General features: G+C 36.9%; 1 protein-coding gene and 1 long non-coding RNA gene across 14 annotated transcripts; one reads left to right on the forward strand and one right to left on the reverse strand.

Annotated features, from left to right (window-relative positions):
* Positions 1-54281: 54281 nt before the first annotated feature.
* LOC103102054 (uncharacterized) lies at positions 54282-58581 on the forward strand. Its single transcript, XR_457737.2, has 2 exons — positions 54282-54510; positions 58366-58581. It is a non-coding gene; the product is annotated as an uncharacterized LOC103102054 (long non-coding RNA).
* Positions 58582-59909: 1328 nt separating this feature from the next.
* NR3C1 (nuclear receptor subfamily 3 group C member 1) lies at positions 59910-213630 on the reverse strand. 13 transcript variants are annotated; one of them, XM_007473817.3, is made up of 9 exons: positions 213430-213630; positions 207686-208885; positions 111972-112138; positions 97384-97500; positions 85141-85419; positions 83278-83422; positions 68916-69046; positions 65553-65710; positions 59910-64475 (listed from the first exon to the last, which is right to left on the reverse strand). In XM_007473817.3, the coding sequence occupies exons 2-9, from the start codon at positions 208870-208872 to the stop codon at positions 64323-64325; spliced, it is 2337 nt and encodes a 778-aa protein (XP_007473879.1). In that variant the 5' UTR covers positions 208873-208885; positions 213430-213630; the 3' UTR covers positions 59910-64322. The 13 variants fall into 13 exon arrangements, with proteins under 13 accessions (XP_007473879.1, XP_056667412.1, XP_056667413.1 ...); XM_056811434.1 differs by lacking the exon at positions 213430-213630 and adding an exon at positions 212312-213129 and having other exon boundaries at positions 111975-112138; XM_056811435.1 differs by lacking the exon at positions 213430-213630 and adding an exon at positions 213012-213115 and having other exon boundaries at positions 111975-112138.
* Between the last annotated feature and the right edge of the window lie 74728 nt (positions 213631-288358).

The following is a 288358-nucleotide window of genomic DNA, read 5'->3' on the forward strand; positions in this document are numbered from 1 at the left end:
AGAGGAGTAGCAAGGGCTAGGCAAATAGAATTAAGTGGTTTGCCCAGGGTCACACAGCAAGGAAGTGTCAGGTAGATTTGAACCTAGGTCCTGGTGCTCTATCCACTCTGCTACCTGGCAGCTCCTATTATAAATTTCTAGCAAATATAAAGTTGGGGTCCCTTAAATATTCATCCTCTACTGGCCTCTCGGGGACTTGCCAAAGCATGAGTTTGTGGCTAGAGTCCAAATGAAGGAAAAGGAGATCACAAAAGGCTATCATTTTCATTACACAAAATTTCAGGCCTCCGACACAAAACCACTGCATCTAGGATAAGAAAGAAAACTCAATTGGAAAAAAAAAATCTTTACATCATACATAATTAACACAAATGTGTAAGACCAAGAATTATTCTCCAAGTAGATATATGGCCAAAAGATATGAACACACTTCCCAAAAGAGTAATTATAAATTATTAACCGTATGAAAGATTAGGAAAAATCACTAAAAAGACAAATGCAAATCAAAATTGAGTTTTTCCCTAACACTTAGAACATTGGTTGAAATACAAAAGATAGAAATGGTCACTTTTGAAAAAGATGTAAAAGGCAGACACACTAGTTCACTTTGGGGAGAACTATTAATGATCAACTAGGTTGAACAGTGAGTAGATAATGTTGGACCTAGAATCAGGAAAACTACTCTTCCTGAGTCAAGAAGACCTGAGTTCAAATCCAGCCTTAGACATTAGCTGTGTGACCTTGGGCATGTCATTTAGCCCTGTCTCCCTCAGTCTCCTCATCTGCAAAATGAGCTAGAAAAGGAAATTGCAACCCACTCCAGTATCTCTGCCAAGAAATTCCCAATGGGGTCACAGAGTCATACATGGTTGAAATAGTTGAACAAGAAGATATATTAATCCAACTATTCCATAAAGCAATTTACAATTATCCTAAGCAAGTGGCTCAAATATCCATGCCCACTGACTTAGGGATCCCACACTTCTATATATGTATCCAAATAGTTCAAAAGCAGATGATTGCATATACAATAAAATGGTCATGGCACACTTCACTTTTAATGGAACCAATGAGCTAGAAATAGTAGGTGGCCATCATTTGAAGAATGGCTAAAGGAAATGTGGCACATGTTATAGATTTACTGTGCACAAATGAGAAGACATGAAGTTAATCTCTTTTTTTTTAATGGCTATAACTTCCATGATCATAGAGGAACTTTCTATAGTACTTCACAATTCAAAAATGCTTTGCAAACTAGTTAGGACATAATATAGCTGAACCATGTGCATCTATTGGACTTACTCATCCTTTATAACTTTGTTTCTGGGAAGATATATTTCTGGAATTCCAATAAGTAGGACAAAAGTGGGCAGACTTGTGAGGTAACGAGCTCCCCCACCTCCATAGGTATCCAAGCAGAGTCCAATTGGCTGCTTGTTGAAGACATTGTAGAGGAGATTCTACTATCAAATAGAAGCATGGACTAAGTAACTTTTAAGGGTCAAAACACCAATTTTGAAGAAAATACCCCCAAAATGGGCTCCTTGCATACCAAAATTATTTCCAGAAGTCTTAGGTCCATAGGAAATGTAAAGCTTTGTTAATGCCAAGCCTGGGAACAGATCAGGATATAGCATGATTAGAAAACTACCCCTTGGGTAAAAGCCCTTTACTCATCTATTTGAAATTATTGATGCCTCATCCCACAATCCATTCTTAGATGCCCACTCAGCTCCCAAGACAGTCCCAGGGATTCTAGTGACAACCCGGTGCTGTGGCAATGGGCCCCAAGAGGCCAATGGAGGATGAACATTTAGGGGACCCTAATATATCAGGCTTGCTAGAAATTTATAATGGATACATTTCAGAGTCTGAAAGAGGAATCCTTTTCCCACCCTCATTTAGCTGCTGGTCACTGTTTGACCTTCACTGTCTACATGATTGCCAGGGAAATCCCCAGAACATGTCTCTTTGTGGGAGACTCATCATTTCCTACTCATGTTCTCAAAAGTATACAGTTTGGGGGCACTTGAATCTACTAGAGTTTGAGAAGATTCTGAATGAAGAATGATTATTTCGACTAGCTTTTTGGTTGATTCTCTAGGACTCTTTAAGTAGACCATCATATCATCTGCAAAGAGTGATAGCTTGGTCTCCTCATTGCCTATTTTAATCCTTTGAATTTATTTTTCTCCTCTAATTGATGAGTGAAGAATGAGAAGGAAAACATACATCAATCCTTTGAACAAAAGACAAATACCAATGGAGAAAGAAGACATTCTATGAGAATCTCCATATAACTGAAGAGAAATCATAGAATTTTTAGAGTTGGATGGTACCTTGAAAGTGATCTGATATGACCCATTTGTCTTACAGATGGGGAAACCACAGAACTGAAATAATTCACCAAGGTCATATAGCTAGCAAGTAGCAAAGTAGGAATTTGAACTCAAGTCCTGGAGCTTCAAATCTAGTGTTCTTAAATTCTTACTAAAATCCAGGGCTTTGCATCTCATTGCCTCTATACCACCCAGTCTCAAATGGGAACCAAAGGTGGTTTTAGGCCCACAAATGATCTTCAGCATAGCAAAAAATACCCCTAGAGCCTTTTTAGTCATTTCGGGTGATGGGGAAGAGTCATGGCTTGGCATGTGGAAGTTTCAGTCGCATAAGAGTAAGATTCTCCCAAGCTCCAGCCCCAGTGTCTTAGGATAGAACCTTGTCTTCTTTCCCTTAGTTTGCTTAATGATGTCATCACAGGGAGGGCTTCCTAACAGGAAATCACAAAAATGACTCGTCTCCAATGAATTTCCAGCTTCACTTTATTTGTTGCTTAATCAGTATTTTCAGCATTTACTTAGGTCTCCCCCACAAGAAAGCACTTTTGTCTATTTCTTCCATTTGTAATGTTTGTGCTCTTCCTATCAGAATCATATTGAAGACCGAGTATGGAAGAATAATAGTTACAATGTGATAGAAACATACTGCCCCTATCCAAATGTGTAATTGGCAATCTTGTGTCTTTGAACTACATTTCCCAGGAGCCCACTGACTTCCTATCATTACATGCTGACATAGACAGGAGATAAATAGAGTGGTCTTCTGTGGCTAGCTCTCTTTGCTTCCTGAGTCAGGACATTGGTGGAGCGGGCTATTTGAATAGGTAGATTAGCCATGGGCACGTGGTTTTATTTTGTTACTTCTAGTGATCATTAATAAATCTTATAAAATATAATATTTGAAATTATTATATATTAAATTTTATTTTTATACAAGCAAGCGGTGGAATGAGAACATGAAAAATCAGGCAGGAAAATCACCTGAGGAGTTTGGGGTCAGGGATACCTTTCCTCCATTGATCCCAGAGCATCCACCAAGTTATTACTTTCACACAAGAAAAAGACAAAACCTTAAAGGACAGAAAGGAGTTCATAGGCCTGGACCCTAAACCAATAACCGTGTAGATAGCATCTGGGAGCTGTCCACGTAAAGGCTCTTGCCAATTTACTTTTTTCAAAATGGCACACTAATGCTTTAGAATTCTGACAGAGCCCCTGGTGGTAAGTTGCAATAAACAGAGACAGTCAATCATGCCTAATTGCAATGTTAAAAGGTCCCCCCAGCCCCCCCACCCCCTCCACTCCCCTGTAGCAGGGGTGCACACACATAAAAGGCTTCTCAGAGCACAGAGATATTTGCACACCCAGGGGCCGCGCCCAGACCTGCTAGGCTGTCCCAGAATGTGAGACAGATAAACTCAAGTGCCAAGGAGTTCAGACTTCAGTCCTTGTGTCGGGTGGGGCAACATAGTTGGAGGCCTGGACAAGGGATTAGAAATATCTAATCAGAGGCACCCCAGCAGTTCTTTTCTCCTGATGGACTATTAACTTTTCTCCTATCTTCTGTTTTGTCAGAAAAGGGCCCCCAGATTTTATAGCCAGTCACTTTTCATCTCAATGAATATTATTACCCCTATGCAAAGTCCATGCTGCTGCTTTCTCTAATAGTGTAATGCTCCATATTTGTTTGGCACTAGTATTTGTGCTTCCATACATGTGTCAAAACAACTCTGAGAGCTCAGTAGGTGAACTTCTTCCCATCCAACAGGATTGGGGGTTCAGAGCACGGAAGTCATTTAGCTATTGTTGAGTTGTTTTTCAGCTGTGTCCAATTTATTCACTCCATTTGGGGTTTTCTTCCCAAGACAAAGAGAGGAGAGTGGTTTGTCATTTCTTTCTTTGGCACATTTTTACAGAACGAGGAAACTGGGGAAGTGACTTGCCCAGGGTCACACAGCTAGTAAGTGTCTGAGACCAGATCTGAACTCAGGGAGATGAGTCTTCTCAACTCCAGGCCCAGCAATGAACCATGTTAAAGGACATTTCACACCATTAGACTTACAGTTGGAAGGGAATTTAGAGGTTATTTAGTCCAACCTTCTCCCCTCTTCCTAATTTTATGGATGAGGAAATTAGGTTTAAGAGGGCAAAGACTTGCCTAAGGTCACACACGTAGTAAGTGGAAGAGTTGGGATTTGAATCCAGGGCCTCTGACTTTTAATGCCAGTAGTTTTTCTTAAAAGATCTGGCTAATGAAAAATTGGAAAAAAGGAACAAGATGTTCCCACCCTTACTTTTTAGCCCTCCGATCATTTCAAATCACAAAACACTGAACATGCCATTTTAAGAATCAGGGAAAAAGCAATAAATAGTCCAGGACAGAGTCCTTGCTATTGGTGAAAGCTGCCAGAGAAGTAACCTGATAGAATAAATAACAATAGAGCAACTTAGTGGCTTAGTGGATAGAGCACTGGAGTTTAAATATGGCCTCAGACACTTACTAGCTGTGTGACCTTGGATAAGTCACTTAACCCTGTTGGCTTCAGTTTTCTCTTCTGTAAAATGAACCTGAGAAGGAAATGGCAAATCACTCCAGTATCTCTTTGGAAAAAAAAAAAGACCAAAATAAAGTCACAAATAGTCAAACCCTGACAACTGAACAACAACAATGAATTATAATAACTTAACTATTACATAGCACTTTGAAGTTTGCAAGCACTTTATTGGTGATCTTATTTGATCTTTACAATGCTCTATGCAATAGATTTAATGATTATTCCCATTTTGTAGATGAGGAAACCTAGGCAAAGAAAAGTTAAGATTTACTTTCCCAGGCTCACACTCTTCACCTCTGAGATAAGATTCAAATTCCAGTATTTCTCAGTTCAAGTCCAGCCCTGTCCATTTGGCCCCCGCATGCCCTAGAATCCAGGAAAGACCTGAGCTTGAACTGAATGACAGGTCATTTCCCTCAAACAGTCTCCTTTTTTATTTTTATTTATTTGTTTGTTTGTTTTTTATTTAAAACCCATTCCTTCCCTCTTAGAATCAATACTGTTTATTGGTTCTAAGGCAGAAGAGTGGTAAGGGCTAGGTAATGGGGATTAAGTGACTTGCCCAGGGTCACACAGCTGGGAAGTATCTGAGGTCATATTTGAACCCAGGACTTCCCATCTCTGAGCCTGGCTATCAATCCACTGAGCCACCTAGATGCCCCCTCTCCTTTTTTACATAGAGATCACAGACCTGAAAGGGAACATAAAGGCCAGCTAGTCCAATCCCTTCAATTTACAGATGACAAAACTGAGTGCTCAAAATGCCACAGGTTGGAAGTGGTACAAAGTTTGGGACCCAGGTCTGCTGCCTACAAATCCAGTGAGATACCACCTGCCTTATCCACTCTACAAGGTCGTGGTGGGGAATCAAAGACAATCATAGACCCCAGATCTTCAATCAATCAATCAACATTTATTAATTGCCTACCATGTGCTGGACATGATGCTGAGCTTTGTAGTTAGAAGGTATTTTTGAAGGCAAGTCCAGAGTCTTCCATTTTCTGCATGAAGAAACTAAAGCACCAGAGGTTAAGAGATTAGCCCAAGATTACAGTTAGGTATAAGAGGCAGCGATCAGGGTTTGGTTAAGAAGTCTACAAATCTGGCAAATTTTCCCCTTGTCCTGTCCTATGCTGCCTTCATGAATGTGAAATTATTTCTGTGTTATAATGAAACAGTGAACACAATAAAAAATCATGGGAAGACTTAAATGAACAGATGCAAAGCGAAATAAAATGAAAGAGGGGAAGAATACTCACTAAGACTACCCAAAAGAAATGGAAAGAACAGCAAATAGAAAATTGCAACAGAATATTGTGAAATGATAATGACCAAATTTGGCTCCAAAAAAGAGCTACAAGAAGGCGCCTCCCTCTCTCTTTGCAGAGTTGGGAGAGGGGTGGAAACTATGAATGTGGAACACGGATACAATGTCAGACTTTCTGATATGTTGGTTACTTTGTTTTTCATGTTTTCCTCCCTCTTCCATTTTAAAAGATAACTCTCTGGGAGAGAAATTGAGAAATACAGGTGATATAAAAACAAAACCTATCAATATATTCTTTTTTCCCCTCTAAAATGATGGATGTAGCAATATTTTGAAAACCACAAAGCTCTCTAAGAAGGCTGCAGGATTATTAAGAGTATTGCTGCCAAGAGTAGAGTATCAACATCTGTCCAGTATCCCTGTTAGGCTTTCTCTTTACTTGTGGAGACAGTTTGCATTGATGTATCTTTGTGCTCATATTCACTCACTCTTAAACACATTATGACCAAAATCAAGGGGACAATTCTTGGAAACTGTGTAAATATGGATGGCTAACTATGTTCTAAACTGCTCTGCAAAAGAAGAAAGGGGGGGGGAGAGAGAGAGAGAGAGAGAGAGAGAGAGAGAGAGAGAGAGAGAGAGAGAGAGAGAGAGAGAGAGAGAGAGAGAGAGAGAGAGAGAGAGAGAGAGAGAAGGCAGGAAGGAAGGCAGGAAGGAAGGAAGGCAGGAAGGCAGGAAGGCAGGAAGGCAGGAAGGAAGGAAGGAAGGAAGGAAGGAAGGAAGGAAGGAAGGAAGGAAGGAAGGAAGGAAGGAAGGAAGGAAGGAAGGGATGGACCCAGTGGATGGTGTAGGCAGAACAACAAAGAAACCCTACAGCCCAGCTGATGATCTTCCAAATGATAGTGGCCCAAATGGGTTTAAATTCCTACAATAATGAGTGCCTCCCCCCCCAAATAAATTCCTTTCAAAAGCCTGAGAAAGACTGTTTGCAATTGGGGGAAGGGGTGTGGAAGGGTGCCAAAAAAATTAAGGAATTTCCTCCTGCAAACAAACGCCATGATGAACAATCCGCCAATCCGACCGAGTGTGTATCAGCCCTCGGACAACTGGCTTATGGAGCAGTCCAGAGTGCCACCTGGGAACAATACCTGCCAGATTCAGCCTTGCAACGGCCGGGCCTGTCCCAGCTGTGATCCCCCCGCTCCTCCCCACCACCTCTCCTCGCCAGCCATCTGTGTGGCTGGAGCTGCACTGAAAATCCCAATTCATGAAATATTTGGGGGTTAATTTGCTGTTGACACAGCGCCCTTGGCCGCAGTTGGAGGGCCTCGAGGTTTCGTTCCAAGGTGGGAGGAAGACTGCAACAGAATCCCCATTTAGAGTTGTTTCTGTCAGGAGCTCCATGGAGATATTGGCACTCTGGTATAAAATAAGTCTTCCCAAACCCAGGCAGTTCTTGGGGTTGTGAATCGACAGCTGGCTTTTGTTTGTTTGCTCGCTCTGGTTTTAACTAGAGTAGAGATGAGGGGTTTGGGGCCCCTCCCCCTTCAAAGAGACTTCTCAGGACTGCCAAGAACTATGTACATACACTGTCTATAGGAATACTTTGTTGGTGATTCATTCCTTCTGCCCGTCATGTTCAGCTACAAAACGGAGAAAGGGCGTATCCTGTGAGATACTGAATCAGCCACAGGGAGAGCTGTAGGCCAATTCCCCAAAGGATAAGTGGGAACTAAAATTAACCATTCCCAAGTCTGGCTGCCTCCCCTAGCCCAACCATATAATTACTGTTTGGTTTATGATAACTTCAGCTAAAGGCCAAATGATGCTGTTTGTGTAACCCCCTCAGTCATTTAGCAAAAGACTGGAAAGGGAATCACATCGGCAAAGCTCCTGACACCGATCTGTCGCCAAAGTTGAGATCAGTGGCTTCCTTAACACTTTCCCATTTCAACTAGATAGTTGCTTTTCAGGGTAGAATTTTTCTGGATGATCTATTTCTGCAGTTATAAGATGGGAAATGAATGGCCCCTTTCCTTAGCCCTCAGACATATATCGGAGTGACAAAGCTAACATCAGCCAAACTGAAGTGGAAAACTTCAAATTGACTTGAGACAAAGTTTGGAGGTGATACCTCACTTGAAAAAATAGCATTCTCTTTGAGCTCCCCCATTCATTTCACATGATTTGACTTGCAAATATAATCAACATAAAATTTCCCCAAAATTCCTATCGCAAAGTTTGATGTGGAATTGTCCCAATGACCAAGAGAGAGGCTGGCTGTTAGAACAGATTTTGTAGGACTTTCTTGGGGTCATTGCAGTTCCAGGTCCCCATTTCAGGAACTGGACTTCATCAGTTCATGTAGATATTCTAGAGTTCAACACACACTGAACTTCTAACTTTTGAGTTTCCTTTTCTTTTTTCCCCCCAGACTCTCTGCTGACCACCAACCTTTTGCTTATTTGGGTCACTAATAACCAACAGTTTCTAAAATTAGTTTTTCTTACATTTGTCACATTTGGATTGGTAAGATTTGGGAGATAATGCTAGCCTCGCAATGAAGGGTTTGGGGAGATTCTAGGATTTAGAGCTGGAAGTGACCTCAAAGATCATCTATTCCCATAACTGTGGCCCAGAAGTGATTTACCTAAGGGAACCTGGGGAGTAACTGAACCAGTATTAAAAACCAGACTCTCTAGTTCAAATCCTTTCTGCCTCACCACATTGCCTTAGTTGTATCACCATCACATTTAGAAACTCTCCTTGGATGAACATTATGTCTAAGTGACTAATCACATCCTTCTTACAGTTATCCTTACTTGCTTTAATTTTCAGGGTAGAGATGTGTTGAAGGAAGCTCAGTGGAATGGAGAGAGAATATTTGTTTTCTGATTACCCACAGATTGTATTAGAGTGGTCTAACAGTCAACTGAGAGCCTTTTTTCTATAAGGTACATATAGGAGATAGAAACCGAATCTCTGATTTCATTTGTGTAGGGAACTCCCTTGATTCATTAGCTAATGAAAATCAATACCTTTTCTACTATTTATAGAAAATTGCCTCAAAGAATGGAGGGGTCAAATGACTTGTCTAGGATCAAACAGTTGGTATGTGTTAAAAGCAGGATTTTAATCTGGATCTTCTCTGCTCCAAAACCAGCTCTCTATCCAATACAATATTATAAGAAAATCATGTAGCTGCTTATCTATTAAAAACAGATCTAGAAAAAAACCATAACAAAGTTCATTTGGAAGAACAAAATATCAAGGCTATCTAGAGAAATAATGAAAAAAATACAAAGGAAGATGGCCTTGCATTACCAGATCTCAAACTATATTATAAAGCAGTGGTCATCAAAACAATTTGGCAATGGCTAAGAGACAGAAAGGAGGATCAGTGGAATAGACTTGGGGTAAGTGACCTCAGCAAGACAGTCTATGGTAAGCGCAAAGATCCCAGTCTGTGGGACCAAAACCCACTATTTGATAAAAACTGCTGGGAAAATTGGAAGACAGTATGGGAGAGATTAGGTTTGGATCAACATTTCACACCCTACACCAAGATAAACTCAGAATGGGTGAATGACTTGAATATAAAGAAGGAAAATATAAGTAAATTAGGTGAACACAGAATAGTATACATGTCAGATCTTTGGGAAAGGAAAGACTTTAAGACCAAGCAAGAGTTAGAGAAAAAATCACAAAATGTAAAATAAATAATTTTGATTACATCAAATTAAAAAAGTTTTTGTACAAACAAAACTAATGAATCCAAAATTAGAAGGGAAGCAACAAATTGGGAAAAAAATCTTCATAACAAAAACTTCAGACAAAGATCTAATTACTCAGATTTATAAAGAGCTACATCAATTGTACAAACAATCAAGCCATTCTCCAATTGATAAATGGGCAAGGGACATGAATAGGCAATTTTCAGATGAAGAAATCAAAACTATTGATAATCACATAAAAATGTTCTAAATATCTTATAATCAGAGAAATGCAAATCAAAACAACTCTGAGGTATCACCTCACACCTAGCAGATTGGCTAACATGTGCAATGGAAAGTAATGAATGCTGGAGGGGATGTGGCAAAGTCAGGACATGAATTCATTGCTGGTGGAGTTGTGAATTGATCCAACCATTCTGGAGGGCAATTTGGAACTATGTCCAAAGGGCACTAAAAGACTGTTTGCCCTTTGATCCAGTCATAGCACTGCTGGGTTTGTACCCCAAAGAGATAATAAGGAAAAATATATGTACAAGAATATTCATAGCTGTGCTCTTTGTGGTGGCAAAAAATTGGAAATTAGGGGATGCCCTACAATTGAGGAATGGCTGAACAAATTGTGGTATATTTTGGTGATGGAATACTATTGTGCTCAAAGGAATAATAAAGTGGAGGAATTCCATAGGGACTGGAACAACCTCCAGGAAGTGATGCAGAGTAAGAGGAGCAGAACCAGGAAAACATTGTACACAGAGACTGATACACTGTGGCACAATCAAATGTAATGGACTTCTCCATTAGTGCCAATGCAGTGATTCTGAACAACCTGAAGGGATCTACGAGAAAGAACACTATCCACATTCAGAGGAAAAGCTGTGGGAGTAGAAACACTGAAGAAAAACAACTGCTTGATTACATGGATCGAGGGGATATGGTTGGGGATGTCGACTCTAAATCAGCGGTTCTCAACCTCTCAATTTGTAGCAACGAGAATATATAATGCATATCAGGTATTTACATTCTGAATCATAACTGTAGAAAAATTACAGTTTTGAAGGAGCCACCAAAATAATTTTTTGGTTTGGGGTTACTGCAACATGAGGAACTGTATTGTGGGGTCATGGCATTAGAAAGGTTGAGAACCACTGCTCTAAATAAACATTCTAGTGCAAACATCAACAACAATGGAAATAGGTTTTGGTCAAGGACACATGTAAAACCCAGTGGAATTGTGAGTTGGCTACAGGAAGGGGTTGTGGGGAGGGGAGGGAGGGAAAAAATATGATTCTTGTAACCAAGGAATAATGTTCTAAATTGACTAAAATAAAACTTTCAAAAAAAAAAAAAGAATCAGGTCCTAAACCTTAATTAAGCCCCTATTATATGCCAGGCATTGTGCTTAGCATGGGGATCTTTTTTTTTTTTTAAAGGCGAAAGCCAGTCCCTCCCCTGAAGGAGCTCACAATCTAATGAAAATATGTAAACAACTATGTACAAACAAGTTATAGGGAGGATAAATTGGGAGAAAGGAAAAAGGCACTAGAATTAAGAGAGACTGGGAAAGGTGGAATTTTAACTGGAACGTGAAGATTAAATTCAGGAGGCCAAGCTAAAGAGGGAGAGTGTTTTAGGCATGAAGGACATCCAGTGAAAATGTTCAGAGCCAGGAGGTAAAGTAAGAAACCAGTGTCAGTGGATTGGGCAGTACATGGGAGAATGTAAGGTATCAGAAAACTGGCAAGGTGTAGGGGGTAGGGAGGAAAGAGCTGGGTTATGAAGGACTTTGAATATCATACATAGGATTTTATATTTTATTCTGGAAGTAATAGAGGGCCTCTAAAGATTATTGACTAGGAGACGTGACATGGTCAGACCTGTACTTTGGCAAAATCACTTTGGTAGCTGGAGTATGGACAAGAGTGGGGAGAGTCTTGTGACAGGCAGACCAACCAGCAGGCTACTACAATAGTCTAGGCATGAGGACAAAAAGGTCTGTACCAAAATGGTAGTAGTATCATAGGAGAGAAGGGACTATATTCGAGAGATGTTGCAAAGGTGAAATCTTCAGGCTGTGGCAACAGATTGGATATGGAGAGTGAGTTCAAAGATCCCACAAAAGTTGCCAGCCTGGACAGTTGGGAGGATGGTGATGCCTTTGACAATAATAAAGAAGTTTGAAATGGGGGAGAGTTCAGGGAGGTGGGAGATAATTAATTCACTTTTGGGCACATTAAGTGTAAGAAATCCATTGGACATCTATTTCAAGATGTCTAATGGGCAATTGGTGATACAAGTCTGAAGTCAGGAGACAGGTTGAACTCCTTGATGAAGAGGTTGAATACAGATGAATAAGTAGATTTGAAAATCATCAGAATAGAGATAATAAAATCAATGGGAATTGATGATAAGATTGTCAAGCGAAATAGTATAAAAGGAAAAGAAGAGGGCCCAGGACAGAGCTTGTGGAATACACATGGTTAGTGGGTATGAGCTGAGTGCTGATCCAACAAAGGAGGTTGAGAAGCAGTTAGATAGAAGAACAAGGAGAAGACAGATATGGCTAATCTATAGGCCATTGAAAGTTAGACCTCTGATAGTCAAATGATACAAATGGGCAGTTTTCAGAGAAAGAATTTCAAGCTACTAATAGTCATATTAAAAATGCTCTAAATCATTAATAGAGAAATGCATATGAAAACAACTGTGAGGTACTACCTCACACCTATAAGAATGATAAAGTTGACCCCCACAAAAAAGAAAATTACAAAGGCTGGAGGTACTATGGAAAATAGGTATGTTAATACATTGTTGGTAGAGCTGTGAGCTGATCCAGCTATTCTGGAAAATAATTAGGATTTAAGCTTTTTTAAAAAAAAGCTATTAAACTATTCATACTCATTGACCCAGGGATACTGCTACTAGGTCTATGCTCCCAAAAAGATCAACGAAAGAGAAAAAGGACCTATAAGTACAACAATATTTATAATAACTCTTCTCAAGGTGGTAAAGAATTAGAGACTAAGAGGGTACCTATCAATTGGGGAGCAACTAAACAAGTCATAGTATATGAATGTGATGGAATTCTATTGCAATATTAGAAAAGATGAAGAGGATGGTTTCAGTGAAATTTAGGAAGACTTACATGAACTGATACAAAGTGATGTGATCAGAACCAGGAGAAGACATTTCTACAATAACAGTAATACTATAAAGACAAACAACTTTGAAAGATTTGGGAATTGATCAAGACAAGGACCAATCACCATTCCAGAAAACTCATGATAAAACATACTACCTAACCACTTCTAGAGAGAGAGAGATGATCGACTCAGAGTACAGATTGTGACTTCTTTTTTTGTACATTACCAATACAGAAATTTGTTTTCCTTATCTGCATAGGTATGTAATAGATTTTATTTTTCTTGCTTTTTAAATAAAAATCAGAAGCTTAAAACAAAGTAAAATTTAATTTAAAAAATGGATTCCTGGTGCAGCCTGTTTTAGATTCTCCCTTTGAGTCAAACTAAATCACTCTACAAACCACCTCTACCTTGATAATAGTGACTCTTTTCTAAGGGATGTACCCTGATCTGCTTGGGTCTCTGCTACTCCTTAAACTGTAGTCTTTCTTCCTAGAAGAATACCAAGGGTCTTTACACAATGCTTCAACCTTGAGAATGGCTAAGCAGCCCCAAAGAAACTGATGGAACATTTTAGTCTTTTCACTCCAGCAGAAGACCAGGAACAAAGTAGTAAAAGCCAAGCTTTTGAGAATTTCCCCACAGACCTTTTGTGACAGATTCCTAAGGTAGGTACTGGTTGCTGCTCATCTTCAGATGATTAACCCACTAGAGACAAAGAAGCCGGCAGAACAACATTCTGCTCTAATGCTCCTCCAGTCGGCATTTGGCGTTACCTTTCTTGAGGTAGGTAGGTTCTGCCTTGGGCTTCTAACTATAAGTATTCTTCATACTGCACAAATTCCCAAGATATCAGGCCATGGGGCAGATTTTCTGGAAATAGTGAAAAAAATGTAACTTGTCTCTCTCCTACTCAGTCTTCTCTAACCAATTCTATCCTTTGTTGATCTTTGCTTTTTGTGGTAACTTGGGGTTTCCTTCACTTCATTTTTGCCCACTTTTTAAAAATAGATCCATGATTCCATGGGTTTGAGAACTCCCTCAGGTTAGTACCTGCTCTGCAACCTAGAGTTGGTGAGTTTCCTGAGCCTCCAGAGGACACATGATGGAATATGCACAGACAGTTGGAAGAAAGACAGGATTAACTCAGGTCTCCCTGCTTTTAAGGCTAGCACTCTCTCCACTAGACTGTGCAGCCTCTCATCATATTGTATTTTGTATTTTTGCCTCCTATCTTTCCATAAGCTTCACCTAGATTACTTCAAGTAGATAACTTCTGAAAGGATAAAAGGAAAAGCATTTCACATTTACCAAAGAAGCAAAAGGGAGCTACACTAATGGTTTTGGAAGTAAAAAAAAATCCCATAACACACAATACTTGGTTATTTAAGTTGTGATATATGATTGTAATGGAATACAAAATGATGAGAAGGATGATTCCAGAAAAACCTGGAAACACCTACCTGAACTGATACAGAATGAAGTGAGCAGAACCAGGAGAACATTGTATATAGTAACAGCAATATTTTATGACAAACAATTATGAATGACTTTGCTATTCTTAGCAATACGGTGATCTAAGACAATCCCCAAGGGCACATGATAAAAAAAAAGCCAGAGAAAGAACTGAGGGAGTCCGAACACAGACTGAGACATACTTTATTTCATTTTTGGTTCAATTTCCACAAAATGACTAATATGGAAAACCATTTTACATTATTACACTTGTAAAATCTATATCAGATCATTTGCCATTGCAGGGAGGAGGAAAAAATAGAAGGGAAGTAAGAGGGGGAGAATTTGGCTGTGAGTGTTTTTAAAAAAAGGTTAAAATTGTTGTTTTTTTCATGTGATTAAGGAAAAAATAAAATATTTTAAAAAGAGCCTCCACCCAAAAAACAACAACAAAATAACAAAAATACCTTGTCATTAAAAACAAACAAAAAGGAATTGGGTTGCAGAACTTTGATTTGACCCAGAAACTTTGGAATTATTTAAGCAAAGTCATTAAATTGCTCATTTCCTCTGACTCAATAATCCCACTGTTAAGTATATATCCCAAAGACAGACACGATATTTATACCAAAACATTGAATACTCTTGTTCATAGTTCATGTGTTGATTGAGGAGTAGCATAACAAAGCATATGAAGGCAATGAATGTATTGTTATTTTTTCCACAAAAATCTATGGAAAGAACTTCAGAGCAACATGGGAATACATATGAACTAATTAGCATAGAGTGAAGAAAGCAGAGCCAGGACAACAGCATACACCATGACTAAAATAATGTAAATTAAAAGCTCCAAAGAAGTTGAACTCTTGAGTGATAATACAGACGAACCTTTTCCAGGAGAACAGATGATGGAACCAATCTTTCTCTTCTTGGAGCGACCTGAGGAACTATGGATGTGGAATACGCTGCCAGATTCAATGACTGGGCAAATTGGTTGCACTTAATTGTTTTTCTTTGTTATAAGAAATGGTTCAGTGTAGAGCAGTGCATCTAACCTGACCACCATATAAAAACAAAAGAAATAAAAAACAAAACTTAATTGAAGACAATACAGGATGTGTAAAGTATGGCCCTCACCCTTGAGGAGCTTACTATCTATTTGGAGAAAGGTAAAGCATGCACATAATACAGTGTCATGTAAGATAAATGCCACCTGGCACGGTTTCTTCTAAGACCCATGATGTCCTCAATGTAGGGAACCCCCAGTGAGGAAACTCCCTCTACCACATTAGATCAGCAGCTGTTCTGAAACTGATAGTCATAAAATTGCCAACAAAACTGGGAAACTGGCACATATCTTTACACATACTAAGTGTTAATTAAATATTGAATGAGTGGCACAGAAAATAAAATACTGAGTTGAAAGGAGAACAGAATCACTTGTAGGTTTAGCAATCAAAATAGGGGCAATTTAATCCAGGCCTGAAGGATTGATGAAGTCCAGAGGCTGGAAAGGCATTTGAATTGAGGAGAGTGAAAAAAAACTGGAAGAAAAAAAAGGCATGGAGACAGGAAAATTTAAGGTGGATTCCAGAGGTAGTAAAACAAAACAAAACAAAAAAATCCTGGGCTGGCCAGAGCAGTGTTTGTGTAGGGGAGCTGAGGGAGAGAAACTGGAAAAGGTAGTTAGGGTCCAGGTCACAGAGGTCCTTGAGTGCCTAAATTTGGTGGTTGAGCAACAGGGAGCCATTACTGGTCTGGAAAGCAAGACATTCCCATGCAACTTGAGAAGCATTTTAAGAATATAAATCCAGCATATGAGTGGGATGACTCAGAGAAAGGAAGAGATTAGAAACAAGGAAGCTAGTTAGAGCCCAGATGTAGACCAGTGGCTGTAAAAATGAACAAGAAGGAATGGATGGGAAAGACAGTGTCTTCCTTAACATGCTAGTTAAGCACGCCTATTGGCAGACCTCTCTTCTATTCTGTCTTTGACATTGACAGAGATCAGTTAGCCACCAATGTCCAGAGGTAGTGGTTGTTTTTCAGTCATTTCATTCATGTCCAACTCTTCATGACCCCCTTTGGGGTTTTCTTGACAAAGATATTGGAGTAGTTTGCCATTTCCTTCTCCAGGTCATTCTACAAATGAGGAAACTGAAGCAAACAGGGTTAAATGACTTGCCCAGGGTCACAGACGAAGTAAATGTCTGAGACCAGACTAGGGAAGATGAATCTTTGTGACTTTAGGCCTGATCCTCTATCTACTGTGTCACCTAGCTTTCTGCTGTCCAGGGGACTTCCAGTAAACTAAGAAAAACTGCTCTCTGGAGAAATAACCTCCTAATAAAAATGCTTTCTTTATGAAAGTCAAGCAAAAGAGATTTGAATTATATTGAGTGAGTTCTATTTATGTAAGCCAATTTCTGTTTTTCTAAAAATTATTTTCCTTCATTGACCCTAACTGAAACTTACATAATCTTAGAATTGGAAGAGATATCCAAGGACATCTAGTCCAATCTACACTTGACTAGGAATAACCTCTATAGTATATCTGACAAGCATTCATCAGTTTAAAGATAATAAAGAGAATTCTAGGACCTCCCATAGCAATCTACTTTGGGATAATTCTTATTGTCAAGTTTTTCCCAACATCAAACTGAAATCTGCCTCTCCAGAATTTCCATCAACTGTTCCTAGCTCTGTCTCCCAGGGCTAAGCAGAACAAGTTTATTTTCTTTTCCACCTGAAATCTCTTGAAATACTTTGAGACACATATCATGTCCCTCCTAAGTCTTCTCGAAGGTAGTTGTGCCAAGGTCATTCAATAATAGATGACATTTACATAGCACTTTATAATTTGCACAGTTTTACATATCTAACATATAAATTTCATTTCATATCATATTATATATACATTGTTTGTATATTATTGTATTGTGTATACAAATATGCTTCTTTTTATTTGAATAGTCTCATGAGGTAACTGCTATAAGTATACAATGGGGAGAAATCAGGGTACGAGTGAGACTTCCGCAAAAACCAAAGGTCTATAGAGGCTAAAAGACAAGGACATCAAAATGCCAAGGGCACCACTACTAGGTCTATATGTCCAATGACAGCAAAGGAGGAGGAAGAGGATGGTTCCTTCATGGTCCCCAAAAGCTAGAAACTAAAGGGGAATGGAATATAGATATAATGGAAGGTTATCATGCCTTAAGAAATTACAAAATGGATTGTCTCTGTGAAGAAGAGTCAGAAGAATAATTCTTACAATAATAACCGTATTATGAAGGAAAACAACTTCCAAAGACGAGCACTCTATGTATCTTTGTTATGAATTTTATATTTTATTTTTGTTCTTTTCTGGGGTGGAGGGAGTTTGGAGGGATAGAAAAGAAATACTTATTAATTGAGAAACAATTATGCTTTTAAAAAATATAAAAGGGAAAGCTTTCAGATAGATGCAAAATAGACATTTTGCTAGAAAGAGCAGAAGGCATAAATAGCTCAGTGGCATGTGAATTGGGCAGCTAGACCAGTGTGGTCAAACTCAAATAAAAATAATTCCCTGCAGGAGTATATTGTTTTAGAAAACCATAAATTATCATCATCTATGCTTGTATTGTATTATTTTTTAAAAAAACATCTCCTAATGACATTTTAATCTTGTTCAGTCTGCACCTGGTAGGGGCAGCTTGCAAGGAACAGGGAAGGGGTTAGAGCTAGTCTGAAACCTTTGAACTCGCCTCCAGAACACAGACTGAAGACATATCTTTGTCTCTTGCCAAGTCTATCTAATATTTCCAAAGGAATTTGAGATGAACGGGCTGAATTGACACTGATCACCCTAAGGCATGATTGAGTGTTTTACTGAGTGGAGGGGCTTTGGAGCCAGGATGTTGACTAGAAGTGATAAATAACCAAAGGAACTCTGAGTCCAAGGGGGAAATGCTTCTGTCAAACCTGAGCTAAGGGTCCTTGCCTTCCCCAAAATAGCACTTTTCAGCTAAATGTTATTGAACTTCAGCTGAAGAGAATACAGTACTACCCTGCCCAGGCTAAGACTAGGGGCAGCTAGGAAGCTCAATGGATACAGAGCCAGAACTGGAGATGGGAGATCCTGGGTTCAAATCTGAACTCAGACACTTCCTATTTGTATGACCTTGGGCAAATCACTTTATCACAACTGTCCATCCCTTGCCACTCTTCTGCTTTGGAACCAATACTTAGAATAAATTCTACAGAAGATGAGGGTTTAAAAAAAAAAAAGACTGAATCAGTCCATAGAAGAGCGAACCCAAGAAGTCTAACAGATCAACCCATCCCCAAAGATATCACTCTATGAGAAGAGGCCAAACAACCTAGCCAACCCTGTTTGGCAGCAGTGGCTTAGTACCAGAATGGTCTGCCTGGAACTGATTGGCAGCAACACAGCAGCCAAGCCTGGTGACAAGTTAGATCCAGTTCAAATGGATTGGCCTATCCAGCTAAGACACAATGCCCTATAAGGAGCAAGTTTCATAGAGCAGCAGAGCAACTTGCCCATCACTATCACCATACTCCACGTCTATAATTGCAAAGTTGTGAGTTGCCTTGGCTACATGTCCTCCTTAAACATGAATTAATATAAATTGTTCTTTAAGTTCCATCCTTTTCCCTCCACAAATTCAACATACATTTGTGGAAGAGTGTACCCTTGGTGTTGGGGAAAATGCTTTACATCTACTATTCTTGCTATATAATTTAAATAAATGCCCTTTAAAGAACTATTAAAGAACTGAGTTTGCTGATTATTCACTAAGAGGATGAATACCAGTTGGGGCTCCTGAGCTAGTGTTAGGAGAATAACCAGTGACAGGGTTACCTCTGAAAGGAGTTGCAGCCGCTCCTCTGGGGATACCATTGAGTGAGAGTGAATCCTGAAACTGCTGTTAAAGTATTATTTATCTCCATTTTACAGATGGGAAAACCAATCTTAGAGATGCTAAATAACTTGCTCATGGTTTCATAAGCTAATAAGGTTCAGAAGTTGGACTTGAATTCAGGTCTTCTTGACATCAAGTCTAACACTTTATTCCAAAGCCTTTATATGGAAGGATCTTGAGTTTCATCAACCTCTGGTGTTTAGGCTTCAGATCAGCAAAATCTTTCCCAAAATGTGATACCAAAAGCTGAATACAATATTCCCAGTATGGTCTTCAGCAGAATAGATGTGGGTTTGAGTTCTGGATTTATTACATATTATGTGTCCTTAGAAGGTTGATTAATGTCTATGACCCACTGATAAAAATAGAAATTATTTTCCTTCACCCTAATTCCTATAAGAATTAAGGTTTTATTTTTCCTGAAAGTACTAACCTCTCCTGATCTCCCCATCATTTGTCCTAACCCTGCTTTAATTTGTGGTTCTCATTTTCCAGATTTGTTCTAGGTGGGCCCTGTTCCAGCTTGATTCTGAGAGGAATTCTAGCAGATTTCAAGAAAGCTCCCCTGGGGAATCTGTTTTGAATCCCCTCTCCAGCACTCAATAGATTTACAGTCAGGTTTACTTTCTGATTTGTTTCTTTAGTCTGCAAGAAGGTCAGTAGGAGGGAGGGATAGAGCCAAGATCATGAAGTACAGGCCAGGACCCCAGCCAAACTCTCCTAGCATCCCCTTCCAAACAACTTTAAAATACTGCCTCAAGTCGAATTTTGGTACAACAGAGTCTAGAAAAGATCAGAAGACATTTTTTCAGCCTAAGATAGTTTAGGAGGTCTTCAGGACAAATCTTTAACACTGGGGTGGGCACAGGCTTGGAGTGCAGTAGGAGTTCCAGCAGTGAGCCTTGGAGGCAACTCTAACAGCAGCAACAGCAGTAGCAAAATCCCAGACAGTAAGGGAGTTGGACAGCTGCTGAAGAAGATTACAGGGGACCCTTTGCTTACACTGTATGTAGCTGGCACTGATTGGCTTTAAGCAGTTCTAGGTTGTAGTTCCAGGATGGCAAGGAGTGCTTGTAATTGATCACAAGGGAGCAGTAGCCTTGGTTACAGTTCTAGGGTCAAGAGAAAGCACTAGAATTTGCTGCTGCAGGAGAGCAGGACACTTGGTACAGTAACAGGACCAAAAGGAGTACCAATACTTTTGACTGCAAGGGATCAGGGGCCCCTCCTGAGTAAAGATGGGAGCATAGACAAGGAAAAGTAGTCACCACACCTCTTTCAGAATAAAACCACCTTGGAAGCACTGAAAATTTTCAGATCCCTAGAACTAGCTCCGAAAAGAGCAGCATTAAAAAAGACTAAAACTGGCACAATTCTGACCCACCCATGGGTAAGGAGAACCCAGTTTGAACATAGAGTTCAAAATGAAGAAATATGCTATGAAAATATGCAAAAAACAAAATAAAGAACTTGACCATAAAAATATACTTCAGTGGCAAGAAAATCAAGACAAAAACTTAGAAGACAACATGTAAAAATAGTTAAAAGCATGGACTCAAAGAAAAATGCCAATTGATCCAAGGCTAGCAAGAATTCCTGAAGGAGAGTTTTTATTTTTAAAGGGATATATGCATATAAAGAAAAACTGGGAAAAGAAATGAGAATGATACAAGAACATTAGCCAAGTAAGCCAAACTCCAGAACTCCTGGTTACAGTGAAAATATTGCAAGTAGCCAGAAAAAAAAAATCAATTCAAACATTTTGGAGCAACAATCAGGAACACACAAGAGGTAGAAGTTTCTACATTCAAAGGACAAGAAGAGCTTAGAATATTATATTCTATAGGGCAAAGGATCTATGATTACAAACAAGAATAACCTACATGGGGAAATGGAGCATAATCTTTCAGGGAAAAAAGGAAATATATAATGAAATAGAAGATTTCTAAGCATTCCTGATGAAAAAACCAGAGCCAAATAGAAAATTGGCCATTCAAACAGAAGACACAAGAGAAGCATAAAAAGTATACACAAAAGGGTAATCATAAGAGATACAAAGGAGTTAAACTGTTCATATTTCCACATGGACAGATGACACATGTGACTCATAAAGTCTTTATCATTATCAGTGAAGTAAGGAGTATGCATTGATAGTAGGTATAAGTGTCATTTGATTATGTTGGGGTGATCTCTAAAAAAAGAGTGTAGGGGAGAGAAAGAGGGAGAAGAGAGAAAGGAGAAGTAGAATGGGACAAACTCTCTTATATAAAGGAGGCATACAAGGAAGAGATTTTATAATGGAAAAGGAAATGGCGGGGGTGGCAGATAATACTTGAACCTTACTTTCATAGGAATTGGTTCATTGGTTCAAAGAGGGAAGGATATAGTATAAAAATCTAACTTACAATAGGGAAATAGGAGGATAAGAGGATAAGAGGTATGAAGGGATGGAATGATTAGGAGGAGGGAACATTGGAGAAGGCATTGGTCACAAGTAAGACAGACTTTTGAGGAGGGACAAGATAAAAAGAGAGATAGAAGGATAAACAAAAGAAAATGGGATAGAAGAAAATGCACAATTAGTGATCATAACTGTGATTGTGAATGGGATGGGCTAGTCCATAGAATGGAAGCAGATAACAGGATAGACTGGAAAGAAGAATCCAACAATACATTGTGTAGAAGAGCCAGAATTGGGACAGAAAGACACACTCAGAGTAGAAATTAATGACTGGAACAGAGTCTATTGTGCTTTGACTGATATGAAGAGAGAAGAGGTGGCAATCATGATTTCAGACAAAATAAAAGCTCCAAAAGATCTAAATGAAAGAGGTGATCTGGGAAACTACATTTTGCTAAGGTATCATAGATGATGAAGTAAAATGTAGTTTCCCAGATCACCTCTTTCATTTAGATCATTTTTATAAGAAGTTTTCTGACAAAGCTCTCATTTCTCATGTATAAGAGAACTGTGTCAAATTTGCAACAATAAGAGCTATTCCCCTCACAGTGATAAATGATAAATGAATATGATACAAAGAGGCATTCTCCAGAAGAGAAATCTAAGCTACCTATAGTCATATGAAAAAATGCTCTAAGTCACCATTGATTAAAGAAAATTAAAACAATTCTGAGGTACCACTTTTTTTTTAGTCTGTCATCACATTTATTAGGAGGTTGGATTTGGGTGTGTGATCTAAAATACGTTATGGCATAAATACCTGTTTTTTTAGAATAGGAAGTCCACATTTTATATAAAGTAGTCATTACAGGAAGTTGCAGCATTACAATCTGGGGGAAGGAGTGAGAGCAGGACATCCTTGCCTCTACTGCAATCCCTAAGATCTCAATGAGGTGGGTCTCATTATTATTTGTATTTATCATCATTGTCAGAGTCCAAGCCTGTTGTCCTCTCCCCCGTGGCCAGGGCATGGAGGTCTCCTGTTATTTCATTATTTCCACAGATCCTGCTCTGTGCACAGAAGATACCAAAAGCGATGTGAGAAGTGGCCTTTGAACTCAGGGAGAGGAAGGGGGGGGTATGAGAACATTCTTGGCTTAAATTTTTTTAATAAAAAACACAAGGAAATGACAGATGTGGGAGGGGATGAGGAAAAATAAATACATTAACTCACTGTTGGTAAAGTTGTGAACTGGTCTAACCATTCTGGGGAACAATCTGGAACTATGCCCAAAGGGCTATAAAATTGGTCATACCATTTGACCCAGCAATACCACTTCTAGGTCTATCCCAATGAGAGCAAAGAAAAAAGAAAAAGAACATATATGTACAAAACTATTTAAAGCACCTCTTTTTTGTGGTGGCAAAGAACTGGAAATTGAAGGGATGTTCATCAGTTGGGGATTAGTTGAATAAGTTATGGCATGTGATTGTGATGGAGTACTATTGTGCTATGAGAAATGATGAGGGGGATGGTTTCAGAAAAAAAAGGGAAGATCTGATGCAAAGTGAAGTGAGAACTGAGAGATCATTGTGCATAGGAATAGCAATGTTGTAATGATAATCAACCGTGAAAGACTTGGCTACTCTGATCAATAAAGTGATCAAAATCAATTCCAAAGAATGCATGAGGAAAAAATGCTATTCACCTCCAGAGAGAGAATAATGAACTCTGAGTGCAAATTCAACTGTAATTTTCTCATCTTTTTTCCTGCTTTTTATTTTGTGATGTGGCTAATATGGAAAGATATTTTACATGATTTCACATGCATAATTGATATCATATTGTTTGCCTTCTTGGAGAGTGGAGGAGTGGGAGGGAGGAAGAGAATCTGGAACTCAAAATTTAAAAGGAAAAGAATGTTAAATTTTAAAAATTAATGTTAGACTGCATGGAGAATCCTCAGTCTCCCAAGAAAAGATCATGGAAGAAAGTGATTTTATACAGTCTGATGTTAGTGCAAAAATTCTCTAGCAGCAAATAGCCATTCCTTAGAAATGGTGGATTTCACCTTGAATGTTCTTAAAGAAAAATATTCTATGAAGTATGTGTATGGATATATGTCCTTCATTACCAGAGGATCATAAGATATAGGGTTGCGAAAAACTGTAAGAGAACACAGGAGTCGGTGTTACAATGTAAGTGTATTGGGTCTAGAGTCAGAGGACCTCAGTTCAAATCCCATATCTGATGCTTACTTACTGTATTACTTTGATTGGGCAAATCACTTCTCTTACCTGGGCCTCAGTTTCCTTATAAACAAAAATGAAGGGGTCAGATTAGATAGCCTTTGAGTTTCCTTGCATCTCTAAATCCACACTGCCCTAGTCCAATACTCCCACATTACATAGGAGGAAATTTCATTTTAAGAACATGACTTATCTAAGGTCATATTATACAAGGGTTAAAAGGAAAGGTTAAACAAGCTATTTATGTAAAATAAAAGTTTATTTAAATAAAAGGAGGAGGGAAGGGAATCAGGGACTACCTTACTTCTAACCCCACCACAGATATTAAAACCCTAAACTTTTTAAAATTATCTTAACCTAACTAATTAAAGGAATAATTAAAGTTAGTGAGGGATTTGTAGGGGCAAAAACAACAGGGGCCCAAAGAAATCTCACAATCAAGAGTCCTTCTTTGATCCAGACAGCAGTCTCAAGATGAAGAGTCCTCACAGGATTCAGGAGGGGATGAGGATTAACACACACCCACACACACCCACACACACTGTCCACCAGTATGGGGTAATCCCCATACCACTCCTTCAAGATGGTCCAATTTCCTGGCAGCTCCAAAGTCTTTTCCCTTCAGAGAGAGACACCTCTACTCCCTCTCTGTCTTCTTCCAGGAAGGCAACTGTCAGTTCCCAATTGTCAGTCCCCAACTCCCTCTCAGCTTCTCAGTGCTTTAGAATTTTGATCCAGTCCTTGCTCTGTGGAATCTTTGTTTGCGATATCCATTACTGTCAGCCTGCCTTGTTATGTCCTGCTAGAAATCCCTTACTACAGTCACAAACATAATAAAATAATAGAGTTTGCAATTTGAACCCAGGGCCTCTAACTCTAAACACTATGTTCTTTCTATATAAATTATGCAGATATATTGGGAGAAATTTTCAGAATTTGGGTGGTTCCCAGAAGTTAAATACTGAATGTTGATTCTATTAAAAGATATTTAAAAACTAGAAAACAGTATGGCAGAAACTAGGCACAACCATCATCTTACTCAGTCTACCAGGATAAAATCAATCGATACTTGTCTAAAAATAAAGGATGACACAAATTAGGGGAACATGGAAAAGTTTACCTGTCAGACTTATGGATAAGGGAAAAATTTGTAACCAAACAAGACACAGAGAATGTTATGAAAAGTAAAATATATAATTTTGATTACATTAAATTTAAAAGGTTTTACACAAATAAAACCAACGTAACCAAAATGAGAAGGGAAACAACAAATTTTTGGGGAAAATTTATTGCAAGTGTCTCTGATAAAGGCCTCATTTCTTAAATATATAGAAAATGAGTCAATTTATAAGAATACAAAGCATTCATCAATTGAAAAATGGTGAAGGATATGAAGAGATAGTTCTTAGAGGAAGAAATTAAACTATCTATAGTCAAATAAAAAGTGTTCCAAGTCTCTATTGATTGGAAAAATACAAATTAAAGCAGCTCTGAGATACCACCTCATACTTATCAGATTGACTAATATGACCAAAAAGGAAAACAATAAATGTTGTAGGAGATGTGAGAAAATTGGGACACTAATAAACTATCAGTGGAATTGTGAATTGATACAACCATTCTTAGAGAGCAATATAGAACCATGCTCAAAGGACCATAAGATTATGCATATCTTTTAACCTAGCAATACTACTACTGGATCTATATCCCAAAAGATCAGAGATATGGGAAAATGACCTACCTGTTCCAAAACATTATTAATAGCTCTTTTTGTAGTAGCAAAGAATTGGAAAATGAGAGGTTGTTCATCACTTGGGGGAATGATGAACAAGATGTGGTTTATGGTTGAAATGGAATATTATTGGGCCATAAGAAATGATGAAAAGGGTAAGTTCTGGAAAGACTTTTATGAACTGATACAAAGTGAAGTGAGCAGAAGAGAATCAATGTATACAGTAACAGAAATATTATACAATGATCAACTGTGAAGGACTAAACCATTGCCAGCAAATCAAGTTCCCAAGATATCCACAAGGGACACATGACGAAGATGCTATCCATAGCCAAAGGAGGAACTGGAGTCTGATTGCAGATTTAGAGGATGCCATTTTCCCCTTTATTTCCTTCATGAGTCTCTTCTATCACAGCATGAGCAATTTGGAAATATGTATTGCACAAAGGGACTGGTATACCTATATTAGACTACCATCTCAGGGAGGAAGGGGAAGAGAGGGAGAGAGAAAATCTGAATTCTAAAGTTTCAGAAAGCAATTGTGAAAAACCATTCGTACATGTAACTGAAAAAAAATCATTGAAAATATTTAAGGATCACTGAGGGGCAACAGGGAATATGAGTTTCAGGGTTTCAAATCCATACTAGTAGATATGCTCAAAGATAAGTTGGTTTTTCTATTTGATGCTCCCTGCCTGCTGTCTGAGTCCTCAGTCACCAGCTAGCCCCTAATAAGATTCACCCAATAGGAAGGTTTGCTTTCCTGCAGGCTTGGAAACCTAGGTTCATCCAAGATGTTTCCTCTGTTGGTATTGATATTCAAGAGCACCAGGGCAGCATGCGTCAGTCTGGAGTATGTGGGCCAAGAGCAAAATGACTGTAAATGAAATAAAAAACAGGCATCTTAGGTGTTGATTTTTCCCACATTTGGTCATGTTTTTGTCTGCTATTTCCATTCTGGGTTAGACTGACCCCGCCACTCACTAGCAGTTCTCATTCTAATTTCTTCTACATAGAGATTCTGTCCAAGTTTTAGAGAATTTCACTTTTGGAAGAGATCCAAGGTCCCAGAGCTGGTCTAGCAAAGCCAAGTCACACTGGCTTCTGATGTGTAAACTCCAGACAGGGCTTTGCGATTTATCACAACATTTGGAATGAGTTCGTTCTGGCCAGGTACAGTCATGGGCAGGAGGTTGGAGTCACAGAGGTCTTCCTCAATAAATCATAAATACCTTCTCCCTTTCATGTTTCTCCATCTTCATCCTTTTAGAATTCAATCCTGTGCTTCAGGCAACGTTGTTGCTATACCCAGTCAGCTACTCAAAGGGAAGAGTACTACTTGGAATACCTACCACTGGCTGAAGATCACAATCTTGTCAACATGTTCCAGAACCACCTACCTGCTCCTTGAAATATGGTATCACTTCTTCATAACCTAGTGTCCTGTCAATAACTTCACTGGGGGTACACCATGGGCCAAGCCATTCTTTTTTTTTTTTTTAAGCTAAAACCCCTTACCTTCTGTCTTAGAGTCAAGACTAAGTATTAGTTCCAAGGCAAAAGACCAGTAAGGACTTGGTAATTGGGGTTAAGCGATTTTCCCAGGGTTATATAGCCAGAAAGTGTCTGAGGGCAGAATTTAACCCAGAACCTCCCATCTGGCTCTATCCACTTATCCATCTACCTGTTTCCTAAGTCATTCCTTTAATATAATAATAAATATTTTATAAACTTTATCTCATTTGATTTTCATAATTTTTTCAATTACCTACAGAAATAAATTTTACAATCTAGATTCCTCCCCAGGTAGTGAGATAAATGCTATTATAATCCCCACTTTACAGATGAGGAAACTGAGGCTCAAAGGCATAAGTGATTTGCCCACAGTCACTCAGATAATAAGTGCAAGAGACAGGGATTCAAATACAGATCCTTCTAGTACCAATTCTAGTATTCTTTCTACTATAGCACAACTTCTGATATAATCATTCTATGCATTAAAATACCATCTGAAAACACTCATTTAGAATAGACATTTGTCCTTTCTCCAGATATCAGAAGAGTCCCCATGTTTGACATCAATTTAGTAATCCAGTTTATGAATGGTCAACTTCAAACTTTAATGGGTTAACTCCTCCTTGCCCCCAGTAAAATAAGTGGATCGCTTTTGAGCTTATTTATGTCTGGCTTTTCATTTTCCCACAACCTAGAAGGAGTAGAAACGAACATCCATCTGATACCAGCTTGATGAATTTGCTGCATTGTTGTTTAGGGTGGGGGAAGGGAAGGAGCAGAACACAGTGGCCAGGATGCTGGACTTGGAGGCATCATAGACCTAGGGCTAAATCCCTTTCCCAACTTTACAAACTGAGTGACCTTGGAATTAATCTCATTAAGCCTCCATTTCTTCATCTGGAAAATGAAGGTAAGAATAACTATAATACTTATAACCATGGAGATATTTAAAGGATACATCGAGTACATTAAACATTAAAGGGCCATATGAAAGTTGTTATAGTTGCCTCCAGAAGGTTACTTGGAAATATACTCCTTTCCCAAGTGCTAAGATCTTTGAGATCTGAAGGTCCTATTGGTTATCTCAGTCTTTCCACAGCAAATACTACACTCAGCTGCTATGGTGACAGTGTGTTGTGGGACTCCCCAGTGACCACCAAAGAGCTAAGTCCTGTGAACAGAGCCAATGGCAAAATAACTCCAGGTCAAAGACTAAAGAATGCACAGGATGTTACTGTGAAGCTCCTCATGTGGTTAGTGTGGATGTTGCCACTGTTTCCTTCAACTAGTCCTGCTCCTTACTCCCTGATACTTGTCCCTTTTATGGTCCAAGAGAAATTTAGCTTCAGTCTGTTGTCAGCTTTGGGGAGCTAAGCTCATTCTTTTTTTTTTAATTGAATTTTATTTTTTCAATTACATGTAGAAATAATTTTTAAAAAAATTCAGATTCTCTCCCTTCTCAAGGAAGTAAATAATCAGATATAGGTTACACCAGTGCTTTCATGTAATACATATTCACCATGTCATGCCTGATATATATCACATATACAATAAAAAAAACTCACAAAGGAAATAAAGTGAAGGAAGGTATACTTTGATCTGTAAACTGATTTCAACAGTTCCTTCTTGGCCGGGATATTTTATCTTGGTCTCTTTGGGTTATTTTTGAACCTTGTTTTGCCGATAATAGTTTAGTCATTCACAGTTGACCATTGTACAATATTTCTGTTACTACATACCCATGTTGGCAAACCTATAGCACGCATGCCAGAACAATATGCTACTCCTTTCCTCCTCTGCATGGGCGCCTAAGGACACTTCTCACTTGATCCACCCCTCTGCCCAGCAGCCCAGTGGGAGCACTTCCTCCCTCCCCTGTCTGGGTAAGGGCTCACATGAGGCATGAGGGTTGTAGTTTGGGTATTCATTCTCTAAAAATGTTCACCATCACTGCTGTATATAATATAGTGTATATAGTACATATACTTGTTCTAGTTCTGCTCACTTTGCATCAGTTCATATAAATCTGTTCAGGTCTTTCTGAGCTCATCCTGTTCATCATTTCTTATGGCACAATAGTTTTCCATTGTAATCATATACTACAGTTTGTTCAGCCATTCCTTAATTCATGGAAACTTCCTCAGTTTCTAGTTCTTTGCCACTACAGAAAGCTCCTTCCTAAGAGATATATGATGCCAGCTCAGAGAATGTTGAGGACACTTTTCTAAAGATAGTCAAGCAGGATATGCTCAGAGGATTTTTTAAGGTAGTTCCCATTCAATAATTTGGTAACCCTACTTCATTCACAACTTTTGTTTCAGGTTTAGGTCATGTAGAAATTTGTTCTTAAAAAGTTTTATTCATGCTTTTTGTTTTTTTATCAGATTTATTTCCAGATATTCTCTCTCCATTCCCTTATCCCTCCTCCATTAACTAATGAGTCTTTCTTTGTATCAAAGTTTGTTTTTTTTTTTTTGCTGAGTCAACTGACACAGTGACCTTGTTTGCACATATAACACCTTACCCCCTCAAGAAAAACAAGAACATAAGGAAATGTATCTTCCCCAAATCTCTCAGGTCATCTTCACTTAGCTCAAGCTCTGTCCCAAAATCTAGGGCAATATTTCTCCATAGCAAAGCCTAGAAAGCAGCAACCAACTCCCCAGGTGATCCACTGCCATTTTTAGAAATAAACCTTTTTAAACAAAGTGTTGCTGTCCTTGTCCTGCAAGAATTCTATTCTCTAATAACAGTCCTCTTGCATTCTTTCTAAGACCTACACTATCTCATCTGCCCTGACCTTTCTGGTGACTGCTTCTGATTTTCTTTAGTTAATATGTGCAGAGCAACTAAAATTACAGAAAATGAAATAATTAATTCAATTTAATTCCCAGTAAGCAATTATTATAGAAGAAGGGTTTTTACCCTGGGATCCTTGAACTTTTATTTTTAATATTTTAACAAAAAACATCATTCTGAGGTCAATAGGCTTCACCATACTATCAAAGGGGTCCATGACAAAAGCAAACCTGTTCCAAAAGTATAAATTGAAAAAGGGCTTTCAATGCCAAACATTGGAGCTTGTTTTTATCCTAAAGGCAATAGAAAGCTGGATATGCTTGAACCAGGGAAGTAACATGGTCAGGTTGTACTTTAGGAATATCAATTTAGGGGAGATCTAGGTGGCAAATGAATAGAGTACCAGGCCAGGAGTTGGGCAGACCTTCTTGGGTTCAAATCTGGCCTCTGACATTTCCTAGCTGTGTGACCCTGGGCAAGTCACATAACCCTATTTGCCTAGCTCTTGTCCTTTTGCCTTAGAGTTGTTACAAAGATAGCAAATAAGGCTTAAAATATAAATCAATTTGGCAGCTATGAAGTCTCAATTGGAAAGAAGAGATACTGGAGGCAGAAAGACCAATGAGAGGTTTATAACCTAGATGAGAAGGAATGAGGGTCTGAACTAGGGTAGTGGTTGTGTAGGGGATGAATGTGAGGGAAGTTGTGGAAGTACAATTAACAAAATTTAGCGAATGACTGTATTTGGGAGAATGAAGGGTTGGGACAGGGAGGAAATGAAGAGTTGAGGAAGATTGCAAACCTAGGAGACTAGAAGGATATCATTACACTTGGTATATCGGAGGGGTTTGGAAGAAGATTAGGTTTAGGGACTAAGCTAATGAGTTGTTTTAGACCATGTTGAACAAGCTCTGTTATTAGTCATTCCAAGAGGTAAGGTCAAAAAGTATTACTCTTGGAAAGTAACTCTCAATTCCTGCCTTAAACTGTTATTTCTTTGGCTAGAAGGAAAGCATTATTTCCATGATTGTATTGAAATTAAAATTCTCTGCCCATGTCTCATATAAGCCTAAGAATTCATTTTTTTAAAAATCCTTACCTTTTGTCTTAAAATCAATACTATCAGTTCAAAGGCAGAAGAGCAGTAAGGGACAGACAATTGGGATTAAGTGACTTGTCCAGGGTCTTATAGCTAGGAAGTATCTGGGGCTAGATTTAAGCCCAGGTCCTTTTAACTCCAGGCCTGATACTCTATCCACTGTGCCACCTTGCTGCTCCAGAGTCCAAGAATTATTACAATCCAAAAGGGAAGGAAATGAGGGATGAGTCCTTCCTACAAAGGACTATATGCTAGCTCTACAAGAGTTACAAGATCATTTAAGCTGGTCTTCATTCTCATAAGTCATCAAGCTGCTTCATACAAATATATTTGTAGTCTCTTGGTAACCGAGGATGACGATTGTCTTTGTGCACTTTCATCTGTGATGTAGATGAGTGTGCACAAAGACACTTGTGCGTGAAGGAGATTCAAGTGGAAAAGTCGATGCACAGAGACAGTCCCACTCTCTCGGCGTTGGAAGCCTGGGTCCAGTGGCATGAAAAGTCGTTGCACCTGGAGACTTCCTCAGCTGCATTGGATGGCCATGTTGTCTTTTGTGCTTCAACACGCCCTAAGCACTCCACAGTGCTTTGCTGCGTCGCCCTCTCGGCCGTTGAACCTTCTTGTTGGTTTCTTCCGCCTGTTCGGCCGAAGCAGTCTTCACATGCTGGGTGAGCAAGGCCTGGTTCACCAGGGGCCTATGACCCGATGGCTACCCTCACAAGGTTTGGCCAGTCTGTCGAAGCCATTGCCCGGGGTGTGGCCGCTGCCACATGCTAGCAGCTACTGGGAGCCACAAGTGAGAGCTGGGTGTCAGGTGGGAGTCAGAGGCTGGAGAGCTGCCCTAAGAGGGCATGACAAGCCCTCCATACCAGAGATATTACTCCTCCCTGAGCATCCCATACACCCCTTCGTACAAATAAAGCACATAGAAACAAACCTGTCAACAGGTATCATCAACTTCAGACTCTTGAAACATCAGCTCTGGAAGAGAACTCATATTATTTCACATTTTGGCTCCAGGATGCCCTGGAAGGCTTATTGCACAGTAGAGCTCACATGGTCTCTGTTCCAGCTCAAAAGGCTGCTTTCTGTTCTTTGTACATGAAATTCCATCTTTCCTCTCTGTGCTTTCCTCCCCTCCCCCCCCATCCCCTTCATATCTGGAATTCAATCCTTCTTCCCCTTTACCACTTAAAATCCCTGCCTTCCTTCAAAGATTGGCTCAAGGAGCCACCTCCTATAGGAAGCATTTTCTGATTTCTGCTATTATTGTTCCCCTTCTCCACAACTTGTGATATGACTTTATATTTATCTGTGTATGTGTTGTCATTTCACCCCTTCCCCACATACATAGAAGACTGCAGATTCCTTGAGGACAGAGACTGTCTTTGTTTTTGTCTTTATAATCCCAGCATCTAACATGCAGCCTGGTACAGAGTGAATATTTTATAAATACTTGTTAATTGATTGTATATCTGATGCAGTCACTTAATAGTCAATAATCACTTATGAAGCACCTACTATATACCAGGCAGTGTGCTAAAAGCACTGGAATACAAAAAGAGGCAAAAGAAAGTGGTTGCCCTCAAGGAGTTTACAATCTAATGGGGGAGACAACAAGCAAGCAAATAGGGACAAACAAGTTATATCCAGGAAAAATAGGAAACTAACAAAGTGAAGGCACCAGAATTAAGAAGGGTTAGGAAGGGCTTCTAATAGGAGATGAGATTTTAGTTGGAAAAGGAAACTAGGAGGAGATGATTGAGAGAACAAACTCTCTAGGCATGGGGGAAATAGCTAGAGAAAATGTCTGAGGACAACAGAGTATCTTGCTAGAGGAATACTACGGAGTCCAATGTCACTGGATCAAAGTGTATGTAACAGGCAGAAGATATAAAAGAAGACTAGAAAGGGAGGGGAGCAAGTCATAATTTATGAAGGTCTTTGAATAGGAATTTTTTTGCAGAGTTGGAAGACCAGTAGAGATCACAGTGGGATGCAGGAACAGACATAGTAATCAGAATGAAAAAAAAACCAAACAAAACAGAATATACTTGCTTTTGCTATCAACTTTCTTACCCATTTGATGGATCATTGGACCCCAGATGCCAGTGTCCTTTCCCTCAAAAATTTATCTTGTATTCATTTTGTATATATGATGGGAGTGGTGGAGAAAGAGCATGCATTTATTAAGTGCCTACTATATACTGGCACTGAACTAAGCTCTTTATAATTAGGAATTCATTTGATCCTCACAACAATCCTGAGAGGCAGGTGCTATTATTATCCCTATTTTACAGTTAAAGAAACTAAGATAGAGGTTGTGATTTTTTTTCCACACTCTTTAAGTGTCTAAGATCAAATTTGAACTTGGGTCTTCCTGATTCCATCTATGTATACATTCTATACTCATTCTATAGTCATGCCTGTGCATTCAGCCAGTGACATTGATCTCTTTATTGTCCCTTCCACCTGACACTCTATCACCAAGGCTTCTGTGCACCTGCACTGGCTACCCTCATGCCAGGAATGCTCTCCCTCCTTGTCTCTGCCTCCTGAATTTCCAACTTCCTTCAAGTTTCAGCTAAAATCTCATCTTCTGCAAGAAGCCTTTCTTGGTCCTACTTCATGCTAGTGACTTCCCTCTGAGATCCTCTCTAATTTATCCTGGGTATATCTTTTGCTTGTATATGGCTGTTTGCGCATCATCATCCCCATTAGACTGTAAGCTCCTTGAGACCAGGGACTGCTTTTTTTTTCTTTTCTTTGTATTCCAGTGCTTAGCCCGTTACACAGCAGCTACTTAATAAATTCTTGTTACTTTGATTTGACAATATGACCCTGGGCAAGTCACTTCTCAGTGTTCTTAGCAACCCTCTAAGACTGTTTCAGAGAAGGTGCTGACCTGAATTGGTAGAAGGTGCTTCCTCATCTATGGTAGTTCTCTATGTTGTTGTTTAGTCATTTCCAGTTGTGTCTGACTTTTTTGTGATTCCACTTTGAGTTTTTTTGGCAGAGATACTGCAGTGCTTTGCTAAGTCCTATTCCAGCTCGTTTTATAGATGAGGGAACTGAGACAAACAGGATTCAGTGACTTGTCCAGGGTCACACAACTATTGTCTGAGACTGGATTTGAAATCAGGTCTTCCTGACTCCAGGCCTAACTGGTACTCTATATTCTGTGCCACCTAGTTCTCTCTCTACACGAAGAAAAATCTGTGTAGGCCTTATCCATATAATCAGTATCACCTCCAATAGTGCAATATTGTCTTTGGCTGAAGGAGAAAAAAATGGCAGTTGTCCCATGACATTTGGAACACTTAGGTTATAATGTGCATGACATGGGTATGGAATTACTATCACACTAAAGGACTTGCTTCCAACCATTGCTATCTTCCAGGGGAACTGACAGACACAGGGCAAACGGAGGATTCCTTCTAATCATGCATGACTCGTGGTCCTGGGGAGCCACTGGAAAAAAGCCACCCTCTGAATCTGATAAGATTGTTCTGCTTTGTCTCACTCAGCCTGCCCCCCTCCCACCCCAATGATTCCAAGAGCAGAGCACGTGGAGGCTCCAAGTTTCACCAATCCAACCCATAGAAGCCATCTCTGCTAATCAAAGGTGACATTCGTTGTGCTAGCTGGAGTAGGGAAGGGGCCAGTCTAGAGAAGAGGAAGGGATAGGATGATGATCATTGTTTAAAGTGGACTTGGGATGGAGGTGGCTATGTTAAAGCCACACAGAAGGATAATGTGTATGTAGGCTCCTTCTTAATACTTGGGCCACTGTTCTCCCTCCCTGGTGTCTGAGAAAAAGTTGGGGACCTTGTTTGTTTCTTGGAGGGGCAAAGTGGTCTCTGGGAGTGGGGGTAAAGAGGTATTATGATATTTTCCCCTTTCCTGATACAACTACTGCTTTTTCAAATTTGCCATTTGCCTTGAGGGGGATCAATTTGGTCCTTCTCCCTATCTCCTTTCTTCCAGACTTTGTTGTTTCTTTCTTTTTTAAAAGTTAAAAAAACTCACCTTCCATCTTAGAATAAATACTGTGTATTGATAACAAGGCAAAAGAGCAATTCAATGGGGGTTAAGTGACTTGCCCAGGGTCACACAGCTAGAAAGTGTCTAAATCCAGAATTGAACTTGGGATCTCCCATCTCTAGACCTGGTTCTCAATCCATTGAGTCACCCAGCTGACCCCTTCATTCTTTCTTAATTATGGAATCCAATCTACTTCAACCTATGACTGATGGGAAGGAGAGAAAAGCAACATGGATTTTCCTGGCAGAATTGGCAAGCTAAAGTGGGCATAGTTTGGAGAAACAGAGAAATGTGATCATTACCAGGTTTGAAATGATTCCAACTCAGGAAGACACTTTCTTGACAGCACATCTTACCCAAGAGTTAGGGTCGAGGAGGAACAAACCTTCTGTTGCAAAGAATCTAAGGCAGCCGACAACAAACAAATAAAACATACTCTGAGAACCAGACGGGCCTTGTCCTTCAGAGTCCAATGAGGATGTACCTCTTTCCAGGCAGGCTTGCTTACTACCTGGTTTCTCTGGCCCTCTAGGGGAACATACAGGAGGAGAGATGAAGGACAAAGCATGCTGAAGACTGTGCACTGCTCCTTATTGGTTGGGGGAAAGGGCTCTGCTTCTCCACCGGGCTGGATCCCTTCTGATTCTTCTCTTTCCCAACTTGGTGATGATGGTGCCTCAGAGTAGGACAATGGACCTCAGCTTGACTGTCCTTTTTAATCATGCCTTTCACTTGTCAGTGGTCAATTTAGTCATGACCAGTTATTCTTGGAGGGAGGGACACTCACTCGTCTGCATCTGTCTTTCATGTAACTTGGGTTAATGTCTGACTCCATGTGTTCTCCTTCCCCACCAGCTGTTTGCCATAATCCTTTGGGGGGGGGCATTAACAGCGTGTCTCTGCTAAGTTTCCTAATTGGAAAGGGCTGGGGGGCAAAGATCTTTGGAGGCTTCGGTGAGGGAAAGGTTAAAACTCTGAGTTTGAGTATATCAATATTGATTACCGAATCTCAGAGTTAAAAATAAAATCAGTTGTTTGGATTTGGATGCAATTGGGTGGCAGGAAGGAGGAGGAGAAGGAGTTCAAAGTTTAATTGGGATGTTTATTATTGGAGTTCACTCAGCTATTCTCACAGGACAGTGTAGGATCTGTGCCTTCCAGAGCAGGTAGAACTCAAGGGCCTCTTTTCATTTTAGTTTTTCTGTTTTTTGTTTGTTTGTTTGTTTGGTAATGCCGTGTTTGTACAATTCCCAACTGCCTGGGTTTAGTTAACAAGAATGTTGAAAACATAGAAGTAGGACTGAGGAAGGGTTAATGTCTACTGTGTGATCATAGGCAAGTCCCTGAGCCTCTGTTAGTATCAGTTTCATCTTGTAGAAAAAAGGAACTCTTATTTCCAAGTTTGTAATGGGTTGGGCACTAGGGACTCAGCTCCATGCGGGATAGGTGGGAACTCTTCTAGACCTAGTGATCTGGGTTCAAATCCCACTTCCATATGACATTATGAGGTGGGTAAAAGCAAGAAAGAAGCAAAGTACCTTATGGTGGTTTTAAGTAGACATGGAATTTTAAAAAGAATCGGAATGTAAAGCTCAGAAGGGGCTCTCCAGGTCAGAACACCCAGTCCCTTTATTCTATATAGGAAGAAACAGGGGCCAATGTCTTTCAAGTGACAGATTCTGACAGGGTCTCCTGATTCTTCCAAAGCACCCATTGCTTATCACACTGGTGAGGCAAAAGAGGAAAAATGTGGGAAAAGACACCTAAGGGGGAAAAGCACTTATTTGAATGAGGCTTGGGTATTTGGGAAAGCTAGAAGGGAAATATCAGGTTTGGTTACTTTGAAGCAGCTGGGGCTTTATCTTCTATATCCAAGTAGTGAAGCAAAATGCAGGTCAAGGGTTTTAGTCCTTCAGGAATATACTGGTGTTGCCCAGGCAAGTAAAAAGAATGGGCTCCCTTTCCCCACAACATCATCCCTGGGCCCCTCTCCCCTCCAGGCGATTGGCCATTCACAAGTTCTCATGGAGTAGACTTGAACTGAATTGCTGCCAAACTAGCTCAGGGAGAGGAGAGGAGAAGGTATAATTTGGGGCAGTGACAGAGGCAGGGGTTGTAGGTCTATGTTTCAGTCTGTGGCTGATTTGGGCAAGTCACTTAATCTCTTTGAGCCTCAGTTTCCTCTTTTGTAAAATAAGACTTTCACTTAGATGCTCTTGAAAGTCCCTTCCAGACCAAGATGCTATGATCCTATGTATGTTCTTCTGTTGGAGAGAGAGCTATTTGTTTTGCAACTAATAGAGGATAACCAAGAACTTGAGATATATATGGCGTACAGTGTGAATTCAACATCTTCTGAAACATCTAATTGTTGGGAAAGAAGGTTAGGGTTGTAACCGTGGCTGGTGGAAATCTAGGACTGAAACTTTGATACACTTCCCCCAGACCCTTAAATAGTCCCAAAGCCTGAAGTAATATTCATAATGCTAGTTAACCTGCTCTTCCTCTAAGTTCCAGGTTCAGTTTGCAACGCCATTCAGTAAGTATTATTTTAAACCCTCACCTTTTGTCTTAGAATCAATGCTAATCAGGTTCCCAGGTGAAAGAATAGTTAAGGACTAGGCAATTGGGGTTAAGTGACTTATCTAGGGTCACACAGCTAGGTCTGATTTGAATCCAGGACCTGTCATTTCCAGGTCTGGAACTCTAACCACTAAGCCAACTAGCTGACCCTCAATAAGTATTTATTAAACACCTACTCTGTGCTAGGCACTGTACTTATGAGTATTGGGGATCCAAAGAAAGGTAAAAGACAATCACTGCACTCAAGCACCTCAGTCTATTGGGGGAGACAATATGCCTAGACCTATGTACAAACAAGTTATGTATAGGATAATCATCAGAGGGAAGGTGCTAGAATTAAGGGGGACCAGGAAAGGCATTTCAAAGAAGATGGGATTTTGGCTAGGGCTTAAAGGAAGCTGGGAAAAGCGGGACATGAAGAGGAGGAGGAGTTCACAATCTAAGGCAGGAGACAACATGTAACTGTGCAACAAGCTCTATACAGGCTAAGTAGGGGGTGATCTCAGAGGGAAAGGATTTGAGTGAAGAAGGAAGAGAAGAGAAAGACTTCCTTTAAAAGCTGAAATACATACCTGGCACAGCGACTTGCTAGCAGTGTGGCCCTAGTCAAACCACTTCCTTTCTCTGGGTTTGTTTCCTTTTTTTTTAAATGAGGGAGGTGGACAAGATGGTATCAGTTCTTTGCATGTGACAATGCTTTAGATTTAATACAAGATGCAACTGCATTAGCCTGCTGTGTGCCAAGCATTGAGCTAAGTGCTAGGGATACAAGGCAACAATGATATGGACCCTACCCCCAAGAAGCTTACATTCTCTCAAGAGAGATGACATGGGCATATATGAGCATATGCAGAATATATTCAAAATAAGTAAGTGCCAGGTCATTTTGAGGAACATGGCATTTTTAGCTTGAGAAAGGGGAATCATGAAGTGCTTTGTATAGATCAACTGGTGCTTCAACTGAATTTTTTAAATCTTTCTTTTTTTTAATCCCTTACCTTTTGTTTTAGGATTGATCCTTAGTATTGGTTCTAAGGCAGAAAAATGGTAAGGGTTGTAAGAGATTAATGCTACAGAAAACCTGGAAAAGCAGATGCAATGAATGGAAGCTTGAAGATCTCTCCATCAAGGAAAATCCCAGAGAAGAATGTGGTCTAGAGAAGGTAGTTGAACAAGGAGACACAAACTGTTTCTTACTCACTCCTTTTCCTGGACCTTTGGGAGACAGAGCTAAAGGAGATTTCTCTGCCTTTCTGGTTATGGTTTCTCTCTGACAGATTTGGAGCTTGGCTCTGAAGACCTTTGAAAGCTGTTAATGATATCCCTCTTAAAGACTATAGAACTTTTCTTATTCATCTTGAGATTTATAATAGACTAAGGAAATCCTAAACTCCCTCTCTCCTATCCAAATTCCCTTTACCCCTCTTTCCTTTAAAATAAATCCCTGTTTCTGGTATTTTAGAGAGTGAGTTATCTGTTACAATTTCAGTCAACTTACCCATTCTGAATCCCAGCTTGAGTCCAACTGAAAAAGAGCAGAATTTGGTGGGGTGGAGGAGGGAAAGAATTCTGTCTTCCCATTACTTTATTTCTCATTGTGTTTGCCCAACACCTCCAATTACCATAAACAACCCAGTAAAGAAACCACCCAATACAATTTGGCACCCCAGAAAAGATCTTACCCTCTCCCTAAACAGTGAAGGCTAAATAGAAAAAAAAAGATGTTTTTACAAGTAGTCTGTGGAATGGTGGTACTTTCAGTCATTGCCTGCTACTGGATTTACAATATTATGTACAGTGCAGTGACTAACATCGTGATGGATACTATAGGCCTTATATCCAATTCTATCTACTTCATTTATAGTGAACATGCCTTTCACTACTGACACTGTGATATGGCAAATCCTTACCCAGATGTATGTTTTCGCCGTGGCTGCCATACAGACCTTCACTTATCTAAGGAATATCTTCAAGTTCATAACACCAAAGAAGGCAGCGCAGATCATGGTTATTGATACAAACCTGGAACAACGAGTGAAGAATATGTGTGAGGAGTTTCTGAAAAAACAGGGATTTGATCTGGCTAAGGTTGGAAGTGGGAAGGAAGATACTGGGCTTAAGGACAAAGATGACAAAGGAAAAGATAACAAGAAAGCTAAGGGAAAAAATAAGACAAGGAGCTCAAGAAAATGGCAAAGAAAAGGGCAAGGACATCAATAATGAGGCTGAAAAATTTTTTCCACTCAAGGACATTGCAAAGATATCAGACAATGTGGGAGTGCTTCATTCCAAAGTGCATGAACAGTTTTCTACCCAAGAACTCAAGTCTATACACTATAGATTTCCAAAATTTGTCAGCGAGCCAATAAATAAACAAAGGCAATTGGAATTAAGTGACTTGCTCAGAGTCATACAGCAAGGAAGTATTTGAGGGTAGATTTGAACCCAGGTCCTCCTGACTCCAGGCCTGGTTCTCTACCCATTTTGCCACCTAGTTGCCCCTCAAATGATTCTCAAAGGAAGTGTAGCAAATGTGTTTGACTTATTGTCTCAGAGCCAGGCCAGTTATATCAGCCTTCATCAGGGTTCCAGGGATAACTGGAGAGATTTTTTCTCACTTGCCATCTGCTCAAGTCTCTATCACTTGTGTTTCCCCCATTGTTTGGTCATGGACACTCCAATTCCATTTCTAAAATCTAAGATGGTGATTGTTTAGCATTCACCATCAATTAGTTATTTTAAAAATATTTTTATTTATTAAATATTATGATTAAACATCAAATAATTTTTAAAATAGAATACTTCAAAGATATAGCAAGGATAACTTTGGGGGCGCTTTTTAAAAATCTTATTTCAGTCTTCTGAGAGACCAAGTTCACTTTTAGCTCATGCCTTATATAGCCTTGGTCCCACCACATTTATATCCAGCCATATATGTCACTACTGTTGGATGAGTCTTTAAGCTATCACAGGGTGGGGGGGTCTGAAGGTCACTCCTAAATATCATTCTTTGCTCCTTGAGGCATTGATGCTGAGCTGGTTCTAAATGCTAGAATGTCACTCTTTCTTCACCTAAAATGAAAGAACAAATAATGAAGCAGACAAAGAACCCAGTTTTGTATTCACAGCATCATATGGTCACCTCAGAGGGGAGATTTGAGGGCACAGAGATGGGGCGAGAGGAAATATCTCTCCCCTTACAGCATTTTCTCTCACCAGACACCATAGGAAAAGGGATCCAAGAATTCCACTAAGAACACAGTCAAAGAAAAATGGCCAAAGCTGCCTTTTGGAAAATGCCTCTAATTTTTTGCTATGCAGTCAACTGAAAAAAGATTTCTCCTAACCATGCAGCTAGCAGTCCAGAAACAGATATAGGTTATCTATGCATGACCAAATCTCTCCAAGAAAAGGCACTTCCATTACTATTACTAGTATGACTGTGACTACAACTACTACTGGCTAACAATTATAGGTTGCCTACTATGTGTCAAGCATCATGTTAAGCACTTTACAAAAATATTATCTCATTTGATGCTCACAATTATCTTGGGAGATAGGTGCTATTGTTATTTCTGTTTTATAGAGAAGAAAAAAAGAGGTTGAGATTTGCCCAAATTTGATCTCAGATCTTCCTGGCTCTAGACCAAGCTTTATCCCCTGGGCTATGTATCTGCCCATAGCCACAATTCTCCCAGAAGTAGACTCCTCTGTCTCTCAGTGTGGGGAATTTGATCTCTATTGCATCAGCTAAGCACTCTGTACATGTGCCAACCCTTATTTCAGAAGTAAGGGATTCCTCAAAGCAGAAGTGAAATGGCAGTGGATTCTGGGTACAAAGGGACCATCAGTGCAGAGGCCCAGAGAAGGAAGATAGGATGTTATGTAAGAAAATCTGAAAGAAGGTCAGTTTGGTTGGAATGTAGAACACAGGATGAGGAGTAATAAGATTGGCAAAATGAGAATTGTGATAAGATAAGAATTGTGATAAGAGTCTGAAAGTAGATTAAAATAAGAATTGCGATTACCAGATTTAGTAATTAAGAGAACACTTTGGAGAGAGGTTTCAGTTGAAGGATGAAGTCAGAAGCAAAGGGTCACAAGAACAATGGCACAAAACAAGAAGCAAGTCTTAAGGATCTTGAGATGGCCCATAGACAGGTTTTTGGATGAAGAAATCAAAACTATTTATCACTATCTGAAAAATAATCTTTATTGACTAGAGAAATGCCAAGTAAACAATTCTGAGGTATCATCTCACATCTATCAGATTGGCTAAAATGATAAAAAGGCAAAATGGCAAATATTGGAGGGGATGTAGAAAAATAGGGACACTAATACATTGGTAGAACTTGAAATGATCCAACCATTTTGGAGAGCAATTTGGAATTATAATCAAGAAGTTCTAAAACTGTGTATACCTTTTGACTTGGCAATACCAATATTAGTTTTATTTCCTAAGGAGATCAAGAAAAAAGGTCAAGAAATGACAAATTCTAAAATATGTATAGCAGCTTTTTTTTTTTGTGGTGGCAAAGAACTGGAAACAAAGGATGTCCATCAATTGAGGAATGGCTGAACAAGTTATGGTATATGATTGTAATGGAGTACTAGTGTGCCATAAGAAACGCCATACAAGATATATGAAGTGATGCAAAGTGAAGTGAACAGAACCAGGAAAAGGTTGTTCATGGTCACAACAATAATGTATAATAATCAACTGTGAATGACTTAACCATTTGCAATGAGGCAAGAATCTAGGACAACTACAAGGAACTGATGACAATAAAGGATATCCACTGTTGGAGAAAGAACAGACCGAGTCTGAAAGGAGATGAAAACATATCATTCTTCACTTTATTTCCTCCATCTACTTTTCTCTAGTGTAAGTAATATGTGTCTTGTTTCACAACATAATGAACAGGGAAATGTGTATTGTATTATAATATATGTTCAACTGTTATCATATTACCTGTTTTCTTGGGAAGGGGAGGGAAAGAGGAGAAAAACAGGAATGAGATAGATTTTTTAACATAGGTAATATGAGAATTTGTTTCTCTTGGATAAGTCCATTTATCATAATTTATTGAATATTTATAATAAATCATATGTATTATATTATTGTTATATTACATATTCTATTATGTTATATATATCAATAAAAATCCATGCTTTAAAAACTACATATTCTAAAATATTTATAGCAACTCTCTTTGTTGAGTCAAAGCACAAGAAATTGAGAGGATGACCATCAATTGGGGAATGGCTAAACAAGTTGTGGCATATGATTGGGATGGAATACTTACTACTGTGCTGTAAGAAATGACAAGCAGGTTAATTTAAAAAAGCATGGAAAGATCTACATGAAATCATGAAGAGAGAAATGAGCAGAACCAAGAGAATAGTATGTACAGCCACAGAAATATTGTTTGAAGATTGACTTGTATATGTCCACCTCCAGAGAAAGAACTGATAAATAGAAACAACATTTTATACATACACATATCTTTTTGTCCAAATGATGCTTTCTATAGTTTGGGGAGGGAAGGGGAAAATTTTTTAATGTAACAAACAAACAAATAAAATGAAAAGAAACAGTTCATAGAACTACCCAAGTCCCCTTTTTTATGCTTATTTGATCCACAGGCAAAGTCCTGCTGTTTAATTAATTGGAAACCCCAGTTAACTTGACGCAATCTGTACAGCAGTTGCTTAGAGTGGTGGAATTCTGATGCATTTTTACCATGGGCCTCTATGAAATTGTTCAACCCTTTCTCCTTAAGGCCACATAACCCCAGGTCCTTCTTCTCCACACTTCCTTCCCCACCAATCATCTCTGCCCTAAGCTTTGCTTAAGTTGGGTGAGGGGGTTAAGGAGAAGTTCCTAGGTTTTAAGGATGGAGCTATTTTCCATTTCTTCCAACATAAGCATTAGTTGTATCTGAGATATGGACAGAATCCAAGTGTGAACAAGTCTTTCTGGAAATGGCTGGGATGGAAGTCAAAATCCTTACGCATATTTTTCTCAATATGAGGGCATGCATCCCTTTATTACCCCATTCCTGATCCAGAAGACAGGACAGACTCATAGAATCTAAGAGTTGCTTAATGGCAAAAGTGTTTCTACACCTACTAAACTATAGGTATCAAAGTTTCTGTGATTGATGTGCCTGATATAGATTTTATGGATTACCCAGTCCCCCCGATTTTTTTGTCTTCCTGGGAAAGATCCCCAGGATTCATTTTAGATAAATACTTTGAGGTCCTCCAAAAATGGTAACTAAGCAATTTTCCCATCTGGTTTAATCATGCCTAGAGCAAATGACATAAAAGCTATGCTAATCTCAACTTTTAAAGCTCAGACACCAATCTTCAAGCCTTTGACATTGCTATCAAATGCTGGTGGTGGGAGGAAGGACATTATTGGGGTAGGTCAGTCATCCAGAGAGAAGCTTACCTGGTATTCCGCTGTGAAAAAGTAGAGAGTTAACAAGCCATCTGGTTGCTTCCTATTTTAACTTTCCCCCCTTAGCTAAGTAGGTGCTAAGCTCTGTTACCTGATGCAGAATTGAAAGTCCTTTTAGTACTTTTTAAATAAAATACCCTGGGACAAAATCCTAATCGCCCAGCCCTAGTTATGGCTCTAGTGTTCCCCTAGGTGAAACAAAAGCCTGGAGGAAATGACTTGAAATCCTTTCCATGTCTAATATCCTAGTATTACTCACCTCATCCTAAAGACTCATATATACTACGTACCCATCTCTGAACAGTCAGTGAGTAGACTATATGAATATCCAAATTTCAGTTGGATTTGGTTTATGAGAGATACTAGATTGCAATCACTTGGCGTCAGTTTCTAAAACAGTATAGGTGCATAAATATTTGTTTTAAAGATTGAAATACTGCCAGGAGTGTCATAAACATGTCTCCCGCGCAGGGTGTTTCTGTTGATTTTGACTGGGATGTTCTAGCCGAGACTAAAATACATAATAAAATCTCCTCATGGGAGACTCTCATTACGCCACAGGTTAACTGTGGATTGAGCCACTGTTTTATGAACAGAACAGAGCATTTTTATTTAATCTAAGTAGCAAATACCTACTAAATACCTACTCTGTACGAGGCATTGTGCTATACACTAGGAGGGCTATGGGTGTCCAAGGGAAAAGCAATTCAGGCCATCAAGGAAGTGGCATTCTCCTGGGGGACTAAACCGAGAAGGATATATACTTTTTTTTTTAAATAATATTTTATTTGATCATTTCCAAGCATTATTCATTAAAGACAAAGATCATTTTCTTTTCCTCCCCCCAGCCCCCGTAGCCGACGCGTGATTCCACTGGGTAACACATGTGTTCTTGATTCGAACCCATTGCTTTGTTGATAGTATTTGCATTAGAGTGTTCATTTAGAGTCTCTCCTCTGTCATGTCCCCTCAACCTCTGTAGTCAGGCAGTTGCTTTTCCTCGGTGTTTCCACTCCCACAGTTTGTCCTCTGCTTATGAATAGTGTTTTTTCTCCTAGATACCTGCAGATTGTTCAGGGACATTACACCGCCCCTAATGGAGAAGTCCATTACATTCGATTTTACCATAGTGTATCAGTCTCTGTGTACAATGTTCTCCTGGTTCTGCTCCTCTCGATCTGCATCACTTCCTGGAGGTCGTTCCAGTCTCCATGGAATTCCTCCACTTTATTATTCCTTTTTGCACAATAGTATTCCATCACCAACATATACCACAATTTGTTCAGCCATTCCCCAATTGAAGGGCATCCCCTAATTTTCCAATTTTTGGCCACCACAAAGTGCACAGCTATGAATATTCTTGTACAAGTCTTTTTGTCCATTATCTCTTTGGGGTACAGACCCAGCAGTGCTATGGCTGGATCAAAGGGTAGATATTCTTTTGTCGCCCTTTGGACATAGTTCCAAATTGCCCTCCAGAATGGTTGGATCAGTTCATAACTCTACCAGCAATGAATTAATGTCCCTACTTTGCCACATCCCCTCCAGCATTCATTACTTTCCTTTGCTATCATGTTAGCCAATCTGCTAGGTGTGAGGTGATACCTCAGAGTTGTTTTGATTTGCATCTCTCTGATTATAAGAGATGTAGAACACTTTTTCATGTGCTTATTAATAGTTTTGATTTCTTTATCTGAAAACTGCCTATCCATGTCCCTTGCCCATTTATCAATTGGGGAATGGCTTGGTTTTTTGTACAATTGATTTAGCTCTTTATAAATTTGAGTAATTAAACCTTTGTCAGAGGTTTTTATGAAGATTTTTTCTCAATTTGTTGTTTTCCTTCTGATTTTAGTTACATTGGTTTTGTTCGTACAAAAGCTTCTTAATTTGATGTAGTCAAAATTATTTATTTTACATTTTGTGATTCTTTCTATGTCTTGCTTGGTTTTAAAGTCTTTCCCCTCCCAAAGGTCTGACATGTATACTATTCTGTGTTTACCCAATTTACTTATGGTTTCCTTCTTTTATGTTTAAGTCATTCACCCATTTTGAATTTATCTTGGTGTAGGGTGTGAGGTGTTGATCCAAACCTAATCTCTCCCACACTGTCTTCCAATTTTCCCAGCAGTTTTTATCGAATAGTGGATTTTTGTCCCCAAAGCTGGGATCTTTGGGTTTATCATATACTGTCTTGCTGAGGTCGCTTGCCCCCAGTCTATTCCACTGATCTTCCTTTCTGTTTCTTAGCCAGTACCAAATTGTTTTGATGACTGCTGCTTTGTAATATAGTTTGAGGTCTGGGACTGCAAGGCCCCCCTCATTTGTGTTTTTTTTTCATTATTTCCCTGGATATCCTTGATCTTTTGTTATTCCAAATGAACTTTGTTATGGTTTTTTCTAAATCAGTAAAGAAAATTTTTGGGAGTTCCATGGGTATGACACTAAATAGATAAATAAGTTTGGGTAGGATGTTCATTTTTATTATATTGGCTCGTCCTATCCATGAGCAGTTAATGTTTTTCCAATTGCTCAAGTCTAGTTTTAGTTGTGTGGAGACTGTTTTGTAGTTGTGTTCACATGTGTTCCTGTGTTTGTCTCGTGAGATAGATTCCTAGGTATTTTATTTTGTCTAAGATGATTTTGAATGGGATTTCTCTTTCTAGTTTTTGCTGCTGAGCTGTGTTGGAGATATATATATAAATGCTGATGACTTATGTGGGTTTATTTTGTATCCTGTAACTTTGCTAAAGTTGTTGATTATTTCAATTAGCTTTTTGGTTGAATCTCTAGGATTCTTTAAGTAGACCATCATGTCATCCGCAAAGAGTGATAACTTGGTCTCCTCATTGCCTATTTTGATGTCTTCAATTTCTTTTTCTTCTCTAATTGCTACTGCTAGTGTTTCTAGTACAATGTCAAATAGTAGAGGTGATAATGGGCATCCTTGTTTCACTCCTGATCTTAATGGGAATGGATTTAGTTTATCCTCATTGCAGATGATATTAGTTGATGGTTTTAGATATATACTGTTTATTATTTTTAGGAATGACCCTTCTATTCCTATGCTTTCTAGTGTTTTTAGTAGGAATGGGTGTTGTATTTTATCAAAGGCTTTTTCTGCATCTATTGAGATAATCATGTGGTTCTTGTTGGTTTGCTTGTTGATGTGGTCAATTATGTGGATGGTTTTCCTAATATTGAGCCAGCCCTGCATCCCTGGTATAAATCCTACTTGATCATGGTGGATGACCCTTCTAATCACTTGCTGGAGTCTTTTTGTTAGTATCCTATGTAAGATTTTTGCATCTATATTCTAGGGAGATTGGTCTATAGTTTTCTTTGTTTTTGACCTGCCTGGTTTTGGAATCAGTACCATGTTTGTGCCATAAAAGGAGTTTGGTAGAATTCCCTCTTTGCTTATTATGTCAAATAGTTTGTATAGTATTGGAGTTAGCTGTTCTCTGAATGTTTGATAGAATTCATTGTTGAATCCATCAGGCCCTGGGGATTTTTTCTTAGGAAGTTCTTTGATGGCCTGTTGGATTTCATTTTCTGGTATGGGATTATTTAAGAATTCTATTTCTTCTTCTGTTAGTCTAGGCAGTTTGTATTTTTGTATATATTCATCCATATCACCTAAATTGGTGTATTTATTGCCATATAATTGGGCAAAGTAATTTTTAATGATTGCCTTAATTTCCTCTTCATCAGAGGTGCTGTCCCCCTTTTCATCTTTGATGCTGTTAATTTGCTTTTCTTCCTTCCTTTTTTTAATTAGATTGACCAGTACTTTGTCTATTTTGTTTGTTTTTTCAAAGTACCAGCTTCTTGTCTTATTTATTAGCTCAATAGTTCTATCACTTTCGATTTTATTAATTTCTCCCTTAATTTTTAGGATGTCTAGTTTGGTTTTCTGCTGGGGGGAGGATATATACTTCTACATTGTCATTGGTGGATGGTGTAAGTGTTGATTAAATTACTATCTAAGAGGACTGAGAAAGGCTTTCCTCATGAGATGTACCTTGCATAGTGCTTGGCACATAGGAGACACTTAATAAATATTTGTCTGAATTCAATGAATAATGAGCCAGCACAAGAGCTGAGCGAAGAGGAAACCTGAGATTTTAAGAGATGGGGTGAATACATTCCAGATATGAGATTTGGTAACTGGTAGAATACAAAATGTACAAAAAGGAATGATGTTCAAAAGCCTGGAAAGGTCATCTGAAGCTAGAGTGTGAAGGGCTTCAAACATCAAGCTGAAAAGTTTGCATTTTATCCTTTTTTAAAAACCCTTACCTTCTCTCTGAGCATGGATACAAGTATCAGTTCCGAGGCAGAAGAACAGAAAGAGCTAGGCAATTAGAGTGAACTGACTTGCCCAGGGTCACACAGCTAGGAAATATCTGAGGCCAGATTTGAATCCAGGATCTCTTGTCTTCAGGTCTGGTACTCCATGCACTGAGCCCCCCAGGTACTCCCATAATTTATCTTAAAGGCAATAAGAAGCAATTGAAGTTTCTTGGGCTGGGGAGTGATATGGACTGATGTGCTTTGGGAAGATTATATTGATAGCTGTATTGAGGGTGGATTGGAGTGTGGAGAGAATGGAAGCAGGAAAACCAATGAGGAGGCTATTAAACTAGTCTAGAGAGGTGGTAGCCCAGTGTACTAAAGAAAGAATATGACAAATTATTCCTTCCTTCAGAAGAAGATTTATAAGATTCTATTGCATTGGACAAGCATGGATGGGGCAGAGAAGTGTTTCTGTGCATTTCTTTGTTTCCCTAGTACAAGCACAGTATATGGTATGCCATAAGTGCTTTAAAAATGCTTGCTAACTGCCTGATTATTAGAGCACTGATAGCTTTTTGTGGTTTGCAAAAGGTAAAGGGAACGTAAGAATTCAGCCCCTGTTGTCCCATAGAGCCTGATGTGGAAGAGACATCTGGGTGCAACTCATCCAAACCCCATGTTTTCTGTGTAAGATAAGAGCCTTAGTTCAGTCCTTTCAGTCATGTCCCATTTTTTTGTAACCCCATTTGCAATTTTCTTGGCAAAGATATTTTCTTCTCTAGCTCATTTTATAGATGAGGAACTGAGACAAACAGAGTTAATTCTGGGGTCACTTAGCAAGTGTCTGAGGCCAGAATGGAACTTGGGGAGATAAATCTTTTTGACTCCAGATTTTCAGCAATAGGGAATTCATTACCTTGTAAATTTGGCTGTTTCGCTTTGGTATAGCTAATTATAAGGAAAAGAACTTTTTCACACTGAGCTGCAAGTTACCAATCCCAACTTCCCCACCTAGTCTCTAGTTCTGTCCTTTGGGGCCAAGCAGAAACCATCTGTTTTCTCTTCTAGGTGACAACTCTTCAAATGTCTGGAATGTGTTATTGTAGTCATGAAGGGTAAATCATAAATTCATTTCTTTTTTGTTGGTCTCCTAACCATGAGTATATATATGGATATTCTTCATCTAACTCCTTTGTGGTTGGCTTTCTCATCTTTCTTGTATAAATGGACTCTGTCAGTTAAGCCTGGAAGATTTCAGGGGCTGAGCTAATCAGGCCGAGAGTCAGCGAGCCCAGTTTCAGAGGGACAGTCCAAACTTGGCCTCAGAGACCTTGACTCTGATACTATATGTCTGACCTTGGACATCTAAGCCTCATTTTCTTCATTTGTAAAATGCAGATAATAGTACTTACAACACTCACTTCATGGAGGTATTGGGAGGAAAACATTTTGTAAACTTGAAAGTACACTAGAGATGTGCTATTATCTTAAACACCCAAGACTCAGTTGTACCCCCTCCAAGATCAACAGAGGTAGGAAAATCAGCTGACTTCTACTGTATGCATTTGCTGGCTCAAAAAGTAAATTTGCCTTAGGCTAGCAGTTATGGGTGCTGTAAGGTGGCACAATGGATAGGATTCAGGGCCAGGAGTCAGGAAGATGAGTCTTCCTGAATTCAAATCTGTGATCCTGGGCAAGTCACTTAACTCTTTGCCTCAGTTTCCTCATATGTAAAATGAGCTGGAGAAGGAAATGGCAATTTGAGTAATACCATCATATTTCTTGTTTTAGAGTGGCCTGACCATGAACAATGAATTATATAGATTTTCTTTTATTTTAGTACAATTGTATTTTGAGAAGGTCTATTTATATTTATATAATATATATATATATATATATGTAGGTAGGTAAATTCCCAGATATTTAATTCATTTCATTATTTAAAATGAAAATGTCTTTCCTATTCCTATATCCATCAGCTTTCCTGTATTTTGTTAGTAAAATATAGGAAGGCTGATAATTCTTGTAGATTCATTTTATATTCTACTATGTTTATAACATTGACTTGATCATTTTTTTTTCATTTTCTTTCTCTAGGGCTCTCTAGGTTTCTTTTTCTTTAGACACTCATATAGTCTTCAAATAGAGATAATGTTTTTCCTTTTTCACACTATGACACATCAATTTTTTTTCTTATCTTTGTTCTAGTAATGTTAGCCAGAGCAGTAAGTTATAAAGAGTCACTGAGAATCCTTGCTTTATCCCTAATAATATTTGGAAAGCTTCTCGAGTCCTTCCATTACAAACACGCTGTATCCCTTACTGGGAGTCCCACTGGGGGAGGGTTGTGTGTGACACCAAATCTTTATCCCTCTAGTGGTTTCTATTGAAGTACCCCTGGTGGGTACTGAAGCCAGTTCTAATAGTCATTGTTAAATTTTTCTGTATAAGAGGTTATACTTTGGAAATTGGCAAATGCTATAAATCAGGGGCTAATTTATTGTTTGGCCTCAACACAGATTAAATTCAAGGATTGTCATGCATGCATTTGTCCCCCCTTCCAAAGAGATAACTGTTAGGCATTTACCAGCATACCTCAGGACTGCCCTCTTTTCTCAGGGGCTGGGCAAGGACTCCATCTTACCTCCACCTAGGTCTTGGCTGGTGATTCAAGAACATCAAGTGGAGAGTAGCAGAGCAGGTAAAGTCTCCATATTGATTCTGGCACTGGAACAAACTTCATGAAAGATGGTAATGGCATTCCTATTCAACTAGAGATGACTCTGATCTGAAATGATGATCAATGTGCCAAAGTGTCTTCTACACTCTAGTTCAGATCACTTTGGGCACGCCTCATCATTATTTTATATTAGAAAACTCACCCCAAGCTTTAAATATTTGGCTTGTCCAACACATAGAAAGGATAATTCAGGTTGGGGACTGAGTCCTTCTGATGAAGTCTGAAATTTCTCATCTGTAGGCTCCACACTTGGTCATTATTTTTTAAAGGGCCTTTACTTTTCCTAGATGCCTTGGTAAGAACTGTCTAGTAATGACTATAAAGATACTTAAGTGATAAAAGTCTTCTACGAAGTCTTTCCACCACGGTGTGGGATTTAAGACGAGTAACAGCTATCAGGCAAGGCTACTGTATTCTGCTGTTTCCATCTCTACTCATGGGTGAAATCCCTTTCAGAACATAAGCATTATATCATCAAGCTATTCCAAATGGTTTGCCTAAATTTATTTTTGCTTACTGTATTTACATTTTAAGACTCTACTGTGTTTTTAACAAAAGGAATATTTGGTAGCCATTATTTTTTTTTACAAGCCCATTTTCCCCTTTGAGTGTTATGCAGGAATATCCTACCTTTGGGCATGTCATTTTTTAGTACAAACCATTTTCTCTTGCTTTTTTGTATATCCCATCATTCCTTTTATATCACATTTCTTCGTGATTCTGATTGTAGGTTTCTTGATATGTATTCTTGATATCCATCATAATAATCCATTATCTGGATTAGATGACTGGCTAGATGAAATAACTGCTAAGGTCTCTTTTAGCTCTGAATCTATTCTCCCTTAATATGGTCTCTTAGTCTCTTCTAGAGCTATCACTCTGAATCTGTGAAATTAACTTTTTATGCTATACAGCTGATTAGGCATTGAAAACATTTCAAAATGTTGTTTTGTATAAAGTAGGAAAACTGTCTGAAAGAAAACTGGATGGAAACCATAGATTCATAAGGCCATGGTCAATGGAATAGGTTAAAGGTTTTTTTGGTTTCTGTTTCTGACATTTGACTTACAAACATCCTGACAGAATTACATTTAGCCCTCACTTAGAACTACAGCACTGGGTCTATGCAGATATGGTTCAATCATGGGAACTTCACTCTAAAAATTATCCCTTTGATTCATGCCTCCAACCAGGATCTTCTCTGGAAACTTTAGCATTTGGATCATTTTGCCTTTACCTAGCATTTCCTTTGAATGCTTCCATTTAGAATAGGTCTCGCATTTGGGTCTTCACAAAAAACAAAAGGAACCTTAGCTTTCATGTAGACATTGAGTCTGAGGTGATTCAATACAGAACAAGACTAGCTTAATGCTATAAAAATGCTGGAGGACTTGCACCTGAGCCCACAGAGTCAAAACAATATTCCTTTACTCTATGATGAGTCTTTCTTTGCAATGTATAGTTCTCCAGACTGATTCCTTTGAGGTCGAGGTATCCCTGCTTAGGGGAAAACACTCAGGGTCACTAGAGTCAATCCAAATCCCCAGACTTGCTCAGCTCACATAATTTACAATACCTTCGAAGAGAAGGGTTTGGGTTTTTAGACTCACTTGTTGTTCCTTGGTTCTCCTTCTGGTTTGTTTCGGAAACCACTGCTCCCCACTGATATCATTTTGTATTCCTGCAGTTCCCATTTAAAAAAAAAATTAAACTCCTACCTTCCATCTTGAAATCAATACTGTGTATTGGTTCCAAGGAGAAGATCAGTAAGGGCTAGGCAATGGGGGTTAAGTGACTTGTCCAGGGTCACACAGCTGGGAAGAGTCTGAGACCAGATTTGAACCCAGGACCTCTTGTCTCTAGGCCTGGCTCTCAATCCACTGAGCCACCCAGCTTCCCCCTGCAGTTCCCATTTTTGTCTGGAAAGTTACTCCCTGTTCTCTTAAGACACACACTTTCCCTAAAGGGCCTCACAGATATATAGGCTTCCCCCTCTGGGAATGTAAATATGAGTATCTATCTGTTTGTAGTCCTTCTTTGCTATCCATGTACTTGTCTCCATCTTTCTAACGCTTTCTGATGGCTCATCTCTGCTCTTCCTTAGGTCAAGTCTACGGGGGCAGCCTGGATATGGGAACTGGCTGTCAATAAATAATTCATCATCAATATAGTTTTGAAAGAGCAAGGGGAACCGGAAGCAGATGAATTCATATCTTATCATAGACCTAAGTAACCTCATTAAGGATTAGTATCTCCTCAAGGAGACACAAACACATTCAGGAGGAGCCTCCAGGTCTTTTTTGGTCATATACATGTTTGATCCAGTTAAAAATTATGGATATTGTACAAGGATGCCATTTTCATAGTCCAAAGTCATTCTCAAAGTTAGTATAACTCTGTAGGAGTCAAGAGTTTTCCATAACTGGGTGGCCCTGATGTATACGTATGGAATGAAATACTAAGTAATTTTAGTCAGCTTGATGGTACAGTGGATAGAGCACTAGGCTTATAGTCAGGAAAAAGTGAATTCAAATCTGATCTCAAACATTTATGGAAGTGTGGCCTTTGGCAAGTCACTGAGTCTCAGCCTCAGTTTTCTCAAATTAAAATGAGGATAGTAACAATAGCTTCTGTCTCCAAGGACTGTTGTGAGAATCAAATGAGATAATATTCATAATGTACTTATCACAGTGCCTGGTACACCTTAGACGAGGAAAGTGAGGCTGAGAGAGACGAATTGGCTTGCCTGATTCTGTCACAGCAACTGCCTTTGTTTAGCTTTAGAATGATCGTATTTTCATTTGTTGGGCAACTATTTATGATAACTGCTATGATGATAACAATAATCCACATTTATGTAAGTGTTTTAAGATTTGAAGGTATTTTTAACTATAATAACCCTGTGAAATAGATATTATCTTTCTCCCTTTTTTACAGATAGGGAAATTGGGGTTCAGAATGTTTATTCACCTTCTCCATGACTACATAACTGGCAAGAAGTCAAAACAGAATTTGAACTGAGGTCTCTTGACGTCAAATCTAGCTATCCAAGCCCCCAGACAAGATTTCTTTGGCACAGTCACCAGAATTTTTATCAAATGAGAACCACAGCACAACAGATACATTTGCAACTCTGTCCTTTGAAAGAATGATGTCTCTTGGTAGGCACAAAATATATTGTACCCATAGCTGAGCATTTGGGCAATGTTAATGTTCTTAATGGAATCTGAACTCTTTTAAAGCATTATTTGCCCCAGGGGGAAGATTGGAGGGGTTAGTCCAATGATATGATGCACAAATGATGGGATTCCAAACCAGATTTATGGGAGATTTCAATTATGAGCTACTTGCCTTGTGACCATTCCGTAGGATGGACAGAAAACCAAATACTATGTGACCATCTTAGGTGAATGCTTATTTGCTAATTCACATGCCAGCATGTTAATATCATACCCTGTCTAGGGGGAATCTGTTTGGTATCTCTTGCCAGAAGCCAGAGGCGGTGGTGTTTACTGGATCTGGCCCTGTGTGTATACGTTCACACATGTATCTCTACATTGGGGGAATGGATTTCAGGCAGCTGTCCTTTGTTCCATATTTAATAATAAATTTGCACACGTGTCCAGCCCCCAGCCCTGAGTGTGCCTGTATGAAGTGTCAGATTTTATTATGAATAACTTATATGGCATTCAAATATTCATTGTAGAAGAATAAAGCAGTCCTAAATGTATCTGTTAGTACCAAAGGGGTGCTGAGGAGAACAAAGGTTTCTTTGGAACTCCTTCCAACCCTACCAACACTTGATACAAAATTGATTACAAATATACTGTTCAGTGAACATTGTTTTTCTGTGTCTGACTATTAGTAACCAAACCAAACAATCGAGGAACCAATGCAATGTTTACTTTCTGACTAGATCCAGAACTCACAAATGCATGGCAATGCATACATTCTGGTGTTGCTTGGAGCTCTAGAAAACGCAGTTTTAGCTCTATTGTCTTCATTGTGAGTCATCTTCTGTCCATCCCTATTTCCAGAGTGTGAATTGTAATGATAGCGATAGCTAACATAGCACTTATCATGTGTGCCCGGCACTGGGCTGAGAGAGCTACAGTTATTATCTCATTTGATCCTCACAACACCCCTGGAAAGGAGGTGCTGTTGTCATCCCCATTTTGCAGATGAGAAAATTGTGGCAAACAAAAGTTATATGGCTTGCCCAGTGTCATACACCTTAGGTCCTATTTGAATCGAAGGGATTTCTTACTCCTGGTCACCCACCTGCCCTAAAGTGTAAACCTTGGTGATTCTCCCCCTTCATTTTTATTTCTGGGCCTGGCAAATTTCAAGCTTTCTATGGACCTGGGGACTAGTTTGTGAATCAGGGGGTCTTTGGGTTGTTCTTGTTTAACCGTTTTTCAGCTATATCTAAGTCTTTGTGATCCCCTTTTGGGTTTTTTTTTTTTTTTTGGAAGATACTAGAGCAGTTGCTATTTCCTTCTATAGCTCACTTTACAGAAAAGAACTGAGGAAAACAGGGTTAAGTGACTTGCCCAGAGTCACAAAGTTAGTAAGAGTCTGAGGCTAGATTTGAATTCAGATCTTCCTGACTCTAGGCTCTGTCTTCTATCTGCTGGGTCACCTAGCTGCCCTTTTGAGCAGTTTGCTTTAAGGTAAAGTCAGTTCCCACCCGAGTAGAGTTTGTTTCTCATCATAGCTATAGTCCCAGTCAAGAATTCTAGTCATTTGGGATGACCCTAAGGAAGTTTTATTTGAACAGGGCTGATAAAATATATAATAAAGACTTCCCTTTCATTGTCTCTCCCCTCTTGCCCTCTTCTAGATGGAAGGAATGGCAGAGTTTCCCCCAAGGGCTGAGCACATCTAGTTACTCATTTTGCCCTAAACTATTTGCACCTGTCTCTGTCTTTAAGAACATTTGTGGGAGAGCTTTGTGGTCAACCTTGGGGTATACTTGGGAATACACACACTGAGAAGCAACCCTGTAGACTTGGATTAGGGTGTCTACAACCTGAACTCCAGATCTCTGCAGGCAGATGGCCTGGAATAACTGAGGAAGTTAGGATCATTTCAATAGACATCAGCGGGTACAAGACATAGGTAAGGAAAATGTTTCCTTAAAGAAAATAAAATGTAGAAGAGTTTTCATTCAGGATAGGTGCTAAGAAGGTGCCAGAAACGATGTCATCTGCAGGAGTTTGGGCTCACCAAAAATGGGTTGAAGGCATAGTCCTAAGGAAGATGCTCAGTGATGCTCCTCAGACTCTTAAGGGTAAACTTTAATTCTTAGTCAATCTGATAAGTGTAAAGCTAATGGAAGAAGTGAAAAATGATGCTTAGGCATAAGTAACCCATTTGAAGAACAACCTAGGAACAAAAGGAATAGTGACTTCATTGGTTTGAATTGTGGGACTTCCTGGTCATAGGAATCAAGAGCCCCATCTATAATCAAGCGTAAAGGAGGTAAAAGGGAAGACTCGGTTTAAATGAGCCACATAAGCATCAAACAGTGGTTGACTAGCATTAGTAAAGTCTTACAGGCATCCTTGCTTAACAAATTACTGGTTCTCTTCACTTGCGGATCACTTGCTTGATGCCTGTGTGGATAGAATTTGCTCCCCAGGAATCTCTTACCAAGCATTCCATTTGTGTGCTCACACTGAGTGTTAACACTGCATGCTTATGTACATAGGATAAAGTTTTGGTGTGACCCCGCCTCTCTCTCTTTTTGTCCCCTGAACACGGCTGCTGAAGCTGGCTTCAAGCCAGGCAGGAGAATTTACACACGTGGTCTTACTTTAGTTATACAATTAGGTTTTGTATTTCCATTTTTTTACTCCTTCTACTTCGAGTAATTATTAATAAACTTTCTAAACATAAAACTTGGAGTTATTGATATTAATTTATATCTCACATGCCACACAATCAGTCTCTCCTACAAATCGCTTTCTCTCAGAAATCACTTAGAACATGGCTCAGTGAATAGTGTGTCAAGTCTGGAAGACCTGAGTTCAAATTCAGTTTCAGATACTAGCTTTGTGATCCTGGACAAGTCACTTAACCCTCATTGCCTCAGTTTTCTTCTTTGTAAAATGAACTGGAGAGGGAAATGGCACACCACTCCAGTATCTTTGCCAAGAAAATTCCAAATGGGGTCACAAAGTATCAGATGTGACTGAACACTATACAATACTGAACACTGAACACTGAACTGAGAACACTGAACCACAGCAACAAAATAAACAGGACTTGGATGGCAGTGCCTAAGTTTCTAGACAGGTCTTGAATGTTCTTTAAAGGAAGTTATATGGACATCTTTTAGGAAGATATGGGGCATAATGGATAAGGCATTGAATTTGTAGTCAGAAAGACCTGAAAGACGATTGTTAATTTACCAACATGAGGATTTACATCTTGGAAATCATCAAACACTAGATATCAAGCCTGGATTATTTTGTGGACTGTCTAAACTTAAGAAAGCGCTGAAGAAAATGTTAATAGTGCAGATTAAACTGAAAAGTCTGTTGTGGGGGCAACTTGGTGATTTAGTGGATGGGGAGTCAAGTGTGAAGATGGGGGTTCTAGGTTTAAATCTAGCCTCAAATACTCCCAAGCTCTGTGACTGGGCGTGCCAGTTAACACCAGTTGTCTAGCCCTTACTACTCTTCTGCCCTGGAACTGATACTTAGTATTCATTCTAAAGCAGAAGGTAAGCTTCTTTTTAAAAAAGGTATTATCAATGGGTGTATACACATATAAAAATATGTTGATCTATGTACACATACATATATATCATTTCTCTATTTGTACACACATAAAATCATACATACATTCACATTTTTTTCTGGAAAGCTGGCTGTCAAACATTTGTCAGCACACTGCTGGTTAAAGCACTTTGTAAACCTTTAAGTACTATATAAATGTTGGCCGTTATTGTTTTATTATTATTAGTAGTAAAGTTATACTTGAACTCTTTATGTGTTCTTTGCTCTCAGTCTAGGTGGTCACCAAGATGATCTGCCTACGTCGATGAAGGTCTGACTTCTGTGGAGTCCCGATAAGAAATGTGAAAGAGCTGAACAGAGGACAGTGCCGCGGTCTAATACACGCCAAGATCTGACTTGATTTATTAAATAGACTATTTCTTGGCTCACTACCACTACTAAACCTGGGGCAATAAGCATGGCTCATAAAATACATACTAATATGAAGGCAGTTAAACATCCACTTCTTGATAAGCTGTGTATGAATGTTGGGGGTAGAAGAAATAGCAGAATTGTGCTTCTTATCAAAACCGATGGGGATAGGAGCTTTTTAAATGTAAAATTGGAATTTAAAAAATAATAACTACTGAATGCAGGTAACACCTAAAACAAGGGCATCCCTATAACTCGGTGTGGGTTACTTCAAGGTGTCTCAGGTCACGCTTTTGTGAGTGGTAGCTTTCCAAAGTTACTCAGAGAAGGAAGCTTCAAGTCAAACTTGACTCGGGCTCAGGGGTTTGACCACTGAAAAAATGTGAAGGAAATTAATGTTTAAAGTGCAGACTTTTAGATCAACCAACTTATTGGTTTTGGTTTTTAACTTAAATAACATGAAACAAAACCCCAACATTATCTAAAATATTCTGTCCTCTGTGGAAAGGAGCAAAACAGATGTGATATGATTTGCAAAGACATGGGATAAATGGGTGTTGAGGCTTTGAGTCTCTATTATCATTTGTTGATGTGGGATTGGTTGAGACGCTGCTGGGTAGTTAAGAATATATCCCGGGGGGTCTTCTGGCTAAACTAAGTTTCATTCTCACTAAACTAATAGCCCTGGCTGTTGGATAGAATGCCTTCCAAGTCTGGGGTCAGAGAGATCTGAGTTCAAATCCAGCCCCTTGCATTTACTAGCTGTGAGACCCTGAGCAAGTTACTTAACCCTGTGTTGCCTCTTTCTCCTCATCTGTAAAATGAGTAGGAGAAGGAAATGGCAAACCGCTCTGGTATCTTTGACAAGAAAATCCCAAATAGGGTCACGAAGAGTCAGACATGACTTAAGTGACTGAACAACAGCAACAACTTTCCAGTCCTAGAGCTCAGTAGTTGGTATGCTTTTGAACATTTATTTATTTATTTACTTGGTTATTTATTTTTTAATTATCATGGCAGATTTTAATGTTCCCCTATTAGAAATAAATATAACAAAAAAAAAGAAAAATTAAGGAGGTGACTAGAATCTCAGATAAGTCAAATATAATAAACAACTGGAGAGCCCCCACACACCTGCATGGGGTTAGCAGTAAATCTAAGCCTAAGCATACCCATAATCATATGAACATATGAACATTTTTTTAAAGCATCTGCTTTTCCCCTTTGATTTTAAATTCTAGGGTTACCACCTCCCAGATAGACAATGTAGGGGAGGTGGTTGTGAAAGGGAAGGCAGGAAAAGGGAACCTCATGGACGATTTCCTCCGATATTGGGAAATGGGAAACCAGATGTGTGTACAGGTGTCTAGTTGAAGCACTACCAGAAAACACTGTGGAGTCACTTGATGGAAAAAGCAGGTTTTTATTATGATTTCTGGCCATGATTTGACATAGCTGTAAATGACTACCATTTACTGCCAATTCTGTACAAACGTGTGGGGTGATATTATTGGGACGGCGAATTAAAACGAAAAGTAGAAGTTAAACATTTCCACACTAGATTTTACAGTCCACTGTTGCACTGAGTGGGTGAAAAAGACACGTTTTTACTACAGAATTATTCTTCCTTTACTACAGAATTATTCAGCATGGATAAAAAACTACAACTTTTATATATTTTTTTAAACAGGAGTCACTGGTTTTAATTATTTTTACACTTTTTAAAATTACTGTGATAAAAAATAATGAAAAAGCTTTTTAATAATGCCATACACAGTATAATATAGATCTGTCCCCATTACATAAGTTTTGTTTAATATACAAAATAGAATATCGACACACTTGAATCTATATGTAGTTAAGCAAGGTAAAATACCTAAGGGGGCTATTTTCATACACACAGCCTTTCATCAGAAAGCAAAATCCTTCTTTGAAAGAGACTCGATTCCTTTCCTAAAAATGAGGCTCTCGTCTCAGCACATCGACAGACAGTGATGTACCGAGACCTGGAATACATGACTGGTTTTGGATGACAGTTGTGCCATTTAAAATACTGTTTAAATGCATTCTCCTTGTATTTCTCTCCTTCCCCTCCCCTGTCCCTATGCTGGAAACAGGCTAATGAAATACATATGATGATTAATACCTACGACCTTTCTGTGTGACTCAGCGAGATCCCATCCCTTTCTCAAAGCAAAGGGACCCATGGACGCTAGTGTCTTATGTTCTTTGGAGCATCGAGACAAGTCTTTCAGAAGGCAATCTGAAACCTGTGGATTAGGGACAGTTGAGTACTGCCTCACTGCAGGTGAGAGGGCTCTTTTTTGTTCTACTTTAAAGCAAGGTTAGAAGCCATTCTGGGAATCTCTTTCTATGCCATTTCCATTGTCATAAACCAAATGCCGGCTCATCTTCCCTTTGGGTTCAGGGGTTCCTTTGGGGCTTGGCTTCAAAGGGAGGTGAACGATGTTACAAGGAAGAGAAGGTGGATACCATAGATTCCCTCTCCTACTTCTGCATGGGGGGAGACTGGTTGAGAGCTGGTTCCCTTTCATCTCCCCTGCTAAGATGGAAGAGAATAGCAGATACCAGGAGGGCGTAAGATTTTGTTTCCTAATCACCTCAGTCTATCCCTGTGGTACCCCCATATCACATCATAAATTCACCAAAGAAGGGTCTCATTTTTGAACTTTAACCGGAAGCATTTTTAATGGTGTAGCTTCCTGTATGAACACACATGCCTTATAACTCACAGTAAAGGGAATATCAACAGAAATCCGTGTGAATAATGAAATATTAATGGGAGGATGAAGGCTGCCTGCAAGTAGCATCTGGTCTAACTTTTGTCCAAAATCCACAGTTGCAGCCCATGCACATTGACCTAGTTAAAATTGCATTCCATTTGCATTTATGTTCATCACCAAAGGATGGGTGCCATTCTTTCCCCAGTGAATGGCTTCATGGTAATCTCACAACTGCCAAGAGGATCTTCCCCCAGCAGACCATCAGGACACGCTATTTCTCAAACTTGGGAGAAAACTGGTATTGACCACATTCTTTGAGTAGAACTTTCTTTTCTTGGAACACGTTTTGAAACCTAAACTTATTGTGATCTTAAAACAATATTTGAGGCACTGCAAAATTTCCCCTCCAGCTAGATGAAAAATATTTTACAGTAACACTTGGATCCTGGCCACCAGGAAAAAAAATATTCCCTTTTATTGTGCATTTGAAAAAAAAAAGCAAGCAATTATTCCATTAAAAAAAAAAGCAAAAAGCATATCAAATACTGAAGCTTGTAGCATTTGAAAAGCAATCCAAGAAAAGTCTCACTACCTCACTTGAATGGGAAGTGAAACCTTGCCATAGGACAGAAAGGAATTAGTGTATTGTGAGTGAAAACTGTGATGTTCTGCAGTATATATATACATATTGCTGGTACCTGTGTGCATTATTATTGCCAAGCTCCTGAAGCCACTGTTTTTGCTAAGCTGTATGAGAGGCTGTATGTGAAAGTAACCCTGCTATTGGCCAGCGCCCACATGTTATTCCCCCTGGTTTGTGTCTGTCTTTCTTCCTTCTCTTTTTCTTTCTTTCTTCCTTCGTTCCCATTCTTTTTCCCCGAGCAGTTCAAACCAGCCTGTAGGGAAAACAGACTCACTGTCTGGACAAGAAAGATGGTTGGAATTCCAGATGTTGGGATGATTCTGTTCACAAGTTGATAGGACATGACCTGCAAAATGGCCACATGTAGGATTGCCTCCTCAGTCCCTCTCTTCTCATCTATGGACAACTTCCTGGGGACCTGTGCCAACTAAATGAACACTCACACACAAACTATAAATCGTTTAGATTACCTTTCTGCATTTCTCTGAACCCTATGAAAAATATAGAACATGTCATGATAAAACAATCTGTCATCTAAAAATTCATTCTTATTATACACTATACAAGCTATTTTACAATCACTTGAATAAATTGCATGTAAAGCTGCAGTAGCCCTTCCCTTCCTGGATTAGTGAATACCAATATGATATATATATATTTATATATATACGTATATCTGAAAGTAGAACTAAATATAAAAATATATTAGAAGTTTCATATTTTTAATATTAGATTTTTTTTAGTTTCTATTACACAAATAATTTGGCCACTGAATAAAAATCAATTCCTGTCGCGGCTCAGCAAATAGGTTAAGTTTTGAGCTTACAGAAAGTCGGTAAGGTGCACACAGAAAGGGCTACTACAGCTTCTAAATCTTCTAAAATGATCACCCATAGTGAGGAGGAGAGATTCACAAGACCCCTGTCAAGTTTATGGCACACAAGAAAGTGGAGAGGAAGAGATGTGTAAGCCTCACAAACACAAAAGTCTGACAACACGATTGGAAATCACAAAAATTCATAGCTAAAGGTCTCCTGTACCCCAGGAGACAGGAACCAATTGATGCGAGATGGGAATGTGAAAATGGGTGTCCAGCCACATTTTTTGTTTATTTGTTTTGATTTTGTGGTTCAATGAACAGAGCCTTTTAAAAACAGGATAAAGTTGGCTTTCTTGTTTTGGTAAAATTCAGGGTGGGCCAGTACTGATTTTTAAGAACAGACAGAGAATGACCAGGTAGGACTAAAAAGTTCCCTGGGTTATTTTAAAACTGTGAAGGTCTCTCTCTCTCTCTCTCTCTCTCTGTCTCTCTCTCTCTTTTTAATAATAGGGTCCCCCCAAATGAGATTCCGTACATTTTTTCCTTGCCATCTTTCTGTGGACTCTTATTCTATAAAGCCCTGATGAGAAGAGAGGACTGGAGAATGTCACAGCTGGCAGGAATTAGAATTCACATTCAGAATTTTGCTCCTGTGTTTTTTACTATACCATAACAGTGTGATTAGGCCATTTCTAGAAATTATTCTCTAGTTAACATAGCTTATCAATAGCTTATTGAGCAGGCCACCAGACTGGGTGACATGTACCAGTTACCAAGTGGGACTGTGTCTATTTGCTATGCAGATGTGTAGATATATCTTATAAAGCAGTAGGGTAATAATTGGTAAAGATCCTTGAGGTTGAGAAAATTTTGTTTGTGGTCTCCTGAGAGCCAAAAGCTCTCGGGGTAGAAGCACCAACCCATTTTCACACAGAAGAAGAATAATGGTTAGCGTTTATTTAGGAAAGCTGTGAACCGGGCGCCCACCTGAAACAGACAGCTGTACAACAGGCAACTCGAATACAAAAATGATGTAAGAAAAATGGGCAGGCCTAGTTCACTGGATATAAAGGTAAAGGAAATTGCTAAAACCAGACAGTAATAGCTATATAAAAGGCACAACTTCCCTTTTCTGGCATACATTTGTAAACTTTTTTTCGGGTTACCATGCATAAATCAAAAGCGATCTTAACTATACAGGGGGAGAAGGGAAGAAAAAAAAAAAGAAAAGAAAAACACGACCAAAAAGTCCTAGAAAACATTTATCCAACCAGTTGTGGAAAATCACTTGTAGAATGTTCATGATGCAGATTCCTGGCAGCAGGAGTTGGGGTGCCATCCTCTATCTACTGGGAAGCTCTTTCCCCAGGATGACATGTCTGATTTCCAGGATGTACAAAACAACGTATTTCACTTCCTTTCTCCCTACTGCACCTGTTGCTTCAAAGCAACTGTGTTCATGTCCAAGTCTTGGCCCTCTAGAAACCACATGTAGTGCATAATTGCAGAAGGAACGCCGCCACGAGGACAGAAATGAACCAGTCTGAGAGTCTATGACGAAAGCTATAAATCTGACTTTTCTTTAAGGCAACCTTTTGTATTAAGGCAGTCACTTCTGATGAAAGAGCAATTTTTTGATATTTCCATTTGAGTATTTTGGTATCTGATTGCTGATGATTTCAGCTAACATCTCTGGGAATTCAATGCTCATGGTCTTGTCCAAAAATGTTTGGAAGCAATAGTTCAGAAGGCTTTCAACTATCTAAAAAGAGAAGAAAAACGAGTCAGGTGAAAAAATGTCTAAAGGATTTGGCTTGTGTTTGCAGAACTGTAATGCAGTTGCAAGTAACCGTCCTTCTTCCTGTTTCTTATGCCCTTGCCCCACCTTCCAATAGGGGAAAGGTGGAAGAACTGAGCAAATAATTACAAATGGCATATTCCAAGTTGTCTTAGAGCATTTAGCTGGATGGATTGCCAGCAGAAAGGACAATCTACAGAATACAAGAATGGCAAACCTAGTGCCAGTGGTTTCCATTTTGCAGGAATAATTGTTGATTCATTTCCGAGGATTCCCCATCATGAACCATTAGCTTCCAGCCAGATGAGACTACTAGTGGTTTCTTGAACCTATTAGTACTCTACTTCCCACCTGTGTGAATCTGCATAAGTTAGCTCCCACAGAATGCACTCTTCCTCCTCTCACTAGTCTTCTTTTAAGCCTCAAATCAATGTCACCTGTTTCTAGAAGCCTGCCCTGATCTCTCTCATTGTTAGCACTCCCTCCCAATTCAAATCTTGCATTTTATTTTTTGTTGCTATCTAGTCAATTAGTCACATCTGACTCTTTGTGACCCTATTTGGCATTTTCTTGGCAAAGATACTAGAGCAGTTTGTCATTTCCTTCTCCAGCTCATTTTACAAATGAGGAAATGGAGGCTGAAAGGATTAAGTGACTTGCCCAGGACCACATAGCTAGTAAGTATTTTGAGGCTGGATTTGAATTTAGGTCCCCTTACCCCAGGCCACCTAAGTGCCCAGTATTTTACTCAGCAATCCCTAAAACAAACAAATTATTTGCGTACACATTGTATCCCTTCCAGAAGAATAGAAATTCTTGAGGGTAAGGATGATTTACGCCTGCCATTTTGTTACTGGTGACATACATGTAATATGTGTTGAAATGAACCAAACAGACTGCGTTGGGAGGTTCATCTCTTGCCTCTGCTTCACACTATTCTACACCTTCCATTCTAACTAGGTGGATTTCATGAAACAATATATAATAACCCCTAAACAATGGGATGGACGGTTGAGGCTGAAGAGAAAACCTGAAACTCACCTCATGCATAGAGTCCAGAAGTTTAGTCAGCTGATAGAATCGCTGCCAGTTTTGACTTGAGTTTCCTTCTCTCTTGACTATGGCTTTCCCCAGCTCCTTGATGTAAGTCATTCTGATCTCATCAAAGAGGGACTGGCTTTTCAAGCCTTCCTTGGGAACTGAAAAAAGCAAAAAATGAAGTGCCTCTGGATGATAAGAATTAGCATTTTTACCAAAGGGGGTGACCTGAGAGCTGGAGAGAGAAATACTCTAGAACCACATTTCTACCCCAAACACAAGAATGTTTTGAGCAAGTGGAGATTGTTCTATACAGAACTAGCATGTGCTCTTTGTGAAGGCAGAGCCATTTGGGAAGGTCTATGACATCCTATGGAAAGCTCATTGATGCCTGACAGAAGTGAGAAGCACTCTGAAAATATCTGCAATGAGGAGAGAAAATGAAGTAAAAAACACTGTCTTGAAGCCTATCGGGGTTGGCTTGCTGAGGGTGCCACAAGAGTAATAAAATGGTGGAAGTCGATGATTTGACTCAGTAAAGTCAACATAGCTCAAGATAGATGATAGGACACGTAGGAGGATGGGCTCCTGAGGTTTCTATCTTCTGTGAGAAAATAAATAGGCAAGTTGGTGGATCAGTAGATTGAGAGTCAGCTCTGAAAAGGGGAGGTCCAGGTTCACTTAACCCCAATTGCCCAGCCCTTATTACACATCTCTCTTGGAACAGATACTCTGTATTGATTCTAAGATGGAACGTCAGGGTTTTAAAAAAAAAAAGGAAAGAAAAGAAAAGGAATAGGCTACCAGTCTATGTTATGAGGTCAGTATAAATAAGTCCTGACACTACATGGCTAGGAATTCTATGTACACATCAAACACATGCTTTTTGTGGGTTGGTATAATCACTGTCATGACATTGCCTGAAAGTGGCTGGGATGGTGGAATAGAAGCTGCCTTTGGCTGGGAGGCAGGAGAGCCCCGGTAAGTAACTGTCTGCCAGCCAGCACTGGCGCTAGGTGGTACACAGAAGATGGTCTGTGTGGCCTTTTCTGGAAATTAGAATCACGAGGCTGCCATATCTATAGTTAATGCCTGTAGTGCTTCCGTACACTTTTGTGTCTCCTCCCCCTTTGGCCAAATACACTTGGTTGGACCTGGCGCCTATAGAGACGTCAGAGGATGCCAATGAGAGGACAGAGCCTGAAGTAGAGTCAAACTGATGGCGTGTCTTTGAGGATAAGGAACGCCGAGAGCTCACCTTATTCTTAGCCTGTCTCATCTCAGTGTGGCAGACCTTCGCTAAAAATAGCTCACATTTTATAGAGGGCTGCCCTGCAAGACTTATCAAATGCGTCGGATACTAATTCTGATTGGGATCTTCTTAACAGCAATATAAATGCTCCTCTTGATTTCCAGATAACTGGCTACCTGGAAATCATAGAGCTAGAAAATGGTAGAATTGGGACTTGAAGTTCAAATTCAAATTTCATTCCTTGCAATAGATGGCATTCTTCTTTATGTCTTCTCCCTAAAAAGACTTGCTATATGAGGAGGACAAGAAATATCTTGCCTAAATTTTTGTGTTTTTTAAATCCTAGGCAGTGTCCTGTTGAATAGAATTGTTATTTTCCCTGAAATGCTTATTTTTAATTTCTTTTTTTAACGTGTACTTTCTTAGTATCAATTCTAAGACAGAAAAGAGGCAGTCAGGGTTTAGTGACTTGCCCAGGGTCATATAGCTAGGAAGTGTCTTAAGGCCACAGTGGAATCTAGGTCCTTTTGACTACTGGTCTGGTGCTCTATCCATTGTGCTACCTAGTTGCCCCCAAAATACTAATTTAAATGTGATTTTTTAATATAGATTGGAGTTTGCATAAAAGGGGAAGGTATTAAAAGACTATCAACTCTCGGTACACTGTCTTGTCTGAGATGTACTCCTTGAAAGTAGCTGAAAATAAAAATCTTTCTCTAGCAGTTTGTGCTTAGCACATGGCAAAATAAAAGATTCTCAACAGGGTGGCCAATTTATATTTTCATGGCTTTAAAATTAGAGTTTCATCTTTTTCTTGAGTATAGGTGATGAAGGTCTCTGCTAATGTAATGCTACACATTATTAAATGGGCTTTCTAGAAAAGCCTTGGATTTAAATTAGACCCAAAGAGGATGTGAGGATTGCTTGCTGTGTGCCAGCAAATATTCCCATTGAGCCATGCAGATCACTTAGGGGAGCCCTCATTTTTCTGGGTTAGATAGCATTCTTGGGGAGTGATATCCCCAGAGCTTCTCTACTGTAGTGCTCATGGGAAATGGAGGACTAGATGACTGTCAGAATGGGGAGCCCTTCTTGGGCGTCCCGGGTTATACAGTCTATAACTTATTGTATACTGATAGCAAGAGGTAGGAAAACCAGTGCTTTATTGAGTCATGTATTCCCTGAAGAGTATCTACACAGGAGCTTCTTGCCATCAAAGAAGGTTTGGTGTTCTGAGAAGAAAATGGTGACTTTTATTTGTTTTGACTGCTTCAGAGGTTCGTTGTTTCACAGTATCTAGCTCAGGGTTACCATGAAGAGCTTTATACCAATTCTGGGAATTCGGCTCATCTGCATTAACCTGCGTAGAATGCATGCGTGTGTGCATGTGTCTGTGAGTGTATGAATATGGGGTGGGAGGAGTCTTCCCTCTCTGGTCTCTGTGTTGCCCTTTGTACTTGATCTTACGTAACAGATGCAACAACAAGTTGACTTTAGAACTATGATGTTTTTCTATCTTGGTGATATGGTGCAGCTTCAGGGTTCTTTTTCCCTTGCAGAAGGGAGCCTCAAAAGTTCAGAAATCCAGAAAATAAGAGGAATCACACAGATGTATTAGGTGTGTATGTCATTTTGTTCAATATTTTTCTGGGTGACTAAAGGTTCAAGGAAATTAATTTTTGCTGAGGCTACATATCACTCTGCAAATTGTCTTGTCAGGTATTATCCACAATATACTGGTGAAGGATTACAAATAAGGTAGTCTCTTTATGTGCAGTTTCACAAATAGTGATACTCGATGTAACAATGATGATGATGATACCTAGCTGCAGTATTTACAAGGCACTTTACAAATATTATCTCATTTGAGTCTCAAAACAATATTGGGACTTTTCCAGATGAGGAAACAGAAGAATACAGAAGTTAGGTAACTTGCTCAGGATCACACAGCTAGTATCTGAGGCAACATCTGAACTCGGGACTTCCTGATTACAAGTCCAGTGTTCTGTCCTCTGTACCACTTGACTCCCTGTGATGTGTCTGAATGGAATTTGGTTATATGGTACAAAAACGTAGTACTTTATGACTTGGTGCCATACAAATGCTTGGCCTACCTGAAGAGAGAAGTAATAAGGTTTTCATGCAGAGATATTCTTCATAAGAAACCTGAAGTCGTTGTAATTCACTGGACACAAGTAGCATATGTTTACATTGGTCATACATGCATGGTAAATTCATCCTCTGCCTATGAAAGAAAAGACAAACACGGAAAATTGCCATGAGGAACAGATAATCAGATAAACAAATACATCCATCTCACTTGATCTATTTCAAAAAAATCTGGAGAAATAATTAGATTTTTCACCTGGAGAAAGCTATGGCTGGTGTTTCTATAGTTGAAGGCAGAATTTCCCTTCTCACAAGATTTTTGTAATTGCTTATTTGCCACCTTTATAAAAAGACTTGTGTCATCTCTAATCTATAGCTATAAGGTATAAGGTAAGATGGCTGCCATCTGTTTACTTGTTTACTTTTTTTCTCCTATCCTACATCAAAATGAACCTCATTCAGTACCCAGTTCTCATTTGCTACCTTTTAATTCATCTTGTGATATTCCTACTCTGGATCAAAGTTTCTTAACCTGGGTATCTGTGAACTTGTTTCCTAAACATTCTGACAACTGTAATTCAAAGATTGGTTTCCTTTCTAATCTTATGTACTTTATGCATTAAAAAAATATTGTTCTGAGAAGTCTATAGTCTTCACAAAACTGCCATGGGCATCCCCAACAGACAAAAATGTAAGAAGCCCTGCTGCAGAAAATGTTTCCATTCACATCCACACTTATACACACATTCTTCTTTTTAACTATTTCGACCTTCTACAATTACTATTAGAACTGGTCTTTTACTATTCATTCAATTAGCAGCAACTCATGGCAAATAAATGATGAGAAGATCAAGGGAAAGACTTCACTAACTGCTTTGAGTTTTACTGCAGAATCCTTGAAGGGTTTATACTTGAGATGTCGGCTCAATTTGCAGGTTTACTTTTGGTTTCTGTACAAAGTACTATTCTTCCTACTCTTTTAATGTGATCAATCTGCACACACAGATTGAACAGGGGTGACAGTCAAACAGAAGCCTCCTACTCTTAGGGTTCTCTTAATAAATACAAGTTTGGTCCTTCTGGTGAAAGTTGAGGACTTTTAAACATCTCTACTTATTGCATTTACTTAGAAAACACTGACAATTAATAGACACACATTTTGCTGTTAAACCTAATACTCTTATCTTTTAAATAGAATTCCCAGCACCAGAAATGCTTTGTTAAAATATTCAACTATTCACTTATTTTTCTTAGCATATAACTCTAGCTTGGTTATGCCTTAGCAGGCTAGAATGGAGCCAGGAATTCTTATCCCCTTCATATAGTAGACATTATCACTGATGAAACTAGCTACCTCCCACATGACCAGCTATGTTTCAAGATCATGACACTGCATCTTATAGACCTTTTTAGATGTATAGGCATGTTCTGCAGAGCTGCATATCCAAAGAAACGCAGATAAATAGACATTGATGGTATATCTTATTCCTTGGTTCCATTTAAAGTACTAAAAGTCCCTGGACAAGTAAACCAACCTGCTCATGTAAATAGATGTGCTCTTTTTCCTACTCTCTTCTATTTCTATTGTTACTACCACCTTTGGTATAAATATATAGTCCTGATTTAAAATCTGACTTTCCCCTTTCTCTCACCCCTCTTTCCCCTCACTGTTCACAACTGCTAAATATGATCAGTGCTATTTCCACAATAACCCTTATGCTATTCCCCCTAATTCAGGTTCTCCTCACCTTAACTATTGTAAAAGTCTTTCATTTCAACCCACTGCCAAAGTAACCAATGGAGGCAGTGTGCTATGGTGAAAAGAATACCAGGCACAGAATCAGAAGAGATATTAGATCTATAGGTTTGAGTCCCAACTGCCATCTTCTACGTGTAACCTTTGGCAAGCCCCTCAATTCTTTGGGTCTTGGTTTACTCATCTAGAGGATGAAATGGTTGGATTACAGGATCTCTGAGTCCTGAGTATTAAGATTCTGGGAATAAATCAAATAAAACAAAGCCAGGGGTTACAAGACCAAAGATTGATAGTTGAAAGGACCAAAGAGTTCTTTCGGTGTTTGGTCCAAAGCTACCTCTTTTCTATACACTTTCCTGCTGACCTTATCAACTTTAATGGATTTAAATAATTATAATTTAAGCAGATGATTTACAGATATGTACACATAGACATGACCATATACATATAACACAACACACACAAATATATTTTCAGCAGCCCTAGTTTCTCTCCAGTTCTGTATCATCAAGTGCCTATTAAATAGTTCAACCTGCATACCCTATAAAAAAGCTCAAAATCAGTATAGCCCAAACAGTATCCTTTTTATCAAACTTCCCTACTATTGTTCCAGTTTCTCAGCAGTATCTTTGACTCAATATTTTCCTTCACCAAACATTCAATTAGTTGCAAATTTTGTTTTTTCTTTCTACTTTTACAATGACTCTTATATGTTACCCCTTCTATTTGCAATGTGTTTAGTTTTTTTTAAAAGTCTTTCATAACTTTTTTAATGGCTCAGCTAGAGTATTAAAAAATGAATAGCTCATCACCCCTGCCCCTGAGACCACCCTCCGCCCCCAATTTTACCCTGGTCACTTTTATAGGAAACCTACTCTAAAATAATAGTAGTTTTTCCTAAGGCTATTATGGTGATCACCTGCAACAGGTAGGCTGCTAACCCTGAAATAACTGCCACCTTTCCAAGTTACTTAATGTGTAGTCCTTTGACTAATTCTGAGAAAGTGACAAATGTAGGCCCTGGCATTAAGATTAAATTAAGATAAAATCACATATGTTTAAGACAGCTGATAGGGTTGAATGCATGCATGATCAAGTTGCCCAAAAGACCAGTAATGGGTACAAAATATTGTACCCAATTTTTAAAGGAACATATAAAATTGCCCATTCTTACTGTCTACAAAAAACCATTGGATTTTGTATAGCAAAACATGTTAAGGTTTTCTCCAAAAAATTATCTTTTTTATAGGTCAAAATTATACAAAATTCTTTTAAAAAGAGATAATCTGGTTCAATTACCATGATTATCAATATCTTTGTTACATTTGAAATAATTTTTAAAGTCTTGCTGTTTTTTTTTTTTACATTACAAGCTTTTACAGAATACTCCCAGTCTGAGAGCTCTCTTGTAAGAAAATAATTTAGCAAAACTGATAACATCATGACCTTATCTGAAAGTATATGCAATGTTTCACACTTGCAGCATAACCATCTATTAAAAAGTTGTTTTTTTAAATGAACAGAATTTGATTTTATTTTCCTATTTCCTCAACCTCATTGAAAAAGAGAAAAAACCAAATTCCTTGGAAACAATATCCAGAGTTAAGAAAAATAAACTCCCCCACTGCTCACTGTCTATATGCAGTGTGTGTATGTGTCTTATTCTGTATTTGAAATCTACTATATTTCTTTCATGAACTGGACAGTATATTTCATCTTAGATCTGTTATCAGGGATAGTCACTGTATTGAACATAAATGAAAGCTCTTGGAGCTTTCAAAATTATTTGTCCTTCTATTGTTGTCACTGTATAAATCATTCTCCTGGTTCTATCATTATGTTCTTCATTAGTTTTTCTTCAAAACTGGTTTTCTAGTATTTAAACTGCATTCCCCTTTCATGGATCTATTTTCTATCTCTCATGTTTTGCTAATAAAAAAGTTTAGAAACAAATATTTACCCCAAAGACTGCTCTGCCTCTATCTGAAAAATTCTTGTATGTTTTCTCATTGATGTCATTGTTTTTAATGAAATTATCTACAATTTCTATGATTTGTGTTTGACTCAGAAATTCTTTTGGATTAAGTTAGTTAATCTGAAATTGTTTTTCACACTTTTCTAGCAATTATTTATTTAATGTAATTTTTACTGCTTTTTGGTCCACCAGGGAAATTTATTTGTGAAGTTTTTAGGTCCTAAACTATGAATAATTTTTGCAAAAGTTCACCTTAGAATAGGCACTCTCTTTTCTATATCCATTAAAAAATATTCGGAGTTCTACTATATCCATTTTTTCTAAAATCTTATTCAGGTTATTGTGGCCTTTATATATTTTTTTGATTTTTTAAAATATATATGACTAATATGGATAAATGAAGTTTTGTCTTGCTATTGTGGTTTTGTTATATATTTCTTCAAATAATTCATTTAGTTATTCCCTTAAGAATTTAGAAGCATATGAACACAACTACAAAACACTCTCCACTCTCCACACAACTAAAACTAGACTTGAGCAATTGGAAAAACATTAACTGCTCATGGGTAGGACGAGCCAATATAATAAAAATGAACATCCTAGCCAAACTTATTTATCTATTTAGTGCCATACCATTAAACTTCCAAAAAATTTCTTTACTGACTTAGAAAAAAACATAACAAAGTTCATTTGGAAGAACAAAGGATCAAGGATATCCAGGGAAATAATGAAAAAAAAATACAAAGGAAGGGGGCCTTGTAGTCCCAGATTTCAAACTATATTACAAAGCAGCAGTCATCAAAACAATTTGGTACTGGTGAAGAGACAGAAAGGAGGATCAGTGGAATAGACTGGGGGCAAGTGACCTCAGCAAGACAGTATATGATAAACCCAAAGATCCCAGCTTTGGGGACAAAAATCCACTATTCGATAAAAACTGCTGGGAAAATTGGAAGACAGTGTGGGAGAGATTAGGTTTGGATCAACACCTCACACCCTACACCAAGATAAATTCAAAATGGGTGAATGACTTGAACATAAAGAAGGAAACTATAAGTATATTAGGCAAACACAAAATAGTATACATGTCAGACCTTTGGGAAGGGAAAGACTTTAAAACCAAGCAAGACATAGAAAGAGTCACAAAATGTAAAATAAATAATTTTGACTACATCAAATTAAAAAGCTTTTGTACAAACAAAACCAATGTAACTAAAATCAGAAGGGAAGCAACAAGTTGGGAAAAAAACTTCAAAAAACCTCTGACAAAGGTTTAATTACTCAAATTTACAAAGAGCTAAATCAATTGTACAAAAAATCAAGCCATTCCCCAACTGAGAAATGGGCAAGGGACATGAATAGGCAGTTTTCAGATAAAGAAATCAAAACTATTAATAAGCACATGAAAAAGTGTTCTAAATCTCTTATAATCAGAGAGATGCAAATCAAAACAACTCTGAGGTATCACCTCACACCTAGCAGATTGGCTAACATGACAGCAAAGGAAAGTAATGAATGTTGGAGGGGATGTGGCAAAGTGGGGACACTAATTCATTGTTGGTGGGGTTGTGAATTGATCCAACCATTCTGGAGGGTAATTTGGAACTATGCCCAAAGGGTGATAAAAGACTGTCTGCCCTTTGATCCAGCCATAGTACTGCTGGGTTTGTACCCCAAAGAGATAATAAGGAAAAAGACCTGTACAAGAATATTCATAGCTGCGGTCTTTGCGGTGGCCAAAAATTGGAAAATGAGGGGATGCCCATCAATTGGGGAATGGCTGAACAATTGTGGTATATGTTGGTGATGAAATACTATTGTGCTCAAAGGAATAATAAAGTGGAGGAATTCCATGGAGACTGGAACAACCTCCAGTAAGTGATGCAGAGCAAGAGAAGCAGAACCAGGAAAACATTGTACACAGAGACTGATACACTGTGGTACAATCGAATGTAATGGACTTCTCCATTAGTGTCAATGCAATGTCCCTGAACAATCTGCAGGGATCTAGGAGAAAAACACTATCTACAAGCAGAGGACAAACTGTGGGAGTAAAAACACCGAGGAAAAGCAACTGCTTGATTACAGGGGTTGAGGGGACATGTCTGAGGAGAATCTCTAAATGAACACTCTAATGCAAATACCAACAACATGGAAATGGATTTGAATCAAGAACACATGTGATACCCAGTATAATCACGCGTCAGCTATGGGAGAGGTGGGGGGGGGGGAGGAAAAGAAAATGATCTTTGTCTCCAATGAATAATGTTTGGAAATGATCAAATTAAAAAAAAAGAAAAAAAAGAATTTAGAAGCTACGCCATTCAGTATATGTATATTGAATTTTGAGAAAATTTAATTTTCTATGTTGGTTTTTAGCAAATTGTAGCTTCCCTCTTTATCTCTTTGCTACTGACTTGTATAAAATCATAATCACTACATTTGATTTAAAAATAAATTTGGCTGATTCATTTTGCTCCAATCCCCTATTTTAACTGTGTGAATGTTCATGTTTCAAATGTGTTTCCTGTAAATAACAAACTGCTGGCTTTTTTTTCTAATTCAGGCTACTAATCTCTTCCATTTTATGGGTGAGTTCATCCCATTCATATTCAGTTTTATAGTTAATTATTTCCTTCTATTTTGTTCTTTTAATACTTTTTCTTCTTTCTATTCCTAGTTCTCTATTTATTTCAAATTGCTTCCTTCCTTCCTTCTTTCTTTTCCCCATATCATCTCCTCTTTAAATTTACAGCTTGTTTTGCTTATGGCTATTTCCCTTCTGAATCTATTATCTTTATTATACTTCCATTTCCCCTCTTACTTTTCTTATTTGTGTCCATTTTGATTTGAATATATTTCTATACCAAATTCTGTAGATGTTCTGTTCATTTTTGACTAGTTTAAATGAAAGTGAACTTCAAATATCACTTGCTCCTAATTTCCCTCAAAATATTTTTTGCTCCTTCTTTTTCCTTATAACATTTCCAAAACATAATAAAATCATAGGATTCTGCCTTAAGTGACTACCTCTCTGACCCTGTGCTGATATTAGGATTCTGAAAGAACACTTTCATTGCCTCTCTCCATCTCTATTAGAATGGAAATAGTTCATCCTGATCATTCTCTTGCAGTTACTTTTTAATTTATTCTCTTAATGTTTGCATTTTAGAGTTCCATTTCAGCTCTAGTTTTTTTTTCCTTTTCTTTACAATCAGGGATTTTTGAATGTACTTTTTCACTAAAGATTGGTAAATTATTTTTGGATGAAGACTTTTATCTTTTGCTTTTTGGAATATCTCATACCATGTTTTCTGTTACTTTATGGTGATGGCTACTAAATTTTGCATGATCCTGATTGTGATTTTTCCATATTTTGTATTCTATCTGGATGCTTGCAATATTTTTTTCATTTGTTTGAAATTTCTCAATTTTGGCGATGTCATTCTTGGGAGTTTTCATTTTGATTTCTTTCAGGAGGCAAATGCTCAATTTTTTTCTATTTTCACATTACTCTTTTGTTCTAAGGTGTCTTGGAAATTTTATTTAATGATTCTCAAAATATAAGATCCTAAGATTTTTCTTTTTAATTACAATCTCATGTCATCCTATGATTTTTAAGTTATCAATGTCCTTTCATTTGTTTTCAATTTCAGTTGTTTTTTATTTGTAATAGCATATATTTACCTCTATTTTCTCAATAAATTATTTTGGGGAATGTTATTGTTAAACTAAAGCTTGTATTAATAAGCTAAAGCTCTTTTAACTATAAATGATCTAATGTTGGTACTGAGTATTGCTAGATGGTTGATAATGCCAAGGTGTTAGGGTAAACTAAATTTGTAGGTGCTGGATGGAAGTTGGATACAACCCTTATATATTTTCTGTTATGGGAAGAGTTAAGGAGAGGAAATAGAAGTATAGAAACCAGGAATTAGGAATAGGATAGGAAATCTCTTAACCTTACACTAAAATCTCTAAATCCCCCCCCCCCAAAACCCCCAATTGCTTTCTTTGCAGTTTCTTCTTGTCTGCCAAGGCAGACCTATACTTATCTACTCTCACTGACTAAAGATAATAATTTCTATCTAACTAAGCTATGCTAAATGGTGAATTTAAATTTATAATGAATTCCTTAAAAGTAATATATAAAAAACTAAAAACTGCCTGAAGCCAAATGTCAAATATAACTGTTGGAATCTCTTGGCAGATAGCCTCAGACACAGTCCCTGCTTCCAAGTCAGAGAGAGTGGACAGAGCCCCCTCTGGCAGCTGCTTCTCCCTTCAGGAGAAAAGCTCTCAGTAAAACACTCTTCTTCAGCTTCAGATATGTATCTCAACTCTGAAAGTAACTGTCTCAAATAACCAACAGATCTCCCTTGTCTGAGAGAAATGATCCAGCAACCTGCTCCCAAGCATGTCAGAAAGATTGGACCCCAGAACTCACAGAATTCTCTCTTTTGATAGACCTCTTAAAGAGCCAGAATCAAGATCTGTCTGCTCTATCTCTCAAAGGAGACAGCGTGATATTAATAAAACTTCTGTTTTTAATGAGTCAGAATGAACTTAATGAAACTCCTTATAAAAATATTCCCCCCTGAGATCCTTTTGGGAGAAATATTCTCCCCAAATAGATCTTTCAAACTAGAATTATTCTATATTCTATTCTAGGGACAGGGAAAAGTAAAAAGAAAGAAGAAAGCAAGCAAAAAAATCTTGCAAAATGCAAGTTACACATTACACAAAATTCCAAATATTTACAGTTACAGATATAACACAATTCTACCTATATACTATAGAAATTACCTAAAGCTAATAATTCAAATTTAGCTTATAGTTTATAATTAACATTATATACAAGAATATACATTATTTACAGGAAGAGTTTTAATTGTTCCTGTGAGCAAGATACTTTTTTTCCCCTTTGAGGTTTTTATTATAGGTATTTTTTAATTATTCTCCTCTTCTGAATTTGTGTGTTGGTAACCTCTTATTTCATTAAAGTCATTCATTCTTTTGCTACCTATTTAATTGTTAACTTATTTTCATTGTTGAAGTCTCAGGAGTTGAGTTCTATATCTCCCATACTCTGGGTATCCAATCAAGTTATTGTTATTGAAATGATGTTATTATTTAGAGATTTAAAAGGATATTTCAAAGGCTACACAACACCTCCATCATAGTGGAAAGAGGGCTCGGAGTCAGAAATTGGTTCAAAGCTTACCTCTCAGATAAATTAACTACTTGAAAATGAACTAGTTAAAAATATAGGAAGACCTATATGAACTGATGCAGAGTGAAATGAGTAGAACCAGATCACTATATATAGTAACAAAAATATTGTAATTATGACCAATTTTGGAAGATTTAGCTACTCTGATCAATACAAGAATCCAAGACTATTCCAAAGGATTCATGATGAAAAATTTTAACTGCCTTTAGAGACAAAAATGATTTCACATGTATAATTTTACATGCACAATGAATATCATATGGAGGAGGAGCTAAAGGGAGGGAGAGAATTTGGGATTCAAAAATTTTCTTAAAAATAAGGAGGTATATAATATTTTAAAAAGAAAAAAGAAAATGACTAAGTTATTTAACTTCTCAGGACTCTGAGAAATCTCTGAGTCTATAAGATAGAGAAAAATTGCTACCCTGTGTTGGTGGAGGAAATTTTCACACCAGGACTTCTCTACATGAACATAATCATATATAATCTGGTCATAAGGAATTTCAGAGTTGTTTTAATTCACAATTGATTCTCATGATATTTTGATTAATTTTCTAAGTAGCTATGGATAACTTATTTCTTATGAGTTGCTTGTTCATATTCTTTCACCATTTAATGACTAGAGAATGATGCCTACCTTTGTGTTAGTGCCTTATAAAATATGGATGATGAAAATATTTTCCCCCCATTTAAAATGTCCTTTTTAGTTTAGATTAATTGCTTTGTGCTATGCAAATATTTTTATTTTTATGTAACCAAACACCTATTGTATCTCTTATTCTTTCCTCTAAGTTGAGGCTTGTTAAAATTCTTTTCTCTTAAATGGTGTGAAAGCTGTAATAGTCTCTTAGTCCTCTAGTTTTTGTTATATTAAAATATTTAAATTGCTGGTTTATTTGAAATTTATTGTGGTATGAGGTATTTATGCATCATTTTATATTTTGCCAAACTGCAATATAATATTTCTAATAATTTTATTAAATGATTAATTTCATGATCCTAGGTTTACTGAACACTAAATTCCTATCTAAATCTGATTCTAGTTCACTGTTGCCTAACCTATTTCACTGATCTATTTGAAGCAGAATGTTCATTGGAAAGAGCATTTGATTTGGACTCAGAGGACCTGGGTTCAAGACTTGGCTCTACTATTTACATCCTGGGTGACCTTTAACAATTCTCTTAAAGTCTTATGAACTGTGATCATTGTAATAACCAACCATAATTGCAGATGCTGAAATATGCTACCTGATAGAGAGCTTGAAAGACAGAGCATAGAAATGAGACATGTAGAAACTAAGAAATGTTTATATTTTTTCTTTTAAATTTGGTCCAATATATACACATATTCATGTAAAGATAGATAGATAGAGATATATCTATATACAATGAAGAAAAAGATGAGGGGAAAATTTTATCTTATCTATAAGAAAACTAAGAGGCCATATAGTCCAATCCCTTCCCTAATTTTATAGATGGGGAAACTGAGACCCAGAAAGATTTAAGAGAATTGTTAAGGATCACCTAGGATATTGTTGTCATTGTATAAACAGTTCTGTCTGTTGACTTCAGCCAATATAATTGATAGATGTATGTCTAGGAGTCTCTGAAACCATCTCCATCATCATTCTTGGTTGTAAGCTCATATCCTTTGCCTTCCTGAATATTATGTTCCAAGTTTTGAATATGGCTCTGCGGTACTTGAATTGTTGCTTTTTGTCTGCTTGTAGGTTTGTTTGATTTTTTTTTTTTTTTAGTGTGACCTGAAAGCTCTGGATTTTGTTTATAATATTCTTGGGAATTTTCATTTAGAGGTTTCTTTCTAGAAGTGACTGGTGGATTCTTTCTATGTCTACCTTTGTTTTAAGACATCTGGGATGATCTTTTTGGTTGAGATCTGTTGAAATAAGATGTTAATAATTTGACAAAATAAGATGGTAGGGTAGGTCATGACTTTCATAGGTCAATGATTCTTAAATCTTATTAATATGCTTTCTAGTTCAGTTGTTTTTGCTTTGAGATATCTTATGTTTTCATCTTTAGTCTTTTGACTTTGTTTCCAATATTTCTTGATGTTTCATGGAGTTAATAGCTTCTATTTGATCCATTTTAATTTTCAGAGAGTTTTTGCTTACGTAAGGTTTTGTACTTTTTGAATTAAGCTTTTATTTCACTTTTCAATTCTCTTTTCTCATTTGTTTTCCATTTTCCCCTCAAGCATTCTACTCATTAATAAAAATGTTTAAAGTCTTAAAAAATCCTGCCAACAATTCTTAATTCATATCTTCCTAGAATTCTACTTGAATTTGTGCCTCAGCTGCATTTTTTTTTAAGGCTTTGCTTATACTTGTTTTAGGGTCATCTTCTTTTGTTTTTGTCTGGTCATCATAATAGCTTTTTATGGTGGGATTCTTTTGTCTGTTTGTTCATTCTTCCAGACTATTTCCTGACTTCAGATTTGATGTTAGGAATAAGCCCTGTGTACTTTCTGGAGGGGGAGGTCTGTGGCTGGTTCTGTTGCTGCTTTCTTGGGATATTTAATATTATTTATTTATTTATTTTTTAGTATCCCAGGGATAAGCTAGAGGTCTTCAAGTTTCTGGTGATTCCCAAAGTGGTCTAATTCACGGTAATGTCTGATTCTCACCCTTTTGACTTGATGTCTGTAAGTTCCTGACTTATGGATCTGAGGAAGAGTGGACTTCTGTTGGACTTAAGCCAATATCAGTCACATGAGATTTGAGTTCAGCTGGTTTAGAGTGAAAGAACTATAGGATTCCCTTTGGTCTGGGATTCTTGCCTTGGTTATTTCTCTGCAGGATTCAGATGAGGCTAGAAGCTGGAACTGAGACCCTGCACTGCTCCTAGGGATTAGAGATGGAAAGCCACTACTTGCTCCTGAACTTATTCTTGTTATTACACAGTCTATGATGGCCTCCTGTGATAGCTCCTTACCCCAAATGCCACCCCTTTGTGTGGGTCTTCCTCTTTGGATCCAGACCTAGATAACGGGTAACAAAAATTCCAGTTGGTACTTGTTCCTGCAGACTAAAGAAAGTGCTAGAACATGAGGTCTGGGACCTCATCTAGTCCTAGTGCCCAGCCTCTCCCTTCATGGATGTGCTCCAGGCTGTGCACTCTTGGCCAAACCCTGTCCCCAACTAACTCTTCAGTCTGAATCTGTTATCTCCAATCTCTCTTCTTTCTTCTAAAACAAGGGGTTCTTAACCTGCAGTCCATGAATTTGCTTTTAAAATAGTTTGATAATTGTATTTTTATATACTTGGTTTCTCTTCTAATCTTATGTAATTTATTTTATAAGGATAAAAGTATTCTAAAGAGGGGTTCATAGGCTTAGTCCCGTGACACAAAAATGGTTAAGAAATCTTGAAACTGAGGGCAGCTGGGTAGCTCAGTGGATTGAGAGCCAGGCCTAGAGACTGGAGGTCCTAGGTTCAAATATAACCTCAGCCACTTCTTAGCTGTGTGACCCTGGACAAGTCACTTAACCCCCATTGCCTAGCCCTTACCACTCTTCTGCCTTGGAGCCAATACACAGTATTTACTCCAAGATGGAAGGTAAGGGTTAAAAAAAAAAAAGAAATCCTGAAGCTTCTACCACTAATCATTTTCTCTTATCCTTAACCTCCATTTGCCTTAGTTTCCTCAACTGTAAAATAAAGATAAAACACCACCACCTCACAAGATTTTTGTGAGGATCAAATGAGATTATATTTGTAAAGTTCTTGGCACACATCCTAGAAGGTAGTAGATGCTATATAATGCTTATTCCTTTCCCCTTTGTGCCAATTCTACCATTACAACATATGACGGCTTATATTACACAGAGTATCTAAGAACCTTTTGCTTTTTGCTACTTATAAAGATAAAGGTCAGATAGTTTAAAAAAGAGAGAGAGATGTCAAAAGACACAATTGAAAGAGAGGCAACTACTAGACCTCTCACAAATTATTTTATACTCCAAACTTCATTACCATTGCATTTTCAGAGGCAGAAGGAAGTATACATTTCCATGTGATACAAAAGTGAAGAGGGAAAAAGGGGAAAAGGGAGTATGCATTAATATGGTACATAGTGTGCACCAGGCATTGTACTGAGCTGTTTATGAATATTATCTCATTTGGTCCTTATAACAATCCTGGGAAGCAGGTGCTACTAGTACCCCCATTTTACATTTGAGGAAATGGAGGAAAACAGGGCTAAGTGACTCATCCAGAGCTATTAAGTGCCTGATTCTGGATTTGAATTTGTGTCTTCCTGATTCTGTATAAACAGATGGCTAGACAAAAATCTTTGTATACCATCTATGACTTCAGTCATCCAATATCTACTCAGACTCCTCCATTGACCAGATAACATTAACTTAAATAAATGTGTCCAGTTTAAAAATAGTACCTAATTATCAGAAAAATTTTCCTGCTATTTTGGGCTTAAATCTGTATCTCTGTGCCTCCGTCCTCAGTAGCTCTAGTGGCTATTGATTTTTAGCACCCAGAACTGAGCTGGAGACCAAAGCTCTGCTCCGGTGGGCTGAGTATACCTTGAGGGGATGTGATATTTAGGAGCACTGCCTAAAACTATGTGCGCTTCAATGGTCACCATGGTCAAGGGTTAGTTCTTATCAATTTTCTTCATGTTTAAAACCCCCGGAATTTCTGTTACATTAACTATCATTCAGTGACATCTTCCCAAGCTAAGTGGCATGATGGACAGAGTACTGGTCCTGGAGGCAGAAAGACTTGAGTTCAAATTGTGCCGAAGACATTTGGCTGTGGGGGCCTGGGCAAGTCATAGAACCTATCTCGGTTTCCACAACTGTAAAATGGGGGTCAAGTAAGTGCAAAACTCTTCTCTACTCTTTAGTTGTACAAGCCTTTTTCATTTCTATGAAACCCCATTAGATTCCGACATCTAACATATTATATTACCTGTCCCTTCCAGTGTTATCTGTTACTTTCTTAGCATATAAGATTGTGAATAACAATGTAGGATGGAATATGGCCCTTTAAGATTTTGCTATATTCTGACCTCATTAAGCACATTTTCTCAATTCTATATGAACAAAGAAGCCAAATACTTTGCTTTGACACTAAAGATATCCTTCCATTATCCCCACTAGACTCACAATGACTCAGTGAAGGAGGCTCTATGAACCAAAGATCACTTCTGGAATATACCCAGCTAGAAAAGAGTAAATGCCACACTTCCACTTCTCTCCAGGTGTCCTCTGACCAGCCACAGCTAATCTATCATTCCTAACTGCTGGTGTTTTGCATATTTCTCCTTCACTCAATCACATACCCCATCACAATATGACCTTAGTTAGGGAAAACAAGCTTGTTCAAAATGGCAGCAGATCAATATTCCTCATATACTACTCACTCATTCATGACCAGGTCAGGAGCAAAACACAGCAGGTTTCCACTTGATTGCTTGTATGATCTCCATCCTAGTGCAAATGACATCAGGAACATCCAGGAGTATTGCAGCAGGGTCATTTGGTCATCCAGGTGCAAATTTCTAAAACCTAAATTAGAACCAAATAAAAGTAATCAAAAGGATTGGTAAGGGAATTAGCTTTAGTGTCCACAAAAAAAGCTTTCATAATGCCTGCCTAAGATTATCATTTAATTCCAACCAACAGCAGTCAGGGGATAAGGATTTCATTGGTAGGGGAAATTCCTACATAAGGAAATTCCCTTTACCAATGGAGATTGGCACCTTCTCTGAACTTCACAAGAATTGCATAGAGCAGAGAAAGATTAAGGGACTTTATGAGGATTGAATCATGGTAGAAATAGAAAAAAATTAAGCATTAACTACAGAAACTTTGAATTACAGATCTGCTGGGGACAGCGAGATAGAACAGTGGATAGAGAGCCAGGAGGATCTAAATTCAAATCTAGTCTCAGATCCTTTCCAGCTGTGTGACCCTGGGCAAGTCACTTAACCTTCATTGCCTAGCTCTTGCTGCTTTTCTGCCTTAGAACTGATACTAAGACAGGAGGTAAGCATTTAAAAAACAAAATAAAATTTAAACATTTTAAAAAAGGATTGCTGATCTGTCATGTTCAGGTCTAACTCTTGCTCTTATCCCTCTAAACCTGTCCTCCTCACCCCCAGGCTTATGCTTTTAGTAAAAGATGCATTTAAGTCTCTAAACTTTGATCCCAACCACATTTGGGGTTTGTTCCCCATCACCTTTCATCCAAATAACTTCAGGATTATCTTTTAGATTTCTTCTTGCAGTAGAGGAGCACACAAGGCACAGCTTTTCTAGACCTGTAATTTCACAAGTATGGAGAACTCCTAGAATGGAAACTCCTTCCACAAATGTAGATCATCAACCTGTTTATAGCTTACAGTGTTGCCACGGTCCACTAAGCAATTAAATGACTTGCCCAAGGTCACACAGCTACTATGTGTCAGAGACAAGACTTGTACTTGGGTTTTTTTTTATGACATATTACTTCTCTAAGGCCAAAACTAAAGACATAAATTTTAACTGACTGTCACTCAGTATTCTCTCATGGAATGAAAATAAATCCTCTGCCTAGAATAACTTTCTTTTCCCTTCTTGTACTCATTTGATTCTTCACTATGTCTTGATGAAGTCTAGATTCATTTCCTACAATTGAAAAGACAAAAGGAAAACTCAAAAGAAGGAACTTCTAATCTCAAATTATTTATACAGAGATTTAAAGCTAGCAAAGTACTTTGCATATTTTTAACTCATTGTATCTCCTCACAACACAACAGCCTTGTGAAGCTTTATTATCAGTTCCATGCTATACATGGAAAAACTGAGGCCAGGAGAAGCCAAATTGTTGCTCTAGGTCACACACCAGAGGCAGGATTTGAATTCAAGTCTATTTGACTCTGTGTCAAGAACTCTATCTACTGAGAAATGGGTTAAAATGTGATTCTTCTGCAAGGCCTTCAAATCTATTGAGGCAACTATTTTCTTTCCAAAAAGCAAAGGCTACAAAGAGTCAGGCAGACCTGAGTTCAAAACTGACCTTGGACACTTAAATAGCTGTGTGACCTCGGGTAAGCCACTTAACCTTTTTATGTCTCAGTTTCCTCCTCTGTAAAATGAGTAGGAGAAGAAAATGGCACACCACTCTGGTACCTTTGCCAAGAAAACTCCAAAAGGGGCCATGCAGAGTTGGGAGAGGACTGAAATGAATGAACAACAACAAATGTCTCTAGAGCTCTCTAAGATCAAGCCATCTGTCTGTTTACCTGGAATTGCCTTTGCCCATTTCACAGCTGCAATCACTTGCCGCCCTCCTAACATGTTAAGCGTTGACATGATCCTCCAAGTGGTATCAGGCATTGTACTGTCGTATCCTGAATATAACACCTCTGGCTCAATGACCTCCAGGAGTGACACCAGAGTTGGGGTAAGCTGTGGCAGTGATGCAGGAACCATAGTTTTGTTGACAGGACTTTCAGAAGTCTCTCTTGTTGCTGCTGGATTGGTTTGCTGAATTCCTTTAATTTTCTTCTTTGTCTTTCGAGCTGTGGGTTAAGAAAAAAAAGATTTAAAATAAGTTTTAGGAAATAATAACAATAGCAACAGTTACCACCATAACCAATAGTAGTAATAATAAGAGTAATAATAATAATGGTTTCCTTTTCTGTAGTTCTTTACACTTACACAACTATTTTCTCGACATGAAAACACAAATACGATTTCTCATTTCACAGATGAAGCTCAGAGAGATTGAATAACTTCATTGGAATGATTCTCCTTTCTACCATTCGTGTTGCTTCCCCTCCCCCCTGTCCGTGTACTTTTCATTTGAGGGATGACCTTGCTCCAAGAGGAAGAGATACTTGCGGCAGTAACTTATATTCTCTGACAGAAGAATCAGAAGCAACAAAAAAATGCTCTCCATCTTCTTTCCTATCCCAGCAAGCAGCCAGTGCAGTCAGCCATATGTAACAGATGCCTTCTTGAAAAAGTGTATACATAAATCCAATGTTATTAGAACTTAATCATTTCAGTGATTTATATGGTAAAGTGCATTTTACTTCTCTGCCTTTTAAATCCAATTATTTTACATCTGGCTCATCACTGTAAACTCTACCTGTATGAAAAACCATCCCTAATGCTTTTCAGGAAAATCCTGTAGCCTTTGCCTTTTTTTTTGTATTTAAATACCACTTTCCCCATCAAGAGGTTCTGAAAACAGAACCACAGTAGCATATTTAGTAAGGAAAAGCATCTTATTCAATTACCCAAATCCTCCTTCCCATGAGGATGGAGGCATATTTGCCATTTAAAGTATTATGCTTATATATTAAAACACAGCTTTCCAGCACAATAGTTCTATGTGTGTTCTTAATAAAATGCTCTTGATTATAGACTCAGAGATTTGGTAGACATTAGAGGCCCTCTGAGCCAAGCTATGCCTAAGCAGGCATCTCTCCTATAATGTCCACCACAGGAATTATCTACTCTGTGCTTTAAAGACTTCCAGTGACAAGGAACCCACCACCTCTGGAGGAAGTTTATTCCTCCTTTGTATTGCTCTAATTGTGAAGAAAAATTTCCTGATATTAAAACCAAATTTGACTCATTGCGGCTTCCATGCATTGCTCTTGGTCCAGCCTTTTGGGGCCGAGCAGAGCAAGTCTTATCCTCTCCTTCTTCCATATGATAATTTTTCAACTCTCCAAAGACATCTCTCATATTCTCCAAGTCATCTTTCTCCAGGATAAATTTCTTATTTTTGGTACTGTTAGATCTGTAATCTCATAAAATCACAGATCTAGAGATAGAAAAGACCTCAAAAGATCATCTAGCCCAATCCCTGCATTTTTCAGATTAGGAAACCTTGGCCTACAGAAGTTAAGTGACTTGTCCAAGGTTGCTAAGTTAATAAATATAAGAGGTTGGATTTGAACTCAGGTTTTCTTTTTTCATGTCCAGTATTCTCTTCTTTATATTAAAAAAAAAAAACCTAAGAAAAAAAATAACCCTTACTTTCTATCTTGCAGCCAATACTAAATATTGGTTCTAAGAAGGAAGAATAGTAAGGGCTAGGCACGTGGGGTTAAGTGACTTGTCCAGGGCTAGAAAGTGTTTGAGGCCAAATTTGAACCCAAGACCTACTGTCTCTAGGCCTGGCTCTCCATCTACTGAGCTACCTCACTGCCCTAGAACCAGTATTCTTTTAACTATCTCAACTGTGTAGGTACTTTTTCTGCCAATTGGAACAAAACTTCCACATATCTTATTCTAGGCAGTTCTTGTACATACCTTTGTGCAAATCCTTTGTCAGAGACCAATCCAATGTGCCAGAGGTCTTATTTTGTGTTATTACTATTATCCAGGATTTGCCACAAAGAATGTAAGCAGCTATTATGAGGGGATTTGTGGCAGTCCCACCTTCCCTGTTGCTAAGGAAAGGGAGAATAAAACAGCTCAGAAAATATTTTAAACGGGAGACTAATTAGAGAGAGGTAGAAGCTAAGTTTTAAAAATTGAATTTTCTAAATAACCTCTATTTGACATACTGCAGAGTTTTAAAATAAGTGTCTGTGATGACTTAGAGACCAACATTTCACAAAAACTAGGATCTTTAAAATGGCAATGACTCAAAATAATATGGAATCTTATTTCTTTCTTTCATCTTTTTCTAGGGGAAAGCCACTCAAGGTAGTCTTCTGTGTTTGTATGCATACACAAAATAAGATTTCTGTACACACACATACACACAAAAACGCACACACTTTGTAGAGCAGAGTTAATTTTGTTGTCTTGCAGAAAGTAGGCGCAGTGAACACTTTTGAGAGAATTCATCCTGCCATTAGGTTACTCTTAGTTCAATGCCACAAAACCATGCTATTCAAAGAAAAAAAAAATCTGATGACCTAGGAAAGGTTACCAAGAATTAGGAAATGGCAAAAAGTATGAAATATGGCTCACTGGCATCCTTCTTAAACATAATGGTCTGCCAAAAGTATTTGGCACCAAAAAAATACTTAACACGTGCCAGATAATGGATTCAAATAGATTAATTGGAAGGAAACAAACATTTATTTATTAAGCACCAACTATGTGCCAGGCACTTAATATAATTTTTTTTGAGCCTCATAACAATTCTGTTAAATAGGTAGGTGCTATTATCCCTATTTTCCAGTTGAGGAAATGAGGCAGAAAGAGATTCAATGATTTGCTCAGTCACCCAGTTAATAAATGTCTGAGATTGGATTTGAACTCAGGTCTTCCTGATTCCAGGCCTGGTGCTCTCTCCATTGAGGCACCTAGCTGCCTAATATGCTTTTGAAAACAAAGCTATAAAATCACCATTCATTTTCAAGGAATAAACTTTGTCATTCTTTCTTCTTTTTTAGACTGGATGTAGAATTTTATTTGAAACACCTCAAAGGCATGTGCTAGGTTCCAAGAAGGAGGAACGTGTGCTACTTTGGAATGATATTATTGGCTACAGTGGAAAGCTTGCTATGACAAACTTTGCAGCTCACATCTTAGCTCATTTTGGTAGACCTCAAGATCTGTTCAACACAGCACTATGAATTTCTTAGAGGGCCTCATTTTGCTACTTTAAGAAACCTGTGATGTTGTTCTAAGATACATTCTGTGAAAGGCTTTGACCTTATTTATACACATACACATATAGGTATGTTTATACCGAAATACTAAAAAACCCCATCAAATTGCCTTTCCCCCTTAATATTCTGAAATGCAAAATTCATGTTATTTTCTTTTACCATTACACACAAAACATATACACAGCTGTGTATACACACATGTATTTCCATGTACATGAATATAACCTCAGTTTTCTTTTATATTTTATTTTTCCAATTACATGCAAAACAATTTTAAATTCATTTTTAAAGATTTTGAGTTCCAAATTTTCTCCTTCCAGCCTTTCCCCCATTACTGAGAATGCAAGCAATTTGATATAGGTTATATGTGTGCAGCTGTGCAAAACATATTTCTATATTAGTCAGGTTGTGAAAGAAAACAGCACTGAAAAAAACTCTTTAAAAATTAAGTAAAAAGTAGTAAATGCTTCTATCTACATTCAGACCTCATCAGCTCTTTTTCTCTGGAGATGGATAGCATATTTCATTATGAATCCTTTGGAACTGTCTTGAATTATTGTACTGGTAAGAAGAGCTAATTCATTTACATTTGATCATCATACAACATTGCTGTTACTGTATACAATGTTTTGGTTCTGTTCACTCTGTTTCGATTTGTGTAAGTCTTTCCAGGTTTTTCTGAAAGCATCCTACTCATCATTTCTTTGATTATGCTATAACACAATAATATTCTATCACAATCATATACCACAACTTGTTTACCCCAACCACAGCTTTCAAGACAAAAAATACATCCCCATTCACAAACATAAATAAATCTTAACAGTTGGTTAGCATGAGGACCACCTATCCCAGTACAGCAACCTGCTGCTTTCTTGTATACCATGAGTTTGTTATACTTTGACAGTATGGAAACCTTAGCTTTAGAGGAACCTCACCAGTACTAAGACCCTTTCAGAAATATTCAGTGTTGACTTATTACTGTTCATTTCCATAGGGTAGTAGCAGTAAGAAATACAGCAAACTCCCAACCACAGAGACCTAGAAAATGTACCAGACCTAATCCTGAAGGGGAAATTCTGAAAAAAAGGCAAAGTGAGCCCTTTGTCGAGCTAGAGACACAGAAAGACAGACAGGTCTGTTGACATAAGAGATACGATCAGGACAGGAACAGTCCAGTCAGGAAAGCACTTGAGTGCCAAGGAAGAGACTGTATACCTGGGGAAAAGGAGGTCTGAGACTGATACCAGTGTCCTGAGATATGGACAAGTGCCAAATGGTTGCTTTGTTGCTTCCTACCTAGTTCTAGGTCACAAATCTAGACTATGGACTAAGAAGGGGACCTGCACATGATGATCCTGGGTTGTAAGCCCCAGCAGTGGAGTGGTTTAGATCCTAGGAGCAGAGCAGGATCTCAGTTCTAGCATGTAGCCCAGTCTAAAGAGAAATAAACAGGATAAAGATCCCAAACCAAAGGAGATGCTATAGTCCTATCACTACAAACTAGCAAAACTTCTTAGCTGGCTGATGGGGGCTGAATTTAGCAGTATTTTGTTGTTGTTGTTGCTCTGACTGAAATCCAGGTCAGAAGCTTGGGGAGTTCAGATTGGGGGAAGGAGGTAATGGAGTGGCAAAGGGGCAAGAAAAAGATGCTGACCTGTAGCAGATGATTTTGGGGGCACTTGAAACTTGCAGTCCCATAGATAGTCCCTGAGATCCTAGAAAAACATAACACTCAATACCCTAAGAAAGCAGCATCAGGATCAACTCAGATCTTCCATTTGGAAGTGAAGCAGAGCCCAGACCTAACATCAAGTCTGAAGTCAGGAGACAGGCCAAAAGAGTCAGCAAACAAAAAAAAGGACCCAACCACAATGAGCTATTAGGATGGCAGAGACACTCGAGACACAAATTCAGCAAAAAAAAAAAATGATTCTATCTACAAGATATGCCTCAGAAAAAAAAAACAAAGCTTGAGTACAAGTTCAAATCGAATTCCTAGAAGATATGAAGCAAGAGTTGAACAAAGAGTGTTTTTATAAATGAAATGAGAGTGCTTGAGAAAAAAATGGAAAAGAAATGAGAGTTATGGAAGAAAGAATTGGAAACAGAATTAACAGCTTGACTTAAGAGGTACAAAATTGTCCCAAGAACAAAACTCTTTGAAAATCAGACTGGACCAAATGGAAGCCAATGACTTCAAGAGACAATATAAAAAAATTAAAATAAAGCCAAAAGTTGGAAAAAACCTAGAAGATATAAGATATTATCTCATGGCACAAATAACTGACCTAGAAAAGAGACCGAGGAGAAAAAAGCCACTGACTACCTAAATGCCCTAAACAACAAAAAGAGCGTAGACATCCTATTTCAAGAAATCTTAAAAGAAAACTATCCAGGTCTCTTGGAACCAGAGGGAAAAGTGGAAATAGAAAGAATCCACTAGTCATCTTCTGAAAGAAACTAAAAATGAAAACTGCTAGCTAGGAATACCACTGCCAAAATCTAGAGCTTCTAGGTCAAAGAAAAAATATTTTAATCAGTCAGAGAGCAAGAATTCAAGAACTGAGAAGCCAGTCAGATCACAGACAATTTAGCAGCTACCATGACAAAGGAGTGGAATATGATATTTTAGAAGTCAAAGGGCTGATAGCCAAGAATAAATTACCCGGCAAAAACTAAGTATAAAACTACAGGGGGGAAAGATCTTTAATGCAAATAGAGGACTTCTAAGCATTCCTGATGAAAAGACCAGACCTATGTGGAAACTTTGTAGTTCAAAGACAAAAGAAACACAACAGAGTAAACATGAATGAACAAAGATAACTGATTAAATAAGGATAAACTGTTACATTCTAATATAGGGAGATGATACTTGTATTCTGAGTCCTATCATCATCAGGAGTCATTGAGGAAGTCTAATTAGAAAAGGACTGGGAGTGGTTCTATTATTTCTTGATGATCTTAATAATGAAGAGTGGGGAAGAAGAGTACATAGGGAAGATGGGAGGGACATAAAGTTAGGAAAAACTCACATAATTAGTATGCACTGAAAGCAGACATGCTGGACAAGAGAGTGAAGAGAATTTGCTGACACTTCAACTTTACTCTCATTAATGCTTAAGGGTAGAATATATACATACACAGCTGGGTACAGAAATACATTTCTTTCAACAAGGAAATAGGAGGGAAAGTGGAGAAGAGAAGGGGAATTAGAGGAAGAATACATTAAGTGAGTGATTAGTCCTAAGCAAAACAACTCTAAGGAGATGCAAAAGTATTTATAGCTCTTTAGAGGCTGCAAAGAATGGAATCACAGAGAGTGCCCATAAAGAGATGAACAATTTCACATATAGAAATGTGATTGAATACTGTTGTGTTGTAAGATATGATGAGGTAGATGGTTTCAGAGAAACTTAGGAAGACATGAACTAATGTAAAGTGACGTGAGCAGATCCAGGAGAACAAATTACAAGAAATCCTATATGGTAAAGACAAACAACTGAAAGAACTAGGGACTCTTATCAGCATAATGTTCAACTGTGATTCCAGAGTGCTAATTATGACATAGCTATGCATCTCCTGATAGAGGTGAAAGACTCAAAGTGAAAAATGAGATAAACAAATTTAATAAAAAGGACCAATATGGACATTTGTTTTGACTGACTTATACATGCTTATAACTGGATTTATTTTTCTTTGATTCTCAAGTAGGTGAGGGAGTTGGATGGGATGATGAGGGCAGATTTTTACAGATTAAAAAATGTTTTTAAAAAAAATGCTTATGTAGTGGGTCTTGAATCTCCCATCTCCAAATCATTCACTTATCCACTCAGCCTGCTGGTAAGTTGCATTTTCAGAGGAGTTCTAGTTCTAGTTCTCTAGAGTTTTACACTGGCCATATACAAATGAGCATTTAGAAAACAAGACATTGAGGTGGCTCTGCTCTGGATAAGTATATTGTCTCTGTGGGCTTTTTTAAAATCACTTTTTTCACATATAAGTCTCACAGTTGTCTTTGTCTTTGCCCCTTTCCACTAGCAAACCCCCAAAGCCTGAAAAACTTGTGGTTTAAAGTCTTTAAAGTATGGAGATAATTTTTTATATGTAGGACTCTTCGATTACATTTCTTACCTCATTCTCTAACTTGAGGAAAAAAAGGGACTGAAAAGGTTGGGAGCTTCTGCCCTAGACACAGTAACATGTTTAAAACCATAAGATTTCAAATCTGAAGACATGGATTTGAAGTCTAGCTATCATACCCGATTGAAAGTCTTCCTTAGAAACTTCCTTATTCCCCATTTGGTCATGGAATAGATACTGAGTTAAAATTAACTCTTGCCTCTTTAAATCTTTGTTGTCTATCTCAGGTCCTTAATGATGGCAACTAGGTAGCCTAGTAGATAAAGTTGACATGGACTCAGAGAGAACTGAGTTTCAAATCCTGTCCTAGATGCCTGACTCTGGGCATGTAAGGCATTTAACCTCTCTCAGTCTCAGAATCTTCATTTGTAAAATGGGAGTAATAATAATAGCACTATCTCACAGGGTCCTCATGTAAATCAAACATATGTAAAGTAGGGGGCAGCTGGGTAGCTCAGTGGATTGAGAGCCAGGCCTAGAGACCGGAGGTCCTAGGTTCAAATCTGGCCTCAGACACTTCTCAGCTGTGTGACCCTGGGCAAGTCACTTGACCCTCCTTGCCTAGCCCTTACCACCACTCTTCTGCCTTGGAGCCAATACACAGTATTGACTCCAAGATGGTTTTTTAAAAAAAAAAAACCAAAAAAAAATATGGAAAGTACTTTGCAAATTTAAGGCATTATGCCATGATTATTGATAAATACTTGTTGAATTTAGTTAAAGAGCAAGCACATGGGAGATCTAGTGCCTGCCAAGCACAGTAAATTAGAAATATCCATCAATATTTGCAAAATCAAAAAGCTCATGTGACTTGGGAAGTCCTTTCCCTAGTTTTATTTGTAATTGACCTACCTAATTTTCAGGACAGTTACATTAGGCAGGCAGCTATCATTCTACCTGAATAACTTCAAAAGAAAGTCAGTCACAATATATACTCTGTATTCCAGTTTTGAATATCTACGTGCTTGTCATTTGTTTTCATCATCAGAGCTCTGCTGGCAATTCTTAGGGTAGAAACTCCATTCAAGGTTACAGATATGCGGCTACCTTAAATTTATCTTCTTTAAGACTTGCCTGGGGGCAGATTGGCTAACATAACAGCAAAGGAAAGTAATGAATGCTGGAGGGGATGTGGCAAAATAGGGACATTAATTCATTGCTGGTGGAGCTGTGAACTGATCCAACCATTCTGGAGGGCAATTTGGAACTATGCCCAAAGGGTGCTAAAAGAATATCTACCCTTTGACCCAGCTATAGCACTGCTGGGTCTGTACCCCAAAGAGATAATGGACACAAAGACTTGTACAAAAATATTCATAGCTGCGCTCTTTGTGGTGGCCCAAAACTGGAAAATGAGGGGATGCCCATCAATTGGGGAATGGCTGAACAAACTGTGGTATATGTTGGTGATGGAGTACTATTGTGCTCAAAGGAATAATAAAGTGGAGAAGTTCCATGGAGACTGGAACAACCTCCAGGAAGTGATGCAGAGCGAGAGGAGCAGAACCAGGAGAACATTGTACACAGAGACAAACACACTGTGGTATCATCGAACGTAATGGACTTCTCCATTAGTGGTGGTGTAATGTCCCTGAACAACTTGCAGGGACCCAGGAGAAAAAAACACCATTCATAAGCAAAGGATAAACTATGGGAGTGGAAACACCGAGAAAAAGCAACTGCCTGAATACAGAGGTTGAGGGGACATGACAGAGGATAGACCCTAAATGAACACTCTAATGCAAATACTATCAACAAAGCAATGGGTTCAAATCAAGAAAACATCTAATGCCCAGTGGACTTACGCGTCGGCTATGGGGGGTGGGGGGGGGGAGGAAAAGAAAATGATCTATGTCTTTAACGAATAATGCTTGGAAATGACCAAATAAAATATATTTAAAAAAAGAAAAGAAAAAAAAATACTTGCCTGGGGGAACTTAAGAGGTTAAATGACTTGTCCACTGTCATCTGACTAGTCTGTGTCCTTGGTGGCACCTGAACTCAGATCAGCACTCTTTGCCCTGTGGCTCCTAGTTAAACAGAGGCAGAAGGAGGTCCTCAGGTGTGTCCTCCCCCAATACACAATCCTGTACTTTCTACTGATGCTGAGTATAAGGCTGGAGTGACTAAGAGGTCAAATGATAACTGCTTGATTCATTAAATAATCTAAGTACTGATTTGTGGAAGAGCCTTTGCTAACAAGTCACATTCCATCGACCTACATCATGTATAAGGAAGGCAAACCAAAGCCCTATACAGAACATCAAATCAGCTGTATTACTGTACAGGTATTAGAATCATTAAATACACAACTAGAACCTGCTGATGCTAAACATTTTTCCACGGGAGAAAAATACTTGTATACTGTCTTTTTGGAGGGGAGAAAAAGCATCAACTATGATCTTCCTGTCAGCTACAATGTAGAGGCATCCCCTTCTGGGTATTACTGACATCGTTTTGAAAGCAGGGCCCCTTTTAATTAGATCATCACCTAAATAACATTAATGGAGGATAGAGGCAATTTTCCAGGTAATTCTTCTCTTAGAAATATTTTATCAAATAAAAAAATCACTTCATTGGTAGGAAGTATTACTATGCTCAATAAATAGTGGGTATATGAGACTCTTCTGGAGATAATGAACCTTCAAATCTTCTCTTTCCCCCTTTTTGGCCTATTTGGGCTAAGTCTGTTCACTAAAATGTCAATATAGGTTACATTTCTTTTTTAAAACTCTTAACCTTCTGCCTTAGAATTGATACTAAGTATTGATTTAAAGGCAGAAGAGTGCTAAAAGCAAGGCAACTGAAGTTGGGTGAGTTGCCCAGGATCACACAGCTAGGAAGTTTGTGAAACCAGTTTGAACCCAGGCTGTCCTGTCTAGTCTTGGCACTCTTTCCATTGAGACATGTAGATGCCCCTATATTGCAGTTCTTAACTATGTAGTTTTACAGTTCCTTTAAAAAATGTGTACAGAACTATTCCTGCATAATTAATCAACAAACACTAATTAATCATCTACTATGTTCTGGGTAATATTCAACTACTGGGGATACAAGAACAAAAATTAAACAGTTTCTGTCCTCAAGGAGCTTGCATTTCATCAATTTATTTATTTATTTAAAAAAAACCCAAATTCCTATCTTTCATCTCTAGAATCAATACTGTGCATTGGTTCCAAGGCAGAAGAGTGTGGTAAGTGCTAGGCAATAGGGGTTAATTGACTTGCCCAGGGTCACACAGCTGAGAAATGTCTGAGGCCAGATTTGAACCCAGGACCTCCTGTTTCTAGGTCTGGCTCTCAATCTACTGAGCCACCCAGCTGCACCCTATTTTATCAATTTATTAGTGAACCAATATGTGCATAAAAAAGCACATACAAAAAAGTATGTTAAAAATACAAGACAGTTTTTTGAGAGGTGAGAAGTATTAGGCACCAATCCTGAGTTATCAGGAAAGGCCTCATGTAGAAGGTAGTATTTGAGCTGAGCTCTGAAGGAAATAAGGGATACTATGAGGTAGCAGTGAGGAGACAGCACATTTCAGCCATGGGGGACATTTTGTTATTTTAAAACTTTCCCCTTCAAGTCAAAACATGATACAGCTTTCAGGGGAATCAGATGCTATCACATAACCAAAGTTTAATAAAATGGCAGAAAGCAATCATGACCTACAAAACTAGACATTTTAGTGCGAGCACTTGTAATCTATAGCTCTAGTAATCTTTTGATATTCTCCAGTGCAATTCTGCCTTTCTTTATTTGGTGTAACAAACTGGTGCTGGTCAAGATGTTTCTCTCAGATTTCTGTTCACTTTTGAGCAAGTGAGTTTTCAATGAAGCAAAGCTCTTAATTTAATATGTCTATAAATCATGCCTGAGAAGCCTCTAATCTCAAGTACAGCTACATCTTGAACACTTCCAAAATGAAAAAAAATACTCCTTAGAGTACAACACATTAAAATGTTTCAGAATATATATAAATCTTTGTATATATCTTAGTTTTAAAGGTTTCCTATTATAAGAAGATTAGAGCAACAAAACTCAAAGATTTGAAATAGATAGTGAATAGGGTCCATCTAGAATAACACTTTCATTTTACTGATGAAGAAAATGAGATCCAGTGACTTCTCCAAGGCTCCAAGAGAAATATGACCAATGGGACCATTAAGAGTCTTGCATCCATTGTTCCAAACCATCCCCACACCACTTCTCATTTCTTCAACTCAGCCACCTTGACTTGTGCCCCAACACACACGATAAAACAGTTACACATTTCCCATGAGAGGACCACTTAGAACTTGGATTCTTAAAGGTCTATGACAAAGAAAATGGCAACTGTCTATTTGATAGAGAAGTGTTTCCATTTGAAAGCTTTACAGAAGAGCAAAAGAAACAAAGAGAATGCCTTATTTTCTTCCACAATACTCATATGGCATAACTTCCCTTCCCATCTTCCAGCCTGGGAATGGCGAATTCAGAGAATGTATGTCCTATGTAGAATGAGAACCTGTAGATTAAACTGTGATTGTGTGTGGGTCTGCTAAACAGACAGAAAAGGATCCAGGAGGAGAAAAAAGGAGAAAAATCTCTACCTTTGCCAGGCACTAGGATGGATATTATGAGCAAGAATGCTGATAATGACTCAACTATTTTGAAGTTAGCAAGACACTACACCTGATTACTCACATCTTACAAAGCAAATTGATGCATTTTTCTGTGATTCAGAGGCAAACAATCCTCCCAAGTCTTTTAAATTACCTTCTAGGTTCATTCCAGCTTGGAGACATTTTCGGTAACGACATGCTGGGCAGTTTTTTCTTCGAATTTTATCAATGATACAATCATTTCTTCCAGCACAAAGATAATTGTGCTGCCCTATAGAAAGAAAGAAAAGGAAAAAAGAATGTTAAATTACTACTCATTTTGTGGATAGCGTTTCTCTATGTTTTGTTTGTCTTTTTAGGGGGAGGGACAGAGCAGGGACATGAGGTTCAATATATTTAAATCCAGCACAACATAGTACCTGAATTTTTCTGGGGTGAGTTTGGAAGGTTTGCTGTTAAACAAATAAACAACAACTTAAAAAAGAAAAGAAAAGAAAAAAGTGAACTCTTCTGACTTTAATTCTCCTTGTTAAAAAAAAAGTTTGACATCTGGGGGCAGCTAGGTGGCTCAGTAGATAGAGAGCAGGCCTGGAGATGGGAGGTCTAGCACTCAGACACTTCCTAGTTTTGTGTCGCTGGGCAGATAACTCAACCTCCTTTGCCTAGCCCTTACCACTCTTCTGCCTTAGAACCAATACAGAGTTTTTATTTTAATAAATGTATTTAAAATTTAAATTAATAAAAAATATTAAATAAATAAAATGATGAAAATAATAAAAAATAAAATTTAAAATGTAAATTTTATCTAATTTTAATTTTAAGATGAAAAGTATAGGTTAAAAAAATCTTTCAGAAATAATAGGTCTATATTACTAGAAAACCATGGAATTTAGAGATAGCTATAGATTTTGAGATGGAAGGAATTCTTAGAGAGGACTTTTAGTTTAGCTCCTTCATTTTAGACATGAAGAAAATGAAGGAAATGAAGGAAAATGAAGAAAAATTAGTAAGTTATTCAGTCTTGTGACTTGGATTCACCATACTGGGAAACTTTTCAATGATAAACTAAGATTTTAGTTCAAATTATATAAATAAAACAGATACTTTTTGCTTTCCTTAAATATAGTGCTAGAGAAAAAAGGATAGTCTTATGCTTTTTATGGTTAAGGGAAATGATGAGTGAATCACAGACTTGGTCTCGTGAACCACTGTATGCATCTTGCAAATGTGTTCATCTATTGGAAATGCTCTTGGACATTAACTGATCAATTTATCATTGAGTACCAAGTATCAATCCTCAGGATTTTGTCCAGCACTTTCATCCAAATAACCTCTTATATATGTGGGTTGATGAAGCAATTCTAAAATTTTCTAAATTTCTCTTCTAGCTCTCCTGAGACCTGCATTTTGCTGTGAGGATCTGGCAATGCAGTTTAAGGAATATTTTTAAAAATTTTCATTATCCCCTCTTACTTCCCATACCAGCCAAAGCTCCAGGGCCACATATCCCAGACTGAGCCACAGAAAAAAAAAACAAAAAAAGTGGCCAAAGTAGTCAAAGGGGAAAAATGTCTACTTGATTTTTCCCTGCTCCAGCTGTAGCCAGCTGGAATCCTTTGGCAGGAGTTGGAGGAACTTCTGGGGCGGGATGGAGGAAGGTTGCCTGACCTCATTGGGAGTTATTCTCTGCCAAGAAGTGCCATTATAGTAGTAGAGGCTGTGCTATGGAGAGCATGCTGAAAAGGGTTACAGAGAGATCCTGGACTGAACGGCAATCAAGTTATTAGACCCACATCTTTTTTTTTTCTCCCCCTTTTCTCCTCTCTCTTTATAGTTTCCCAGAAACTGTAGAGAAGTGAGTGGGAGACACATGGATGAATTAGGACCTTAGTAGGTTCTAGATCCCAGGCAGGTCTATCCTGGGCAAGAAGGCCATTAGCATTTTGGGGTATGCCTGGGTATACTGTGTGCTTCTGGACAAAGAGAAAAGGTATGAATTGGATTCTTTTCTATGGAGCAAAATGTAAGGAAAACCCAACTTTGGTTTCTAAAGAAATGGGCTGAGTTTTGCAAGTTATGCACCCACTAGGACTGATATCAAGACATCTTGCAACAATTTTCCAAAGGAAAAATACCTATACAATGGGAGAAAATGTTTTCCCCAATTCATTTAGTTAGATTGGGTTAACTTTTTCTGGGGAAAGAATGTTCATGGTTAAATGCCAGTTGGAAATTTTTTTGTAGAAAGAAGTTATATTTGCTTGTCCTGATATGAACTATCTAATGTTGTCTTTTGCAATAAATCTGGACATCTATGAGCCAGGGCTTTGCCACCAACAACCTGGGGGGTTCTATACAAATATGATCTCATTTTCCTCATTTCTAAAATGAAGGGTTTGAACTAAATCTCTCAAAATGTTCTTTCCAGGGCCAAGATACGAGTGTCTCCTACATGACAAGCTTATTTACCTAGAGGCAATGTGGCCTAATGGATAGTGACAGGACTTTAGAGCCAAGAAGACTTGGGTTCAAATCCTATCCCAGGTACTTACTGGATGTTACCCTGAACAAATCAATTAATTGCTCTGTGCCTACAATGCGATATCCAGGTTGAGCTAGGAATTGTCTGGCCATTCCAGAAAGCCATTTGGAACTATATGTCAAAAATTACTAAACTGTGCATAGTCTTTAACCCAGCAATATGACTACTAGTGTTATAACCCAAAGAAAGAGGAGAAGTATTCATAGCTACAAAAATATTTATAGGAGCTTTTTTTCAAACAGCAAAAGGTGGGGGGACTAAAGGAGTTATCAATTGGTGAATAACTGAATAACTGAAAAGTTAGGAAAAGTAAGGAAACTTACAAAAAGGAGGGAAGCAATAAATTCCTTTTTAGTCCCATCCTTACTTCCCTCAATTGCAAGTGTGGTTTATGATATTTGTTTTGAACACAAGAATTCAAGGTTTAGCTCTGTGGGACTCTATGTGATTAAATTCACTAAATTAGTTTGGGCTCTGATTTCCAGGAAACCCAACATTTCTCATGTATACCTTTAATCTAGGGTGACCACTTAAAGTATCTGTAACAATTTGTATTTATAACCATCCAAGCTAAATCTAAGGAATCTTCTAAGTAGGTCTTCAAAAGTCTGTGACTCAGCTTATATTCCCATTCCTTTTAAACTAACTTTTCTTATTTGGTTACTTTATACATTTGTGGGTAGTTCTTTTATTGAACAGATTTGACATTAAGGAATATACTGGATGCCTATAAAGAAGTGGCTTTTGGAAGAAGGTTTGAGAACCACTCCCCCCCCCAAAAAAAAAACCCAACTCTGCTCATGATTAAAAATTATCTCACAGGATTTTAGAAGGTTAAAGTTGGATAGAAGGATATTGAGAACTCTATGTCTAAATCCTTACTTACAGAAAAGGAAAAGAGTTCTGAAAGGAAATGATTTCCTAGAAACTTTCTTCATTTGATCATTTCTTATTAATCACCTAATCTAATTATACAAATCCACACATGTGTATACATATAGACCTCAGAAGTATCTGTTTCAAAAAGCTAAGAGATGGGGCAGCTAAGGTGACACAGTGGTAGAGTGCCAGGCCTGGAGTTGGGAGGACCTGGGTTAGAATCTAGACTCAAACACTTCCTAGCTGTGTGATCTGGGCAAGTCACTTAACCCCATTTGATTAGCCCTGCCCTGGCCTTTGAATTACTACTAAATTAGAAAGTAAGGGTTTAAAAAAAAAAGCTACGAGAAAAGCAGAAATGGAGGTCTATCTAGAGAGACTTTCTGAGATTGCGGATGGTGAACCTAACCAAAAGGGTAGTGAAATGAACACTAGCTTTGGTAACAGAAGATCTGGGCTGGAGGCCTGACTGACATTTAATATGGGCAAGCCACTGAGCCTCAGTTTCTTCATCTATAAAATGGGAATAATAGCATCTATACTATGTACTTTACCAAGCAGTAAAGACAGCATTTTAGAAATTCCAAAGTACAATGTAAATGGGTTATTATTAATCAGAATTGGCATGCCCAAATTATGATTAATATCAAATTATTTAACATATAGTAATACTATTACTATTACCAATTAGGAGTCTGTCTCAGAGCTTCCTAACCCTAGGTCCAATGCTCTGTTAGACTTCATGTGACTAAACCCAGCAAAAATGGACTGATTGTTAATCATATAAATATTGAGCAGTAGTGGGCTAATTTAATATAGTAATTACATATGTATATACATATTCAAGTGTGCATGCATTTATCAGTCTAGACCAGTGATTTCATTGGTTTGGAGAATTTCTAGCAAAGAAGATTCTCCTATGAAGAGAGTTAGGCAACCCTTCTCTAATTTAGAGTCTTATAGGGCTGCCTGGAGTGTTCAGTAGTGAAATGCCCTGCCTCATCATTCACAAAACCAGGATTTGTCAGAGACAGGACTTAAACTCAAGTCTTTCTGACTCTGATGACAGCTTTCTATCTACTGCCTCTCATAATATTAAAGATAATATTAATATGTTAGTAGTGGTAGACAACATTCTTTGCCTTCTCAACATAAATCCTTTTTATAGATTCACTCTTCTTAACTTCTCAAAGTGGAAAACAGACAAGGAGCAACTTGTGAGCAGTCTATAATCCAAAGTTTAGGTTGGATCTGCATGGGCAATTTTGTAATTTATAATACTTTAAAAAAGGAATCTAAGCAAAGGAAGAGAAATGACTCATATGGCTCTCAAGGATATGCAAACAGAACTGTGGCCAAACAATAATAATCCTTCTCAGACTGTGAATGAATGGGCTATATTATTTTTTAAATGAGTATTACCAGAGCTTTAGATCATCCATTCAGTCTATACTGTTTACCAGTTACTTACACAGCCATTAAAATATGTAATTATTCCAAAAGTGCTCATAGGCAACAATGGAATTTTAAGAATTTACCTCTCTTCATCGTTAGATGTGAAAAAATGTGTCCTTTATTTTGTGAAGATATTCCAATATAATGTGTGAAGGAGAGATGGGAAAAAAGACTGGAAAAGCAAGGACTCCAGAAATGTCAATCAAGATGGACATTCTATTTAGAATGGGGACCAGGAAGGACTGTTGAAAAAGAAGGAGGCAAACTGAAAAACTGAGTCTCTTTACCTTGGGACAGAAAGGAGGAAGGACAAAAGTCCAGCTGGTTCTCTGGTTTCTCTCTGATATACTACAGTGACCGAATCTTCAAGACCTGTTGACCATTTTCCCAATCTGAACTCTATTTCCACCATCCTCCAACTTAGGAATTGTTTAGTATTAGGGAAACCTCAAACCCTCTTTCCCTTCATCTTCTTATCTTTCCCCTTCTCCCAAATAAGTCCCCTTACTTAAACTTAGAAAAGAGACAGTACTTTTATTTGGTATTCCAAAATACTCAGTTGGAGCTGACTTCAGTGCTATCAACAGAGAAATCAACTGAGGGGGAAGGGAGGAAGGGAAGAGGGAGGTAAAACAAGGATGGTGAAGGGAGGAAGGAAGGAGAATGGAGGAGATTGGTAGATCTGATCTTGAATTATCATTTCTCACTTAAAATAATCCCCTAATACACTAGTGACCCACTGCAAGGGGAACCTCTTTTTTTTTTTTTTGGACTGCTTTTGTGCTTGGGGGATGGGTTTGTAACTATACTTGTATTTTCCCCCCATTATCCTCTATGGTGGTATAGCCATAGGAGGTGTAAAGCCTAGGATTGTGACACAGCGACATTGTGACACAGTGAAATTATTTAACCTTAAGGGAATCTGATAAGTGATTTTGATCCCTGAGCCCAATAGCAATTGCTAATGAAATGTACCACAATGATCTGATCTTGTAATCTTTTCTGCCACAGATACCTTTTGCTATTAGATTATATGGTATGGATTCCCCTATATTCCAATACCATTCCCTCTACTTTAGAATTAAAAAAAAAATTATAAACATTATTTTATTTGGTCATTTTCATACATTATTCATTAGAAACAGAGATCATTTTCTTCCCTCATCCCCTATCACCCCTTCCCTAGCCGATGCACAATTCCACTGGGTATCACATGTGTCCTTGTTCTGAACCCATTTCCTTGTTGCTGGTATTTGCATTAGGGTGTTCATTTAGTTTCTCTCCTCGATCATGTCCCCTCAACCTCTGTAGTCAAGTAGTTGCCTTTCCTCAGTGTTTTTACTCTCACAGTTTGTCCTCTGCTTGAGGATAGTGTTTTTTCTCATGGATCCCTGCAGATTGTTCAGGGACATTGCATTGCCTTTAATGGAGAAGTCCATTACCTTTGATTATACCACAGTGTATCAGTCTCTGTGTACAATGTTCTCTTGATTCTGATCCTTTCACTCTGCATCACTTCCTGGAGGTTGTTCCAGTCTCCATGGAATTCCTCCACTTTATTATTCCTTTGAGCACAATAGTACTCCATCACTAACATATACCTCAATTTATTCAGCCATTCCCCAATTGAAGGGCATCCCCTCATTTTCCAATTTTTGGCCACCACAAAGAGCGCAGCTATGAATATTCTTGTACAAGTCTTTTTCCTGGTTATCTCTTTGGGGTACAAACCTAGGAGTGCTATGGCTGAATCAAAGGGCAGACAGTCTTTTATTGCCCTTTGGGCATAGTTCCAAATTGCCATCCAGAATGGTTGGATCAATTCACAACTCCACCAGCAACGAATGAATGTCCCTACTTTGCCGCATCCCCTCCAGCATTCATTACTTTCCTTTGCTGTCATGTTAGCCAATCTGCTAGGTGTGAGGTGATACCTCAGAGTTGTTTTGATTTGCATCTCTCTGATTATAAGAGATTTAGAACACTTTTCATGTGCTTATTAATGGTTTTGATTTCTTTAACTGAAAATCGCCTATTCATGTCCATTGCCCATTTTTCAATTGGAGAATGGCTTGATTTTTTGTACAACTGGTTTGGCTCTTTATAAATTTGAGTAATTAGACCTTTGTCAGAGGTTTTTGTTATGAAGATTGTTTCCCAATTTGTTGTTTCCCTTCTAATTTTAGTTACATTGGTTTTGTTTGTACAAAAGCTTTTTAATTTGATGTAGTCAAAATTATTTATTTTACATTTTGTGACTCTTTCTAAGTCTTGCTTGGTTTTAAAATCTTTCCCTTCCCAAAGGTCTGACATGTATACTATTTTGTGTTCGCCTAATTTACTTATAGTTTCCTTCTTTATATTCAAGTCATTCACCCATTCTGAGTTTATCTTGGTGTAGGGTGTGAGATGTTGATCCAAACCTAATCTCTCCCACACTGTCTTCCAATTTTCCCAGCAGTTTTTATCAAATAGTGGATTTTTGTCCCCAAAGCTGGGATCTTTGGGTTTGTCATAGACTGTCTTGCTGAGGTCATTTACCCCAAGTCTATGCCACTGATCCTCCTTTCAGTCTCTTCACCAGTACCAAATTGTTTTGATGACTGCTGCTTTGTAATATAGTTTGAAATCTGGGACTGCAAGGCCCCCTTCCTTTGTATTTTTTTTTTCATTATTTCCCTAGATATCCTTGATCCTTTGTTCTTCCAAATGAACTTTGTTATGGTTTTCTCTAATTCAGTAAAATAGTTTTTTGATAGTTCAATGGGTATGGCACTAAAAAGATAGATAAGTTTGGGTAGGATGGTCATTTTTTTATGTTAGCTCATTCCACCCATGAGCAATCAATGTTTTTCCAATTGTTTAGATCTAGTTTTAATTGTGTGGAGAGTGTTTTGTAGTTGTGTTCATATAGTTCCTGTGTTTGTCTCGGCAGATAGATTCCTAAGTATTTTATATTGTCTTGGGTGATTTTAAATGGAATTTCTCTTTCTAATTCTTGCTGCTGAACTGGGTTGGATATGTATAAAAATGCTGATGACTTATGTGGGTTTATTTTGTATCTTGCAACTTTGCTAAAGTTGTTGATTATTTCGACTAACTTTTTGGTTGATTCTCTAGTATTCTTTAAGTAGACCATCATATCATTTGCAAAGAGTGACAGCTTGGTCTCTTCATTGCCAATTTTAATACCTTCAATTTCTTTTTCTTGTCTAATTGCTACTGCTAGTGTTTCTAGTACAAAATTAAACAATAAAGGTGATAAAGGGCATCCTTGTTTGACTCCTGATCTTACTGGGAAGGCTTCGAGTTTATCTTCATTGCAGATGATGTTTGCTAATGGTTTTAGATATATACTGTTTATTATTTTTAGGAAAGGCCCTTCTATTCCTATACTTTCTAGTGTTTTCAATAGGAATGAGTGTTGTATTTTGTCAAAGGCTTTTTCTGCATCTTTTGAGATAATCATGTGATTTGTCAGTTTGCTTGTTAATATGGTCAATTATGTGGATGGTTTTCCTAATATTGAACCATTCTTGCATTCCTGGCATGAATCCTACCTGATCATAGTGGATAATCCTTGTGATGACTTGCTGGAGTCTTTTTGCTAGTATCCTATTTTAGATTTTTGCATCTATATTCATTAGGGAGATTGGCCTATAGTTTTCTTTCTCTGTTTTTAACCTGCCTGGCTTTGGGATCAGTATCATGTTTGTGTCATAAAAGGAATTTGGTAGAACCCCTTCTTGGCTTATTCTGTCCAATAGTTTGTATAATATTGGGATTAGTTGTTCTTTGAATGTTTGATAGAATTCATTTGTGAATCCGTCTGGACCTGGGGATTTTTTCTTAGGGAGTTCCTTGATGGCTTATTTAATTTCTTTTTCTGATATGGGGTTGTTTAGGTAATCTAAATCTATTTCTTCTTCTTTTAGTCTAGACAATTTATATTTTTGTAAGTATTCATCCATATCACTTAGATTGCCATATTTGTTGCCATATAATTGGGCATAGTTGTTTTTAATGATTGCCTTGATTTCCTCTTCATTAGAGGTGAGGTCTCCCTTTTCATCTTGGATACTGTCAATTTGGTTTTTTTCTTTCCTTTTTTTAATTAGACTGACTAGTACTTTGTCTATTTTATTTGTTTTTTCAAAGTACCAGATTCTAGTCTTATTTATTAAATCAATAGTTCTTTGACTTTCAATTTTATTAATTTCTCCTTTGATTTTTAGGATCTCTAATTTAGTCTTCATCTGAGGATTTTTAATTTGTTCACTTTCTAGTTTTTTAATTTGCATGCCCAATTCATTGACCTCTGCCCTTCTTAATTTGTTTATATATGAACTCAAGAGTATAAATTTCCCTGATTACTGCTTTGGCTGCATCCCATAGGTTTTGAAAGGATGTCTCACCATTGTCGTTTTCTTCAATGAAGTTATTGTTTCTATGATTTGTTCTTTAACAAGCCAGTTTTGCAGAATCATATTGTTTAATTTCCAATTAATTTTTGATTTATCTCTCCATGTACCCTTACTAATTATTATTTTTATTGCAATGTGGTCTGAGAAGATTGCATTTATTATTTCTGCCCTTTTGTACTTGTTTGCAATGATTTTGTGCCCTAATACATGGTCAATTTTTGTGAATGTACCATGTGCTGCTGAAAAGAAGGTGTATTCCTTTTTGTCTCTATTTATTTTTCTCCATATGTCTACTAACTCTAATTGTTCTAAGATTTCATTTGCTTCTCTCACCTCTTTCTTATTTATTTTTTGGTTTGATTTACCTAGTTCGGATAGAGGAAGATTCAGATCTCCCACTAGTATAGTTTTTCTATCTATTTCAGCCTTGAGCTCCTCTAGTTTCTCCTTTAGAAATTTGGATGCTATGCCATTTGGTGCATATATATTGAGTATAGATATTTCCTTGTTGTCTATACTGCCTTTTCTCAGGATGTAATTACCTTCTCTATCTCTTTTAACTAGATTTATTTTTACTTTGGCTTTTTCAGATATCATGATTGCGACTCCTGCCTTCTTTTTATCATTTGATGCCCAATAGATTTGGCTGCATCCTCTTACTTTCACCCTATGTGTATCTATCTACCTTCCTCATGTGTGTTTCTTGCAGACAGCATATGGTAGAGTTTTGGATTCTAATCCACTCTGCTATTCGCTTGCATTTTATAGGTAAGTTCATTCCATTCACATTCAGAATTATGATTACTAGCTGTGTATTTCCCAGCATTTTGATTTCTACTCCTGGTTCTGCCTTTTCTTCTTTCACTATTTCCTTCTATACAAATGTTTGTTTTTAGTCAATCCTCCTAGTTCCCACCCTTATTTTACTTCCCTTTCTACCCTCCCTCCCTTCTTATTCCTTCCCTTATTTTCCCCTGTAGTCTTTTTAACCCCCCCCCCTTGTACTGCTTCCCTCCACATCAGTCTGTTTTTTACCCTTCTACTCCCCTATAGGGCGCAAATCTATTCTCTTCCCCAATAGATTGGGTTGTTCTTCCCTCTTTGGGGCAGTTTCAAAGCATGGAAGAGTTGAGTATTTCCTATCTCCAATCTCTTTACCCTTCCAGTGTATCAATGTTCTCTCTCCTCCCTCTATGAGCTTCTTTGTGACATATAAATTTACCCCCATTTGTTTCTTTTCCCATTTCTTTTAGTATTAACCTCTTTTTTTAAAGCTCTGGTTAAATATATATATATACACACATACATGTATATGTATTTATGCATGCATATACCTATATACCTATTTATGTCTTGTCCTTTCATCCTATAGAGTTTGTCACTGTTCCCTCCAAGTGTAATTTTTCCAGTTGCCCACATGATAGCAACAGTTTTTAAGAGTTACCAATGACCCCTTTTCTTATAGGGATACATATCATTTTAACTTATTGAGTCTCTTAAAAATTTTTTATTGTTGTTTTGCTTTGTTTTTCTTTTTCCCCTCTTTTTTAATTACCTTTTGATGATTCTCTTGAGTTCTGTGCTTGGACATCAAATTTTCTGTTCAGGTCTGGTCTTTTCTTTATGAATGCTTGCAATTCTTCCATTGTGTTGAATGACCATACTTTCACCTGTAAGAATATAGTCAGTTTTGATGGGTATTTTATTCTTGGTTGTAGACCTAGTTCCCTTGCTTTCTGGAATATCATATTCCATGCCTTTCGGTCCTTCAGTGTGGATGCAGCCAGATCCTGTGTTATCCTCACTGTGTTTCCGTGGTATCTGAATGGCTTCTTCTTGGCAGCTTGTAATATTTTTTCTTTGGTCTGATAGTTTTTGAATTTTGCTATAACATTTCTGGGTGTTGTCAGTTGAGGATTAAATACAGGAGGTAATCTGTGGATTCTTTCAATCTCCACTTTCCCCTCTTGTTCTAGGATGTCAGGACAGTTTTCCTGAATAATTTCATGTAGTATTATGTACAGGCTTTTTCTTTTGTCATGGTCTTCTGGTAGTCCAATGATTCTTAAATTGTCTCTTCTCGAATGATTTTCTAAATCGTCTGTTTTGTGAATGAGATGCTTCACATTTTCCTCAATTTTTTCATTCTTTTTATTTCATTTTATAGTGTCCTGCTGCCTTGTGAGGTCACTTAATTCCAGTTGTTGTATTCTGGTTCTTAAAGATTGGATTTCATTTCTGGCTTTTTGGTCATCCTTTTCCTTTTGGTCTGATTTTCTTTGAAGATTGTCTTTCATCCTCTTTACCTCGCCTTTCATCTCCTTTGCCTCATCTTTCATCTCCTTTGCCTCATTTTCCAGCTAGTTGATTTTGGCTTTCACGACACTATTTTCTAGTTTTGTTCAAGTGCCTCTGTTTCCAGATGACTTATCTTAATTTTTAAGTTCTTTTCCCAATTGTCTTCAGCCTCTCTTAGTTGTGTTTTGAGTTCTTCCACAGCCTGTATTCAATTTTCTGGGATTTCTGATTTACCGTTTGCTGATCTCTCCCCCTCTGTTCCATTTGCTGAGTAGAAGCTGTCTATTGTAGTTTCTTTCTTCTTTTTCTCTTGTTTGCTCAAATTCACCTCTTCTTTACTCCCTGTATTTGTCTGTGCTCTTGCTACTCTTATTTTTTTGTTTTTTGGGGACTTCTATCAGTCTCCCCTCTTGGAGCTTTAACTGAGGATCTCTCGGGTGTGGTCTCTGGGGGAGGGTTATTGGGGATTTGAGCTTCCCTGTCCTCTGGAGGCTTTTGATTGGCTTAACGACCAGCAGTCAATGAGGATGGGTGTGGAGCCTGGGCTTCTCTGAGTTCTGGAGACTTTTGATGGGATTAAGTTCAGCTTAGTTGGGCTGGGTGTGCTCTGAGTCCTAAACTTCCTGGAAGGCTGGAGCAAATATGGAGGATCTCCAAAGCTCTGGCCAGTCTGCCAGGTCTATGCTCCCTCTCTAGGTCCTTCCCCGCCTTCTGTGTTGGACGCTCTGAACTTGGCACAGTCCTGCTCTCAAGCTTTGCCCTTCAGACCAGCACCTTTGCCTGCCCAGAAATTCCCGTTGCTGCTGGAATCTCAGCACTCTGCGTGGGAGGGGGGATGGGTCCTGGGATCTTCCTTCTGTCTACCCCTTAAACCTGAGTGTTCTTGGATTCCAGCTTTTCAGGGGGCATACCTTTTGAATTAAGTCCAGCTGGAGGGTTCCTTGGCTCTGTCTTGTTATTAAGTTTGTTTTTGAGTCCCCTGGGAGCATTCAGTTTGTGATTGGTAAGGAAAGGTTTTCAGAGGTCTGAACTTCTGCTCCTTCTAGACTGCCATCTTGACTCTGCCTCTCGAGATCTACTTTAGAATTTTTAAGGGAAGGATCCTTCTTTGTTTGTTTGCTCCTTCCTAAAAAAGGAAATGAGTTTTCCTTTCTTTCCCCTTCTCCTAACTACTCATAACAATCAAAAAGCATTTATGAAGTACTTACTGTGTCCGCTAGGCACTGTGTAAGGTGCTTTAACCTCAGGCAGCTTATATTCCATTGGGGAACATACATATGTATCGGTAATACAAAATATATATAAAATAAATATAATGTAATTTTGGGCAGAGAAGGTACCAGCAGATGAGAATTAATAAATAAGTCCTCAAGGAGCAACAGGGTGGCTCAGATAGAGTCAAGTCTAGAGAGGAGAATTCCTAGGTTCAAATCTGATGCTTCCAGCTGTGTGACCCTGGGCAAGTCACTTAATTCGAACTGCCTATCCCTTACTGTTCTTCTGTCTTGGAATCAATACTTAGTATCAATTTTAAGATAAAAGTTAAAAGTTTTAATAACAACAAAAAAGGTTTCACATAGGAAATAACACGTGAGCTGAGCTTTGGAGGAAGTTGGGGATCCAAGGAGGTGAGGTTGGGGAAGCAGTCCTTTCCAGGCACAGAGATCAAATATGTATGAGCAAGTAGGCTAATCTGACTGGAGCGAAGAGGAGTAATGTGCTTATAATAAGCCTGGGAAGGTGAGCTGAAGCCACACTGTGAAGGTCTTTAAATGTCACATGTATAACTTCCCAGCCTGGCCCTAACTTCTATTTCCAACCACTCTAGAAATAACTTTTTCCCTCCCATACTCTACAATTTAAGCAGACTGGCCTCCAGCTCCCGTCTCCATATGGGCCTTTGTCCTGCCTGTCTCCCATGCCTGAAATGTAGGCATCCCCTCCTTACCTCTGACTCCTTATCTCATATCTATCTCATCAGTACGTTCTAACCCTCTGCCTGGATTCTAGGCCCAGAAGACGGGGCCTTGGGCTCCAGGGCTTCTGTTTAAAAAAGGGGACCAGCAAAGATTTTTTTCATTATTTCTAACCAGCCATATTGCTTTCACAATTCTCTAGAACTCTTCAACATACCCCCCCCCTGCACCGAGTACTGTCCCCCCAAACCCCACTTTTCTGCTCCTTTTTTGTATTGTTATTCCCCTTATTTGATTGTAAGCTCCTTGAAGTGAGGGAATAGGTTTAGCTTTGTATTTGTGTCCCCAATGTTTATTGACTGGACAGACTGATTATAGAATCCACAAGTGGTAGAGTAGATAGAGGTCTGGGCCAGGAGTCAAGATAACCTCAGTTCAAAGCCAGCTTCGGACAGAAGCTGAGTGATCCTGGGCAAGCCACTTGTTTGCTATTTGCCTCATTTTCCTTAACTATAAAATGGGGATAATAATAGACCCTACCTTCCAGGGTGTTTGTGAGGATCTAATGAGACAATTTTTGTGAAAGTACTTAATAGAGTGATTGGCTCTGAGTAGGTACTTAATAAATGCTTCTTCCCCTTCTCATGCCTCTTTAAGAAATATGTAATTAAAGAAGAGTAGTTAAGGGCCAGGCAATTGGGGTTAGAAAGTATCTGTGGCCACATTTGAACCCAGGTTCTCCCAACTCCAGGTTTGATTCTCTTTCTACTGAGCCACCTAGTCGCCCTGGCATATTAGGTTTTTAATTATGCTTGATGAATGACTGATTCTTTTCCCTCCATTTTCTCTTTGATGTTCTTTCTCTTCTAAGAGATGACTTCAAGATCTGTCCTGATTTACACAAATCCAACTATTTTATTAATTAATTTTATTTTGTTTAGAATATGTTCCATAGTTTCATGATTCATGATTCCTCCTACCCCTCCTGGAATATTTTATTAATTAAAAAAAGCCTAAACAACACATTAATTGGAGTTAGCATAGTTACTAGTTTCTAGCAAATGGGGTTAGAAAAAATATGCAGCTTCTAGAAATCACTGGTCTTGAAGCTAAAGGAAAAGACCTAGTCGTCTCTGATGATCATACTTGGTGACAATCTATCATCTTCAAGCTTCTGTTTATAATAATGAGAAATAAACAAACCAAAAAAACTCTTCAAAACACATACTACCTTCCACTGCTCTTTTGAAGAAGACTTTACAACTTCCACAAGTTAGAACTCCATAATGACATCCTGAAGCCTCATCTGAGCAAACAAGGCAGAGCTTGGGGGGTGGTCCCGTTGTCGTGGAGGAACTGGATGGAGAAGAGCTTACATCTGGTCTCATTCCAGGGCTAAAGAATAGAGAAGAAGAGAGTCATGGTTCTTGAAGACCAATTGGGACATTCATTTTGTGGGGTGGAGGACACAGGAGATTTTTAATGAGAAAAGATAATGCACTTTTGCTACCAGCATTATTTACTATCATACATTTAAATATACTACCTTAAGTCTTTTAGCCAAAAGCAGGCTTCAATCTTTTCCTTTCATTCTTCATGATTCATACATTAACCAGATGAGTTAATTTTTTCCCCCTAGGCATACTGAACTATGAGTGGAGAAATACAGAGCTCCTAGAAATCATTGGCCTTAAAGTTAAAAGAAAAGACATGAATATTATAGCCAATCTCATAGCCAAAAAACCTTGTTTTCTTTTAAAAATGCGTTTTTATCACAATCTTGTTTTTCCATCACCCACATTTCCCAAGGCATCTTCCGTTTCCCAGAAAGCATCCCTTATGACAAAGGATTTAAAATATTAAAAAAAATTATCAGTGTGTGTGTGTGTGTGGCAGCTGGGTAGCTCAGTGGGTTGAGAGTCAGGCCCAGGGACAGGAGGTCCTAGGTTCAAATCTGGCCTCAGATACTTCCTAGCTGTGTGACTTTGGGCAAGTCACTTAAGCCCCATTGCCTAGCCCTTACCACTCTTCTGTCTTGGAACCAATACACAGTAGTGATTCCAAGATGGGAGGTAAGGGTTTAAAAAAATATATATATAAGTGTGGGAAAACTAATCAATGTATGTAAAAAGTATAACAGCAAATGCAGAATTCCAGCTCCCCAGTCTTCTACCTCTGCAAGAAAGATGCCTTTTATTACATCTCTTCTTTAGGGTCAAGTTTAGTTATTAGAATTTCATAGCAGTAAGTTTCAGTTGTTTTACTCATGTTGTTCTTTCCATTTGTTTTGTAGAGAGTATATTGCTCTTCCTGGTTCTCTTTTATTTTGGCTCAGTTCATATAAATCTTTTCATGTTTCCTGCTATTCATTATATTCACTGATTATTCCAGGCAAGTAATATTCTATTACATTAATGTACCTCACCATGCTTAGCCATTTCCCAGTGACAAACATCTATTATTTATCATTTTCTTTGTATGTTTGAAATAAATAATGCTTACTACTTTATATAATATACTGCTACCTTACATATACACACACACACACAACACACACACACACATTTTATATAACTTTGTTACTATGTGTCTTCATGTATCCCTATACAGGCTTAAATCCATATGTATGTAAATATATATAGGTGTAGTAAGGGTGTGTGTACTTTCTATGCTGTACTGTGATCTCTCTACAGATATAGATGCTATTATTATTCTCATTTTATAGATGATGAAATGGAGGCAAAGTTTAAGTAACTTGTCCAGGGTCACACGAAGCTTAAGTGACTGAAGCTCTGTTTGAATTCAGGTCTTCCTGACTCTAGGCCTAGCACTCTATTCACCATAACATCTAGCTTCTTTAAGGTACAAACAAAATACAGAAAGGATTAATAGGAGACAATGGTCAGAGAAAAGGGTACTGCATTTTTAAGGGATATCAAGCTAGGCTTGTTGGTGCTGGGACTTGAAGGAAAACCAGGAAAGCTAGGAGGTGGAAATGAGGAGAGAATTCCAGATATTGAAATTAGCCAGTGAATTAGATTTCAATTCCAAGAACAATAACATAAACATGAAAGGACTGAAAATCAAATGGTGCTTTTGGTTCTGTAGGTATTCAGTCCTTGGTCAGAACCTGTTATTTTCTTGATACTTGGAGCTTCCAAGGTAGAAACTCACATGTAACAGATTCTTAGTGAGTTGGCTCAGGGTACTAAATGATTAAGTGACCTACCCAAGGCCATGCAGCTAGTATGTGGCAAAGGGATGGATTTGACTAATGCCTCCCTCTCTCCCTATTCCTCTTTCTCCCTCTCCCCCACCAAAATATACACACACTACATCATGTTATCTTGACTCAATACTTGGCAAAGAAATAAATTCAATCTATATAGTCCTGTGGAGCTTCTAATAACAGCACCGATTTAATAACCAGCACATCTGGGGGTCCAATCCTAGGCCTTCTATCATGGGAAATTGACTTCCTCTCTCTGAGGAAATTTCCTTCTTTGTAAAAAATGAGAGGGTTGCATTAGACAAATCTTCAAGGTTCTTTATAACTCTATAATAATCTGTAATCCTATGATTCAGTTTAGTGAATCATAATGAGATAGTTTCCCTGCAGGCCAAGAAGAAAAGTGAAAAGAGTATTAATATAAATAACACAATAATCCAACTTATAGCTAGGTTAAGTTCTAAAACCACTGTTAGAATAAAGAGATTTTACAAAAACTGTATTCCAATTCTGTGTCCATCTTTTGCCAAATCCTTCTATATAATGAAATGAAAAATCAGGAAGAATATGGGTATCATGAAAATAATATACAAATTGTTTTCTAGGCTTATCTGATTATGGTGGAAACAATAATGTTAGCACACTAAAAAGCATCTCCAGAAAGCTTCTTCTAACCAATAACTCCTTTTCTTTCCATATAAACATTATTATTCTCAAAAGCAAAGCAGACAATGAGTGCATACTTTTGGATGAAACTAATTCACCCATTCAGAATTCTGTTGCCTTCCTCTAGCCTTGGAGAACCCTTCTTTTATGCTTCTTTGTCCCGTGTAAGTATCAATCCTATGATCAATAGTAGATTAGTCCTGATGCTGGAAAAAGTGTTCTAGGATTGCATGATAATCTGTGGGAGCCAGGAAAGCAGAAATTTCAGACCACTTTTTAAAAAGAGTTCCTGGCTAAAGTCTTTGTTTGTTTTCCCACCTCAGTTTGTTTGTTTTCCATTTGGAGGGAACTTCAATTTAGGACCTAAATTAAGAGAGAAAAATCTGTGTGTATGTGAGACTGATAACTGCAGTATGAACTACCCTATATCGGAGATGAAGCCCTTCTGCCAAAGGCCTTCCACCCCTAGTTTCCTGATTGGTGACTGCCTCTAAAACAGTGATGGTAAACATTTTAGAAACTGAGTGCCCAAACTGTAACCCTCACGCTGCATATGATCCCCCCACTTTACCCCAGATAGGGGAAGGAGGAAGTGCTCCCATTGGGCTGCTGGGCAGAGGGGCATGTTTAATGAAAAATGCCCTCAGGTGCACATGGAGAGGGGGAGGGAAGTACTCCCCTCTGGCATGCATGCCATAGGTTGACCAACACGGCTCTACACCATTATTTCAAAAAGTTCCTGCCCTATTCCCTTCTATACATTTACCTTCTTCACAATGTTCTCTACCTAATAATTCATTGTACCCTTTTCCTCTGCTTTTCTCCCATCCATCTCAGTTTATGGACCATGATGGGGTAACAACCAAAGAAAGTAAGCCTTTCTAGCTATCATTTTACTATGTGTGTTGTTTTTACCATTAGAATGTAACTTTCTTGTCAGCAGGAACTATCTTTGCTTTTCTATTTATAACTCTGTTTAGCAGTGTGCTTGGTGTCCAGTAAGCATATGAGGAAGTATTTTCATTAACTGATTACTTCTTTCATCCATTCATCTAACCATCCACCCATCCAATTTGGAAAACATGTTGAAAATTGTAATTGGGAACATAAAATATATAAAAAAAGATTTATAGTTATTTGGATTTTAGAGTGTCTTCTGGTTTGAATCCTTCATTTTTATCTCCCTGATAGATCTGTTTCACATTTCTTCTCTTGGCATGTGAGCTCTTGGAGGGCAAGGACTGTCTTTTGCCTTTCTATGTAACCTTCAGTATTTAGCACAGTGGCTGGCATATTGTGTGTATTGATTAAATGCTTATTAACTGACTGAAGGTGTTCTCTCCTCCTTAAACTAATCTATTTGTTTTCCCCTGAATCTGACATCAAATCTCTCAATTCCATACCTTAGTATAGGCTGTCCCCCATGGTTGGAACAGGTTTCCTTTTCATCTCTACCTCCTAAAAACCTCAGATTCCTTCAAGGTTCAACTTAGGTACCATCTCTTTGGGGAAGACTTTTTATTCTTAATAGTTGTTAGTGCTTTATTCCATCTCAAGTTATCTCGCACCTACTTACCTATGCCAATATAGTCACTTCCCATCCCAATAAAATGTCTGCTGTGAAAGAAATTTTTTTTCATGACCTTGAACTAGTAGGGTTTTGGACACAATAAATACTTTAAAAATGCTCGTTGATATCAATTAGGAAATAGGAATGGAGGTATTCAATGATTTGCCTAAGGTAACATATGTTAATGGTAGAGCTGGGATTAGAGCCCAGGTCTGTTTGACCTAATTCAGCACTCCTTACAGGACACCATAATGCCTTCTTTGGCTGCTGTTGAAAGGTTGTGCCAACTGGTCTTTATGCCCTTGCTCTCAGTCTTTTTCATCCCTGAGATGCACAAAAAGGCACTGATGGGTATTTGCACATTTGATTTACAGAGAGTAAATATTATATTACGGTATGAACAAAGATTCCAGGGATTAATCATGTCATGTCTTCATCTGACAAATCCCTCATCTAAAATGCATTAAAATGTTTTGTGTATCTACTTAAAAGAAGTCTTTGACATAGATTACTCTAAATTATTTCTGCTACTGAGTTTACATAACTTCTTATTTTAAGCAGTCAGATTTAGTTTGGAAGATATGCGCCTACTATAGAAACTGGCCAAGTCTGGGCACAAGAGTTGTCATAAAATTATATACTTGAGTTTTCAATAATATTATACTGGAAGTTCAGTGTAAACTTGGACAAACAGGGTGGGTTAATTATCAAAAATCCGTGCATGAGGCAAGTTATCAGAGTCTGTGATTAGAGAGGCTATTTACATATTATGTCCACATAAACACCACACATCCAAATGAAGTCCATGCTCGAGGGTCAAGTATTAATATATTATATTAAATTCAATGAAATTGGGGTGTTTTAGTTTACAAAGAAAAAATCTGCTCTACAGAGTTGAACCTTTTCATTGTCTTATGTGCAAGGAAGTCCAAAAATACAGAAACATGTATTCCTAAATAAGCACTGATGAATGAAAGGATATACATAATTAATATACATGCACTATTGATCCCAAGATAGATCATGGTAAAACGGAAAAGCTAAAAATAAAGGATGAAATGGATGAATAAAATAGTCGCTGTGAGTTTGGCCCCTTTACTAGGATACTGGCTTCCCTTCAGGCAGTCACTCTAGCCAGTATCAGATAAGAACTATATTTACTGACCACATGGAAAGCTGCCAGCTGCAACACAGACATCAGTGGAAAAAATCAGTTATTTTATCTGTCACTTCAGCGTGAAGATTATCATGGTCTGTGATGATCAACAGGGGGCATAACAGATAAACCTGAGTATATGAAACTCCTGATGAAGACAACTGGCTCCACCAGGTGAGCTGACATCACTGTGCGCACTGGATTTGTATTAAAAAAAAACAACAACAAAAAAACCCTAGGTCTACCAGATTACCTTCAATGCCGCAGGTGATTAGTGTTAGTTGACTGTCCCTCAGGTCTGGGATGCTCTCCCCCATTTTCTTTGCTTCTTGGAATCCAATCTCCCTTCAAAACTCAGCTCAAATGCCATCTTTTATTCAGACCTTTTTTTGATAACTTCACTGGTTAATATCTTCTGCCTTCATAACTCTTATGTATATTTTCTATTTATTTATCTAGGCACACTTTCTCCCACCTCATTCTAGGAAAAGTTCCTTAACTAAATTTTATTTTTGTTTCTGTATTCCTTCTTTCTTAGCAATGTCTCTGGAAGGAAGTACATCTTTATGTGGTAATTGTTTGAAGTATTTCAATTTTGGGAAACCTATGTGAAGTTAACTTGTCTTAATGAGCACAGAAACATCTTGGGCTGGGAGAAGGGGGGAGGCAGAGAACATTACCAATACACCATATTGAGTTCATACTGATTATCTTCTTCGAATGGAGAGCTCCATTTTCACAAATGCCAGGAAGGACATCATTATAATCATCATCTCTAATAGTTATTGATTGTATGTTTAGAGCTGGACAAAATGTATTGAAGAAACTAAAAGGTTATCTGATAAGCTAAGCTAGCCTACCCCCCCCCCCCAAGTGAATAAAGAATCAAAGGCAATATTCTGGAAAGCAATTCGGAACTATACCCGAAAAGTCGCTAAAAGGAACAGACATTTTACCAGCAATACCACTATTAAGTCTATATACCAAAGAGAACAAAGAAAGAACATAATGGATATGGATATGTATAACAGCTTTTGTAGAGTGTCCATTAATTAGGGAGAGGCTAAATACATTATGGTATATGAATGAAATGGAATACTATTATAAAATAAGTAATGATGAAAGGGACAGTTTCAGAGAAAGCAGGGAAGAATTATATGAACTGATACAGAGGAAAGTGAGCAGACCTAGGAGAGCAATTTAAAGAATAAAAAAATTGTAAAGGAAAACAACTTTAAATGACTTAAGGTCTTTGAGGAATAAAGTGACCAACCACAACTCCAGCTTATCAATACTTTTCTTCAACTACCTAGAAGTAGGCATACTTCTTAAGAAGTGCTCTGCCCAGGGCACACAGAAGGATCATCAATTCCTCTTTCTTGGAAGCTATGGTTCTTTTAATGGAGTCCAAAACTGTATTCACTTTTTGGGCTACCTTATCACACAGGTGATTCACATTGAGCTAGTAGTCCACTAAAACCATTTCCAGCCCAGCAACAAATTCCTTTTTGTTGATAAGAATAAGGTCCAGAATCTTATCACTGCTTCCTTCACTTCCTGAAGGGCCAAATTACCATTAAATGAAGCCAAGAAAATTCCATCTCCTCTAATTCTGAAAGAGTTTGGGCTCCATCAGAGGTAAAATTAACTGAAATCTCCTTAACTCACTATCCATAGCCAAAGAAGGAAATGTTGGAGACTGATTTCAGATCAAAGCATGCCATCATCCACTTTATTTCCTTCATTTTTTTTTATTGTATGTGTTATATGTGTCATCTGACATGGCATAAGCAATATGGAAATATTTATTACATGAAAGCTCTGGCAGAGCCTATATTAGCTTATCCACTGCCTCAGGGAATGGATGAGAGGGAAGGGAAGGAGGGAGAAAATCTGAATCCCAAAATGTCTGAAAACAATTTTCAAGAATTGTTTCTACATGTAATTGAAAAAAAATAAACAAATCCTCTCCCCTCTGCCCCTTCACTCCACTCCAGATAATGTCTCCCCTTTCTAGTAGGCTTGTAATCACCCACAGCTCTTTACCTAATTCTTCTAAGTGGTCTATAGTATATCCTGACAATTCTGCTTCTGTTATTGTCTCTGTTGATTTTCACCAGAATGCACTTCATCAGGCTTTTGTCCTCTGGTTCCTAGATTTCCTTTCATGACTAATATCTTCCCACCATGCAGTGCTTTTACATCTCTTCCCAAACTCTTGCCTTCTCTATACTTTTATCTATCCCATTTCCGGGGAATGAACAAGTTTGCATCTTCTTAAAACCATATTTCAATAATGAGTCTTATCCTATCAAGTCTCAGTAATACCTATGATGTTAAGTTGCTTCCTTATGTTTGGACATATATAGGGTTCATCATTTAAAAAATAGCTACAGATTTAATATTTGAAGAATAACTTGTGAATGTTCGCTTCCTGGGAATGAACTGAGAAATGGGAATACAAAAGACATAATCTGTATATTTTGCAGAATGTTGGCTTCCTATGGTATGGGAAGGTGAAGGAGGGGCTGAATAAAGAAATAAAAGAAAAAAATCTGGAGTAGTTTTTTTTTTAAAACCTCTACCTTCTATCTCAGCATATTAAGTATCAATTCTAAGGCATAAGAGTGATAAGAGTTGGGCAATGGAGATTAAATGGACTGCCCAGGATCAAACAGCTAAGAAGTGTCTTGAGACCAAATTTGAACCTAGTATTTCCTATCTCCAGGCTTGGTACTGATCCACCTAACTGCTAGTTCATCATTTGTGTAAAGACCTCAAAAGCCATAGATTTTATTGATGACACCTTTCTTATATTTTTTCCATTTGAATTATTTAGTCAATTTAGAACATTATTCTTGGTTACAATAATCACATTATTTCCCTCCCTCCTCTCCACCCACCCTTACCACAGGCCATGTACAATTTCATTGGGTATTACTTGTGTCCCTGATCAGAACCTATTTCCATGTTGTTGATGTTTGCACTAGGGTGATCATTTAGACTCTACAAACCCAACCCTATCCCTTCGATCCATGTATTCAAGCAGTTGTTTTCCTTGGGTGTTTTTACTCCCATGGTGTTTCCTCTAAACGTGGATAGTGGTTTTTCTCGTAGATTCCTCCCAGTTGTTTAGGATCACTGCATTGCCACTAATAGAGAAGTCCATTACAATTGATTGAACCACAGTGTATCAGTCTCTGTGTAATGTTTTCCTGGTTCTGCTCCTCTCACTCTGCAGCAATTCCTGGAGGTTGCTCCAGTCCCCATGGAATTCCTCCATTTTATTATTCCTTTGAGTGCAATAGTATTTCATCACCAACATATACCACAATTTATTCAGTCATTCCCCAATTGAAGGGCATCCCTTCATTTTCCAATTTTTTACCACCACAAAGAGCTCAGCTATGAATATTCCTGTACATGTATTTTTCCTTATTATCTCTTTGGGGTACAAACCCAGCAGTGCTATGGCTGAATCAATGGGCAGACAGTCTTTTAGTGCCCTTTGGGCATAGTTCCAAATTGCCCTCCAGAATGGTTGGATCAATTCACAACCCCACCAACAATGAATTAGTGTCCCCACTTTGCCACATCCCCTCCAACATTCATTACTTTCCTTTGCTGTCATGTTACCCAATCTGCTAGGTTTGAGGTGATACCTCAGAGTTTTTTTGATTTGCATTTCTCTGATTATAAGAGATTTAGAACACTTTTTCATGTGTTTTTTAATAGTTTTTATTTCTTTAACTGAAAATTGCCTATTCATGTCCTTTGCCCATTTATCAATTGGAGAATGTCTTGATTTTTTTGTACAATTGATTTAGCTCTTTATAAATTTGAGTATTTAGACCTTTGTCAGAGGTTTTTGTAATGAAGATTGTTTCCTAGTTTGTTGCTTCCCTTCTAATTTTGGATGCATTAGTTTTGTTTGTACAAAACCTTTTTAATTTGATGTAATCAAAATTATTGATTTTACATTTTGTGATTTTTTTCTAGCTCTTGCTTGGTTTTGAAGTCTTTCCTTTCCCATAGATCTGACAAGGATACTTTCTGTGTTCACCTAATTTGCTTATAGTTTCCTTCTTTATATTCAAGTCATTCACCCATTCTGAGTTTATCTTGGTGTAGGGTGTGAGATGTTGATCCAAACCTAATCTCTCCCACACTGTCTTCCAATTTTCCCAGTAGCCTTTTTATCAAATAGTGGGTTTTGGTCCCCCAAACTGGCATATTTGGGCATATCATAGACTGTCTTGCTAAGGTCATTTACCCCAAGTCTATTCCACTGATCCTCCTTTCTGTCTCTTAGCCAGTACCATATTGTTTTGAGGACCACTGTTTTATAGTATAGTTTGAAATCTGGGACTGCAAGTCCTCCTTCCTTTGAATTTTTTTTTTCATGATTTTCTTGGATATCTTTGATCTTCTGTTCTTCCAAATGAACTTTTTTATGTTTTTTTTCTAATTCAGTAAAAAAGTTTTTTGGTAGTTCAATGGGTATGGCACTAAATAAGTAAATTAATTTGTGTACAATTGTCATTTTTATTATGTTAGCTTGTCCCACCCATGAGCAATCAATGTTTTTCCAACTGTTTAGATTTAGTTTTAATTGTGTGGAGAGTGTTTTGTAGTTGTGTTCATAGTATTCCTGTGTTTGTCTACGCAGAAAGATTCCTAGGTATTTTATATTGTTTAGGGTGATTTTAAATGGAATTTCTCTTTCTAATTCTTGCTGCTGAACTGGGTTGGATATGTATAAAAATGCTGATGACATGCAGGTTTGTTTTGTATACTGCAACTTTGCTAAAGTTGTTGATTATTTCGACTAGCTTTTTGGTTGATTCTCTAGTATTCTTTAAGTAGACCATGATATCATCTGCAAAGAGTGATAGCTTGGTCTCCTCATTGCCAATTCTAATACCTTCAATTTCTTTTTCTTCTCTAATTGCTACTGTTAGTGTTTCTAGTACAATGGTAAATAATAGAGGTGATAATGAGCATCCTTGTTTCACTCCTGATCTTATTGGGAAGGCTTCTAGTTTATTCCCATTGCAGATGATGTTTGATGACGGTTTTAAATATATACTGTTTATTATTTTTAGGAAAGGCCCTTCTATTCCTATACTTTCTAGTGTTTTCGATAGGAATGGGTATTGCATTTTATCAAAGGCTTTTTCTGCATCTATTGAGATAATCATGTGATTTTTGTCAGTTTGCTTGTTGATATGGTCAATTATGTGGATGTTTTTCCTAATATTGAACCATCCCTGCATTCCTGGTGTGAATCCTACCTGGTCATAGTGAATAACCCTTGTGATGACTTGCTAGAGTCTTACTGCTAGTATCGTATTTAAGATTTTTGCATCTATATTCATTAAGGAGATTGGTTTATAGTTTTCTTTATCTGTTTTTGACCTGCCTGGCTTTGGGATCAGTATCATATTTGTGTCATCAAAGGAATTTGGTAGAACTCCTTCTTGGATTATTCTATCAAATAGTTTGTATAACATTGGGATTAGTTGTTCTTTGAATGTATGATAGAATTTATTTGTGAATCCATCAGGACCTGGAGATTTTTTCTTAGGGAGTTTTTTGATGGCTTGTTCAATTTCTTTTTCTGATATGGGGTTGTTTAGGTAATCTAAATCTATTTCTTCCTCTGTTATTCTAGGCAATTTATATTTTTCTAAGTATTCATCCATATCACCTAAATTGCCATATTTGTTCCCATATAATTGGGCATAGTGGTTTTTAATGATTGCCTTAATTTCCTCTTCATTGGAGGTGAGGTCTCCTTTTTCATCTTGGATACTGTCTATTTGGTTTTTTTCTTTCCTTATTTAAATTAGACTTACCAGTACTTTGTCTATTTTATTTGTTTTTTTTCAAAGTAACTACTTCTAGTCTTATTTTTTTAAATCAATAGTTCTTTGACTTTTAATTTTATTAATTTCTCCTTTTTTAGGATTTCTAATTTAGTCTTCATTTGAGGATTTTTAATTTGTTTGTTTTCTAGTTTTTTAATGTGCATGCTCAATTAATTGACCTCTGCCCTCCCTAACTTGTTAATATATGAACTCAAGGATATAAATTTTCTGCTGAGTACTGCTTTGGCTACATCCCATAGGCTTTGAAAGGATGTCTCATCATTGTCATTTTCTTCAATGAAGTTATTAACTGTTTCTATGATTTGTTTTTTAACTGGTTTTGGAGAATAGTATTGTTTAATTTCCAATTAGTTTTGATTTACCTCTCCATGTGCCCTTACTAATTATTATTTTAATTGCATCGTGATCTGAGAAGGTTGCATTTATTATTTCTGCTCTTTTGCACTTTTTTGCAATATTTTATGCCCTACTACATGGTTAGGTTTTGTGAATGTACCATGTGCTGCTGAAAAGGTGTATTCCTTTTTGTACCTGTTTATTTTTCTCCACATATCTACTAACTCTAATTTTTCATTTACTCATTTTACCTCTTTCTCATTTATATTTCGGTTTGATTTATCTATTTCTGATAGAGGAAGGTTCACGTCTCCCACTAGTATAGTTTTTCTATCTATTTCAGCCTTGAGCTCCCCTAGTTTTGCCTTTAGAAATTTGGATACTATGCCATTTGGTGCATACATGTTGAGTACTGATATTTCATCATTTTCTATACTGCCTTTTCTCAGGATGTAATTACCTTTCCTACCTCTTTTAACTAGATTTATTTTTACTTTGGCTTTGTCAGATATCATGATTGCAACTCCTGCCTTCTTTTTATCAGTTAATGCCCAATAGATTTGGCTCCATCCTCTTACTTTCAGACTATGCGTATCTACCTTCCTCATGTGTGTTTCTTGCAGACAGCATATGGTAGGGTTTTGGATTCTAATCCACTCTGCTATTCGCTTGCATTTTATGGGTGAGTTTATTCCATTCACATTCAGAGTTATGATTACTAGCTGTGTATTTCCAAGCATTTTGATTTCTACTCCTGGTCCTGCCTTTTCTTCTTTCACTATTTCCTTCTACTCCAATTGTTTGTTTTTAGTCAATCCTCCTAGTTCCCACCCTTATTTTACTTCCCTTTCTACCCCCCTCCCTTCTTATTCGCCTTGCAGTCTTTCTAAAACTACCCCTACCCTCTCCCTCCCTTGTACTGCTTCCCTCTCCACCAATCCATTTGTTACCCTTCTACTCCCCAATAAGGTGCAAATCTATTCTCTGCCCCAATGGATTGGATTGTTCTTCCCTCTTTGGGTCAATTTCAATGTATGTAAGTTGAATATTTCCCATCTCCATCCTCTTTACCCTTCCAGTGTATTGATGTTTTCTCCCCTCCTGCCATGAGCTTCTTTGTGACATATAAATTTACCCCCTTTTGTTTCTTTTCCAATTTCTTTTAGTATTAACCTCTTTTTTTAGCTATGGTTGTGTGTGTATATATATATATATATATATATATATATATATATATACACACACACACACACACACACACACACACATGTATATGTATTTATGCATACATATATCTATATACCTATTTATGTCTTGTTATTTCATCCTATACAGTTTGTCAGTGTTCCCTCTAAGTGTAATTCTTCTATCTGCCCAGTTGAAAATAACAATTTTTAAGAATTCCAGTGACCTCTTTTCTTATAGAGATACATGTCATTTTAACTTATTGAGCCTCTTAAAAATGTTTTTTTGTTTGTTTTTCTTTTTTCCCTCTTTTTTAAAATTACTGTTTGATGATTCTCTTGAGTTCTGTGCTTGGGAATCAAATTTTCTGTTCAGTTCTGGTCTTTTTATTACAAATTCTTAGAATTCTTCTACGTTGTTGAATGACCATACTTTCACCTGTAAGAATATAGTCAGTTTTGCTGGGTAGTTGATTCTTGGTTGTAGACCTAGTTCCCTTGGTTTCTGGAATATCATATTCTATGCCTTTCGGTCCTTCAGTGTGGATGCAGACAGATCCTGTGTTATCCTTGCTGTGGTTCTATGGTATCTGAATGACTTCTTCTTGGCAGCTTGTAATATCTTTTCTTTGGTCTGATAGTTCTTGAATTTGGCTATAACATTCCTGGGTGTTGTCAGATGGGGAGTAAGTACAAGAGGTGATCTGTGGATTCTTTCAATATCCACTTTTCCCTCTTGTTCTAGAATGTTCGGGCAGTTTTCCTGTAGTATTACGTCCAGGCTTTTTCTTTTGTCATGGTCTTCTGGTACACCAATGATTCTTAATTTGTCTCACCTCAAACGATTTTCTAAATCCTCTGTTTTGTGAATGAGATGCTTCATATTTTCCTCAATTTTTTCATTCTTTTGGTTTTGTTTTATAGTGTCCTGCTGCCTTGTGAGGTCACTTAATTCTAGTTGTTGTATTCTGGTTCTTAAGGACTAGATTTCATCCCGGGCTTTTTGGTCATCCTTCTTCTGGTCTGATTTTCTTTGAAGGTCATCTTTCATTCTTTTTACTTCATCTCTCATCTCCTTTGCCTCATTTTCAATCTGGTTGATTTTGGCTTTCAAGACACTATTTTCTGTTTCCAGATGACTTATCTTAGTTTTTAAATTCTTTTCCCAATTGTCTTCAGCCTCTATTAATTGTATTTTGAATTGCATTTTGAGTTCTTCCAAAGCCTGTATCCAATTCGTTGGGATTTCTGTTTTATTACTTGCCTCCTCCTGTGTATTGTTTGTTCTTGGTTTGTTGTCTGTGCAGAAGTTGTCAATTGTAATTTCTTTCTTCGTTTTCTGTTGTTTGCTCATATTTACCCCTTCTTTGCTCCCAGTATTTGACTGTGCTCTTGCTCCTCTCATTTTTTTTGATTTTGGGGTTTTATGTCAGTCTCCCCTATTGGAGCTTTGTCAGATCTCACAGTGCAGTCTCCGGGGAAGGAGTGTTGGAATTTGAGCTTTCCTGTTCTTTGGAGGCTTTTGATTGGATTAAGATCCAGCAGTCAGTGAGGGAAGGGTGTTGGAACTTGGGATTCCCTGAGCTCTGAAGAATTTTGATGGGATTAAGTTCAGCTGGATTGGGCTGGATGTGCCCTGAGGCCAAAACCTCCTGGAAGGCTGGAGCAATATGGAGGGTGTCAGACATTCTGACCAGGTTGCCAGATCTTCGCTCCCTCTCCAGCTGCTTCCCTGCCCTCTATGTTCAATGCTTTGAGCCTGGCACAGCCCAGCCCACAAGGTACACCCTCCAGACTACCACCTTTGCCTGCTCAGAGGTTCCCGCTGCTGCTGGAGGCTTAGCACTCTAGGTGGGGGGGGGGGTGTCCTGGGACCTTCCTTCTGCCTTCCCCCTAAGCCCGAATGTTCTCAGATTCCGGCTTTTGGTGGGGCTTACCTCTTGAATCAAGTCCAGCAGGAGCGTTCCCAGGCTCTGTCTTGTTGTTAGGTTTGATTTTCAGTCCCCTAGGAGAATTTAGTTTGTGATCGGTAAGGAAGGGTTTTTCAGAGGTCTGAACTATTGCTGCTCCTAAGCCGCCATCTTGACTCCACCTCCCTACTTTCTTATATTTTGTCTCTTGTTCTACATGGTCTCTGATATTTGTGCCTACATTATTTTCTATTTTCCCATTCCTTCTTAAAGCCCTTTAAGTTAGACTATAGAGTTTCTGCCAAGTACATTCTTGCTAATGTACATTACATGGATTCTATCCTTTGTGTTAGGAGCCAACTGTTGCTATATTTTAAGTTCTCAAAAAACAACAATGTGGTTTTTATTTTATTTTGCAAAATATGATTATCTTTTGTTTTCATTCTTATATTTTAAATCAAGGTTTAGAAACCCAACTCATTCATGAAAAACACATTTTATTGTGTTACAAAATATAATAATTATCTTTTTTATCACCTTCATTTCTAAATATATCTCCATCCTAATCTTGCAAGTTATCCCTTATAATAATAATTTAAAAAATTTAGAAAAACCAAAGTTCAGCAAAATCATAATATGAATATTCCATGCCCACACCCACAGTGCTCTACCTCTGCAAAGATTGGAAGGAAAGTACATTTTCTACATTCTACTCAGTGGCCTAGCATGGATATCATAATTACACATAATCACACCATTTCAAGTCCAAGCTTGTTGATGGTATTCTTTCTGCTGACAGCACATTTGTAACAAGCTATTCATGCTCTAGCATGGCATGGTAGATAGACTACTGGACAAAGGGTCAAGAAGTCCTGAGTTTTAATTTTGCCTCAGATACTTATCATTTTGCATAATCACAGGAGTCCCAAACCCTCTCACTCTTAGTTTTCTTATTTATTAAACTAATGATAATACTCATTGCCTTTAAATTCATAAGATTTTTGCAGAGATCTGCTATGATAACATATGTTAAGCAATTTGCAAAAATTTAAGCACTGTATGTCAGCTGTAAGTATGATTAGGATAAAACTGGCCTCTTACTATAGCCCTTTTCTTAGATTATCAGCAGTGATGAAAACAGAATCCATCTTCCTAAGACATTCAATTTCTTGACCAAGACTTCCTGTCTTGATACATGCTTTCTAGATTCCTTCTGGCAGAATCATTTAAGCCCATATGAATCACTAGATGTGGGTAGATGTCACCAGGTCTGATTTCAAGGCTTTCGTCGGTCCTTTGTCATATCCTGGATACATGCCTTGGAAAGACTATTGTTATCATTTGGTTGACAATTAGCTACCTCACTATCTATCAGCAGAGTGTCACTAAACTCTACTACTCATCTCCTCTTCCTTTGACCTTGGGTAGCACCTGGAGAGCCACATCATTTTTCCTAAGAGGAGAAAGACTTCTCTTTCTTTTATGAGAAGAGTCTGCTATCTTTAACTTAGCTGAAATATTCACTGGTCATTTTTATTTACCTCCCCCTGTCACATTCTTTTAATATTCAATTCAACTTTTTGACAAAGGTCAAGATTCCTTCTTGTATCTTCAGATCCTACTTTTTGGTTTTTCCATTGAAGCTCTTAAGAAAAAAAGTAACCATTCATCTCTCAGATAACCTGAACAAAGAAAAAAACATTCTTCAAGCTTTTCTAATTCCTCTTCTAGGAAGGAACCCACGATCTTTTTCATAATTCCCAAACCATCAACTCACCTTCATAATTCCTTCTCTGCCTCCTGACCTCAGAACAAAAGAGTCAAGAGGTATATATTTAAAAAACAAACAAACTAAAATACTTCCAATTTAACTAATTTAAATTAAAAATTTATCCATATAGCAAAAGAACATCTGGAAAGTAAGCAACAAATGCATAATGGTATTATACATACCAAGTCCTTAGAAAATGCACAAAATAAACAGCCAAATTCTAATGAAATTTAGCCCTGGGGAAGATATGAGAAAATATTTCTTTTCTTCATGTGTATGAATATGGGTGAGGAATATTGCACACAGGGCAAATAGAGTTTTTAAACTGGTTTATTTTTGCTGTACTTCCCCCCCCCCCCTTTTTTTCTAAATCTTTGTTACATTGGATGGATGGATAGGCAGAAGGGGAGGTAATTTGGAAATAAATGCTATATAAAAACAAAATACATCAAATATAATATAAAAATCCTAAAAGTCTTACAATTATTTTAATCTCAATCTTCTAAACAACAATGTCCTGTAGTCATTACTCGAGTCAGAAGATGATTCTATTTCTAAGCCTTTGTACAGACTGTCTTCCAAAGCTGGTACACCCTCCTTATTTCTGTCTCTTAGAATTCCTAACTTCCTACAAAGTTCATTTTATGTCACCTCTTTACTTGATTTTCTAGACCATTCACCCCAGCTGCCTGTGTCTTTCCCTGTATTTTACTTTGTAGACATTTCATAGTATTTAACATATTTAATATAACATATGATTTTATATATTATTTAACATATACATACTGTCTTAAATAACAGAATTTGCTCCTTAGGTGGTAAAGACTTATAAGTTTGGTCTTTGTATCTCTAATGCCTCACACAGTACTTGAAATACAGTAGGAGCTTAATGAATGCTTGTTAACTGATGGATTGAGGGACAGATGACATTCTAGCAATCTCATGTGCTGTTTAACTATGTATAACTGTTCTCTGGGTAACACATTCAAATCTATTCTTTATGCAAAGCTGTTTAATGTTTTTTGAGTTAATACAACCAACTTCTACTACTTATCAATTACCCATGTGGCTCTGGCTTTGTTAAAGTGAAAATAAATGTTCTTAAAATTCCTTAGGATTTGTGGAAACCTTGGCTTAATATAAATCCAGCACTGATACAATTTTCCAGGTTCTCTCAGATGATGAATATTGTATCACCAGCTATTAACAAGGAAGAATAAATAAAGAATGTGGAGGGAGTAGGGTAAGATATCTCTATAAATTAAGAGGCATATTCATTCATTAGAGAAAATCTAGAATCAGACAGAAGATCAAAGTGTATTAGAGATAGAGTCTAAAAGGAAATCGGGAGATGCATTGTTCCCTTATATCAGAGTACATAGCATCTAGTGGGTGCTACATAAATACACAGTGTGATTACCTGATTGAATGGAAGAATAAAGAAATTAAAATGAAAATAAAACTGGAATCCATTCCTTTGTTGTGACTATTTATTTATTGTTTTTTTTTTTAAATCACCAGGAAAGCTCCAAAAGCACTACCTTAAAAATTATACAACTATAAATAACAATAATTATGGGAAAGAAAGATGAGGATGCATGAGATAGAAAATAGCATAAGGGATGTCCAAAAGCAGAAGGAGAAAGGAGGAGTGGAGGTTTATATTAAAAATTGGTAATATGTAGAAAGGAGACCCAACTTTGTTTCCATGTAGCATTTCCTACCTTATTTTATAATTTGTACTAGAGAGGTATAAGGTCAATAACAACAACTGACTTCTATATAGTGTAAATATTATCTCTTTGATTTGCTCAACAATCCTATGAGAGAGATATGTTAGGCACTGAGCCCAGAGATGAAATGCTGAGTTTGGGGACTACCCAGAGGACTGAAACACACTGTATGAAGGAGAGTAATATGAAATAACTTTGGAAGAGTTGCTGAGAGCCACATTGTAGAGGGTTTTCAATGCTATATTTTGCTCTAGATGTGACAGGGAGCCTTTGATGATTTTTCAAGTAAGTAGTGACATGGTTAGACGTGTCATAGGAAAATTACTTTGGTGGCTCTTTAGATTAGAGGATGGATTGCAGAGTGGAAAAACTGGAAGGTCAGAGAACAATTAGGAAGCTACTGCAATAGTCTGGGTGAAAGGTGATAGAGATGTGTACCAGAGAAACAGCTGCATAAATGGAGAGGAGGGAATGATGGTGAGAAATGACATGGGGGTAGAATCATCAAGACTTGACAGTAAGAATGGAGAGCTAAGGTATTGTTTTCTCAGATGGTTAGGTGACACAGGGCAGAATGGGTATTGACTCTATACATGTTAATAAGTTTTAAAGGGAGAAGGCCTCCAGGCCTCCAATTATAGGACTTGAGGAATTAAGGCTAGAGATCCTCCTTCTTTGTACAACGATGGTAAAAGGGGATGGAAGTTGTGGTGTTGAGGTCCCTGGGATTACTGGCAGCTTAGCTACTCCTATGCAGTTATAGCCATAGGACAGTCTTCTGTTCCTGTGAACTGTTTCTTTTAAAAGCCAAGTTAGCGACAAGGCCAATAAAATGGACTTTCAAGCCCTCTTTGAACCTATGCAAACCAAAAAATTATTTACCAGAGGTAAAACAACTTCAGCTGTCTTTGTGATCTAGGATGCCAAGAATCCAAGTGAAGGTAAAAACTCCACAAAATAATGCCTAACTAGGGTCACTTAGCAACTCCATCCCAATTGCCCACCCTATGCTTGGTAGCAAGGCTGCATCTGATTCACAAGCTTGCAAGAAAATGTAAACTCCTTTCCCCCAAATGTCTAAACAGAGTGTGTGTGGTGTGGTACCCTATTAATCCTAAGGGAAAGAACATAGCATCTGGTTGGGGCCAGTTCTGCCCTCCTAAAATCTCTTGGGGAAGATACCTAGACTGATAAACCATGAATTCCTCACTATGGGAAGAAGTTGGAAGGTTTTAAGATTTAGCACCCAGGAAAACCATAATCAGAGGGGAGGGAGTCAGAAAGTGAGCAATGGCAGAAAATAAGAGGAAAAACCCCACTGTAATTACCAAACACCTCAGGAGAAGGAACATTCAAAGACCTTGAGCATAAGCAGATATAGTAGGATAAGTAAGAAAAACATTAACAGAACAAGGAATATAGATTCCAGAACTAATAAATGAGTTTAGGCATTTATGAACATATGCATCAAAACAAAAGAAAATAATTCAACACCTGATGAAGAAAAAGACTTTGTGGATATTAAGGAAAGCATGGACCTATGTGTTGTTTCTGAATGGATTAAAAGAAAAATGGGAAAATAATAAGAGTAGAATTTATGGACCAAATAGCAGAAATAATAAGCAGAATAGGAAAACTTGAATTTGTGGTTATAAGGGTTACCAAAAAAAAGTGAGAACAATTGAGGGGAAGTACAAATTCATTGAAGTGAAGGACAATCTGGAAGGAGAAAAACAAACAAAAAAAAAGAATATCATTAAAGCAAATATCCTTTCTATTCAAGCAAAATATATGAACCTTGAAGACAGGATTTATATAGGGGTCTCCCAGAAGAACATGACATGACAACAAACTCTGAATACCCATGAGGCAAAAAATGATATAAGAAAAATGTTTGGAAATTTTGAACACAGGAAATAAAGTATCAGTAGAAAAAAAAATCCAAAATCATCTCCAGAACCCAAAGATCTCAATCTCCAAGACACAAAGTGCTTACATTTAACAATTTATTTCGGAAACATTTTTTTTTGCAAGTGACTAGAAGAAAGACTTTCAACTAAAAGAAGAAATTCAAGTAACATAACTTACCAGAAAATACAAGAGTGAATAGAATATGTTCCAAAGAGAAATGGACCTCAAGATACAGCCCAATGTGACCTGTTCTGCAAATCTGAGCTTACTCGTAAATGTAAAAAGATGGTCATTAAGTAATTTTTAAAATGGTTGGAATATTCTCAGAAAGAAAACCAGACCTAAAGAGATTATTTGTTTCTTCAACACTGCAGACAACAAAAATTCAGGAGAGCTGAGTAAATGCATCAAAGGACAGCAACAACAGCAGAGTGAAGGTAGAGAAATAATAATACTTTTTATTAAATGTACATTAGGAGATAAAGGTGAAGGCAGCCATCAGGTGGTAGTGATGGTGGAGAAGTAGGGCTGAGGCATTACTATTTGTTATAAAGGGTTTCTTTCTGGGAAGTGGAGGGGAAGGAATATTGGGGGAAATGATGACACATAACAGAAAACATCAATAAAAAAACTTGTTTTTTTTTAAGTCAAGTTAGCCATACTTTGCTTATTCATGGATCTGAAACCTTGAAATCACCTTTGACACTTCTTTGTAGCTAGTCATCAAATCCTATCTCTCTTCCTTTGTAATCTTTCACATCTGGACCTTCTTCTCTCTCCTACACTATCAACCTCATCTAAGCCCTGATCAACTCATGCATGATTTCTTACAATAGCATCCGAATTAGTCTCCTTTCCTTCATTTTCTTCACCCTCCCAACTCATTCTACGTTAGTGCCATCCTATCCTTTTTCCTAAAGCATCAGTTTAAGATATCATTCTTTTGCTCTTAAACTTTCAATGGCTCCACTGTCATATAATAAAGTCAAGGTCTTTAGAAATCTGTCTCCTTTCTTGTTTCCTGCAAATCCTGAACTTAAGAACAACCAAACTACTACTCATTTACTAAACACATTCTGTGCAGTTGCTCCTCCAGAATGTTAATTTGAGTATGTTTTCCTTGCTTAGACTATGCTCTCCCCTTGTTTAAGCCAAAGATAAAGCCATTCATTCTACAAGTATTCAGTAAGCATTTACTAGCATCAGGCATTGTGCTAAGTGTTAGTTATACACAGATAACATGTGACAAATACAAAAGTGAAATAATACTTATCTTCAAAGAGCTTATATTCTACTGGGGGAAAATAACACACAGATAATTAAACAAAATATATACAAAGTAAAAACAAGTTACTGAGGAGGAGGATAGGGTCTCTGGATAGGTTCTTTGTAGAAGACAGCATTTGAACCAAGCCCTGAAGAAAACTAGGGATTCTAAGAGAAAGAAAGTAAAAAGGAATTATAGGTTAACCTTGGGGGAAATGGAGATGGGAGATGGAATATCAGGTAGGAATATCAAGTAGTCCAGTATGGCTGGAATGTAGAAGGTGTTTGGAAAAATAACTGAAGAGTGAAATAAAGTATCCGGAATACAATAAAAATAAAGTAACCAAAGAGTAAAATAAACCTGGGAAGGTAGACTGCAGTAAGACTTTGAAAAGTTTTAAAGTTTTACCTCTTCTTACAATACACAAAATGGTGAAATGCTTTTCACTTTTTTCAATAGTTTCCTAATTTCAATAGCCTCCCTGTCTTAAATCTCTTTGAATCTCTATTTTTCTTTTCAGCACTGTAACCTATCTTCTCTGAACAGTTGCCAAGTGACTTATTGTTATGAACACACCACTACCCCTTTACTCAATAAACTGAAGTGGCTCTTTTTCCTCTGGAGTAAACTATAAACTCCTCTGGCATTTTCTTATTTTTCTAATGTTATTTTACATACTACTCTCCTTTGCTCATGTGATGGTCCAAGCCAACTAGCTGACCTATTTACTGCTTCTCAAACATCCTGATCCATTTTCGTTTTTAAAAAATTTTTTTAATTGAAACATTTTATTTAATTAATTCAGAATATTTTTCCACAGTTACATGATTCATGTTCTTTCCCTCCCCTCATCCCCCAACCCCCATAGCTGAAGTGCAATTCAACTGGGTTTTACATGTATCATTGAACTGATCCATTTTCTGACTCCAAACTCATGCATTATCTGTGTCCCTTATCTGCAATACTTTCCTTCCTCATCTCTATCATTTCGCAACCGTGGCTTCCTGCAATACTTAGATTGAGTCACTTTTTGTAGAACTTTTCTATATGTATACATATACATATTCACACAAATAGAACTAGACTATTAGAATATAAATCTGGTGAAAGCAAGAACTGTTACTGCTTTTTCTTTTTAATCTCAGCTCTTACATTGTACCCGGCACATAAAAAGTGTTTTTTGCTTGTTTGTTTTTAGAAGCCTTACCTTCTGTCTTAGAATTGATATGGTTTCTAAGGCAGAAGAAAGGTAAGGGCTAGGCAACTGGAGTTAAGTGACTTGCTCAGGATCACCCAGAAAGTGACTGAGGCCACATTTGAACCTGGGTCTTTGTGATAACAGATCAGGTACTCCTAGATGGTCTTAGGCAGTGTTCTAATAAGGCTGTTGTTTGACAGATTGGTAAAATTCAGCAAGGATATTTAGCCTTTGATGTCCTACTATAGCACATGTAGGATCCACCATTCATTTGTTATTTGGCATATGCTACTCTGGGTTGTTATTTTTCTTTTCAGGTTTATCTCTCATGCTAGATGGCCAATGTTTGACTCTTAAATCACAGATTTCAATAATAAAGGGGGCTTAAAGGTCATCCGGCAAAACCTCTTTATTTTACAGATGAAGAAACTGTGACAGATGGGTAAAATTATTTACCTAGGCACATATAGGCATTTAGGAGCAAGTAGTATGATTTAAACCACACTCTTTCTGCTGGATCAAGAGGCACTGGAAGAAGGTTTGCTTATGGTTCCCAACGACTGTGCGAAAATCTACAGGCATTTCATTTGAAATCAGTCAAGCAGTAGCCTGGGATTATTATAAAAGGCAGATTCTATGCTCTCACTTTGCAAACACCTTTTTTGAGGTCTCATGCCTCAGTGACATCTATTTCTGTTTATATGCCAAATGCAACACTAACATTGTCCATTTGATTTTTTCATTTCCTTGTCTATAAGAATCATCACTGGATAATGTATTTTTTTTTAAAAAAGTGGTAGAATTCTTTCACCATTTCCACTAATGCTCTACAAATAAGCTTTCTGGTCATTTTAGGATCAGTGGTGACAAGCTTAATATATGACCACAATCACCTCCAGGTTATGTGTCAATCTGTAATGCTTGGCTGCTTTTCCAAGACACATGTAAATTGCTACCTGTATTACTATATACAGTCCTTCAATCATTAGTATAAAACAATTTATGATTGTCCATTATAAAGTCTTTCAATAAATCAGGCACCCTTCTCAACTGTAAGTAAAAGCCTTGAGGCAGTTGTAAATATTACATATACTTTTCACTTCCATCCATACAATCAAGTAAGGGAAGATTGCTTCTGTTTATGGAGATGATAAAAAGAAATGATCAGCACTGTGATAAACACCAGATATACAAAAAGAGGCAAAAGAGCTCCTGGCCTCAAGTAGTTCACAATCTAATAAAGTTCTGAACCATTATGTGACTAACAGTAATTGCCTTAAATACTTTTTCTGATCAGTAAATATCTAAAATAAGACATGTAAATAAAGTAGACTGGCTTATATAAGGGCCAGCAAATAGATAATATCTTTAGAAGGTTAAACTTCAAAAATAAACCCAGGAAAATCTCTAGTGCTGAGCTCTTTGTGTGATGGGCTCAAGAATATTTTAAATATTTTTTGTAGAATTATCAAATTTTGGAGTTGGAAAGGAACTTTTAAGTCATGTAGTCTGCCCTGCCACTCTCCTTAAAAGATGGTCACACAGTCCCCCTAAGCACTTTGAGGATCAAGGTAACTACTATGAAATGAGGCACCACATTGTAGTTTCTGATAGTTCAGTGACAGAATTATTCCTTATAAGGAGCTGAACTTGGTCTCCTCAACATCTACTTCTTAGACCTCTTATGGTTAAGAATGCCAAGGTTTCTTTCCATCTCTCTCAATAGATGCCTACCAGAAAAGACTATGCAGATCATGTGGCCAATAGAGCCAAATTAGAAAGTTGGTTTTTTTTGTATATAGGCAATAAGGTGCTATTTTTTAAAAAAAGTTTTATTTTTTCAATTATTAGGCATATTTTTCCTCTTCTTATCTCTCTCTACTCCACTTGGAAATAAGGAAGGAAGGAAAGAAGGAAAAATCTTTATATCATATAAGCATAGTCAAGGAAAACAAATATTTAAAATGGTCACGTCTAAAAATATATACACATATGTATGTATATACATCTATATATTACCTACTTGCATCTATACATATAGATAGAATAGACAGCACCTACCACGAGCTATCTGAGCGCACTGTTCTAAGCTCTGGTTCAAAAGGATTTGTTTTCAAATAAGTTTCCACATATATACACCTCATTTTAGAAGTCTACTGATTGTAAAAAAAAAAAAAACAAACTATTTATATAAGGCAATTAACAGCCATTTGATGTTTCATAATTTAATTAGATTATGAATTCCTATAGGGCAGAAGCTGTCTTGACTCTTTTTGTATACCTACTGCTTAGGACAGTACTTAGCACCTAGTTGGAGCTTAATAAATGTTTGCTGATTGATTCTTGTTAAAAAGACAAAAAGGGGGTTCCCATGTTACTATACTTTTTTCTTTCAAATGCCTAATTAGAAGTAACAGTTTTTTAGACTTGTAACTCTATGGTGGTTTAGTTTTGAAGGCAGTATACTAGTCAAGGAACCTTAAAAGTCACCCAATTCCATATTTTGCTTTACAGGGAAGGAAACGGATGGGGGCAGATATAATATGTGACCACAGAAATTAAGTTAAAGCTTTTCCCAAGGTTAAACAGCTTCTAAATAGCAGAAACAGAACTCAGTTCTGTATTACTTTTTTATACTTGCTTCTTTGTCAAGTATTTAAATGCAGCATATGCGTGCATTGAAAAAAAACATCTTTAAAAAGTTGAATCATGACTCTACTGGTATAGAGAACTCTGAATAAAGAAATGTGGTATACTAACTGTAGAAGTGCATTTACTCTGCAACTTAGAGTGGGACAGCATTGTCTGAAGCCTTTGCATAGAGTTATCCAAGTTGCCTACTTATGTAAGTTATCTTATTTGATTCTTGCAGCAGACCTGTGAGATAAGTGGTATTGTTATCTTTATTTTACAGATGAGGAAACCAAGGTAGATTAGGTGACTTGCCCAGGATCACACATAGAAATAAGTGCCTGAGGTTGAATTTGAAAATGGGTCTCCCTGACTCTAGATGTCTAGAGTTCTAGACAAGAGGTATCAAAGGGAAGTAGAGGTATCACTGAAGGAGCATTGAATGAGGAGTGAAAGGAATGATATGGTTTGATTAGATGATTCCTCCATTTCAGTTTTGACATCTTGAGAATCTGCAGAAAAGCAACATAGTAGGGTAGATAGACAGCCAGGGATCTAGGATGATAGGGGGTGAAAGTTCTTGCTCTGACACATACTGGCCCTGTGACCCTTATTCCCAACGTACAGACATCTAAAATATATATTTCCTTATTTCACCTAAATGTGAAATTTTTTTGTTGGGTGTTGCTCCAGTGCTAATTATAATGAGTAAATTAAACTGTCACAGAATGCTATCTTTTGCTTAAACTTGTTTGCAGGAATTTTACTAGTTTCTAGTCTGTAAAACAATACTCCATTGGTTCCTTTTGTAATCTGTGCCATTAAAACTAAATTATAAATTTTTAAAATGGTATCTTTCCATTTGAGAAATTATAAAGAAGTGGAAAAGACAAACACCTAAGGTAAGTGAGTGATGTGATTAAAGAACAAAACAAAAGTCCAAATTGTATAGGTTTCATGGGTACAGACTAGGCTTTCTTGTAATGGTTAAATAATAATTTCTCTTACATCTAGAATCTCAGAATTCTGAATTTTGAAACCAGCTCCAGTCAGGGAACCCTCTAGGATCTGATTATAATAATTTTGCTTTTTAATTTTTCCTTTCCAGGAATAATTTATAGCAAGAGACCCCAAAATCAAATGACCATATAAACTTACTCTTTCCCAGGTATGGCATCTTCACTTAACTTCAAAAGATGCTGAGAAGAGACTTTTAACATTGGAAACAAAAAATTCTTCTTTGCCAGACTGTCAACACTAGCCTTTAGATTTTAAAAGGTTCTGTTACATAAGGCAACAAAGCAGGAACACAAAACCTGCTGAGCAAACAGATTTGACCCTATTGTTAGGTCTAAAGTCTAAAAGATACTAGATTTATGAAATTAAAAAAAATTTTTTAGAGTACAAGCAAGGTCATCTCTTAGATTTGTCATCATGCCATTGCAACCTGTAGCAGCCCTTAAAGAAACTAATGCCATTCACAATAGAGAAGAACATTTTGAGGGAATATACTTTTAACATGCTAAAATCAACATATGTTTAAAGACAAACAGAAACCATCTTCCACCTGCCAAAACATGAATCATAAAGATATTTTAAGGGCAGGTCCCTAATTTTATACCACAAATATCTGATAATCATAGGCTCATAGTTTTATTACAAGTAAATGATTTTTCTGGCTTATCTTTAATACTGAAAACTGGCCAGCATCCACAACAGTATGAAAACAAAATGGAAAAAAACCCCCAACAAACCCCAACAACAAAGTAAAAAACCAAACTAGCATGAACCCTATGGATTGCCTAGCTACAACAGCAGCAGAAAAACGCAGGAGTCTCTGCCAGATCTGATTTCCTTTAGAGGCAATATGGGAATTTCATATTTAGAGTCCATGATTTTATCCTTGAATAGATTCAGGCAGAATCCAATGTCCTAATCTCTTTAGTAGGTACAGGAGGGCATATACCCAATGGTGAACCAAAGTATTTTGAGACAAGTCCTCAAAACTAAAAATGTAAGTCTTTCCACCCATTCCTAAAGACCAGTGGTTGCATGACATGGCAGAGGCTTTCATTTTTTCCCTCTGACCCAAGAAGAAGCCCTAGGCCTGAACAGAATGAGAATATTAATTTAGAATGCTGTGCAAAGTACAGAACACAATGGACTCATGCTTCTCTCCAGCTGCAATAAGTGAGGGTGACTAGTTGATTCTGTTCTGGTGCCAGGCATTCTTTTCTGAATGGGAAGGAGTTTTCTCTGCTCCTAGCTAATCATCAGCAACCAAGTATCATAGGCAAAGGAATGCTGTGCCATTGCATCCCCAATTACACAGTGTTATGCTCGTTACTGCTCAAGCCTGCAAGCCCAGAAATGGGTAATGAATGATGTGATGTAAAGTAAACCCTAAGTTTCGGAAAGTGGTATTGTTAGCTACAAAAATAAAAAATATTTAGTCCTCATTCCCCTAAAATGTTTTTCCTCCCTTTTTATTTCCTTTTCCTCTTTCAAGGCTGAAGCTCCCTACCTTGCCAGGAAGGAGAACAGGTGCTCCTCACAGGCTGATCCTGTTCTAATTCATATTGGAGGTTTGATCTGCCCCAATTCAAGCCTCCTCATTCCTTAAGGCTCGTCAGATTAATGCCACACTTACTACAGCCCTCTGATCAGCTTAGCCCCCTGCAACTCAGAAGTTCTGAGCTAAAGAAATCCTCTAGCCTCAGCTTCCCTGGTAGGAGGACCAGCTAGGACCCTAGGGATGCATTACCATGCCCTGCCTTTGAAATGTTTTTATACCTTAAATGCCTACCTAGCACACTGCCTTAGACATTCTAGGTGCTTAATGATTTTGAAATGTAATGAAAAATTGCTTATTCTTTACAGTGTACCCACATCTAATCAATGACCTATATATTACAACAATCATTCTGACTTGTATCCAATATGATAACCTGCTTTGCCAATGCCATTTACAGGTCTCCTTAGGAGGAGAAATATAGAAAAAAATTCCAGAAGGACAGGTAGCCTCCCTGTCACAAACTTGGTGGCTGCCACCTCTTTGGTTCTGAGTGTCCCTGCTCCGCCAAATTTTTTGAAACTAAGACTAAACAGGACACATTCTTATATGGTTTTGATGTTCACATAGCTTTATGTAAGTATATTTAGTATGGTATACTGTATATAGTATCATATATACGCTATGTGTATAATATACATATACACACCCATCTGTGTGAATGTGTGCTGTGCCCCACCCCCCAAAGAATGGTTATTTGGTATGTTACTTTCTCTTTCACCCTCTTCTGGCCTATCATGTGAACATTTCATGACTTGGACTGTACATGAGCAAGAAGTGGTGAAAATGAAAACAACAGAATTTTAATTATTTAAAAAATGTGTCAATAAATTAGGATAAGAAAGAGATGAAATTAAAGGCCAAAACATTTTGTGTCTGTTTGTTTGTCCACGGGTTATACTTCTTCCTGACAGAGAGTAGCATGGGTAATTAAGTGCCCAATGTTTGTATTACTTTAAAGAGCCAATGCTTGTAAATTATGCAAGACGACAGTTTTGACAGTGGCTCTGAAAGGAAGAAAGCAATCATGGTATCTCAATGGGCACAGAAGGATGCCCAGGTGCAAAAGTTGGATGTTTCCCAAGGATCTATCCTAGCTCCCCTTCTCTTTTCCATCTACACTCTCTTGGTAACCTCATCAGCCCCCATTAGTTTAACTATTGTTTCTATGTCAATGGCTCATGGATATAGCTTATGTCTATCTCAGCAACATCAAAGATTCACCATTCAAAATATCCCTGGATGTGGCCCAACCAGATTAAAATGTAGTTCCTATCTCATTTTAATGTGATAGAATATTAATTAAAATGCATAAAGATATGTGGCTTTCTATGGCAATATGCAGCCTGAAAGGATCCTTCTGCACAATTTAGCGGTCCTTGTTTTTATTTGAATTTGATACCGCTTGTCTATACCCTCATATATACAATCCAGATGGATGTATCTCTATATAGACATATCTATAAATGAATATGAATATACACGTGTCCGCGTACACACATATATTCCAAGACCCTCCTCTGAGCTTTAGTACTATATCTGAAATGCATATTAGACATTTCAAGCTGTAGGAGAGACATCTCAAACGCATCATGACCAAAATGAAACTTCTTGTCTTTTGTGCAAATCCTCTCCTTTTCAAATGTCCCTGTTTTGGTCAAAAGCATTATCATCCCTCCAGTCTTCCAGGTTTGTAACTTTGGCCAAGTAGATGCCAAATCTTGCCATCTCTATCTTCCATGTGTCTTTTGCATCTTACCCCTTCACACAGCCTTAGTCCAGGTCATGTTCTCTTGCCTACTAATCAGTCTACCTGCTTGATTTATCCCACCACTCTAGTCCATCCAACACACTGTGGCCAACTTTCCCTTAAGTATGCTACTCCCGAACTCTATCAACTTCAATGACTCCTAACTACAATACCCACCACAGACACTGATTGAATCAGAGCAGAAGTCTCAAGAAGTGCAAACTAAAAGAGAAGAAAGTTCTGGGGTTTCTAAGTCATTCCCTGATATGGTTCATCTAAAGCTGACCCACAAATAAAGACGTATACCTTACATGACTTTGAAAGGTGCTGGATTTTTGGAATAACTCATTACAGGATCTTTACTCCAGAAACACAGGTTAGACTCTGTTGATATTCATTTTCTTTTGGCTTCTCTTATCCCAGAACATTTTGGTTGAAGTCTAAAATAGCTCCACCTTCTATTAAATTCTACTTTTTTTTTTTTTAGCAAATATTGTCCCAGCCAGTCAGGTCCCCATATTTCTGTAGCATTTAAAGGTTTACTTAGAGCACTTTCTTCACAAGGTCCATTGATGAAGGAAGGTGTTACAAGCTGAGTTAGGCCTTGAATGCAGGTGTTTGAACTTGATGGCCGATGATGTTCTATTAAACCATGCTGCCTCCTGCTACTAGCTCAGTCTTCATTATTTCAACCAAAATTCTCCAACAAGTTCCAAAAATTTCAATGATGATAGTAATGCACTACTGACCAGACAAATTATGGAGCAAAGCCAAACTGTTCTAAATTTAGTTTATGTATCTTATCCCCTTCTGGAAAGCAGAGACATTCCTTTTTTTCTAGCCTATATCCATTTCATCCTTTCAAAAGAATATGATTATGAAGCTTAAATAAATAACTACAAAATTTGCTTCCCCCAATGGTTTAAAGATGGTTTTATATAGGCCAGAAAATCCAGTTTTTAACAGTATATATTCAATGTATGCTTTCAAGTATTAGAATGAAATTATAACTTTGACTTGCCAAAAATGATTATCAATAATTTTTGAGGGACAAAAGCAATACATTTCTCTCCCTTTAATAATTTATTTAGTGGAAGACAACTAATTTTTCCAACTAAGGCTAACTTCTTTTGCTTCTCTGGTATTATACCCTCCCCCAGAAAAACAGAAAATTAAAAAAAAAGAAGTCAACTAGACTTTCCCCACGTTTCAAAAGAATGATTCAGTTATGAAAGTATGCATAAACATGGGCTATAAACATTTGACCTTTAGTAGAAGACTATGTCATGTCACAGACATGTAAGACTTATATGAAACCTCAAACTAGGGTAATCAGAGATTATAAAGATATCAAATACTAAAAACTCCTTTGAATATATATACTAACCAAGTGGAGGTAATTTTAAAGGGAAAGCACTAAACAAACAAGCATTTATTAAGCATCTACTGTATGTCTCAGATGTAAAATGAGCTGAATAAGGAAATGGCAGACCACTCCAGTGTCTCTGCCAAGAAAACCCCAAATGGTGTTAGGAAAGAGTTGGATACAAATGAAACAACAACAATATGCACTGAGCTAAGTGCTTTACACATACCTCATTTAATCCTCATGACAATCCTGGGAGGTAAATGTTATTATTATCTCTATTTTATAGTTGAGGAACCCTAGGCAGATAGAGGTTAAATGACATGCCCAGGTCACACAGCTAGTAGATATCTGGGGCTAGATTTGAATCCAGGTCTTCCTTATTCCATGTCTAGTCCTCTATCTACTCTATCACCTAGCTGTGGCCTTTAGCATTATGGGGGATCAGGAAAGGCTTTCTGAAGATGGTGGGATTTTATTTTATATTTTATTTATTTATTAAAAAAAAAACCCATACCTTCTGTCTTGGAGTATTGACTCCAAGGCAGAAGAGTGGTAAGGGCTAGGCAATGGGGGTTAAGTGACTTGCCCAGGGTCACACAGCTGGGAAGTGTCTGAGGCCAGATTTGAACCTAGGACCTCTTGTCTCTTGGCCTGGCTCTCAATCCACTGAGCTACCCAGTTGCTCCCTAAGATGGTGGGATTTTAGCGGAGATTTGAAGCTAGGGAAAGTCAGGAAGAGGAGATGAAGAGGGAGAGCATTCCAGGCATGGAGCATGGCCAGTGAAAGGGCTTGGAATCAGAAGATGGAAGGTGTAAGAGACAGCAAGGAAGTCAATGTCACTAGATTGCAGAGTATAAGGGAGTAAAGTGTTAGAAGGCTGGAAAGACCAGAGGGGTCAGGTTATAAAGGGCTTTAAAAGGCAAATGGAGAATTTCCTATTTGATATGGAAATGAGTTTACTGAACAGGAGGGGTGACATGATGAAATGAGGTTAAGGGGCTTGACCAGGATCACATGGCAATTAAGTGATGAGGTAGGATTTGAATTTTGGTTTTTCTGACTTCAAATCCAACATGTCACCCACTACAAATGGTGCTTCCCTCAGAGACATTTTGAGTTCCTCAAGAGACCCAGGATCTCTTCTCTAGAGGAGCTCAAACAACTCTATGACATATGCAATGGAATTTCCTAGCCAAGCAGGAGATCTCTCAAATTAGGGGTTGTTAAGGTCTAATTATGAATCCAAAGTTTCCCCAAACTAGGTGGTACAATTGGCATAGGTGTTGGGTGAAATGAGATGCCAAATCATATTGCATTTGTGTTGGTGGCTGATCCCTCCAGTGAAAAATTGATGAATAGTTGGCATGGCAGTTCAGGCAATAAAAACTGGCAGATCTCAAGCTCATAGGGACAGACATTCTTGGAAAAGTCACTGTTCAGTAAAATGTTGTAAGTTTTTGGCCAAGGTCCTGCTGTCCAAACTTTCTACAGAAATAACCATCACTCTTCCTAGTCAGGGATAGGTTATTTCATTCCATACTGCACAGTATACTTACCACCCACATAAAATTTCATTGAATTTTCTTTATAGAATGCATAGGAGAAAGATTTTAGGGAATAGGACAAAGAAGGGGCTGTAAGGAATTGGTTTAGAGGGCCAGATAAAAGTGAGGCTGAGACCTGTGACTAGGTCAGAGAGAGCGACACAGATTGGAAGACCACCTGGAACTAGTTTGAGCAATAGGGTCATACATACTGCAATATGTCAGAAAGTGGAATGATAAAAAAATAAGTCCAGATGTCAATGAATGATGGTCTGTAGGACACTCACTGCATTGGCTTAGAAAAGTTATTAACTACCCTCTGTACATTAATTTCACACTTATACAGTAAGATATTTTTTTGTCTCTACTTCATGAAATCACTGAGGGATGACTAACCACCACAAAGTGTCTATAAAATGGGAGATGCTATTATAAATATCTTCTACACTGAAAATCTGGGTCAAACAGTGAAACCTCATCCACGGCATGTAAAAATTTTTCCTAAGTGTGCAGACATTCAAAACTGCTTGTACTTTCCCCTCCTCCCTACTTCCCCTACATCAAAGTCCAATTGGACCATAGTGCCAAACTCTGAAATTAGTCAATCAGCAATACAGAAATAGGAGTGTTCTATTAAGGGAATAAAAAATCACAAGCAAGCTTCCCTCTCTGTCAAAGAATTACATCTGTTAACATCGAAGTATAGGAGAGTTTTGTTTTTTTTTTTTTGGATGGGGAGAGGCAATGCTTTGTTTAAATTTAGGGGGCTTTCATTAGAAAAGCACTTTGAATAGATGTTTATTGATATATCTTCTTTTTGTATCGCCTACATTTCCCAAAATGTTCCCTTTCCTATTGCCATTCAGAGAGCTTATTACTTATTTTTCCAAAACTGAAACAGTTCAGCAAATTAACCAATACATTGAAAAAGATTGACTTTATATACAATGTCCAATCCCATGACCCCTCTTTGCAAAGGGATAGATGACACTAGGAAGCATTTTCCTTAAAAGTAATGGCACTGGCAGGCTTTGGGGAGGGGGACAAGTATTTGTGTGCCTGTGAGTTAATGTTCACTATAGGATGAGTTTTTACCCTAACATAGGAAACTAGACTTACACAAAACAAATATGTCACAGAAAAGTAGCTTTTTTGTGACATTCAAAGTATATGCATGTATTAGAAGTCAAATAAAAAAGTTTATAAATTGCACATAACAGAAGCTTGCAATTACTTTTATGCAAATTTTTTTTTCTGTATATTAAATGTTTGAGTTTGTTGATGATTAAGTTCACAATAAAAGGAAAGGGTGGCTAGGTGGTGAAGTGAATAGAGTGCTGGGCCTGGAATCAGAAAGACTTGAGTTCAAATCAGACCTCAGATACTAGCTGGGTGCTGGGCAAGTCGCTCACCTCTATTTGTCTATCTGTAAAATGACCTGGAACAGGAAATGGCAAACTACTCCAGTATCTTTGCCAAGGAAATCCCAAAATAGAGACCCAAAGAGTCCAACATGACTAAAAATGACTGAACTACAGCAACTTCCTAACTCTAGGTTCAGTGTCCTATCCATTGAGCTTTGTTCTATTTCTACCACTAATTTATAGGGAAACTAGATTAGTCACTAAATCCCTGTGTCTGAATTTCTTTATCTTTATGGGGCAGTTAGGGAGCACAGTGGAGAGAGTGCAGCGCCTAGAGTTGGGAAGACTCCTCTTCCTGAGTTTAAATTTGGCCTCAGACACTTACGAGCTGTATGACCCTGGGCGAGTCACTTAACCCTGTTTGTCTCCATTTCCTCATCTGTCAGATGAGCTGGAGTAGGAAATGGCAAACCACGCCAGTATCTTTGCCAAGAAAATCTCAAATCGGGTCATGAGGAGTCAGATACAATTGAAGAAACAAACAAACAAAAAAGAAATTTAATGGAAAAAAGTGTGTCTTGTATTTGTTCTCTCAAAAGTAGTCTTTTTGGTTACACCTATAGATAGACTGTAATTACTCTTAGGAACATAATTTTCAGAAAAAAAAAAAAGATGGACATGGACAAAGTGGCTTTTGTATCAGACTACATAGGAATGGAAATAGGTTCCTGAGGAGCTTCCAAGAAAGGCCATCCCTCCAAGCTCCTGAGGGAAGAGTTCCTAGCAGAATCTTTAATACTGTTCTCAAAGGGTATATATGTTTGCAGCATGTAGGGTTTTTCTGGTAGAGTGCCACAAAGAAGCAGCCTGGGGAAGTGGCACGTACCTTGGATTTAGACTGAAGAGCTGGGTTAATTGCCTCTATTATCTACTAGTTGTGTGACCTCTATAAGCTCTCTGGGCTCATTTCTTCACGTGTAAGAATGAGGGGGTTGGAATAGATGATCTCTGAGGTCTCTCACAGCCCTAAAGCTATAATCCTATAACAGCAGTATAAAATTCTGTAAGAGACAAAATAGAGTATCAATATTAAAGCCTGCTAGGTTTTGAATGTCCCCATTGTTAGGCAGATTTTTCCAAGGGCCGACTGATTAATCCTTGGACATCAGAAGCAATATTAAAGTCACTGGTGAAACAGGATCACAAGATTGGGCAAATTAGCTTTGTAGCCTCTGTTAAAATCACTAGTTTTCTACAATGTTTAAGATGACAGTAAAATTCCACAAAAATATTTTATAGCATAAATCCCTACATATTATTTCTTTGATTAAAGTTCTTGTGAAAAGAAAATCCCAAGTTAAAAGAAACTATTTCTTTAAAAACAGTAAAAACAGATATTTTTATTTGAAGACATTGTATTTTCCTATGGGGATACCCTCTGTAATTTTCACCTAATTTTCAAACTAAAATTTTAACAACTGTGGGATTATCTTAATGAAACCATGTGGCAAACACAGCAGAGAGAGGGACGGCAGGAAAGAATGTTACGTGTGTCATAACATGAGATTTTGGCTCATCTCCATCTGAGGCTAGTCCAGGATGACATTATGGTTGAGTCACAGACTGTTCCATTGACGCCATGATACAAATGACAGATTGTTTCCTCCCAAGCCTTCAGCAGGAATCCAGCACGCCAAAAGTCAAAACAAAATGAGTAATAAAAAGGTGCTACACATGAAGAATGGATCTTCCTCAATTTTATTCTTATATTTGACTGCTGGTGGTTAGTTGTCAAAACCGGCATATCCAAAGAATGAGAGAATCTTAGGGGCTAGATGGATCCTTAGAGGTCATTTTGTCCCAAACCTTTGTTCTACAGGTAGCCAGTACCACACAGTGAAGAAGCTGAACTAGATGGAACTTTTGGGCTCCTTCCTCTACTGCACAGAGTCACTTTCTGTTCTGAATAGGCAGTTAGTATAAGGCCAATCGATTTCTGTTTTGTTCCATGTTCGACGACTACTTTTGGTCTCATTTTTCTTTCCTTCTTTTATTTTTATGTCACCTTCATTTCTAAAGATAGTTCTTCCATACTCAGTGAGCCATCCCTACTAATAGATTTCAAAAGAATAAGAAAAAAAATTCTGTAAAACTACTAACCACAGACCACTTCGGAAGCTATAAGCAACATTCTACATTCATAGCAGCAATTCCCTGCAATGCTGCGTTACCAGGAACACAGTCTCACTCTTCTTAGGGGCTGACATCGGTCATTAAAATTATAAAGCTAAGCTTCCTTCCTTCCTTTCCTATAATAACTTGAAAAAACCCAACAAGACTTTTACTTTCAGTCTAAGAGTCCATACTAAGTATTTGATTCCAAGGCAGAAGAGTGGTAAGGGCCAGGCAATTGGGGTGCTTAAATTAAGCCTAGGGTCACACAGCTAGGAAGTGTATGAGACCAGATTTGAGCCCAAGACCTCCTGTCTCTAGACTTGGCGTTCAATCCACTGAACCACCTAGCTGCACCACCTACAAACTTCCTTTCCAGGTCAAAGGAAGAACAAAATAGAGAAAAAGGAAGTAAGCTGGCTCATTTAGGAAATTGAAATACCACAAAATGTTTGACATAAACCCAAAAAATGAAATCTGACTTGTAAGAAACAGAAAAGGATTAGAGACAATACTTTTTAGTTCTATATAGGCTAGGTCCAAGAAAAATACTAAAAATAGTATTGCAACCAAGAAGGGAATAACCAAAGGGGGAAATATTAAGTGGTCCCTCTAAGAAGTCAGTTTTGAGACTCAAGTCCTGAAGTGATGGAACGAAGAATCATGTTCCTTTAAGTTCAGGGAAAATACTAAGAAAATATATAGAGGAGAGAATTTTTCTGAAGACAAGAGAAATCAAAGTGATCTTGGTAACAGGCTGAAGTTGGAAGAGGGCAAAATGAAGAGAACATACAATAGCAGCTCATTTTTTTGTGATTTAAGTGCTTTATGGTTGAGCACTTGGCTTACCACAGCACAGTGGGCATAAGCAGCACGAGGATTTTTAGCCCCATTTTATAGATGAGGGAATTGACCTTGTGAAGAAAATAAGAGAGGTGGCATTTTTCTAATTTCAAATACTTGCCTCAAGTTACACAAGGAGATAGTAAAATAGTTATAATCAGAACCAGGGCATGTAGTAAGAAATAATAATGATACAGCAATAATGTAAAGTGCTTACTACATGGCAGACGTTATGCGAAGTACTTTAAAATGGTCTCATTTGATCTTTACAACACCCCTGTGAGGTGGGTGCTATTATTATTGTCACCCTCATTTTATAGATGAGGAAACTGAAAACAAAGGTTAAATGATTCGCTGGCGGACACATAGCTAATAAGTGTCTGAGACTGAACTGAAATCAGGCTTCTCTGACTCCAGGCCTGGTGTTCCATCCACTGTGCCACCTAGTTGTCCCTGATAATTTAAAAGAAATGGAACTTCCTCAGTGACTGAAGATTGCAATATATTAAATTCTTCTCATTTTGTTCTATTTGGAAAAAAAAAACAACTCAAAACAAAAACCTTTAACTCCCATCTTAGAATCAATACTGTGTTTTGGTTCCAAGGCAGAAGAATGGTAAGGGGTAGGCAATGGGGGTGAAGTGACTTGCCCAGGGTCACACAGCTGGGAAGTGTCTGAGGCCAGATTGGAACCCAGGATTTCCCACCTACAGACCTGTCTCTTAAACTATTGAGCCACCTAGCTGCCTCATTTTGTGCTATTCTTGTCTATCCTTCTATAAATTTTCAATAGAATATCTATTTAATGCTCTGGAAATCTCCATCTATGGTAAAGGTTCTTATCCTGGGTTCCATGGAATAATAAAAAAATTGATAGTTATATTTCAATATAATTTTTTTTTGGTATTCTTCTAATGCATTAAAAAACCCTGCAATTTTGAGAAGGGTCAACAGGCTTCACTAGCTTGCCAAAGAGGTCAATAATACAAAAAAGGTTAAGGATTCCTGCTTTTTTATTTTGAAAAAAAAAAAATACGTTATGTGGGTACTGCCCCAGCACTCAGTTGTCTATCTGTTATGTTGCTGTGTCTGAATATTCAGTCTCTCTACCTCCTTTTTCTGGTCAAGTATATTTTTAAGGATTTATTTTAGGCCACCTGCATGAGTTATTTGTAGGTATTATATATGTCAACTTACAGACCTATAAAGCACCTCTGAGTCCCCTGCGATTGTGATTCTTCTCAGATCGTGGTGTTCCATGATTCAAAATTATGTATCAAAATTTACAAAGTACTGTGAGGCTCGGCACAATTGGCAGAGAGTAGTAACATATGGGTGGTCCTCATCATCTTTTGGGGCTTTGGGTGGGCTGCCTTCCCCAGAATCATAGCTATGGAAAGGAAAGGAGCCTTTGAAATCATCTAGTCAACCCCAGGAGGTTACATGACTCGCCTGTTTTCACACAGGTAGTAGAGGTGGCAAAGTCAGGGTTTGGGATTAGTTCGCCTGACTCCCAATCAAGGTCTTCTGCTGCAATACACTGCCTCCCTTCTGTGAAGTTCAGGATCACAGCATCATAGGTTTAGTTGCAAGGGGCCTAAGAGGCGATCCAGTCCAACTCCTCATTTTGTAATGAGGAAACCAAGGCCCATCCTGCTGTTGACACTCATAACTCAAAGTCACTGAGCAACCTTTTCCTTGATATATAGATAACTGGACGGTCATCCCTGTGGCTTCATCAATCAAAAGAATCTGGGACAGGTGGGTGGCTCAGGGGATTGAGAGCCAGGCCTGGAGATGGGAGATTCTGGCTTTTCCTCTTCCTAGCTGTGTGACCCTGGGCAAGTCACTTAACCCCCACTGCACAGGGACGGTAAGAGGTTAAAAATAAATCATATATCATCTTGACATCTGCATGTTAAAGTTGCTGAGGTACAGAGAATGCAGATGGAGAAGGAAATGGCAAACCACTTCAGTATCTCTGCCAAGAAAACCCCATGGACAGTATTGACGTGATCTGGTCCACTCAGTGATGATGAGTTGCACACGACTTAACAGCAATAAAACCAAGAGATACAGGTTGATGTCATTATACATGACAAACGAGTTGGAGGAGATCTTTTTAGGATTCATTTTTCTCCCTTAGTTTGAGTTTCTTTCAAGAGTCAGATAATAAACACAATAGTTTCCTGTATTCTCTGCACTTTTTAAAAAAATAAAGATAGGGTCTGCTGTAGAAACTCTCCTGTGAAAAATGGTCTGGTCTCTTTCAGCTTTTGATCAAAGATGCCCCTTGCTTATTTTCCCTATGAATTTTAGAGGTGAGACAGGAGGGACATGGCTCAATAATTACTGTGGTCTTCTTGCTTGTGTTGGGGTTTTGTTTAAGGCAATCATATCATTCACATATTTTTCCATCCCTCTGGCACTGTCCTATCTTTGACACAGGTTTTAAAACTGAAATTTGAATGTTTTCAAAATTGTGTCACTTCCAGAAGGGATTTTTTTTTTCTGTGTGGATTCCTCCTCTTTGACTCCATCTATTTAAGGACTCTTGCCACTTACTTGTATTGCATAGTAACTACTGAAGTATTAGTAGACCACTGCCGAAACACTGGCAAATCAAGTTTGATTTTTTGCTAGCTTTTTCTTGTTTTCCTTGCAGTTTTATAAATGCTTGTGGGGTGAAATAGCTCAGTTAGTTGGGTCTCCCACTGAGCATTCTCTAAGCTTAACTTATTCTCCATATAGATTTTTGCAATTTTTTTGAGAAGATGGTCTTCAACTATCTTCATTCTATAATGTTTTGTAAATGCTTATATAAAAACTAGTCAAACCAGTGTTACTCTTGGTCTCCCTCACTGGCTGATTTACATTGGTTAAACTTTTTGAGGAAATGGTGATAATTGGTCAGGCTTTATTTTTATTCATTCCTCCCATCCCATGTTAAAAGATAGTCTATTTAAATTGGTACGGTTGAAATTACTGTAATAAACATCTTTATTTTTACTGCTAATTCAATGCTGCTTTTGAACTTTTTCTCTAACTAGTCTATGATCTGATACATGGACAGCTAAGATATGATGCCTACAATGATATCCTGCCATTTGTTTTCTTCCTATATATAACTACTTTCTTTGCACGTGAAAATATTTTTTCAGTATTTGTCATATTCAGCACTTTCTAACTCTTTCATTAAAGAAGGTTTTATGATTGATAAGACAAGCACAAGGCCTCTGAGTAGTTTAAAAGCCTTTGGCCATTTTAGAATTCTTCATATGGGACAAATTTTCCAGCTTAAAAAAAAAAAGCAACAACAAAAACCTCTTCCTCTGTACTGACCTCAGCATTGAAGTCACAGACTATATCTAGATATATCATATTGATTTGGTTAACTTATTTTGTAAAGTCATATACCCCTTAAACAGTCTGAAGTCTATAGGCCTTCTCAGAATGTCTTTAAATGCATTCAATAAAACATGCAGAATGACAAAGGAAACTTAATATATCAAAATAGTTAAGTAATTAAATAAACTAAATTCATGGGCTCAAGATTAAGAACTTCTGGTTTAGATGATCTTAAGTTCTCCATAATTTCTCTATTTTTTTCATCTTATGCAAGAGATATTGGCGTATAAGTAGCAACTATCTTCACAGTTATCTTTTTGTTCATGTTTATTATGAAAGAGTTCAAAGTGAGATAACGAATTTTTCCATTAAATAATATTTCCTGTTGCCTTGGGGATGTAAAATGAAATTATTTCCATCAACTCCTTTATTTGATTGTCTAACAGGAACATGTGAACCATCTTCCCATTAAACTATTTCTTTCCATTTTCTTGTTTCATTTAAAGGAAAATATCAATATTGATATTTTTCTTTTCTCCAGTAACATATCTATTTCTTCCTCACTGGACAATGATAACAATGATAACCCTGATGAATAAGATATTAAAAATAGTTATTCTTCACACTGCAAAATCTTTTTATGCTTCAGTTATGAGAAGTGAATTAATAAAAATGCTGATTTATCTCCTGATCCCTATAAATTATGGTATGGACAACAGGGTGGTGAAATTATTGAGCTAACACTTTGCAGTAAAATGCAAAGCTATATTCATTGAGTTGTATTAACATTTTAAGGTGGCATAACGGATAGGTTCCAGACTTAGGATTGGAAAGATCTGAGTTCAAATTCTATCTTAGGCACTTAATATCTGCATCACCTGAGGTATTTAACCTTTCCTAGACTCGATTTCCTTATTGTAAAATGGAGATGATATAATAATGCCTAACTCATATGTTTGTTGTGAGAATCAAATGAAATAATTTAGGCAAAATGCTTTTCAAATCTTAAAATGCCTTAAAAACCTTGTATGGCCTTAGATATTTCCTAGCTGTGTAACTCTGGGCAAGTCCTTTAACCTCGTTTGCCTTGCCCTTGCCATTGTGTCGTAGAGTTTATGCTAAGACAGAGTAAAAGGTTTTTAAAAAATATATATTTATTTATTTAGAATATTTTTCCATGGTTACATAAGTCATATTCTTCCCCCCTCCCACACCAATGAGTAATTCAACTGGGTTTTACATGTATCATTGATCAAGTCCTATTTCCATATTATTAATATTTGCAATAGAGTGATCATTTAGAATCTATATACCCAATCATATCCCCCTCAAACCGTGTGATCAAGGAAATGTTTTTTTCTTCTGTGTTTTTGCTCCCACAGTTCTTCCTCTGAATGTGGATAGTGTTCTTTCTCATAAATCCCTCAGAATTGTCCTGGATCATTTTATTGCTGCTAATAGAGAAGTTCATTACTTTCAATTGTGCCACAGTGTTTCAGTATCTGTGTATGATGTTCTCCTGGTTCTGTTCCTTTTACTCTGTGTCAATTCCTGGAGGTTGTTCCAATTCACATGAAATTCCTCCAGTTCATAATTCCTTTAAGCACAATAGATTTCCATCACCAACAGATGCCACAATTTGTTCAGCCATTCCCCAATCAATAGATACCCCTTAATTTTCCAATTTTTTGCTACCACAAAGAGTGAAGCTATAAATATTTTTGTACAAGTCTTTTTCCTTATTATCTCTTTGGGGTATAAATGGTGCCCAGCAGTGGTATGGCTGGGTCAAAGGGCAGACAGTCTTTTAAAGTCCTTTGGGCACAGTTCCAAATTGCCTTCCAGAATGGTTGGATCAATTCACAACTGTACCAGCAATGCATTAATGTCCCAATTTTGCCCCATCCCCTCCAGCATTCATTACTTTTCTTTGCTGTTATGTGAGCTAATCTGCTAGGTGTGAGGTAATACCTCAGAGTTGTTTTGATTTGCATTCTCTAATTATAAGAGATTTAGAATACTTTTCCATGTACTTATTGAGAGTTTTGATTTCTTTATCTGAAAATTACCTATTCATGTCCCTTGTCCATTTATAGTTTGATTTTTTGTATAATTGACTTAGTTCCTTATATATTTAAAAAATTGGACCTTTGTCAGAGGTTTTTGTTATTAAGATTTCCCCACAATTTGTTGCTTCCCTTCTAATTTTGGTTGCATTGGTTTTGTTTGTACAAAAACCTTTTAATTTAATGTAATCAAAATTATTCATTTTACATTTTGTGATATTCTCTATTTCTAGCATAGTCTTAAATTCTTTTCTTTCTCATAGATCTGACAGGCATACTATTCTATGTTCACTTAATTTACTTATAGTTTCCTTCTTTATATTTAAATTGTTTGCACATTCAGAATTTATCTTGATATGGGGTATGAGATGTTGATCTAAACAACCTCTCCCATACTGTTTTCCCAGCAGTTTTTGGTCAAACAGTGGGTTCTCATCGCAAAAGCTGGGATCTTTGGGTTTATCATAGACTGTCTTTCTGAGGTCACTTACCCCCAGTCTATTTTACTGATCCTCCCTTCTGTCTCTTAGCCAGTACCGTATTATTTTGATGACCACTGCTTTATAGTATAGTTTGAGATCTGGTACTGCTAGGCTCCCCTCCTTTACATTTTTTTTTTCATTATTTCCCTTGATATTCTTGATCTTTTGTTCTTCTAAATGAACTTTGTTATAATTTTTTATAATTAAGTAAAATTTTTTGAGTAAAAATGTTTTTTAAAATACCATGAAAATGTTAGCTATTATTATAAAAGAATGGAGTGGCAAGTGCAGGGAGGAGAAGGGAGAAGGGAACAAGCACTATACCATATGCCAGCCACTGTGTTAAATTCTTTACAAATATTATATCATTTGATCCTTATAACAGCCTAATGAGATAGTTGTCATTATCATCATCTCCATTTTACACTTGAGGAAACTGAGGCAGACAGAAGTTAAGTGCCTCGGTCAGGGTCCCAAAGCTACCAAAGTGTCTGAGGCCAGCTTTGGAGTTAGTTTTTCCCAACTTCAGGCTCAGACTTCTATCTGATGTGATGCCCAGCTGGCTAAGGACCAAACCTGTCACTGGATCTGAACAAGGACTTACAGGATGAAGAAACTCCCTCTACCAATGCGGGACAATATTTTTTCTGCAACTCACAATTTTAGAGGGTTGCCTAAAGCACCAAGAAGGTTAAGAGACTTGTGCCAGGGCACACAGTAGTCAGTATTTGTCACAAGTAGGACTTTTCCAAGTCTTCCTGGCTCTAAAGCTAACTCTCATCTGCTTTATCCATGTTGACTCTTGTATTATTAGACATGCAATAGCTTATAGGTCGCTTTCTTATTATACAATGCCAAACACTGCAACATTATACTATACTATTTCCAGTTTGGGGATTGATGTTTTGTAATCAATATAGAAGTTATAGAGACAAGGTGACAGATTATATTCTTCTAGACCTATAGTTCTAAAGGAGAACAACAGAAAAATTAACTAAAATAAATTATTTTTGCTTATATTTATTTTAGTATATCAACTGCTTTAACAACAACCAAAAAAAACCCTCCTATTTCAAAGTGTCACATGAGTACACACAGTGAATAGGATGCAATGTCCTTACAAAAGGACAGAAGATTATGAGGCATATGTCACTCTCTTGTTAGAACACTAAGCTAACTGACTTGTGAATACATGAGGTCCACAAAACCAGTTACTGAAAACCAGGGACAATTAACAGGTGATCTCTTTTAAACCCACTTGGAAAGATGTCTGCCAAGTGATTATGCTCAACAGGAGGTACACTGGCAAACCTGTTATCTAACAGATACAATGGGATCTGACTATGTGGTGTGCTATCCCCTAGGAAGTCCACCCTAAAACAGCTGGTTGGCCTTACCTATTTTAGTACAAAGTTCAATTCATTTAGTCCCATTTAGGATATGCATGCTGTACAAATTTGGAGTTAGGTGAGCAGTAGGAGAAGCTAGCAAAATAGAGAAGTCAAATATCATAATAAAGACTTAGTCAAGGAAAGAGCCAAGAGATAATTACCTCGGCTCATGAAAAAAAACACCAACAATAATTAAAAAATGACTGAAGAAGGAAGCTAATGGGGAGAAAATGGTGCTGATCATGTACAGCTGGGGAGAAGTTTCTCTTTCCAAATAAAGTCATCATTCAAATCATTCCTACTGGGATTGCTTTTTTTCATTTAATAATTCTTAAAATAATACTCCTGATGCAGGTAACAAGTAAGCACAACCAGAAACTTTTAAAAAAGGACATCTGTGATTTACTCAAAGTTACAAATTGGTCAAAGGGCAGCTAGGTGGCCCAGTGGGATAGAGCATAAGGCTTGGAGTCAGGAAGACCTGAATTCATATCTGGCCTCAGATACTTAACTAGTTGTGTGACCCTAAGAAAGTCAATTAACTTTGCCTTGGTTTTCATCTGTAAAATGAGTTGGAGAAGGAAATGGCAAACCCCTCTATTATCTTTGCCAAGAAAACCTGAAATGGGGTCATGAAGAGTTGTATACCACCGAAAAGCAAGTAAACAGCAGCAAAATAAATGGGTCAAAGACAAAACCAGAATTTATTCATTCAATAAAAATTTACAAAATGCTTAGATAGCTGTCCAGAGCAAATAAAAGTGACACACAATGCACAAATCCCTACCCTCAGGTAGCTTCCAAGACAGTAGGGAATGCAGTCAGCACACAGTCTTAGCTACAACAGGCTCAGCCTTTTCAAAATTTATATTTTTAATCACTCGACTCATGGTTCCTGGCCTACCTAGGAATTTATGCAGTGGCCACTACAAACTGATTACTAATAAAAACAATCTTTTTGCTAAGATCTTAATTGAATTACCATCATAGTTCTTCATAGTTTACACACTCATGTTGCTTTCTCTCACTAGGGCCTCAAAAACAAACCTGTTAAGCAGGTAATTATCTGCATTCAAGTACATGGGTCAATCATTTAACTCCTCAATGTCCCAGGCAATTGGAGAGTTAAATCTCTAATAGTCTAGTCTTCTCTAAGACTAGAAATTACAGAAGATTTGCAGATCTGATCTGAGGAAGGGCCATTCCACATTGAGAATTCCCTACATCAATGAAATCATCATAGGTCTGGACTACCCCTCCTCCAACTCAAAAAAATTTTAAAAATCCTACTTTTTTAGATATTGAAAATATTTTACACAGCAAACTTCAAGAAATTTTTGATAACTGTTATAATTCATATTATTCAACAGGTAAGTGTTCTTAATAGAAGCTTATCCTTAGTCTCCAGATAAATTTAATTTCACTATCCTTTCATTGATTCATTCAAACATTTACTGAGCACTCATTCTTGTGCTAGGCACTATGGGAGATATCAATGACCTGAGTTCCTGTTCTTATGAATAATTTTTTTCAGCTTTTATTAGTGATTTGTAAGTATGACACAATAGAGTATTGTAATATTAATTCATTCATGCACCCATTTATCCAACAATATTTTCACTGAGTAGAAACTATGTATTTAGAAAGAAGTATGTTACATGGCTCCTGCCCTCAAGGAGCTTAGTTTACTTGGCTGATGGTGCATATTTGAAAATTTGAAGAAGAGTATATTTTTTAAACTTGTATGGCAGAACATCATAAACCTGGGTTAGATATAATGAAAATTTTTTCTATTAAGTGAGAATGGAAATTAAAGCATTCATTCTAGTTAGTTTTTCTTTCTCCCTCTCTTTCCCTTTTCCATTTTCTTTAGAGCAATTTGATTTAAAAAATTAAGGCATGGAACATTTTTTTTGCAAGATTAAAAAATTCTCTAAATTTATTCTCTATATATTGTCAATAGTTGTTGAAAAAGCTTTTGACAAAATGTTATTTTTATTAAAAAAAGGCAAAAAACTTATAAATAAATGAACTTTTCCTTAATAAGGTATATACTTCTCTAAAACCGAGGGCTAACATCATTTGTAATAGAGAAATACAAGATATTATCAAAACCACTATTACTAGATCCTGTATTAAAAATACTATCTCTAGCAATAATGCAAGGAAAAGAAATTTAGGGGATAAATAGAAATAAAATGAACACTTCTTGCAAATAATAAAATTAAACTAAAATGAAATGAAGACAATGTAGCATAGTAATAGGATATAAAACAAACTAGCAAATTTTTCATCTTTTCTAAATAGTACCAAAAAAATCCAATAGGAAGAGAAGGAAATTATACTCAAAACAAGTAAAAAATTATAAAACATTTTAGAGTATACTACCAAGATACACACAAGAGCTATATGAATACAACTACACTCTTTGTAAAAAATAAAGACAGACAAAAATAACTGGAGAAATATTAATTTGTCATGGTAAAGCTAAAACATTATAATAAAAATGACAATATTATTCAATTTACTTATGAATTTACTTATTCAGTGCTACTCCAATCAAACTACCAAAAAGATTATTTTAGAGTGCTCAAAAATTAATAACAAAATTCATCTGGATGAATAAAATGCTAAGAATCTGAAAGGAATTTATAAAAAAGGTTGGGAAAAGTGGGTGTAATTTTGCCAGATTTCAAACTATTCTACAAAATAAGTTTTTAGTAGCAGTTAAAATTAGAAAAGTTAAATATTGGAATAGATTGAGTATACAACATTAGCAAATTAATACAATAGTATAAATATGATAAATCCAAGGTCCCAACTATGGGGTTAAAGGCTCACTATTTGCTCAAAATTGGAATATTCTAAATTAGTTTAGGGCTTATATCTCATACCATAGACCAAAATAAGTTCCAAATTGGATGTGTGACTTAGACATAAAAGGTCATATAAACAAATGAAGGGAACAGAAAATGAAATACCTTTGACAACAATGTATTAGGGAAGAATTTATTGCTAAAAAAATATAAAGAAGAACATAGAAGACAAAATGGATAATTTTGATTACATCAAATTGAAAAGTTTTTGCACAAGTAGAACCAAAGCAGTTAAATTAGAAGGGAAACTTAATGAAAGGCGGATTTTAATTCTGCATCATTTATCTGGTAAAGATCTAATGGCCAAGATTTACAAAGAACTGATTCAAATATATAAGAATTATAATCTATTCCCCAATTGGTAAGATGGTTAATGGACATAAACAAGATGTTTCCCAAACAAGAAATGGTATCTATCAAGCATCATATAAAAATGCACCAAAATCACAAATTAGAGAAATGCACATTAAAACCACTTTAATGTTCCATCAAATGGTTAAATCTGACAAAAAAGGAAAACGACAACAGTAGGAGAGACTGTAGGAAGCCCCCATACTAATGTACTACTGGTGGTACTGGTGGTCTGGCCTGACCACACTAGAAAGTACTAAGGAACAATATCCCTAACGTTATTAATTACTACTAAATAGATATAGAGAAATAGATGGATAGTAGAAACTAAGTGGTACAATGGATAGAGCAATGAATCTGGAGTTAAAAAGACCTATGTTCAAATCAGATCTCAGATATTTATTAGATGTGTGACCCATTAGCAGTTACAATACTTAACCTCTGTTGGCCTCAGTTTCCTCATTTGTAAAAACTGGGATCATAATTGCACTATCTGCCAGGGTGGTTGTGAGGATCAGGTAAAATCTTTAAGTGCTATATAAACATTAGTTATTATTAAAGAGATAACCTAAAAGAGGAAAAAAACAAAAATATGTATAGAATCTTTTTCTATTGTAGCAAAGAACTGGAAACTAAGGGGAATGTCCTTGAATTAGAGAACAGCTAAGCAAATTATGGTATATAAACATAATGGACCATTATTGCAAGGTAATCAATGAGGAAAGGGACAGTTTCAGGAAAACCTGAGAAGACTTTAATGAGGCTATATAAGTGGGCAGAACCAGGAGAACTATTTATACCACAACATTATATAGAAAAACAAATTTGAAAGACTTAAGAAATTTGATGAGCACATTGACTGGCCATGATTTTGTAGGATTGATGATGAAACTTGCTACTCATCTCTCGACAGTAATTATCTCATGAATGAGATGTGAATTTTTACACATGGTCAGCCTTTGGGTTTGTTTTCTCCTTGAGCATGCTTATTTATTTATTTATTCATTCATTCATTCATTCATTTATTTATTTATTTTACAAGGATTTAGTTTTTCTTTTTTTCTTTTAGGCATATAGTTCATGTCCTTGACATACAACTAGTCCCTAGGGGGAGCAACCCAGCCAAGTATGGCCACAGGAACTCTGATGCTTGAGTCCATCCTATCTTCCCTAAGAGATCAAATCAGTCAATCAATTGATGGACACTTTTTAGGTCCCTGTCATGTGCCAAGCCCAGGGTGAAGTGCTAGGAAGACTATGACAAAAAACAACAGTTACTACTCTCAAGGAGTTTATATTCTTTGGTGGTTGAGGTGGAAACAACATATACTTCCCACAAAAGGACAGCTTATCCCAAAGTGGAATGAGGAGATAAGAGGTAGTGGCTTCTTCTCCCTAGAAGTCAATAAGCAAAGGCTAAATTACCACTTGTTGAGTATAAAGTAAAGGAGTCCTCTCATTCAGGAATGGCATTAGACTAAATCTTGAAGGGATCTAAGGTGGCGGGAAAATCGGGGGAGAAAGGAAGCTATGCCTTTTACATTCCTCCTTCTGTTGTTCCCAAAATCCTTCTTTCCTCTAAGAGCCACTTTATATAGGAAACAACACTGCTTCATGTAAATTTACATATAATTTATATATACACATGTATATATATACATATACATGTATATATATATACATATACATGTATATATATATATACATATGTATATATAGTTGTGTGAATATATAAATATATGAACAAAGAGAGACAAAGGCAGAGAGCTACCTGTGATGTTTCTGAAACATAAATTGAGAGTGGGACTATTTGTATATAGCTACACCTTTCAATATGCTTTGAGAGCCTCTTAAATGGGAGAAAGCAAATGTGGTCATTGAAGGGTTCTCCCCTCATGGCTGGGTTGTAACTGAACACCAAATGAGTTTGACAGCTCTGCTCCTAGAGAACTTCCAAAACAGCAAGTTGGGTGTTCTATCCCTTCTTTCCCCAAACTCTCCCAAAATAAATCTTTATTTCAGTCTGTTGGGAAAGGGAGTGACTAAAATATTGCTATGATATTGCATGCAGTAAAGTTAGTATCTATGTAAATAGTTATTGAGCAAGTTTGCAGTACTTATGTTTAATTTTTTAAAAAACATTTGATGAAAGTGAACTGTTCACTGAGATTTATCATCAATCAGAATGTCAGTCCCATTCCATCCCTCATCATTACTCCTGCTCAGATGAAACTCCTACCCCAAATCTTAGAAGTACCATCAACAGCATGGAGTCAGAGGAGTTCTCATTCCAACTTTAGGGTGAATTATGTGTTTCTGGTTTTCAATATTGAAACTGAATTCATCTTCCTGTAGAAACATTACAAAAGTTCTATCTATCTCCTTCTCCCCCATATAACTGTGTGTATGTTTATATGTGTAAAATACATATATGTACATGTACACCTATTTATCTATTTACAAAGATATATAAGTTTGTAGAAGTTCCTCTAAGGGGAAGGAAGAATTGGGCTGAAGTTCAATTTCTGACACATATTGGTTTTATGATCATAGGAAAATCTCTTAAGCAACACTCAACCTCAGTTTCCTTTTCTGTAAAAACAGGATAATAATAATACCTAACTCACAGATTTGTTGGGAGGACAGAAAACATTTTTGCAAACCAGAAAATGCTATATAAATGTGAGCCAACAGTATTTTATTAACCTCTGTGTTCTAGCCCAGTGGTGTTAAACTCAAATAGAAACCTATCCCTGTCTGTAGCATACTGATTTAGAAAACCACAAAATAAGGTTATCAGTGTTTTATTGTATTTTTTGGTTTATTTTCTTAACCATTTCCCAATTACATTTTAATCTGGGTCAGCTGCACAAGGGGTTTTCCTGGTTGATGATGGGGCTGATGATTTTGACACCTCTGCCTAGCACCTTTACTCTAGGCAAATCCTTCATATGCTAAATTGGTACCAAACAGAAATAGTGGGGAAAGTTCTGGAAGTTCCCAGGTCAGTTCCTATCCCTATACACGTGCATGCACAACTGTGTGTGTGTGTGTACATAAATATAATATAGGTCTCATTATTTCTATTTCAAGGATTACATTTTGCATTTCTGATCAATACCATAACTTCAAAAGAAATCAGCATTCACTTCTGATTATATTTAAAACTCTTTAGTACTTTCTCAAGAACAAACATGGGCTATACCAGGGTATTCAGAAAGAGACACTTCCGATGATTATGCTTTTAATGCTTGAACATTTTGCTCCTAATGGCATGCAGATATTTATTTTGAGACAAATAAAGTTACATATTCTACAGTGGGGGGTTGTTAATCTCTGGGTCCAAGAGCTTATTTGTTTTTTTTTTAAATATATTTTGAAGAACATCAATATTACTGGTTTTCTTTTTAATCTGCACATTTTATTTGTGAATTAAAAACCATTGTTGTGATAATGTCCATGGGCTTCACTAAACTGCCAAAGAGTTTTCCAGTGCTTTGTTCTACATTGAAGATTCACAATACTTTGTGAACAGTGATACAGTTAAGGTTCAATTAAAAAACAAACAAACAAGAACTAGTACTTCTGGGTAAGCATGGTGGCAGTCTAGATGCAAGAATCTTCCTCTCCTCAGCACCCACCGATATAGACTACCTCAAAAGACCAAAAAAAAATTTCATAAGAACAAAGGGACTCTACAGTAGGGCTCAGCATTGAAGGTACATGGGATTTGGGCATTTCCACACTATAAGGGGGTGAAAAAGATCCCAATAAAACACGAACTGATCTACCCTCCCCCACCCCACCTACCAAGCCAGAATCAGAACCAGCATGCACCTGAATCAGTGAGTGAGCGAGGGGCACCTCTAGGTCCTTGACAGCTGACTAAGACCACCAAAGACCTACCCCTGAGTGCAGCTAGACTTGAAACCCCAGCAGGCTGAAAAGCGCTGACCGTGAGCACTTGTGGGAAGATAGCAAAGAGAAGGGCAGCAAACAGCAGAAGCTGTGGAGATTTGAGAGCTTGTCTCAGGCAAAATCCTTGCTCCCTAACTGCATACACAGAGAGCCTGCCCATCTAACTCAGATTTCTGACTAAAAAGGGAAGGAAAATCTCCACAGAGATGGCAAATAGTGCCCACGAACAACAACCTCCCTCCAAGAAAAACAAGAAGAAGGAATTGACCTTGGAAAATTTTTATGGAGGAAAACCCCAGACTACAGAGGAAATAGAAGAGGAAATTCAAATAAATGCACAAAAAACTTCCAAAGAAATGGATATTGTCCACAAGCTCTTGAAGAATTTAAATTGGAGCTTATCAAAAAGATGGAAGCCTTCTGGCAAGAAAAGTGGGAAATAGTTCAAAGAGAAAATAACAGTTTAAAGAACAAGAACTCCCAATTAAAGAAACAGCTGGAAGCCATGAAAAGCAGGTTAGACGAAACTGAAAAGGAAAACCAGTCTTTAAAATCCAGAATTAGGCAATTGGAAGATAATGATCTTTCAAAACAACAAGAATTAATAAAGCAAAGTCAAAAGAATGACAAAATAGAATAAAACATTAAATATTTCACTGAGAAGATGACAGATCAGGAAAACAGAGCAAGGAGAGAATTTGAGAATCATTGGTCTACCTGAAAAGTCAAATCTTGGCATTATACTATAAGAAATCATCCAAGAAAACTGCCCTGACATTCTTGAACAAGGGGGAAAAATAGATATTGAAAGAATTCATAGAATACCTTCTAAACTAAATCCTCAAAAGACAACTCCCATGAATGCAATTGCCAAATTCAAAAGCTTATAAGCTAGGGAGAAAATTCTACAAGCAGCCAAAAAGAGACAATTCAGATACCAAAGACCATCAATCAGGATCACACAAGACCTGGCAGGTTCCATACTAAAGGACCTCAAGGCTTGGAATATGATATTCAGAAAGGTGAGAGAATTGGGTCTTCAGCCAAGGATCACCTATATACCAAAATTGACAATATACTTCCAGGGGAAAGTATGGGCATTCATAAAAATAGATTTCCAAGTATTTGTAAAGAAAAGACCAGAACTAAGAGGAAAGTTTGATATCCAAACACAAAGATCAAGAGAAACATGAAAAAGTAAATAAGAGAGGTGAAAGGAGGAAAAATGGTTTGTTTTTTTTTATTCAAACTTTCTTCTTTAAGGGTTACAATAAGAATTGTATATATTAATATATGGGGAAAATGTTATTTGTAACTCTCAAAAATTATATTCACTGTTACCATAATTAGAAGAATCATTCACAGGAAGAGATTGGGGTAGTAAATGCTATAAGATGATATGCCAAAAAAAAGAAAAGGGGAGGGGGGAATCAAAGATGGTACCAAGAGATACTTGAAGAAATAAAATAAATAGGATAACCTTTATCACACAAAGATACGCATGGGAAGGGGAGGGGAAGAAACCTCTTATAAGACAGAGAGGAAGAGAGTGCTAATAGGTAATACTTAAACCTTACTCTCAGTGAAATCAATTCTGAGAGGGAAAAGCATCTAGATCCATTGGGGTCTTGAATTCTATCTTGTCCTACAAGGAAAGTGAGAAGGAAAAACTAAGGGGTGTGGGGGAAGGGAGTACAAAAAGGGAGAGAAGAAGAGTGGGGAGGGAACTTAACAGAACCTAAAAAAATAAGATGGAAACAAAAAGAGAGGGGCCAGAAATGGAAGCATATTAAGGGAGGGGATTAGGGGGATCAATTAAAAGCAAACCACTGTTTTAAAAGGATATAGCAAAAGAAGAAAGGACAGAACAAGGAGAGAATATCAAAATGCTGGGGAATACACAAGTGACAATCATATCTTTGAACGTGAATGTGATGAACTCACCCATAAAACAAAAACAAATAGGAGAGTGGATTAGAATCCAAAATCCCATCATATGTTATCTACAAGAAACACACCTAAGGCAGGTAGATACTCACAAGGTTAGAATTAAAGGTTGGAGCAAAACCTATAGGGCCTCAACTGATAGAAAGAAGGCAGGAGTTGCAATCATGATATCTGACAAAGTCAAAGTAAAAATAGATCTGATTAAAAGGGATAGGGAAGGTAAATACATCCTGATAAAAAGGAGTATAGACAATGAGGAAATATCAGTAATCAACATGTATGCACTAAATGGATAGCATCCAAATTTCTAAAGGCAAAACTAGTGGAATTGAAGGAGGAAATAGATAGTAAACTATACTAGTGGGAGGCCTGAACCTATAACTATCAAATTTAGATAAATCAAATAAAAAAATAAGAAAGAGGTAAAAAATGTGAATGAAATCTTAGAAAAATTAGAGTTAATAGATATATGGATAAAAATAAATAGGGAAAAAAGGAATACCCTTTTTTTTTCAGCAGCGCATGGTACATTCACAAAGACTGACCATGTACTAGGTCATAAAAACATTGCAAATGAGTGCAAAAGGGCAGAAATAATAAATGCCACCTTTTCAGATCATAACACAATAAATATAATGATCAGTAAGGGTACATGGAGAGCCAAATCAAAAATTAATTGGAAATTAAATAATATGATTCTTCAAAATTGGTTAGAGAACAAATCATAGAAACAATTAATAATTTCACTGAAGAAAATGACAACGATGAGACATCCTTTCAAAATCTATGGGATGCAGCCAAAGCAGTACTCAGGGGAAAATTTATATCCTTGATTTCATATATTAACAAATTAGGGAGGGCAGAGGTCAATGAATTAGACATGCAAATCAAAAAACTAGAAAGCAAACAAATTAAAAATCCCCAGAAGAAAACTAAATTAGAGATCCTAAAAATTGAGGGAGAAATTAATAAAATCGAAAGTGAAAGAAATATTGAACTAATAAATAAGACTAAAAGCTAGTATTTTGAAAAAACAAAAAAATAGACAAAGTACTGGGCAATCTAATAAAAAAAAGGAAAAAAGAAACCAAATTAACAATATCATAGATGAAAAGGGAGACCTTGCCTCCAATGAAGAGTAAATTAAGGCAATCATTACAAACTATTTTGCCCAATTATATAGCAATAAATATGCAAATATAGATTTTGTGGATGAATATTTAGAAAAATATAAATTTCCTAGATTAACAGAAAAAGAAATAGAATTCTTAAATAATACCATATCAGAAAAAGAAATTGAACAGGCCATCAAAGAATTCCCTAAGAAAAAATCCCCGGGGCCTAATGGATTCATGAGTGATTTCTATCAAACATTCAAAGAACAGCTAATCCCAATACTATACAAACTATTTGACATAATAAGCAAACGAGTTCTACCAAATTCCTTTTATGACACAAATATGATATCGATTCCAAAGCCAGGTAGGTCAAAAATGGAGAAAGAAAATTACAGACCAATCTCCTTAATGAACATATATGCTAAAATCTTAAATAGGATACTAGCAAAAAGACTCCAGCAAGTCATCATGAGGGTTATTCACTATGATCAGATGGGATTTGTATCAGGAATGCAAGGATGGTTCAATATTAGGAAAACCATCTACATAATTGGCCATATCAACAAGCAAACCAACAAAAATCACAAGATTATCTCAATAGATGCAGAACAAGCCTTTTTGACAAAATACAACACTCATTCCTATTAAAAACACTAGAAAGTATAGGAATAAAAGGGTCTTTCCTAAAAATAATAAACAGTATATATCTAAAACCATCAGCAAACATCATCTGCAATGGGGATAAACATCAGGAGTAAAACAAGGATGCCCATTATCACTGCTATTATTTAACATTGTACTAGAAACACTAGCAGTAGCAATTAGAGAAGAAAAAATTGAAGGTATTAAAATTGGCAATGAGGAGAACAAGCTATCACTCTTTGTGGACGATATGATGGTCTACTTAAAGAATCCTAGAGAATCAACCAAAAAGCTAGCTGAAATAATCAGTAACTTTAGCAAAGTTGCAGGATACAAAAGAAACCCACGTAAGCCATCAGTTTTTCGATATCTCTCTCAACACATCTCAGCAGCATGAATTAGAAAGAGAAATTCCATTTAAAAATCACCGTAGACAATATAAAATAATTGGGAATCTATCTGCTGGGACAAACACAGGAACTATATGAACACAACTACAAAACACTCTCCACACAATTAAAACTAGATCTAAACAATTGGAAAAACATTGATTGCTCATGGGTAGAATAAGCTAACATAATAAAAATGACCATCCTACCCAAACTTATCTATCTATTTAGTGCCATACCCATTGAACTTCCAAAAAACATTTTTTTTTACTTACTTAGAAAAAAACATAACAAAGTTCATTTGGAGGAACAAAAGATCAAGGAGATCCAGGGACATAATGAAAAAAAAATGCTAAGGAAGTTGGCATTGCAGTCCCAGATCTCAAACTATATTATAAAGCAGTGCTCATCAAAACAATATGGTACTGGCTAAGAGACAGAAAGGAGGATCAGTAGAATAGACTTGGGGTAAGTGACCACAGTAAGACAGTCTATGATAAGCCCAAAGATCCAAGCTTTTGACACCAAAATCCCCTATTTGATAAAATCTGCTGGGAAAATTCGAAGACAGTGTGGGAGAGATTAGGTTTGGATCAACACCTCACACCCTACACCAAGATAAACTCAGAATTGGTGAATGACTTAAACATAAAGAAGGAAACTATAAGTAAATTTTGTGAACACAGAATAGTATACATGTCAGACCTTTGGGAAAGGAAAGATTTTAAAACCAAGAAAGACTTAGAAAAAAATCACAAAATGTAAAATAAATAATTTGGATTACATCAAATTAAAAAGGGTTTGTACAAACAAAACTAATGCAACCAAAATTAGAAGGGAAGTAACTAATTGGGAAACAATCTTCATTACAAAAACCTCTGACAAAGATCTAATTTCTCAAATTTAGAAAGAGCTAAATCAATTGTATAAAAAATCAAGCCAGTCTACAATTGATAAATGGGCAAGGGACATGAATAGGCAATTTTCAGTCAAAGAAATCAAAACTATTAATAAGCACATGAAAAAGTGTTCTAAATCTTTTATAATCAGAGAGATGCAAATCAAAACAACTCTGAGGTATCACCTCACACCTAGCAGATTGGCTAACATGACAGGAATGGAAAGTAATGAATGCTGGAGGGGATATGGCAAAGCCTGGACATTAATTCATTGCTAGTGGAGTTATGAATTGATCTAACCATTCTGGAGGGCAATTTGGAACTATGCCCAAAGCACACTAAAAGACATGTACAATATTCATAGCTGTGCTCTTTGTGGTGGCAAAAAAAATTGGAAAATGAGGGGATGCCCTTCAACTGGGGAATTGCTGAACAAATTGTGGTATACGTTGGTGGTGGAATATTATTGTGCTCAAAGGAATAATGAAGTAGAGGAATTCCATGGGAACTGGGACAACCTCCAGAAAGTGATCCAGAGCGAAAGGAGCAGAACCAGGAGAACACTGTACACAGAGACTGAGACACTGTGGTACAATAGAATGTAATGGACTTCTCCATTAGTTGCAGTGCAGTGATCATGAACAACCTGTAGGGATCTTTGAGAAAGAACACTAGCCACATTCAGAGAAAAAACTGTGGGAGTAGAAACACCAAAGGAAAACAACTGCTTGATTACATGGGTCGAGGGGGATATGATTGGGGATACAGACTCTAAAGGAACGTCCTAGTGCAAACATCAACAGAATGGAAATAGGTTCTGATCAAGGGCACATGTTATATACCCAGTGGAATTGTGTGTTGGCTATGGGAAGGGCGGGGGCAGAGCGAGGGATAGAATATGATTTTTGTAAACAAGGAATAATGTTTGAAATTGACCAAATTAAAACAACAACAACAACAACAACAGCTATACCTAGGAGACATGTATAATCAAGATCCTATTTCCTTCTTCTTGCTTGACTTTCCATTTTCATGATTAAAAAAATAACATCTTAAATGAAGCAGTAACAGGATACACATAATATACAAAATTTGCTTTGGACTGCAGAAAAGTAATTGGTCAGCATTTCCAATTATATGACATAACTTTAAAGAAATGATTACTTGATCCCAAACAACATTTATAGAGTACTCTTGAGTACATAGAATTCTATGAAATCTGATGTTTCTTTTTTAAAAGTAGGATTAGAGACAGACCCTGGACTTAAATAATTCACAATTCTACAATATTAATATAGTATCAATTTCTTCTCCCTTTAGAAAATCAGCCACCTGCTTAACTAGGAGAGACTATAAACAAGAAAGAAAAATGTTGCTTATTGTGTCCCAACATTTTTTTCCACAAATGCTCAGCACTTCCCCCAACTCTGGCTTATCTATGCATAGGAAAATAACCCAACAAGTGGTTATTTGTCTTTCTCTTGCATACTTGCATACTAATCTGTAAAATTTTACACACATTCCAGATATGATTAAGTGAGTAATGTGCATTAAAAACTGGAAAAGAAAACTATGTCTCATCCATGGGTGTGCTTCAGCCTCTTTAGCCTTTGGATTCATGTAGCCCCAAGAAGTAGATGAGATGCATTTCTGTCACCAGTGGTAGCTAATTCAAACTAAGCTGGGCTTTCAGGTTTATATACATTTGCAATGTGTGAATATGTCAAACACTTGTTTAAAAAAAAAAAACAACCCACAAACTGAGAATAGAAGACTTTTGCAAAATCTATATAAGAAGGAAACCCTTGAAAAAAGTGATATTTTTGTAACCACAGGCTAAGCAACAAAATCTGCTAATACCAGGAAGCCCATCTAAGCACCTAATTTTAGGCAGAGGTTTAATAATTAGCAGTGTAGGTTTGCTACAATGTAAATTTCTCTTTTCTTTGGATCTGTTGGTGGTGATATGAGAAGTAGAAATTGAACCAAGCAATTAGATGTACTATCTCTGCCATTTTCTCGATCCATAGAGAAGCCACAGTCTAATACTGGGCTTTGAAAGCCTAATAAGAATTCAACTACTCCAAAGAAGCCAATCAAAATTTACACTTATATATCCTCTTGTTACCAGCAAATAAGATGCTACAGTAAAATGTCAAGATTCCTGGTACCCATGTTTGACAAGTCCTGATTGATAGGAATTCAGGGCATTAAGACCTGAGTTGGCAAATTACATCCCATAGATCATACCAAAAAAAAAAAAAAGAGGTAAGCTTAATTTGGAGCTTTTGCTGACCACTAGCATAAGAGACTGCAGCCTTTGTAAACTATAAAAAGTAAGTCCTGGATTTGGAATATCTTTTGCTTTCTGCAATAAACAAGATCTGATAGGAAGCCGTGTTCAGTCAAGCAGCACAAAAATCAATAAAATTTATGTTTTTAACAATTAATGATCAATTTACTAAATATTTATATAGAGGCAACAAGAAATACTTGTCCCTCTGAATTACAAAATCCAAGATGCCCCTCAATTCTCAAAACTTTATGATAAAAAACAATTCTACTCTGTTCTCTATTGAGTCATGCATTCATCTTATGGTGGTTTCAGTGCAAATAACTAGAAAGACAAGAGAAGGAAGGGAAAAGGACTTGCCTTTAAAAGATTTATTTGTACTTTCACCCCTATCCTGTGAAGGCTTAACAGTTCCCTGATTCCCAGTTGCTTAAAGAAAGAAGCTGGTTAGTACATGCTGCATTGCCCTGGTGAGTGGGGTGGCTTATGAGTCCCCTAACACATGGTTGTTAGGAAATAATTGTTATGGGCCAAAAGCCTTTAAAAAAATAGGCTGGATGATAATTTAAAACTAAATACTTTTAAAAGCCTCTAACACAGATTAAGAAAGACTTTTTGCCTTTGCTGCCAAATCTTTTCTTGGTTTTTCAATATTGCTCTTCAAGATCCTGTGCTTTAAAAATGTTTTGTTTTTATTCCTCAAAGTCCTGACTAAACATGCTTAACAAAAAATCTTGTCCTTCTGAAATGTAATCTTCCACTGCAGGTCATATGTGATGAACCAAAAGTATCCAGTCATTAGTAATAAATTGTTGCTTTATCAATCCTATCATCAAATAATATTTAAGTGACCACTAACTTTCAAAGCCTTGATACCATACTAAAATACATAGTAAGCTTTTATGGATGGGAATTTTTAATAATTGTAACTTATAGTACTTTTCAACATACAAGAGAGTTCTCTTTTCTTTTACAGGGTCATATGGTGAAGCCTGTTAAAAGTTATCCTAATCACAACTGAAGAACATGTCTGCCAGACATTGATATTGTGAATCTACTTGAAGTGGTTTGACTCAAACTATAGTTCTATAATTGAGAATCAATGTTACTTACTACGGGCCAGGCACTATGCTAAGCTCTGCATAATTATTATTTCATTTGATCCTCAGAACAACCCTGGGAGATGGGGAGATGGGGAGATGGAGAGATGGGCGTCATCATTATCTCCACCTTACAGCTGAGGAAACGGAGGCAAATAGAGACTAAGTGACTTGCCCAGGAGTGTACAGCTAGTAAGTATCTGAAACTACATATGAACTCGGGTCTTCCTGACTCCAGGCCCATCACTTTATCCACTATACCATTTAGTTGCTTCTATAAGAAGACAATTATATTGAAATACATTTCCAAAATTATAATAAAAATGCATATTTTTTAAAAGAAGTTCTTTGGACTCCCCCAGGTTAAGAACTGTTCTTATAGATGATCCTTTAATCACTCCTGGATTGTTCACTTCAATACAAAAGGAGACACATTAGATTGGAATTAAAAAAAAACAACAACTTGTATTTAATTTCTCCATAATGATAATTTTCCTATTTTTTGAAAAATAAGTCATACCATATAGTGACTATTATTTTGGCAATGATAATCATGGCTCATATTTATATAGAACATATAGGTTTAAAAAATAAATTCCTCACAATATCACTATGAGGTACTTCAAATAGTTTGTATATAATGACTTCAGTTTTACAGATGAAGAAATAAATGATTGCTATAGTTAAGATTAGAACCCAGAGCATTCTCTGTTCTCCCAGTGATTCCTGACTTGTAAGCCAAGACATCTTTTGAGCCATTGCAAGGAGGTCTGGCATCCATATGTGCATCAAGCATTGTGATTTGGACCTTTTTTTTTTAGCTCCAATAAAATATGTAGTATGAATAATGAGTTTTTCAAATGTACATTGTTAAAATACAAATTTATTTCAAAACATTACTGAATTCAAAGTAGTTTTAAAAAAAAAACATTATGACTTTTCAGTTGACATACTACTATCATGTAGGGGTCCATGAAAATTTTTAATGTTAAAAAACAAAATCCCTCATGCTTGAAAAGTCTGGGCTATACTATGTTACTTGGGGGCAGGGTCCAGACTGCTGATTTCATTGGCTTAGGGAATGGCAGAAGAAACTGTAATAAGGAAATTATAGGTCAGCCACTATTTGGCAATTTATAATCTAAGAGAATTGCTTTGGCAGGGAGAGGCTAAGTAACTTGTCCAGGTTCACAAAGTCAGTATACGTCTGAAGTAGGCCTTTAATTTTTTTTTAAAATCCCTTACCTTCTGTCTTAGTATCAGTTCTAAGAAAGAAGGGCAAGCCTTTATGGGCTAAATTCAGAAAAGGCAAGTATTGTCTTAGTATCCATGTCCTACTTTTCCAGGTTACTGAGAAACCTTTTTTGCTACCTTGTTTCAATTACTTAAATACTGGTAGTCCTGGGTGCTGTCAATTCTAAACCTTTTATGTCCTCTTGTATTCTGCACATACTGCTAAAGGACACCAATTACCTTGAGAAAACATGAGAAGGCATTGCTAAAAAATGTACAAGAACAGCTTGGATAGGCTAGCAGCACAAAGAATGGAAAAAAATAGCAGTTTTCTAAAATTGCTTCCCAAAGATCTGTATTATACATACTTGCTACTGTACTAATATTGAATTAATCAAAAGACCAAGCACTGATATAACATTAGAAAAAAAAAACACTGACCAGATTACACCCTTTTTCAAAGAAAATCAATAAAGTCTAAAAAAACTGGTTCAATAGAAAAAATCAAGAGAGAAATAAGTTGTTTTAAATTATTGACTTAGAAAGCCATGGTAGATAAATAATTCATTTTAATAGCTAATGTTAATAATTAATATAGTTGGTTAAGATTTGTGATCCTATCTATTTAGGGAACTCCTGGGGTAGAAAATCTCTCTGTTGATAGAGGTTGGTAACTGGTCCTTAACTAAGAGTTTTAGATTACAGTTCTTTAAGGCATGAAGTGAATTCATTAGGGCAAGTAGGTGGCTCAGTAGATAGAGTTCCAGAACTGGAGTTGGGAAGACAAGTTCAAATCCAACCTCAGACACTTATACTAGCTGTGTGACCCTGGGCAAATCACTTAATTCTCTTTGTCTCAGTTTCCTCATCTGTAAAATGAACTGAGGAGACAAATGGCACACTGATTCAGTACCTTTGCCAACAAAACCTCAAATAGGATCACAAAGAGTCTGCCATGACTGAACAACAAAAAAGGGTCTGGAGAGGTTAAGAATCTTACTCAAGGTCACATAGCATATATCAGAAGCAGTCCCTGAACCTTGGTCTTCCTGATTGCAAGGTTTGCCCTTTATCTTTTGTGGTGGGTTACCTCTCCTATTAACTTCTTGTCAATTATTTTTAAAGGTATTTTAAAAATAGACACTCACAAGCAGCCTATTCTGATGCATCATCATGGAATGGAGGAGGATAAGCTCTGGGAGGCCCTTCCTTCCAGCTTGAAAGGCTTTGGTTCCTAACCAGTGTTGGACTGTGGGGTTGTTAGAACCCGAAGATGAGCCTAGTAAGGTTTGGAGAGGATTATCATTAGGCTGGATGTGGTGACAATTTTTTTTAGCCATACCAACACTGGATGACTCCTTGCCAACAACTTATGGAAGGGCTGCAATTAGTGCCATAGTCTCCAAGATAATTCATGGATCATTAAAGTAAGTCACAATAAACATTTTTTCTCAGTTTTTCATAAAACTTGCTGGTCAAATTTGACAAACTTTCCTTCTCCTAAAATTTTTTTGAATATGGGTTTAGTGATCTTCTAGCATGTTTACATAAAAACCTTTACACAATTACCAGAGATTAATAAGCCAAATCTGTCACACAGTACAAACTAAGGACTGACCTTTTCTATCTAGGTAATATGACTCCTTTTAAAGGGAAGCTTTCACTTAAAGCAGGGGTTCTTATCCTGGGTCCATAAACTTGTTGTTTTAATATTTTGCTAACAGTATTTCAACCTAACTGGCTTCCTTTGTAATCTTATATATCTTATTTTATGCATTTAAAAACATGATTCTGAGAAGGGATACCTAGGCTTCAATGGACTGCAAAGAAATTCTCTCTCTCTCTCTCTCTCTCTCTCTCTCTCTCTCTCTCTCTCTCTCTCTCTCTCTCTCTCTCTCTCTCTCTCTCTCTCTCTCTCTCTCTCTCTCTCTCTCTCTCTCTCTCTCTCTCTGTCTCTCTCCCCCCCCCCCAGTCCACACCTCCCACTAGTGGATTTACTTTTTTTCTAAAGATTTGGCTTCATCATTCATATTTGAAAACAAACACACCAAAATTTTTATATCTCACACAGTACATTTTCTTTTCTCCAAATACTTTTAAAATTACTATTCAGAACTAAAGTGAAATGTTTAATTTCCCCCTTGCCAAACAATATTCAATCAAAAGCAGCTGAAAGCAATGACTTTAGAGTTATCTTTCTAAACCTTCTAATTATAATGTTTTACATATATAGTTCTAATCAAATAGCATGCATACCCTCTAAAGAGTCCTAAAAAGCTTATAATTCAGAGAAGATACTTAGTAAATCGAATTTAGGGTTGTATAGTTTTCTTTCTTTCTGTCTTTGTCTCTTTCTTTCTTTCTTTCTTTCTTTCTTTCTTTCTTTCTTTCTTTCTTTCTTTCTTTCTTTCTTTCTTTCTTTCTTTCTTTCTTTCTTTCTTTCTTTCTTTCTTTCTTTCTTTCTTTCTTTCTTTCTTTCTTTCCTTCCTCCCTCCCTCCCTCCCTCCCTCCCTTCCTTCCTTCCTTCCTTCTTTCCTTCCTTCCTTCCTTCCTTCTTTTTTTCCATGTCAGAGATTGGGAGTAGAAAAGGAGTGCACAAGTTAAAAAGCATTTCCTAACCCTGAGTGCAAGTCACAAGCTTAGTGCTACTATCTGCCAGCTGGCAAGGGGCCTGCTTACAGTAAGTTGTTTACTTTCTGTGCTGTGCACCAATCAGAAAGCATTACAAGAAAGAATTCATGAAGCTAGATAGAGTGAGAGCTTCATTTTATTTATATATATATATAGAAGCAACTTATAAATCTTACTCAATTAGCCCCAAAGTACTAATTCTTAGTAGCCCAAGGTCATTTATTATTGTGCAATATTTATCTAAAATAATCCAACTGATCTAACACAACCTGAATAAGGGTTCCCCAAACATAGTCACAGAGTACACAGTCACAACTTAAAATTATATCCTGACAACACTGAATAGGAATTTTCCAGATCTATTTTTCCCTTTTAGCTAGATTTCAAAATAAAAATTTTATACAAAATGTTACTTTTCCTGGAACCACAATTTCTACTTTGGAAGAATTTGAATTTTTAATAAAAATCCTCTTGCATTTAAACTTCAAAAACATATTTAGCATTCTAAAAATGACAAATAGGGAAATATGTATTATATGATAATATAGATATATACCTACATAATATTACTTGCCTTCTTGTGGAAGGAGGTGGGCGGGAGGGGGGAAAATGAGATATAGATTTCTGGACACAGTTAATGTAAGAATTTGTTTCTCTTGGATAAGCACATTTATTATAATTTATAATATCGCATGTAGTATACTATTGTTTTGTTACATGTTATGTGCTATATAAAAATAATAATATAAATATCTATGCTTCAAAACAACTACACCAAGAATAATATTGTTGGTTGACAAGAAAATTTCATTATTTGATTATGTTCTGATAGCCATTTAACAACTTTCTGACAGTAAAAAATGTTATGTATCAAATAAAAATTTTCTTTATAAAAAACAAAAATAGCAGTGGAAAAGGATAGGGAATATAATGAGTTGAGAATAGAAGGGATATTATCTTAGATTTGAAAATGTCAATGGAGTAGGTGTGAAGAGCATTTAATTTGAGACAGGCAAACCATGAACAATTTAAGACCATAAACACTATTATACTGACATAAACACACTGGATGCCTAGCCTCCAGTACCACATACCATTTAGTTTCCTGGAGACACTTCTTTTCCTACCAACAACAGTGGCCGTATGTATAATGCTTTAAGGTTTTGCAAAGCAAGTTTATTTAACATGATTTCATTTGATCCTCACAACTTTGTGAGGCAGGTCCTACAGGTATTGTAGCTTACCTCTGACAAGTAAGGAAACTAAATGTAAGAGAGATTACATGGCTTGCTCTATAGTCCCACAGCTAGTAAGAGTTGGGAGATAGGATTTGAATCCAGGGCTTCCTGACTTAAAAACCCAGTTATCTTTTCATTATGCTTTACTGCCTGTCAACTATCAAATTTCAGAATTCAGGGAGAACCATATGATGGGTCTCATCTCATGAAATGATGTCCTACTATGGCTTTTTCTATCCTCCCTCATACATAACACGTGTTGTGTTCAGGAAATGGGTTTATCCACTAAGGTTTTTCCCTTCTTTTAGACTTCTTTTTTTTCTGTCATCCCTTAAAATCTCAATATCCTCTAGCCACCAATAATATGGAAATCAAAGGGACCAAACAACTTCCAAAGGAAAGAGATGATAAAACCTATAATGCCACAAGAGCTTTTTCTACTCAGTGCCTAGAACAGCCAGCAACAGTGTAAGAGCCTTTTCCCTTGTTTATACTCCCAGTGAGTCAATTTCTCAGTTGTTTCCTGAGATTTACTTCATATTACAACATTACAGTATTACCCTAAGGAAATCATTTCACATGAGCTGTTTTCCAGCATATGGATCAGCAATTTCATGCAAGGTGTGGAGTGGGGGAAGGTGAAGATGCATGTTATACTTTCCTGTATACACTCCTCTTCCTTCAATGGGTTAGAAGATCAAATTTGTATATCACCTTATAGTAAAACTACACTACATCTAATATTTCCCTTCCTCCCCTCCCCTCCTTTCTTTCTCCTTCCTTCCTACTATGCTTTTTATCTATGCATTTATATCCAACTGTATTCTTTTTTTCTCAACTACTATGTTTCTTTAGTTGTTCTCATTATTACCACTTATTTTACAAATACTTCTTTGTATCTATCCTTTTTATGTTTGTTTTGTATCTATGTATATATTATCTCTCCTGTTAGAAAGTAGGTTCCTTGAGAGTAAGGCTTATTTTTTGTAATCCTTCCAGTATCCCTGGAAAACAGCAGGTGTTTAATAAAAACTTACTATTTGATTGAAATTTCAGCATTTGAAAATCCTCCCCAAATACAGCTGCTCAAGTATTTGTAAACTCTAAATTCTTTTTTCAACAAATTCCAGTGACTTCCTATCATATCCAGGATCACACAGAAAATCTCATGTTTACCATGAAAATGCCTTCATAAAAAGCCTCCCCCTCCCTACCTTTCTGGTCTTACAACTTATTTAACCCCACATATTCTCTGATCTTGTGACACAGTCCCATTTGCTATTTCTTGCATAATACACTCCATTTCTACTCTCCAAGTCCTTCAAGCTCAGATTTTTCACCCTTTTCACCTTTACCTCCTGGTACCTTTGGATTTTTTTCAAGATTCAGCTAAAAGCCCACCTTCTACAAGAAGACTATCACAATCTCTTTTAAAGCTAGGGCTTTCCCTTTTTAAAACTTATCTCCAATTTACTTTGCTTATATCTTATTTATTCATAGATATTTGCATGTTGTTTTTCCTGGATTGTTGATTTTCTTAAGAGCAACGATTGTTCTCTGACTTTCTTTCTATCCCAATATTTAGCACCCACAGTAGATGCTTTGTAAATGTTTGTTGCCTTAGCTTCTTCAAATTAAAAAAGAATCCCAACTCCTTAGGTGGTTCCCTCTTTCCCTCCCTCTTCTATGCTCTGCCACCTCCCCATTATCATCCATCAACTTTCTATTGACATGGCTCTCAGAACTGACCTGATCCTCTGATTCTGTCTTTGTGACCATACTTTAAGCAATTCCAATTTGGGAGGACCTGCCAGAATTCATTGGGAGTGGCTTTAAGAGGACAAGTACTATATCTCCATATCTCATTGAGGTCATGGAGTGAGGCCTTGGCTTTAGTAGAGGACTAACAGATACCCAATTTTTTTCAAATTGGTAACTGTACAGTTTTAATTTTTAAGAGTTCTAAGAACTTAAAAATATATACCCTCATGTTCACAGCCTCCGGATGAGACATGATAATGCATATCTCCACACAGAGATGAAGAATAGGAATATTCATTAAAGCTTACCAGTTATAGTTCATACATTGTTTAAGGAGCCTAGTGAGAAAACTTGTTTTTAACTGGACTTCAATCATTATGTAAACAAATTTCTTTAAAAAAAAACCCAACATCTTTGTTCTATTAATGGCTGGAAAGGTGCCAGAGTCACTGGAAATGGTAAAGCCTAGAAATAAGATTCTAAGGAGTCTGCTGAAATAGCAAAAAAACTTTTCCCATTTTATTCTAATCATCCTAATTCCAAATCTAGAGGACTAAACACCAACTTGCAATTAAATTTGCTTGAAAGATCAAGTCTCATGTTTTAAATATTAAGATGTTTTCCAAATTGGCTTCTATCGCTATAACTCCCAATAGAAACTTCAAACTTGAGATTATGAAGAACTCAATTATCAAAACAATCATTTCAGAATAAAAGAAATACATTACATGGAATAATTAGAATCCCAAATACAGGGTGTTCCAAAGGGGTTGGGCAATTTTCAAAAGTATTTTTAAATTCTTAATAGCTTGAAAATACACTAACAATTTTGGGATGCCATGTATTATATTTTAATAGACTAACATACTACAAATCAACATCATATTGGCAATAATTCTTGGGCTTTTGTGGATATCTTCAAAACACTTTTTTGACCCTTCAATTTTTAGAGATACAATAGTATTGAAAACATTGTTCTGCTGTCTATTAACACCCCTACCAAAAACCCTATATCATGTTTTTTTTACTTTGATACAATAGGCTGGGTTCTGTCACAGGGGCCTCTCTCTCTAATGATAATCTCAATGACTCATGACCCTGGAGACCCATAGGCTCATAGATTAAAAGACATATCCCAAGTTATCTTGTCAAACTGCCTGATTTTACAGATGAGGAACTGAGGTCAAAGAGAAAGTACTTGTGCATGGGTTCACAGAGATTGTAAGAAGCTGAGCAAGGATTTGAACTTCTTATCTAGTCTCTTAAACACTTGGCTTGGGATGGCACTCTACTGGTCCAAGATTTCCCCAGGTTTCTCTAGGGCATCAATTTGACAGTACCCTGTCATATAGTTGGAGCTCCTGACAGGAGATGTAAATATATTTCATTACTTCTTACTTTTTGTGCTTTTCTGAGCTGAGGCTATAGGTGGGCAGTAAGCATTCCTCAACTGGTCTTTCAATTGAACAACTCCCTAGCTGAGTGGAACTCTCAGTGGTGTGTGGTGATAAACAAATTCTGGGTTGGGGGAAATGCCACTTTCTTTTTTAAAAAATCAATCTGAAAAGACACCAAGTTGTGTGCCATGTATACAAAAATAGATATGATATTGATTTGATATAGCATCAAATATCTATCCATTATTTTTGCTTAAAATTAAGTTTAACTATATTGAAGATGTAACCTATTTCCAAATTTCAGCAATAACCATACCTGTATTATGTGATTCTAGATAGGTGGTATTGGTGGTTTCCATTTGCACAAATGAACAGTTAAAAGTTTAAAAGCCACAGTTGGCATGAAGTAAAACTATTAAGTTGAGAATGAAAAGTTTTATTTTCCACATGGAGAAATAAAGAATCAATACATAAAGTGGTTTTTATCGCAAAATTTTTGGCAAGGACTAAGGAATATAATACCAAATATTCATTTCAATCTCAACCTAAACCTATTTAAAAATCATAAAATATTTCCAGTGGTTTATATGCTATTTCATTTTGAAGGCTAAGCTTTGAGTGCTCTCTCTCTCTCTCTCTCACTTTCTCTCTCTCTCTCTGTCTTTCTCCCCCACTTTATACTATTAAGTTTACTGTTCATTAAATATTGATGATAAATATGCATTAGATGCATATGCTATCTGAGGTGAGATTAAGAGATTTTTATCTTTATTTGCTGATTGCTTAAACTTAGTATCAAAATCCAAATGCCAAGGACAACAAATATTTAAATATGTGAATAATTAAAGAATATAGGGCTAGTACCAAACAACAGTAAGTCAAATTGTTTAATTTTGTTTATGCTGTATTGTCCAGTGAAAATATTTTTAAAAGTTAAAGAAGAAAGCGGGGATTAAAATGGTTCTACAGTTTCTAAACTCTGGCTGAGGGGCTATGAAAAAAAATACTGATAAATAACGAGCACAGTAAAGCTTTCATATCAATAATAAGCATTTTTTAAATTCCTACTTTATGCCACTTTTACATGTATCTGTCTCCTCCATCTCTATCTAACAAGTCAGGACTCACTTTAAACTATACAAAGAAAGCTTTCTCTCCCAATATGAGAACTCTTGATATTTTATATATTCTTTTTTAATCACAGAATTCAAGAATTTCCTGCAATGTAGCATTCAAATGATGCAGCAGAAATAGTCAGAGGATTGACAATATCAATCTGACTGACAATTTGAAGGACCATAAATATTTCAATAATCAGATGACTCCAAGAAAATCACTGGAGAAGTCAATTAAACTTCTGGCATCTTTCCTCTAATTGAGAGCCAGAAAGAAAACAGGCTCATCCACATCCATGCTTTTTGGAATATGTATATCATCATCCTGCTCCTAAATTACATTTATTCATTCATTCATTCACTTTCTAAACCCTTACCTTCGGTCTTAGAATTGATACTAAGTATCAGTTCCAAGGTAGAAGAACAGTTTGGGCTAGGCAACTGGGATTAAATGACTTGCCTGGAATCACTCAGTTTGGAAGTGTTGGAGGCCAAATTAGAACCCAGAACTTCCTGTCTCTAGGCTTGGCTCTATATCCTCTGAACCACCTAGCTGGTCCTCAAATTGCTTTCAAATAGTGGTGCTGTCCTATCTATGTTTTAAGAAATGAATATGATTTGGATGTGTCTCATTTTATCTTACTCAATTAAAGCTAAAATGCATTCCTTTACATATTAATTTTTTAAATTAAGAAACATATTGTTAAATAAAAAGATAAGCAAATAAAAAAGAGAAAATCCTAAGTAATTTTATCCCAGCAGTAATTAAGAAAAAATATTTACATATACTCATACCTGGCAATGAAACACCTTGCAAACAAATTCAAAATATTGGCAAGAGATTTTGAATAGTAACCAAATTGTTCATATATGATATAATGGTCCTTGACATCCTACAACTCAAAAATAATTTAAGTTTAAAAAATTCCACTAATAAAAACTTAAAAATAAATTAAGAGCTATTCTCTCCTAAATTTAGAAAACCTAATTTGCTTATTAAATTCTGCTAATTTCAATTTAAACAAATATTAACAATGATGAATATTAAAAATTTTTGTCAGTTGCAATTCAGAGTATAACAATCTAGGTGATTACATCACAAGCTAAAAATTTCATATTTATTTCTAAAGTATTATAAAAGGAAAATGAATTCAAAAATCAATTTATAAAATATTAATCCATGACCTTTCCCCCCAAACAGTAAAGTTCTATTCATTAATAACTATTCATATCTATATTGCTTTAATAGATAAAAACACACTTTATACCAGGTATTCTTAACCTTGGGTCCATGAACCTAAAAAACATTTTCAATAATTTTATTTTAATATAATTGGTCTTTTTTATAATTCTATGTATTTTATTTTATGCATTTATCAACATTATTCCAAGAAGTGGTCTCTAGTCTTCACCAGATTGCCAAAAAGATCAAGAATCCCTATTAAACTATTAATGTCACTGTTACTTTGGAATAAAGAGGGCTTAAATTTTTGGTCTTTATAATCATTTAACTTCTTAAAACATATATAGGGAAGGATCAATATTTAAAACCAATTTGAGGGTAGGAATAAATACATGTACTTTTAAAAATATGCTTATGAGAGCATGAAAATGCTTTGCAAAACAATCTAATAACTAACATTTGAAAAATATAATTATAAAATACCTCCAATAGGAAAAGAAAATTTAGAATTGGACCTATCATTCCTATGCCATTCTACTAGGAAAGAGAATAAGCATTTATGTATTCCAGGCCCTGTGCTAAGTACTTTTTACTAATATTATCTCGTTTGATTCTCACAATAACCCTGCAGAGTAGGTACTATTAGTACTCTTATTTTATAGAAGAGGTAACTAAGGCAAACAACAGTAAGTGACCAGCCCAGGATCACATTGCTAGAAAGTGTCTAAATCTGGATTTGAATTCAGGGTCAAGTACTCTATCTATCTACTATCAACAACATGTGGAATTACCAAGCAAATTCTAATATGAGATGCAACTAACACATTTATCACTTAGTTATCTCTGCTATGGCATCTTGAAAGTATTTGCTTAAAGATGTCAGAAGAGGATAAGGTAAGAGTAAGAATCAGATCATTTAGGATGTAGGTAGGAAACAATGTAATCTACTATAGAGGTAGAGAAGTTTAAATGCAAGAGAGAACTAACACAGGAAAAGGCAATAACTTTAGAATCCGAGAACTTGGGCTCAAATTCCAAAGTCTGATATTTTCTACAGATATAATTTTGGCAAGTCAGTTAATCACAGGTCTCAATTTCTTCATATGTAAAATGCAAGGATTGTGGTCTGTCCTCTGAGGTTCCTTTCAGCTCTAGTATATGATCCAATAATCAGAAGAAAAGGAAGACTTCCTGCAAGATGACTAATTGAGAGGCTGTACCTTAAGTCTAGGTCTTATCTCAAAACAGCAAGACAGGAAGGTAGGTGAATGGGCCACCAGGGATATCTAAACACAGAAGGTGAATCAGAAGGTCCTTCAAAAAGTCAATGAAAAAAGGCATGGAGAAAGGAAGGGTAGGTGAAATTCACAATCTCACAAATAGGTAGATTAGATATAGGAAAAGAACAAGGTTTCTGTCTTTCAGAAACCTCAATTGGTATGGAAGTTATGAAGAGAATAAACAATGAATATACTAGAAAGCCCATTAATGTGATTACATTCCAAAGTAGCCTAGAAGAGGGTAGAAGTAAATGGGTGAAATAAATTGATACTTTTTGTAAAAGAGTATTATTAAAACTAAAAGAGTGAGTGGATTGGACTGGGAGGGACCATGAAATATTTTCTTGTATGAGCTATAACAAAAGAAAACAAAAAGAAAAAAAAAGAGAAAGTTAACAAAAGTAAACTCAAAGAATCTGGTAGGGAAGTGGGGATGACCAAGAATGTGAGACCAAATTAATGTAAGCCATACAAATTACAGAGACTAGGTAATAACTGAAAAGTGGAGGAAAAAGTAAATGTAAATGGATCACACTTCCCAACAAATGAAAGAGAAGGGTAGAATGGATATGAAAAACCCAAGAATTTGCTCCATGCAAGAAACAGACATACATGATGAAAATGAGGTTAAACAGACTATTTTAGACTATAGGAATTTAAAAAAAAATATCATTACTTCTCATATATCAAAAACAAAAATGGATAATGCTTAGAAAGAGAAATAGGCAAAACACCAAAATTTTTCTGATGCAGCTAAAAGTCTTTAGTTTGTTTTTTTTACCTTAACATCAGAGATACTTGGCATGCCAATAAGACATGATAAAAAAAAATTAAAGATTGGCATTCATGGTTGATATGGTGATTTACCCAGAGAACCTTTATGAATAAATCAAAATGGTCAATAGCTTTAGTAAAATGGAAGGGTCCAAAATAAATCCACAAAAATAATCGGCATTTATATACTGTATTAACATGTGATGTTGGCCAGGTCATTTAACTTCTACATTGCTCAATTTCCATATCTGTAAAATGAAGGTGCCAACTTAAATTACTATTAAGATCTTTTCCAGTTTGAATCTCTTATCCTATTAAGCAGCAGTTACAGAAGTGAATTTAAAAAGACAGACAGATAATATATAAATCACATATTTGTATGTTTACATGTAAGATAATGGTAGGTATAGATGGGACAGAAAAACATTCTCAAAGTTCCTAGCTAAATAAATTAGCAGTGTGTTTCCCAGCATGCTAGAAAGAGATGAATAGAGAATGATTTGAAAAAAATAATTGAACCAAAAAATTTTAGAGTTGGAAGGTCTATACTAACTATATTTCTAGTTTGATCGCATTACTGGTTTCTAGTTCAATCTTCTTAATCTACAGATGTAGAAACTGAGTTTCAGCTGTTTTCTTCCAAGGATGATTCCATAATTCCTTCATAATAAAAGATTCTAACAGTTAAATGGTTACATATTTTTAAGGCCTTACCATCTGTCTTAGAATAGATATGCTGAGGCAGAAGAGTAGTAAGAGCTGGTCAGTGGGTGTTAAATGACTTACCAGGGTCACATCGCTAGGAAGTGCCCGAGGTCACATCTGAACCCAGGACCTTCCATCTTTAGGCCTAGCTTTCTTTCCACTGAGCCATACAGCTACCCCTCAAAGACATAAACCTTCAAATAAATATTAGCACCCCACCCCCAAGAATTATGATCTGAAAATAGAGAGAAAAAAATAAAGCGGGTAAGGCAAAAATGCTTTAGAAAGGATACCTTTTTTTTTTTTGGTTGAAGGACTTCATGAAGCATTTAAATAGTAAGAGATATTTATGACTTTAAGTCATTTTAATAAAAACTTTCTACTGAGGCATAATTAAATTTATAAGAAAATAGGTGATATTCCAATGTAAAATTATCAATTTAATTTCATTGGTGTTAGGGAACCCTAGATGAGGAAATTCCTTCTACCAGTTCAGGTCTGTAACTTTTAATCTATGAGAGCTGCTAAAAGCATTAAGAGGTCAAGAAACATGACTGAGATCACAGAGGAGGGCCTTGAACACAGATCTTCCTAGCTTTGAGGACTGAGGTCAGCTCTCTCTCCACTACTTCTTGCTGCCTCTCTATTAAGTCTATCCAAAGGCAAAATATTTAACTGTGTTTATAAGTAGTTGGAAGATGAGTAGCTGAGGACAAAGGTCAACTGATATGATAGATAGATGAATGCAAAGTAAGCAGTTGTAATTTGTCCTCTAGGCTTCAGGACACTGCTTAGACCATGGCTAAATATCTTATTAAAGTCAATTTCAAACTGCTCAGAACATAAAAACTAGCAGAGGGAGTAAAGGGAGTTTTTCTTTTCTTCCACAGATCATCCCTATGAACTGTGATACACTAACTCTAAACATTTTTAAAAACTAAGCAGTTCTATTCTTCCCCCTCACCCTTCATAAAAAAAAAGTTGCTTTTATCCATTTAGCGAACATCATGAGTTCTTTTTTATCTTTTACATTGGGAGACAAAGGGAAATAGCTATGAAAAAAAGAGATTAGCAAATCCTTTTCATTACCAGGATAAAAAGTCAAATATTTTCATTATAAGGCAATATGTTTGGATTTTTAAAAGCTGCTTTAAGTCTCATTTTTCATACCTATTCCATTTGATGAGGATAACTCTCTTGATTCTGAATTGAAGCTAAGGCAGATCTTGCAACTATAAACCAAGACACAAACCAGTTTCAAATTTGTACCATGGTCTAGTATTCAATCAAATATTTGATATTCTGTCTTACATTGGACTTGTTTCATCACCCCACCCCACATCACTAAGTACCTACTAGGCATAACATCCCTTTCACCTTTTCCATTCTATTTATTACTTCATTACCCAGGGCCACCCAGAATCATCAGTAGGGGCGTCCTCCTCCCTGGCCTTTCTTTGGCCTCTCCCCTATCCTCCATTATGGGTCTACCTAGACCAGTTTTGGTGAACCTAAGGCATGCATGCCAGAGAGGGGGCACTAAGAGCCCTCTCTGTGAGCACATCTGTCAATGCTCTAGCACAAAATTTGCCAGAGTTTGTTACTAGAAAGCCAGAGGGATGCAGGGTTGGGACATTCCCTCCACCTCTCCACACAGTTTGCAGTTTGGGTATTTGGTCTCTAAAAGGTTCGCCATAGAAGAAATCAAGCCATTCCCCAATTGACAAGTTTCCTCATCTGTTAAAAGCATCTATCTTGTAAGGATCAAAAGATATAATATTTGTAAAGTTCTTAGCAGAGTGCTTGATGAATAGTGGGCATTATACAAGTATTCCCTTTCCCCCTTCCCTTTTTCAGCACCTAATGCAATGCATGGCAAATAAAAAAATTTAATAAATGCTTGTTGAATGAATAAAAGCCCCCAAAGTTTACTTTTCTAGTAAGATTGCAAACTCAAGGCCAGGGACACATGTCATGAATCTCCCACATCCTCTTTGCACATCTTAAGTGAAAAGGCTGATTTGAATCAGAGACATAAAACATTTTAACTACATGGGAACCTAGCGGTCCTGTAGAAAAGAGAGGAGTCTTATTCTGCTTTACCTCAGAGTGGAGAATTAGGAACAAAAAATGACTGTAAATTGCAGAGGGGCCAATTCTGGCTAGATGTAAGGAAAACTACTTGGCAATCCAAATGTAGATTAGGTTGCCTAGAGAGGTGGTAGGTGCTTTCTCGTTGGAGGTTTTTATGTAAAGGTAAGATGCCCACTTGGCATTTTAGGAGAGGGGATTTTCAGTCAGAACAATGGATGCACAGGAGCCCCATTGGCTTTGTCCTGGGGTGTCAAAATCAGGGAAATGATTCCACCCAGGGATAGGGAGGGAGTCTCAGCTCCCTCTCAGAGAAAACTACCAGTCAGAAAGGCCCTGAAGCATAAGAACGGCAAAACCTCTACTTTTCCCTAGTTCTCTCCAGCCCAAGGAGGCTTGTGTGGGATCCATTTTCCTTCACTGGCCTCCCCGCACCTACCACTTCTGATGTAATGAAGGACAGACCATGCATGGTAAAAATGTTGCCTGTGCTGCTGTCTCACCTACCACCCAGATTTGTAAAGTGAAAATATCCCTAATTACAGGTCTGGGTATAGGTTGGACATGATGCCCTCTGATATTCCTTCCAGGCCAGTGATTCTGTTTCTTTCTACTCTGTGTTGTAATCTCTTCTGCTTGAACCCCGCCACGGTCAAAGGGCTGACTTACGTTGCCCTGTTAGAATGTAAACTGATTACAAAATAATTGAGTTGAATGCTGCAAGATATATAGAATAAGCTTGGCCCAAAAGAAGAAGGGGGGAGAGAAGTAATTGGATATGTAATTTTGTGTTTTGTTTTTCTCCCAATGTACTGATCAATTTTGTTGTTTTTCTTTCCTTCCTCCTTTAAACAGAGATTCTTATTGTAAAGGATAGCTCTCTGAGGCGGAGAGAAAGTGATGTTAAAATAAAAGATATCAAGATACCAGATGGCTCAGTGGATAGAGAGCCAGGCCTGGAGAGGAGAGGTTCTGGGTTCAAATATGGACTCAGATATTTCCTAGCTATGTGACCCAGGGCAAGTCACTTAATTCCAATTGCTCAGATCTTACTACTATTTTGCCTTGGAAACAATACTTAGTACTAATTCTAAGACAGAAGGTAAGGATTTATATATGTATGTGTGTGTGTGTGTGTGTGTAAGCATATATATGTATATATATGTATTATATCTCAATAAGAATTTATTTTTTATAAAAAGAAGATAAGCTTGTTACAAGCAAAGATCCTTTGTGTCAGTAGTCCCAGAGCCTGGTGCATTACCTAGCATATAAAAGTACTTAATAAATACTTGTTGATTAATCAATTAACTATCTCATAAGGCAATCCATTTCATTTTTGGTCAGTTGCATTATAAATTTCTCTCTTATGGTGAGTTGAAAGCTCTCTCTCTCAAATTCACTCCCAAGTAATCCCTAGTTCTGCCTTAAAAGGAAGCTACACAGAGAAAGCCCAATACTACTTCTACAGTACAGCCCTTCAAGGAGCTAAAGGAGGCTACCATGTCTTCCTTTAGTCTTCTCTTTTCTTTAAACAAAACAAAACAAAACAAAACAAAACTCTTAAGTATCGGTTCCAAGGCAGAAGAGCAATAAGGGTTAGGCAATTTAGGTTAAGTGACTTGCCTGGGGTTACCAAGTTAGGAAGTATATGAGGCCATATTTGAACCAAGGATCTCCTGTCTCCTAAACCTGACCCTCTCTCCACTGAGTCACCTTGCTGTCCCTCTTTTTTCCTGACTAAAATCCTTCTCTAGTCCCTTCAAACAATGCCTGATATGCCAGTCTCCAAGTTTCTCAAAATCTTTGTTCTCTTCTGAATGTGTTTTGGTCTGTCAGCATCCCAGTAAAAATGTGGCATCTAGAAAGAAACAATCCTGTAGTGTGACAGAGGCAATGTCATCATATGTTTCTTGGAGAGTATAACCCTTACTGCTGCTTAAGATGGTATGTTTTAATGGCTGCAATGCTAAGCTTCATAGACTTTGTTCCCTGAATCTGGGTGGAGCCTTACAATGACGCAGTAAAGCATTGCACATCCACACACATATGTACTAGCCATGGTGAAGATAATGGTCTAGTGGCGCCACTTTATCAAAAACCTGAGGCTTGAAAAGTTATTAGAATTTTGAAACTCTGATAGGCAGTATGACATGGTGGACAGTGATGTGACTCTGGGTTACTTAACCCTCTAGCTGTCTCAGGTTAATCTCTAAGATTATACATTATAGACAAGTCATTGAGCTTCTCCATTCTGTGCTGGTGGAGAGTTTTCATACCAAGAGTTCCATAGGCTGACTTGGATGTTAAGCCTTCCTTACACAGAGGAGAGAATGCTGACTCCTGGAGTCAAGAAGATCTGAGTTTGAATTTGGACACAGACACTTTATTAACTGTATATCCCATGGCAAGTTACTGAGCCTGTCTCAGTTTCCTCAACTATAAAATGGAGACAATAACAGTATCTACCCTGACGGAAGGGTGTGAGGATCAAATGAGATAATATATGTAAAGCATTTAGCACAATACCTGGCACATAGTAAGTGACTAATAAATGCTTATTCCTTCCCCCTTCTCTTCCCTCAAATACCCTTCTTCAAAAAGTGAAGCTTTGGAAGGTGTGCGATTTACACTGTTTAGGTGCTCCCACCACTGACGAAATGCAAACTCTTCATACTCTTTTTCATACTATATAAATTCTGTCTATGTTTACTCATAGATCCTCTATGGAAGGTTTCTTGATTTGATAGGCAGCACGACATGTATATACATAGTGGATAGAGCATTGGGCTTGAGGTCAGGAAGACTTGAATCCAACCTCAGACACTAGCTGTGTAACCCTGGGCAAATCTTTTCAACTTGTCTGCCTCAGGTTTCTCATCTGTGAAATGAGTTGGAAAAGAAAATGGCAAATCACTCTAGTATCTTTGCTAAGAAAACCCCAAATGGGTTGATGAAGAGTTAGACACAACTGAAATGACTGAACAAAATTATCTACTACTACAAAGGAAGCCAGGGAGCTAAAATAAGATGCTGATGTGCCAGAGACTCATGAAATAAAAAAAAGGAAGGTAAGGAAATCCATATGAATGAAACCAAGTTTCAGGCTGAGGGACTCAAGGAATTGTATTATCCACCCAGATATTCCTACAGGATATTTAACCTTATCTATGTCATGGACCTCTCAGCCAGTTTGGTGAAGCTTTTGGGCCCTTTTCAGATAATTTTTAAAAATGTTTTATGATTCACAAGATTACAATGGAAACCAATGATATTCAACTACAATTTCCTATCTATCTTAAAATTCACATGCCCTAGATTAAAAATCTATACTTTAGAGGAAGGAGGGTGACATTTTTCCTTTGGATGTTTTCATCTCAATGACTGATTTAAAATCAGGAAGGAATTGGGAGTTCCCTAGACTTATTCATTTCATGAAGGGGGGTGGGGGGTAGTGGCAATATGAAAACTTCATAATTGGACTATTTCCTTGATAAGTTAACATTTCTGGTTACTTAGACCACTTGATTAATTCTGATGATGTTCTAAAATTTACAAAGGACTCATACATGGGAGTGGTATTAGATTTACTTGGCCACAGATAGCAAAACTAGAAATAATCAATAGGAATTGCAGAGGTCGGTTGCAGTGAAAGGAAAAACCATCTAACTTATGAGAGCTGTCTCAAAATGTGGTAGGTTCTCTAGAAGGAAAATGCCCCTGGGGAATCACTTCTTAAGAATCTTAAGGAGGGAAATTTTGTTCAGGTTTAGATTGGATCAGATGGCCCATAAGATTTCTTCCAAAGCAAAGATTTGATCTTCATTCAATCCTGCCTTCATGTGGACCATTTAGCTTTGCTTTCTCTTTCCTGGTCATGGATTAGATTGTAGATTCTATTCAATCATCCAGCAAATGCTATTTTTTGGGGAGGATGGTAATAAGCATGTGGGCAGATCAGCACGAGTCCTTATCCAAAAATTAAGACCCTGAGACATGTCCTACATGGTGGGAGCAGTGGCATCATCTTTTTCTACAATGGGAACCATATTAGCATCATCAATCTATTGTTGTAAGTGTCCTTAGAAGTAATTTAATTCAACTTCCTCCTCCCACAGACCAAGGAAACTGAAGCCCTGGAAGATTAAAGTTATTTGTCCCATGTCACTGAGGCAATACCAAAGGCTGGATTCAAACCCAGATCCTCTAGCAGCAAAGTCAATGCTCTTTCCATTATGCCACAGTTATTGTTAATATGTTATTATGCTTTATATGTAATTATATTATCATTATTATATGGGAGGCAGGCTGAGAATGGTGGCTCAAGCCTGTAATCCCTTGTGGAAACTGAGGCTGGCTGATATTTCAAGGTCAGGGTTTCTGAGATTTAGTGGGCTAAGCTGATTTGAGAATACAGGGAAAGGAGAATTCTTCCACAATTGGGAAATGAGAAGTTGATCCACCAAGACTTAACAACTTTGCGTTGGCTCTCTCATTAGAATATGAGCTCCCTGAAAACAGGGGTCATTTAACTTTTCTATTTCTATTCCCATCATTTTGGAGCACACTTTGCACACAGTAAGCTCTTAACTACTTCCTTCCTTCCTTCCTTCCTTCCTTCCTTCCTTCCTTCCTTCCTTCCTTCCTTCCTTCCTTCCTTCCTTCCTTCCTTCCTTCCTTCCTTCCTTCCTTCCTTCCTTCCTTCCTTCTTTCCTTCCTTCATTCTTTTTTAATGTATGCTCAGATTGGATATGGCATATCATCAATAGTAGAGTACCAGTAACTACTAAGTACATATACTATGTATATGGTCCATCTCTTCTAAACTATATTAGAATTATAGAATGCCAATTTTATTCAACCAAATGACTTGTCTAGTGCTAAAAATTTTAGTTTGTAGGTCCTTTCAAGCAAATGATTATTCATTGATTCCTTTAATAATTATTTATGTTAAACAGATATATAATTTATAACATAATTAAGAATATGGTGAACATCATTAACATGCACTTATAATTTAATATAAAGAAATAATTTTCAAGATAATAGTTCAAATGCAACTATTTTTTGGGCTCACGGACCACTTCCTGCTTTTCATCTTCCCCTTTGTCTTTGTCTCACTTTAGCACCTTCTAACACACCAAACATTTGACTACCAAGTTAATTTTCCTTTTAGCCTTTTGCTTTTATTTCATCTTACAGTCTTATTTTTGAATATTTTTAAGCCTTAGCAAATTGCCTGTTCCTTAAATCAACTTTGTGAATGAATATTGTATAAATAAGTAAGCACAAACAGAAGGATAATACTACCCAGAGTGATAAATTAGAGTTTGGTTTGTAATTCAGAGAGAGATGGATTCTCAAATCCTAGGTCTGTTTGGTTTGTGATCTTTTCAGAGTATTATGCATTAAAAAACCTCTCTAGTTTTTTATAAGCTGGAGAAAATGGGAAATCTGTGTAATGAAAGACCAAAGTAGAAAAAGGCTAATTCCAAAATTAAATAGATCTCCTTAAACAGCCTACAAAAAAATGACCTGTCAGAAGAACTTCATTGCTATATTTGAACACAGTCTTTTGAAAGTCCATCCCTGAGAAAGTGACAAGCTTATTTAGGTTAAGGCCTAGCCGTCACACCTGTTCCTTTACCCAGTTCATTAATTTCATATGACAATAAATTCTTGTAATGGCTAGTGGAATATGCACATAAATAACATATATACATAATTGTGCATTAAAACAAAAATACAAAGGCTAGATAAAGGATATTTTATTTCTCTAGGTAGAATAATCTTGAAGATATGCTAATTATCTTAACTTCTCTGAACAAACATTTGGGCATTTTAGAATGTGATGTCTTGACAATTTCCTCAACTTTGTTCTATTTCTCCTCTTTTAAATTAAGTAGGATCTTTTAATGTATTTTCATAAGTCTCCATTGTAATTTAATTTCCAGTTATAGATTGCTGGAAATTAGGTCTATAAGAAGTGTAATGAAATTTTCTTTATAGGTCAATACAGGGAAAATGACAAATCTACTAATTGGATAATTTGAATACCAATATAGAAAAAGAATTCAGAGTATAGCCTTTCCATTTCACCTCCAATACATGAAAATCTATCAGAATTAAAGTTCTTTGACAATTCATATCGTCTTACTTTTCTGTTTGTAACTCAATACTTAACAATATTTTATCATTCATTCACTCATTAATACAGACAGCCCAAAATGTGTATTTGGCATACAAGTATAGCCCATACAATATAAAATAAAGGAGATTTATTAATTGTGGAGGACAGAACACAGTCATAAGGTATCCTCATCATTTTTTCAAAGTGGTCAATTATTAGTGACTTTAAGAGTTAAAAAAGATATTTCTTAAATTACCTTAATAAGAATATCATAAATCCTTACTTAAAAAGAAATAAAATCCATAGAGTGAATATGTGATTTTTTAAAAGTCTAAGGTCCAGATTACCTAACATTTTAAATATTAAGCATTCACTTTTCAGAGGTTTGCTACATTTAAAATTTCTTTTCTTTTACTTCTCTCATGCGCTTTCTTTAGAAAAGCAACTTCCTCAGTTAGATTTAATAAATGGCTCCATCATCACTGAAACTGAAACAGTAGACGTCCCAAATGTGATTAGCTATTTTAGACAAATGTCACATGCATACACACGTTCAGGCAAGGAAGAACAAGGCAAAAATCCTCAATCAATTTACATGACTCTGTGGTAAGGATGAATTGCATATGACTTGATCTATGAATTCTGCTTTCCTGAGGTTTAGTACTTCAGTCTGTCTTGTTTCTAAGGTATTATGGACTAGAATGGCCAGATGATAACCACTGAAGTTGAGAACAATTATTTACTTGAAAGCTTGACTGTCTCCACAACCAGTATGAAAACAGCTACTTTTAATAATGGCATGTATTCGAGAAGGATTTAATTTGTTATGGACTGAGACAAACTTAACTTCCTACTTATACAGAGAATAGAATTCTTTGGCTTTAGCAGAATTCTTTTTACTCCCAAAGGGTTAATAATAAAAACATAGGATGAAACACAGTTATGTAGAGAAAATAGCTAATACATTTGAGTGATAATCTCATGTCTCAAATGGTTCCCAAGGCATTGTCTGATTGGGAAATTTTGTTCTAGACTCCATTAACCATATAGAGGGTTAAGGTGGCAGCAGCAAAATGGACGGACCCAGCAGAGGAACTTGTCAGGGGCAAAATGTACTCATATCAACAAACCATCCATTGCATATACATTTCTCAGTTCCTCTTCAAGCACAATACCAAAATATAAACCTGATAAAAACCAGAGGTTAGGGTCTCTATTAACCAATCAAAAGCATTCACTCTTCAAGCTAATACCATAAAATGGAAGCAAGAAGGCAAGACTATTCCATTTTTTTCCCTAACCTGACTTTCATACAGCTACCTAATACTCAGAAAATATAGACAAAAGTGTCATCCCTCTACTCAAAAATCTCCAATGGCCTCCCCTGTTACCTCTAAGGTAAAATATAAAACCATCTTAGCTTGGCATTTAAAACCTTCCACAACATGATTCCTATGTACCCTTTTTGTCTTGTTTTATTTTGCTTTCCTTCCTGCACTCTCCATTTCAGCAAGACTAGCTTGCTAACTATTGACCATACACATCTTTGTCTTTGCTCCCCCACATAGAGCCACATTCCCTCCATAAAAATAAAATCATCAAAATTGCAAATGAACAAGTTAAAATCACACATACAAAACAATTCAATTAAAAAAAGAATGTGTCATAACTTATTATGCAGTTATACACTTAGCAAAACCAAGGAGAAACAATAAATGGAGAAATAGCTTTAAAATATAAAATATTCAAAAATAGAAGACCTTAAATAATCCATCTCAGAAAATGAAGCAGAACTAATTGTAAAGGAACTACCAAAAGTAAATTAAAAACAAAACAAAAACCCCTTTAGTTTAAGAGATTAGCAGGAGAATTCTATCAAATTTTAAAGGAACAATTAATACCAACACTAAAGAATTGAATCTCAAGAATTGAGGTAGAAAATATTCTACCGGACACCTAAGACCAATTCTGTTCAATACTTAAATCAGGAAAAGATGAAACAAAGAAGGAAAACTACAGATTGATATCACAAATAAATACTAATTCAAATTTTTAAATAAAATCCTGAGAATACACTTCCTCTTTACTTAACCTCATAGAATTCCTAATTTCCTATAAAATACAACTCAAGTGTTGCCACCTATATAAAGCCTTTTTGGATAGATCCTCCCTAGTTATTAGTCTGTCTCTCCCTCCTTCAATTACTTTGTATAAATTTATAAACTTTTATTGACTTACTTATAAGCATATTGCCTCCTCCCAGGAGAGACTCAGCTCCTTGCGGGCAGGGCAGTTTTGATTTGTCTTTATATCCTCCAGTTCCTACCATAGTCCTTGACACATAGCAGACATTTAATAAATGCTTACTGATTGATACAGTGAATAAATTTGCTCATCATTCATTAAAAGAAGGATAAGGTCAATGTGTCCTCATGAAACTTAGATTTTAGTAGGGTAGGTGAGATTCTCAAGTTATAATATAAAAGTGAAATAAGATAGGTGCATGGTGTTATGTTAGTTCAAAGGAAGAAGTGATCACACTGTCCTAGAAGATCCTGGGAAAGCTTTGTGGGGGATGGGACACATGAGCTAGGCCTTTAAGGATGCTTAGGAAATGGACAGGTGGAGTCCCTGAAGAAGGGTAATTCCAGGCAGAGGGAACTTGGTGAGAAAAGACAAGGAGATGAAAAAGAGATATGTTTGAGAAATCACAAAATCATGACATTTTACAGAATGAATATTGGAGATAAGATTTCAAAAGTTTAAATTGTGGATGGCATTAAAAGCACTAGGGGAAAGAGTTTAGGCTCTATTTAATAAGGAGGGAGCAGAAGTTAGATTTTTGGAGTAATACAGTTACAAAGTCAGAATTGTGCTTAGGCATGTCATTCTGAAGCAATGTGTAGGATGTATTTGGGGTGGAAATGGAGAAAAAGACTGAAGGAAGTTAGGAGGTTATTATAATAGCCTAGACATAAAGAGAAGGAAATTCTGAACTAAGATATTGACAATGAGAATGGAAAGGAGAAAATGGATGTGAGAGATAAATAAAGTAGAGGGAAAAATAGTGATCATTCACTTCTCAATACCTTCTTCCTAACCAGGATTTGGGAGTCTACCAAGCAACAGTATGGTTATTAAGAGCCATTCTTAACCTTGAATCTAATTTTCAAAAGTTTCTGTTATTCTCAACTTGAGGTGGTCTTCATTCTTAAAATCCATTGTCAGTCCATTGACTATTTTATTACTCAGTGTGTCAATTAATCATCTCTTTCCCCATCACCTTTCACTAATTTTCTTGGACCCTTTTAGAAATCTTTAACTATTTTAAAAACTGGTATTAGAAATAATCACTCAAATTTGAACCGAAGCCAATTATCTCTCATCTATTGCTTTTTAGTGAATAAAAGTTCATTGTGTCTCCTTTTTTGGATTCTGGGATTGTTGCTTCCTGATTCTACAACTATTCATTCTATTTCTTCTGTGACTCTTCTCTTTGTATGTCTTCCAGGACTCTAGAATCCTTGGGCCTTTTCCCACCTCCACCCTCCAATTTTATAACAATTTATTTCCCAGTCTCTTCATCTGATTTTCTTGCTTCAGCTACCACCTACCTTCCTTTCCTCCAAATGTTTTTTGATGTTTCCTTTTACATATTCCTGCCAAATAAGATGAACTTTTGGAAAAATGAGCTCATATCTTTGATTTTCAAAGACTTAAGCTCTTCTCGTATCACTGCTCTTACAGCTCATATTGCACTTGAGATAGGGACTAATTAAAACTGACAATGATTTAGGTTTTTCTTTTAGTTTAGAGGTGGTATAATAAAGATTTAACATTGATGGGGGAAGAGTAATACACATTACCTTAAAATACAGACCATAAAGGGTACAGTATTTCAAGCTTCCCAATTTAGTTTTTTTTAAACCTTAACTATTTAGCCAAGGATTTTTTAGCCTCTGACTTCATTTAAGTATGCTATACTTACTCAGAAGACATTTCAACATTCAATGATAAAAATCATAGAATTTTAGAGAATTTTAAGTACTATCTATTCCAACTGTTTCATTTTATAGATAAAGAAACTGAGGTCCAGGATCTAAGGGACTTGACCAAGGTCACACACAAGGCATACTGAGGCTGTTTCTTCATCTTGTAAATGGTACTACTTGTACTACCTAACTTACATAATCATATGACATTAACCAAAAGGTAAGGAGATTTCTGACATTTTTATTTGGGGTGTGTATGTGGGGGGCTGGTTCAGAATTTATACTCAAGACTCTGTATATTAACATAATTTCCATAGATAGAATATAAGAGCCTGATTTGAAGTCAGACTTTTAGAATCCTTATCCAGTTACAAGTCAAGGCATTAAGATAACATGGCCTTAAAAAGACTTCTTTGTTCAGAATATCTAATAAATATAAGCAGATATTCAGTGAATGGTAAATTCCAGACTGAATTTCACTTTTCAGATAAATAAATGTGAGTTTATAGTTAATACACATTTGTAAAAATCTTTTTTTTTTCAGCCCACTTGTGAATGAGAAATTTAATAGGAAAGCTTCTACAATGAGAAAACCAAAATACCTTAATATAAAAGATTGTGTGTTAAAGTATTTCTGCACTATCTTGGGTAAGACTGATTCAGAAAAAAAAAATAAACCATTATCTGACCTACATCCATGCTTTAAAATTTTAAAATATAACAATCTTCCCATCACCAAAACTCATTATTATCCATTTTTGCCAATGAGTTTCTTCAAAGAAAGTAGGATTACTCTAAAATCTATTTTTAAAAAAAGCATTCATTCCAAAAACTCAAGATAATCTTAAGATTAATATCAACAACAAAAGGAATATATTTTGTTAACAAATTTTATAGAGAGCCACTACTGTGTCTCCTACAACTGATTTCCTTACTAACAATATAAAGTCTCTACTACAGCCTACCTTAGGGATCTTTCTCTATCTGCTGACACTATCTCCTTTGCTCGTCCCCCCCCCCCCCCATCTAACATTTACAAAGAAAACATGAAAGCTTCATACTTACTTTAGCCAGAATCATTTCCTCCCTTTTTAATATTTCCTAGATAAAAGTAGAGATCTCAATTATTAGTGAGGTAGTGTGGCACTATAAGATAGAACAACAGTTAGAGTTAGGAGTTAGGAGAACTGAGGTGTGAAGCCCAATTTAGATACATACTAGTTGTCATTCTTGGCATCTATAAAATGGGACTACCAAAGGTACCTATCTCATAGGGTTGCTGGAAAGCTTAAATGACATAATGTATATAGTGTTTTAGAAAACTTAAGACTTAGACTAAATGTCTTCTATTATTATTATTACTACTGCCAACACAGGGGATTCATCAAAATATTTAAAGAAATGTTTTATGAAATCAGATTCTGCTTCCTCTTAATACTACTTTTATAATCCAACCAGAACCATGAGTTCTCTTTGTTTCAAACTCATGATGCTTTGAACAATAATTACACATAAGATATCAACTATAGTACTTTAAGTTGGTGATCAGTTCATTCCTTATGTATTAGTTTTCACAGTCTACCCATTCCTTTCACGACAGTCAAGCAAACCTATACTCAATCCCATTTTTATTTCTTCCATTCAAAAATGAAGGAATCATAGGATTTTGAGCCAGAAGGGTCCTCTTAGACATCACCTAGTAGCTCATTTTTATAGGTGAGGATATCCCTTCTAAATGCCAGTTCTACATCACTAAATATCTAGAAGACCTTTCAAACTGAATATCCTGAAGGTATATATCGAGTTCAATATGTCCAAAAAAGATTTCCCCTCTCCCCCTCTTTGCAACTTCCTAATCTAGTCACCGAAGTTTGAAATGAGTTTTTCTCAACTCATTTCCCCTCACCTCATGTGTTCATTCAACTCTTCTCAGTTTTTTACCTTCAAAGTTCTTCTGTCTACTTTTCTTCAGTCACATGGCCACCCACTAGGTTACAGCTTTCTCATCTCTCACCTGGACTCTTCAGAGAATAGCAATCTTCCTATTAGTCTACTTGCCAGAAGTCTCTCTCCTTTCCAAGTCATCTTCCACCAGGTCTATCTACCACAGAGGCCTGACCCTGCTCAATAAACTCCAGGTGCACTCTATTATCTCAAGGATCAAATACAAAAGTATTTGATTTGGCATTTAAAACCCTTCACAATATGGTTCCAACCTACCTTTTCAGCCTTCATGAAGTTCATTTCAGTCAAACTGGCCTTTCTTCCTGCACCTTACACATGCCATTCCATTGCCTGTCTTCCTGAACCTTCACACAGTCTGTTCCATGTGCATGGAATGCACACCCTCCTTATTCACACTCTTACAAGTCTTTATTTTCCTTCAAAGGTCAATTCAAGCAGCTTGCTCTAGCCAAGGCTTTTCCTGATCCTCCCAGTTTCTAGTGTCTCCTTTCAAATGACCATGTATTTATTTTCTATCTATGTTGCACATACTTATACGTATAAATGTTGTCTTCCCCTTAAAAATAAAAGCTATTTGAAAGAATTTTTGTCTTTGTGTCTTGAGGGCCTAGCACAGTGCCTATTAAAAGTATTTAATAAAATCAACTGATTTGCTTCTTGTCTTCTCATATATTGCACAATGTACCGAAAATTGTCCTACTTCCTACTCATCGATCCCTTTTGCACCATAGACTTCCTTCTATAAAAAAGTTCTTCCTATAAAGACCTTGAAGTGTTTTACTATGGAATCTAAGATTCTATAGACTCATGGAAACAGAGAGGTGGAAGGGTCCTTACAGATCATTTCATTTAATCTCTGACCCATTGAAGGAATCCTTTCTGTGAAAAAAGATTTTTAGCAATAGCCTTGTTGAACATATTTTCTATTCCACAACCGAGTATTATATACACATTTCTGAAATGTTGGAACTTAAGCATAGGAAAATTAAAAGATTTGACCAAAGTTAAATAGTAAGTAGCTACATGACATTTGAACTTTAGAACTTAGACATTAAATTTTATATTCTTTTCTCTATGCTTTTTCATTTCGTTTCACCTCTTCCCTAGTCTTCAAGTTTGCCAACAGTTCACAGAGCACTTATGAAGCCTTCTTATGGAGCATTTCTAGCTGAAGTGGTCCCTGACCCACTGTAATAGAAAATGAAAAGATGCATTTCATTCTCCTGCATTCCATACTTTTTGAGAGCCTAGGGTCACCTCCAGCCATATTCTACTACAGTGCTTCACTGGGGTGTGGAAGTGACCCTGGGTTCTCAAAGGAATGTGACAACAGAATACAAGTTCCTGCAGGTCTTAACAAGTAAGAAAGAATTCAAGTAGGAGCCTGCAGTGGACTATCTATATTTCTTATCATCTGACTAGCAGCCTAGTTAAGTTTGTGCAGGTTCATCACCACCTTGGCCACATGGTGCTGACCTGTTCAGCCATAGTGACATTATATGTTGAAAATTATCTACCAATCTATCAAACATTTGTTAAACATCTATAAAGTCTCAGAAACTGCCATAGAGTAATCATTATCATTATCATCATCATAAGGAGAAAGTAACCACACTGGTGAAACCCTGGGTCCTCGGGAGTATTTAATCTCCTGTCCTTTTTTGGGGGGTTAGGGGGGAATCTTTCACAAATACTACTTTGTTTCCTTTTTTTCAATAATGAAATTTCTGCTCTTAGCAATAATGGATATCATTAAGTTACTCTTGATATAGTTTTGATGCTGAAGATTTTCAAAGATTTTGGGGAAAAAACCAGGAGGTAGAAATGATGTTGTTTGGAAAGATATTCCTAGGCTGGGAAGAAGTAAAACAAAGTTCCAAGCCTACAATTTGAAATACTAAAACAGTCGAATTTTTCCCATGCCTCCTAATTAAAAACCAAAACAAAAACTGAAATTTGTTTCAGTGACACAGCTCTAATTATAATCATGTGATAACTGTAAGGTCATAAGTCACTGTACTACTCCAACCAACATGAAATAAGTTACTTGCTAAATTGGATGCCATTTCACAACTGCTTTCAAAACCTGGCCACCAAATAAACTTTCATAATAGCCATTGTCAAATAGTACTGTTGAGGATTATGAAATCAACTGGAATAAAGGCTAGCTTTTCAATAAAAGGAGCTACTACACTCCTGAAAATGAAGATTCAAAGTGAGAAAATAAATTAAGCACATAAAACTAACCAGATCCCTAAGTTTTCCATTTGCCTCTATGTAGTAGAAGTTGAACAAGTATAAAATAAGATCTGTTCTCACCATTAAGCAACCACAAGCTGTAATGCAGACACCACTAATCCTTCATACACTAAATTTTTAAATAACAGAATTAAGGCTATTAATGGTACTGAAAAAGATGAATATTAGCCTTGTTTTTCAAAAGTAGTACACTCAACAATCCACCTTAAGTCATTAATATTTAAGTTGAAATAATGGTAAAATAAAGGATGACACACTTTCCATACAAAATAACTGAATGTAAAGATTATAGGAATATACATAGGTTAATTAAATTAGTATCCAATGCTTTTAGAAACCATAACTTTTCCTTATGAACTAGAAAGCAACACAATAACTATATAGAGCAATAAGTTCAACTAAGGAGTTAAACCTATCCAATTTTAATTATGTTTTTCACAAAAACCTATTGTATTTCGTTTTCTAAAACAACAGCACTGATATAGACGGAACAGTTTAAATCTGGTCTCAGACACTTCCTAGCTCATTACCCTGAGCAAGCCACCTAACCTCCCATTCCTGAGCTATTACCACTCTTTTGCTTAGAATGGAAACAGAGTGTTGATTTTAAGACAGAAGGTAAGGGTTTTTAAAAAATACAGAACAAATAAAAACAACCTTAGAAACATTGTAAAAGGATTTAAATATAGAAATCCTATTCTTTCAGAAAACATATCATTAGGTTTTGGAACCACTATTAGTTTTGATCTCTACTTAGTCTACTATGGTCAAACCAAAATACTCTTTTCCCACTCTCCTTCCACCCACTATGTATCAATTTTCTTATGTAAAAGTCTCTTCCTGCTTCAAGTTTTTCTCCATTGGTTATAGATACTGCTGATTCAGGAACTATTTTCACTTTGCTAAATTTATCTTAATTTTGGCACTCTGCCGCCATTCTACACTGTCCCTTCTACCCTCCCCCTATGTTAACCTAAAAATCCTCAGGGAAATACTATTAATAAAACATCCAAAAAATTACAGTAGTATATTAAATTTTGCTTAAGAAAAATGTATGCTGCTTCTTTGCTCTTTAAATAGATAAAAGAATTTGGGGGATGGATTTCTCATCTTTTTTACTCTAAGAAGTGGAAAAATTTTGCTCTTCTCCCCCAATTATTTTAATATATATTGGAAAAAAATTACATTTTAAGAAGTTATATGCCACATTGCTTAAACAGTAAAATGAATGGAGACCAAACTGAAGGGAAAAGTGCAAAGAATGTTAAAGATTTTTTTTAATGGCATTTTAGCACAGGATTATTTTAACTTTCTATAAAATATGTAATGTAGAAACAGAAGCCTAGGTAAAAAGAAATAAGAGAACTTGGACCTGATAGTACTTTACTAAGCTGATATTAAGCATGATTTCTTAAAACTGCCTGTAAAAGTAAATATATAACTGTTCTTTTCAGATATTAATAAAGAAATACATCTTGAAAAATATTTATTCCTTATTTTCTTGCACCCACGAATTTGGCTTATTACTATTATTTCACCAATTCTCATTTCATATAATAAATATGCTATCAGGGTTCTTTTATTTATGTAGTTTTAGGATTATCCCAAGGGGAGCAAGTGATAGAACTATATAAAAATCACTTTGCCTATTTAACACATGCCAATATATGTGTTTATCTCAAGATTATATGTGTGTGATGTGTGTACTATGTTGTGTGTACTATAAATAGTACACACATACATACACATATATTATGGTGGTATGTTACATTTTGCTTAAGAATTGTACATGTTGCTTGCTTATTCTTTAATAAGATAGAGTGGAATAAAATTTGCTTTCCTTCCCCTTAAAATATTTTAATGTGTATTGAAAAAGTTATATTCTAGGAAATGACATGCCAAATTACTTTAGGACTGAAATTCAAACAAACATTTATATGTATATATGTGTCACTTGTCTATCAAGGCTATCTTCTATTAAGACTAATCATCATTTAATTATTAAAGAGAAGAAAAAAATACCCATATACTTTTCAAAGTTTCTCATTAAGTTTATTCCAAATCTCATATAGATGTTATATTTACTAATGTAACTGGGTTATTTCTGTCACCTAGAAGCTAGGGGGTAGAGAGATTCAGGTGTATACAACCAATTCATTAATGTCAAATGTCCAAACTTTCACATTTAAGCCTTTCATACTAAAGTAAAATAACCAAATTTAAGATGCCACTTCACCAAAATCCCAAAGATTCTTGATGTTATTTCTATCACTATATTAATCCATAAAGCAGACTTCAGTATAAATCATTCAGAAAATTTCTATTAGCATGTTCCATAAAACAGAAAATAATCCAACTCTCTAGTCAGGCTATAGGATTATAGTATCACTCACTGATTTATAGGTTGGAAGAGGAATTTAGAAGTCAAGTCCAGCTTCTTCATTTTACAGATAAGAAAACTGAGGAACAAAGATTAAGTATCTTGCCCAGGATCTCAAAGCTATAATATAAACAATACCTAAATTGAAAGCTGGCAGCTAGATGGCATAGTGCTAGTCTTGGAGTCAGGAAGGCATCTTCATGACTTCAAATCTGGCCTCATACACTCATTAGCTATGTGACCACAGCATAAGAACAAATCCAAATTATGTTACCAATTATAAATATGCAACTGAATAATCATATAAAGTACCACAGGAAGGAATTTCAATAAATTCTAAAATTACTATAGGCAAGTCTTCACGTTTTCCTCCTAAAGGTACCCAACTCTAATGTATTTAGAAATCTCAGGAATGGAATGAGGCTTTGTCAGGGAAGTTTTGCTATGAAAAAAAAAATTATCCCCAACTCCTCTAAAATATGTATACCATATTTTCAATGAAGCAATAGACAACTAAAGGAACAATGAAAAAATACTTACAGATTAAAAAATATGTACATACACTATAATTCTCTCAGTATCTTCTTAGTAACTAACTACCAATATAAAAAAGAACCCCAACCAAAAAAAATAACCTGTCAATATAGGCATCAATATATGCAATCTTACTACAGGAATTTAATAGAATAAATTAATATCAAAAGGCACAAAAGCAATCAATACCAATGGAAGAGATTGTAAATATTCAAAGAAAAATAGGATGGAAGAAAGGAATGGGCAAAGGAATGAAAACCATTTTTAACTTTACTCCTTATCCACTACTTCCATTAAGAATGATATTAAATCACAAAAAAGAATATTAAATAGCTATTTTTAAAAATCCTTCCCTTTTTCACTAACACATTTCCCCCTTACAAAACCTCAAACTATTTGCTGAGATCAATGCAGCACTAAGTGAGAAGGCAAGATTTAGAGAAAGATTTTCATCACTCAAGCTTTATATACAGATGATACTCTCAAGATCAGAGTATTTAAAATTAAGGATCCGATAAAGTTAGTAGAAGCACTACCAAGCCAATAAATTTGACCTTCCCTCTCATTGAAATCCTAAACTGTATACTGAACTGTATTTCAAAGTTGATTTTTTCCTTTACACATCTTTACTTCTATTAATTCAATCCTACTCAAAGTCAGTTTTACAATTAAAGTCCCATGAACACTGAAGAACAAACAAATGAAAAAAAAAAGTTATCCTGAAACAATCTAATTCTCTTTCACCTCTTTACAACATAGTTTCAACATCAATGGCAAAATATACTAAAAAGCTAGTCATAAGTAAATGTCCTCCTATCAATGTAATGACTATGCTATGTGTGGACTTTGCACATTTAAAAATGGATTAATTAGGCACCTTCCAACTCAATTTTCTTATGTTGACTTGGGCAGAATGAAGTATAAAAGGCCTTTTATTGTTTGCCTATCAATAAACCTGACTCTAAGGCTTTATTAAGCAAGATGCTTCATCTTTTAAACCAGGACACTAATGTTAAGTACTTAACTTGATTACTTAAAAGCTTTAGACACAAACTTGAAGGAAATTTCTGGAAGTGTGGCATATAGCTAAAATTTTATTACTCAGAAAAAGCAATGTTAAAAGGAATTTAAAAGTTTCACAAGAAAATGTTTCCCCCTTTAAACAAAAAAGACTTCACCTTTGCAATTAAAAGATTACAGATAAATATTGTCACACACAAAGGAGAGTTAATATTTACAAGATCCAACTGTCATCTCAAAATTAACTTAAAGCTAGAATTGTTCTCTAAGGATTCATGGTCAAGACTAATGTTTAGCTAGATCCCAATAATATAAAAACACAGCAGAAAAGCAAACATTTTGAGTCATATCAATGTTGCTCATTTGAAAACAATAGATTGATTCAATCTGAATCAAAGAAACATTGAAACCGAAAAGAAACATTGTTTCAATTTCAGTGAACCTCTTCTGGGTAATTCTAGTTCCCCAATTCCAACTAAGTTAATGCCATAATGTATAAAATTTCCAAAGAAAAGCTATGAAAGGAAGTTATCAAATTTATCATCAATTCTACTTTGAAACACTGAATATCACCCTAGGCCCTATATTAAATAAAAATAATCACATCAAGTAGATTCATAGAAGGTTGAGAGTTAAAAGGGTCCTAGTCCAGCTCCCTCCTTTTACAGAGTAGGAAAACTGATGGAAGAATTCCTCAGGTCACTAAAGGAACACCACAGTAATACTTCCATTTCTTAGATCTCAGGTTTGTGATGACAATCCAATAGGAAGGTAATATTGTTAAAGCATTCAAAAGTGATATGAATTTGCAAGGAGTTATTATACTTAGACATTTAAGGTAAGTGTGTTCACAAAACATGTTTTGGTATACTAATATGTTCCCACTGAATGCAAAAGGATGTATCTTGTTTCATTTATATTTGGGCAAAGGAAATGAAAGTGAAATGACAAAAAGCTTATTATTATGAGTACAATTGGTAATCCCCAAATGTTTTATAAAACAGCATTTTTATGGCATGGTTATATATTTTATAAAATAATTTGTGTGCTATAACTGCTTAACCTATGAATTAAAGCAGGGACTATTGAAAGAGTCAAACATGTATAATCACAGATTTTATTACTTCAAAGTTCTAGACACAAATAAATATAAGAAAGGGAGTCTTTAAATGCAAAATACAAATGTCTACTCCCTAATACAAACCCATACAGGCCTTGTATTGAACACATTTTATGCACCTCAGTTCACAAAGATGATTACAAACTGTTTAAACAAAATATAATTGGAAAGTTTTCATTAACACATAGAAAAGTTTGATTTTGTTTATTTAACTAAACAATGACCACATCTTTTAGAAATCTATGAAATTCCCTAAATTTGTAATCTAGTTTTCTTAACCAATAAAAGCATTCCCATCATTAAAACGTGGAAAGATCCACCCATTGTAAAATGTGGTTGAAACAAAAAAGTAGGTTGAATATAAAACCCTCAACAAGAAGTAAACAAGAATACTAAACAATATTAATATTTAAGGCATTTGAAATGAGATTCAGTATTATATACAAAGAAAACTGGTTCAACATCATTCTTAACAAATACTCCAATTCACAATCCTTCTCCACCAAACCTAAATATGTTAAAATCACAGTCTTATGTTTCATTGTTTTGGACTGAATACCTGATTGCTTTCAGGAGAATTTCCTGTCAAAATAGGAACCTGGAAAATGGGTTTGAACTTGAACATCACAACCAAGAAATCTTTTAATGACCTAACAATGGAGGGAAACAAGCGAAGTGACACCCCCAGCTCCACAAAATCTGTCGCTAAGTATGAATTTGAGAATTTTCAGCAACACTGAAAAATCCCTAAAGTGACTGATAAGCAGAGGCTTATTACGTAATTTACATTCTGATTCCTGTGGGCAGGAACCAGGTCTTATTGTACAGTGCCTACCACACTCTGCTGAAATTCAATAAATGTCAAAAACAAGTTCTGCAACAGGCCCTCTGGATGACCAGCAGGACACATTGTTGATCATTCTGATTTTTAAGTCTTTAGTTCTTTCACATTGCTAGCATGAAATAACATGCTATTTATAAATATATACATGCAGAAGTTTGATATTTTCATTAGCACATTATATAAAAGTACATTTACATTGTTGTGGAATCCTACCAATAGCCAACTAATTCACTATCTACTAGAAAGAAGACACTTTAATTTTGGGCAAAAGTGATGATCCTTGTCATCATCAATGTCACACCTGAGGGAACATGCATTCAAGGACAATGAACACAGAAAGAAATACAGCAAATGACCTTAAATCTACTATTTTTTTAAGGGAAACGTGGATAAAACTCTTACCTCGAAAATCCATTTGAAAAAACAGATCGACTGGTGAAATTCAGAGTTCCCAAGGAAGTCAAGTTGTCATCTCCAGATCCCTGGCACCTATTCCAATTTTCTGAACCAACAGGAATGGGTGGAATGACATTAAACACAGGCTTGTGATCTTGCTGCTGAGAAAGGGATGCAGTATTCAAGTCGTAATGGTACATCTGTCCCCCAGAGGTACTCACACCATGAACAGAAATGGCAGACATCTTGTTACCAATTATATTTGCCCCAGAAAAACTTCCTTGACAGTAAACTGGGCCCAGTTTCTCCTGTTTAATTACGCCAGGAGTACAAAGTTCAATAAAATCTTCCTTTTCTGTTTTCACTTGAGGTAATGGCATATTAGAACTGGGTAAAATTAGGCCCCCCTGCTCAGTAATTTTAGGCTTAGTGTCCGGCAAAATAAGAGGCTTGCAGTCTTCATCTGCATTACCTTCTAATAGAAATGGATCATCTGTTGCCAAAGGAGAAAGCAAACAGTTTTCATCTAACAAGGGGTCTAATCTCCAAGGACTTTCATTTGTCTCTTTACCTGGAGACCCAGCAGACAATTCCAAATCCTGCAAAATGTCAAAGGTACTTTGGTCTTCAGTATACAATTTTGCATTGCCATCTTTAGTGCCAGCCGAGCCCTTTTTAAAAGTCGGCTTTTCTAAAGCTTTATCACAATTAGATTTTGTTGGAAATTCATTGTCTGTGGCAGAAGATGTTGAACTCTTGGGGCTTTGAGGCACCCTGGCTGACTTATTGAGGCTTGCGATGCTCTCTTCAAGAAGCCTAAAATCTGTTTCACCAGAAGAAACACCAATTTGGCCCTGTTGAGGGAATACCAGATCATTTCCCATTACTTTTGAATCTGTGTCACCCATATAGAGTCCCATTGATAGTGAGACTGCTTTAGATAGATCTGGCTGCTGTGCGCTGCCTGCTGTGCCTTTAGAAAAGTCACCCAAAATAGGCTGCTGCTGCTGTTGCTGTTGCTTAGAGTCTGACTGAGAAGCAGCAGCCAGTGACGGTGAAGATACAGGAATTTTCACAGCAGCTCCACCCCTTATCGTTTTATAAAAGTCCATTACATTTCCTCTGCTCCGACCATGTATACTCTTGGTGGTTTCTTCTCCACACGAGGGACTTAACGATTCTTTTGTGTCCATTAGTTAATACCAGCTAGAAAAAGAACATACACACCATAACTAAATAAGCCACAAATATATTCACATCAGCATTTCAGTGATAGGATTAAGCCATAACATAAGAGAAGCTCAACTTGTCTAGGTTTTACTAATCTTACTCCCTACCCACCAGAAAGGTAGTTTCTCTCTTTCCAGAGTTCAAATAGCATTTTCTCTGCTTCTTTACATGCAGCATACTACAGTATAAGGCAGATCACCTGCAAAACTTAACAGCAAAATTACAAGATGACGCTTTGCCATTCATTTGTGTAAAAAATAATGCTTAATAATGTCTGTAATTAATAGTCAAAAATAATTATATTAGAAGTTTAGATTATATATCAATGCATTATGAAAAGTATGAAAATAACTTAAAACTACCACATTTTAATTAAGACTGCAACAGCAAATATTGTATTGGAATCTAGCTAGTTATTTCCTATATTTCCCAACTCCAGATAGTTGTTCATCTGTACCTAGTAGCTACCATACCACTACCTACAAGTGAATCCTTTACTTTATTTGGATAAACCAACACTTCCAGTATGCTAATCTCCTAGACAAGGGAAAAGATTCCCATTTCCAACTCCATTATCCTAGCTGGGTGGTAAAGCAAACTAATTCAGGACTCCGTCTTGGATATTAACTAATGATAGTTTAAATTTCAAGGGGATAGACTAGAATGTGTTACAGTTTCTAACAAAAGTGTAGGCTTTATTTGAAGTGAAAATATAAAGTTATTGATTCATGTTGATGGTATAGGATACTGTCTATGCATGATACATTATATACCTATATATACAAGTTGTCTGTAACATTAGCATATCCTGTTCTTTATTCAGTTCGCTGCATCCCCCCCACCTTTGAAACAAAATGTAGAGTAATGAAAAGAGAATTAAAATCATGAAATAAAAATATAACATCTGATTGGGGCTAAAAAGCCATGAAAAAAATCCCCACAATAATAATACTGGATTCTAAGGCTTCATTCCCCACTTCCCCTTTTAAAAAAAATCTCATTTGGTCAAAATGATCTGAAAGATTGGCTGATAAGAATATTTAGGACAATCTGGTCAAATCCAGTCCACTAGGAGAAAACTCTCTTGTAGGAAGAAGTTAAAAATCATAAACCTAATTACTGGCTGTATAGTAAGGCAGCTGGGAAAAGGGGTGAGAGAGGGGCTGATGGTGGGTGGAGTGGGGTGCTGCAATAACAAATCTTTAGTGCATACGATTTAACAACCCCCCCCCCCCCCCCCGTCCTTCTGCTATGTTTACTTGATAATGATCTCTAAACACATACAAGGTATCAAATGGAGTCTAATGAATTTCCACGGGCTTTCCTGACAGCTGCCTTCATACTGGAAACCAAAACAATACCCAGTCCGAAAAGGGAGTGGGGGCAGGGGTTGGGGGGGGGGGAACGGGACTACAAAATGGTCCCTCAAGCAACGTTCTTCTTAGTTGCAAACGATTCTGCAACATTAACAAGACATTACAAACAATGCCCAAATGTCTTAGGTGGCACTACAGCCTTTCAGCTAGCACATCTACAACCAAAATACAAACATCAAAACCACAATCCGTCGAAAATCTCTGGCTATACAATAACTCAAGACCGTTCTACTGATGTTAACCATACAAAAAACAAACAAACCAAAAACATTCATTATCTAATTGGAAAGAACCCCCACAAAAGCGCGAAGTGTCTAGAAATGTGTCGAGACCTGTTGAGCTCTTTCTCAGACACGCCCACTTCTGCAAGATAACACCAGCCCCTTAGAGAAGTCTACAACTTCCAGGCTGTCAGCCCCTTTCGTACCCGAAAAAAAAAAAAAAATCCACCCATGCAAAGAGCTCAAATAGGAGACACGTTGTAGCCTCGACGGAAATTCTAATCAATCCTAGGCAACAAACAGTGAACATTTTCGTGACAGACAAGTTAAGGCACTATTTCGTTTTTCCAAGTTTAGAATAAAAAATAGATATTAACCTCAAGGAAGAAAAATAAAGGGTGGCAGGGAGGGGGAAATAAAGTATTGCGACTTTCCTAGTAGGGTATTAACTCAACCTGGAGGCTTGGGGCCCCCGACTTCCCCGCCAGGGAGCTTGGAGCCCACGCAGAGGGGCATTATTTCAGCCTCCCGGTCCGAAAGTACAAGCTCAGCTTCCTCCCTGTCCACCCTACGCACCCGAGCATGGCAGAGGGGTGACGAGGGGGAGGGAGGAAGCACTGTCACCCTTTTTCTGTCCTTTCGTCACTGTCAACTCTCCCTACTCAACCCCTCCCCGCCCCCCAACCCCGTTAATAAAAGTTTTCAAGATTCAAAGCCGCCCCCTAGGACTCCGTCTCTTGCCAAGAAAGGCTCTTAGGGTTTGGGGGGAGGGGGACAGAGGTAGCAAACACCCGTAACCCCCCCCCTCCCCTTTCCTCCATCTGCCTCTTACCTCATCTAGGGGTCCGGTTATCCCACCACCTTCCACAGCTCCCACCACAGCCGAAATAAACAACTTAACGTGAGAAAGGAGGAGGAAAAATGTTTTTCTAAAAAAAGGAAGTAAACAGCCGCCCCCTTTTCCATAGGGGGGGGTAAGGGGGAAGAACCCCTATTTAAAAAGTCTTGCCCTTTCCCCGCACCGCCAGGAACAGTCCTCGGCCCCTCTTCGGGTCTCTGGACTGTTGTTTATTGGTACGTTTCTTCTCCCCGGAGTCCTCCCACCCCTCTGCTCCTTCTTACACCCACTTTCAGCCGTCCCCGACAGGCGGGCGGTGACTCGGGCTCTAGTCACAGACAGAGCTAGCAAAATGGAGGAGGAGGAGGAGGAGGAGGACTAAAAGGAGGAGGAGGAGGAGAAGGGGAGAGAGGACACGGGAAAGGGCTGCCTGGTTGTGGAGAGAGAGGGAGAGCTCGAGCTGGGGGCGGGGGGGAGGAGGAGGCGGCGCCACATCCACATACACACACGCACATGCACACACGCACACATACACACCACTCACATATTTCGCCGCTCCCAGCGTGTACGAAGCCTGAGGGGCAGTAGCAGGCGGGGAAGGATGCAACCTGTTGGTGATTGTGAGCAACTGCAATCGCACGCTCAGCTCCCCAAGCCCCTCTAACTCAGTCTAGCTAGCCGGCCGGCCCGCCCGCGCGCCGCCTCTGCTGCTGCCGCGGGCTCCTACTCCACTGCCAGCAACTTACTCCCACCACCACCCTGGTACTCTGCACCCCCACGCCTCTTACCCCTGTCCGCACATATAGGCTTACCTCCCTGCAACATCAACCGCAGCAGCTAAGCGATGATTACTGCATTTCAACTCCAGTCCCGGCACGCGCTTTGTACCCTCCTCTACCCCTCATCCTTCTGCCCTTCATCCCCAAAGGAAAATGAAAAAATGAAAATAAATGCGGAGACAACAAACCTGGTCTTTCTTTGGAGAGAGAAGAAGCAGAGAAGCTTAGTTTGTGTAGTTTCTTTTTCTCCTTTCCTTCCCACCCCCACCCCACTCCATTTCTCCAGGCTGAGCTGACTTAGAAGATCAATTCTAATGACGGGGATGACGAAGAATACCCGGTGGGTGATGCATGTGACAGAGGACCGGCGAGGCCCGCAGTCCTCAAGGAGGGAACTGGGCTGGCGGGGGGCGGAGGGTGGGGGAGAGTGCCTAGTGCACAAAGTCCACAAGTCTGGGACACGGGGCCGGGCAGGGGGACGGCTTTCTCCAGGGGACAACTAGGCAGAGGTGGTCCGGCCACGGCCAGCACGAGATACTTTAGGTGTCTTAGGAAAAGACGCCTGAAAAGGAATACAGTTCTGGACCGCGGTGGAGGAGAGGGGTAGGGGTGGCAGCGAGCAGCCCCCAAGGCACACATAAGGGTTGGGGAAGGAGGAGGCAAGGAAGGGGGCGCGGTGCAGCGTACTAGTCTATCTCTCAGACTTGACCGTCAGACACGCCCTCGGGCGAACATTAGGGGGGGGATAGCATACGTACATTTGGCCCCGAGGGAGTTGCATGCAGGAAGGTTCCCCCCACCCACGCATCGTCTGTGCAGCAAAGTCTGCAGCCGCCGCTCCCCCCCCCCCCTTTCTTGCGCTATGAGAAGTTGCAAAGCAAAACCCACCCTCACTCTCTCCAGTCCCCCACCCTAGTCGAGCCGGAGCCGCAGCGGCGGCAGCGGCAGCAGCAGCCGCAAGAGAGGAGGCGTCGCCTGCCAAGTTCAACCTCCACCCCTCCCATCGCTCTCACTTAAAGGAAGTTACAAGCCAAATGAAAAAAAAAAGCCAACAAAAAAAAACCACCCTCTAGCAGGCTAGATTTCTTTGCACTTTTGGAGGGGAAGGAAATAGGGGGAGTGGGAGAGTTGCACGTGAAATAGAAATGACTTGCACTGGGAATGGCAGGGACACTGCACCTCTTACACATAACCCACATCTAACCTTTCTTCCAGCCCCAGACCAAATTGGGAGCTGGAGTCCCTCCCTTCAATTGTGGGTCTGGCTGTGACATTTGCTAGATCTTGCACTTCGCACACTACTGACCCTTCCTCTTCCTCTCTCCCCTTGCGTCTCTCCTCCCCAATTTGGGCCCCCGACAGAATATCTTTTCAAGTTTCTGCAAAAACTCCTTGCAATAAATCCCGTTAGACTTCCTCTTCAGGTTTAAGTGAATCACGTGCTTAACTCTCCGGGTACGACTTATAGAGAGGAAGACAGCCCAAAGACCCCTCCGTCAGTCCGAGACGCTCGCCTCTGGGGCGGGAACCAGCACCCCTTTCCAGGGAGCCCGCCCCCGCCACGTCCAGTGGAGAGCGTCAGAAGAATCTAGTCTTCTACCCCTGGTGCCAGTTATCGTATTTATGGTTATGATTTGTCCATGTGTGCACGTGAGGCGATATGCCCGCCCCTGGGGTGACAGCCGCGCGGGAAAAGTATGTTTGGAGAAGCCCCCAGTGGAACACTCCCGGCTCCCAGGACTCTGGCACCCGTCGCAGTGAAGCTGTCACTTTAGGTCAGATTTTAGCCCCGGTCATCCCCTTCAGTCTCCAGCCATCCCGACGACGGATTGGGGAGCTCGCCGGAAGCTTCCGGCCGCCATCTTGGTAAAGGAAATTTATTCCCCTCAAGCTCTAGCGTCCATATTGGTCCAAGAAGCAGCCTCAAGCGTTGGCCAAATGCTTTATTTAGGACTTTATATGAAACGTGTCTACAAAAATCTTTGTCACTAAAGAAATGGATGGGGCCTTGAACAGACAGCCTCGGCAGAGAAGACTTCCGCGGGATGCCCCTCCCTTCCCCTTAAGGTTGCTCCCGGGTACCCATATTGGTAAAGTAAATGCTCGCCATCTTGGTAAAGGGCAAGTGCGCATGCGTTAACCAAGTCTTGGCTAGAACAGGACACAGGGTTATGTTTGAAGCTTTGGGTAGAGCATTGGTGTCAAACTCAAATAGAAATTGGGGATCGCTGAACTGTACGTAATGATCCCTGTGGCCATATATTGACTTAGAAAAGCACACATTAACAATTATTTTTGATGTATTCAATTAAATATTTCCCGATTACATTTTAATAAATGTAACACTCAAGAGTAAATATAGCCTGAGGATTGTGTTTGACACCTCTATGGCAGAGTGCCTACCTAATGGATGAGGAACAAAACCCAGGAGTGTGGGATAAAGGACTACTCATTTGACTAAACTAAAGATCCTTTCTAGGAGACATAGAGTTTTGCATATCTTTCCACAATATTATAATCTTTTATGTCTTGCCAAAGATACTCTGAAAGACTTGGGCAATTTTTCATCCACTAATTCTTAGACACTCAAGGTTATGGGATTTAGAGCTGGAAAAGATTGTAGAAATCAGCATGACACATAGAATAATGGATCTGAAGTCAGGAAATCCTGGATTTAACTCCCAGCACTGAATAGCTGGGTAACCATGTGATCAAGAGTGCAGCTTCCTTATCTGTAGAAGGAGAAGAACTGTATTACTTACCTACATCACAGAGTTATTATACAATTCTAATGAGATAATGTATGTGAAGTATTCCAGGCTTTCAGGACAGCAAATGAAAAGATACAGAAACAAGAGATAGAATATTGTGAGTGAGGAATAGCAGGTAAACCAATAGAGCTGAACCATAAAATTAATGGAGGGAAATAATGTATATCCTCCTTTCTTCTCCCCTGCCCTTATTCTCTCTTCTGCTTCTATTATTTTGACCTTTGCAATATTAAGTATTAAATTGTGTTAAAACAACAAGCATATCTTAATTATCTCCTGTGTACCAGGTATTGTAATGAGAAATGAGGATACAAATATAATATCAAAGTTAAACAGACTCTGCCCTGGGACCTTACATTTTGCTAGAAGAGAACAACATATTCCCAGATAAGTCAATGCAGAGGGCACTAACAATTGTAATAATCAAGAGCTTTTCAGAAATACTTGAATTGAGCCTTGGTGGAAGCTACAGATCAAAAAGGTAGAAGTGAGGAAGGAAAACATTCCAGGAACAGGAGAAAGCTTGTCTATAGTGACAAGGGCAGGAGATGAAATATTGGTATTTGAGGGATTTTGGCTAGAAGGTAAACTTCATGAAGGGGTTACTTTTCATTTGTTTCCAACTCTTTGTGGACCCTATTTGGAGTTTTCTTGGCATAGATACTGGAATGGTTTGCCATTTCCTTCTCCAGATCATGTTATTGAGGTAAATAGGGTTAAGTATCTAAGGCCAGATTTGAACTCAGGTCTTTCTGACCCCAAATCCTGCATTCTACCATGGTGCCATCTCACTGCCCTAGACATGAGGGGGAGTGATGTTTAATTTGTCTAGAAAGATAAAATGGAGCCAGATTGTGAAGGATTTTAAATGCCAAATAGACTAGTTCCCCTCTTACCTAACGCCAATAGAAAATTACAAACCTCTTCAGCAGAGGAGTGCTCTGGGCACAACTGCACTTTAAGAATATTAATTTAGCAGCTATATGTGGAGGACACATTAGAGAAGGGAGATATTGGATATAAGGAGACCAATTAAGAGGCCATTGAAATAGTCCAGGGGATAGATGATTGTTGTATGAGTAGAAAGAAAGGGATGGATGTAACAGATATTGAGGAGGTGAAATTATTAAGATTTGACAGCTATGGGGGAGGGTGAATGAGACTGAAGAGTTGAGAATGACTGATGTTTCAAACTTGGATGACTGAAAAAAAATGAATATATATTTTCCTGAAATTGAGAAATTGGGAGGAAGGGTACATTTAGTAGGAAAGAATATACTTTGTTTTATATTGTCGTTCAGTTACTTCAGTTTTATCTGACTGTATCTAACTCTCTGTGAGCTCATTTGAGGTTTTCTTAGAAAAGATACTGGAAGTGGTTTGCTGTTTATTTTCTTCAGCACATTTTAAAGAGGAGGAAACTGAGGTAAACATGATTATGTGACTTATAAGGGTCACATAGCTAGGAAGTGTCTGAGGTCAGCTTTGAATTCAGGTCTTCCTAACTCCAGGAGTGGAACTCCATTTACTATCTAGCTGCCCCTAATTTATACATGTTAAATTTGATATGTTTAAGGGATATCCAAGTGGAGTTGCCTAGCACATACTTGAATATAGGGGACCTGGGCTTTGAAGAGAGATGAATACTAAATATGTAGATTTAGGAGTTATCTGTGTACAGATGACAATGCCATGGAGCATTCCCATTTATAGGGGGTTGGACCTAAATGACGATACTAAAAAGAAATTGAGAAGGTTCAGTAATAGTTAGGAAAAGAACCAAGACAGGATACTGTGATAAAATCCAAGGAGCTGTATAGTGAAATGTTTGTATTTGTTGATAATTGTTTAGTTCATATTTAATTTTTTTTCAGAATGGGAGACAAAGAATATCTACATAGGAGGTTATGCTGTTGATTAGTGGCAAATAAAGAGCCATCAAGAAAAATAAGGACTGGGAAAAGGCTACTGGATTCAGCAGTTGGTTACTCAAGAGGGAATAGTTTTAGTTGAATAGTAGAATGAAAGCAAAGTGTTTTGGATCAAGTTAATTTGTAAAGGGGTTGTTCTTCATAAGGAAAAAGGTTACCTTTTACTATGAAACTGAAGCAAAGGGGAAGAGTCTGGGAAATGATGCTGAGATGAATTGAAAGTTGGGAAAGAGAGGGGGAACTTCAGAGTCAGTTTTTCTGTAAAGTGCAAGATAGTGCCCTCTGCTGAGAGGGAGGGATGATAGAGTTATCTAGGTGGCTTGGAAGGGAAGATCACATAAATATTCATTGTATAGGTCAGTGATGTTGAACCTCTTAGAGAATGAGTGCCCTGCCCTGTCACCCTTACCTTACACAGGGGAGGGAGGAAGCTGTGAAGATTAAAATCAATTCTCCCCTGATTATGAAGATTAAAATTTTAACCTTTGCCTATTTTTTAGATTTAATCACCAAAAGTGTAAACACCCAACTTAAAAGTTGAGTATGGAGATCTGCCCATTTTTAGATCTAATCACCAAAAGTGTAAACATCCCATTTAATGATTAAGTGGGAGGTCAGTGACCCACATGTGCAAAAGTGGGTAACAAATCAGAATTAAACTAACTGCCCCTGGGCAGTCTTAAGCAAAGCTTCAACTGTGATTGGTAGGTGTAAAATTAGGGGAAGACACAGGAACTGACGCAAAAGGAACATCTTTAAAAGGAGCTGTCACTTCCTGTGAGACACAGTTCTTCATTCTTTGGAAGTGGAGATTGGAGACAATTCTTCATTTTTTGGAGTGGAGCCTGGACCTGAGACCCAGTTCCTTGTGAGGCTGTTCTGAAACCTCTTCCTTTAAACTGACATGTGGTGAGTGAAGAGTTGACTCTTAACTGCTGGATTTTCTGAAAAAACTAACCTCAGGAGAGACTTACCTTTTGAGAGAGACTTCCCCAGGTCCTTGGCTTTGCCTAGGCCTAAGAACTAACTCTTCCTGCCTGGGTTGAGCCAGGGGCCAGGAGTAAATTTCTTAGTACTTAGGCTAGATATCTTACTTTATCCTCTTTCTGATTTTCTTATCTCAATCCTTCTACATTTTGTAAATAAATTATAAATAAATTCTCTTTGGAATATGTGACAACTCTCTTAAATAATCCAGTCCAACCCTTTAAAAATTAACCCCTTTTCACCCTTACAAAGTGCTCCCATTGGGCTGCTGGGCAGAGGGGCAGGTGAAGTGAAAAAATGTCCTTGGGTGCTTTGGAAATGGGGAAGGGAGCAGCTCAGCCCAAGTTCTTCTGCCTTTCTAGTAATGAACTCTGGTAGATGATGGCATGTGTACCCACAGAGAAGGTTCTATGTGCCCTCTCTGACACATAAGCCATAAGTTTGCTACCATGGCTATAGTTGATGAATTTAAAAGTCCTTCCAAGTGAGAGGCAGAAGACATGGCTTTTTAAAAAAAGTTTCTTACTAGTTGTGGGACCTTAGGAAAGTGACAACCTCATTAGGTCTCAGTATCCTCAGCTATAAATGATAAGGTTAGACCAGATAGTTTTTAAGGTCCCTTTAGGCTCTAAATCTTATGAAACAAATATAAACATGAAAATATGCTTTTATTGTTAAATCTGCACTACTGCCCCAGTCTACTAGCTACAAATAACATTTTTTACATTACTAAAAATGAGACGAGTAAAATTGTTAGCACACTGACTAAATACATTGCTACTTCAGAATAAACTACTTGCTTTGAGAAAGAACTATGTTCTTGTTCAACTCAAAAGAAAGAACAATCAGGAAAACCCAGCTAGGCTCTAAATATTTGAATATACTGCAACATTTGCATTTTATACTAACCATATCTATCTTAAAAATTTGGTGTAGATAAGGCAAGTCCACAATCATGACAAATACCATTTTATTCTTTTTATAAATGGAATACTTCCCTTCCCAAACTGGCCATGATAAATTAACAGCCTCTCTGGTGTTCTGTCATGTATTTGATGATTTAATTATTTAATGCTCATAAGTATAAAACTATCTATATATCTTTTTGAAGGCAGAGGTAGATAGTGGCACAGTGTATAGAGTTCAGGGTCTGGAGTTGGGAAGACCACCTGAGTTCAAATCTGGCTTCAGATACTTGCTAGTTATATGAATCTAAGGCAAGGTAAAACGGTTGTTTGCCTCAGTTTTTTCCAGTGTAAAATGAGGATAAAAATTTCACCTGTCTTGCAGGGTATTTTAGTGTGTTGCACATAGTAGGTGCTATGTAAATACTTGTTCCTCTTTCTTCTCTTTGAATAATCTGTATTTTTTAAAATAGAGCAACTTATTCTATAAGCAAGCCAACAAAAAAAAAAGGCAGTGTAAAAATTGATCTGCCAATTGAGAAAATGCTTTCATACAGAGGGACCTAATTTTCAAAAATATTTAACACATTAGAGCAGACATATTGAAAAGACTGCAGTTGATACTATATATTTGTTTTTTTACTTGTTCCTCATCAAGTTTTCTTTTGCTTGAGGCTCTCTGGATGCTATACTCCTTTGGTTAAAATTACTCTAATTTGCCCCACTTCTAAGCACAATCTCCCAGCTGATCTTTGCGTTCTCATACCTTGTTTTTTATTATTAGTTCACAAAGGTGTAGCAGCAGTAGAAGTAGTAGTAGCAGCAGAAGGAACAGTAGTAGTAGCAGTAAATGTTAATAGTAGTAGTAGTAGTAATTGTAACAATAGCAGTAGCAGCAGTTTTTGTTCTTACAAAAAGTCAATCAAGCACATTGGAGTTTAGGTAACTAAATTATTTTGAGTTTAGATAGGTGATACTTTTGCAAGCCATTAATATATTTCAAATCAATTTCGGAAGTGTTGTAAAGCTCTTTATTGTGCAATAATGGTTGTTCATTCTGATTTTTTTATTTGGCAACAGTTTTGCCCAGATGTTATTTTTCCATTCACGTTTGTTACCTAGTGTGGTTAGTTTGGATATCAGAGAATCAATTAAAACATTTTATTGAGTACCTACTATGTGTCGGGAACTGCGCTAAGCAGTAGGATTATAAAGAAAGACAAAAAGTCTCTGTTCTAGAGGAACTTAAAATCTAATGAGGGAGACAAAATGCAAATAACTATGTAGAAATAAGTTATATACAGGATAAATAGGAAATAGTAGAAAGAGGTGGATACTAGAATTAAGGGGGATCAGGAAGGGTTTTTGTAGAAGGTGGGATCTTTGCTTGAAGGAACTTGAAGAAAGCCGGGGAAACTAGGAGGCAGAGATGAGAGATAATTCTAAGCCTGAAGGACAACTAGTGAAAACGAAGGACTTTGAACCCCAAACAGAGGATTTTATGATTTGATTCTAGATGTAATGTAGAATGACTGGAGTTTAATTGAGTAGAAAGATGAAAACCTTAAGTCTGTGCTTTCAGAAAATTGCTTTGGCAGCTGAGGGGAGGATAATTTGGAGTGGAGAGATTTGTGGGAGAGGGAGACCAACTAGTTGGATATGGTAATAGCATAGGCATGAGGGCCTGATGAGCGGTATCAGAGGGAAAAAAGAGGCATATTTGAGAACTACAGCAAAGTTAAAAATTGAAAAGATGGAATTGGATATGGGGTGGGTGACAGATGAAAATGAGTGAGAAGTCAAGGCTGACACCTAGGTTCCATCTGATTCAATTAGCATTTATTAAATACCTACTATGTCCTGAGTACTGTGCTAAGTAGAAGAGATACAATGAATAAAAAGAAAGACAGTCTTTATCCTGAAGTTACTTATGGTCCAGAAGGGGAGACAAAATATAAAAAGAGGCAGAAAAGAGCTAGGGGAATGGAATGCCTTGGGGTTCCTGTCACAGGGGCATCTTGTTCGGTGGAGTTGAAACCAAATGGAATGAGCTGAGAGTCCATCTAAGTTGCTAACCAAACCTAGTACCTAGAGTACAAGCCTTTGATTATATCCTAAATGAATGAGTGAACAAAAAAAATTTAAGAACTTAACTATATATAAAGCATTTACTGAAACTACAAATAGAAAAGCAAGAAAATCCTTGATCTCAATTTGAGCTCACATTTTAATGGGGGAGACAATATATATTGAAAGTTTCAGATTGAAGGATCTTTAAGGTACAAGGGCAAAGAAGATGCCGATGTCTCTTCTTTTATCTCATTTTCACTGATAAAACATATCACTTTCTGATTTTGAACTATCTGACAGTACTAAGGACTTTGGTGACAAGAACTTTTGGCTAGTTTGGCACATATTGCTTCCTGGGGGAGAATCAACTGACCAACAATAATGGTGTGTTTAGAAGTGATATGCTTATCCTGGGAGGGGCATCTTGATCCATGGAGTTGAACATTGTGTGTAATTGGAAATCTTGTGCTTTTGAACTACATTTTTCCAGGAGTCCACTGACTTCTGTCCTTACATGCTGATGTAGACAGGGAATAAATAAAGTGGTCTTCCATGGCTAGCTCTCTTTGCTTCCTGGGTTGGAACAGACTGTTTGAATAGGTAGGTTAGCCATGGGCATGTGGTTTTATTTTGTTACTTCTAGTGATCATTAGTAAGTCTTATAAAATACAATATTGAAATTATTTATTAAAGGTCCTTCCCTATCCATTTAGGTTCCTTTTGTCATACCTCTAGGATCTCTCATAGTGAAGGAGAACTCCTCACTGAACATAGTGTGGAGGAATCCCAAATTGGATGTATCTTATAGACTGGGCAGGCCCAAAAATTTCTCTCCTGAATGTCAGGCAAGATAATCACATGGACCAGTGCACCCAGGAATGGTAGGAAGGAAAAACATCTTAAAACTGGGAGCTATTTGAAAAAGGCAATGTATTGCTCTTTCATAGAGTGAGCCATGCTTGCAATTTTACTTCCTACTTGGAAGAGTAACCTTGCTTCCCCTTCCCCCTTGGGGTAAAATGATAGGGGCCATGTGCTAACTCAGTCCCCTCCCCCATAGGCAGAAAATGGAAGCCTATCAGGGTTAGCCAAACTGAGGTAGGTGTGGGTGTGTTACCCTGCTGAAAAAATGACTAGAAAACCCATGTGGGGGTGGGGGAGAGATTTATACTTCACCCTCCAAGGAAAAAAAAGGTGCTCCTAAATGGCTCTTGAACCCTCAGGCAATCTGGCATGGACTGCAGTAGCTCATGAATAGCAGAAATGGCAAGGAGTTAGGAGTCTATTGCCTAAGGGAAACACACCTGGACTTACAAGGCAAGTAGTGAGCAAGCACTCAGCTGTTGGACATGTACTTTACCGGTTGCCTGGAGAGCAGCTCCAAGGACTCACGGCTTATGTGTTCTAAAGATACAGTGGCAGCAACCAACAACAGCAACAGGAACAGCAACAGCAGCAGGAGCAGGAGCAAGCTGAATCAGGAGGATCAGGAGAGGATGGTTGGGACAACCCAGGAGGCTGGATCAGTAGCAGTAAGGCAGCTGGCAGGAGGGGCAGCTGGGGAAATGGGGGGGGGGGAGGCCTGCAGGAGCAGGGCAGCAGCTCCAAAGAGAGTTTGGAGTTCTCTTGGAGTTTGGAGGGGTGGGATGGAGTGGGAGGTGGGTGGCGAAAAGCCATGACAGGAGAAAAGTGGCTTTGCAAAATGTATCTAGGCTATCTTAAAAAAATTAAGAATTCTTTCTCCAACTTCAGTGGTTGCCATCATTGTAAAAATAAAATTAATATATAATAATTTCAATATTATATTTTATAATATTTATTAATGATCACTAGAAGTAACAAAATAAAACCACATGCCCATGGCTAATCTACCTGTTCAAACAGCCTGTTTCATCAATGTCCTGACCCAGGAAGCAAAGAGAGCTAGCCATGGAAGACCACCTTATTTATTCCCTGTCTACATCAGCATGTAGGGACAGAAGTGGGCTCCTGGAAAATGTAGTTCATCATTGTATATCTCCTTTCAAATTCTCAGATATGTTTAACTTTCTGGTTTTCTCTTGGCTCTGAAGTTGTATTTCAAACCTCTTATTTAGTTCTGGTATGCAATTCTTAATTGACCTCTATTTTATTCAAGCTCCATTACCCATCCTGTAAAGTTATTTTAAGTTTTGTAAGGTAAATTGTTCTTGGTTATAAGCCTTTATCTTTAACCTTTCAGATTATATTACACAATCTCTTTTCCTTTTTAATGCTAGCTATCAAGAATATGAGTTCCTGATTGTGATAATTTAATTCTTTATTTTTGCTGCTTGAAGTATTTTTTTCCTTTATTATAGATGCTCAAGGTTCTGATTCTGACGTTCTTGGAAGTTGTCAATTTGGGATTTCTTTTAGGAGGCAACTGGTATAGTCTATCCATTTAAAAAAAAACTTTGTCTTTTGGTTCTAATGGTCAGCTTTCATTTATGATTCTTTGAAATATGATATTCAGACTTGTTTTGATTTTTTCGGTCATTATTTTATTCTAGTCATTCTTAGATTATATTTCTTTGGTCTGATTTCCAGGTTAGTTGTTTGTGATAGTATATACTTTATATTTTCTTGTTTCTTTTTCACTCTTTTAGATTGGTTTTTAATAATTTAATATGTTTTGTTGTCTGAGTCATTTACTTTAAGTTTGGCACTTTCTAATTTTTACTTAATCCAATTCTTGAATAAGGTTTCTTTTATGAAGCCAGGATCTACAGCTAGAATCTGTTTTTTTATAACAATCCTGCACCCAATAGAAATGCTTCACTCTGAGAAAAGTGGATCTCATGATTTATCAAATGCTTTGCAATTACTGATATGGCTGCAGCAATGGCTTTGTGAAATTTCTTTTTCTATTTTTCTTGCTATGCCTTACTTTTAATGGCAGCCAACCTGCAGCAGCCATTTTGCCTAAATGAAGCGTATCTAACAATTCTACTTTTTTTCTTCAAATCCATTATTTTCCTCTATTTCTTAGGAGGACTTTCTAAACCACCAGGAACACTACACTTAAAACTCATGATTTTAATAGAGTTTATGGCATTTAAGTGACACAAGATATGAGATCATTGTGAGATCCTTGTGAAAAGTTGTGAGATATTGCCATAAACAGACTTGTGCATAGAATCACAGTTCTTTTACTAAAGTTTTAATTTTAAGAAAAAGTATAGCTGTTAATTTATGTTATTAAAGAATAAAATACATATTATATAGGTAATATTATATATAACAGTACATATATTTTATACATTTATGAGTTACTAAACTTTTTCAGATATCTCCATTTCTAGCCTTTGTCTATCATCTACTGACTTTTGCATTCTTTTTTTTGCAAACTTTAACTTTTTACTTATTTTAACTTTAAAAAGAAATTTTATATATTTATAGTATTAAAGATAAAATATATTGATATTACATAATACTATACATATATTTTATGTATTTCTGAATTTCTAAACCTTTTATGAGTCATCTACTGACCTTTGTGTATTGTTTGCAAATTCTGTAATCTCCCCAAAAATTCTCATTTAATTTTTTACACCACCCCTCGATATATCAAAACTGCGATGGGGAAAACCATGATATGGAAGAGATATCTATATTGATGTTAATCAGGGAGAACCTATTTGAGATTAGGTAACATTAAAAAGGATACAGTCACCACAGGTGGCTAATTTCAATAGCCCTGGAGTAGGAATCATGAAAGCAGGTGAGGGATGTGATTCAGAAATGTGGTTTGGAAAGTCATAATTGGTGATAAAATGAAGAAGCAACAGGTTCCAGGGGAGAAGATGGTATCAAATTGAATTGGTTATCATATGGAATCAAGATTTTTAAGATAGAAAGTGAGGTAACAACAGGAAAGGTGACTTGAGAAAGTAGAGAAAAGGGTAAAGCAAATGAAGAGTTTGACAGAGAAAAGTCAAATAATAACAGGATTATTATGAGAATCAGGTGATGAAATGTATACATGATAGACTATAAACCTTGAAATAGTATTATAATAATTATCAGCCCCCACTTGTCCTCAGGTGACTTAAAATCTAGGTGAAATACCTTTGTTATGTAAAACACATAATAGCTTGATATTCTCCTAATTTTAGAATTGAAAGAGACTTTAGGAATTATGTATTCAAACCCCTTACTTTTTAACATGGGAAAAACAGAGTCTTTAACCTAGGCTTTAAGATGCAATGAGGAGACTAAACTCTCACTCTTTGTGGATGATATGATGGTCTACTTAGAGAATCCTAGAGAATCAACTAAAAAGCTAGTGGAAATAATCAACAACTTTAGCAAAGTTGTAGGATACAAAATAAATCCACACAAATCACCAGCATTTCTATATATTTCCAACACAACTCAGCAGCAAGAATTAGAAAGAGAAATTCCATTTAAAATCACTCTAGACAATATAAAATATTTAGCAATCTGTCAAGACAAACACAGGAATTATATGAACACAACTACAAAACACTTCCACACAATTAAAAATAGGTCTAAATAATAAAAAAAAAACATTAATTGCTCATGGATAGGACAACCTAATGTAATAAAAATGACAATCCTACCCAAATTAATTTACTTATTTAGTGCCATACCTATCAAACTACCAAAAAACTTTTTTACTGAATTAGAAAAAAATAAAACAAAGTTCATTTGAGAGAACAAAAGATCAAGAATATTAAGGGAAATAATGAAAAAAATATGAAGAATGTGGTCCTAGCAGTACTGGATCTTAAACTGTACTATAAATTAATGGTCATCAAAACAATATGGTACTGGCTAAGAGACAGAAAGGAGGATCAGTGAGATAGACTTGGGGTAAATGACCTCAGCAAGATAGTGTAAACCCAAACCCAAAGATCCCAGCTTTTGGGACAAAACCCCAGTATTTGACAAAAACTACTAGGAAAGTTGGAAAACAGTGTGGGAGAGATTAGGTTCAGGTCAACATCTCACACCTTACACCAAGATAAGCTCAGAATGGGTGAATGACTTAAATATAAAGAAGGAAACTATAAGTAAATTAGATGAACATCGAATAGTTTACCTGTGAGATCTATGGGAAAGGGAAGATTTTAAGACCTTTCAAGCAAGAGATAGAGAATATTACAAAATGTAAAATGAATAATTTTGATAACATTAAATTAAAAAGGGTTTGTACAAACAAAACCAATGCAACCAAAGTTAGAAAGGAAGCAACAAATTGGGGAAAAATCTTTATAACAAAAACCTCTGACAAAGGTCTTATTTCTCAAATTTACAAGGAGCTAAATCAAGCCATCTCCCAGTTGATAAATGGACAAGGGACATGAATAGGCAGTTTTCAGATAAAGAAATCAAAACTATCAATAAACACATGAAAAAGTATTCTAAATCTCTTATAATTAGAGAAATGCAAATCCAAACAACTTTGAGGCACCACCTCCAACCTAGCAGACTGGCTAATGTGGCAACAAAGGAAAATAATAAAGGAAATAAAGGAAGGGATGTGGCAAAATGGGGACACTAATGCATTGCTGGTGGAGTTGTGAATTGATCCAACCATTCCGGATGACAATTTGGAACTATGCCCAAAGGGCTTTAAAAGACTGCCTGCCTTTTGATCTAGCCATACCACTGCTGGGTTTGTACCCCAAAGAGATAATAGGGAAATATGTGTATAAAAATATTTATAGCCACACTCTTTTTGGTAGCAAAAAATTGGAAAATTAGGGGATGTCTTTTGATTGAGGAATGACTGAACAAGTTTTGATATCTGTTGGTGATGGAATACTATTGTGCTAAAAGGAATAATGAACTGGAGGAATTCCATGTGAATTGGAACAACCTCCAGGAATTGACACAGAGTAAAAGGAGCAGAACCAGGAGAACATTATGTACAAGACTGATACACTGTGGTACAATTGAAGGTAATAGACTTTTCTACTAGCAGCAATACAATGATCCAAGACAATTCTGAGGGACTTATGAGAAAGAATGATATCCACATCCAGAGAAAGAACTATGGGAGTAAAAACACAGAAGAAAAACAACTGCTTGATCACATGGGTTGATGGGGATATGATTGGGGATGTAGACTCAAAATGATCACTCTATTGCAAATATTAATAATATGGAAATAGGTTGATACATGCAAAACCTAGTGGATGGCTATGGGAGGGGTGTGGGAGAAGGGGAGGGAAAGAACATGAATCATGTAACTATGGAAAAATACTCTAAATTAATTAAATAAACCAATTTTAAAATGATACTTAGACAAAGATTTTTTTCTATTATATGATTATGTAAGTCACAGAATAAAATCACTAAATCAAGACTTGGGTAAATATTAAAGTTTACATAGATTCATAGTTTGTGCATTTTAAGAATCATAGTATTGGGGGCAGCTGGGTAGCTCTGGGGATTGAGAGCCAGGCCTAGAGATGGGAGGTCCTAGGTTCAAATCTGGCCTCAGACACTTCCCAGCTCTGTGACCCTGGGCAAGTCACTTGACCCCCATTGCCTCGCCCTCACCACTCTTCTACCTTAGAAGAATAGAAGAATACAGTACCAATACACAGCATTGATTCCAAGATAGAAGGTAAGGGTTAAAAAAAAAAAGAATCATAGCATCACAATTATGGTAAGGCTTATCCTGGATGCCTTGTGAGAGTCTGAAGTCCCTAAAGAGTGGAGTAGTTGTATTTCTTTCTAGGTCAGGAAAAGATGAAGCTATTGTAGAATTAGCATTGAAGGCAGGAGGTTTCTGCTATAGCTGATTTAAAAAAATCTTTGGATAGAGCCTCAGAGACTGGGTTGGAGAGAGTGATAGCAACAGATAAAGGACACTTGCCAGGAGACTTAAAGAGACTGGGGACTTTTCCTTTCCAGTTTACCACTTGGCTTGTTAACAGAAGCTAGTAGAAAGTGCCTAAATTAAGCCAACTGAGAGAAACCATTGTACCAATGGTGAATATACTCCACTCTCTGTTTCAGCCTTCCATTTATTGCTGAGTTAACATGCAACATAGTTCATTATTAAGTGTTTCTCTCTATTTTAAATTTTGCTTTTTATTGTATTTTTAAACAACTATTTTCAAGGTAAAGAAAATTATTTTAATTGCATTAAGTTAATATTTTTTATTATAGAACATTTGATAAGGAGGTCTGGAGAAAACCTGTGGTTAATTGAGTTCTCAAAATTTGGCTGGCTGAGAATCTCTTTTCTAGTTTGGTTATTAAAAGATCTGCCTGGGGGCTCAGAGAATTATGAATTTCAATCTATATTTTAAAGCTTTCTAACTTCTCAGAGAAGAGGAGCCATGCCAAGCTGGTCTTAGATTAAACTCATCATTACTTAATAACAGTTCCAAGAAGATAATTTATTCTTTCACAGGCATTTTGGGTTTTCTTTACCTCTTAAGGCAAGAGAATAGAGCAGAAACAGAAGCAGATATCTCAAGACAAAGTCATACCCTAAGTTGATCCAGGTAGATAATGGAGATGATAGGGGTAATGGTTAAAGAAAATTAGTTCCATTTTCTTTCCCAGAGCTCTTCTTTCAAACATCAGCTGGTCACTGGATAGAAAGAAACAGAGCTAATATTTGAACCTAGGTACCCTGACTGCAAACCCAAGAATATTTCCACTTTACCAGCAAGGTAAGAAGGAATAGTGTAAAGGAATGAAGTTAGGAGATAGTGGTACCAGCAAGGAACTGCCGGAAAGCCAGTGCAACTGGATGGACCAAATAGAGTATGGAGGGGAAGAAGACTTTATAAATGTGAAGGTAGCAAGATGAGAAGAGCCCTAAATAAGAAAAGCCACAGTAAGATTGACAACATTGTCCAGTTTTCTTCCATGGCTGAAAGAAACAAAATAATTAGAAAAAATTAAAACCTAAAAAAAATAAAGCAAAAAAAAAAGCACAATTTTGTTACCATTATCGACTACATTTGTAGCATTAGATGAAAAGTTATATTTAAACAGAGACCAAAACTGGAAAGGATCAAAGAAGAAACTGGAAGTGCTAAAAGCACTACTTTTGGCTATTACACAGTTCTATCCAGAGTCAGCTCAAGTTCTGAATGGATAGGAATAGGGAGTAAAAAGATGCAACTAATTTAATGTTCCCAGAACACTGAAAACATCAAATATTGGGGATGTCATTCTTACAGTTTTTCTGCTATTTGAATGTTTTGAGGCCCAAGAGGCTCTTTCTCTTGGTAAATAATTTCTGACAATCCATAACAGCCAGGGACCTAGAATGTATTAAAAGCAGCTTAGTCTAAAGAGCCCTAGGTTGTGATAAGATTGAACAGTCAATCAATAAATATTTATTAAATATCTACTATGTGTCAGTCACCACGCTAAGCAATAAAGATACAAAAAGAGACCAAAGGCAATGTCTGCCCTCAGGGAGCTTACAATCTAACAGAACAAAGATGAATCATTCAGTTAAAACTGTGTAGCAGAAAAAAAGGAGGGGGCAGGGTGAAGATAGGTGGCTCATATGGATAAAGTTCAAGGCCTGGGAGATGGGAGGTCCTAGGGTCAAATCTGGCCTCAGATACTTTTGAGCATTGTGACCCTGGGCAAGTCACTTAACCCCCATTGCCTACCCTTAACTTCTGTATTAGAATTGATACTGAGATGGAAGGCTCAAACCACTAAGTGGGGTAAAGAAATCATTGATTATCTGGGATGTATGAGATGTATGAGGGGAAGCCAACCAATCTTATCCCCAAAAAATAATTTCCAGAAGCTTTAAGAATCATAGGTTTAGAGCCTAAAGGAAGCTTAGAGACCACTAAATCCAACTCTCTCTTTTTCTAGGTAAGGAAACTGTGGGTCAGAGAACTGACTTGTGACTAAATGAGACTAATTATGAATTAATGAGTTCCAGTAATAACTTGTATGGGGTATCTCAAAAATATAATCTATTAAAACTGTATTGAGACATCATTTCAAAGAATTGTCTACTTGGAAGCAATAATTCCTCTCAATTGTTTTATTTGTAGGTGACTCAGTGATGTTTTGTTGTTTCTTAGTCATCTCTCAATATACACTTTGTACATAGAGATTTTTTTGGGAAAGATACCAGAGTGCTCCCATTTTATAGATAAGGAATTGAGGCAAGAAGGAGTTAAACAAGTTGCTCATGATTATAAGGCTAGTAAATGTACAAATTCAGATCTTCCCAACTCCAGTTCTGCATTATCTAGCTGCCCCTCATGAGATAGTTATATCCAGACTTCAGCCAGTTTTATTTTTAACAAGAATATTTAGACCCTCTTGGCAGTAATACCTACATAAATGATTAGAAATTACATGTTACTGTGTGTCTCTAGCAGCTCTTTTGTGCCTTCCATGTTGTAAAGCTGATATTCTTTTTTGAATGTTATTTTCCTGGCTCTTCCATTTGCATCCGGCAGAACCAGCAATAGAAGCAGTAATATTTTTTGATTAATTGCTTTTAGCCTCTTGGGTCTGATGAGTTTTCTATCACTATCATTATCATCAGTAAATATTTATTGAGTGCCTCTGTTAAGCCTGACACTATACGAGATGATCTGTACTTTTTATACCAATTTTACAAAGTACTTTTGCATTTACTGGAAATTTCACTTAATATACTTGCAAGTTAAAATAGGAAGCTATCTGTACCAGTTGGTTTTCAGGGAAGCTAGGAAGTTTTATCTTCCCCTTCTCTTTCTTTGCCTCGTTTCTGACTATGCTTTCCCCATGAGACTGAATATTCCTGAAAATCTACAAATTTAAATTTGTTACTTTAGTTTAAGACTTTATGAGATCTGTTTGGAGCAGAAAAGGGAACAGTGGACACTTGAAGAAGGAGAGAGAAGGGGAGAAGGTATAACTGGGGGGAAAGGATGAAAGTGCTCTTGAAGTGCTAAAGAATTACTTTTGGCTAATGCACAGTTCTGTCTTGAGTCAGCTCAAGTTCTAAATGTATAGACAATTAAATTCAGTTTAACAAGCCTTCTGTGTGCTAGGTACTATGGTAGGCACTGAGGAAGTAAGTTCAAAATTAAAAAAATTCTGAACATAAAGAAGTTTACATTTTAATAGGGGGAAACTACATATTTACATAGAAATTTTTTCTTATTGCTAGCCAATAAACATTTATTAAGCACCTACTATGTGCCAGACATTGTGCTAAACCCTAGAGATACAAATAAAAGCCAAAGACATTCCCTGCTTTCAGGAAGCTCAGTTTAATGATGAAGACAAAATGCAAAGAACTATGCACAAATAAACTATATACAAGATAAATGAGAAATAATCAATATAAAGAAGACACTAGAATTAAAAGAAATGGGAAAGGGTTCCTATAGAAGGTGGGATATTAGCTAGGGAAGCCAAGAGGCAGAAATAAGGAAGGATTGAATTCTAATATGGGGAAAGCCAATTAAAATTCCCAGAGTCTGGAGATAGAATGTTTCATGTGAGAAACAGCATGGAGGCCACTGTCATTGGATCAAAGAGTTAGGTAGCAGTATGAAAAGTATAAGAAGCCCAGAAAGGTAGGAGTAGTGGGTTATGAAAGGCTTTGAATACCAAGTGGAAATTTTTATATTTGATCTGAGAGGTGAAAGGGAACCACTGGAATTTATTGGGCAATAGACCTATACCTTAGGAAGATCATTGAGTAGAGTAGGGAAAAATTTGTGGCAGAGAGACCCACTATCAGGCTATTGAAATGGTCTAAGTATAAAGTAATGAGAGCCTTCACCAAGGTGGTAGCAGTGTCAAAGGAAAGAAGGGAACCTGTGTGAGAGAAGTTGTGAAGGTAAATCAACAGACCTTGGCAACAGATTGGATATTAGGGGGTAAGAGAGAGTGAGGAGTTGAGATTGTGAGTCTTACTGACTGGAAGGATGGTGGTACCCTCAACAGTTATAGTAGAGTTAGAAAGAGGGGCGGGTATGGAAGAATAATACTGAGCTCAGTTTTGCATAAGTTAAATTTAAGTAATTTTGGGGAGAGGAACATGGTAATAATTGGGAAAATTAAGGAGAGCCTAATTTAGGTGGTAGAAGTTCAGGTGAAACCTGAATGAAGCCAGGGATTCCAAAATATGATGCTGAAGATGGAGAATGTTCCAGATCTGGGAGCAATTTGTTCAAAGACAGGAGAATGGAAGCTAGTATATTGTATCCTGGAAACAACAATGAGGCTAGTTGGTTTAGACCATAAAGTATATGATAAGTACTGTTAAATTTGTTTAGAAAGATAGATTAGAACTAGATGGTGAAGGGCTTTTAATGTTCAATAGAGGAATTTGTATTTTGTCTTAAAAGCCATAAGGAGCCACTGAAACTTTTTGAGCAAGGGAGTGACATGATCAGAGAGAAGCAGTATCCCTTATACATGAATACTTTCTTATGATGGCTGAAATTAAGAATATGGTTCTCTCATACATTGGTTAAAAAGATAGGGTTCTACTTTACACTTTCATTTTCTGACCTTCTGTCTTCTTTTCTTTTACACATTCTAACAAAATAACATTAAAGCAGGCATTATGGCAGGTATCCCCAAAATCATGTTGTGTATCTACCATTGCAGATCACATCTGTTCCAGATATGAAATTTGCATGTTAATTCCAGCACGTGTGCTATGTGGCACATTGACTGGCACATAGTGTGTAATAAATGCTTATTTGTTGATGGCAATTCTCATTACCAGAGAGTTGGCCATTGAAAGATGAAATTTTTGTTGTTATTGTTCATAGTTACTCAAGAATATTATCTACAAAAACTTACAGAGATTAGGTCATTGTTGATGGAGGGAGATATCTATGCCAACAAAATCATTGATCCCTGAAGAAGACTTGTCCATCCACCACTGAATGGGATTCCTCTTGTCTTACTCATTTAACAAATATTTATATATTTTTTTCCCTACAAAGTTATGTGACAGTCCCTGAAGGGGCTGGTAACTACTCTCAATGACTTTATCCTACAGAGTCCCCACTGCCTTGTAGATAGTCATGAATATCCAGAGAGATGTCATGTACATTGCTGTTTTTTTTTTTAAATTCAGCTTTCTTGGCAAAGATACTAGAGTGGTTTGCCATTTATTTTTCCAGCTTATTTTACAGATAAAGAAACTGAGGCCAACAAGGTTAAGTGGATTGCCTAGGGTCACACAACTATTGTGTCTGAGGCTAGATTTGAACTCAAGTCTTTCTACCTCTAGACCCAGTGCTCTATCAAGCCACTATTCTAGGTATGGAATACCTATGAAAGTCTACCTCTTGTGATACGTTGGTAAGGGAGATACCTCTATCATTTGATTCTTGATTTAAAAAATATTTTAATAGGAAAAAGTCTGGCTTTCTCTAATAATAAAATTTTATGGTGTAAAGCCAAAATCCAGTTTCTGTTTAGTGATTACACAGTCTTATCTTTTTATTGGTTTGTTTATACACATTTTGTGACTATAAACATATAGTGAAACATTTCTGAATATCTATAATAATAGACTAAAATGAGTGTGGACTGTTTATTCTCCTAAAAGGTTTAGAAAGCCATGCACCACTCACTACAAAAGCATATTTACCTAGTTGGTGATAAATGTAAAGTTCTTATTTATATGAATTTTGCTACTGTAGAATGTAAACATCAATAATATAATGTCATAATGTTTAATTCTAAGTAACCTCAACAAACACAAGTCATTATTTTTCCTCATTAAATTGTTCTTCCTTCTTCTTTGTTTTTCCTTTTCCATCCCTCTTTTCTGAAATTTTTTTTCTGTCCTTTGCTAAGTGAATTTCCCTTCCCAATGTTTTTCTAATTTATAGCCTTGAACTCTCTTTTTGAGACCAGAAAGCTCTTTCACAGGTAGAATCTCATTTTTTCTCATTCTTCAAGAAGCAAATATGATCCCATAGCTGGAGAAATTTAGACATAGAGAGTTTGAAAGTTTTTTTTTCCATTCAATAATCACATTGAGTACCTATTGCTACATACATGGTACCATGATGAGGACTGAAGATAGGAATATAAAAATAAGGCATAGGGCTGCTCCAAATGGAGTTTACAATCTATTATTTGCCCACTATCACACATATGGAGCATGAGTCCCTGAACTAAAATAAAAACTATGTTGTATAACTTCCCAGAGTAGATCACTAGGCCACCAGCTACAGGTAATGATTTCAAACAGTGAAAATATTTTCCATTTATTTATATATGTAGGTATTCATTTATGTGCTTATTTATTCATTAATTTATTTTTTTATTTGTATATTTATTTGCTAGCCACATGTCATTCCCAAGTGCTTAGGGGATTGCTATAATCAAAATAACAGTGAAATGAGAATCAAAAAACTTGGTTCTGCTCCTAGGTACCCATCTAGTCCATTGCCTTGAATAAGAGACTTTATCCCTCTGAGCCTTAAGTTCCTCCCTTTAAAACTAGTGGTTACATCAAATGCCATTTTAAATGACTCTCTATTTTTCTCCATCTTTCTCTCCCCCCTCTTCCCTCTCCCTTTCACTTTTATTTTTCTTTACAATTCTCTATATTTCCTTTTTATGCATTTAAAAACATTTTGAGAATCATAGCAAACTTCTCTAGAATGCCAAATTCTAATGATAGGAAAAAGATTAAAAACTCCTGGACTAGAATGATTCAAGGGTATGCTTACATTTCTTTTTGTTAATAAAATTGCAAACTTTCTCATTAAGTATTTAATTAGTTTAAGCCTCTATCTCAGTTCATCAAATGCTAATTAAAATATTTTTTGAAAAAGAAGAAATTATTCCCTACTTTTTTCTTTCTGTTTTCTGTATATATTCCATATACTGCTTATACAGTCTCATAGATCATAGATATGTCATTACTATTTTGCGAATTGCATATGAATTATTTAATAAACTGGAGAAACTTCAAAATGATGACTTTTGCCTTTCTATATTTAAATATTGAAATTACTGAATAAATAAAAATTGGTAGCAAATTAAATTAATAATAAGAAAGTATATAACCACAAGATTTTGCCTGTGAGGAAGTTCATAGTCAATGGCTAAATCCATGATGGTGAAACTATGGCACATTGCCAAAGATGGCATGCAGATACCTCTTTGTGGACATGTGCTCTGTTGCCTGCCAGAATTAGTTACTAGAAAGGCAGAGGGACTCAGGTGGATCTGCTCCATTCCCCCTCCCTAGCTTGCTTCCCAGCCCCTCTGCCCACCAGCCCAATGGAAGTTCTTATTCCCTCATCTGAGGAGAGCTCTGGGGCCACTCTCTTCCCTTTCTCCATCCCTTGTATGGGGTAAGGTGGAGGGGCAAGCATGGCATACAGTCTGGGGTGGGGGAAAGGCACAGCAGCAATCTCTAAAAGGTTCACCATCACTGGTCTAAAATCTCAGTATAAAGGTAAATGAACCCTTTTTACTTCAAGAAACATGATTTTAATATTTTCACACTTAATACCTAAAGTCTCTTCAAGATCTTCACATTTTTCCTTAAGATAATAGTTAAATTCAGTCTCATAGGGAAAAGGCTAGATTAATAATTTTCTATTATATTTTCCAGTTATCATGGGAAATAGTTTTTGCAAAATACACTAAACCTAATAACTCCTCAGAAATTATTTTTGTATTTCTTTTGAATTTTTTATATCACTATAATTAAAATACTTCTGACAAGAAATAAGCTTTTCCTCCCCTTCCTCTTTCTTTTTCCACAGATTTTCAGAGAAAACAGATAAAAGGAATTCTTCTACATTAGTTGTTGGAATACAACATAGTAATTTTTTTAGTAAACATTTGCCTTGTTACTTGTTAATGGTTAACTCCTAGAAATAATAACCTTATATACAATGTTTTTAGGTTTGCAAAACACTTTACTGACAGCAACCATATAAGGTAAACAATACAAGCATAATAAAGAGCAGGCACATGTGCAGAACCCAACAGCTGACTTGATACATCATTTCTAAGGCAGAAGAGTAGTAAGGACTAGGCAAGTGGATTAAGTGACTTGCCCAGGGTCATCCAGCTAGGGCTAAAACCATATTTGAACCCAGGGTCTTCAGTGAAGAGCAACTAAGAAGTTATTATCTGGAAGAATCATGATGATATGTAACAGAAGTACTTTGGAGAATCTATGAGGCATTTGTGGACATTTGACAACTGCTTTTAGCTGTTCCTTCATGTGATTGGAAGGAATTTTTTAATGCTTGGACTTTCATTTATATTTGGTAGACCTCTGGGTAACTCTTTCATAGTGTCTAGTGAGATATTATGTTGTAAGGGAAAAACCTCAGCCCTTCTTCTCTTCTAAGGCATACAGCCTCCAAAACTGGGCCTTGATTTTTTTTTTGTTCATTCTTTTCCATTCTGAGGGTAGGGAATGTAACTTCTGACTTAATCAGAAAGAGAGCCATAGGAATCCTAGAGTCAGAATTTAGTCCAGGTGTCACCTAGAATGAATGCCTCAAGGAATTAGGAATGACCTTAAGACCTAGCCAGGAAGATTTACTTGGCAATCATCTTGCAGCTGGACATTGTGAATATTAAATTTAACACTCCCCTGATTATAACAATGAAAATACTTAACTCTCTCCTGATTGTGAAGATTAAATTGTAACCCATGTCTATTTTTAGAACATGGCAATTAAAAATTAAGTATGGTGATCACATTTTTAGATTTAATCACCAAAGGTGCAAACACTCCATTTCACACATTGAGTGGGAAAGGTCTGTGGCCCATGTATGTGATAGGGAATGACAAATCAAAATCACCTGACTGCCTCTTGGGCAGTCCTAAAATAAAGTGTCAACTGTGATTGGTAGACATAAAATTAGGGGAAGATATAAGAAGTAACGCAAAAGCAGTGTCTAGAAAAGGAGCTATTACTTCCTATGAGATTCAGTTCTTCATTTTTTGGGAGTGGAGACTAGAGGAATTCTTCACGCTTTCAAGTTGAGGATGATGAAGAGGGGCATAAGGATCTCCTGTATGGACCTGAGACCCTGTTTTTCCGGTGAGACTGATAAAGAATCTGCTGACTAGACTGATGTGTGGTGAGTGAAAAGCTGACTCTTTTATTTATTTTATTTATTTTATTTTTTTATTTTTAAACATTATTTGGTCGTTTCCATACATTATTCACTGGAAACAAAGATCATTTTCTTTTCCTCCCCTCCACCCACCTTTCCCTCTCCCATAGCCGAGGCACGATTCCACTGGTTATCACATGTGTTCTTGACTCGAACCCATTTCCCTATTGTTGGAATTTACATTATAGTGTTCATTTAGAGTCTCTCCTCAGTCTTATCCCCTCCAACCCTGTAGTCAAGCAGTTGCTTTTCATTGGTGTTTTTATTCCCACAGTTTATCCTCGGCTTGTAGGTAGTATTTTTTAGATCCCTGCAGATTTTTCAGGGACATTGCATTGATACTAATGGAGAAGTCCATCACCTTCGATTGTACCACAGTGTATCAGTCTCTGTGTACAATGTTTTTTTGGTTCTGCTCCTTTCACTCTACATCACTTCCTGGAGGTTGTTCCAGTCTCCATGGAATTCCTCTACTTTATTATTCCTTTTAGCACAATAATATTCCATCACCAACATATACCACAATTTGTTCAGCCATTCCCCAATTGATGGGCATCCCCTCGTTTTCCAGTTTTGGGCCACCACAAAGAGTGCAGCTATGAATATTCTTATACAAGTCTTTTTCCTTATTATCTCTTTGGGGTATAAACCCAACAGTGCTATAGCTGGATCAAAGGGCAGACAGTCTTTTATCAACCTTTGGGCATAGTTCCAAATTGCCCTCCAGAATGGTTGGATCAATTCCCAACTCCACCAGCAATGAATTAGTGTCCCCACTTTGCCACATCCCCTCCAGAATTCATTACTTTCCATAGCTGTCATGTTAGCCAATCTGCGAGGTGTGAGGTGATACCTCAGAGTTATTTTGATTTGCATCTCTCTGATTATAAGAGATGTAGAACACTTTTTCAGGTGCTTATTAATAGTTTTGATTTCTTTGGCTGCGAACTGCCTGTTCATATCCCTTGCCCATTTGTCAATTGGAGAATGGCTTGATTTTTTGTACAATTGATTTAGTTCTTTATAAATTTGAGTAATTAAACCTTTGTCAGAGGTTTTTATGAAGATTGTTTCCCAATTTGTTGCTACCCTTCTGATTTTGGTTACATTTGTTTTGTTTGTACAAAACCTTTTTAATTTGATGTAATCCAGATTATTTATTTCGCATTTTGTAACTCTTTCTAATTCTTGCTTGGTTTTGAAGTATTTCCCTTCCCAAAGGTCTGACATGTATACTATTCTGTGATCGCCTAATTTTCTTAGCGTTTCCTTCTTTATGTTCAAGTCATTCACCCATTTTGAATTTATCTTGGTGTAGGGTGTGAGGTGTTGATCTAAACCTAATCTTTCCCACACTGTCCTCCAATTTTCCCAGCAGTTTTTATGAAATAGTGGATTTTTGTCCCCAAAGCTGGGATCTTTGGGTTTGTCATATACTGTCTTGCTGAGGTTGCTTGCCCCCAGTCTATTCCACTGATCCTCCTTTATGTCTCTTAGCCAGTACCAAATTGTTTTGATGACTGCGGCTTTATAATATAGTCTGAGATCTGGGACTGCAAGACCCCCTTCCTTTGTATTTTTTTTCATTGTTTCCCTGGATATCCTTGATCTTTTGTTCTTCCAAATGAACTTTGTTATGGTTTTTTCTAAATCAGTAAAAATTTTTTTTGGAAGTTCCATGGGTATGGCACTAAATAGATAGATGAGTTTGGGTAGGATGGTCATTTTTATTATATTGGCTCGTCCTACCCATGAGCAGTTAATGTTCTTCCAATTGTTCAAATCTAGTTTTAGTTGTGTGGAAAGTGTTTTGTAGTTATGTTCATATAGATCCTGTGTTTGTCTCGGGAGATAGATTCCTAAATATTTTATTTTGTCTAAGGTAATTTTGAATGGGATTTCTCTTTCTAGTTCTTGCTGCTGAGCTGTGTTGGAATTATGTAGAAATGCTGATGACTTATGTGGGTTTATTTTGTATCCTGCAACTTTGCTAAAGTTGTTGATTATTTCGATTAGCTTTTTGGTTGAATCTCTAGGATTCTTTAAGTAGACCATCATGTCATCTGCAAAGAGCGATAATTTGGTCTCCTCCTTACCTATTTTAATGCCTTCAATTTCTTTTTCTTCTCTGATTGCTACTGCTAGTGTTTCTAATACAATGTCAAATAATAGAGGTGATAATGGGCATCCTTGTTTCACTCCTGATCTTAATGGGAATGGATTTAGTTTATCCCCATTGTAGATGATATTAGTTGATGGTTTTAGATATATACTGTTTATTATTTTTAGGAATGACCCTTCTATTCCTATGCTTTCTAGTGTTTTTAGTAGGAATGGGTGTTGTATTTTTATCAAATGCTTTTTCTGCATCTATTGAGATAATCATGTGGTTCTTGTTGGTTTGCTTGTTGATGTGGTCAATTATGTGGATAGTTTTCCTAATATTGAACCAGCCCTGCATCCCTGGTATAAATCCTACTTGATCATGGTGGATGACCCTTCTGATCACTTACTGGAGTCTTTTTGCTAGTATCCTATTTAAGATTTTTGCATCTATATTCATTAGGGAGATTGTTCTATAGTTTTCTTTCTCTGTTTTTGGCCTGCCTGGCTTTGGAATTAGTACCATGTTTGTGTCATAAAAGGAATTTGGTAGAACTCCCTCTTTGCTTATTATGTCAAATAGTTTGTATAGTATTGGGATTAATTGTTCTCTGAATGTTTGATAGAATTCACTTGTGAATCCATCAGGCCCTGGGGATTTTTTCTTAGGAAGTTCTTTGATGGCCTGTTGGATTTCTTTTTCTGATATGGGATTATTTAAGAAAACTATTTCTTCTTCTGTTAGTCTAGGCAATTTATATTTTTGTAAATATTCATCCATATCATCTAGGTTGGTATATTTATTGCCATATAGTTGGGCAAAGTATTTTTTAATGATTGCCTTAATTTCCTCTTCATTGGAGGTGAGATCCTCCTTTTTATCCTTGATGCTGTTAATTTGCCTTTCTTCTTTCCTTTTTTAAATTAGATTAACCAGTACTTTGTCTATTTTGTCTGTTTTTTCAAAGTACCAGCTTCTAGTCTTGTTTATTAGCTCAATAGTTCTGTCACTTTCGATTTTATTAATTTCTCCCTTAATTTTTAGGATCTCTAGTATGGTTTTCTTCTGGGGGTTTTTAATTTGTTCGTTCTCAAGTTTTTTGATTTGCATTTCCAATTCCTTGATCTCTTTCCTCCCTAATTTGTTAATATATGTACTCAGGGATATGAATTTTCCTCTAAGTACTGCCTTGGCTGCATCCCATAAGGTTTGAAAGGATGTTTTGCCGTTGTAATTTTCTTCAACGAAATTATTAATTGTTTCTATGATTTCTTCTCTAACTATCCGATTTTGGAGTATCACATTATTTAATTTCCAATTAATTTTTGATTTGGCTCTCCATGTACCCTTGCCGATCAATATTTTTATTGCCTTGTGATCTGAAAAGGCTGCAGTTATTATTTCTGCTTTTCTGCATTTGAGTACCATGTTTCTATGACCTAGTGTATGATCTATTTTTGTGAATGTGCCATGTGGTGCTGAGAAGAAGGTGTATTCCTTTTTGTCCCTATTTATTTTTCTCCATATGTCTATTAACTCTAATTTTTCTAAGATTTCATTCACCTCTTTTACCTCTTTCTTGTTTATTTTTTGGTTTGATTTATCTAAATTTGATAGTTCAAGTCTCCCACTAATATGGTTTTACTGTCTATTTCCTCCTTCAATTCTCCTAGTTTCTCTATTAAAAACTTGGATGCTATACCATTTGGTGCATACATGTTGATTAGTGATATTTCCTCATTGTCTATACTCCCTTTTAGCAGAATATATTTACCTTCCCTATCCCTTTTGATCAGGTCTGTTTGTGCTTTGGCTTTGTCAGATATCATGATTGCAACTCCTGCCTTCTTTCTATCAGTTGAGGCCCAAAAGGTCTTACTCCAACCCTTAATTCTAACCTTGTGAGTGTCAACCCATCTCATATGTGTTTCTTGAAGACAACATATGGTAGGGTTTGGGTTCTAATCCAATCTGCTATTTGTCTACATTTTATGGGTGAGTTCATCCCATTCACGTTCAAAGTTATGATTGTCATTCGTGGATTCGCTGGCATTTTGATATCTTCCCCTAGTTCTGACCTTTCTTCTTTAGCTATATCCTTTTGAAATAGTGATTTACTTTAGGTCAGTCCCCCTAGTCCCCTCCCTTGAGATGCTTCCCTTTCTAGCCCCTCCCTTTTTATGCTCCCTTCCCCTTCCCCATCACCTTCCCTCCATTTTTATACTCCCTTCCCCCTCCCCCTCCTTAATTTTCCTTTCTTTCTTGCTCTAATGGATAAGATAGAATTCAGGATCCCACTGGATCTAGATGTTCTTCCCTCTCAGATTTGATTTCACTGAGAGTAAGGTTTAAGTAATTCCACTTCACACTCTCTTCCTCTCCTTCTCATATGAGAGTTCTTCCCCTCCCCTTCCCATGTGTATCTTTATATGGGAAAGATTATTCTATTGAGTCCCCCCTATTTCTTGAAGTTAATCTTAGTATTATCGACAGTTCCCTCCTCCCTTTTCCTTTCTTTGCCCCCACTTTCCCCAAATCTTCTTAATGCCCCAATCTTTCCCTATGCATGTTTCTTCTAACTACTCTTATGATGCTACAATTTATGAGAGTTACACAAAACATTTCCCCCACATATCAATATATATAATTTGATGTAAATGTAGTCCTTATAGAAGAGAGTTTGACTTAAAGAAAAAGATAAGATTTATCTCCTTTTCCCTTTCTTTCATATTTACCTTTTCATGTTTCTCTTGCTTTCTGTGCTTGGATATCGAACTTTCCACAGAGCTCTGGTCTTTTCTTAGCAAATGCTTGGAAATCTTCTATTTTGTTGAATGCCCATACTTTCCCCTGGAAATATATAGTCAGTTTTGCTGGGTAGTTGATTCTTGGTTGGAGACCCAGCTCTCTTGCCTTTCTAAATATAGTGTTCCATGCTTTGCAGTCTCTTAGTGTGTTAGCCGCTAAGTCGTGTGTGATCCTTATGGGAGCCCCCTTATATCTGAAGCTCCTCTTCTTGGCTTCTTGTAGGATCTTCTCCTTTTCTTGGAAGCTCTTGAATTTGGCAATTACATTCCTAGGGGTTGTCTTTTGGGGATTTAGTATAGAAGGTGTTCTATGAATCCTTTCTATTTCTATTTTGCCCCCTTGCTCCAGAACGTGGGGGCAATTTTCTTTTATAATCTCCTGTAGAATTATATCGAGTTTATTGTTTATCTCTGGTTTTTCTGGGAGACTGATAATTCGGAGGTTTTCTCTTCTCCCTCTGTTTTTGAGATCTGTGACCTTCTCAGTGAGATATTTAATGTTTTCTTCTAATTCATTAATTTTTTGGGTTTGCTTTATTGATTCTTGCTGTTTTATCATCTCGCTTTCTTCGAGTTGCTTGATTCTGGTCGTTAGGGACTGGTTTTGCTTTTCAGCTTTGTCTGCCCTTCTATTGGATGCTTCGAGTTCTTTTTCCAATTGAGCAGTCTTATCTGTCAGACTGCTGATCTCTTTCTCCCATTTTTCTTTCCAGGTTCTCATCTTTTGGATAAGTTCCAGTTTGAGATCTTCCAGAGCTTGTTGATAGTTTCCATTTTGGGAGGCATGTAATGATTTTTTTTGGATTTCCTCCTCATTCTCCTCTTTTCCTTGGGTACTTCCACCATAAAAGTTTTCAATAGTCACTTTTTTCCCTTTCTTCCTGGAGGCTTGATTTTGGGCCATGTGAGCCATCCCTTTGGTGGTTTTATTCCCCTTTCCTTTTTGGTCTGGGTTCTGGGTTATATGGGCGGTTTTTCTGTGAATTTCGGTTGCTTCAGACTAGTTCTTCCCAGCCTCCGAGGTTTCTTAGAGTGCTGGGTCCCTGATCACAGCCACACTGCCCAGGTGTTCAGCTCCGCCCAGATAATCAGCGTGTGGTCAGCCCCTGGTGTTTAGCTCCGTGGAGATGTTCAGCGCAGCCGCCCCAAGTACAGCTCCGCTGACCCCTGTAATCAGCACTGGGTTCTCCAGTGAAACCGCCCTGAGACGTTTTTTCCTGGCAGTCCCCTGATCCCAAGGACCCTGGAGTGCCGCCCCCCCCCCCCCCCAGACAGAGATGTTCCCCACTCACTCGCTGTCCCAGTGAACTCTCAGGTAGCTCACTCTGATTTGGTGGGGGAGGTGGGGTGGGGAAGGGCGGCTCAGTTCACTTTTCTGTGCAAGCTTTCCCTCCTTCTTATTATAGTGTGGAAATGTTCAAGCCCCAAGTACCTTCACCTTTGTGGGATACTGGGGAGTCCTGTTCCGCCAAAGGTGATTTTTATGCTCCTTTGATGTAGTCTATTTCGTTTGGTGCCTGGGAGAGGAAGCGTGTGGCGTCTAGATTGCAGCCATGATTACCCGGAAGTTCAAAAAGCTGACTCTTAATTGCTGGTTTTTCTCTGAAGAGACTGGCCACAGGAAAGACCTACTCTTGAAAGAGGCTTTCCTGGGTCCTTGGCTTTGCTGAGGATGGCTGAAACTAATTCTCCCTGCCTGTAGGAGTTGGGAGTAAATTACTTAGTGCTCAGGCTAGATATCTTACCTTATCCTATTTCTGATTTCTTGTTTCACTCTTTCTACATTTTGTAAATAAATTGTAAATAAAATCTCTTTGGAATTAATTAAATTCCTGGCCATCACACTCTTAAATAATCACGTCCAATCCTTTAAAAATTAACCCCATTTCCCCCTTACAACATGAACTTAGAAGGTCCTATGCTACATTGGAAATATGCTAAATTTAGAGCTTATTGCCCTTTAGGTATTGGGGAAAATGTGTATTTGTTTTTGCTATATCTTTGAAGGAAATGTCCCTTTATAAAAGTTACTTGCTATTAATTGGTTAAATGTATTTGAAGTGCTGAGAAATTGAACCCCTAACAAATTGAGGAATAAGCCAAGAGGGGTTTGAGCATACAACCACAGGGAAAAAAACAGCCTCTTCTTAGTAGCCTGTACCCCTGTGGAGGCAGATATAGTAGACCTGCCCCAGAGAGAAAGGGGTCAGAGTGTACATATTGGGAAAAACTGAGGCTCAGAGATGTACAGTTATGTATGCCTTTAGTTTTTAGCAATTACCGAAGGTCTAAGGTGATTTAACCAGAAGTCTCCTAAGTTTAGTGTGCTCTACCACTACACCATGTTATATCTAACTTCTTTGTACCTGTTTCCTCATCAGTAAAATGGGGATAATAACACAGTAATATAATAGCTCATGTGATAAAATAATACCTCACAGATTTGTTGTGAGACTAAAAAACTTAAGGTCCCATGTCAATACAAGATATTATTTCTATTTAAATGACAATGCTTTATTCATTTTTCTAATTACCTATCTCTTTATTTTCATCAATTTCATTGTCATTTGCTTACAGAAAGTGCTATGATGGATAGTGCTCAAAATTTTTACTATTAAGATTTAGGAGAATAGTATATCGTAGATTCAGAACTTGTTGGTGCATATATGTCCCTGTGCTTAACACAGTATCTGGCACATAGGAAGCACTTAATGTTTATTGGCCGGCTATATGATCTATTTTGTTTATGTAACCACTCAGGTTTATGAACTATCATAGGGAAAATGAACATAAATTTGTTCCATAAGTTACCTTGAAGAGATCACTAGAATGCCATTATGTTTTCACTGGTGGTAACTATTTGCTAATTGTTCTCAGTAATTCAAATGAAACACAATTAAGCAGAGTTTCTAACCTCTCTTCCAGGTCTTATATTTCATGATTAGGAATACCTTACAATGTCTTCACAAAATGAAAAAAAAAAAAAAAAAATATATATATATATATATATATATATATATATATATATATATATATATATATATACCTCCTTCCCCTCTTTACAGAAATGTGGGAGTTGTGTGTTCTACTAATAGTATGGAATATACAGTCAGACTCAGTCAGTGTTTCATTAATTTTGCTGAACTATTTCTTCTTCTCTTTTTCTTTATTGTTTTTTGTTACAAAGATTGGCTCACTGGATAAGGAGAAGGGGAGAGATATAGTAAGAATTTCCCAGTCATCGAGTTCTACTCTGGTCCTTATCCTTCTCTCTCCTTTCCCCCAGAACCTTGGACTCTGAACTTGAGATTCCAGGCTCTGGTAGGTGAATTTGCTTTATGTTGCTAAGAACCAGGCCTTTGTGCCACTTCCAAGTCATAACATTCACTGTATGCAATTTCCCACTTCCTTTCCTGATCTTTTTGTATTGTCTCCTCCTTTTAGAATATAAACTTATGGCATGCAGAGGTTGTCTTGTTTTGCTTGTATTTGTCTCTCAGCACTAAAAATATACCTGGAATATAGTAAATGATTTATAAACACTCTTGTCTCTGAAAGTGATGTAAAAATGAAGGATACCATTACAAATCTAAAAAAGTAACTTTATAACAATTACTCCAGGGTTAGCTAGGTATCTCAGTGGGTAGAGAGCCAGTCCTGGAAATGGGAGATCCTGGGTTCAAATCTGACCTCAGGTACTTCCTAGCTGTGTGACCCTGGGCAAGTCACTTAATTTCACCTGCCTCGCCCTTACCACTCTTCTGCCTTAGAATGGATATTTAGTCTTGATTCTAAGACAGGAGATAAGGGTTTAAAAAAATAACAAATACTCCTTTAGGATCCCTGGTATGATACTTTAAATAGTTCTTACTAGAAAAATGACAAACCATTTCAGAATCTGTCTCACATGTAACTATAATTTTCTGATTGGTGATATCCCAAACCCTAAATTTCTGGTAACCCACAGAACAATGTAAAAAAAACCCCACAAGATTATAAAAACATATTTCTATTTATCACCAACAATGACTTGCTTTCAGGATGTAAAGGGCATCATCCATGACAAGTCTAATCTTAAGAAATTATTCAAAGTTATCATAGATGTTGGAGGTACAACCCAGGAATCTCTCTGTTCTGGACATAGGCATTTTTTGCCCTGGGACCAGTGCTTGGGTGAATAGATAGAAGGATAGATAAATAGATAGATAGATAGATAGATAGATAGATAGATAGATAGATAGATAGATAGATGGAGGAAAAAAAGGAATTCTGGATGGGTTTGGGTATCCCTTTGTTCACATGAATGGCTATATTAAATCCCCCATATTGGGACTGATTTTACTAATGGTTCACATCAAGGATCCCCCTCATGTAGTGGTGAGGAAGACGAACTGATACTCAGAATGCAATAAGAATTGCTATAGGACAGATAATTTATTCTTGTACACAAAAAGAGAGCAAAACACAGGATACTCACAATTATGTACTGTCAAAAAACGAGTTTCAAACACGATTCAGTAACTTACCCCATAGTTGCTGTTACTATCAGAACATAAAGCATTTTGTAAGGTTGCTATTATATTTAGGTTGATCAGTCAACAAGCATTTATTGTTATTAATTGTGTGCTAGGCATAGTGCCAAGCATTGAATATTAAAAGAGTCTTTCCACTCAAGGAACTTATATTCCAATGGGAAAGACAACTCATGAAAAAGGAAGGGGGGAAAAGTATGGAGGTACAAAGTTCAGAAAATCAGAGACAGAATTGGGATAGAAAGGATGGCTGACTTGGACTTCTCCCCAAAATGGAGGTCGTGGGAAGGAAGGGACCATAGGAGCAGACTAAAAAACAAATAATAAAAGAAGCAACAAAACCTAGGATCAGGCATGTCTAGGCAGGCCATGTATTTTAGCAGTGATGTGCTCATGGTCTCATGGTATTCAGTATAGGAAAAAGACCATCTACCTCTCTCCTAACTAGAAACAGTACTATTTAATTTACAGAAAGAAAGGAAGGGGGTGTTGAAGAGGCAGGCTACTTCCTTTTCCACATTCCCTAATTGTCCCTTGGGTTCTATAGCTAATAATGGAATTCTTCCTCATTTTACAGTGCAAAATCCCTCAGGGGTAAAGCATACTCATCTGTAATTAAATCCCCTCTACTTCTTCGCGGTCACTAATAATGGTACAAGTGTAATGACTTTTGCTACATATGTATTGCTAGATAAGGAGGAGAGTTGGTTGTGAAGTGAGATTGAGAACTTTATGGATAGTCTGAATGCTGAACCGATATCGAGAAAACATTAAAACACCTGGAGAAAGACATTGGGTAATCCCTTTTTTAAAAGACATGAAAAAGAATTAAACAAAATGAGGTGTCCATACACTGTAATATAGACCTGCAAAGGGAGTGGCTACACTGAGGAGATCACAGAATCACCCTAGTATTAGCATGCCATGGCATTGGGTTGTTGTTTTATTATTTTTTAACAAGGTATGAACATATTTTGAAAAATACATTATTAAACTCCCTCAATTGTATTGAATTTATGCCTGACTCACTTATGAGAAAGAACACTATTCACATCCAGAGAAAGAACTGTGGGAGCAGAAACACAGAAGAAAAACATTTGCTTGATCACATGGTCCAATGGGGATATGATTGGGGATGTAGACTCTAAATGATTACTCTATTGCAAATATTAATAATATAGAAATAGGTTTTGATCAATTATACATGTAAAACCCAGTGGAATTGCTTGTTGGCTATGGGAGGGGGTGGGAGGAGGGGAGGGAAAGAACATGAATCATGTAACCATGGAAAAATATTTTTAATTAATTAATTAATTAATTTAAAAAATTGTGCCTGACTCCCAAGTATTCCAAACTGGTCACAGTAGAAATGACCATCACTTATGGGTGTACCATTAAGGTGGTGGTGGTGGGGGGGAGTCATGACTGATAGCCATAGAATTAAGATATCTAGAGGTGTTCTGCTGCTTCTGTGTCTCCATGCAGTAGGAACAGGGAAGCAGTCACATGGAGAAGCAAGAAGTCAAGGAGGATCCCCAATGTTTTCATCTAAATCTTCCTGAAGTAGTTGCTATAATTTATAATCACTTGATCCTGTATCTGTTTCTTAGGCTATTCCTTAAAACAAAAACAAACAAACAAAAATCCCCATAAAGTATCAGTTTTTGGAATTTTATTTTCTTACCTTTTTCTGTTATTAAAAAATCCATGCTTTTTTCATTATTCCTAAAATGGTGGTAAACTTTGGTTGGCTCAGCTAACACAGGGATGGATATATATATATATATATATATATATATATATATATATATATAACATTTTTAGTGTATTTTCTCATACATATATATATGAGAAAATACACTAAAAATGTTGAAATTTACTTGAATAGAAAATTGAAATTTATTTCGATATCCACTTAAGGTAAAAAAAGGAAAACGAAGACAAAGTATAAAGGATTTGATTGGTAGGAGTCTTTGGATTAATCTTTATTCTTGAAACTCCCCATTGTTCTCACAATAAAGCACCTGAGATGATAAATTAGAGTCTAATATTAATATTAGGAGGTTACAGCAAAGCAGAAGTGATCATCCTGAAAAGTGGATAGGTAGATAAAAAGAGAAAGGTAATTCCAAGTGGAAGAAACATCACGAGCAAAAGCACTAAAATGGGAAATTGTGGGATGTTGTTTAGTGTTAATTGCAGTTTAGATGGAATATATGTCTATGAAAGAAAGTAGAGGAAGATATGACTGTTTCAGCTAGAATCCTCTAGTTGTCTTTCTGTTACAAAAATAGTTAAAAATTGAGATAATTATTTGCTTAATTCACACAAAAATAATTCTGTAGGAAATATTGTTCTTTTGTCAAAATTCTCCAGATAATTGATTCAGTCCCATGCTAATTTGTTCTAGTCACCATATGACCTCTAGGTGACCCAGGGAAAGTCCTAACTACTCTGTAACTCAATTTACCCATCTGTAGACTAGGAATAATAATAGGTTCCATTCTTTCTTCCAGGCAAATTGTGAATTTTAATGAGATGGTGTCTGAAAATACTCCTGAAACCTTTTGGGAAAAGTGCCATGAAGATGAAAGGTCTTTTAAAATATAAACAATAATTAAAATACTTTTATATGTTGGTAGGATCCAATCTATATGTGACTCTACAAATATTTTAATGCATGCCTTCCCTGCTTTCTGAGCAATATTTTACATGGGAGTACAAAAAAAAATGAGAAAAGTATATGCAGATCTGGCCTAGATTCCTTCTTCTGAAAGAAACCAATGGCAACCATTTTTGTAGTCTAATAGCTGTTAGCTATTTGTGATACATGTATAAGGTGATGAGACACCAGCTATGATAAATTAATATAATGGAAAGACCACATGATTTGTAATCTCTAGGACCTAGGAAACTTTAGTTCTGCTAAATGTTAGGAGATTTTGTCATCAGGTTACATTAATTGTCAGTGACCTTGGGGTAGTCATTTAATCTCTTTGGGCCTCAGTTTCTTCAGATGTAAAATTAAGAAGTTGGATCTTCAAGGTCTCTACCATTATGTAATCTAATCCATTTCAACAAGTTTTTATTAAGAAGTTTCTTTGTGAAGATCTAAGGCATGATCTTTGATCTTATGGTATTTTGGACCTCATAGATCAAAAGTAGAGAATATGGTGAAAAGAAGAATCTTAGATGAGTATAGATATAGCTCTGAGTTAGAAATTTCACTTATTTATACATTTTTGTGGGAAAATTGAGACACAAACGCACTGTTATTAAAGTTGCAAACTGATCCAGCCATTTTGGAGAGCAATTCAGAACCATACCCAAAGGATTATAAAACTATGCAAGTCCTTTGATCTAGTAATCCCATTACTAGATCTGTATTCCAAAGAGATTAAAAAGAAGGGGGGGTAGAGACCAGATGACAGAGAAGGTCCACAGACCCATCTCATATCTACCAAACATGATGTAATAGCCCCAAATTAATTCTAGAGAGCATAATCCACAAAAAGACAGGGTAAAATAATTTACAACTTAGAAAGCTAGTGCAAAAGATTTATTGTACTAGAGTGGAAGTGGAGCTCAAAGAAGCATGCCAAAGTAAGCCCCACAGTGGCAACAGGTATCAAAGATTGACTGAGTTAGCAGCAAAAGCTTCTGGAGCTTTCATTCACAAAAAATAAAGAGGAAGGGGTTTAGACAACTGCACAAAATGAGAATACAGGGGTCCTTTTGTTGGTTTGGTATGCAAGACTTTTGTTGAATTTCCTATGTGCAGGTCCAGGTCACAGTTCTGACTCACTGTCTCAGGGTGGGGAGGAGTACTCATAGCTGAAGGTGAGCAGAGAACCCTGGTCATAGATTCAAGGTTGAAAAAAGTGCTTGTTGTTGCCTATGGACCAAAGCACAGGCCCAGAGAGTGCTAAATACACATATCTTCAGACCATGCCACCTTGGAAAACTGAGAACTAGATCTAAAGGCAGCTGCATAAAGTCCCAGAAGCTTGAAAGAGCACTTCCTTTACCATAGGAACAGAGCCCAACTTTAAGAGTGTTTTAAGTTAAAAGAAAAGAAAAAGGCTGGAAATGAGCAAACAACAAAAAAAGAAACTAAACATTGAAAGTTACATAAGGAAAACCAAAACAAACTCAGAAGAAGACAGCAAAGTCAATACTGCTGTATTTTAAACCTTTAAGAAATATAAATTGATCTGAAGCTGAACAAGAATTTAGTAGAGGAGCTTAAAAAGGATTTAAAAATCAACTAAGAGAGGTAGGATAAAACGGAAAAGAAATGAGAGTTATATGGGAGAATAATGAAAAAATTCAGCAGTTTGATAAGGCACAAAAACCCCACTAACGTAAATTATATTTTAAAAAGTAAAACAGGCCAATTGGTAACAGAGGCACAAAAAAACCTGAGGAGAAGAACTCCATAAAGAGCAGAATTGGACAAATGAACAAAAGATATACAAAAATTCAATGAAGAGAAAAACTTTTTAAAAGGCAGAATTGGCCATATGAAAAATAAGACACAAAAATTCATTGAGGAAAAAAACTCTTTACAAATCAAATTGATCAAATGAAAAAAAAAAGATATTCAAAAAGTTACTCAGGAAAATCATATATTAAAAATTAGAAATGGACAAGTAGAAACTAATGACTCCATGAGACAGCAAGAAACAAAGTCAAAAGAATGAAAAAATAGAAAAAAAGTGAAATATCTCATTGGAAAAGAAACTGAGAGAGAATCTAAGTATTATTGGACTACCTGAAAGCCATGATAAAAAAAAAAAAAAGAGCTTAGCCATCATCTTTAAAGAAATTGTTAAGGAAAACTGATTTGATATTCTAGATCAAGAGGGCAAAATAGAAATTGAAGGAATCCACTAATAATCACTTAAAAGGGATCACAAAAGGATAATTTCTGGAATATTATAGCCAAATTTCAAAACTCCCAGGTCAAAGAGAAAATATTGCAAATGACAAAAAAAAAAGAAAAAAATCAAATATTGTATAACCACAGTAAGAATAACAAAAGATTTAGGAGCTTCTATATTAAAGAATTAGAAGGCCTGGAATATCAGTTTAGGGAACATAATCCTTCAGGGAAAAGGATAGGTATTCAATGAAATAGAGGACTTTTAGATATTTCTGATGAAAAAACAAGAGCTGAATGGAAAACTTGACTCTCAAAATAAGACTCAAGAGAAGGATAAGAAGGGAAAGAAGAAAGAAAAATCAAAAGACATTCAATAATGTTAAACTGTGTATATCCCTACATGGGGAGATGATTTTTATAATTCCTGAGAATGTTATCACTTTTAGGGTTGTTAGAAGTAGTATACAGAGACAGAAAGCAAGAGTATGAGTTGAATATGATGAGATATTTTAAAAAAAAGTTAAGGCATGAGAAAGAGGAAAAAATGGGAGAAGCATAAAGAGAGAAATAGAAGAGGTTATGTTATCTCACATAAAATAGACATGAAAGAACTTTTACAGTGGAGGAGGAATTGGTAAGTACTGTTTCATATAGTCTTTTGGGCATAGGTCCACATTGTTCTGCAGAATGTTCAAATCAGTTCACAGCTTACCCAACAATGCATTGGTGTCTCAGTTTTCCCACATCTCCTCCAAGTTCTGTCATTTTCCTTTTCTGCCATAATAGCCAATCTTATAGGTATGGGGTGGTGCTTCAAAGTTGTTTTAATTTGAATTTCTCTAATTAATAGTGATTTAGAGAATTTTTCTCACATGACTAAAGGGAACTTTAATTACTTTCTTTTGAGAACTGCCTGTTTATATTGTTTATGACTTGTATTCTTATACATTTGTCTATGTATTTGAGAAATGAGGCCTTTATTAGAGGGATTTGTAAAACATTTTTGTACCAATATGATTAATGTATATTACTTTCTATCTTATTTTCCTCTGTTTAGCTTCTGACCACCACTTCCTCCAATTCACCCTCTTTTCTATCAGTCACTTGAGTGAGTGAGCTTTTGTATCTCCTTTTCCACTTGGCCAATTTTCTTCTCTAATCCTCTTTCCCTCCTTTTTTCCTATAGGATAAGATAGATTTATATACCCAATTGATTGTGTATATTCTCCCCTCTTTGAGCCAATTCCCATGAGAGTAAGGTTAAAGTGCTCCCTGGGAAAAAAAATTCTCTAAATCACTATTAATTAAAGAAATGCAAATTAAAACATCTCTGAGGTACCACTTAATACCTATCAGATTGGCTATTATGACAGAAAAGGAAAATGACAAAAATTGTGGGGGGGATATGGGAAAATTGAGACACTAATGCATTGTAAGGTGAGTTGTGAACTGATTTGAACATTCTGCAGAGGGTTGTGGACCTGTGCCCCAAAAGCTTTAAAACAGTTTTGACCTAGCAATACCATTATTAGGTTTGTATCCCAAAGAGATAAAAAACAAAAAGGAGAAGGACATATATATGTACAAAAATATTTGGAACAGTTCTTTTTGTGGGCAAAGAGTTGGAAAGTGAGGGGATACCTATAAACTGGAGGCTGGTTGAGTTAGTTATAGTATCTGATTGTAATGAAATACTATTGTGCTTTAAGAAATGATGAGGAGGAACTCAGAAAAACATGGAAAAACTTACGCAAACTGAAGCAGAGTGAGGTAAGCAGAACTAAGAGAACACTGTACATAGTGATAGCAATATTGTATGATGAACAATTGTGAATAATTTAGCTATTCTCAGCAATTTAATGATACAAAACAATTCCAAAAGGTTCATGATAAAAAAGATGCCATCTGTTTCTAGAGAAAGAACTGATGAGTCTGAATCCAGACACCATATGAAAGTTGTTTACACTTTCTTCCTTAATTTCATTTGTTTGAGAATCCTTCCATAAAAGAATTTACATGGAAAAATGTTTTCCATGTAAAATCCATATCAGATTGCTTACATCTCAGTGAGGAATTGGGGGAAAGAGGAGGGAGGGAGAGACTTTGAGGCACACAATTCTTTTACATGTAATTGGGGAAAAATAAACTATTACTGGAAAAAGAACTTTCATTTCTTCAGTATTTTATCAACTATGAATCTCTACATTGTATTGTAAACTCTAGTTTAGTTTAGTCTAGGAGAATTCCTGAGTGACCTCTGAAGCAAATGTTAATACTCCTTTTACCATAGATTTTCTCCTCTTCCCTGTCTTTCTTCTCTTTCTATCCCTTCCCCAAGCCATATGTGAACTTGAACTCCCACTAGAGCCACTAAGTTCAAGAAAATTAATTTCAGTGGTTAGAGAATTGATTAATTTCTCTTGCTCATTTGTTGCCATTTAGTAGCAAATGCTCTCAATTTTTATTTATTTATATGTCAATTAATTTTTATTTTTTCTAGTCAATTTAGAACATTATTCCTTGGTTACAAGAATCATATTCTTTCCCTCTCTTCCCTCCACCCACACTTCCCATAGCTGACATGCAATTCCACTGGGTATTACATGTGTCCTTGATCAGAACCTATTTCCATGTTGTTGATATTTGCACTAGGATGTTCATTTAGAGTCTACATCCCCAATCATAGTCCCCTGTACCCATGTAATCAAGCAGTTGTTTTTCTTCTGTGTTTCTACTCCCACAGTTTTTCCTTTGAATGTGGATAGTGTTCTTTCTTGTAGATCCCTCCAAGTTCAGGATCACTGCATTACCACTAATGGAGAAGTCCATTATATTTGATTGTACCATTGTGTATCTGTCTCTGTGTACAGTGTTCTGGTTCTGCTTCTTTCACTCTGCATCAGTTCTTGGAGGTCATTCCAATTCACTTGGAGTTCCTCCAGTTCATTATTTGTTTGGGCAAAATACTATTTGGTCACCAACATATACCACAATTTGTTCAGCCATTCCCCAATTGGAGGGCATCCCCTCATTTTCCAATTTTTTGCCACCACAAAGAGCTCAGCTATGAATATTATTGTACATGCCTTTTTCCTTATTATCTCTTTGGGGTACAAACCCAGCAGGGCTATGGATAGAAAAAAGGGCAGACAGTCTTTTAGCATTCTTTGGACATAGTTCCAAATTTCCCTCCAAAATGGTTGAATCAATTCACAACTCCACCAGCAATGCATTAATGGCCTGACTTTGCCACATCCCATCCAGCATTCATTACTTTCCGTTGCTGTCATGTTAGTCAATCTTCTAGGTATAAGGTGATACCTCAGAGTTGTTTTGATTTGCATTTCTCTGATTATAAGAGATTTAGAACACTTTTTCATGTGCTTTTTAATAGTTTTGATTTTTTTAAACTGAAAATTGCCTATTCATGTCCCTTGCCCATTTATCAATTGGGGAATGGATTGATTTTTTGTACAATTGATTTAGCTCTTTATAAAATTGAGTAATTCAACTTTTGTCAGAGGTTTTTGTAATGAAGACATGATAATGGGCATCCTTGTTTCACTCCTGACCTGATTGGGAATGCTTCTAGTTTATCCCCATTGCAGATGATGTTGGCTGATGGTTGTAGATATATAGTGTTTATTATTTTTAGGAAAGGCCCTTCTATTCCTATGCTTTCTAGTGTTTTCAATAGGAATGGGTGTTGTATTTTGTCAAAGGCTTTTTCTGCATCTATTGAGATAATCATGTGATTTTTATCAGTTTGCTTGTTAATATGGTCAGTTATGTGGATGGTTTTCCTAATATTGAACCATCCTTGCATTTCTCCTATGAATCCTACCTGGTCCTAGTGAATAACCCTCGTCATCACTTGCTGGAGTCTTTTTGCTAGTATCCTATTTAAGATTTTTGCAACTATATTCATTAAGGAGATTGCTCTGTAGATTTCTTTCTCTGTTTATGGCCTGCCTAGCTTTGGAATCAGTACCATATTTGTGTTGTAAAAAGAATTTGGTAGAACTCCTTCTTTGCATATTCTATCAAATAGTCTGTATAATATTGGGATTAGTTGTTCTTTGAATTTTTGATAGAATTCATTTGTGAATCCATCTGATCTTGGGGATATTTTTTTTGATGGAGTTCTTTGATAGTTTGTTCAATTCCTTTTTCTGATAAGGGGTTGTTTAGGTAGTCTATTTCTTCCTCTGTTATGCTAGGCAATTTGTATTTTTGTAAATATTCATCCATATCACCTAGATTGCCCTATTTATTGCCATATAATTGGGCATAATAGTTTTTAATGATTGCCTTAATTTCCTCTTCATTAGAGGTAAGGTCTCCCTTTTCTTCTTGGATACTGTCAATTTGGTTTTCTTCTTTCCTTTTTTTAATCAGATTGACTAGTACTTTGTCTATTTTATTTGTTTTTTCAAAGTACCAGCTTCTAGTCTTATTTATTAAATCAAGAGTGCATTGACTTTCAATTTTTATTAATTTCTCCTTTGATTTTTAGGATCTCTAATTTAGTCTTCATCTGCAGTTTTTTAATTTGTTCACTTTCTAGTTTACTAATTTACATGCCCAATTCACTGACCTTAGCCCTCCCTAATTTATTAATATATGAACTCAAGGATATAAATTTCCCCCTGAGTACTGCTTTGCTGCATCCCATAGATTTTGAAAGGATGTCTCATCATTGTCATTTTCTTCAATGAAATTATTAATTTTTTCTATGTTTTTTCTTTTGCTGATTTTGAAGAATTGTATTATTTAATTTCCAATTAAGTTTTCATTTTCCTCTCCATGTACCCTTTCTAATTATTATTTTCATTGCAGTGTGGTCTAAGAAGGTTGCCTTCATTATTTCTGCTCTTTTGCACTTGTTTGCAATATTTTTATGCCCTAATATATGGTCAATTTTTGTGAATGTACCATGCGCTGCTGAAAAGGTGTATTCCTTTTTATCCCTATTTATTTTTTTCCACATATCTACTAACTATAATTTTTCCAAGATTTAATACCTCTTTCTTATTTATTTTTTGGTTTCATTTATGTTGTTCCGATAGAGGAAGTTCCAGGTCTCCCACTGGTATAGTTTTTCTATCTATTTCATCCTTGAGCTCCACTAGTTTCTCCTTTAGAAATTTGGATGCTATGGCATTTGGTGCACACATGTTGAATACAGATTTTTTCTCATTGTCTATTCTGCTTTTTATCATGATGTAATTACTTTCCCTATCTCTTTTAACTATATCTATTTTTACTTTGGTTTTGTCAGATATCATGATTGCGAAGCCTACCTTCTTTTTATTATTTGAAACTCAATAGATTTGGCTGCATCCTCTTACTTTTCCCCTATGTGTGTCTACCTTCCACATGTTTGTTTCTTGTAGACAGCATATGGTAGGGTTTTGGATTCTAATCCACTCTGCTATTCACTTGAGTTTTATGGGTGAGTTCATTCCATTCACATTCAGAGTTATGATTACCAGCTATGTATTTCCAAGCATTTTGATTTCTACTCCTAGTCCTGCCCTTTCTTCTTTCAATATTTCCTTCTACACCAATGTTTTGTTTTTAATTGGTCTCCCTAATTCCCACCCTTATTTTACTTCCCTTCCTACACCTCTCCCTTATTATTCCTCCCTTATTTTCTTTACAGTCTTTTTAAACTACCCCTCACCCTCTCCCTCCCTTGTACTTCTTTCCTCCACACCAGTCTATTTGTTACACTTCTACTTTGCCAAAGGTTGCAAATCAATTTTCTGCCCCAGTGGATTGGATTTTTATTCCCTATTTAATTCAATTTCAATGCATGTGAGAGTTGAATATTTCCTATGTCCAATCTCTTTACCCTTCCAGTGTATTTATGTTCTCCCCCCCTCCTGCCATGTGTTTCTTTGTGACATATAAATTTACCCCATTTTGTTTCTTTTCCCATGTCTCTTAGTATTAACCTCTTTTTTTAGCTCTAGTTGTACACACACACACACACACACACACACACACACACACACATATGGATTTATGCATACATATATCTATATACATATTTATGTCTTGGAATTTCATCCTATACAGTTTGTCACTGTTCCCTCTAAGTATAATTCTTTTGACTACCAAGGTGATAATAACAATTTTTAAGAGTTACCAATGACCTCTTTTCTTATAGGGATACATATCATTTTAACTTGTTGGGTCTCTTTAAAAAAGGTTTTTTTTTGCTTTTTTTTGGTTTTACTTTCCCCCCCTCTTTCTTAATTACCTTTTGATGATTCTCTTGAGTTCTGTGCTTGGACATCACATTTTCTATTCAGGTCTGGTCTTTTCTTTACTAATTCTTGTCATTCTTCTATTTTGTTGAATGACCATACTTTCCAGTGTAAGAATATAGTCAGTTTTTCTGGGTAGTTGATTCTTGGTTGTAGACCTAGTTTCCTTGCTTTCTGGAATATCATATTCCATGTGTTTCAGTCCTTCAGTGTAGAAGCAGTCAGATCCTGTGTTATCCTCACTGTTATTCCATGGTATCTGAATGACTTCTTCTTAGCAGCTTGTAATATTTTGTCCTTGGTCCGATAGTTCTTGAGTTTGGCTATAACATTCCTGGGTGGTGTCAGTTGGGGATTAAGTACAGTAGGTGATCATTGGATTCTTTCAATCTCTACTTTTCCCTCTTGTCCTAGAATATCGGGGCAGTTTTCTTGGATAATGTCCAGGCCTTTTCTTTTGTCATGGTCTTCTGGTAGACTAATGATTCTCAAGTTGTCTCCCCTGGAACAATTTTCTAAATCTTCTGTTTTGTCAATGAGGTGCTTCATATTTTCCTTAATTTTTTCATTCTTTTTGATTTTGATTTATAGTTTCCTGCTGCCTTATGAAGTCACTTCTAATTGTTGTATTCTGGTTTTTAAAGACTGGATTTCATCCCTTGCTTTTTGGTCATCCTTCTCTTTCTGGCCTGATTTGCTTTGGAGGTCATCTTTCATCTTCTTTGCATCATTTTTCATTTTCTTTGCCTCATCTTTCATCTGCTTTGCTTCATTTTCAAGCTGATTAATTTTTTGGCTTTCAAGACACTGTTTTCTGTTTCCGGTTGACTTATCTTGCTTTTAAAGTTCTTTTCCTATTTGTCTTCAGCCTCTCTTAATTGCATTTTGAATTGTATTTTGAGTTCTTCCAAAGCCTGTATCCAATTCACTGGAGTTTCTCTTTTTTTGTTTGGTGTTCCTTCATCATTCTGTTCCATTTGCTCTTTGTTCATTGCTTGTATACAAGCTGTCGATTGTAATTTCTTTTTCTCTTGTTTGCTTATATTTACCTGTTCTTTACTCCCTGTAGTTGCCTGAGCTCTTGCTCCTCTAATTTTGTGTTGGATCTGTGGTTTTGGGCTTTTCTTTCACCCTTCATCCTTGGAGCTTAGTAAGCAAATCTCTCAGTACAGTCTGTGGGGGAGGGGTGTTGGAGCTTGAGCTTCCTGGCCCTTTGAGGAATAGATGAGATTAAGTCCATGTGAGTTTACCTTGCAGAGCTGGATGTACCCTGAAGCCAAAACCTTGTGAAGGGGGGGTGGGGTAGAATATGGAGTGTCTCTGCTGTTGCAAATAGGCTGCTCATTCTGCGCTTCTTCTCCAACTGCTTCCCCACCACCTGTGTTCGAAGCTCTGAGTCTGGCACAGCTTTGCCCACAAGGTACTCCCTCCAGACCAGAGATTTTGCCCACCCAGAGGTTCCAGCCACCACTGGACGCTTAGTGCTCTAGGTGCGGGAGGGGTCCTGGGACCTTCCTTATTCCTTCCCCTTTAACCCAGAGTGTTCTCAAATTCAGGCTTTTGGGGGGGGGGGCATACCTTTTAAGTTGAGTCCAGCAGGAGGGTTCCTGTCCTGTTGTTAGTTCTGGTTTTCAGTCCCCTAGGGGCATTTAGTTATTAATCGGTATGGAAGGGCCTTCAGAGGTCTGAACATTTGCTGCCTCTATGCAACCATCTTGGCTCCACCTCCAAATGCTCTCTCTTTAAAAGAATAGTTATATACTGTTTCCTCTGTCCCATGAAATATGAAAGTAAATCAGAAAAAGAGGTAGAGGATTAGCATTTCAGTATAGAAGCTAAAAAGTGGTTGACTACTACATGACTAATAACCTGATTAGACCCTGACATTTATCTAATTCTTTTTTTTTTTAACCCTTACCTTCAGTCTTAGAATCACTACTATATATTGGTTCTAAGGCAGAAGAAGTAAGGGCTAGGCAATGGGGGCTATGTGACTTGCCCAGGGTCATACTGCTAGGAAGTGTCTGAAGCCACATTTGAACCCAGGATTTCCCATCTCTAGGTCTGGCTCTCAATCCACTGAGCAATCCAGTTGCCCCCACCATTATCTAATTCTTGTAGTGTGACCAATATCAACCCTGGAGAAATATGACCCACCAAGGGGAGTACATTCCTCATTCTCACATTTTTCTCCTTACCCCCACCTTGGCATCCTGAGCATATTTACAAATTAGAATAATAGTTATAGGGGGCAGCTGGGTAGCTCAGTGGATTGAGAACTAGGCCTAGAGATGGGAGGTCCTAGGTTCAAATCTGGCCTCAGACACTTCACAGCTGTGTGACCCTGGGCAAGTCACTTGACCCCCATTGCCTAGCCCTTACCACTCTTCTGCCTTGGAGCCAATACACAATATTGACTCCAAGATGGAAGGTAAGGGTTTTAAAAAAAAGAATAATAGTTATAGTTTGAAAGTTTCCTTCCCTCACAATTCCTCAGAAAGGGAGAAATAAAAGTATTAGCATATAAACTTATAGATGATTTAGTACTACTCACAGAATGAAGGGATGAATATAAGGGAATGATTTGGGGGGCATTATAGAATGATTAGAATATAATTTGGTAGTTTTACTACTACTAGGACATTCATTTGAGAGGCGAATATTCAGGTCTTTTAGGGGACACTTAACAATTTTTGCAAGGCTGCTAATTAGCCATTTCACATTTCCTCTCAGCATTGGGCATTGCCTGATCAAATTGCCAAGCTTGATCTTTCTTTAATGCTGACTTTTCCCTGGTGCCAGCCCATTTTAGTCATTGGTCATGCAGTTAAAGTAGGGCCCTTCCCCACACTCATAGAAAGAAGGCAAAAACAATCTTGCCAGGTTTACAGGGGAATGTGTGAGAAATCAGAGGGACCAAATTTCTGGCCTCATTGTTTTGATACCAGAGAAGGGGAAGATTCCAAGTCCCAGTGCTGTAATCTCTCCAGACATTTTGATGCTTATGTGTTTGATGCTAAGAGAAGGAAATTGGAGAGTACTTCCCATGTATACGACATATATTTTGGATATGAATAATCATTTGCATATTTTCAACCCTATTAGATTGTGAGCTCTTTAAAGGGAGCAACCCCATTTTTTTGCCTTTATTTGGAGCTGTAGCATTTAGTGCTTAGCTTAAAATGATCATTTTAATAAATGGTTATTGTTCTATTGTTGCTTCTACTGATGACAATAACAATGATGACAGTGATGAGGATGAGAGGTGAAGGCAGCTGGAGGCCTTGGTACAAGTCTGGCTAATTGAATCTGTTCTCCATTATGCTATGAGAAAGACTATTTCTCCGTGAGGCCATGAAATTACATCTAGTTACCAATAATGCTATATCCAAGGCTACCAACTAGAAAACTTCCCCCTCCTCCTTTTCCAAGTCAGGTATGGCATTTCTTTTCTTCTGGCTCAGCAACCAATCAGGGAAATACTAGTAATGAGTCATACGTAGCCAGAAATCTAGTCCCTCCAATTTCCCACACAGTCCCCTGGAAACATGCCAAGAATACTTATTCATGCTTTCTTTGAGGGGTAGAGTAGGGCCCCATTTTAACAAGATGGTGAAGTAGTTGTTTCCAGTAGAACTTTCCTACATCAATAATCTCAAGATAAAAAGAAATGTATGAATCTCACAGTGACTAAGGCATCAGTAAGAAAAGACAAAATGCTTCCACACAAGGAAAAATCTGAAATGACAGCAAAGCTGATCTATCAATAAATCCTGCTCATCTTAGCTACCCCTAACCCTCTAGCACTAGGTATAGTCAGTACAAACAACTTAATAGACTACCTGCTCCTTAGGTGGCAGTAACAGTGCCCTATTCCAGATAGTATGGCTATGCCTAGGCTTGAGTGAGAAAAAGGGCTGTGATTGTGTGTGGTTGAGAGAAGACATGAAGTACAGAACCGAAGGAGAAGGATTTGTGTGCCCAAGTTAAAAAAACCTAGCAACCCATAGCTATGGTCAGCTGTCATTATATTACATATTATATTATTTCCTGGTTGAATTTATACAGGGTAGGTACCTATCCATTCCCTCCTTAGAACAACTCAAGGAGGCTGAGATCATCCAAACCTGGAGGTCTATGCAGGAGAGAACTTGCACCATAAAAGTGGAAGGGGGAAGGGAGAAATAGTTAGGAGGCAAGCCTGATACACACGACTGGAACCTGAAGAAAAATTCCAGAGGAAAAGGCTGGATATGTCTAGATCCAAAGCAAATAAACCAACAGTGAGACCCTTAAAGGACAAAAGGAAAAGGAGCAAGATTTTTTAAAAGGCAACAACACAATAACTAAGAATTATAACTCAAAGGGAAATGAACTTTAAAATCCCCCTGAAAAAGAGTAAGGATTCTTCAGAATCCTCAACCTTCATGAAATAATAAAAGAAATATCAGAAAGATTCCAAAGAGAAAACTTTAAAAAGAAAATATTATAATGGAATGAAAATCAGAGCTTTTGAAGAAGATATAATTAAGGTGAACACTGTAGCAGACAACTTCATACGCACAATGAAGAACTTCTTTAATAGATTTAAAAAATAAAATGATGGATTTTTAAAAACTCAAAAATATACAAGTGACAAGATATGGCAGTAGAAGCACAAGAAAACATTCAAAGAGAATACACGAAATCTGCACAAACAAAAATGATTTACTTTGAAGATAGGATACACAGAGAACATGAGGATCATTGGTGTTTAAAGAGGGAAAATGATAAAATTTTTAAAATGAGTTTGAGGCAGAGAGCAACACAAAAATCCAGGAAATTCTGAAAACATGGCAAATTGAGAGAATCCCCAGATTATTGAAAAAGACCCCAACTGGAACTCTAAGGCATATAGTAGCCAAATGCCAAAATTTTCAGTGCTGAACAACAGATTTTGCAAGCAGGTAAGAGAAAATTTTAGCTATGAAGGAAAGTCATTGAATTGGCTCAGATTACTCCTTATTTATGAAAAACCAGAGAAGAGATTTTACTGTGATATTCTAAAAAAGCAAAAGAACTGCATGTTTACCTTAAGATAACATATTCTACAAAACTGAGCTTAAAAGGTATTCCAGTCATCCCAGTAAAAGAAACCAGAGGTGATTGGAGCATTTGACTTGCAAACATTTCAAGCAAGAGAAGTACAAGGATACACTTATCAAGAAAAGAGCAAGTAATAAAATAATTTTTCTCCTGTTTCTAAAATAAGACAAATTTATTTAAAAAACAGAAATCTGATTTAGCATTACAACAAAGGACAAAGGTATAATTCAAGGACAAAAGTATCTCAGGGTACTAAAAATTAAGGGGAAATTTAGAGGCAGGAGAAGAAAAGGAAGAAGAATTGAATGAATATTCCATGAATTAAAATGTACATTCCTCTATAAGTGAATTGATATTTCTTTTTGTGGCAGGTGGATAAGAGTGGAAAATCACAAGAATGAGGACAGGGAAGGCAAGAGATAAAAGAAAGTTGAAATATACTCCTATCTAGGCTGGATATGAGCAGAGAAGGGATAGGAATATTTTTAGGTCCTTAATGAATAAGGAGGGTGGAGTTGAGGGAGAATAAATTCACAGGATTGGAGGTGAGAATCTGAGATTGGGAGGGAGGAATTGGAGACTGGTTTTACTCTGGAAAAGGAAATGAAAAAGTGTTATCGAAGCACTTCCTTTTAATAAGAAGACAAGGTCCTCATCATACTTTTTATTTGATGGAATGGACACCTTAGAAAACCACCTTTTCTGAGCAAGGCTTGTGCATAGCAGAATTGAATCCTACTCTAGACTAGAAAAAGGGGTGGTAGGGGTAAATACAAATATAGTGCTAGAATATATTAACCTTAGAGTAAGTGATCATGGAAAGGACAAAAGATAAGAAGGGGTGCCATGACTTAGGAAACAGAGCGACTGAAATATTTAGCCCTGAACTTCTACTTTCTTCCTGAATTGATGTTTTTAGGAATAAAAGACAAAAAAAGACCATGACCAAAATATGTGGGGAGGAATGATGGTGTAAGATCTATAAATACAGAAACAGGAATATAGGATATAGTATATAAAATATAGGATAGATATTAATTTTGGTATTCTAGAATGCTTACCTTTCATGAAAGACAAAGAAAGAACAGGTAAGTATATATGTATATAGCTAATGAATGGGAGTCTATAATTCAGGATAATTAATATATTACATATGTACATACACTATACATAGAAAAATATGTGCATATGTAAAACATATCCACATATATGTTATACAAGTGTATATGTATACATGAAGAAGGTGAAATAAATGAATATATTTTGAAAAAGGACACTATAAAAGAATATTACTTAAGCTAAGAGTTTAGACGGAGAGAAGGTATATGTGTATTTCATCTGTAGAATGAAAATGAGATGTTTGAACAAAACTTAGTGGGTTTATAAATGGCAATTTCAAATAGGCATGAAGTACCTACAAAACAAAACAGTAACAGGGAAGCTATGATATGCATGGAGGTAGAATAGAAAAATGAAATGACATTTCTACATATACTAAACAGTATAGCATCTAATTTTAAAATGAAAAAAAAAAACTAATAGAATTCTAAAAAGACAGTTGTAAATTAGAAAAAGATCCAATAGTTGTAGGTGACTGATTATTTTAGAGTTTGATACGTTTAACAGGAATATAAACAGAAAGGAAAAATATAGAACAGAACAACTGTAGGAAAAATTAGACACAGAAGATTTATAGAGACTTCTGAATGGCAAAATTACTAAGTATTCATGTTCTCAGTGTCATGTAGTAGATTTAGAAACATAAATCATGCTAGGGACACAAGAATTATGAATACAACAAAAAGTGATTAATACAGGTTACATAAGCAAATATATGGATATAAATGGAGACTAATTAATGACATCTTGAATAATGAAGCTGGTTAAAGAACAAATCATAGAAACACTGAAAAACTTTGTAAAAGAAAATAACTATGAAATCACATTAGCAGTCCTGAGAGGAAAATGTATACATCTGGAAGTACATAAGAACACAATTGAAAAAAAAGAGGATCAGTGAACTGAAAATACATTTTGAAAAACTAGAAAATCAACAAATTAATAAATCAAAAATAAGCACAAAAGAAACAATCTTGACAATTTGAAGAGAAATAGCTAAATCTAAGGACAAAGGGTATAGAAACAATAGTTTCTAATTAAAATAATAACAAAATAAACCTTTATTTAACCCAATCAATGCAAAAAGAGAAAAAATAAAATTACCAAAGTATAAAATAAACAAAATGACTTCAGAATGAACAAAGAAGTAACAAAAGTATAGGTAGTCCTTCTATATCCCAACTTTCCCCATTATGGTTTTGTTGTATTGTGGATAGGCAAAAGGAAATTTTGGGGGATTTTTTTTTTTTAGAAGCCATAGGTCAGCAGAAGATATAGAAAAAGTTTAGAAACTATGTAGCCTATGACCAAATATTTGACCCCAATTTTACCATGAGATACTATAAATACCCCATGGAAGAAAAAGAAAAAGTACAAAGGGAAGGCCAAAAAATTTTATCTGGATTTTCCAGAGCACCACACCCCTAACCCCCTCCCACTACCTCACCCTCTTGAGGTGGAAAAGATATCCATATTTTTAATAAACTAGTATCCCTAATTTATTTACTAGCAAGGAAACTAATTATGAGATTCACAGATGTGGTGTAGTTGACAATGACTATAATGTAAAAAGCCATAGATTTTTTTTTTTATAAACTTTACCTTCCATCTCTGAATCAATGCTATCATAAGGCAGACAAGTGGTAAGAGATAGGCACTTGGAGGTTAAGTGACTTGCCCAGGGCCACACAGGTAAGAAGTGTCAGGTCAGATTTGATCGCAGGACTGAGTCACCTAGTTGCCCCCATATTTTTTTCTAAACATGAAAGCAAAGCTCAATTCATGACTTAAATATCCAAGTAAGGTTGATTGTAAGATATAACCTAGCCATCTGGTTCCAGGTTGGTGGAAAAAGGTATTTCAGGAAGCCTGCTTCCAATCCTCCTGGGGTCTGTGATGAGACTTCTTTTTCCCATATTAATGGTGAATTCCTATCTTCCTCCTTCTTAGGCCCACCCCTCTCTCTCTTTCTTTCTCTGGCCCGTACTTGGTTAGAGGGAGAGGAAGGTAGGGTGGGGAGAGAGAAGAGGAGGAAAAGAGAAGAGAGGAGTAGAAGGAGGGTGGAGAAGCCTGAGGAGCAGCAAAGGAAAAGGAAGATGGAATTGGGAGTTAGTGTTCATTCTTGGTATAAACTCCCATCTACAGTTTCTCAGTAGTAGAACATTTTTTTATCTGGTTTAGAGACCTTTTGCCATTGCTTACATAGCTCTGGCACCAAAAGTATTAGGAATAGAATATTTTCATCTTAAAAATAATATTAATTATGCCTTTCTTATCTTACCTAATAGGATTTACTCATATATGTGCAATTTATAGTAAATCTGAAGAGAGATAGAACATCAATGTACTTTTTGGTTTCCTTCATGCATGATGTTAAAATTACTTAATCACAGTCAGGTGAATTCAATCAGGGTGTAAAGGAGTTTGATTTTAAACATATTTTTACTCAGTTGAGCAAATGAAAGATATATTACATGTCCATATTGAAACAAATTATGGGAACTATCTAAACTATCTCTGAATGAGACAGCTGATCTGCAGAGTTGTTGAAGTATTTGAAACAGAGCAGACAGCTCCAGCTTTCTTGGCTCCCATTTTAAGGTTGCTCCCTATTCTGCTCTGTGCTGACTAATTACAGTAGAACCTTTTAGTTAGATTTATTTTATTCCAAGTCTGAAAACCTTGTTTGACCCATAGTCTGGAATGATGTAATTGCTGCATAGAAAATATCTGCAGAAATTATACCTGGAAACAACTGCCATTTAAAAATATTTGCTAGAATGGAGTGTGATAAGTGAAGTTAGCTATCACTGAATTGGTAGTCATCTCATTTCCTATTTTTAATTGTTCTGAAAAATATGTTGTGAATTGGATAAAACAGAGAGGCAATATTTTACTTAGGAACTGAAAAAAAAGATTCATATAATAGAGCTATAAACTTCCACTGTGTACTATTAAAGCCACATGTGACTATCATTTATGATCATTAAATTTCAGTTTTGATTTTCTTGGAGTTTGTGAAATGTTTTTATTTTTTCTTAGAATAAAGATACCTTAATCTCTCCAATTTCTTCCTTATTCTAATATTCTGTTTTTTCCCTTTAAAACCCTTACCTTTTTTCTTTGAATCAATACTATGTATTGATTCTAAGGCAGGAGAGCTATAAGGGCTAGGCAATGGGGGCAGGGGGGAGTGACTTCTCCAGAGTCACACAGCTAGAAAATGTCAGAGGTCAGATTTGAACCTAGGACCTCCTGTCTCTAGGCCTGGCCCTCAATCCATTGAGCCACCCAGCTGTTTCCTATTCTATTTGTTTTAAATAAATTAACTCAGGTTTGCTAAAGTTCTGAAACTTTGCAAGAGAAAAAAAAAGAATGTGAACTATGATTGGATATGAAGTTTGTGAATTGATTTTCTTTTTTCTCAGAATAAAACTATCTCTCTGATTTCCTCCTGATTATTATTATTATTATTATTATTATTATTATTTTGGTTATACTTCGCAACTGTCGATGTTATCAAGAAACATATATTAAACCTTGTGCTAAGCCTGGGGTTTACAAACCCAAAGATGAAACAGTTCTTGCTCTCAAGGAGCTAACATTCCATTTGTTTTAAAGAGATGAACAAATAAGCTCATAGGTTTGCTAAAGTTCCCAAATTTATGCTCTGCAAAGGAAAAAAAAAGGATGTTAATGATGATTTCAAGTTCTATTAGTCACTGACTAAGGGGAAGCTTATAAACCTACCTTATTTTTTATTATTCTTACATGATGAATTTGTACTGACACCTCTTTGCTTTTTAGCTCTCTTTGGGGATCATCATGATCATTGGTCTTTAGAAAGTCAAACTGGTTTTATGGGATGACTACTTGGTGTTAGAAGAGACCTGGGTTCAAATTCCACTTTAAAAAGATTCTTATTTTCTGTCCTAGTAACAACTCTAGGAAAGAATGGAAAGGGCCAGGCAAACAGGGTTATCTGACTTACCCCAAATCACATAGCTAGGAAACTTCTGAGGCTAGATTTGAATCCAAGTCCCCCTGACTCCAAGCTCCACTTTCTATCTACTGTGCCACCAAGCTCACTTCTAACATCACTGTGACTCTGGACAAAAAAAAATAGCCTCTACTCAGCTGCCCAAACCCTCTGAACCTCAGTTTCTTCATTTTTTAAGTAGGAATGGTAATAATACTGGTAATATCAATTCTCAACACTGTTGGGAAGATCAAAGGAGATACTATATCATATATGAGTTTTGAAAACTTTAAAGTACCAGACAAATATAAGCTATTATTATAATTTGCCAAATGAAGAGAACAGACAGGAAAAAAAACTATTGGAATTCACAGGAGAGAGAAATAGTTTCAGATGAAATAGTTGGAAAACCTTTAGGAAAGAGGAGGAAATTATCTCAAGGCCCTCTCCTCATAACTCCAGCCAATGCATATGTCTCCTCTACCTGACTTCATATCTGTCAATCAACTCATATTAATTGAATGCTTGCTATATTCAAGGTATTTTTCTAGGTTTTATGTTAACTCTTAATCTGCAATGTGATGACATGCTAAAAGGCAGCTATCAAGAGAAGAATGTAAAAGATTCCATATATATCTTCCAAGGGCTGAATATACTTAAGTAAAATCACCTGCTTATGGATGGTTATCAATAATGGGCAGTACCCCTTTTGATCTAGCCATACCACTGCTGGATTTATACCCCAAAGAGATAATAAGGAAAAAGACTTGCACAAAAATATTTATAGCTGCACTCTTTGTGGTGGCAAAAAAATGGAAAATGAGGGGATGCCCTTCAGTTGGGGAATGGCTGAACAAATTGTGGTATATGTTGGTGATGGAATACTATTGTGCTCAAAGGAATAATGAACTGGAGGAATTTCATGTAAACTGGAATGACCTCCAGGAATTGATGCAGAGCAAAAGGAGCAGAACCAAGAGAACCTTATACACAGAGATGGATACATTGTGGTACAATCAAATGTAATGGATTTCTCTACTATCAGCAATGCAATCATCCAGGACAATTCTGAGGGACTTAGAAGGGATGCTATCCTCACCCAGAGAAAGAACTGTGGGAGTAGAAACAGAGAAGAAAACAACTGCCTGATCACATGGATTGATGGGGATATGATTAGGGATATAGACTGTAAATGATCACCCTAATGCAAATATTAATAATTTGGAAATAAGTCTTGATCAATGACACATGTAAAACCCAGTGGAGTTGCTCATTGGCTATAAGAGGGGAGAGGGATGAGGGAAGGGAAAGAACATGAATCATGTACCCATAGAAGAATATTCTAAGTTAATTAATTAAATAAAAAATTTCAGATAAAAAATAATTAGCAGTACCTAGCTATGTGAAATGACATTTTCAAAGATGAAATATATAAGATTTTCTTTGAGATTAAGATTCACTTGTCAAAGTCCTCACAATCTGGTCAGGGAGAACATATGAAAATGCAATATTTGATAAGGACTTTATGAAGAGTAATCAGTGTACTGTCACTTCAGAGGAATTAAATTGTGTGGGTATGATGACCAGCAAAATCTTCACAGAGAAGGATTTGAACAGGATCTTGAACAAATACAATCCATTGTAGTTTAGAAGAGAGGGAATGTAAACAAAGATTGGAGGTGAGACTATCCATGGTATGTTTTAGATGAACCAATCTCCTAGTGTAGAAGGGATATTTAGGACAGTAGTAGGTAACAAGGCAGGAAAGATTAGCAGGAACTAAATGATAAAGGACTTTGGATTTCATGTGAAAAATTTTGACATTTTCCTTTAGGCAGGAAAGATAGGGGGGACAACAAAACAACACAGAAGTATTCAGGACCAGTTGTTGGGTAGGAGGGAAATAGATAAAATGGGATTAGTGGGGAAGATATAATTAATTACAAATATATTATTTTATTTGGTGTCCTAAATGTCTTAGTGGACTTTGAAACTATTAGAGCTCCAATCTGTCTTTCTAGACATATTTCATATTGCTGTCCTTAAGATCATAGATTTGGATCTGGCATCCATTCCAACCCCTCCAATTTATCAGTAATGGCAATCATGATCTGAACTCAGACTTTCAAACTCCCAATAAGATTTTCTTTATACTATATTAGAGGTTGGGAAACTTTTCCTATAAAGATCCAGAAGATAAATAATCTAGATTTTGAGGGTCAAAATAAAATCGAGGATATTTTAGAAATATCTATATTATATGAAAGAAAATAATTAACACAAACTTTTTATTGCTGCAATTCAAAATACAATAACAACTGAGTTTTTTTTGTGTGGTCATTTAGGACTTCTAATGGGAATGAAATTCGATAGCATTTTGCTTAATTGGTGTCCAAAGTTATTGTTCCCTGTTAAAACAACCAATGGCAAATATTCATCTGTTAATTCTAATATGTAATAAGATTTTGCATATTTTATCTAGAAAATGTCTCTTCCCATAGCTAGAAGCTGCCAAATACTAATATCAGTCCATGAGCTTGTGATTTTATTTTAGCATATTTATCCTTTGGAAGGTATTTATAGAGTATGAGAGTTTTCTCTTGATATCTCTCTTTTAGCATGCCATTACATTGGAAAAGTGGAAGCTTCTCAACTGCACAGTTAAATGGTTTTTAAAATATAGACCTTTCCTTTACATTTTCATTGAGATCTGAAAAATACTATTGGAACTTTAGTTTGAGCTCAGAAAATGTATTATATTCAAGATCATGTGGGAATGGAGATCTTTCTTCTTTTAACGTTTGACAGCATGGAAAGTATACTATAAGACTGCTTGCCATTACTTGTGATTCAAACAACCTTTGTTATCATTGAATTAATTTAATCATAGTAATATGTCTCATATATAAGCACTGCCTTGTCTTGTAATTTTAGTTTTAATTTTTTAGTTTTAATTTATTAAGAAATGCTATCAAGTCTTCAGCAAAAGCTAATTTCCCAAGCTATTCAATGTTCTATAACAATGCTGAATTTCAGAAAAATTCAGTCTCAGCCCTAAGCTCAAAAAATGATAATAAAATTCCGTTTTCTCTTCTACTCTTGTTCTGACATGTTGAATATGCACTGGTAATTAAAAAACAAAAAAAAATATCATGTTGTGGTGATACACACAGCACTCAAAATGCTGTTTGCCAATACAGTTTGAAGTGTGTTGAGCAGCAGTTCAAAGAAAGGAAAGTATCACCTATGATCTCTGTCATATCTTCTCAACTATGATGTTGTGGCACAATAGTGAATGAATGGGTCTAGCTGTCTTTTGACAAAACTTCATTTATGGACACTGAAATCTGAATTGATTATCATTTCCATATGCCATGAAGTATTCTTATTATTTTTTTCTACCATTTAAAAATGTAAAAACCATTCTAAGCTCATGGGCCACACAAAAATTGGTGTTGGTCAGATTTAGTCTATGCTATGCTCTACTTCTACATTCTAGCTAAAATCGACAAAAGCTGTCATTTCCCACCTCTGTGTCTTTGCAGACTCACCTTGCCAAGTACAGTGGACACAAAATCCACTAGGATGTCTGATATGTAAATAAAGCTAGTATTTTCCTAAAAGACAGTGAAACTGTCCTTGAGACTTAATTGACTAGGGAATTAATGCTTGAGCCATTGGAATAGCTTCATGGATGGTTAAGTACAAAAATTCATCATACCCTAAGGAGTTAGAGGTGTTTGGAGAAAGATGCCTGCAGAAACCTACACTGCATCAAGAAGATCCAGAATGAACTTTTGGATGCAACTGATTGAACTAAAGGGGTTTGAACATTTATTTTGAATGTAAACTTATATGTCAAAGGGGACTGCCCCCTAATTGGCTTTTTGTCAATATGTCTAGCAAAACATTGGTTTTACTTTCTCTCTCTTCTATTTCCCTCTTATCTTTAACTATTGTAGTTTCCTCTTAGAAGGTGCAATATTGTATACACCTGTAGTTAGAAAATTTTTAGGGGTACAAGATGATTATGTCAAATGATCAATTGGGGAGACTAGTCTCCCAAATGATCACAGGGGCTATTGTGAAGATTAAATTAACTCTCCCCTGCCCATTTTTAGATTTAATCACCAGAACCATATACACCCCATTTACACTTGAGTGGGGCAGGTCTGTGACACATGTGTGCAATAGTGGGTGATGAATCAGAATCAACTGACTGCCCCCTGGACAGTCCTAAGCAAAGCTTTAGCTGCAATTGGTATGCATAAAATAGAAGGAACACAGGAAGTGATGAAAAGAAATGATCTTTAAAAATGCCAAGAACTTCCTGTGAGGAGATTTTTAGGACTTTTCAGTCTTTTGCCTTCAACTTGACTTTGAAGGAGCTCTGACTGAAGATTTTGGACTGCTTCTACTTTCCTTATAACTACCACGTGGGGTGAATGAAAAAGGCTGACTCCTTTCCTGGATTTATTGAAGGGACTAGCCTCAGAAGAGACTTACACAATTGAGAGAGACTCCCTGCATCCCCAGGTCCTCAGTTCAAGGCCAAGGCCCCTCTGGCTAAGGGCTAATTAGCCCTGACTGGGTTGAGCCAGGGGTCGGAGCAAAATACTCAATGCATAGGCTAGATATCTTACCCTATCCTCTCTCTGATTTTATTACTTTCATTCTTTCTATATTTTATAAATAAATTATTAAAATAAATCTCTTTGGAATTTGACTAAATTCCTGGTGACCCTACTCCTAAAAAATCTAGCCCAACCTTTTATATTAACCCCTTACATTCTACCCCTTAGAGAGGCTACTCAGACTTGGCATGTGCTGCCAATCAGGTGTACCACGAATGGCAAATGTGGAGGTGGAGGAGCTGTGCTTAAGTGAACTAGTGTTGGTCCAGTGGAATCAATGCTGTATCCTGACTGGATCTCCTTTCTATTCTATTGCTAAGAGAAACTTTTGTCAAATGTTTAATGGTTTACTACTATCTCAATTCATCTTACTTATAAGTCTGAACCACTGGACTGACCCAACCTAGGCCTGGCTCACATCTGGGATGTGTTCCCTTAATTTGAATCAAGTCAATAAGCACTTATTAAGCATTTATCCTTTTCCAGGAATAATGCTAAATACCCTGAATTAACATATAAGCAGAATGAAAGATAGTCTGTGCCTTCAAGGAACTTACATTCCAATGGAGGAAGAAATTGCAGAAAGGGAAGCTGAAGAATAGAAAGGAAAGGGGTAGGGAAAGATATTTGTGAAAGATAAAATTGAAAATCAAGAGTGGAGCCTGGAAAGAAATGAAAACATCACTGGTATATTTGTTTTCCTCTTATAAAATACTTAAAAAATCTTTAGCTTCCTCCAAATCACTGTTGATTAGAAAAATGCAAATTAAAACAATTCTGAAGTATCACCAACATCTATCAGATTGACTAAAAAGGCCAAAAAGGAAAATAATAAATGTTGAAGGAGATTTGGTAAAACTGGGGCACTACTAGACTGTTGGCGGAATTATGAATTGATATAATCACACCCAAAAGGCCATAAAACTATGTATACCCTTTGACCATGTAATACCACTACTGGGTCTCTGTACCTCACAGAGATCAAAGATAAAGGAAAAGAATCTATTTATGCAAAAATATTTATAGTAGTTCTTTTTGTAATGGCAAAGGACTGGAAACTATGGGGATGTCCATCATTTAGAGAATGACTGAATAAGTTGTATTATATGGTTGTAATGGAATACTTTTATGTCAAAGGAAGTGATGAACAGATGAGTTCAGAAAAACTTGGAAAGACTTATATGAAATGATACAAAAGGAAGTGAGCCGAACCAGGAAAATAATGCATACAGTAACAGAAATATTGTATGACAATCAACTGTGAAGACTAAACACACAGTTCCAAGATAACATCAATGGACTCAAGATTAAAAAAAAACAAACCTATGCACAGTCAAATAAAAGACTGTTGGAATCTGATTGCAAATCAGAGTATTTCTTTCATGAGATTTTTTTTGTTTTTGTTCAACACCTAAGGAAGGAGGAGGGGAAAGAGAGAAAGAGAGAATCTGAATGGCAAAATGTCAGATAACAACTGTTAAAGATTGTTTCTACATATCATTAAAAAAATAAAAAAGTAAGAAAAATCCTTAGCTTTGGTATGTGTATTATAGAAAAAGATGATTTGCAGATAGAGCCAACTAGCTCTTCTGAGCTGATTATTAAAATTGTTATTTTAAGTATTTACATGTGAGAAATCAGCAAATATTTAAAATCAATTTTTGATTCATGATTTTGTTGATTGTCTAGACTTAAAACAGTGATGGAGAAAATGTTATGAATGCTAAGTAAACTTAAAAGTATGTCATGCTTACATTTTTTTTTGGACAGCCAGGGCTTAAACATTTATTAGCATAGCCCTGATTATAGGCATACCTCAGAGAGAGTGCAAATTTTGGTGATCACCATAATAAAGTGCATATTACAATAAAGCAAGTCACATGATTTCCCCCCAGTGCATATGAAAGTTAGGTTTACACTATACTATAGTCTATTGTGTGATATTTCATAGATTATCTCTAAAAATGTACACACCTTAATTAAAATGTTTTATTGCTTAAAAAATGCTAACCATCATCTGAGATTTTATCAAACTCTTTTTTGTTTGTGCAGGGGCCTTCCTCAATGTTATGGCTGCTAACTGATCAGAGTGTTGGAATCTGAAGGTGGGGGTGACTGTGGGAGTTTCTTAAAATAAGATTGCAATGAAGTTGGTCATATTGATTGACTCTTCCACCACTTTTGCTTACAGAAGAACTTTCAAAATTGGAGCCACTCCTCTCAAACCATACTGCTGCTTTTTCAACGATTATGTAATATTTCTCAATATTGTTGGGTCTTGGGGAACAGGGAGGCTCAAGATGAGGCAGAGATATGAGAGAATGGTTTATCAATGGGATAGTCAGAATACACACATTTTTCCATTAAATTCACCATATTATATGGTCAGTTTGTGACACCCCAAAATAATTACAATAGTAACATTACTGATAAATAAAACAGATAAAATAATGAAAAATTTTAAATAGAGAAGGAATTGCCAAAATGTGACTCACAGATATGATGTGAACTATAGTATTTGAAAAATGATGCCAATAGACTTGCTTGATGTAGGGTTGCCATAAACTTCAATTTGTAAAAATGATACATTCATAAAGTGCAATAAGTTGAGGTATGCCTGCATAGCTGTCCAGTAGAACATAAGATCTTTCAGTGGAAAGACTATTTTGTAATTGTCTTTATATTCCTGGCAGCTAGGAGAGTGCATTGTTCAGAGCAATTGATTAAGAAATTCATTTAACTTGATGGTTTTTTTGTTTGTTTGTTTGCTTGATGAATTTAATGTAAAGGATGAATGAGAGGAAGAATCAAAAGGTGACTCCAAGATTTTCAGCCTGAGTGACTAGAAGAATCATAGTGGTCTTCAGAAGTACAGAAGGAAAGTAATTTGGGGGTAAGGACTTGGGAGGACTAGGGTATGGGTAAAAGAGCATATTATTTTGGATTCTTGAGCACTTGATCACATTCATTATTTTCAGAGACTCTAGGTATGTCTTCATGTTGCCTCACAAATACTTTGTCCTAAAGGGTTTTTTCTTATTTTACCATAGTGTTAGAATTAATTTCAACTGGGGTGGAATACGGAAGAGTACTTGGCATTTGCTTCAGATACTTGCTAGTCATGTAATCCTGGACATGTCACTTAATTGCTCTGTGCTTCAGTTTTCTCATGGGGGTACTAATAGTACCTACTACAGAGGTTTGTTGTGAAAATCAAGTGACCTGACAGATATTAGATGCTTTGAAAACTTTAAAGTGCCATGTAGTGTCCTGCTTGATGGCTTAATGAATTGAGAGCCAGGTCTAGAGAAAGGAGATCCTAGATTCAAATCTTATTTGACACTTTCCTAGCAGTGTCAACCCGGGCAAGTCACTTAAACTCCATTGCCTAGACCTTACCACTCCTGCTTTGTAACCAACACAAAGTATTGATTTTGAGATGGAAGGTAAGGGTTTTTAAAGAGTGCTATGTACATGCTAGCTATTATTATTAATTTGAAGACTATTACTTATACAAATGAAATAATTCATATAATAATAATTCATATATATAAACATACATATTTATGAAGAACCTATTATATGCCAGTACTCACTGGGCAAAGAGGGCACAGTGCCAGGCTCTAAGAGAGAGAACAGGTTTACTTGAGAGACAATATTTTTGCTCTAATAGCCTATTTACAGCAGTAGCAGTTTAAAAAACCAGCTTAGGTTGTTATTATATACAATATTGCAAGACAAGTGAATTTGGGAGCAACAAACAAAGGCCCTTTGTGATGTCTGCAAAATATCATTAAGATGAGGGATCCAGCTTCCAAGAGAAGATGGGAAACAGAGATGAATAAGACACAGATCCTGCCCTCAAAGTACCTTATAATTTGGAAAGGAAGATAAGGTCAAAGCATAAAGAACAATAGGAAAATTAAAATATAAGTGAACAGGAAAAGTTCACATTGATGAGAGTTTAAAAGGAAGAAGATAATTTAACACTGGAGGGAAATACTGGAATAAGCAGTGACACCTTGACATAAACTCTGATAATAATAGCCTCTGTATATATAGAGGATTGTACTCATAGAATGCTAGAAAAAGAGGCATAGTCAAGATGGAAGTGTAGAGGCAGCAAATGCTCAGATCTCTGAAAACTCTTCCTTACCAATTACAAATTAAATGCTCCTAGGAGACTGAAAATCAAACCTAACAACAAGACAGAGCCAAGGAACCCTCCTGCTGGACTCAATTTAAAAGGTACACCTCTCAAAGCCAGAATTTGAGAACACTTGGGTTTAAAGAGAAGGAAGAAGAAAGGTTCCAGGGCCTCTCCCCCACCTAGAGCACCAAGCCTCCGGTGGCAGCTGGAACCTCTGGGTAGGCAAAGGCACTGTTCTGGAGGGAGTACCTTGAAGGCAAAGCTGTGCCAGGCTCAGAGCATTCAACACAGACAGTGGGGAAGCAGATAGAGAAGAAACACAGAGCTCAGAGCGGGCAGCAGTTGCAGCAGCAGAGACACTCCATACTGTCCCCCCCTTTCCCAAGGTTTTGGCCTCAGGGCACATCCAGCAATCCAGCTGGACTTAATCCCATCCATCACTTCAGAGGGCAGGGAAGCTCAAGCTCCAATACCCCTTCCCCACAGACTGCTGGACTTCATCCCATAACAGCCTCCAGAGGACAGATAAGCTCAAGCTCCAACACCCCTCCTCCACAGACTGCACTGAGAGATTTACTGACAAAACTCCAAGGGTGAAGGCTGATAGAAAAGCCCAAAACCACAAAAAAATGGAAGGAGCAAGAACTCAGACAACTGCAGGGAGTAAAGAAGGGGTAAATATGAGCAAACAACAGAAAAAGAAAAGACAAAGAAATTACAATCTACAGCTTCTATACAAGCAATGAACAAAAAGCAAACGGAACATAGAAGGATGAGGAAACAGCAAGCAAAAAAAAAAAAAACCAACAACAGAAAATCCAGCAAATTGGGTCCAGGCTCTGGAAGAACTCAAAATACAAATAAACCACAATTATGAGAGACTGAAGACAACTGGAAAAAAGAACTTAAAAAGCAAGATAAGTCTTCTGGAAACAGAAAACAGTGTCTTGAAAGCCAAAATTAATCAGATTGAAAATGAGGCAAAGGAGATGAAAGATGAGACAAAGAAACTGAAAGATAAGGCAAAGAAAATGAAAGATCTACAGAAGATGAAAGATGACCTCAAAAGAAAAATCAAACCAGAAGGAGGATGGCCAAAAAATCAGGGAAGAAATCCAGTGTCTAAAATCCAGAATACAACAACTAGAAGCAAGCAACTTCACAAAGCAGCAGGACACTATAAAACAAAATCAAAAGAATGAAAAAATTAAGGAAAATATGAAGCACTTCACTGACAAAACAGAAGATTTAGAAAATCATCCCAGGAGAAACAACTTAAGAATCATTGGTCTACCAGAAGACCATGACAAAAGAAAAAGCCTGGACATCATACTACAGCAAATTATCAAAAAAAAAACAAAACTGTCCCGATATTCTAGGACAAGAGGGAAAAGTGGAGATTGAAAGAATCCACAAATCACCTACTGTACTTAATCCCCAACTGACACCACCTAGGAATGTTATAGCCAAATTCAAGAACTATCAGACCAAGGACAAAATATTACAAGCTGCTGAGAAGAAGTCATTCAGATACCATGGAACCAAAGTGAGGATAACACAGGATCTGGCTGCATCTACACTGAAGGACCTAAAGGCATGGAATATGATGTTCTGGAAACCAAGGGAACTAGGTCTACAACCAAGAATCAACTACCCAGAAAAACTGACTATATTCTTACACTGGAAAGTATGGTCATTCAACAAAATAGAAGAATGACAAGAATTAGTAAAGAAAAGACCAGACCTGAATAGAAAATGTGATGTCCAAGCACAGAACTCAAGAGAATCATCAAAAGGTAATTAAGAAAGAGGGAAAAGGAATAACAAAACAAACAAAAAAACCCCTTTTTAAAGAGATCCAATAAGTTAAAATGATATGTATCCCTATAAGCAAAGAGGTCATTGGTACATCTTAAAAATTGTTATTATCACCTGGGCAGCTAGAAAAATTATACTTAGAGGGAACAGTGACAAACTGCATAGGATGAAATTCCAAGACATAAGTATGTATATAGATATTAGTATGCATAAATACATATATATGTATGTGTGCATATATATACATACATATATATATATGTATATGTATATATATATATATATACAACTAGAGCTAAAAAAGAGGTTAATACTAAGAGAAATGGGGAAAGAAACAAAAGGGGATAAATTTATATGTCACAAAGAAGCTCATGGCGGGAGTGGGGGGAGAACATCGATATACTGGAAGGATAAAGAGGTTGGAGATAGGAAATACTCAACTCTTATGTGCACTGAAATTGACTCAAAGAGGAAAGAACAATCCAATTCATTGGGGCAGAGAATTGATTTGCACCCAATAGGGAAGTAGAAGGGTAACAAACAGACTGGTGTGGGGGGAAGAAATACAAGGGAGGGAGAGGATGGAGGGTAGTTTAAAAAGACTGTAAAGAAAATCAGGGGGGGAATAAGAAAGTGGGTAGAAAGTGAAGCAAAATAAGGGTGGGAATTAGGGGGACTGATTAAAACCAAAACATTGGTGTAGAAGGAAATAGTTAAAGAAGAAAAGGCAGGACTATATTTAGAAATCAAAATGCTGGGAAATACATAGCTGGTAATCATAACTCTGAATGTGAATGGAATGAACTCACCCATAAAACACAAGTGAATATCAGAGTGGATTAGAATCCCATATGCTCTCTATAAGAAACACACATGAGGAAGGTAGATACATTAATAGGGTAAAAGTAAGAGGATGGAGTCAAATCTATTGGGCATTAACTGATAAAAAAGAAGGCAGGAGTCACAATCATGATATCTGACAAAGCCAAAGTAAAAATAGATCTAGTAAAAAGAGATAGGGAAGGTAATTACATCCTGATAAAAGGCAGTATAGACAATGAGGAAATATCTGTACTCAACATATATGCACCAAAGGGCATAGCATAAATTTCTAAAGGAGAACCTATGGGAGTCCATGGATGAAATAGATAGAAAAACTATACTAGTGGAATACCTGAACCTTCCTCTATCAGAACTAGAGAAATCAAACAAAAAATATAAATGAGAAAGAGGTAAGAGAAGTGAATGACATCTTAGAAAAATTATAGTTAGTACATATGTGGAGAAAAATAAATAGGGACAAAAAGGTATACACCTTCTTTTCAATAGCACATGGTACATTCACAAAGATTGACCATGTTCTATGGCATAAAAACATTGCAAACAAGTGCAAAAGAGCAGAAATAATACATGCAACCTTCTCAGATCACAATGCAAAGAAAATAATAATTAGTAAGGGTACATGAAAGGCAAATCAAAACTTAATTGGAAATTAAACAATATGATTTTCCAAAGCCAGTTAGTTAAAGAACAAATCATAGAAACAATTAATAATTTCATTGAAGAAAATGACAATGATGAGACATCCTTTCAAAATCTACGGGATACAGCCAAAGCAATACTTAGGGGAAATTCATATCTTTGAGTTCACATATTAAGAAATTAGGGAGGGCATAGGTCAATGAATTGGGCATGCAAATTAAGAAACTAAAAAGTGAACAAATTAAAAAACTGCAGATGAAGACTAAATTAGAGATCCTAAAAATCAAAGGAGAAATTAATAAAATTGAACATCAAAGAACTCTTCATTTAATAAATAAGACTAGAAGCTGGTACTTTGTAAAAAACAAATAAAATACCCAAAGTACTGGTCAATCTAATTAAAAAAAGGAAAGAAGAAAACCAAATTTATAGTATCCAAGATGAAAAAGGAGACCTCACCTCTAATGAAGAGGAAATTAAGACTATCATTAAAAACTATTATATCTAATTATATGGCAATAAATATGGCAATCTAGGTGATATGGGTGTATATTTACAAAAATATAAATTTCATAGATAGACTACCTAAACAACAACTTATCAGAAAAAGGAATTGAACAAGCCATCAAAGAACTCCCTAAGAAAGAATCCCCAGGACCAGATGGATTTACAAATGAATTGTATCAAACATTCAAAGAACAATTAATCCCAAAATTATACAAACGTACTTGACAGAATAAGCAAAGAAATTCTACCAAATTCTTTTTATGACGCAAATATAGTACTGATTCCAAAGCCAGGCAGGTTAAAAACAGAGAAAGAAAACTCTAGACTAATCTCCTTAATGAGTATAGTTGCAAAAATCATAAATAGGATATTAGCAAAAAGACTCCAGCAAGTGATCATGAGTTATTCACTATGACCAGGTAGGATTCATACAAAGAATGCAAGGATTGTTCAACATTAGGAAAACCATTCACAGAATTGACCATATTAAAAAGCAAATTGACAAAAATCACATGATTATCTCAATAGATGCAGAAAAAGCCTTTGATAAAATACAACACCCATTCCTATTGAAAACACTAGAAAGCATAGGAATAGAAGGGCCTTTTCTAAAAATAATAAACACTATATATCTACAACCATCAGCAAAGATCCTCTGCAATGGGGTCAAACTAGAAGCCTTTCCAATAAAATCAGGAGTGAAACAAGGACGCCCATTATCACCTCTGTTATTTAACATTGTACTAGAAACACTAGCTGTAGCCATTAGAGAAGAAAAAGAAATTGAAGGTATCAAAATAGGCAATGAGGAGAACAAGCTATCACTCATTGCAGATGATATGATGGTTTACTTAATGAACCACAGAGAATCAACTAAAAAGCTAGTGGAAATAACAACTTTAGCAAAGTTGAATGATACAAAATAAATCCACATAAGTCAAAATCATTTCTATATACCTCCAACACATATCAGCAGCAAGAATTAGACAGAGAAATTCCATTTAAAATCACCCTAGACAATATAAAATCCTTAGGAATCTATCTGCTGAGACAATCACAGGAACTATATGAACACAACTACAAAACATTTTCCACACAATTAAAACTAGATCTAAACAGTTGGAAAACCATTGATTGGTCATGGGTGGGACAAGCTAACATAATAAAAATGACAATCCTACGAGGGGATGCCCATCAATTGGGGAATGGCTGAGCAAATTGTGGTATATGTTGGTGATGGAATACTATTGTGCAAAAAGGAATAATAAAGTGGAGGAATTCCATGGAGACTGGAACAACCTCCAGGAAGTGATGCAGAGCGAGAGGAGCAGAACCAGGAGAACATTGTACACAGAGACTAATACACGGTGGTATAATCGAATGTAATGGACTTCTCCATTGGTGGTGGTGTAATGTCCCTGAACAATCTGCAGGGATCTAGGAGAAAAAACACTATACATAAGCAAAGGATAAACTATGGGAGTGGAAACACTGAGGAAAAGCAACAGCCTGACTACAGTGGTTGAGGGGACATGACAGAGGAGAGACTCTAAATGAAACTCTAATGCAAATATTTACAACATGGAAATGGGTTCGAATCAAGAACACATGTGACACCCAGTGGAATCATGCGTCGGCTATGGGGGGTGGGAGGGGAAAAAAGAAAATGATCTTTGTCTTTAATGAATAATGCTTGGAAATGATCAAATAAAATATTATTTAAAAAAATAAAATAAAAAAATGACAATCCTACCCAAATTAATTTGCTTATTTATTTCCATAACCATTGAAGTATCAAAAAACTTTTTTACTAAATTAGAAAAAAAATCATAACAAAGTTCATTTGGAAGAACAAAAGATCAAGGATATCCAGGGAAATCATGAAAAAAAATGTGAAGGAAGGAGGCCTTGCATTCTCAGATCTCAAACTATACTATAAAGCAGTGGTCATGAATTGGTATTTTGGTACCGGCTAAGAGACAGAAAGGAGGATCAGTGGAATAGACTTGGGGTAAATGAACTCAGCAAGACCGTCTATGACAAGCCCAAAGATCCCAGTTTTGGGGACCCAAATCCTCTATTTAATAAAACTGCCTGAAAATTGGAAGACAGTATGAGAGAGATTAGTTTTGGATCAACATCTCACACCCTACATCAAGAAAAACAGAATGGGTGAATGAATGGAATATAAAGAAGGAAAGTATAAGCAAGTTAGGTGAACACCAAATAGTTTACATGTCAGATCTTTGGGAAAGGAAAGACTTTAAAACCAAGCAAGAGTTAGAAAAATATCACAAAATGTAAAATCAATAATTTTGATTACATCAAATTAAAAAGATTTTGTACAAACAAAACCAATGCAACCAATATTAGAAGGGAAGCAGCAAATTGGGAAACAATCGTCATAACAAAAACCTCTGACAAAGGTCTAATTACTCAAATTTATAAAGAGCTAACCAATTGTACAAAAATCAATCCTTTCTCCAATTGACAAATGGGCAAAGGACATGAATGGGCAATTTTCAGTTAAAGAAATCAAAAGTATTAATAAGCACATGAAAAAGTGTTCTAAATCTCTTATAATCAGAGAAATGCAAATCAAAACAACTCTGAGGTATCACCTTACACCTAGCAGATTGGCTAACATTATGGCAACAGAAAGTAATGAATGCTGGAGGGGATGTGGTGAAGTCTGGACATTAATATATTGCTGGTGGAGTTGTGAATTGATCCAACCATTCTGGAGGGAAATTTGGAACTATGTCCAAAGGGTGCTAAAAGACTGTCTGCCCTTTGATCTAGCCATAGCCCTGCTGGATTTATACCCCAAAGAGATAATAAGGAAAAAGGCATGTACAAAAATATTCTTAGCTGTACTCTTTGTGGTGGCAAAAAATTGGAAAATGAGGGGATGCCCTTCAATTGGGGAGTGGCTGAACAAATTGTGGCATATTTTGGTAACGCTCAAAGGAATAATAAACTGGAGGAATTCCATGGGGACTGGAACAACCTCCACAAATTGATGCAGTGAAAGGAGCAGAACCAAGAGAACTTTGTACACAGAGACCGATACACTGTGGTACAATTGATTTCTCCATTAGAGGCCATGGAGTGATCCTGAACAACTTGGAGGAATCTATGAGAGAAAATCTTATCCACTTTCAGAGGAAAAACTGTGAGAGTAGAAACACAGAAGAAAAACAACTGCTTGAATACATGGTTCGAGGGTATATGGCTGGGGATGTAGACTCTAAATGATGATCCTAGTGCAAACACCAAGAACATGGAAATAGGTTCTGATCAAGGACACATGTAATACCCAATGTTGGCTGTGGGAAGGGTGAGTGGAGGGGAGGGAGGGAAATAATGTGATTCTTGTAACCAAGGGATAATGTTCTAAATTGCCTAAATAAATTAATTTAAAAACTATAAAAAATGAATGTTAGAAAAAGACTTAAAATAAGACCTCTGTAACAGTGGATATACCCAGAACTGGAGCATTTTATCAAAGTCTAATAGATTTATTCCCTAAAAAGTAAAGGAAGAAATGAAGGGAGTTTGTTCTCCTGGACCTAATTTCTTACAATGAGGTATCTCTTGTTTATGTAGAAATGATTGAAATCTGGGGAGGAAGAGATCATGACCTCTTAGAGTTTGTTTAAGGGTTTTAAAAAAGTGACATGTAAATACTAGCTATTATTGTTAACTTGAAAAATATATTATTTATATAAATGACATAATTTATATAATAATAATTTATAGATATCAACAGAAATATTTATGAAGAACCTATTATGCATTTGGAAAAAAGAAAACATCAGAAATTTGATGGGCACTCTAATTTTGGGGAGATATTTCAAAGATGTCAGAAAAAGGATAGATAGGATCTTAGAGCCTAATATCCATCATAAATCAGCCCAGGCTTGATGGGAAGTTTTCAGTATTGAAGTTATGATGATTACACAAAGGGAAACAATTCAGATGAGGAAGAATGGGAGAAACTTTGTAATGGGAGGGATGTGGATGCACATCTCTGACTACTTTTTGTTTAAAAAAAAAACATGAACAAGTGATGGAAGATGAAGTCAAAATAATGACATGGTTTTCTAAGGAGAACTACAAGAATACTAGATCTCAGAATGAACAATGTCTTTCAATGACTGCTAAAAATTTTAAGAAGAGCTTTAGAAAGATTAATAATAAGATAGCATTTCTATAGTGGTTTAATGTTTGCAAAAGGCTTTATTTGTGCAAACTTATTTATTCCTTACAACAGTCCAATGAGATAGAAGCTATTATTATTCTCACTTTGGTAATAGGGACACTAAGGCTATAGTGACATTAGGGCATTTTCAAATGTAAGATTTGAACTCAAATATTCCTGGCTCCCAAATCTAGCATTCTATCCATTATGCCAAACCAGCTGCCTAAAGGACTAGGACTGCTGGTTGGAGGGGATAGGATAGTGATAACAAATGACAAAGAGAAGGTACATATTCTCAACACTTATTTTGCCTCCCACTGAATCAAGAAAAATTATCTTCACATTAGGGAGAATAAAATAAAATTGTTTAACTTTGAGTTGTGATCCAACATAAGTGAATAGTTTGTGAGGATACCTTACTCCCCTCAATGAAATCATCATCAGACCTACACAGATTACACCAGCGAGTATAAAAGAATTTGTGGATAGGTTTGCTGAGCTGTGTTAAAAAAAATCATAAAGAATCAGAGAGGTGCTACAAGATTGAGAATGACAAAATGACCTGATTTAAAAACAAAACAAAACAAAACAAAAGAGGATAGAACCTGTGAATTTTAGGCCATTCAATTTGATATCAGTTTATTAGTGGAATGGTTTGTATGCATTTTCAAAGAGAAGCAGAGATCACTGACCCATCATTGCTTCATCAAGAATAGTAGATAGATTTTCTTAATTAATCAATAAAATTAAATTTAAAAAATGTATAAAAGAATAGGAGATAACAGACTAATCTTATTTCTATTTTTGGCAAGACTACAAGATTGACAGATGAGAAGAATAATACATCTAGATTTCTGCAACATATTTAATGTTTTGGATGAGATGAATTGATATATGTTACATAATAGTGCAATTAAATTTGGAATAGGCAGAATAGAATTAAGAGATCAGATTCATAAAGTAGTTGTTAATGGGTTAATGTTAATTTAGACAGAAATTTCTATTAGACTTCCCCAGAAGTCTGTTCATGGCACACAAATGATTTGGGTGATGTCATAGCCAGTGTGACAGGATATTGGTAAGTGCAACTAAGATACTATCTGGCAAAATCAGTATGCAAAAAGTTCACAACTGTCTGGAGGAATAGGCCAAAGAAGATGACAGTTATTGAAGCCAAGTGTTAAGTCTTTTAAATGGATTTGAGAAGGCAGCTGTACAGGTACAGGAAGTGGGAGGCACAGCTCATCAGAAATATCTTAGGGGGGAAGCTGGGTAGCTCAGTGGTTGAGAGTCAGGCCTAAAGACAGGAGGTCCTAGGTTCTAATTTGGCCTCAGACACTTCCCAGCTGTGTGACCCTGGGCAAGTCACTTGACCCCCCATTGTCGAGCTCTTACCACCACTATTCTGCCTTGGAGCCAATATACAGTATTGACTCCACAACTGAAGGTAAGGGTTTAAAAAAAAAAGAAATATCTTAAGAATGGGGGTGGGGGGAATGGCTAAGTCAGTTTTGGTACAATAATGTAATAGAATATTCCTGTACTATAAGAAAATACAAATATGGAGAAAATGATGAAGCAATGGAAGAATTCTATCAACTAATGGCACCACGAAGTAATCAGAATGAGGGAGAAAAGATACTCAATGACTCAAATAATATAAATGGAAAGAACAAAAAGATGAATGATGGGAAGTGATAATGACCAAGGATGGCCAACCCTGGAGAAAAGAGGAGAAAACACACCAACCTCTCTTCTGGAGAGATGAGAGAGTAAGAGTGTGGAATATTGCATATACTGTCAAACTTTGTAGACATGCATACTGTTGGCTTGCTGAATTTCCCCACCCTCTTTTTATTCATTATAAGTGTGAGAGAGGGACAGAAGTTAAAGTAATACAAAATAAAAGATATTAATAAAAATTTTAAAATGTGAACTGACTTTAGTCATGCTATTTCTCATAATTTCCTGTTATCTATAAGTTCAATAAGCATACCAGCTATCTCTTCATCCAAATCATTAATAAAAATATTAAAGAATATGTGGGAAATTGTTATTACATGTAATTGGTAACACAAAATAATTTTCTAAAAAATGTCAAAGAGCATAATGCTAAGAGCAGATCCCTAAGGTACTCTACTAGAAAATTCTAATCATCAAGGATTTAAAAGCAAGTGACAAGATCAGTATGAGTAAACAGTGTGCAAGAAAATTCTATACTCTGCATTTTAGTCACAAGTCTGCCAGAAACATTTAAAAAGTAATTTAGATTATTCTAAAGTAAGGACTTGGGGGTGAGAGAGGATCATAGATAGGCAAGGTCATTTCGTAGATCTGAAAAATGTGTCTCTTACCCAAACTATGTCAGAATTATGGTTATAGCATTCCAATACATTAGACAAAATTCCACAATGAGATAAGACAATCATTACAGTGCTCAGAGTAAAGTTCAGTGGATATTTCCTTTGCCAAACAAAACAAGAGTCACTTAAGTTAGCATACTTTTGGAGGATCATTTTCCTAAAGCTATTCAGTGCCACTCTTTTTTTTTTTTTAAACCCTTACCTTCCGTCTTGGAGTCAATACTGTGTATTGGCTCCAAGGCAGAAGAGTGGTAAGGGCTAGGCAATGGGGGTCAAGTGACTTGCCCAGGGTCACACAACTGGGAAGTGTCTGAGGTCAGATTTGAACCTAGGACCTCCCATCTCTAGGCCTGACTCTCAACACACTGAGCTACCCAGCTGCCCCCTTCAGTGCCACTCTTATCCTTCCTTTCAAAGATTTTCCCTTTCACCTGGTCAAAGGTAAACCCATGAGATAACTTAGCTATGACATAAAGATGCTTAGTCATATTCTTGATCTTATTATCACTCAAAAATGTTCTGCTTTTGTGTCCAGAATTACAAATTTCTTTGATCTGATTATGACTTCCAATTATTCCACCTTTTCTTATGTGTCATGACTCCCTAATCCAATTCCTCTTTCCCACTATCACCTTCATTTCTTCTATCCTTGTGTTCTTTCTCAAGCCATTATTGCTGTACTGGCCATACTCTCCTTTCAATATCTCAACCCTATAATGAATTAATTCAATGCCATACTACATTCCTATCTAATCACATACGTTTTTGTTTTATCACCAATTATACCTTGCTAATTCCCAACCTTGGTTTACTCCTACTATGAGACCCTCTGGAGCTTTTTCACTGACTTAACTGCACAGAATGTTAAAGAACAAAGTTAAACTATTTCAGACCCATAAATGGGACAGGGCAAGATCTCCATTGTAAAAGAGAAAATGCAGGCAAGGAATTTTAGACTGAATTATGGATTGTTTCTCTAATCAGTCTAACTAAATGACTTAAAAAACAATTTTCCTAAAACTCTAGAGGCACAGGGTTTTGGTAGGTCCTTTAGTTCATTCCTACATCATTAGGTAGAGCTACAGTATATGTAAACTCTATGGGATTAAAAAGAGAAAGAGTCAAAGAATCTGTAAAGAGGGGCATTGGGTAGGGGGAACGGTGTTTCATAATATTCCATTCAATATACAATTTCTCAAGTATTTAGAACACCTAGCTTAAATCTCACCTGCTTCAAGGAAAGTCCAACTGTTTATGTTTTTGCTTTCTTTTAATTTTGGAGATCAGACCAAAAATAACAGTGGAAGAAAATAATGCCTTATTTTTTGGTCTTGTTGAATCAAAGTTATAGCATAGTTATAGAGCTGGACTTATAGTGAGGAAGACCCGAGTTAAAATTTTTTCTCTGACACATCTTGGCTGTGTGACCCTGGGAAAACCACTTAATCTCTCAATGTCCCATGTAATTTTCTAAGAATAGATTGCAGAGAAGGAGCCCACCTACTTTAGAA

The sequence above is a fragment of the Monodelphis domestica genome, chromosome 1 (genome assembly GCF_027887165.1).
Source record: "Monodelphis domestica isolate mMonDom1 chromosome 1, mMonDom1.pri, whole genome shotgun sequence".
In the NCBI taxonomy this organism is placed as follows: Eukaryota; Metazoa; Chordata; class Mammalia; order Didelphimorphia; family Didelphidae; genus Monodelphis; species Monodelphis domestica.

Bases quoted from the DNA above. Each gene is read 5' to 3' on its own strand.
- NR3C1 (XM_007473817.3), bottom strand. From the start codon at position 208,872: ATGGACACAAAAGAATCGTTAAGTCCCTCGTGTGGAGAAGAAACCACC. The intron at 97,501-111,971 runs GTATGTGTTTTG...TTCTTTCTATAG, and splicing joins CAAAAGAGCAGTGGAAGGTA to GGCAGCACAATTATCTTTGT. The intron at 69,047-83,277 runs GTGAGTAGTATA...TTTCTTTCATAG, and splicing joins CCTGACCTGGTCATGAATGA to GCAGAGGATGAATTTACCAT.